The sequence below is a fragment of the Hevea brasiliensis genome, chromosome 12, assembly GCF_030052815.1.
Source record: "Hevea brasiliensis isolate MT/VB/25A 57/8 chromosome 12, ASM3005281v1, whole genome shotgun sequence".
Taxonomy (NCBI): Eukaryota; Viridiplantae; Streptophyta; class Magnoliopsida; order Malpighiales; family Euphorbiaceae; genus Hevea; species Hevea brasiliensis.
The window spans coordinates 852324-1093307 of NC_079504.1; the positions used below are offsets into that span (position 1 = coordinate 852324).

At 33.8% G+C, this 240984-nt stretch overlaps 18 protein-coding genes, 1 long non-coding RNA gene, 2 other non-coding genes and 4 pseudogenes across 44 annotated transcripts; 15 read left to right on the forward strand and 10 right to left on the reverse strand.

The window, feature by feature from the left end:
- The first annotated feature begins 16506 nt into the window (after nucleotides 1-16506).
- Nucleotides 16507-18252, forward strand: LOC110632149 (ornithine decarboxylase). The gene has a single exon (XM_021780266.2). It carries the CDS (start codon nucleotides 16979-16981, stop codon nucleotides 18221-18223), a length of 1245 nt encoding a protein of 414 aa, XP_021635958.2. The 5' UTR covers nucleotides 16507-16978; the 3' UTR covers nucleotides 18224-18252.
- Nucleotides 18253-18855: 603 nt separating this feature from the next.
- On the forward strand, nucleotides 18856-20252 carry LOC110632138 (uncharacterized; annotated as a pseudogene).
- A 12989-nt stretch (nucleotides 20253-33241) lies between these two features.
- On the forward strand, nucleotides 33242-34144 carry LOC110632167 (plastocyanin-like). Its single transcript, XM_058130508.1, has one exon. The coding sequence runs from the start codon at nucleotides 33281-33283 to the stop codon at nucleotides 33767-33769; it is 489 nt and encodes a 162-aa protein (XP_057986491.1). The 5' UTR covers nucleotides 33242-33280; the 3' UTR covers nucleotides 33770-34144.
- An 846-nt stretch (nucleotides 34145-34990) lies between these two features.
- LOC110632137 (phospholipase D delta-like) lies at nucleotides 34991-41572 on the reverse strand. Of its 3 annotated transcripts, none has more exons than XM_058130763.1 (10): nucleotides 39920-41542; nucleotides 39652-39768; nucleotides 38776-38970; nucleotides 38054-38335; nucleotides 37893-37961; nucleotides 37628-37775; nucleotides 37211-37359; nucleotides 36712-36882; nucleotides 35807-36007; nucleotides 34991-35655 (listed from the first exon to the last, which is right to left on the reverse strand). In XM_058130763.1, exons 1-10 carry the CDS (start codon nucleotides 40883-40885, stop codon nucleotides 35362-35364), a joined length of 2592 nt encoding a protein of 863 aa, XP_057986746.1. In that variant the 5' UTR covers nucleotides 40886-41542; the 3' UTR covers nucleotides 34991-35361. The 3 variants fall into 3 exon arrangements, 2 of the variants coding, with proteins under 2 accessions (XP_057986746.1, XP_021635950.2); XM_021780258.2 differs by having other exon boundaries at nucleotides 39980-41538; XR_009141843.1 differs by having other exon boundaries at nucleotides 35510-35655; nucleotides 36780-36882; nucleotides 39920-41572.
- A 1536-nt stretch (nucleotides 41573-43108) lies between these two features.
- Nucleotides 43109-50477, reverse strand: LOC110632168 (uncharacterized). 3 transcript variants are annotated; one of them, XM_021780289.2, is made up of 14 exons: nucleotides 50194-50440; nucleotides 48419-48530; nucleotides 47979-48091; nucleotides 47430-47552; nucleotides 47138-47337; nucleotides 46807-46882; nucleotides 45791-45877; nucleotides 45599-45679; nucleotides 45390-45422; nucleotides 45169-45222; nucleotides 45048-45089; nucleotides 44610-44688; nucleotides 44461-44531; nucleotides 43109-43618 (listed from the first exon to the last, which is right to left on the reverse strand). In XM_021780289.2, the coding sequence occupies exons 1-14, from the start codon at nucleotides 50356-50358 to the stop codon at nucleotides 43529-43531; spliced, it is 1326 nt and encodes a 441-aa protein (XP_021635981.2). In that variant the 5' UTR covers nucleotides 50359-50440; the 3' UTR covers nucleotides 43109-43528. The 3 variants fall into 3 exon arrangements, 2 of the variants coding, with proteins under 2 accessions (XP_021635981.2, XP_021635982.2); XM_021780290.2 differs by lacking the exon at nucleotides 50194-50440 and adding an exon at nucleotides 48826-49193; XR_009141844.1 differs by lacking the exon at nucleotides 43109-43618 and having other exon boundaries at nucleotides 44464-44531; nucleotides 45169-45229; nucleotides 50194-50477.
- A 5133-nt stretch (nucleotides 50478-55610) lies between these two features.
- LOC110632160 (24-methylenesterol C-methyltransferase 2) lies at nucleotides 55611-57064 on the forward strand. Its single transcript, XM_021780281.2, has one exon. The coding sequence runs from the start codon at nucleotides 55686-55688 to the stop codon at nucleotides 56766-56768; it is 1083 nt and encodes a 360-aa protein (XP_021635973.2). The 5' UTR covers nucleotides 55611-55685; the 3' UTR covers nucleotides 56769-57064.
- Nucleotides 57065-58884: 1820 nt separating this feature from the next.
- On the forward strand, nucleotides 58885-59984 carry LOC110632135 (thioredoxin-like protein CDSP32, chloroplastic). Its single transcript, XM_021780257.2, has one exon. It carries the CDS (start codon nucleotides 59058-59060, stop codon nucleotides 59955-59957), a length of 900 nt encoding a protein of 299 aa, XP_021635949.2. The 5' UTR covers nucleotides 58885-59057; the 3' UTR covers nucleotides 59958-59984.
- An 18211-nt stretch (nucleotides 59985-78195) lies between these two features.
- LOC131171563 (small nucleolar RNA R71) lies at nucleotides 78196-78302 on the forward strand. Its single transcript, XR_009142223.1, has one exon. It is a non-coding gene; the product is annotated as a small nucleolar RNA R71 (small nucleolar RNA).
- A 15123-nt stretch (nucleotides 78303-93425) lies between these two features.
- Nucleotides 93426-94432, reverse strand: LOC110632162 (uncharacterized protein At1g76070). The gene has a single exon (XM_021780283.2). The coding sequence runs from the start codon at nucleotides 94384-94386 to the stop codon at nucleotides 93631-93633; it is 756 nt and encodes a 251-aa protein (XP_021635975.2). The 5' UTR covers nucleotides 94387-94432; the 3' UTR covers nucleotides 93426-93630.
- A 4958-nt stretch (nucleotides 94433-99390) lies between these two features.
- Nucleotides 99391-100116, forward strand: LOC110632152 (uncharacterized). The gene has a single exon (XM_058130764.1). It carries the CDS (start codon nucleotides 99528-99530, stop codon nucleotides 99942-99944), a length of 417 nt encoding a protein of 138 aa, XP_057986747.1. The 5' UTR covers nucleotides 99391-99527; the 3' UTR covers nucleotides 99945-100116.
- Nucleotides 100117-100508: 392 nt separating this feature from the next.
- LOC110632151 (transportin-1) lies at nucleotides 100509-116342 on the reverse strand. Of its 2 annotated transcripts, none has more exons than XM_021780269.2 (29): nucleotides 116059-116342; nucleotides 115221-115508; nucleotides 114940-115029; nucleotides 114746-114823; nucleotides 114577-114657; nucleotides 114129-114179; nucleotides 113769-113854; nucleotides 113204-113270; nucleotides 113066-113122; nucleotides 112944-112973; nucleotides 112767-112826; nucleotides 112462-112575; nucleotides 111708-111821; nucleotides 111165-111263; nucleotides 110895-111020; nucleotides 110740-110814; nucleotides 105136-105207; nucleotides 104869-104979; nucleotides 104357-104440; nucleotides 103450-103557; nucleotides 103103-103204; nucleotides 102921-102983; nucleotides 102727-102822; nucleotides 102062-102133; nucleotides 101852-101976; nucleotides 101552-101603; nucleotides 101400-101468; nucleotides 101264-101323; nucleotides 100509-100996 (listed from the first exon to the last, which is right to left on the reverse strand). In XM_021780269.2, the coding sequence occupies exons 1-29, from the start codon at nucleotides 116233-116235 to the stop codon at nucleotides 100913-100915; spliced, it is 2691 nt and encodes an 896-aa protein (XP_021635961.2). In that variant the 5' UTR covers nucleotides 116236-116342; the 3' UTR covers nucleotides 100509-100912. The 2 variants fall into 2 exon arrangements, with proteins under 2 accessions (XP_021635961.2, XP_021635960.2); XM_021780268.2 differs by having other exon boundaries at nucleotides 113769-113857.
- Nucleotides 116343-122761: 6419 nt separating this feature from the next.
- Nucleotides 122762-130604, forward strand: LOC110632177 (probable prolyl 4-hydroxylase 3). Of its 3 annotated transcripts, XR_002490630.2 has the most exons (8): nucleotides 122762-123117; nucleotides 123265-123352; nucleotides 124235-124332; nucleotides 124527-124624; nucleotides 125215-125344; nucleotides 125447-125724; nucleotides 130324-130395; nucleotides 130561-130604. XR_002490630.2 is itself a non-coding variant. In XM_021780300.2 (7 exons), exons 1-6 carry the CDS (start codon nucleotides 122924-122926, stop codon nucleotides 125706-125708), a joined length of 870 nt encoding a protein of 289 aa, XP_021635992.2. In that variant the 5' UTR covers nucleotides 122762-122923; the 3' UTR covers nucleotides 125709-125724; nucleotides 128032-128403. The 3 variants fall into 3 exon arrangements, 2 of the variants coding, with proteins under 2 accessions (XP_021635992.2, XP_021635991.2); XM_021780300.2 differs by lacking the exons at nucleotides 130324-130395; nucleotides 130561-130604 and adding an exon at nucleotides 128032-128403; XM_021780299.2 differs by lacking the exons at nucleotides 130324-130395; nucleotides 130561-130604 and adding an exon at nucleotides 128035-128403 and having other exon boundaries at nucleotides 122764-123117.
- Nucleotides 125731-128025, forward strand: LOC110632176 (molybdate transporter 2-like; annotated as a pseudogene).
- LOC110632175 (V-type proton ATPase subunit B2) lies at nucleotides 130106-136369 on the forward strand. Of its 3 annotated transcripts, XR_009141845.1 has the most exons (16): nucleotides 130106-130181; nucleotides 130324-130395; nucleotides 130561-130616; nucleotides 130717-130815; nucleotides 131786-131845; nucleotides 132611-132722; nucleotides 132824-133032; nucleotides 133532-133660; nucleotides 133779-133916; nucleotides 134094-134244; nucleotides 134349-134431; nucleotides 134801-134848; nucleotides 134943-134996; nucleotides 135081-135164; nucleotides 135329-135637; nucleotides 136117-136369. XR_009141845.1 is itself a non-coding variant. In XM_058130765.1 (15 exons), exons 2-15 carry the CDS (start codon nucleotides 130338-130340, stop codon nucleotides 135512-135514), a joined length of 1467 nt encoding a protein of 488 aa, XP_057986748.1. In that variant the 5' UTR covers nucleotides 130106-130181; nucleotides 130324-130337; the 3' UTR covers nucleotides 135515-135874. The 3 variants fall into 3 exon arrangements, 2 of the variants coding, with proteins under 2 accessions (XP_057986748.1, XP_057986749.1); XM_058130765.1 differs by lacking the exon at nucleotides 136117-136369 and having other exon boundaries at nucleotides 135329-135874; XM_058130766.1 differs by lacking the exon at nucleotides 136117-136369 and having other exon boundaries at nucleotides 130151-130226; nucleotides 135329-135874.
- On the reverse strand, nucleotides 135945-137989 carry LOC110632178 (NEP1-interacting protein-like 1). Its single transcript, XM_021780301.2, has 5 exons — nucleotides 137701-137989; nucleotides 136914-137092; nucleotides 136736-136819; nucleotides 136437-136565; nucleotides 135945-136252 (listed from the first exon to the last, which is right to left on the reverse strand). Exons 1-5 carry the CDS (start codon nucleotides 137798-137800, stop codon nucleotides 136073-136075), a joined length of 672 nt encoding a protein of 223 aa, XP_021635993.2. The 5' UTR covers nucleotides 137801-137989; the 3' UTR covers nucleotides 135945-136072.
- A 4467-nt stretch (nucleotides 137990-142456) lies between these two features.
- Nucleotides 142457-146951, forward strand: LOC110632171 (calcium-dependent protein kinase 29). Its single transcript, XM_021780294.2, has 8 exons — nucleotides 142457-143351; nucleotides 144421-144564; nucleotides 144666-144818; nucleotides 145621-145736; nucleotides 146034-146201; nucleotides 146300-146427; nucleotides 146546-146645; nucleotides 146746-146951. The coding sequence occupies exons 1-8, from the start codon at nucleotides 142652-142654 to the stop codon at nucleotides 146821-146823; spliced, it is 1587 nt and encodes a 528-aa protein (XP_021635986.2). The 5' UTR covers nucleotides 142457-142651; the 3' UTR covers nucleotides 146824-146951.
- A 252-nt stretch (nucleotides 146952-147203) lies between these two features.
- LOC110632139 (probable nucleoredoxin 2) lies at nucleotides 147204-150689 on the reverse strand (annotated as a pseudogene).
- A 17353-nt stretch (nucleotides 150690-168042) lies between these two features.
- On the forward strand, nucleotides 168043-172881 carry LOC110632172 (calcium-dependent protein kinase 29-like; annotated as a pseudogene).
- Nucleotides 172882-179432: 6551 nt separating this feature from the next.
- Nucleotides 179433-180868, reverse strand: LOC131171463 (extensin-like). Its single transcript, XM_058131599.1, has 2 exons — nucleotides 180437-180868; nucleotides 179433-179621 (listed from the first exon to the last, which is right to left on the reverse strand). Exons 1-2 carry the CDS (start codon nucleotides 180866-180868, stop codon nucleotides 179433-179435), a joined length of 621 nt encoding a protein of 206 aa, XP_057987582.1.
- Nucleotides 180869-186902: 6034 nt separating this feature from the next.
- LOC131171543 (small nucleolar RNA R71) lies at nucleotides 186903-187009 on the forward strand. The gene has a single exon (XR_009142203.1). It is a non-coding gene; the product is annotated as a small nucleolar RNA R71 (small nucleolar RNA).
- Nucleotides 187010-197059: 10050 nt separating this feature from the next.
- LOC131171464 (uncharacterized) lies at nucleotides 197060-199490 on the forward strand. Its single transcript, XM_058131600.1, has 5 exons — nucleotides 197060-197093; nucleotides 197460-197515; nucleotides 197907-198743; nucleotides 198842-199022; nucleotides 199087-199490. Exons 1-5 carry the CDS (start codon nucleotides 197060-197062, stop codon nucleotides 199488-199490), a joined length of 1512 nt encoding a protein of 503 aa, XP_057987583.1.
- A 6938-nt stretch (nucleotides 199491-206428) lies between these two features.
- Nucleotides 206429-209863, reverse strand: LOC110655930 (probable nucleoredoxin 2). The gene is made up of 3 exons (XM_021812436.2): nucleotides 209265-209863; nucleotides 207389-207883; nucleotides 206429-207245 (listed from the first exon to the last, which is right to left on the reverse strand). Exons 1-3 carry the CDS (start codon nucleotides 209412-209414, stop codon nucleotides 206616-206618), a joined length of 1275 nt encoding a protein of 424 aa, XP_021668128.2. The 5' UTR covers nucleotides 209415-209863; the 3' UTR covers nucleotides 206429-206615.
- Nucleotides 209864-214646: 4783 nt separating this feature from the next.
- LOC110655927 (E3 ubiquitin-protein ligase ATL23) lies at nucleotides 214647-215648 on the reverse strand. Its single transcript, XM_021812435.2, has one exon. The coding sequence runs from the start codon at nucleotides 215424-215426 to the stop codon at nucleotides 214941-214943; it is 486 nt and encodes a 161-aa protein (XP_021668127.2). The 5' UTR covers nucleotides 215427-215648; the 3' UTR covers nucleotides 214647-214940.
- Nucleotides 215649-217298: 1650 nt separating this feature from the next.
- On the forward strand, nucleotides 217299-220411 carry LOC110655929 (uncharacterized). 15 transcript variants are annotated; one of them, XR_002495039.2, is made up of 6 exons: nucleotides 217299-217576; nucleotides 217667-217793; nucleotides 218335-218386; nucleotides 218791-219302; nucleotides 219404-219565; nucleotides 219883-220411. XR_002495039.2 is itself a non-coding variant. In XM_058130769.1 (5 exons), exons 1-4 carry the CDS (start codon nucleotides 217467-217469, stop codon nucleotides 219465-219467), a joined length of 285 nt encoding a protein of 94 aa, XP_057986752.1. In that variant the 5' UTR covers nucleotides 217299-217466; the 3' UTR covers nucleotides 219468-219565; nucleotides 219883-220411. The 15 variants fall into 15 exon arrangements, 4 of the variants coding, with proteins under 4 accessions (XP_057986752.1, XP_057986753.1, XP_057986750.1 ...); XR_002495040.2 differs by having other exon boundaries at nucleotides 218335-218438; nucleotides 218791-219565; XR_002495038.2 differs by having other exon boundaries at nucleotides 218791-219565.
- A 10414-nt stretch (nucleotides 220412-230825) lies between these two features.
- LOC131171055 (uncharacterized) lies at nucleotides 230826-231872 on the reverse strand. Its single transcript, XR_009141803.1, has 2 exons — nucleotides 231719-231872; nucleotides 230826-231139 (listed from the first exon to the last, which is right to left on the reverse strand). It is a non-coding gene; the product is annotated as an uncharacterized LOC131171055 (long non-coding RNA).
- Between the last annotated feature and the right edge of the window lie 9112 nt (nucleotides 231873-240984).

Here is a 240984-nt window from a genome sequence, read left to right on the forward strand (position 1 = left end):
ATAGCAAGTAGAGTTTGACATAAACCATAACTCCAGCTCGAATTGGGATTTTGTAACAGAGAGATTCTAGTGCATGGTAACATATGATTATAGGTTTATTAAAGGCAAACCTTATTACTGATTGGGTGGCCATGGCATGCTATACTAGATGTTAACCATAGTCTATGAGGTGCATGAAATGATTTAGAGAAATCATTTATGGTAAGAAAGAGCTCTGATGATATTAAGAGTTGATATCATATCTCACTGTCAATTAGTGATGAGCCTAGTAAGTCACACACATACACAAGTAATCACCAAGTTAAATATGATTTAATTAATTAGTTAAAGAGTTTAATTGATTAATTACATAGGTTTGGTTTGCAATTAGATTGCAAAGTCTCTAGCATGGCTTGAAACCAAATCTAGGTTATTGGATATATAATATAAGTTAAATTTATATTTAAAGTATTTAAATATGAATTTAATTATGAGAAATTAATTAATAGAGATTAATTAATTAATTTGTATTTGATATAAATTGATTAGAAGAAGAGAAATAATTATTTTGGACTCAAAATTAAGACACAAAGGTATTTTGGTCATTTTACAGGGTGACATGTGGCACCATGAGATGGTGATACATGGCACTACACATAAGCTTGCCATTTGTCTTTTAAACGTGTAAAATGATCAAAGTCAAGATTAAATCTAAATTTGACACTTGGCACAATGTGATTGGGTCAATTAAACTAAGAGTCAATCAGAAGATGACATGTAGTAAGGGTTTTAAGTGATGACCTAGCTATATAAGGGAAATGATGGAAGAACAAAGAACAATATGATTTTCTCAAAAAAAGGTGCCGCCACCTTGTCTTCCTCTTCCTCTCTTCTTCTTCATCTCTCAACAATTCAAAGAGAATTACCAATATTATCTTGAATTAAAAATTGCTAGAAATCATTTCTAGTGTCCTGTATACACCTATAACATCTTTAAAGGCAAAACCTTAATTTCTAATTGATTGGAAAGACTTGAGAAGCTATTCAAGGGGTTGTCATTGGTGATCTTGGTGTGGACAAGCTAGAGGGTCAACATCTGGTGTCCTAGGTGCATCCCAAAGGTACCAAACACAACTACAGTGCATCAAAAGGTTAGTGCACTTATTCTTGATTTAATCTATAGTTCTAATGAATTAATCTGTTAATTCTAAAATCTTAAATGGCAAATGTCGATCCAAAAACATATTAAAAGTGTTTTAATATGTTGTTTATCTTTTAAATCAACTAGATAAATAATGAATCTTACATGATGCATGAGACCCTAGAAAAAAAATTTTGAATTCAATGATCTAAACTTATGTTTTTCATACTTTCGCTCCTTCAATTTGTATCAGAGCCACTATATTTGCCATTTAGATTGTTAAATATATGATTTAATTGTGTGATTTGATCATGAGATGATTGATTCATTGCTGGTTGTAAAGAATAGGTGGCGGCATGAAGATGAACACTATTGGTGCTCATGGTTTGGTGCATCCAACCATGCGCATGGCTTTTGGGCTTGAATGTGGGCTTGGTTTCAAGGCTTATAATTAGGCCCATGACTAATTAAAGTATTTAATTAGGAGTTTTAATCACAAAATTAAATTTTGATTCAAATATGAATTTTTAAATTTGTTTGAATGTGATTCAAATCTGAATTTTTAAATTTATTTGAATCATATTCAAATCTAGATTTTTAAATTGAATATGAATTTAATTTGAGTATGTATATTTTATTTAATTGTTAAATAGTGATATGCATGATGGATAATCATGGATAATAAAAGACCAATGTGATAGGATTTATTTCTTTTATGTTTCTTTGGGTTGTAAATTAATTAATTTATTTTAATTTATTTTGGTGGCATGTATTATAAAGGTTATTATATTTTTGGATTGTAATTTTATTTATTTGGTTCATGTCAATTCGCCTTGGTATGCTAAGGATTACTATGTAATTGGATTGCAAGAAGATCAAGGAGGTCAAGAGCATTGGTAGGACCAGTGGGAGGAATTCAAGATTAAATATTGATTATGTACTCTTTCAGCAACTCTTGTAATATGAATGAATGAAATGCACCTAGGAATACCCTGATTCAATTCTTGGTGGCTCAGAATTGAATCCCTTATAAATTCTATGATCATACCATATTTATTGTTTATCCATGAATGCATGAGATGTATGAGATTGTATGCAAGTATATAATATATGCATGCTAAATGGATAATGTGCAAAGTGAGACCATAATAGTAATTAGGACGACCACAAAATCTTCCAAATGAATTATTAAGTTGGAAATGGTATAATTAAAGTAATTATAACATGGGCCCTCCATTGAGGCAATTATTTTAAAAAATTTTAAATACTTGCATATGATGCAATTAATTTAATAGATTTTCTTAAGAATAATTGTTAAGCATGAGATGTTGTAAATATGTAAATGGTTTGGTGCCCAATAATGGATGTGCCTGAGGACATTAAAATTATTTGCATATTTACTAGCTCAATAGGATCAACTTAACTGATGCAAGATAAGTCAATAATGGATGTGCATGAGATTTTGAGTATTAGGGGCTAGGTAAAAGGATTGAACATCACATGAGATGTGATGGACAAGGAGTTGCTCACTTATAGTTTATTGTAATTCCAATAATGGATATGCCTGAGGATGATCAATAGGATTATAAGAATTCAATCACCCACTAAAAATCCATCCAACTAGGATTTTTATTTTTTACTTTGGAAGTGTAGGATTCGCTAAGTTAGTGGAAGGACCAATTTGATTAAAAGACCATAATCATTTTAGTTAAATACATGATACATTTACTAATTAATCTGGTTATTTTATACAATTAATTTTCTGATAAAAATGAGCACACCACAACCATCACCATCCAATATCCTTGCAAGCATACTTGATCGCAATAGGTTGACAGGACCTAATCTCTTTGAATGGCTAAGAAATTTGCCTACATCACAAAAGGTTGTGGTAAGTAGAGATGCCACATTTCTTGAACAACAGTTTGTTCAAGAAGGAGGCAAAGGAAGGCAAATAGAGTTAGAATTGGAGAATTCTGACTAACCAACAGATCAGATGGATATAGATCCATATAGTCAACCTACACCTATTGATGAAACATTTACAGCTATTCCTCATAGATCAACCAGGATATCTCACCCACCAGTGAAATATGGTTTTCTTCATGAAGAAGAACAAGAGTTGTCTACTCATGAAGAAGTAGATCATGGAGATGATCCACTTACCTATGAAAAAGCTATATCAGATATAGACTCTTTAAAATGGATTGATGCTATGAAATCCGAGATTGATTCCATGTATAAGAATCAAGTTTGGGATCTTGTTGACTCACCTGAAGGTATTATACCTATAGGGAACAAATGGGTTTTCAAGAAGAAAATTGATTCTGATGGAAAGGTGGAGACCTATAAAGCAAGGCTAGTAGCGAAAGGGTTTTGTCAAAGGCAAGGAATCAACTATGAGGAGACTTTCTCGCCTGTTGCCATGCTTAAATCAATTATGATTCTATTAGCAATAGCTGCATACTATGATTATGAGATTTAGCAGATGAATGTCAAAACAGTTTTTTTCAATGGATACATTGAAGAAAACATTTTCATGGAACAACCTAGGGATTTTGAATCCCAAGATGGTTCCAAAGTGCGCAAGCTAAAGCGATCCATTTATGAGTTGAAACAAGCATCGAGGAGTTGGAACATCTATTTTGATAAAGCCATTAAGTCATTTAGTTTTATAAAAAATGAGGATGAACCATGTGTATATAAGAAGGTTAGTGATAGTGCTGTCACTTTCCTTGTCTTATATGTGGATGACATTTTGTTGATGGGTAATGACACAGGTATGTTGACAACTGTAAATGTATGGTTTTCAAATACATTCTCCATGAAAGACTTAGAAGAGGTAACTTATATTCTTGGGATTCGCATCTATAGAGATAGAGCGAATAGAATAATTGGTTTATCCCAAAGTCTATATTTGAAAAGGTGTTAAAGAGGTTTAACATTTTTGATTCCAAGAGAGGATTATTACTGGTGAGACATGTTATCCACCTTTCTAAATAGATGTCTCCAAAGACACCTGAAGAAAGAGATAAAATGGCCAGAATTTCATATGCTTCGACTATTGAAAGTTTGATGTATGCAATATTGTGTACTAGCCGGATATCGCATATGCTGTTAGTTTGACTAGCAGGTATCTATCCAATCCAGGTTTGGAATACTAGATAGCTGTCAATAATATCCTTAAGTATTTGAGAAGAACAAATGATTTATTCTTGATATATGGAGGTGGTGACTTGTAATTTGATGGTTACACTGATTTTGATTTTTAATCAGATATCGATGATAGAAATTCTACCTTTGGGTTTGTGTTCATTTGTAATGGAAGTGCAGTCAGTTGGAAGAGTTCCAAACAGAGTACGACTGCTGATTCCACTACAGAGGCCGAGTACATTGCTGCATTAGATACTGCAAAAAGAAGCTGTTTGGATATAAGAAACCCCAGTCTCACCAGAAATCCAAACACATAGAAAGGCGCTACCACATTATCAGAGAGATAGTTGGGTGAGGTGATGTAGCCATGCAGAAAATAGCATCAGCTGAAATCCAGCTGATCCATTCACTAAGCCTATGTCACAAACTCAGTTAGACCGACATCTTGAGAAGATGGTCTAAGATATTGTAATGAATGGCTCTAATGCTAGCGGGAGATTATTAGTAGTATGCCCTAGAGCATATCATTTAGTATATATCTTATACATGTTTTATTAATAAAAGGCATTTTCACTTTTCCGTTTACATAATGTATTTATGTGTAATAGAAAAGGTCCATTGATATTTTATTAGAAATTCTATTCTTAAGTTGTTAAGAATACGAGTGACAGTATTTCTAGCATAAAGTATCATCAATTGATTCACAATCGAGGATACTTCACACAGGACATGACTTATTCAGAAAGATTATATTCATGTTTGTTCCCAATGTATTTATATGAGATATAAATAAGATGGAATGGTGAGTCTCATGCCATATAACAAACATGATAGGCACTTATGCATGATAAGTAGGCCGAACCAGTGACATTTATGACAAGCACATGGAGTTTACTCTTGTCAATGCATTGTCATAAATCATATCAGTGCATATAATATTTAGACCTGAGATAGCACAGTTATCTTGTATATAGGTGGTTTGAGTTTGATACTACTTTTATACTTGCACTGTGTATGGGTATATGGGCATGTATTTGTTCCTACTAGTTATATATGAAGGTAAGTGTTGATCAAGATGAAATCTGTTACCCTAAGTAAATAGGGATAAAATCCTATGTTTATTTAATTATTCTTGATGTTTCAAGTTCCTGGCCAGGACAAATAGATTTAATAAGAAAAGAGTTTCTGATGAGAAAAATCTTTTTAATCAAGAACTGAAATTAAAAGAGAACATAATATTCATAGCAAATGGAGTTTGACATAAACCATGACTCCAGCTCGAATTGGGATTTTATAACAGAGAGATTCTAGTGCATGGTAACATATGATTATAGGTTTATTAAAGGTAAACCTTATTACTGATTGGGTGGCCATGACATGCTATGCTAGGTGTTAACCATGGTCTATGAGGTGAATAAAATGATTTAGAGAAATCATTTATGGTAAGAAAGAGTTCTGATGATATTAAGAGTTGATATCATATCTCATTGCCAATTAGTGATAAGCCTAGTAAGTCACACGCATACACAAGTAATCACAAAGTTAAATATGATTTAATTAATTAGTTAAAGAGTTTAATTGATTAATTAAATAGGTTTGGTTTGCAATTAGATTATAAAATCCCTAGCATGGCTTGAAACCAAATCTAGGTTATTGAATGTATAATATAAGTTAAATTTATATTTAAAGTGTTTAAATATGAATTTAATTATGAGAAATTAATTAATAGAGATTAATTAATTAATTTATATTTGATATAAATTGATTAGAAGAAGAGAAATAATTATTTTGGGTTGAGAACTCAATATTAAGACACAAGGGTATTTTGGTCATTTCACAGGGTGACATGTGGCAATATGAGATGGTGACACATGACACTATACATAAGCTTGCAATTTGTCTTTTAATCATGTAAGATGATCAAAGTCAAGATTAAATCTAAGTTTGACACTTGGCACAATGTGATTGGGTTAATTAAACTAAGAGCTAATCAGAAAATGACATGTGGCAAGGGTTTTAAGTGATGACCTAGCTATATAAGGGAAAGGATGAAAGAACAAATAACAATTTGATTTTCTCAAAAAAGGGTGCCGTTACCTTGTCTTCCTCTTCCTCTTCCTCTCTTCTTCTTCATCTCTCATCAATTCAAAGAGAATTGTCAACATTCTCTTGAATTAAAAATTGCTATAAATCGTTTCTAGTGTTATGTATACATCTATAACATCTCTAAAGGTAAAACTTTAATTTCTAATTGATTGGAAAGGCTTGAAAAGCTGTTCAAGGGGCTGCCATTGGTGATCTTGATGTGGACAAGTTAGAGGGACAATATTTGGTATCCTAGGTGCATCCCAAAGGTACCAAACACAACTACAGTGCATCAAAATATTAGTCCACTTTCTTGATTTAATTTAGGGTTCTAATGAATTAATCTGTTAATTCTAAAATCTTAAATGACAAATGTAGATCCAAAAACATATTAAAAGTGTTTTAATATGCTGTTTATCAATGAAATCAAATAGATAAATAATGAATCTTGCATGATGCATGAGACTATAAAAGAAAAAATTTGAATTCAATGATCTAAACTTATGTTTTATATTTTCGGTCTTTCACCCACAACGCAGGAAAACTTCTAGATCCCTTTCCAAAGAGCTTATCCTGCCTATCAAAACCAACACCAAAATTATATACAACCGCACCCAGAGATAAGGAGGGACACTCATGCCCTAAGGAGGAGAGGAAACCATCCCCTACCCCAGAGGGCAAAGGACGGCTTTACACAGCTGAGAATTGGGGCCTTGAACCCTAGAGAACTGAAGTTTTTAAGAGAAAAGAATCTCTCTGTAGAAACTAGAGAGAGGAATATAGGCTTCTTCCACCTTTCTATTCAAGCCAATCCTTGCTAGTGAGAATCTCGGCGCCCAAATTACATTGCTTTCCAAGTGAATTGATAGTAATTGCAACGGCTTGGAGATGGATATCAGTCTCTCATTCTCGCCCCATAGAAATTCGGATCAGCATAGAGTAGGGTGAGTTTCCCCATGAAAACTTTCCTTTTTATTTTTTCATTTTAATTTATTGATATAAAATATAAATTTTAAAAAAATTTTAATAATATATTTATATTTTATGCTAATATTATAATATTTAAATACATAAAAATAAATTATTTAAAAAATAAAAATATATTATTATGCGGATAGGTTATGAGAATTCAAAGGCGGAGAGAAGATTTCCCACGCCCGCCCACACAATATTGAGAGCGGAATAAAATCGAAAAAAATTAATCGAATTTGAGATAAATTATATTAGATTTAGAAATTTTTGTAATTTCTACAAATTTATTAAAATCATATTAATTAAAATTAATTTTAAGTTATAATTTATTAACTCAATCCGATTTAAGATTAAATCAATGTTTTTATTTAATAAGTTTGATAGTTAATTTAATTAAAATCAGGTTGAAATAAATTTTAAATGAAATATAGAGAAAACACTGTTATCCGATCCTGATTCCTCTAAATCAAGATACATGTGGAGCTCATTACTTTGTAGAAAGATAATGTGGCACGGTCCACCAAATAATGTCTCCGTCACCAAGAGTCGGAGCTCATTACTTTGTAGGAGGATAATGTGGAATGGTCCACCAGCACCAAAAATAGTCACACCTCTTCTCATTTCATCGAACGAGCTTGGGACCGCGCCTTGTATGTTTGTTTCTTTGACGGTCATGTTACAACGATTTTGGCAAAGTTTCATTTAATGCCTAAGATGGCAGGGCCAACGTGCATTTATTGACCGTGAGAAATTGAGGTTGCCTGCCATAAGTGATTGAGTAAGGATTTTAGCTTGGGTGACTCAATTAAAATATATAATTTATTAATAAATTATTTATATAGATATTAATTAAATTAATTGATTAATTAATAATGATAAGTATTTAATGAATATAATAATAAAATTAAATGTTTTAATTTTTTTAAAAAAAGTTAATTTGTTAAAAATTAAAAGAAATTATTATTATTTTAAAAATATAATGAATGATTAATACTGTGAATTGCTAAAGTTAAAATATATTAATGACCTACTATTAAAAATTTATTTAATTTATCTTAAATTTATTTATTTTTTAATTATGAAAAATAAATTTAGTTAAAATTATAGATTAAATAAAATAAAAAAATTATAAAAAGTAAATTTAGTTAAAATTATAGATTAAATAAAATATATAACATGGCTTAACTTCTAATATTATGAAAAAAAAACTTTTTTCTAACTTGAGTATGAAGACATTTTAGTAAGAAAAAAAAAATAAAATAGTAATGAAATTACAAGAAGAAAGATACTTATATTTTAAATTGATGAAAAAATATAAGAGAATTGCATTAGCCTTTTTTTTTAATGATATTATTCAATAATTTAAATTTTAAAAAATAGAAATCGGTGATTGCAGATTTATTAGATAAGAAAATGATAAAATAAAATTGATGAAAATATAGGGTCAATAAACAATAATGATTTATATTTTTTTTTTTAGTAAAAAAATTTGTATTGTATTGTATCATTCTTTTAATAAAGAATTTGAAGTTTGTTTTTATATAAAATTACTATTAAACTCACTTAAAATTTTTAAAATCTTCAAGCTCTCATACTCATCAAAATTTAATATAATATAAGAATTAAAAAAAAATTCTAAAAAATTACAATTAAATACTTGAAAATTTTTTAAATTTAAGAGAGGCTCAATGCCTCCCTTGGCCCTCACATGGCTCCCTCCGTCTATGCTTGCCATTACGAAATAGGGATGGTAATCGATATAATATTCGTAAAATTCACCTTACTTGAATTTGAATTTGATTAATACTTTTTAAAATTTGAATTTGCCTCAAAACATGATTAAAATTTATTATTAACTACCTAAATTTCTCCTCAACATAATTATTATCTAAAAAATATCCGAACTAGGTTAATTTATATATATATTTTATATTAAAAATTAATAATTTCATAAAATATTTAAATTTTATTTTACTTAAAATAAAATATATAGAAATTTATAAATATTATTATAAAAATATATTTATATTTAATTATATAAATGAATTCGGATAACGAATTCCTAACATATAAAATTTAAACTGATCCAAACCAATCACGAGTATTATTTTTAAATTCAAATCCGTTTAAAATTAGATTTTATGCTACTCAAATTCATTCTATTAGGGTTTAGATTAAGCTAAGTACCCACAGAAATTTCAAAGTAGTATCCCCAAAATACTGGAGTTGGCTCCACCGAGTTATTGGTCTAAAATGGCATCACTTCCATCCCATGATTTCCAGCGCTTACACAAGCATAAGATGTTGAAATATGATTAATATCCGAAAAATTTTCGCAGGCATGCATTCTACTCGTGTTAATTTATATATTGCTATTAAATTAAATGTAAGGTTAAAAATAATATATAAAGATTAGGATGAGGTCAATTTGATTTAGTGTGAAAATTTTAAAAATTAAATAAATTAAATTTGATAAAAGATTAAATCGAATCAGTTCATTAATTAGGCTTTTTCTCTTTCCTTTTATAAATTAAAAGGAATCATATATATAATAATTATAATCTCCAAATTACAAAGCATAGTCATTTTCAAGAATTTAAATTTGATTTGTTTTTCATTAAAAAATTAAATCGAATCTAAATAAATCAAATTTTATATTTTTTTCAAATTAAAGTGAAATGAATTATAAAAAAAATTAAATATAGTCTTTAAATTGAGACGGCTCAAATGGAAATTTCGATTCAAATAAAATATTAATCACCCCTCACGATATATGTTTCAATGATAATTTCAATAATCAATACAGATTCCAGCATAAAGTTATTTTTACTCTATATTATGCACGAGGCCAATTATAGTTGTTGGTATACATTGCATAAGCAACATTATTGATATTTTTATGATGAATACATGATCAACAATTTTTAATACATGATTTTAAGGGTGAGCTTTAATTTATAATTTATAAAAAGAAAGCCTTAATTTATATATATATATATATATATATATATATAAAGAACGCCGAGTAAACTTTTTGAACGATCATCCTCTTGTTTTACTAAAAGTACGCTGGAGAAGATATCTAAAAGATGGTCATTGCCAAGATGTAAAGATAGTTCGTGAACTGCTGAGGATTGGTTTGGGGCAAAGCCAACAATTGCACTACACACTCAAATGTGAAGTACAAGTGTGATGAATGGGAGATGAGAAAAGATGATTCACCCACTTGTCCTGGAAGCCAGTCAACAAGGAAACCAGATTGTGGCTCCTCCCACCTTTTCTACGGCCCAAGAGGAGGGCTAAGGGACTAGGCTCTAAAAGAATGATTAGACATCATGGTACGAGGCCCGTATATCCATCCCGCACCCTCCAACTTTGCCATCACGGTCCTCCAATCTCAACTCTAAACTGGGATTGCGTCATTACACAATAAATTATTGTGGGCCAGTGCCATTACGTTGATGCTAATCAAACTACAACTCCATTCCTTGTTCCTTAGGCCTTTTTTTGGTTTGAACGGAAATCCAATGAACTTAGACAATAAACTTAAATTATAAAATTAATAAAGAGATTTAAATTGGAAAATTTTGAAATTATCCATACACAATGATTTTTTTTATGTAAAAAAAGGCTAATTAAATTACTCTTTATAACATTCTTTATTCATTGAAAAATGCAGAATTCCTTATTGTGTCATTATTCCCCCAAAATAATGCAAGATTCTTGAATTCGCCTAATATCTTTTTGCTACCAGAGTTTTTTTAAAGAAAAATACATTTTTAAATATATTAATTAAAAATATTAAAATTTAATAAATTTTATAAATGATTAAATAATATTTTTAAATTCTTTTTAATATTTAAAACAATTTTTTCTACCTTTCATCCTTAATTTCAAAAGAAAACTTGAGAATACATCAAATAAATATAAGTGTTTATTTTTTTATAAATATAAAATATATTATTTTTTAGTACATTAAAAATATATTATAATTCATCGTATCCAATTGTTGTTTTTTTGTATCCAACAAAAGGACCAAATGGCCCATCATAAATAAGTGGGCGTTTCATTTTAGGATTCTTCGAAGAGGGCTAGCCCATTTTTGAAAGCTCTCAATTGTAGAGAGAATTTTCCCTCTTCTCTCGCCATTATTTTCGTCCAGTAATTATCACATTCGATGGCTTAAATTTATGAATATTTTTATAAAAATTATTAAATTTTAATTTAATTTTATAAAATTATTATGATTAAAAATTAAAAATTTTTAAATTAATTTATTCATTTGTTAACTATTTTATAATTACAATTATTTGACTGAAACCGAAGAAAGATAAGGATTTGATGATAAGGAGGGTAGTTGGATGTGTTTTATGTATTATATTTTTCTTTTTTTAAAAAATTAATAAAATAAAATAATTTTTTTATAAAATAATTAATAAGTCAATAAGTTAATTTAAAAATTTTTAATTTTTTATTATAATGACTTTTATGAAATTAAATTAAAATTCAATAAATTTTATGAAAAAAATTTAAATTTAATAATTTTTATGAAAACATTCATAAAATTACATAATTACATGTGATATTTACCCGATCAAATAAGAAAATTTTCATTTTCTTTCACCTCTTTTTTATTTTTCCCTTCCTCTATTTTCCTTCAAACCAAACATACACATTATATGCATAACTGTAACAAAATTCATATGTCTTCTATTTTTTTTTTAAAGGTTTTGAAAGGCCCATTGATTGTCGGACCCAATGCGACTAGTTCTTCCTCTCCCCAAAGCCATACTGGCTACTCAAATTAACAAAATTATTAACTAAGGCATTGGAAAATTAGTCATGATACATATTACCTATATGATAAGAGCAAAGCTCAGGCTCAGGCAGAGGCAGGGAACAAGATTGATTAAAATTGGGGAATAGATTGCCAAAGGATGAAAGAGTAAACGTATTAATTTGAATGATAGACTTCTTTTGTCATGATTAGCCCAAATCGATAATCTCCTATTCCTTGTCCTAAGTTGTAATTTAAACTTGAAATCGAAATTTCACAACTGAATATCGTTCCACTGAATTAATTAAAGCTTGTAGATAGAGCCAATCTGCTTTTTTGTTTCGAAAGGAGTTGGCATTTCTCCTGTTCCCATAATTCTTATAACTATTATCCAGCCAAGCCCAATAACGAGGATGAGAACATGTCTAAACAAGGGGTCTGTAAGGTCTGTTCCTAAGGCCCAACCATGGACGTCAATCCAAACTTGAAAAGCTAAAATCTAAAATCCATTTCTCTTTTAAGAAATGAAATACGTAAACCAGAATTTGTTGTGAAGCCAGAAAAGAAGGAAGCAAAGAAAGCGGTGACAAAAGGACAAAAAAGACTTAAAAGAAGATGAGATTCCGCTAGTAGTAATTAATAAGATATGCCGTTGAGAGTGAGAGAAGAAGAAAAGAGTTATGGCCTTATGAGATTCCCATCATCATTAACAATTTTTGCAGTTTGTTTCCTCTGGTTTGTTCGTCTGCGTCAAAAGAAAGACAAATTCAGAATGGGGAGGGGGGCCTGGTAGAGAATATTATAGAGGTTCTCTTGTGGGTTCCTATTGAATGCTCTGGTCCTTGATGAGGGTCTTGGTACCTAGGGTTTTTAATGCACACCTGCAAAAACAACCACCTCTTTTTCTCTTTCCCTCTCCTCTCTTTCTAGTTGCTTAAATTTGAACCGAGAGATACCCATTTCCTCTCATCACTCTCTTCACATAAAAAACACTTCACCTTCTTCTTCTTCTTCTTCTTCTTCTTCTTCTCGTTGCAAGTTGCAACCGTCCTCTGCTTGAAAGTGTCACTTTGATGTTGGCTCGGTTCACTCAGACAAAACACTGCGTTTTATCCCAAGCATGATATGGTCTTTGATTGAGCCGTGTCAATATCATAGTGCTCTTTCAAATTTTTTTTTTTTCCGCTTCTCCTTATTCTCATATGCACAGAACCATTGCCTGATTCATCTAAGGTGAGTATCCGACGCCGTTTTTTTTTTCTTCAATCTGCTCCTTTATTTATTGGGTTACATTTTCAAAAGTAATTAGAAGCTTGAATTTTTAGGTATTGTATTAGAAGATGATGATTAGGCAATTGTAACTTTTGGCTCCCACACATTTTTAAATCTCGAAATTATTCTTCAAAGGAAACTAAACAAGCATAAAAATGTAGGACTATTATGTCTTTTCTCTCTCAGAAAAATTATATCATGAAATCCTAATTTGATATGTCACTCTTCATAATCACGATTGAATATTGTTTTCACATGTAGTTAATGGTGAACTCAACAAAATCAACACGTCTTCACTTTTTATGGTTTGATATATAATTCATTATCAAGATGTGGTCAGGGCTGATTTAATTCCTGAATAAGATCAAATCCAGTTTTGATTAAACTAGAGGACGGCCTTGATTAACGACTCATAAGCTCAAATTGACTCTAAATTTTATACAAGAGACTGGTTTTGGTCTCTTCTAAATGAGAACCAGTTGTTTGATCCAATAGTTTGACTTAATTCGGACTGTATTTTTAAAAAGGTAATATGATCGGGACTAAATCACTCAATATCAAAACAAAAATTGTTATTGGATCGAAATAAACACTGCCTTAAACTGTCTTGATCAAAACTAACTGAAAACACCTGAGGCCAATTTGAGTCCAATATTCATTTTATTTATCAAATTATTACTTTTAATTTGAAATCCATCCGGATCAGACCATTATCTATAAATAAAGTTTTTTTTCTTTTTTCTTCTAAACACAATGGACAGCTATTTTATATAAAAATTTGGAGTAATCCACTTAATTCTAATGGTCAACTTGAAAAAAAAAATAAAAAATAAACCTCAGTAAGTAATGGGAACTGCCAATTTCCAACAAAAGCACCATATATATACCAGAAACAATACACTACGAGTTCCAACAATTTGGAGTAATTAAAAAAAAAAATGTAGAAAAGCCATTATCAAGTGCACAGAGATGAAAAAGCAACGTAAAATACAAAACCTGCCGGATTCAATTGAGCTAGAAATTAATTATTTTAATTATTTTTTTAGTTAATTTCATTAGGAAGGGAATAACCAGTCAATGCATGTGCTTCAAGGAAGGGGCATAAAAAATTTTGGCAATAGGTGTTCTACTATAGCCCAGTTTTAGGTTCATCTGCTGATTTAAACGGCGGTTTGATGTTGCGAGGGCGCACATAATTCTCAATTGTCAAGGCATCTCTCCAGTCCTTGTTAACCTGCCGTTGCGGGCAAGTTCATGCGGAAACATTTGAGAAAGATAAGGCTATAGAAGCCGCAAAGGGAACCTATGGGTCTTATCAGATGATCATCTTTAAAAAAGCACAGTAACCTGAGCCAGACGCCTCCAGGTCTTTTCTTAAACACTCAATACCTAACCAACAAAAAAGAAAAATGTCTACTACGTGGGCTGAATTTCCGCCGAAATTGCTTCAAGTAATTGCTGAAAAACATACCAACTATGTTGATTACCTTCTGCTAGAGCTGTTTGCAAATCAAGGCAAGTAGCTCTAGCAAAAAGGCCACATAATCTTCTCTGTCAACTTCCATTTCTATTGTTTCCTTGCCACCAAGACAATCCAGACCGCCGCGGTTTCTACAACTTCCCAGATGACAAAACATAGAGTCTTGAATTGCCTGAAGCTTTTGAAAAGCTTTGCTGCGGATCATCCCATGGCTGCCTAATTATGGTTGAAGAGAGCCCAGCAATATTTGTCTTAAATCCCTTAACAAGAGCAAGAATTGAGCTTCCTTCATTATCTACTTTCCCTACTTTCCCCACAGCCCTGGTCTTTGAGAACTCCCAGAACTTGAACGAGGACTTAATCATGAGAGAAAAGCTCCATATGCGCCACACGTTTATTGTGAAAGCAATATCATCTACCGAACCAAGAAGCTAGATTGAGTGAATTAATTGGAGCTCTATTTAAAACATTATTGCCTAAAAAACTTGACAACAATATAACCATGCGTAGGTGGTCGGTCTCCATTGGGTTACAATCAGTCCATGAATTAGGATTCATTATTTGTATTTGAATTGAATTGGATGTTGAGAACAAAGTAACATAAATATAAGCCTGATAATAATTAATTAAATTTGGTACTTTCAACCATAATATTTCTTTGATTTTTATACAAAAGGTACCTTGGTATAGGTTGATTTTGTTTTTCCTACTTTTGTTTTCATGCATCACTTTGTCTTAACCACAGAGAATGAGACACTTTCAATTAATTATGTGTGTATATATGTACATATTTAATTTAATATTTTTAAAATTTATATTTAAATTGTCAGAGAAAATAATATTGAAGATACAAACCCTAGCATGTTCAACCACCCCAGATTCTTCTTTAGTCAACTTAACTTGCAAATTGTCAGAGAAAATACTTATCAAATTTAAAATTTAATTATTTTAATATATAGTATTTCTATTGATTATTTCAAATAATTTAGTGCAATAGGACTTCTAAATGAGCACAGAGTTTAAGGGTTTTTTTTTTTTTTTTTTTTTTATTATTTTTATGGCCATGCATGGTGTGGTGAATCAATTGCTATGATTAATTACCTGAAACACGTGTTTTAGAAATTATGTTTTTTTCTTTTTTGGAAAAATCTTAGAACTACCTCCCTCAGCATAATTTATGATTAATAATTGATATTTGAACTCTTATGAGGAAGTAAAGTAGGCTTTTTTTGAATAAGAAGAAGTCATATTTGTGTTGCGGTTGTTGGAATCAACATATTCATTAGAGAAAGTCCAAACAAGACGTTTATAATTGTATGTTAATGAACTAACTAGTCTATTTTGAAAAGCAATTCAGAGCTAGCAGTTGGTCTATTGTTTCCAGAAGGGATACTTTGCTAGAGGATGAATTTGACAATAAGAATCGCAGACTTTAGATTTCTACCTCTGTATTCTCTTCATTGTATTTGAAAAAAAAAAGGTCTAGGAATCAAATGAAAAAAAAAAAAGGGAGAAGCTTAAAAAGTGATTCGGGAAGGACAGGGCGGTACATTATTTGCACGGTCCCATATTCTCTAGTCTGATCCTGCAGTTCCAGCCGTCCGATCAAAGCCATGATCAAATTCATCTAAAAAGGTTGATGCGATAGAGAGAATCAGGGCTTTTTAAGGCTCGTATCCATTAGCTGCTTGCGCGTAACTCCCGCTCTCAGGATCCTATGAACATTCCATCCAATTTGGTCCACAGTCCACTAGAGTTTGGATCAAACTAGAAGTCTAAAACTCTATTAATCAAATCAAAAGATCACCAATCCACCTAACTGATCAAACCTTTTTCAATGATCATATCGTAAACGATTAGTATATTGACTCTGCTTATTTATTTTTTTCATCAAAGTTATGTGGATTCTCAAAAGCTCAAAAGGTAACTCAATAATTCACCTACTTCGCTTTCCATTCAGCAAAGTGTGGAGCAGTGGTATATACCTGGCAAAATCTCTCCATATATACCCTTCAAACATGCAACATCTTTCTACTCTCAAACTCTTCAATTAAAAAATCTCCCTGTCTTCTATCTTCCAATTTCATCTCCCTTTCTAGTATTGGGACACGGTCTTTCGATGGGGTCAAGCCCCAAGAGCCTCCAGGCTATACTTGGTGCACCAGGAGTAAAGGGTAAGAGAGTTTCGATCCTGTCAAAAGATGGTTTAACAGATTTCATGCAATCCATCATTTTCAAGAGGCAAGAAACCAAAGAACCCTTTTACGTGCTTGATTTAGGAGTGGTCACTGCCCTCATGGACAAATGGACCCGTACACTACCCATGGTTCGACCCTTCTACGCCGTCAAATGCAACCCCGACCGGGCTCTCCTGGGCACACTAGCGGCTCTTGGCTGCAACTTTGATTGTGCTAGTCGAGTTGAGATTGAATGCATCTTATCCCTCGGAGTTGCTCCAGAGCGGATCGTTTACGCAAACCCTTGCAAAGCAGAGTCCCACCTCAAATATGCTGCTAGTGTTGGTGTCAATCTAACAACTTTTGACTCGAAAGAGGAATTGGAAAAGATACGAAAATGCCACCCGCAATGTGCTTTGTTGATCCGAGTTAAAGCTCCAGATGATGGCGGAGCTCGCTGCCCACTAGGACCCAAGTACGGCGCACTTCCTGAAGAAGTCACCCCTCTTCTCCAAGCTGCAAAAGTTGGGCGTCTCAAAGTGGTTGGAGTTTCTTTTCACATAGGAAGCGGGGCCACTCATTCTCGCGCATACAGGGGAGCCATAGCGGCGGCAAGAACTGCATTTGAAGCTGCAGCTAGACTCGGCATGCCGAGAATGAATGTGCTGAACATTGGAGGCGGGTTCACGGCCGGTTCACAATTTGACGAAGCGGCTACAGCAATAAAATCGGCTCTTCAAGCTTATTTCCCAAACGAACAGGGCTTGACAATTATTTCGGAGCCAGGCCGGTTCTTTGCAGAATCGGCTTTCACGTTAGCCACAAACATAATCGGGAAGCGTGTTAGGGGAGAACAAAGAGAATATTGGATTAACGACGGTATTTACGGTTCCATGAACTGTATCTTATACGATCATGCAACTATCACGTGCGCGCCTCTCGCGTGCACTTCAAATCGTGTAAACCCCACGTGCAAAGGATCGAGGACGTATAGCTCGACGGTTTTTGGTCCCACGTGTGATGCGCTTGACACGGTTTTAAAAGGTCACCCATTACCGGAACTGCAGGTCAACGATTGGCTGGTGTTCCCCTGCATGGGAGCATATACGGCGGCTGCTGGGTCCAACTTCAACGGATTTAACACCGGAGCAATTCTTACGTACCTTGCTTTCTCGAATCCAAGCTAGCATATTGTATATTAGTTGCCAATTTGGAATATAATGAAGGGGAAAAATTATATTCTACTACAATGATTTTATATAGATAAATTCACATAAAATGATAAATCAGTAAATAAATTATAAATAAAAAAAAGTAATTATTAAATTTTAAAAATAAAAAATTATTGATTAGTTAGTTAATGATTATTATTTTTAAGTACTCACTTATATATATATATATATATATATAATTTTTATTAAATTACCATTTCATATAGGATATCCTATATAAAATCATTGTTGTACAATATAATTACTTTTTAACTGATTTTTTTCACAAGTAGCCAATTATGCATTAATGGAAAAAAAATGATTAAAATTATTTTTATAGAGTTTAAGAGAGAAAAGATTGAAATTTCCAAAGCTGATAAGCAATAATATTAAAAAATGGATCTAAAAAGAGAAAAAGCTAAAAATTTTTGGAAAAAAAATTGTTTATAAACTTGATTTTATATAAAAATATTTTTAATAGTTATTAAATTATATTTTAATTAAATATATATAAATAAAATTCTTTACATATATATATATATATATATATATAATTAAATTTATATTTTCTTAACTATTATTTTAAAAGTTTAAGAGCGTCCCTATAAATGTTAATCGGCTTATAATACCCAAATTGTTTTCACAATTTTAAGATCTCGACCACTGGCCCAATACAAATGTTAAATTCTCCATAGTAAGGCTTTTGCCCCCTAATTTTCCTTTGGGTCAGAGTGAGGCCCAATTCAAATGTTTGTAGCGGAAAGGCCCATAGATTCTAGGCCATCGCTCGCAGCCGATTACTTCCTCTCCAGAGATAGGCAGCATAGCGTCTCTCTTCGTCGCTAGAAATCGCCATGGAAACTCTGAGCTCCTCTTCTGCCTTCGTTTCTTCTTCGTCTTCTCCTCTCTACTTCTTCTCCCAAAGAGAAAAGATTCTCCAATCAGAATCCTCCGATTCCAAACTTCTTCCAAGAGTATGTTGCTTCCCTTCCTTCTCTTCTTTTCCCTCTAATTTCTCTCCTTTATTCTTCATTTTCGTTAACAGAATTATTCCTGCGATTCAGAGAATGAAAACGATTTTGATCTCCGATCTGAATCCAATGATTCTAGCATCGTCCCCTTCTTCAACAACCCTACCCTTTCCAAGGTGAATTTCAAATTTTGTTTTATTTTCTATTTTGCTTGTTTTTAATTTAATTTCCGTCTCAATTTGGTATTATTGGTTTTCATTTGGGGTATTTTGGGTAATAATGGCCATTAGGACGCGGCCATGGGATTGGTTCTAAGTGCTGCTTCTGTAAGAGGCTGGACTACTGGTTCCGGCATGGAAGGGCCCCCGATGCCTGCAGGAGCCGATGAAGGATCCGATACGGAGAAGGATTCGACCTTACCATGGTCCCTCTTCACCAAATCGCCACGTAGGAGAATGCGCGTTGCCTTCACCTGCAATGTTTGCGGTCAAAGGACCACTCGCGCTATTAATCCGCACGCTTACACTGATGGTACTGTTTTTGTTCAGGTGATTCTGTCTCCCTAATAGGTTTTTGAATTCCTTATTTCTATATTGTTCTTGTAGTTTAGTTTTTGACTTGTTTTGTTTGTTTTTTGTTCTGTAGTGCTGTGGATGTAATATTTTTCATAAGCTGGTGGACAATTTGAAATTGTTTCACGAGATGAAGTGCTATGTGAATCCGAGCTTCAATTATAGAGATGCGAAATGGGATGTTGGATTCAAGTTGTTTGATATGGTAGATGATGATGATGATGATGATAGAAATGATATATTTCCAATCTAAAGAGGTGAAATGTTTGATTTCTCAATGTAAGTTCCTTTCTTATACTGGGACTGATTTGTATCGTGATTGTATATAGGGTCTTACTGTTATTTAATCAGTGGGTTAGTGTAAATAAGTCTGGATTCATTTTGAACTGAGCTGTCTTTCATACATTAGATGTGGATATTTATAACGGAGAACATGGAACCATGCTTACTTGATCTCGAGAATTCTGCCGTAGTGTTGTTTATGGAATTCAAATGTACTTTTGGTGGCATAATAACTGCTTCTTTGGATATTGTAGCATTCAGCCTTAGAATAACTTGATCATAAGAATAAATGGGATAAAAAAAAATGTTGATTTGATGTTTTTGTTGATAGTTAGCTCTGCTTGTCATGACTTCTTTGAATAGAAGCTTTGAACCTTGTTGCATTTATTACTAAGTCGTGCTTGCTTGAAAGAGATACGAATGAAAGTCAAGTAAAGCTGGAATAATTATGATAATACCATTAGTTAGCTTACAGTTCCTGATTGATATAAAGTGATTAATCTTGAAAGGTGCTATTGATACAAGTATGATGTGTTTCATCATTTTACTGGAGAAACTATTGGTGATATTTCTGACATTTTACTGCCAAACTGAGTGAACTGGTGATATTTAAGATTTTGATGGCAAGGTAATCAGTATGTTGATGCACTCTTATTTTCATGAGCTACTATCTCCCGGTGAGCAATGTTTTCACTTTTCAAGAGGGACTTGTGGGACTTGATGACTATGCCTTGGTATTTGAGATCTGTTGTGTTTTAATGCTTGCTTCGATACTGGTTTCCCATGTCATTTCAATTTTTTTGTTCTAACAAAGGCTGCTATTACTAGATAGTGGAACTAGAGTTGGGGGTGGGAGACAATACTTGGCTTTTAAATTCTTATTTTCATTATTGGTTTTGACCGAGTTAGTTAGTGAATGTAAAATGGAAAAAATTGGATCAAATCCTTGAAAAAATTGGAAATGTGTTGTAACTCGTGAATAAACTGGCATCTATATAAGGAGCTAAGTAGATGTATTTGGAGTCTTGAATGATTATGATACTTTGTTCTCTGAATCTTTATGGACTTTGAAGCCATGGTCCTGCCCCATTTCACACTTTCACAATCTCCTATTGACCAGAATTTCCATTTTAAACGCTGAACGTTATTTCAAGATCTCAACTAGGTAACTATAGCTGAAAAGGCTGATAGGTTCATGTGAGTCGCTTTTGATCTGTGTGCAGGTGTTAGCATGCTATGGGGGTGATTTCACGCTGACTGTGGTCACATAAATTTCAGTGATTTCTTTTTTAATTTTTTTTAAATATGCCATATTGCATTAAATGCCCATAAAAGCAAAGAGTATAACTTAGATCTAAAAAACCTGCAAAAAAAGGGAAGCCCATAAAAGCAAAGAGGACAACTTGGGTCTAAAAGAAAGAGAAGCCCACATAAATTTAAGTGATTTCATTATGATGTATTTCTGATTTTGATGTCAGTAAGTGGATACTTATATTTTGCGGTCATGGTAGACGACAAGCGGAAATATCAGCGCCTTTATGCTTGTATGTTAATTTTATTTAACAATTTATATATATTCATGCTATAGAAATAGTGTAACAAAATTAACAAATTGTATGTTTTATTAAAATTATTTATTATGCAAGCGTTAATAATTTTGGCACATTGTTTTGTAAAAATATGTATAACTGAATTTGTAATCGCGATAATAAAAAGAAAATAAGAGGGCATGAGATTGACTAATGTATAAAAGTTTAAAAAAAAAATGATTAAATGAGATTGGCTAATTTTTTCAGACTTAATATTGTGTTTTATAGAAAGTTAAAAATTTTGCCTTTATAAGTTTTGACATTTTAAGAAGAATAATTATTAACTTAAGCTTCTCAAAGTTAACATTTAACATTCTAATAGCGTATAAATATTAATGAGGTAAAAAATCAACATATTCTCTTTTAAGTATCTAAACACTAGCATATAAATATTAATAGAGTGAAAAATTAACATATTCTCTTTTAAGTATCTAAATAATATTAATGAGAATTAGAAGTTACATTAGTAACAATCACTTTTTGTTAACCTCGTAAAAATATGATATTAGAATTAACTACATTTTGTAACTCAGTTAGTGAACATTTAATCAATATTTGTTTCTAGTTTTGGGAACTTTGTCGCACATTATTTTTCTGTAAGTCATAACATGATCCCGTAGTATACCTAATGAATCACTGAACTTTACGTACCGATAACCCATTAAATACACTATAAGTGATTTTTAAATAATTTTCTTACTTTTTAAAGGTGGTGAGCATTTTTAATAAGTATTAAAAATATTTAATTGAAGTTCAAAAATTAAGTAAAATTTTTGTCCATTTTTATTTTTCCGCAAATTTTGAAAAAATTTCGGCAAAGTGCCTACTATATTTAATAAAATAAAAAATTTTGACTTGTAGAAAACACTTCCAAATATTTCACTTCATCAAAATCAACCACCAACACAACTCAATTTAGTACAAATTTACTCTATCTCCACAATTCAATGCAAATTTTCACAATTCATAATTCTCAACTCAAATATTTTCAAAAATAACATTGAATAATTTTATTTACATTTCAATAAAGAAAAATTGATTTACATTTACCAATCTAAATTTACATAAGAAAATCTAAAATATTTTATTATAAGTTTTGTACAACTGCTCAAGACCAATTTACAACATGTACATACAGTCATATACATCAAAATAAATATGTACAATAAGGGTATAATGTAATACCCGATAAAAGATCAAAATGTAGTACTATGATCCTCGGCAACTCACTCGGCTGTTTTACTAGTCTCTCTACCTACGATAGCAATGAAAAGTCATCGCTGAGTACGATTACTCAGTGGTGCACAACATAAGAAAATACCAATTTATGCATATATTAAATCACGATTAGTCCAAATGCAGTATTAGAATTGATAAACTGACACAAAACACAATTTAGAATTTTAATCAAAGAAATTTTTACTTCAGAAACCATAAAACAATTTTTATAAAATCACACAGTTATATCATGTCATCAATATATTTTTACACTTTGTTTGTGAGACTTTTAAGGAGGTTAGAGTATTAGAACACACAGGTATACTATAAAAACAAATAATAAACATAAACAATTAAAAAATAAAATTAAATAAAAAAACAAAAAAAAAAAAATAAACAAGAAAAAAAAAATACAAAAGAAGAAAAAGCGATTTAAAAAAGAAATAAACGTAGTAAAAAAAAATTGAAAAAATCGTAAAAAACTCAATTTGAAAAAAAAAAAAAACCTCATGAAAAACAGAAAAAAAAGAAAAGAAAAAAAAGAAAAAAAAAAAAAAAATAGAAAATAAAAGTGAAAAATAAAAAAAGGAGCGAGAAGAAAAATGGAATTAATTTTTAAAATTTGGGATGAACAAAATCGAAATAATTAAAAAAAAACAAAAAAAAAAAAAAAATTAAATAAAAATAAAAAAAAAAAAAAAAAAAAAAAAAAATAAAAATAAAAAAAATAAAAAAAAAAAAAAAAAAAAAAAAAAAAAAAAAAAAATAAAAAAAAAAAAAAAAAAAAAATAAAAAAAAAAATAAAAAAAAAAAAAAAAAAAAAAAAAAAAAAAAAAAAAAAAAAAAAAAAAAAAAAAAAAAAAAAAAAAAAAAAAAAAAAAAAACAAATCTCTCTCTTCTCTCTAAAAAAAAAATCATAAAAAAAATCCATTAAAATAAAATCAAACTACTTAAAAAGAAAGCTTAATATAACAAAAGAAAAAGAAAAAAAGAAAAAGAAAAAAGAAAAAAGAAAGAAAGAAGAAGAGAAAAAAAAAAAGAAAGAAGAAAAAAAAAAAAGAAAAGAAAAAAGAAAAGTTTTTAGTTTTGTTTTATTGTTTTTTTTTTTTTTAAAAAAAGCTTATGTTTTTACTAAAAATTAAAAAAATAAAAAAAAAAAATTGAAAAAAAAAAAAATGAAAAGAGATGAAATGGAAAAGAAAAGACATTGTTTGATGTGAGTTTGAATTTTGATGTTAGTTGAATGAGTTGAAATGAATTAATTTGAATAAGTAAATTTTGTTTTTTGAGTTTTTTTTAAATTTTTGTTTTAAATTTGAAAAGTAAAGTTTGGAAAAATGAAAAATGAAAAAGAAAAAAAAAAAAATATTTGAATGATGAAATGTGATGAAAATATGGTCAAAATAATAAAAAAATGAGTGTGTGGAATGATAATGGGAATGGTAATGGTGTGGTAGGGAATAAGTCAAGGTACAAAGAAACAAAAAAGAAATTTAAAGAAAATTTCAAATATCCAATTTAATGAATAAATAAAAAAAATGACAAAATAATTGACATAAATCAAAATTCAAAAAAAACAAAAAAAAAAAAAAAAACAAAAAAAACAAAAGTGAAAAAAAGTGTTGAAAATTTAACCAAAAGTGGTATTTTTGAAAATCAAATCATATAAAAAATTTTATTGGTCAAGCTAGGTCAAAATGTCAAAAAATAAAAAATATTTATGAGAAATTAAGAGATGAGAAAAAATTATACTAATAATAGAAATTAAAAAAACTAAAAAAAATAATTTAAATATCAAAAAATTGTTTAAAGAAATTAAACCAGCAAATTAACATTAATGCAAATTTGAGCATTTTATAAAAATCATAGAACTCTCTCTCTAAAACTCTCTCTTTAAAAAAAAGAATAATTAAAATAAGACATTAGAAAGTGGAAACGTAGAAGGAAATAGAATTAGAAAATTAGAAAGAACTTTATCAAAAATAATTATTGATCATTAAAATCTACGAACGAAAATCAAAATCAAAGGCGAAAAAAGTGAGCGATATGAGTGAATGGTATTTTTGGCTATAAAAAAAGCTACAAAACTTCAATTGAAAATAAAAAAAAAACTTAATATAATAATAATATTAATAAACATTTTCTTTTTAAGAAAATCAACAATAAACAATAAAGTGACAAAAGGCAACACAAAAACCAAAAAAAACCAAAAAATTAAAAATTAACCATATATCAAAAATAAATTTGAAAAACAACAAAAAAAACAAACACAAAACCAAAAAATAAAGTGTGAGTAAAGTAGTTTGTCCCAAAATGTGGTAACCTATTAAGAATTCAACTATATACTGATGAATAGAATAGAATAATAGTAAAAATAAAAAAAAAGTAAAAAAGAAAATTTTAAATGAAAAAAATATTTAAATTAAAAATTAAATTTATTTGTTTTGATTTTATTTTTGATTTATGTTTATGTTGTATAAAAAATTGTGTGTGTGTGAACATTGAAAAGAGAAAAAGAGAAAAAGAAGAAAGCGACAAAGAGGAGACTTGTTGCTTGTTGTAAGTTTTATATACTTTTTTTGCATTTTTTTTTTATAATTTTTTGAATAATTTAAAATATATTTGAATAATGAATTATGATGTTTTGATTTAAAAATATTTTAGTTATTATGTATATTAAATGTATTAAATTGTTAAATTTGTTTTTAAGAGTTTCGAACCATATGTGTCATATTTATATAACACCACATACACACTAGCCTCATAGTGACTAATAATAGATTTTATTTTGATTGGTAATTAGTGAAGTGGTGAGGTGTGCGGAGAGAAATGGAGATGTGTATATATATATTATATAGAAGCTAGTGTAGCTGATTTGTTTGATTTTCTCCTTGATGTGATTTCTTATTATTTTTATGATAATTAATAAATTTTTTTATGATGTTTTTTTTGTTTTGATTTTTTTGATTGAAATTTTTGAAAATTCATAAATCATGTTTAATTCATTTTTATTAAAATGTTTATGTTTTTTTTTAATGTTTAAATTTTATAAAATATAAAGATTATTTTATTATATATTTTATTTTGTTAGTTTATTTGTATTACTCTAGTTGCTTAGTCTATTCTTCTAGATATGGAGAGAGGAGAGGAGGAGGAGACTGACTAGTTTGGTGTGAAGAGAAGCTGCTACTATAAAGTCAAATTATATATTAATTTATAAAATTATAAATTTTCTTTTCATGTATGTATTATGTATAAATGTATGTATGTAAATAAATGGGTCTTTAAATGGTACTTAAAAAATTTTGTTGAACTTTTTAAAAGTTTTTTTTTTGTATTTTTTTTTGTAAATTTTTTTGTAAATTGTGTAAATTTGTGTGTCTAAAAAAAAAATATGAATATTTATTTATTTTATTTAAATGAAATATATATTAAATATAATTGAGGATTATTTTTTTTTGAACTTGATTTGAATTTTGAAAAATGATTGAAATTGATTTTGATTGATTATGAAAGTAGTGGTTGTGAAAAAAAAACTTTTTTTTTTTTTTTTATTTTATTTGAAGAAGGTTTCTCAAAAAAAAATAAAAGAACAAAAACAAATTTAAAAAAAAATAAAAAACAAAAAAATGGAAAAAAAAAATTATTTATTTTTTTTTTTTTTTATGTTTTTTTAAATACCTATTAGAAAATGCTCACAAACAAAAAAAAAAAAAAAAAAAAAAAAAAAAAATGGGGGCACTTAATTAATGAGTTCGGGGGAGGTGAAGAGGTTAGTCATTAGGTATTCTACGGGATCATGTTATGCCTTACAGAGGGGTAAGGTGTGACATTTTTCATCTCAACAGTCAAAGGCTTATGAGGGATACTAAGGCTAGCTAGCTCAAATCTATGGGTACCCATTCAAAATTTTTCCTCTACTGGCACACACCTCAATACTTCAGCCAGAGAGGGAATACAAAATAATTCCTCATACTAGTCAGGCTAGTGAGGCATTCAGATATATGGTCATGACACTGTGGTTTCAAAACTATTTTAACAATTTTTTAAACATTACTTTGCAATTTAAACACACACAATTTATTTTTCCAACAGTTTTGATCAAAAGCATATTGTCCCTTTCAATAATAATTTCAATACAAATAAGTCACAATTTAATATCACAATTCATTCAAAATAATTTGCAGAAATTTCTATATTGTGCACAAATCTCGTAGGAGTCGCCTCTAGGCCTTAACTCGATGTTTCCTTTCCTTTATTCGTATTCTTCTCAACTAAAACACACAATTTGCAGTGTTTCAGTATCACAACTTATAATAAATCTAATAAATAAATTTATGTCTACTTAATTATAATCTTAATATACTTAAAATTATGTTATTAAAAATTTGCATTTCGGGATTACTATTCATGATACTATTCAAGTCAAAATGTTGACTTTCTCATGCTTAATAGGTATGTGAATTTCAATTACACCCACATACCACATTTTGGGTGCCTAATTTGTTGGTTTTGATTACCCCTTCAATTTTTAGGTCTCCTAAGAGAATTCTCAATTTTTCAGTTTTGGTCCCTCATTTTGCACTGTTCCATTGGTCTGGTTATTGTAGAAATTTTGCTAAGTATTCTTCATTAAAATTGTTCCTTATTATCTTATCTTTAATTCTCTTTTTGAATCATCCATTTGGAGTTTTGTAGGCCAAGATATGACCATTTGAATAAGGCTGGCCGGATTGGTGTTACCCAGAATTTATGGGCACCTAATTGGTTCTAGCAGTTTTAGACCACTAACTTTGGGTGACAATTTCACTTGGTTATGGGTAGAATTTGGGTTGATTTTCTTCATAAAAGTTGTAGTGCTATGTCATACCTTTCCAATGCCACAAAAATCAGGTCATTTAGACCTATCTAGCCCAAGTTATGGCCAAATTAACAAACACTATTCTTTTAGTTATTTTGGTACAGTGGCATTGCATATTACCCCTATTTGACCTAATTGTTCACTATATTAATGTCATTTTCTAGGCATGGTTTCTACATGAAAAATGTGTCATTATGTGTCTATTTTCATTCTCAATTAGCCTCACACCAATTGGATAGGTAAAATTTCAGTTTTGGCCCCTGGAAGGGACCTAGGTCAAGCTGCCATATTAGGAATCCTACCCAATCCGAATTACATTTTAATTCTACCAATTCCAACACATCACAATTGGTCCCAAGTGACCATTTCTAACCTCAATTAAGGTAATTTGCATCAATTGACCATTTCTTTCAATTTTTCTCTCAATTTCAAGAGACTTAAGAACCTTAATTCCTTAATTGTGTAATCTAATGAAATTAAAGTGCATAGATCTTGTTTACATACTTAATTCAACTAAATTACCACTTTAATTCCATCAAATTCTTGCAATTCCATTTCCCTCTATTGCTGGCCGAAATTTTCCTTTAGTCCCCCATAATGGTTTTTGTTTGATTTTAAGTTAAATTCTAAGTTAAGTGAACTAATAACATAGAAATTAAACAACAAAATTCAAGTTTACTTACTAACCTCAACTTTAATTTCTAATTCTCTAAATTCTTCAATTTCTCCTTCATTTTTCTTCTTCAATCTTCTTTTCTAGTTGAGATAACAAGGTTTTATGGAAAATTTTGGAAAAACTTAGGGTTAATTGATGGGATCAAAAGCTTGAATCAAGCTTTAATGGAAGGGTTATCAATGGAGGTGGGGTGAAGGAGGGTCTCGACCAAGTTGATGAGAAGAGAAGAAAGTGATTTTCCTTTTAAATTTTTTTTGTATTTATGTGTAATTATGTGTATTTGACTTTGTCAAAAAAATTGGGTAATTAAATTTTAATTTTGACATCATTTATGATGTCACCAAAGTGAGGTAAAAATTCAATTTTCCTTACTTTTTCTTTTTCTTTAATTTTTCAATAGTTCTTTAATTTAATTCTCAATTCCGAAATTTTCATTTTTTCGATTTTATTGGACAATTAGGTTAGGAGTCACCTTTATGAGTGATTTGACCAAATTGCCTCTCACCGGTCTGATCCAATTTGTAAGTAATTCGATATTTCTTCCAGATCCCTGGCCTAATTATTTGACCTACTTATCAACTATTTTCTGTGATTTTCTCTTTTCCATTAGGTTCGCAATAGTCCCTAAGACTGCGGCGTCACAATTTCTGGTTCAAAATTAGAGTTATGACTGATCTCGCAGTTACTTCCCAGTAAGGTCACCCATTGCTGTGACTCTCGGCTTATTTAACTTTTTATGCTTTATTTTTCTTATTTATACTTAACCTTCTAGTCGGTATTATTTATTTTCATTAAGGATTTTTTTAGGTGTCTTAACATGGTTCTAATCTTCTTAATTATCCGGACCGATACCGGTCACCGAAACAGTGAAATATACCAGGCCATGCATATAGGGGTGTCATAAACTTCTTCTTTTTTTTATCACTAAATATAAAATTAATTAAAAATAATGATTATAAACTCTTTCAATAATACAAATATAATTAGAACACAAATATTTTATATGAAAAAGAATTTATTTAACACTTATTTCAATAGCATTTTATTGAATTTCAGTTATTATTTTTAAAATGTTAAATTCTTTTAAAAATTTTTATTTTTTTAATCAAATCACTCGTAATTTATTTTGTATTGTATTTATTATATAATTAGTCATATTACATAATATCAATAATATAATTATTTTCATGCTATTAGATAAATTTCATCCTTATTATTTATTGCAAAATAATAATTAAAATTTAATTATATTTAAATAAAAATGTGATTTCATCATTCAAATTTTAAAATTTAGAGTAAAAATGACGGGTTTTTTTTTTTTTTTGCACTAGTTTGAAAATATTCAAAATGGCATAGTAGAAAGCATAAATAAATATTTGAGAATCGGAAACAACAAAGTAAAAGTTTATTAATATGATGACTACAAATGTAAGCTAAAATATAACATGGTCCACACATTAAAATATATTTAAAATAAATATAAATCAATTAGTAGAGCACGTGTCATTAATTTTTCTTTGAAATACATGTGACATAATATGTCATGTCTATCGATAAACTGATATTTCACGTCTTTATGCGTTTGCTTATATTTTTTTACTATCAAATCAAGAAATAAATGGGTATATGCTATTAAATTTTATTTGTCATCCAGATGCGTTGATTTTAATATTATTTCAATTCAAATGAGAATTATCATCATCTATTTATTTCTTTTATCCCATTAAATAAAAATATTAATTATTATATAACATTATTAAGATATTTTAAAATATATTATTGCCCTTGTTATTTTAAAAAAAACCATTTTTTTTAATCTTTATATCATTAGGAAAAGTTTGAAATTTTTAAAAATGATAATATTTTATATTATTAATAAATTCAAAAACTAACATCTTATAAAATTTTTAGAATTTTAAAAACAAAAATGGAAATTTAGTTTCATAATAAAAGAATAATGGGTTGGATAGTTAATAATGTTAAAATAGTTAATATATAACATAAAATATGAAGAATTTTTAAATTTTTATAATTTATATATGAATAGTGATCAATCAAAAAGAAAATATTTTATTTATAAATTACTCTTAAGATTTCAATCACAATATGATAAATTGACTTACAAATTGTTAATTAATGTAATTCTTAAAATTATTATTTTTATAATAATTTATATTTAGGTAAAATTTTTTATTATAAAAAAATTGAAACACACTGTTTGATTTCCAAAAATTAGTTTAAAAGTTGATGCAAAATAATCTTTTAATTGTTCTTAAAAACAATAAAAGATATTAGATTCGTCTTGATGGCGAAGGATATTTGAATTTTGAGCCACATCTCACTCTGTGGTTAAAATGTCTGGTCAAGAAAATTCAGCTGCGCCATTAGTCTTAGTAAAATTCATCTGCTGGAATCATATTGAAATTGGTCAATTCAATTTAATTTCAAATTAAAATTAAATTTTTTTTCTTTTACAATAAAATTTTCAAAATAATTATTATATTTAATTAAAATAAGATTAAACTAAGATCGAATCGAAATGATTTTGTAATCCGGTTCCAACGCCCTAAATCCACCGAAACTGAACAGTTGATACTGGTCTAGAATCAGCTAGAACTGAAGCTGCCGGGAGGCGTAGCGAAGATATGGTACCTAAATTTTTTTGATACTCTTTTACTATTGAACCAGGATCTAGAAATTAAAACATAGCAATTTTTATTATGCTCCCAAGGCTTGGTTGACTGTAGAATACTGACTACTGATCCAACTTTCCAGCTTCCATATCGTTTTCATCAGCTCTACTTGCATACTCAGTATTCATTGATAGACACGAATCGTGCCTAGGAAGATGCAGCCATCTATAGTATTATAAATAGATGACTTGCTTATCTTCTCTGACAAGTTGCAGCCTCAATCAGGGGTGGCCACGATTTAGGAATCTTCGGTTCAAATTCAATGAAATCATGAATTTGAACTAAATCGTCATAGGACGGTTTGGAAGATGGTTCTTGAACCGCCGATTCCGGTTCGAACACCGATTTAAAACGGTTTAAAGGACGGTTTGAAAAATGACAGTTCAAGACGGTTTGAAAGCAATTTAAGGGCGATTTAAGAGCAATTTAAAGGAAAAAATTAGAGGAAAATTTTGTTGATTTAGAATTTAAGTTATATTTGTAAAAATATTTTAATTTTTCTTAAAAATCTTTCAATCAAAATAAAATAAGAAAAATAAGAATAAAAATAACTTATTTTTAAGAAAAATTTAATAAATAAAGACTTTAACTTATTAAAAAATTAGAGATAAAATTAATTTTTTTTTTTAAAATTAGAAAAATGTGTATGAACTTAATTTTGCCTATGTATCCATTTAGGATTTAGAGGAATCAAAATTTTCAGTTATAAGTTGAGAGAAAGGAGATTGAGGTGGTTTGGTCATGTGAAGTATAGACATAGGAAAGCTCTAATTAGACAAGTAGAGCATATTGGGTTGAGGATATAAAGAAATAAATAGGTAGACCTAAACTAACTTGGAGGAGAATAGTACAATATGACCTAGAAGTATTACACATTTTCGAGGATTTAACCCAAAATCGTTTAGAGTGGAGAAAGAGAATCCATATAGCCGACCCCAATAAATTTTTGGAATAAAAACTTAGTTGAATTGAGTTGAATTGAGTATTACTTGCCATTTTTAAAAAAATTATATGATAATTGATAATTAAAAAAACATAAAAGAAAAAAAAATAAAATAGAGAGTATTGAAAATTTTATTGAAGATATGAAATAATAACAGAATAATTGAGATAGTATTAAAAATTTTAGTGAGCATAAAAATAATAAAGTAGAAAAATTGTGAAGTACTGAGAATTAAAATGAATGTAGAAAATAATTATTTAAAAAATTTGAGAGAAATTGAAAGAGTATTAAGAATTAAAGAGAGTGTAGAGAATTAATGATATTATATATATATATGTAGAGAATTAATGATATTATATATATATATATATATATATATATATATATATATATATATATATAAATGAATTAGGAGTAGAGTGAAGTATTTATTGAATTTTTTTTGTATTTAAATCGCCGGTTAAGTCTGGTTTGGAATCATCGGTTTAATCCGGTTCGGAACAACAGGTTCACGGTTTCTAAAAATTATGAACCTGAACCAAATCGTAGAAGGACGGTTTCGGTCCGGTTTGAAGCCGGTTCTGATTTTGACCGATTTCGGTCCAGTTTTGACCGAATTGGTTTTGGTTCGATTCCGATTCGAAACCGGACCGTGGCCACTCCTAGTCTCAACTCCCAATTGCATCGACAATTGCATCAACTGAAACGATGTCTTCACCGCCCAAGTCCCCAGTTGCTAGTCACCCTGAGTATGTGGACAATATTCTCTGCCTAATGCTTCTAAGAAACTAGCAAATGGGCTATAATTGGAACAGCAAAGATGATATTTATTCCTGAGATTGCAATCTAAGACCATCGGAGCAGTCTAATTCTAAACTACTCGTGAAAACTCATTCCACATATTAATCATAATTTCCACCTCATTTAAAAATTCATATACGTCCAAGCCACGTCATCAACAACATCCTAGCTAGCCAATAGGAGTAATCCTCAGCAGATAACACGTTCTCTGCCTCTGCCCATTCACCTTGCCATTCATTATCTAATCATCACTATATTCCATGCCAAAATTTAAACCACACCAAAAAGAACATCTAAGCCTCACCCTCTCTCCATCACTATTTTAAACATCAACCTCCCTTCCCTTCTTCATCTGATCGCTTCCAACACAGAACAACAAAACACCTCCAAGAAACAGAGAAGAAAAAGAAAAAATAAAACTACAAGAATGGCCACCGTCACCTCTGCAGCTGTTGTTATCCTATCTTTCACTGGTCTTAAGGCAGCAAGATCCACTACAGCCAAAGCCAGTGACAAGGTTACAGCTTCTACAGTCCCAAAACTCGCTATCAAGGCTTCAATGAAGGACGTGGGTGTTGCAGTTGCGGCCACTGCAGCAAGTGCAATTCTCGCCAGCAATGCCATGGCCATTGAGGTATTGCTTGGAGATAGTGATGGATCACTGGTTTTTGTTCCCAGCAACTTCTCTGTGGCTGCAGGAGAAAAGATTGTGTTCAAGAACAACCGTGCCTTCCCACACAACGTTGTGTTCGACGAGAACGAAATTCCAGTTGGGGTTGATGCGTCCAAAATCTCCATGTCTGAAGAAGATGTCCTGAATGCTGAAGGAGAGACTTATGATGTGACCTTGTCTGAGAAAGGCACCTACAGTTTCTACTGTTCCCCTCACCAGCGAGCTGGCATGGTGGGAAAGTGACCGTTATGCAGTGACCACCTAGAAAATCTATTTTGAGGATTTAATTAAAAAATATAGTTCGTAAAAATAATATAAATTTATAAAAAAAATTTTAAAAATAAAATTTACTTGTTAAAAATTAAATGAAAGTTAATTAAAAAAATAATAAATATTTAACATTAAAAATTATTATATTTATAATGTATTAATGACTTAAAATTAAAAAATTTATCTAATTTATCTCAAATTTATTATTATTATTTTTATAATAATCAAGAAAAATAATTTTAATTAAAATTATAAATTAAATAAAATAAATAATGTCCTTAATTTATAAAAGAATTTTTTTTTAATTTGAGTATAAGAAAATTATAGTAAGAGAAAATTTTAATAATAGCAATAAGATTATGAGAAGAAAGTCACTAAAATTTTAAATTGATGAAAAAAAAGATAAAATAAATGTATTAGAATTTCATTTGATAATTTATCCAATAATTTAAATTTCAAAGAAAAGAAATTAGTGATTACGGTAAAATAAAATTGATGGTAAAAAATAAGTCAAGAAATAATGATATTTAAAATTTTTTTTTAAAAAATCTGCATTTCACTATTAATATTATTCAATTAAAATTTAGAGTTTTATTTTTTATAAAATAAGTAATACTCCTAAAAAATTTTAAAATATTGAGACAACAATTGATTTTTGAGAAACTACTACTATATTATATCTCTAAAACATTTTAAAATACTTATTAAAATTTTATGAGGTCTAGTATCCATAAAATTTATATAGTAATAATTAAAAAAAATACAAATATTTTAAAAAATTACTATTATACCTTTAAAAAATTTTGAAAACTCGGGGGCACTGGCCCTTGGCCCGAGTGTAGCTCCGCCCCTGCAGTTAACTGAACTCCATCTAGGTTATATCATCTCATATTCCGCTTCTTGTTTTTAAGTGAGGTAGGAGAATTCATAAATTTTTATGAGGAAGTGTGTGGTGTTAACCCAACTAGTATAATGCTGGTGTTATAATTTGATTAATCCTAGACTCAAAATATGTACAGTAAAATCTACACCTAAAATGATTATATCTATATATTTGTACTTTGAATTCATGATAAACTATGAACAATTCTAAATAAATTTTTCCAGTGACAGAGTATCTAATATGAGCATCGTTTTGTATGCAATGCTTATTCTGTGCCCTCCAGATTTTCTATTCTTATACCAACATAACTATAGTATGAAATCAAGTAGGAAATATAAACATGGAAAACTCTGGTCAAATTCGAATTCTCCCTCGTAGGGGCACCGGAAACACAACTCTAAATGAGGGGAAATCCTATTTCTGAAGCTATGCTTTGCCTAAATTAGAGGCTGAATTCATCGATTATCAATTTTTCTATTCCAGTCATTCTCTACAAACATAATGATACAATGGCATTGTGCTCCACACACCAGCTTTGGCAGTAACTTAGAAGCAGCCCCGAGTACATTCAATTTAAGACTCCCAAAAGGCTCCTATAGTCTCTAGCTGAGCTTTGAATCAGTATAAACTATAGCCTGCCACTTAACCGTCCGTATGAACTAGAAACAAAAGCCTGGACTTGCTATGTAGTTAATGAATCCGGAAGGGTCGAGCGGGCTCCAAGAACCTTTCCACCGACGTCTGGGAAATTTTCTTGTCCAGGGAAGGGGCTTACTTTGCCATTACTGTCTACCTCCAAAGGGTATTTAAGGAGATGCCCCTGCAATGGTGAAAATTCCTTCTCTGTGAACCTCCTCCAGTTATCCTCAGCGACCTTGTTCACAGTCTTGACGCAATCCAAAGTTTCAGGCTCTTCAAACAATCTATCAACCAATCCCAAATGTTCTGCCCAGAGTGACATTCTGTATCCAAATACCTGAGGAAATTTAATCAGTTTACTCTGGTTAAATTCTTAAAAGTTATACCTAAAAAGGCTTGACTTGCAAATACAGGCAATAAAAGTAAAACTTTCACTATCTGAGGCATTTGGCTAAAGCAAGCAATGTATCAATTATAAGGGCACAAACCTGGCCTCGCGGATGCCTCCTCTTATTGCCCCAAGTGTGACTGGGCTGGTATGCACCCATTGCTATTTCGGTATCTCTTGAACCAGCCAAAGACCGTTGATTAATATTGGCAGAACCCAATATAACATATTCATCATCTACAATCATTCCCTTGGCATGTACATAAATCATAAAACGTCGATATTTTTGAGAGGCTGAATCCTGAAAATTGGTTATGAAAACTTTTCACAAACTTGAGGAAAACAATGTTCAAATCTGCACATAAAGACACTTTACTTTCAAAAGATTGCAATTGAAGGATAAGAAAACATCCATCAAGTAGATGCTGTAACAGAAATATCCCTTTCCTAATAGTTCACATTATCCTTCAACAAATCTAAATTAGGACAAGTGACGAAACAGATGGAACTGCTAAAGATGGAACTGCTAACCCTGTACAGCTTAAGTCAGAATGATAATCAGAACAGGAATCAGAATTCTACTGCGAGAAAATAATTATCAGATGCATTATCGAAACATGCCATGCTGCATTCTGAAAAGCACAGTTGCTGGAAGTTAGTGGCCAAAAAACTGAAGTCAATGGCCATTTTACAATGGTCTAACCAGCAGAAATACGGTGTTGGTACAGGCCAGTGCAAAACCATCTTAATACTTCATGATGTCCTACTTATGGAGCTGATTTGGCAAAAAGGTTAGCTGTTCCAAGCTAGCACCAACTATTGGTATGGTACCAGGGCAGAGTGACAGTAAATGCAAAGCAGAAACAAGTTACAGAAATTGGCCTTGATTTGGTTAGACAAAGTTGAACCAACTGAAAACAGGTCACATAGAACTAAAATTCATAATTAACAAATCTATAGAATTAAACTATTAAGTGGGAAATATGTTCCAAATAGCATGATTACCACTTCTACAGAATTGGAAGGTTTATCACTTAAATCCAAAAATTCTTTGGATGGTTCTTCCCTATTACCAAGACAATAAAAATTCAGGTAGTCTTGTGGATGTAGATTCTCAAGATTCATAGCTTTCAATTCTTTTGCTATGACATCGTACATCATTTGCATTGTTTGTCCCTGTAAAGGCAAGAAAATCGTTAATCACATGGCTAAAATACATGTTCCAAACAAACCTAGCAATGAATCATGCCATGGAAACGAAAGTAGCACCCATAGTTCAAAAAGACTTTCAATTGGCTGTTGCTAAAATTATAAACTGACCAGAGTCCACAGGAAAAATGGATTAATTATGTATTTACTTTTATCAGTATAAATAGATTGGTGCAGTCATTAATAATATTTTTTTTCTAAAGAAATACAGCTGAAAAATCCATTTTACTTCTTCATGTTCACCTTTTATCACCCTCAACTTACATTTAACAAACTAAACCATATGTCATATTACCTGCCAAAAAAGAATTTCTTGCACAGAGACTGAAGTGGGAACACCCTCAGGCCACATTGGTATGACAACATAAACAGCAAATCTCTCTTTTGCTCTGATTTTACTAGTAATCTTCAATGCCAACTCCATAGGAATTAGATTATCAGCCCCTAATAATGCCAAAGAAAATTAATTTAGGGAAAAAAAATATCTGCAAGGATCAAAAGGGGAAAAGAAATGGCCTGATTCAAAATTACTGAGGCTAATTTGTTTATCAAGTGTGCAACAGTTTTTATTAATATTACAAGGGTGTTAATAGTGCATAGTACAAACATGTTCTTCTGTTAAAAGAATGAAGTACAACAGGTATAATAGCAGGATTTTTCAAGCAGAAGATATTAGCTGTCCATGCAAAAATAAGAAAGATTATACTAAAACCTGCTTCTTTGTAAGATGGCCATGCATATGATGATCCAATGAAATATTGATTCTCGATATATATGAAGTGTTGGGCAGATCTGATTGCATGAATGTATGCTGTTTGAATGCTCTTATCAATCACCAGACTTTTAGCACAAACAAGGTTCTGCAACAAAAGAAAGTGCCATAAAATTGATCAATCAAGTGAAACTTGGTAAAGATCATGCTGAATCAATGGACAGGTCATTTACTGAACTTAAAAGGTATTCTAGAATTATTCAACCTGAGCCTCAGCTTGATAAACATCTTTGGGAAACCCTTTCAAGGATCCTGAATCTATAGACCGGAATACCTGTCAATTTGGGTAACTGGTAAGCTTACATAACAAAACATTATAAAAAAAATGTATAAAACATTTACTATGGGAAGTGCATACTAATTAACCTGAACATGCCAGTTTTCAGGATCCTCTTCATTGGACACCCATAGCTTAGGATCATCATTTGGAATTGAAGGGCCAGGACTAAGTATCCATGATATTCGAGCCAACTTTATTAAAGAATCATCATTCCAATGAGTTGCCCTTTTAAAACGTTGTCCAAATTCTGACCATTTTGAGGCTTTTTTCCAACGTTGCTCAAAGTTTGTAAGAATATCATATGCAGCAGGTCCTTCAATTTTGCAATGCCAATCATGCCATGGTTCCCGTGGACCCTTGGTTCCTGCCTATCATTTATAGAGAAAATGAGGAGAAAGAGATATTTATTCTGTAAGAACCGACAATATGAGAACAGCACCCTAAAGATGAAAAAGAAAATTTATCAATGCATGAGAATATAACTCTTGAAACATTGCCAACCATGCACTTCCACACGCTAGACCTGCAGTGGCATTTTTCCTGCTACTAAGTGTATTATTTACATCAGCCTCAAAGGACCATGGCTCACATAAAGATCTATTACTTTCACAAAGGGAGCGAAAGTAAATTGAAAACTACATTTTATATCTGTGTTGGCTCTCCAACTATACCTAAATTTTCCATGAGCAATACAGAGAAAGGCAATATCCCAATTCAAAACTTAACCATCAGTCTATGTAAAAGATTTAGGTTAAAAAGAATTACTGAAGATATAATGAATATAAATCCCTAGAAGATTTGTACTCACAGAAAATGTTGGATTATGATAATCATCCTGAAATACAGTGTCAAGATCCTGAAACAACCGATGTTCTGGTGTATCATAGCGGCCGTCACAAAGATCAAGACCTCCTATAAAAGCAGTTATCTTCCGATTATTTCCAGATGCTTGAGTATCAACAATCACACATTTCTGATGATGTGTAAAGAGGGTCCCAACAACCTGAAAAGATGTCAAAAAATCTTTGAGCAAAATTTCAATCTGATAAAAGAAGAGATCTCTATCTTTTCCATTAAGTTTATAGATGCTAAAACTAAGAATGTGCACACTCGAAATTCACAAACTTATTTGGAACCTACTTCCATCAAATTTATAGACACTGAAAAGATAAATCATTGCTTAGATAACATCATGCAACCATTATTTACCATTTTTTAGCCAGATCATAGATGTTTAAGAGATCTCTCAATAAATACAGACAAGTAACATATTTGTTTCCAAGGAAACTGTCTGCTAAGCAAGAATTGAAAGGCCAAAGAATGAATTTCGAGATTTCAGCATTTAATCAAGCCAAATATCAAGACATTCTTTCTGTCAATTTTATAATTCTCTCAGTAATTCCCTAGTAATTATATTTTTTTAAGGGAAAGAAAGACAATAACAAGTTCAAATTTGACTCCTTTCCTAACCTATGTAGAGAAAAGGAAGCTTTTAGTCTTTCATTAAATTCATATTTTACTTTCTTTGCTTTTCTAGCAAACTTATCAATAAACAAGATAAAACAGCAAATTCACAAGGATAAAAACTACAAGTACAAAATACGTGCTCATCTCAAACCATCAAATAAGCTAAAAAAAAAAAAAAAAAAATTGCAACAGTAAGTGGAACACTGTATAAGCATGCCTGTTGCTTGAAAATGCTAAGCTTACTGCAGGCATAACGCGGCGATAACACACAATTAACAGAAGAATACTTGAAAAACTTGCGCGTTTCTTCATCATGCGTTTGCATCACTCCTCTCTGCATTCCAAATCCCATTCAAAAGTAAAGATTTAGAACATCTAATCTCAATAAAAAATAAGCAATACTATCTGGTACAGTCAATTTACTCAAATAGGACCACATAATTGATTGATAATCCATTCAAACTACTATGTCCAATAAAAATTACCCGATAAAGAGGATGAAAAAGTGGCATAAGGAACCAAATCCAAAAAGAGATATTACCCACCGTATTAATGAAAAACTTGCTATGGGAAGTCTTATCGTCCCAAACCAGCAACAGTACTCTAACACCTTCTTGCGATTTGTACTTTAGCAAATCCCCCAGATTCAAATTGCCACCGCTTGGCAATGGCCTTGTGGGCTCCCTTACTAATTTCACCTTATGATAAATCGACCAACCCACTATATACACCATATGATGCGCCTCTAGTATTGCGTGACAAATATCCTCCCAGCATTTCTCGTGCTTATATACGTCGCCGTTCTCCAATTCAATATCCGGCAACAAAGAGTTCGGCACGTGCGCGTCTTGATACAGCGTAACGGAACTACCGTGCCGGACAGGGAAATAGCAATTTTGAATGCCAAAATCATTCGGACTCGCGGCGATGCCGTATTGGTACAACGGATTCTCCTTGCATGGCATGAATTTCATTTCAACTCGAACAGCAGAATCTGGCTTCGGCGGTTTCCCGCAAGGAGAGATTATAGGAAACCAATCGCTGATCGTTTCGCCAGAAACGATCTTCTCAACCGGAACGGTTGCAACTCCAATCAAATCGGCGCCAAAGACGTCATTGTCTTTGACGTGAAACTCCACGTGGCTGGCCGGATGAGCGACCGGAATATTAAAATGCTCGTTCCAGAATGGATGTTGGGAGTTGGAAATGACGCGCGTGCGAGCCACCGTGGCTCCCGCAAGGCAAACCGTTACGTAAGGGTCGCTGGTGATGATTTTACGCTGGTGTGGACTCTCGTCCTCAGGTTTCCGGCACTTGTTAAAGGTGACAAAACACCGGCGAATACGCTCCGACAGCGAATCCATGTTGGGCAACCGCCGAGCTTCAATTATCTTCAAATCAAGGTCCCCATAAAGATATATTCCGGTAGCCGGAGTCGTCTCCGCCATCATATGATGTGCTAAGGACCAAGAACTATCAAATAGTATTATACAAACACGTAATAGAGAATAAAAGAAAAAGGATTGGCATTTAATGTGTGCAAGAAGAAGTTGGCTATCAACGGAGCAACCGGAGAAACGACAGCGAGTTTAAGGCAAAGAGCCGCAGTTAAAAATGTAGAGCTTCGTCGTTGGTTTCTCCGACGAAGCCAACTGCTAAAACTGCAGGCGGCAAGATCCTGCAAGAGAGAGAATGGAAGGATTATGGAACAGCAGGGTGGCAGAGGAGAAGTCGTTGTATTAAGAATTTAACCGCGAAGCATTGGACACGTGAATGGGTATTAGTGCGGGGTTAATCAAAATGATTTAAGGGCTATTTCGAACGTTGACAACGTGGACGTGGAACTTGACCTTGACCGCCACCTTCTGTAACCTAGGAGAAATTATAATTTCTTGTAACGAGATTATCAGTGATTTCTTTTTTGAACTGCAGATTATTACGTAAAAAGACAGAGTCGATGATTTCATATATATGATGTGATTTAAAAGCATTTTTCATAGATAATATTATAAAGAAGCATTAGACACGTGGATGGGTATTAATGCGGGTCTATGGATTAATTAAAATAATTAAAAAGGAAAGTTCAGACATTGAGTACTCAAATTATAAAGGGATCTGGACGGACAAAAATTATAGAACAATTTTGTTTTTATTTATTATAAATTTAAAATATAAATATATAAAATTTATTTATTTATTAAGTAAATTATTATTATAATATTTTAAATTTATAATAAAATAAATTTAGATTAAAAAAATCCTTATATGAGATATTATATATGAAATAGCAAATTAATTTGTGCAAATGGGCATATAAAATTATAGCTATAAAATAAAAAAATTAGTGTGTATGACTTGCCATCTCTCTATAGATTATAGAGAGAGAAACTCTCTATCTTTTGAGTTTTTCTTCTAGGGTTTAAAGGTTTTTTGTTTGGGTTGCCCTGTGTGACCTTCTTCTACCTCTTTGGGTAGGGAAAGGCCACCCTTTCTTTACCCAGCATGTGAGTTCCCTCCCCCCTCGTTGGGTCAGGTTGTAGATATAAGTTTTGTGGTTTTAGAGCAGGCCGGTGCTTAATGGGAGAGGGTTCTTGTAGGTTTACTTGCTCTAAGCTGATATGAGTGATGTTATTCTTTAGGTAGGATTTACATCCCCTTAGTACTGGATTTGGAGAGGGTTTGTTTTTCTTGGTGTACGGTAACTCTAGAATCTTTATCCACCATCGAAGTGGTCGACTCTCAAGGCTAGGTGCCGAAGAGCTCTACGTCGCTCCTTCTCTCGTTGGTTCTTTGAGCTTCATTTGGTTAGTTGAATCTTCTACCTTTGCCCACCGACGTCACTAAGGTTAGTATTGTTGAGGCCCTTTTGACTAGATTGCATGGGTCTTTCGCTCTCCTCAATGTGTCAAGATCTCAAATGATTGCCCTATACCATGGGTGGCAACCTCTTCTTGCCAATGACGAACGTTTCTTCCCTTGTGTTCCCAATGGGTCTTAGTGGACTGGGCTTGTACCCCTTATTGAGGTTTTTTTATGGGCTAGTGCTTCATTTGGTTTACCTGTTAATCAAGCTTTTTTTTAAGCCTTGTGCCTCGGCTTAGCCATGTATTGACGCTATTAATGAATATGACTAACTTTTGAGAAAGACCTTAGACCGCCACTTTCAGTAGCCCAGGAGAAATTAGAAAAACTTTAGCAGACTTGCTGTGCTTCCTCACTCATAAATTCTTTATGAAATAATAAAAGTAAATCCCGAGTAATGTTATATGTGCATCCAGTGATAGAAATATATAATTTCTTATAACCAAAAATTTATATTATAAACAGATAATATACTATATAAAATGATAAGTTAATAAACAATATATATATATATATATATATATATAGATTAAAATAAAAAAGCCTATTAACAATTGTATACATAATTGTATTGTATAATTTCTCATAACCTAGAAGCGGCCAGTGAGCCATGGTCTGATACAAGGATTTGGAAAATTTTGATTTCAATTAATTCTAGTTCTAAAATTCAAAATTTTCCCATTGTTTTTCTTTCTAAAAAGGGAAAAAAAACTTGATTTTAACTCAGAATCAAATCAAATGATTATGATTTGATTTCAGTCTGATTCAATGCCAAGAATGTAGTTTCTAATGCATATCATAGAAATACAATATCAATGCGAAGAATGTGGTTTCTAATACATACCTATAAGTTCATTGCATAACAGACAAACTGAGCTTTTCTATTTATAGCCACATCTAACTAATACCACGGACTGCCAAAAGAAATAATAATAAACAGACATGGACGCCATACAAACTCCACTGCGGTTATCACTGATCCACTTCCATATTTTAGGCTCTCACATTTTGAGTCTCCTCTAGTCAATGCTACTTCAATGAGATACTCACTATCCATAACATCAAATGGTTTAAATCTTATGGCTACTCCTACAACCAACAGTGCTAGGTTTCAATTTCAGGTTCAGATTTTCTAGGCCCACAAATATACTATTTCGCTAGCACACAATAAACAGTAGGGCTCAATCTGAAGGTAGAAAGCAACAAACGCATTTTGAAGTCTCTTGGCATGATTACGCATCCATGTAGTTGCTATTACTGATTCTCTCATTTGAAATGGGAGGAGCCACCCTCATCATGGTACTCTGAATCATGGCTATCATCTACACAACACAAGGAGAGTATGAAAGATCATTAAATAGTGACTAAGATATAAATCTGATAGCAATATGCAAATATAACAAAGTCCTAGATTTATGCAGATAAGCTGAATTGACCATCTATCAAAAATGTAGTCAGGGGAAGGTCGCCTAAGCAGCCTTTCCCTTGCTTTTTTATAGAGAGGCTGTTTCCATGATTTAAATCCTAGTCAAAGGAACTACCTAACTGTTGCATCTAGGCTCACCCTCCTATATTTATGCAGATAACCTCAATTGACCATCTATCAAAAATGTAGTCATGGGAAGGTCATCTAAGCAGCCTTTCCCCTGTTTTTTCATAAAGAGGTTGTTTCCGTGATTTAAATCCTAGTCAAAGGAACAAATTAACTGTTGCATCAAGGCTCACCCTGAACATGTATCAACAATCAATGTAATAAATTGAAAACCTAAGGTCTCAAGGTTTACAGCCTTTTCTCATGATGTTTGTTCATATTAAGATGCAGGTTAAGCAACACACGTGATTCACAAACTGAGTTCACATGACTGAAAATTAGGCTGTGAAGATTTGAAAGTTCAATTGAAAAAGGGTGCTCTTGCACTTCTATATGCATGCTTGGTTTGTCCTCATAGAGTCTCTAATACAAGGTTTCAAATGAATCATCAAAAGTACACTGGCGTGGCCAGTTTGCATCTTCAGTGTCAATATTGTTTTTAGCTGGGTCTAGTGATATACCCATACTAAATAGGACAAAGCAATCTATGCATAGCTTGTTTAAGAACATAGATAGCAATTTCAGGAACGAAAAGCTGCAACATGCATCCTAGAATAATTTAAAAGTCCTTACCGAAGCGAATCCGACGCACATTATACTGAAACCAGGGAAATGAAATGGTGCTCTTTCAGATAGGAACAAAGCTGGGGAAACAATTCAACCTTATTAGCATTGATTAACTTTTGGGCCTGACAATATTATCAAATTAAGCTTCCAATCACCTGTTAAAGGTGAGAACACTAAGGGAGAAACGACATTGGCAAAGGAACCGATGCCTGAGATACATCCTTGAGCCTTTCCCTGGAAAAAAAGGGAGGAAAATTATTAATGTCATTATGACAAACAGGACTGTAGAAAAGGCAGGAGACCTGGGGAATTCCCATAAACAAAACAAATGTATATGCTTAAAATGAGGGCACTTCATGCATCTTTTGATCATTTTTCTTTTCCTGAGCAAGATGTTATTAGTTTTACTTCCCTTCTCATTTGTTAGCTTGACTAGAAAGGTATTTTTCAACACGATGGTAGGATCATTTAGTTTGTTTTGGAAACACATATTTTTTAAGGGATCAGAAAAACTTCTAACATTGTAATCCAGACATACTGTCAAAAACAATCTATCCACCAAAACCTTAAAAGCCACTTTTCAAGAGTTCTACCTGCTCAGAGGTCCCAACTTGTTTCGACACAATTGTCCGCATCTGCAAATCATTTTAAAAAATATATTCATAAATTGAAAGAACAAGAAAATTATGATGAGAAATTAAGAAAGAAACTCACACATGGTTGTGAAAACACAAAAAAAATCGAGAGCATAGCAGCAGCATAAGGTACCTATCAGCTTGTGAAATGTTAGCAACCAAGACGTAATGTAAGAAATCTAAAGCATAGACCAGAAACAAACAGTAAAATTGATAATGCATCTATGCTATAAAAGAAAAAAGGTTCCCAAAAATGAAAAGGAAAAGCTTGCATTAGCTAGATAAGTTGAAAAGACATACCCAGAAGGACCACGCAATGCTGTAAAGAAACATCTGCATGCATAATTACTATAATTACATTTGTTTGTTTAAGAGGTTGGTAGTGGAACTAATAACAAACATGTATTTGAAATAATTTCAATGATACAATTCAGAAGAAAAGAAGTAGGAAACTCAGATGATCACAATATAAATAGATGATAAATTACATAAAAAAACAAGACACTTACATGTGTGCATGTAAAGAAGAGACCTATTGAAAGCAACCTCCCCTCTCCTAAAGCAGGAGCCAGCATGGGCATGAGAAGCAACTGCAAGATCAGTTCAACTTTCAAATCAACAGAAAATGAACATGGAACTAAACTTTGCAAAAAATATACCATAAGAAAGCTACTAAATTTAAACAATGGTGCAAATTATACCTGTGAAATGGTCCCAGCAATCCCAGAAATTACCATTAAGTCAGCAAACTGATTCTTATTAAAGTGAAATCGTGCCTTTAAGTAGTACTGCATAGGGGAAAAAAATTCAATACCTTGCTCTACATAATTTTCAATTTGTTTTATCAAGCACTATTGCAATGAGTCAAAACATTTAATTGAGGCTTAGTTTAAAAGTCAGTTCCCACAGCTAAAAAACTTAAGATCTCTATGGTGAGGGCATGAATCTGTTCAGTTTGTTTGTGCTACAGGCACATACAGGACTTCAAATCCTGAGTATGCATTTACTTTTAGATGACTTTCTATAATATATATATATATATATATATATATATATATATATATATATATATATATATATATATATATTGATTCACATTTATATGAAGCCTCCCACTGCAGTCCACAACTTACAGCACTATGACTAGGGGTCACTACCTCCCACTCCTAGGTGCACTGACATACAACATCAGGCCATTGCAGAAAGGATCACAGAGGGCAGATTTTCAGCTTCAAAAAGTCCTTTGATAAGCCACAGCCAATAAATTGGTTGTATACTGAGACTATTCCTTAACTGAAACTCAAAATGTTCACTGTAGATCACTAACAAGTAACAACAGCAAACCTATTCACTCTTTTTAATAAAACATCAAGTGCACCCTAATTCAATTGTCATCTTGTATAAAAGAAGTTCACTGATCCAAAATTGAAGTAGAGAAGTTTAATCATGAAAGATGGCCAGAATTGGAATACAGTACTATAGTATTGCCTTAAAGCCTATAATGCCTATCTAAGTTTATTCATGCGATAACACCTGAGCTAAGGTGATTCAAGGTAAGATAGCTTGAACTTAGGAGTACAAAAGACCATCAGGAATATCTTGAATCCAGTACCTTTTTGATGTTCAAAACAGTTCAACAGCACCTGAAACTATGGCCATTCCTATAAATGCAGAACAAACACTGGGAAGTCTAATTTGTGTGAAATTAGGGAAGTACCATTAGCGAAGCATGAAGGCCAACTTCCGAAAAATTGATGAAAAATGCAACCACAGCAGCTTGTGACAACGTAACACTGCGAATAAACTTTATGTATAATTATTGAGACCAAAAGAAAAGCACAACGTAGATTGATTAGTACTCTGGAAGCTGATACAAGATTTCTACTACACAACCATGCCATTTGGTGCTGATTACAGATATCATCCAAAGTAAGTTATTGAGAAATTTATTGAAAGAATTCTCCCCCCTTCCAGTATAAATTGATCAAAATTGCGATTGCTGAAAGCGTTGATAAATCATAATGAAGCGCTTAGAAAGAACCACTAACCTGCTCTTGAGCAAGCAAAGCATATCCTCCAAGGAAGGCATGGTTTTAAAAATCTGCACGTTCTTACTTGAATTTCCAATCACATCAACTTTACTCTTTCCATTGGAGAGTATTGGTGTGGAAATGTTTCCATCAACGATTGAATCCTGAAGGAAAACCCTCATGTACACTAAGGCCACGATTGCCACTGAGGCCGCAACCTAATAAATACATTGATTACCCATAAATTGAATATTTCGGCTGCGTTTAACAAGGAAAAAAAACAACAAAGCAAATGGTGAAAGAAAGAGACCTGGAAAGTGGAGGCAGTGGAGAGGAAACGAGTAGAGAGTGTTCCACAAACGAACGCCGAAGATCCAATACCTGAAAGGATTCCAAACGCCGATGCTCGTCGCCCTTCAGGAACCCTGTCCGCCTGAAAATAATTTCAATGAATGAAAACATTTCTTCTGTTTGGCTTGGAGAGAATACGGAAAGAAAAGTTGGGAGTTGTGACATCGAGTTTGAAATTGAAAGCCCATTCATTTATGGTCGTGGTTCGCGGCTTCCCTTCATCCTTGTGGGCTATGGCTTTCCTAATCGGGCCTTCACTTGGCCTAAAGCGATATGCATAGGGCTTTTACCGAGTTGGTCAAATGTCACACGAGGAGTCCTTCGTCAATTTTTTTTTTTTAGCAATAGTTTTTCATTCACATAAACATGATATTATTATTTATATTTTATACAAAAGTTTATTTATTTATTTATTTTTTTTACTACAACGGAAGCAAACATAAACTAACTAGCACAATTGTGGGGTAAGCTACCCCGCATGATAAGAAGAAGAAGAAGATAGTTTTACCACATAAGCAAGAGCGAGGCAATGGACGCTTCCTTCGCAAACCATGGCAGTGAGAGTCCTAAGCACATAATATGCGTAGAAGAAGCTCCTGGTTCTGCTGTATGCCAATGTGGCTGCAACCATGTTTTAAGAATTTACTTCCTCACAAATCAAAATTAACTTTAAAAAAAATAAATGTCGGTTGCTCACTATGGTGTTTCTTTCTACACAAAAGTATTAGGAATTGCTTTATTATCAAAAGTTGATAACTTGGCACTTGAATTGAATTGCTTTATTCCATAAAAAGTAAAAGGCAGAATTGATCAGTTGCTGGCTTATGTGGGGAAGGAATTGGAGTGGAGAAATTGTAGGGGGATGTAAAATCCATTTTACAAGAAATAAAAGTTGGTTAGTTGTGAAATTTTTAGTTATATTCAAAACCAAGTGAAAAATGTGGTTACCTAGAGGAATTATAGCAAGACCCATTGGCAAACCAAGCAAAGCTTTCCTCCCATACTTGTCCGACAGATTTCCTACCAAAGGCATCATCACCAATGTCCCCAGCCCTATGATCTGCATAAAATCAGGCATCTCTAATTGTTGATTATGAACAAATTTCATCTTGATTGCATTGCATACAATCACTAAACAGATAATTCATACATTATGTTTAGGATCACGATGAACTGAATTTAGATAAGAATTTTCCCCTTATATCTTGCTAAATATGTATATATATACAAGCAGCTTCAGTCACAGATTAGGATATTCTATGCGTTAGTTTAGCTTTAAAAATGAAACTTCTTAATTTGGTTGCAGAGGAAAACAGAGATGATGATGATAATAAGAAAATTGATAATGCGCCTACCGTTTGTTGAAATCCGCTGAGAAAAATGGCAAGAGAGCACTCAACTTGTCCAGGACAAATTGCAGCCATAGTAACATCTGTCATGGCTGGAATCACCATGAACGTCGAGAAGTTATGAAGAAAAACTGTCAAGAAGAGATGGCTTAACTTTTCCATATCTTCTTCTCTGTCTCTATCTTTCGTTTAGCTTTGGGTCCAACGAAAAGAACGAAAGAGCAACTAAAGTGAAAGAGCCAACCCACAAGGAACTTCCAATTGAATATAACAAAAAAGAAAATGGTTGTTTTTGTTTTTGTGTTTAGGCTAAGGTATTTTGTCATTAATCTTACTCTCCCAAATGCCTAAAAATGGAGGGGTGGAGTTCAATTTTTCTCTCTGCTGAGAACAAAATAAAAGTATAGTGATAAGTGACATGTAAACATTGCTTCAGAAAAAGTTTATAAAGGGTAAGCTTACTTCAAACACTCCAGCTTTTGTTGTGTTGTTTTTAGGATATAAACGAAGAGGGATGATGGTGGCAGACAGGTTGAGACACTGTCACACAGAGACGTGCTTGGTTATGCTTAGCTTGTTATGTGTTCGTTCAGGAAAAAGAAGGCTGTTTGAGTCATGCACAGAGTGTGATTAATTGGAGAATTAAGCGATTAATTGCTTGGGAAGGATCCCAGCAAAGGATTTGGATTGTGCTGAGCCTTCTACTGTATATCTCAATTCTCAAGTTCAGGAACGATGTCCCTATGAGTGTGTTTGACTTGTGAGATGTGATATATGGCAGTTGGAATTGGAACTTTGTCCATATTGTTGCATAACGGGGTAGAAAAGGGCGTGTCTAGTGAAATTGAAGGGAAATTTCGTATGATAGGACAGTGGAAGCTCTACTTGTGGGTCACGAGTCCTGTAGATCCCACTCACTTCTGTCTTTAAAAAAGAAAAATTGTTTTATTTCGTAATAATAATAGGATTTGTATTTAACAAAAACGATGAGTTACTTATCTTGCTACATAAATTTTAATCAAAATTAAAATTGAACTGAGATCTAGGAGGAGAAGCATGCGATTTCAGTTTTACTCATCCCAAAACTTTGTAGAAGAACCACCAATGGCCACCCTAGTGGATAGCTATCAACATGGGAAAGAAATGAAAAATCAAGTTCAACAGATTTGCAGAATTCTCGCAATGAGCTTGATGGACAAGCAAGTTTACGAACGTACTCCTAATCTTTGCAGTTGCAGAAAACAAGAATTAAATACTCATGACCATAACTTTTGCAGAGGAAATGAGAATGCAAGATATATATAAGGAAATGATACGAGAATAGACAAAGCGAGAGAGAAAACTAACAGAGATCAATAAGATTACAGAACATACCGCTTGTTGGAATCCTGTCAAGTAGATGGCTACTGAACATTCATCTCTTCCAGGGCAAAGCGCAGCCATTGTAACATCTGTGATGGCAGGGATCACCATAAATGTGGAGAAGTTGTGCAGGAAAATTGTCATAAACAGATGGCTTAAACCTGACAACTTTTCCATATTTTCAATCCCTGCAGACAACAACTATAGAATAAAGAGAAACCAAATAACATACACACTCACACACCCACTCTTTGCTATTTATATTTCCATATTTAACTTATCTGAGGAGAACTTATGCGATCAATTTGGAATAAAACGGACCAATCATAACCCATGAAGCTGTGGAAATAGGAGGTCAAACTTCACCTTTTATTGTTGCATTTCCATTTTTAAAAAATAAAGAAAGGAGGAGATTAAAAAAAAAGATAAAAGAGCGACAGTGACTTTGTGAAGGATGCGTTGCTTGCAAGTTCATGCAAGAAAAAACAGTTCCCCCCTGTTTAATTTAGTGTCCATTTGGGACGTGTGCAAAAGGTAATTACGCAATGAGGCGTGCAAGCTTGCGTTAGGCTCGCTGAAGTAGCTTTCTAAAGGCAGCCTGGTCGCTAAATAGCAATCTAATAATTTCAGGAAGAGAATTTTTTTTTTTTTTTTTTTTTAAATTAAGGGTTACCAGGGGAAGGAAAACTTTCCCTTTCCAGAAACACACGACAGAGATGAGATGCAACTTGGTTCTTCGTTGTGTGGTGCCTGAGGATCCCTTTCTTTTTCCCTAATTTTTTTATTTGTTGGGTTTAATGTTAAAATTAGTGATGTTTAGATGGAATTAGCATACTTCAAAATATTTCTAATTTAAGTACGCTGTTGTATACATAGCAGTTTTATTATAATTATAATTATAATTATTGTGGGTTTTATATATATTCTATCATAATTAACTGTTAATATTTATTCATTTTGCATACAACAATTGTATTAAATAAATTTTCATTAATTTCTCATTAATAAGAGGTTGACGGTACACCTTTATTATGTATCATTTAATAGAACAATTAGCCCCCAACATTAATATTGTATGAATTAGTTTTAATTTGATGATATATATGGAAATGATTTTCAGAAGATTTAATTATAATAAAATGAAAAGCAACATGTTGAAATGTAACATGCCTAAAGAAGCAATACCTAAGACAGAAATTCCTCCATAGAAAAACAAAAAAGTGATGATAATAATTATAAATGTGTGAAGATTACTCATCAACTATTTTTGTTACTCTTGCAAAATATCTTAATTAAATGAAGCTTGAATCCAATTAGAAAATTGACAAAAGTTCAATCAAACATTATTTATTCTACTCTACTCAATCAACTTATAAGTCTAATTAGAACATATTTTGACTCTATTATACTTCTAATAATGATTTTTGTTTCAAAAGCTAATAGAAAAAGAAAAACCCTTCACCATATATTTTTTAAGAGTTTTAGAGTGAATAATGATTTATAGATTTATGATTATAATTATTTAATTTATAATTTTTAAGAGTTCAATAGAAAATTTTAATCTTTAACATCCATCTGATTGGAGTGCTAACCGTTATGCTAGCATACCACTAGTAAAATTGAATTTCTGTGTTAGATCAGTGAAAATGGGAGATTATAATATTTTGAAATTCGAACTGTGATGGATATTGGATCTGTTACTTCGATTAGGCTTATGCATATTGGCCAATGGGTCTGGTAGCCTTTATTTATTTAAAATTAGGGCTAAAATTAGATTTCAGGCTTAAATAAAAGGGGTCAATGTTAGAATTGGGGCTTTTGGATATTCCAGTTTAGCCCATTGCTCAACAACAGTGACATCTCATCCTTATGGACTATATTTTGTAATTTAGGCTCAGGGGTTACTCCCAAAGCCTTTCTAATTATGGGCCTTGGCAACTAGAAATCAAGAAAAATGGCCGATAGGCCATGTGTGATGTGTCTTCTTCTTCAAACATTGTTGTACGGAATGAAATGAGTATCACTTTTTATAATGTGCAGTGCACCGGAGTGTGCGCTGCTGGGAGGCATGAGACTCCTGAGGCAGCCTAATAATTATTATCTGGCAAAAATAATATTATATGATTAAAAATAAAAAATAATATATATTTTTTCAATAATAAATAATTATATATTTTTTCTGTACATTTTTTTTTCGTATTACTTTTTAACTGTTGTAAAAAAAAAAAAAAGCAATATGCTTTTATCACATTGAAAAGTAAAAAGAAAATGAGAAGTAAAGCAATAAAGCACCAAACGAGAGAGAAAATTTGCAGATCCAAAAGCTGGATTCCAAAAGAAGCTTCCATTGAAAATGATAAATTATGAATTATAATTTAAAATAATAATTTTTAATTTATTCATTTATTAAAAAAGAGAATCACTAGGTACATATTATTTATTTTTTTTAGATTTAATTTTATCTTCTCCCATATGTCTATCACTTCTTTTTATATAATTTCTTTCATTTTTATGACAAACTCCTTTAAAAAAAACTTTTAAGATACTCAATAATTTTATATTGAATTTAAATATTTATAAATCAACTCAAATATAAAATTTTATTATTTTATTTCTCTATTTAACTGAAGTAATATCATTAAAAGTGAACTAAAAAAAAATTAAAAAGTCAGAAGAAAAAAAATTAGAATTACCCAAATAACATACCTAAATTTATATTAGTGGCAGAAATAAATAAAAAAAATTATTTATTTAAGGACGACTATTTTGATTAAGGGTTAAATTTAAGTGGAATCGGACGACACCCATTATACATTATTAACAAGTCGCATCACAGCACGTGACAAAAGTTGAGTCTTCTCAAGATTCTTTGTCGCCGTTGCACACTTGCCCGTGGAATCCAGTCGATACTCCATTCTATTACGAATTGATATTTATTAAAATTCTTTGATTTTGATTTTGAATTGATTGCCTTTAAGAACAAGATTTTATTAAGATTCTTTGATTTTTATTTTGATTATGATGGCAATTTTAATAAGTTTAGAGGTTAATTTATTTAATCTGAAATCAAAGCAATTAACATAATTTAATTTGAAAATTTTAATTAATTTTTATATAATTTAAATTTCAAATTGAAGCTGATTTCGATCCGCCCTTGCCAGGTCTGTATGATTATCAATCGTCACTCGGTCGAACTTTGCATTATCTTGACAAAAAAAAAAAAAAATCCTCTGTATCATAGATTTTATCAGGTGTAAACAAGTCTACCGCAGAAATAAAAAATGAGAAAATTGTTTTTTAATCGAGATTGATCTACTGTTGAACCCACCGTAGATTGAAGATGCGTAAAAATGGTTGCTCGACTTAATTAAATTTTAATAAGATAAATTTAATTAATATATAATTTAATTCGAAATAAATTTTAATTTAAAATATATTATTAGTGATGAGTTTTAATTTTAAATATTGACTATTTATTATTTATATTTATTTATATAAATAGTTAATTAAATATAAAATATATTTTTTATAATAATATTTATAAAATTTAAATTTTTATTTTAAATAAAATAAAATTAAAATATTTTATAAAATTATTAATTTTAAAATATATATAAAATATTAATGAAAATATATAAAATTAAATAAATTTAAATAGTATTTAGGTAATATTAATTAGATTTTAGATAAATTTAGATATTAAAAATATTAGTTGAGTTTGGATTTTAAGCGGGTGATTTTCAGGAACTTTACTATTCCTATTTCTGTTAAAGTAGTCAGTTAACTACGCTGAACCCAACCCAAGCGTCTGTTGAAGGACAGTTAGGGCCCCCCACACACCATCAATCGACCGTGATCGATCAGCACCATCTCCGAGGGTCTCCAATCGGTATGGCCCACCAACTAATATTTCAAAGAAAACTCTTAGTTGGATCAAGAGGCGAGCATATCCTAAAATAATTTTGGAGTCAGATTCTCCTTTTGAAGATAAGATATTTATGTTTTTGATAAAGAAAAAAAAAAGATAAGATATTTATGTTTAAAGTAATAAATTTATTTAAGAGAGATTTTTTAAGAAATGTAAATATAAATATACTCATTACTTTGGTGCTGTTGTTAATGATTATCATCCCATTTTAAATGATTATTATGATAAAATTAAATTAATTTTTTTAAAAAGAGTTCGATTAAAAAAATTATATATTTGTAATATTTTTAAAATGATAGAATTAAAATATTTATTTTTTTAATTTTATTTCTTAAATAATTAATAAATCAAATAAATATATTTATTTTCGTATTTTACTTTTATTTATAAAAAATAAATATTAAACGAATTGAATTTTTGTTAAATTATGTAACTTTTAATGTTAATTTATTTATTTTCTAAAATAATAGAATTCATATTGTATTTATTAAACGATTAATGAACACTATTGCTTATTTATTGGCTAAAATGGTTGGTTTAATAAAAAGCCAGTGATTTTGATCAGTGAATTTAATAATCTATTTAAAAATTAAAAATTTATAATAATTAAATTGAATTAATTTATTTTTAATTAATTTCTTTTTATATCTAAAAGTATAAAAGAAAATTAAAAAAATCTGAACTTTCTAACCTGTTTATAACTCCGTCGTGTATCTTTTTTTAAACAATTATATTCTAAATTTTATTAAACTTAATAGGGTATGCCACATCAATCATTTTGATAATGTTTTTGACATGACATAAATGAAGTGGTATATTCTATTAAATTTAATAATATTTCTGATGATAGGGTGTAATTAAATCGGGCCTAATAGATTAGGATATAATTATTAAAAAAAAATATAGAGTGTAATGATAAAAATATTAAAAGTTGAAAATGTTTTTCCTACAATATAATAATTGAAAAGGTTTAATTTTTAATTAAAAAAATATTTTAAAAAATAAAAAAGAGGTTAAAAGTTATAATTTTTATGAAAATTTAATTTATGATTTATATTAAAGAAATAGTAAATTTTTTATATAATTTTGTAAGTTTTGAAATAAAATTAAAAAAATAATTTAAACATTATTTTTATCAAAATATTAAATTTTGAATAATAAATTATTTATTAATCTCTTAACAAATTTTAAAATATTAATTAAAAGGTAGTAAATTTCTTTTAATTATTTTTATTTTAAAATTTTATTTACTTTAATTTTATTCTAATTAAAGATAAATAATAATTATACAAAAATAATTTATAATAAAAATAGAAACTCTCTAACTCTCCAGTATGTGAGGATAGAACAGTAAATTGATCACATCTTGAACCCCATTGTTATTTTATTTTCATGCCATCAAATTTACACGTGTTCATGTTGTAGTATTGTCCCATCCACGTGCTATGCGCGTGACATATCAAGGGCCACTGACATAAGAAAGCCCCGTAAACAATCCAAAGACTCTTAAACAGGATAAAAGAGAGGGAGGCTTGTGTGTCTTCTCCGTTAACCCTTTTTTTTATTTAATCTAAAAATGGACTCTCTTGCTCTCTTTTGCACTGGAGCTCTCCTCGCCGGCGGCATCTACTGGTTCGTTTGCATTCTCGGCCCAGCAGAGCAGAAAGGCAAACGGGCTGTAGATCTATCCGGCGGCTCGATCTCCGCCGACAAAGTTCAGGACAACTACAAGCAGTACTGGTCATTCTTTCGCCGTCCAAAGGAGATAGAAACCGCCGAGAAAGTCCCCGATTTCGTCGACACATTCTACAACTTAGTCACCGATATTTACGAGTGGGGATGGGGCCAGTCCTTCCACTTTTCTCCGTCCGTCCCAGGCAAGTCCCACCGCGACGCCACGCGCCTCCATGAAGAGATGGCGGTCGATCTCATCGACGTCAAGCCTGGAGATCGAATCTTAGATGTGGGATGCGGCGTTGGTGGGCCTATGCGTGCCATCGCCGCCCACTCAAACGCCAAAGTTGTGGGCATCACAATCAACGAGTACCAGGTGAACCGCGCGCGTTTGCACAACAAGAAAGCTGGCCTAGATTCGCTCTGCGAAGTTGTGTGTGGGAATTTCCTACAGATGCCATTCCCGGAAAACAGCTTTGACGGCGCGTACTCCATTGAAGCTACATGCCACGCGCCGAAGCTGGAAGATGTATATGCAGAGATCTTCCGAGTATTGAAGCCTGGATCTCTCTACGTGTCCTATGAATGGGTCACAACTGACAAGTACAAGGTTAATGATCCTGAACACGTGGAAATCATTCAAGGCATTGAAAGAGGAGATGCCTTACCTGGGCTCAGAAGCTACACAGATATCGCTGAGACGGCGAGGAAAGTAGGATTCGATGTGGTGAAAGAGAAGGACTTGGCAAAGCCACCGGCGCAGCCATGGTGGACGAGACTTAAAATGGGGAGGATCGCCTACTGGAGGAATCACATTCTCATTACCATATTGGCTGCCTTGGGTATAGCTCCAAAGGGAACTGTCGATGTCCACGAGATGCTTTTCAGAACCGCCGATTATCTGACCAAGGGCGGCGACACTGGGATTTTCACTCCGATGCATATGATTCTGTGCAGAAAACCTGAGACACCATCAAATTCATAATCCAAAAATTTCTGGTCTTCAAGGTAACATCTGGTTAATTATGTTGCAGCAACTCTGTTCCTCCACACACCACCACACCCACACCCCCACCGCCACCCCACCCCCCCCCCCCCCCCCCCCCCCAGCTTGTGACCTTGGTTTCTTTCTTCTTAGGTTTTTTCACTTCTACATCTTGATTTTTGTTATGATCTTTTGTATTTTTTGTTTTGGAATTTATTTAATTGTCTTGGCTGGATGGTTAAACTACTGTTAGATTATTTTCTATTATTATTAATGCGAAGAATCTGTTCATCGGATTTTCCACCATCTCTATTTAAATAAAAAGAAATTAAAATCATGGAAAAGAAAAATCAAGAGAGCTAAGGAAAAGGCTTGGGTAGGGCTTGGCAGTACTACACAAGGCGCACATGGATTGCAAAGGCGCTTTTGCAAAGAAAAGGCTTAGGTGGTCAGTGGCCAGCAGTCCAGCACTGGTTCTTGACTTTTGCTCTGGGATTATGCCAAATTGGTTTAGCTTTTGTAGCTGTAGGTTTGTCTTGTTATGCCTATTTTTTTCTTTTCTTTTTTTCCTTCTTCCAATTTCCAATTTTTTGCGAGATATGGAAGATGAAAAGAAAAACCTAAATAGCTTCAAATTCCTTCTCTCGGAGTATCTCTTTACAGAAGATGAAAAGAAATCGGTTGAATGTGGTGGTAATTGTATCAGTTAGCATCGGAAGTAATATATGGTTGTGTGAAAATTTGGTAAGGTGTCACTTTGACTGCGGTTTGGGCTGGATTTATAGCATTGCATTTTCTGGTAGGCATACGCAGATATTTAATGGAAGGGTCTTTATGGGCTGGTAGTTAAGGCTGAAAAGTGGAAAGATTTGGGGCATTATATGCATATCAACTATTACTTGGAAGGATTGACTAGCTTGGAGGTCCCAAGTTCTGAATCTTCTCCAAGGTTTCTTATTAAATTTGGTGGTGTTGCAATGAATAGAGCCAATTTATGAGAGAATAATCAAGCTATAGGATTTCAATTTCAGCAAATTATATATATATATATATATTCTAACTTGCTGATTTATGTTTCTGTGATTATTTGTTTATGTTGTGGATGTAGAGTGAGATTTACATAGCTAAGCTTTCCACAGCCCATTGAGGATTTTGGAAATCATTTGTTTTTGTATATTTTTTTTGAGGAAAAAGAAAGAAGAAGAAGAAGTTGCACTCCTTTCACTTGAGCCCACAATTTTTTAGACTGTTTGTAGCTAGTATCCAAGTAGATCTTACTGACATTGCAAAGAAGGAAGGAAGCTTCTTAGTCCCCACTCCCCTTTCTATCCTTCGACTTGAGCCCACAATTTTTACACTGTTTTCTGCCTAACGTAATGCAATATTATTAGTATCTCATAAATGTGGATTATGATGTTTAGCAATTAGGGTCATTATTTACTTATTATTTTTTCGTTGTAACTTGGTAAAATAAGTATAGAAAATCTAATTACCTAGCATGGTTCGGCCAATTGACAATAATGAGAGTCTTCTTTTTTATATCAATCGGGGTTGGATTTTATTAGAGACTATGAATGCACCGAATAGATGTGAGAAAGTGTATTTTTAATATCGCTCGTCTGAAGAATAGATTAATCTCTATGTATAAAAACGACTCAATAATTTTCCGACCATAAACGAAAAATCTAATATTGACAAGAGTTTAATTGCAATTCATAAATTTTGCTATTAATATGCACCTAATACAAGTGATTCCATACATAACGGTCCATATTAAGTGGGCTTTCCTATTTCCCTCGGCTCGGCTAAAATTCAGCCCTAAGGGGCAACGGACCCATACTTGAAGCCCAAATATTGAGCATTAAGCCATGAAGTATTTATATAGGCTGCAAAAAGCCACAAACGATATTATATCTTTTTTTTTTTTTTTTAATTCTGTTTATAATAAGAGGACAAATGCATATCGTCAACTCACCTAATTACTCAAAATATCTATATAACATAAATTACTTAATAGTCAGATTTCATAGTTTCCATTACCACCAAATTAAAAATGAATTCTAGTTGTGTTTTATGATATTTTCTTAAAGAGTATTCTTAAAGAGTGAAAAGTCTAACAAAAATCTAGCCAAACCCAGATTTGTGGATAACATGACGGCATAGCCACTGAGTGGCTATCATTTGGGTCACTTGGATTTGTTATTACCTACAGAGACCTCGTCGGCCTGCCTTTCTCTGTGCTTCTCCAGAGTCCCATCTCTATTTGCTGCACCAAACACCTTCTTTGCTATGGCTACAATCACTAATTTCTTGTCAAAACCCCCATCTTCTCTTTTAACCACCCCTAAAATCAATCCTCTTTGCTTTCATGGTTCCTTTCTAGTACCCTTTGCCTCTAAACATAAACCTTTAGCAACAAAAGTACTAAACACAAACAGGACACACTTCACCATAAAGGCCACAGCTGCCCAAGGGACCAAGAAACCTGCGAGAGACGAAAGAGTACAACAAATCCACAGTAAAGAGGATTTCGACGAAGCTCTTAAAAAGGCAAAGAACAGGCTTGTGGTTGTGGAATATGCTGCTAGCCACAGCACCCATAGCAGCAAAATTTATCCTTTCATGGTGCAACTTAGCCGATCCTGCAACGATGTGGATTTCCTGCTTGTAATGGGCGATGAATCAGAAAAGACCAGAGAACTTTGCAAGAGGGAGAAAGTAGAGAAAGTCCCTCACTTCAGCTTCTACAAGGGCATGGAGAAGATTCACGAAGAGGGAGGGATTAGCCCAGATCAGCTCATGGGAGATGTTCTATATTATGGAGACAACCACTCTGAAGTGGTGCAGCTGCATTGCAGAGAAGATGTGGAGAAATTGATTGATGATCATAAAGCTGATCACAAGCTGATTGTTCTTGATGTGGGGATCAAGCACTGTGGACCATGCGTGAAAGTGTATCCAACAGTGCTCAAATTATCGAGGAAGATGGCTGATACTGTGGTATTTGCAAGGATGAACGGTGATGAGAACGATAGCTGCATGCAGTTCTTGAAGGATATGGACGTGATTGAGGTACCCACTTTCTTATTTATCAGAGATGGTGAGATTTGTGGAAGGTACGTTGGCTCTGGGAAAGGAGAACTTATAGGAGAAATTCTTAGATACCAAGGAGTTCGTGTAACCTATTAAAGATAGAATCCAAATTAGATTAAATTCTTGATACACAACTCAACTCAACTCACGATTTTGGGTTAAATCCTCATAAATGTGTAATGCTTCTAAGTCATGAGATTAAATTCTTGATAATAGTTGGAATTAATGAAAGCACGATCAGTGATTTATTCTGCATAAGAACTAAAACAGGCTTCTGATGATGCAGAAATTGCTTTATTCTTGTGACGTGCGAGAGAAACTATAGAAGAAAAAGATTGAAGAAGAGAAGTAATTGTGTTTTAATTTAGGACAGGAAAGGCTCATCTTTTCTTCTTAGGGCTTTGCAACAGAACTAATTAATTGGAAAATATATTATAAATAATCCTCTCTTCTTGAGTGAATCTTCACTCATCTATAGGTGGGATGATGATTGCATATTCAGTATTGAAATTATTACTTATTTGGGGCAGACAATTAAAGAGATAAAACAGAGTCATGTGAGATTGTTTGCCACAGTGGTAGGTCAGTAGGAAAGTTCATCTAATAAAGATTGAAATCAATGAGATTAAAGTGTTCCTAAAAGTTCATAGATAGGAATTGATCCAAACATGTTGTGCACTGTGAAAGCGCATGAACTGTAAAAAAATAAAGTAAACACATAAAACACAAATATTTATATAGTTTACCCTCTTCATATAGAGTTACATCCACCGGCATGTCATTTTTCATTAGCAACAATAAATAATCATTATTTACAAAATTCAAAACTATATTACTGATCAACTCAATTACACTCAAGAGAATTCACACTACATAACTGTTCATAATAAATACATTAGTTAATCCTCTAAGTCTTTTCTAGACATAACCCAATATATTTACTACTACAATTATTACAACATAAAGGGTATCTTTAACTATATGGGCAATAACCCTCTTATCAATGGAAAAGAATTCATTTCTCTTGAATTCTATATCCTTTCTTCACCTTAGGAGGAAGCCTCTTTCCTTCTATGAGACTACAATGGGCAGAAGCTCCTCATATATGGGCAAAGCCACTCTCTCTAGGCAAAATCACTCTCCTTGGGCAAAATTACTCCTTACGAGTGAGCCAAATAACTTTTTCACTGTAACGCTCCTACTCCAACCACTAGAGGAATTGTCTGCTTTGGCTCATCCCATCCTGAGCCTCACAGTTTTGTCCTATAGGTGGAATGAAGAATTTCTCAATAGGTCACCCATCCTAGGATTTCTCTCAAAAAAGCATGTTTAATCCCAGAGTTCTTCCAACTCTCCAGGCCATTCCACCAAAAGGCGCCTCTAGTGATTAGCTTCACCCATTTAGACAAGGGCACCAGTGAGCCTTGCCCTCCCAGAGGACTGCTCCAGCCGAGACCTTCCCTTTTTGCACGGGATGTTATAGGCCCACCAGCTTCCGCCTAGTTCATCCCTGAACCACACATCTACTAGAGGGGGTCTAGCTCTGATATCATCGTAACGCTTATACTCCAACCACTAGAGGAATTATCCACTTTGGCCCACCCCATCCTAAGCCTCACGATTTTGTCCCATAGGTGGAATGGAGAACTTCCCAGGAGGTCACCCATTCTAGGATTTCTCTCAAGCAAGCACGCTTAACCCCGGAGTTCTTCCAACTCTCCAGGCCATTTCACCAAAATGCGCCTTTAGTGATTAGTTTTCCCATTTCAATGTATGATTCAATTCATTCCTGCCCCCATTTGAACAAAGGCACCAGTGAGCCTTGCCCTCCCAGAGGATCGCTCCAGCCGAGACCTTCCCTTTCCGCACAGGATGTTACATCCACCATTCTTCTATTTATATTTTTAATTTTCTCAATCCTAATCTGATTAGGAATCTCACTCAATTTAGGAATAACACTAAAATAAGAGTTTTACTCTACATAGGAAATATATCTCCATCCTATTGAGAAATATTTCTTAAACTCAAATTAGGAAAAGTTTTCTCCAAATCCTATAAGGATTTTGAGTCATAATTCTAACAATCTCTATCTTGACTCAAAATCCATCAACTATTATATACTTTGAATTCTTGGGTGTCATCAAATTATTAATTTTTCATACTTGAGCTTGAACATTTTAAATTTTTCATTCCTCAATCTTCATCTTGGGTGTAACTTGCTTCTTTCTTCAGAAAATCTTTGCGTCATTAATTTTTTTAATTTTATATTAAGAGCTTTACTTTAATTTTAACTCTCCACCATCACTATTATTGCATGTGCGACTTTCAACATGTTGCAACAGCTCTACCTTTAACTCCACCTTCAACCAAGCCCACCAAGATCATCTCCATACTCTGATATCAACCTGTTGTGTACTGCGGAAGTATATAAACCGTAAAAAAATAAAGTAAATATACAAAATATTAATATTTATATAGTTCACTCTTTCCACATAGGGCTACATCTATGAGCATACCATCTTCCATTATTAACAATAAATAATCATCATTTACAAACTCAAAACTAAACTACCCATAAATCCAATTACACCTAAGAGAACTCACACTGCATAACTGCCCGTAATAAATACATTAGTTAGTCCACTCAGTCTCTTTTAAACATAACCCAATATATTTACTACTATAATTATTACACCACAAATGGTGTCTTTAACTACATGGGCAATAACCCTCTCATCAATGGATAAAAATTTCTTCTTCTTGAATTCTATGCCCTTTCTTTACCTTAGGCCAAAGTCTTTTGTGACACCCCTCACCCGTCTATAGTGTAGTCGAGCAAGGCATGTCACACTCGATACCAGAGCACCCTATCTTATCTTACTTTATTCATTTAATAATTTTATTCTCGTTATATTTTAATATTAATTAAATTCATAGGAGAAATTGACGGAGTTCCCCTTGTTGTCCCAAAAATAGTCCAAGAGGGGGGTGAATTGGACTTTAACAATTTTTCGGCCCTTGCTTGTAGTCTAATGAAAAATTGTGGCTTTGTTCAACTAGGTGCTTCTCTATATAAAATGAAAGTAATATGTGCTTCAACAATGTGTTCTTAAGTTGCAATTCAGTCCTCAATCAATGTATATGGCAATATCTAACAAAGCATTCATCATACAATATACAACTAATTTCTCAAGTCACTCAATATGTCCACAAATTTATCAACTCAATCTATTTAACCAACATTCAATATCATGTATATGAGAAAAAAATTTAAATTGCACAAACGTAAAGAGGTAAAGGTTAGAGAGATCAAACACAACGATTTTTATAGTGGTTCGGCTTAACTAGCCTACATCCACTCTCTCAAAGAACCCTCTTTGAGTCTTCTCTCCACTATTTGCTCTTTTGAAGGCAAGAGACCAAAAGCCCTTTACACTTTTTCAACACCAATCCTTTTAGCAAGGTAGCTTGAAACCTTTCACAAGTGCTATCACAAGCACTAACTCTCTTAAGCTTCAATAGGTGCTTGTACAACCTCTCTTAAATGCAATTCAATATTGTAATACTCACTCTTACTCAATACAAATCAAACTATAAAGAAGAGATGAGTTGATTTGCCAATGGAAGCTCAAAATCTTTAAAGCTCTTGAATGAAAGCAATAAATGAAAAATCAATGTTGGAGTTCAAATGTAGGCTTTCATCAAGTGTAAATGAAGTAAAGAATGTGTATTTATAGTCCCAAATCATTTTAGACCGTTTAAAACCCTTTTGGAACGTTATACACACTGCCCAAGACAAAATAGCCGTTATTTTGTCCTTTTGTGCGAAGTTGAGCAGCTCTGATAAATTAGCAAACTAATGAAATTTTAGGAGCGATCAAGATGGCGGTTAGTAAACTAACGTTTTTAGCAAACTCATTAGCAAACTAAAAAATTTAGCAAACCAGTTAGCAAACTAAGTCAACAGCTGCATATCTCAACTTGTAATGTCAAATGATTTAGACCTTAAAAAATATTTCAATGGTAGTATCCAAGGTCATGGTGAGAAAAAGTAATCAGAAAATAAAATTTCATTTTTGAGCTCCATATGACTAAATTCTTATCCATTCTTTTCACAAAAGACCTAAGACTCACTCCTTAATACTATGCCTTTCATACCTTTTCTTTGAGTCTTGGCTTCCATAGTCTTGTCCTTTTCTCATTTTGAATTTGTCTTGAAATGCTTTTGAGTATCCTTTCTCCTTAGATGCAACTTCAAGAATTCTTTAGTAATAAGACAAAGAATCTACACATCACTTTAAAGTTGGGTTAGATAGATTCTCTTTGAGTTTTGTTATCATCAAAATCAATGCTCATTTTGAGCTACACGGGGTTAACAATCTCCCCCTTTTTGATGATGACAAAACTCAACTGAATCAACAATAAAAAATAAAAGTGTGTGAAAGTTTATGTGAGTATGTAAATCCAAGTATAGTATACCGAAAATACTCCCCCTAAATATATGCACATAATTTTCAAGAAATCTATTATAAGCTCCCCCTGAATTTATGCTATAAAGCATATTCACAATTCTCAAATATAAACACCAGTATAAACACATATCCATCAACATAAGTATCAACACATATTCACATATCATCACACTTTACAAGTATATCAACACATTTCCATCATATTCACATGAACACATATTCACATATCCATATCCATTCTCCCCCTTTTTGTCATCAATCAAAAAGGAAACAGGAGAAAATAATCCAAAAAGAATCATGTTAGCCCAAAGTAAACGCATTAAGGTAGACAGTAGCAAACTAAAAACCAATAATAGCAAACAGACTAGGAAACTAAATATGCATATTGTAAACTAAAAATCCAGATGAGATGCTATTTAAGTCTGTTACTCCTGCGAGTGGATTTTGAAGGCACCATTTTCTTCCTAGGGAGTTTAATAACAGGGGGCTGAGGTGCTTGTTCAGCCACTTGATCATCTTTCTCGGGCTCATCTTCTTCAGATTGTGGTTGAAGAGCAGCAGCGAGGGTCTGGTATGGATTTAACACGGTTGACTTGTACCTTTTCTTACCTTTCTTTGCTGCAGGGGCAGCAGCTGCAGATAGCTGAGTTTGAGCACTAGCTTGGTGATCTTTTAAAGAGGTTTCCTGGTGCTGCGTAGGAGCAGCAGCAGTCTCAACTGGTGGTGCAGGTGGAGGTTCAACAGGCAGCTCCCTTTCAGGTTCTACAACCTTTGCAATGGTATGCTCAGTAGGGACATCAGCTGCGAGGCCAATTTCAGGTTCAATGACCTGTTCAGTAACATGCTCAACAGGAGCTTCTACTGCAGGTTCAAGTGCAGGTTCAGCTACTTGGTCACGTTCATGTGTCCTATCATCAGGAGACTCACCAACCTGATTGCTTTCACCCTTATCAGCAGAGACTTGGGTAGCAGCCTCAACTTTAGTGGGAACACCAGTTTCCTTGGCCTGCTGAAGATCCATAATCAGCCTTTTTAACTCCTCATTTTGAGTGAGCGGGTGACTCACTTTATAATCAACCACATCCACATATTTTCGTAGAATGTCAAGGGACTGATTTGTTGAACTAAAATGTTCATTAACAGTAGCTTTTATCCCTTGAATTTCACTCAAAAATTCACTAGCAGATTCAGAATCAACCTTGGCAGAGGAGGAACCAACCTTTTCAAATCTTTTCTTTCTCCTATCAGTGTCTGAATATATTTCCCTAAGCACTATCAAATCAGTTCTAGAGCTTTCCTTAGAAACATTCACATGTAGCTCTTTAAACACAGCAGTCAAAAGATGTGCATAAGGCAGTTTTCCAATCCCATAAGCCTTGCACATGTTCTTGAAAATTAAGTAAGCCAAATTCATCCTAACTTTATTCACAATGTGCCACATAATACACATGTCCAAGTGATTCAAATAACCATAACTACCTGATTTAGGACAGAAAATGTAGTTCACCATACTGTGAATGATTTTGATATGTTGAAGGGCTTTTGTACTGGTGGACTTTTCATTTGCGGCAGTGTTAACAAGGAACACCTCATTTTCAAACTCAACCAAATTGAATCCTGCCACCCTAGCAACATCCTTATGTGTGGAAATTTTATTTCCATGATTGGGCAATTTCAAAGCCGTGGCTATCAGTTCAATCAGAAACACTATATGTATTGGTATTCAAAATCACTTCAAATCGATCCTCATCATCAACAATTCTCATGGTTCTATAAAACTCTTGAACAAGCCTAGGGTAGTACTCATTTGCACATTCACACACATCCAACCATCCTTGAAACTCAAAAAGCTCTTTAAATTGAAAGTTTACCTGATTAAAGTTCTCCCATTTGATGAATTTGCAATCCAACAGTGCTTTATCCACTGAACCCGAAAATTTTTCGGTACGCATTTTTCGTTTGGTATCCATCCCTTGCTTCTGTCTTGTCTTTTTCTTTTCTGGCGTCGATGTAGGGGATTCGACACCCTTGGACGGGTTTGAAGACTCACTAACTGATTTTGATCTCGGTAAGTTTTGCTTTCCTTTCATTTTCTTTCGTAATGCCGAGACAGGAACATCGTCAGAGGCTGACGAGGAAGATGAAGCAGCTGCAGCAACAGGGGATTTTCGTTTGGTGCGAGCCATTAAATAAAAAATGAAATCTGGTAATGGCATTTCGGTGAGTGGAGAGTGGAAGAGGAAAGGAAACTTGAGATATTTGGTGAGTTAGGGTATGTTTTGCCGGAAAGAGAGATTGGGTGTGTTTTGGGAGGTGACGGCAATCGATACAGAGGAGAGAGAGAAAGCGTGGGGGTTTCGTGTGGCAGAGGGTTTAAGTCCTCTTGAGTCCCGCGCTTTTCAGTGTCACTGTACTTTCAACTGAACTAGTTTTCTTACTTTTTATTTTATTTTATTCTATATTTCAAACAAGTTTATCTGTCCCAATATGCACACATAAACATTTTTACATGTCTGACACAGCACTGAGAATGTGATATCAAATGTGAAAAGATAAATGCATTGCTGGACATGCAAAAAAATTTCAAGAACAATCACCTTTCGGTTTGAAATTTGAACAGTACAAGATATAGCAAACTAATTTTAGTCACGCAATATTAGCATACAACTTAGTAAACTAATTTCACGAGAACACAAACAAGTTAGCTAATATTCTTTAAAGATTTCTTAGCAACCCTATATTACAGCAGATCACTCACATATTTAACAAAATGTAAATCATGAAATTATTATGAATTAAATTTCAAACAACTAGTTCACACATACCAATTTCCCTTCTAATTCTGCAAAATGTTTCTTCATTAAGAGGTTTTGTAAAAATGTCAGCAAGTTGATTTTCAGAGGCAACAAACTCGATTTTGATATTTCCATTTTGAACATGATCTCTAATAAAATGATGTCTGATCTCAATGTGTTTAGTTCTTGAATGTTGGACTGGATTTTTGACCAAGTTTATGGCACTAGTGTTGTCACACCTAATTGGGACAAGATTATATTTTAGACCAAAATCTTCCAATTGTTATTTCATCCATAAGATTTGAGCAACACAACTACCAGCAGCTATATATTCTGCCTCAGCTGTGGATAAAGCTACTGAAGTTTGTTTCATCGTACAAGAAACTAGTGCAAGACCAAGAAATTGACAAGTACCTGAAGTACTTTTTCTATCCAGTCTACTTCCAGCAAAATCAGAGTCACTATAGCCAACAAGATTAAATGATTCACACTTTGGATACCATAAACCAATTGATTGTGAGCCAATGAGATATCTAAAAATCCTTTTAACTGCACTTAGATGAGATTCTTTTGGACATGATTGAAATCTTGCACACAAGCAAACACTAAATTGTATGTCTGGCCTAGATGCAATAAGATACAAAAGAGAGCCAATCATACCTCTATAAAGCTTTGTATCCACTTCTTTACCTTTTTCATCATTGTCAATTTTGATTGTTGAACTCATAGGAGTGCCCATGCTCTTCAAATCTTCCATTTTAAATTTCTTTAGCATATCCTTGATGTACTTTGATTGATTTATGAAGATGCCATCTTTCATTTGTTTAATTTGAAGTCCAAGGAAGAATGTGAGCTCACCCATCATGCTCATTTCAAATTCATTCTGCATAATCTTAGAAAATTTCTTGCAAAGAGATTCGTTAGTAGCACCAAAAATTATATCATCAACATAAATTTACACAATGAGCATATCATTATGATGCTTCTTAACAAAAAGTGTTGTATCCACTTTGCCTCTTTGAAAATCATTTTGTAAAAGGAATTTACTAAGCCTTTCATACCATGCTCTAGGAGCTTGCTTTAAACCATATAAAGCTTTAGTGAGTTTATAAACATGATTTGGATGCTCATGATTTTCAAAGCCTGGAGGTTGTGCAACATACACTTCCTCATCAATATAACCATTTAAAAATGCACTCTTGATATTCATTTGATACAGCATAAAATCCTTGAAACATGCAAAAGCACACAACATTCTAATAGCTTCAATTCTAGCAACCGGAGCAAAGGTTTCATCAAAATTAATCCCTTCCTCTTGGTTGTAACCTTGAGCCACTAGTCTAGCTTTGTTTCTAACAACATTGCCTTTTTCATCCATTTTGTTTCTAAAAACCTATTTGGTACTAATAATTGAATGATCTTTTGGTTTAGACACTAAATTCCAAACTTTATTTCTCTCAAATTGATTTAGTTCTTCTTGCATGGCAAGAATCCAACTTTTATCATTTTGAGCATCTTCAAAACATTTAGGTTCAATTTGTGAAACAAAAGCAACATTACCAAAATATCTTCTCAATTGTGCTCTAGTCATCATCCTTTGAGATGGATCATCAATAATGTCTTCTTGAGGATGATTTCTATGGAATCTCCATTCTTTAGGTAAATCTTCATGTTGGGGCTCATTTACTTGTAATTCTTCCAAATTTGGCATTTCTTCATTAATTTGATCTTCATTGGCATCATGGACATCTATTATAGTTTCTCCTTGAGTTTCCCTCATCTTTGTCATCAACTTGTTCCATTTTTTGACTTGATATTAAATTTTCTTTTCCAAAAATCTGCTCATTATTATCATCACAAGCATTTTTCCTTCTAATAGAAGGGTTAGTTGATACGGTGTATCCGCAAGTGCACGGGTCACAGCAGTATAGTTTTAAAAATGATATCGATCCCACAGGGAATTGTGCTTAAATTGGAAATAAAAGGATAAGCTAATTAGAATGACAAAATTTAAAGATATTAAAAATGAAATTTGAAATTAAAATTTGTATTTGAGGAATTTAAGCTAAATCAAACAATTAATTAAACTAGATTACCAAGATTTAAATTGAAATTGCTATTTATAAATTTTGGAGGAATTAAATCTAAATTCAATAAAAATTAAAGTGATTCTAGAGATTGGATTTTCCATATTGTTTGCATGTGGTTTATCCCTAATTTAGCCAAACACATGAGAATTGCAATTTTGAGGGAAATCAATTCTTAAATTTTTGAAACCTTTTTCAAGCATTTCAAAGTTGGTTTTCATTAAATCAAACCCTGTTTTCACGGTATTTCAAACCTAACAAAAACCCATTTAAAGCTCTAATTGATTTTTGGAAAGTTCCCCTTAATCCTCTTAGCTTATCTCTAACACCAAGAAAATAAAGTTTATTGCAAGATTATCTATCCCTAATATTCACTTTTCAGTCCATCTATTAAGGATTAAAGCTTAACTTAATGAGGGCCCATTCATCAAGCAAGGCAACAAGCTCACAAGCAATAAATCAAAATGTAACAAATCCCATTTAAATGGCTAAATCAGTTCAAAACCACAATACAAATCAATATTTACAAACCCATCTCTAGAATCTCAATCAACTACTCACTATTCATAGTTTTAAGACAAACCCAAATGTATAAATGAAGAAATAATGGAAATGTAAGCTAAAGGGTAGAAATACCAGTAAAATTGCGAAGGATCTGCTGCAGAAAGTGCGTAAACGTGATCCTTGTGCCTTTGGAAAATGCATAACGTGCTTCCTCCTTCTCTCTTTCTAATCTTGCCAAAAATGCCTCCCTTGCTCTCTATGGAAAGAAAATGATAAAATGAGACTTTATATAGGCTAAGGGTCTGCCCTAGAATGGGTAAAAGGGGGAAGGTTCCAGAGAAAGTGAGGTAAAAAGCTGGAGTAACGGAAATGCCACCTCAACCATTTCCAGTAAAAATGACATAAGCCGAGTCAGTTGTGTCGTTGGTTGTGTCGCGGGTTGTGTAGCTCTCGGCGTGAATATCTGACGATCGACACAACCTGCGACATAGGCTGATTCGGTTGTCTTTGCAGTTGTGTCGCTCTCGGCCATTTTTTACTCAACTTCAAAATTTTTACAATTCGACTTTAATCTCCTCCAAATGGCTACTCTGATCAAAATACATCAAATTTCTCCAAATTTAACCTACAAAACAAATAAATTCCAAAAATTAAACTAAGTAGTGTGAAATTTGTAAAATTGACTAAATATATACTAATATCTATAATAATAGCTATGAACAAGGGTAAATTATGTGCAAAAATTACATCTAAATGATGATATAAAATGCATGCATCAAATTCCCCCATACTCAAACTCTTGCTTGTCCTCAAGCAAAATTTCATTAAAACTCATTTGGAAGGGAATAGAATCAGTCTTTGAAAACACAAAAATCACTAATCCAAACCATCAACTTACCTCTTGCCACCAACATTCCAAATTCCCACCAGCAAAAGCACAAAGAATGAAGCAAGCACTCTCAACAATTACAGAATAGCTAAGAATTAACCAATCAACCCAAGCAACAAATACCAACCAGCTACAAGAGTCAATTGTGTCAAAACAAACCTAAATGAAATAGATAGCCAATGTATCTCAAATAGATGGTGAGTAATGTATGGAAGATTATATTGCCAAACCCATATGCAAGCATAAAAGATCTAACTCTACTAATGTAACAAGCATTTTTCAAAGAATCATTAGGTCTTTTTAAGGGTTGTAATGGGATCAAATAGGGTAAGATTGTGGTTAACAAAGAAAGGGAATAAGGTAAACAAAATATGAGAATAATATTAATCATGAAACTCAAAGTGCATCCATTTTTTTTTTCTTTCTTTTTTTTTTTTATCAAGAGGAAAGAAATTCACAATGAATCTTAAGTGCTAACACAATAAAGGGACTACTTTTATAATATATTTTTTTATTTTGTATGTGTCTCTATTTCACGTCACACCCAAAATTACCTTTGGGATATTTTTGTGACTTTTTTTTTTAAATCAAAATGTAACAATTACTCTAGCACTTTTCAAGATGTTTCAATCCTCCAAGTTTTTTTTTTTATATCATTATTTATTTTATTTTTTTTTATGCACTTAATTGCTAAAATATTATTCTCATAATAGGTGGTAGTGTTTAGGTTTAATGGCTAGGTAAATGATTTGGGTTCCAAAGAAATTAGGGAATTAAGGTTCAAGGGGGTTTGCAAGGGTTAAAATGAGATTAAGGTAGGTTAAGGCTAAATGTGAGGTTTAAAATATGAAGGAATGCCTAAATCATATTCTTATCAAATGCAAGTTAAAAATTTCGCTTTGAAAGATCTAAGATGCTTGTTCTAGGAATGGTGAGACGACAAGGACCATTTTCTTCCTTAAAGGCTTATAAAGATACTCAAAACTCAAAATAAATAATCGTAATCGCATACCTACATGAATGTATTAATTTTCAGCTATTAAGTAAGAGAAAGAATAATGCTTAAGACTTTGTACCCAGCTGGAACTTTCATTCCACTAACCATCTAAAGGCAAGTTGGATTGCTTGAATAAGTGGCTTATGGAATCCAAAGACTGGTTTAAAAATCCAAAAATTTTAAATGAATGAATGAAATGCATGAGTGTAAATGTCAAGTCAACCTATATGCAACTAAGTATGCGTAACTAAGTATATGAAGCTATATGCAAGTGTATGTATGTGAATATGTACAAGTATGAAGTAATGAATGAGTATGTCACTATATGCAAGTGAAAAAGGAAAAATAATTTTGCAAAAAATTTACCCTCTCCCCCATACTCAGAATGAACATTGTCCTCAATGTTAAAAGAGTGCAAGAAATGGGATAATTGGGTTATATGTGCAGAAAATGGGTAGCTCATATGTGCATAAAGAATTATTACCCTGTTGCATAAGCGATAGCACAACTTGTGTTGAAAGTGACACAAGCTGAGACGAGAATTGTTACCTCATTGAAGTGCAGCCAATTTAATTAAAATTTGGACAGCTGCTGCACTTATTGCAAAAGAAACAGTGCAATGGAATCCATTAAATCAATTAAACTCAAAAATTCGGAATAGGGAAGTTAAGCGCAAAAATATAATCATCAAGTGTAAATTCCGAAGGAGCATATCAAAGCAAGTGAGCAATGTACTAAAGATATAAAAGAAAAATGTATTTTATGAGGAACTAAAAAAAACTGAATAAGTAAATGGTTCAAGTAAAGGAAAAACAACACAAGCAGAATATTAACTAAACAAGTTAAAAACACTAATTAATTAAGCAACTAAAATAAAGACATGAAATGTTTTTTTTTTTTTTTTTATGAGTTAGTGGGCTTTTTTTTTTTTTTTTTTTTTAGCATGGGGTGGTTGCGGGCCCATTCTGGTGAAGTGAGTTCTTATCCTGCAAACAAACAGGCGACACAAGTTAGAACACAAGGATAGGGGGGTTGTGTCGCAAGTTGTGCAACAATCTGCCCAAAAGTGTGCCCAGCGAACACAAGCAACGACACAAGCAACCCCGGTTATGTCGCAGGTTGTGCAACAATCTGCCCAAAAGTGTGCCCAGCGAACACAAGCGACGACACAAGCAAACCCGGTTATGTCGCAGGTTGTGCAATCTGCTGCCCAAATTTGACCAAATTTCATAGCACCTAAAAATTTGAAACAAATTAGATTTCAAATGATTAAACCTTCATAACATGAATTCTAATTGTTCAATTTGTCATGTTCATTAAATACTCATAAAAAATAATTTTTCAAAGCACCAATTCACACATCCATATTCAAATAATTTTCCTTTTAATCCAAGATGTCAAAATTTGGAAAAATTTTCTCTTGAAATTAACAAAAAAGGGCAATGAATCCAGCAATATGTACTAGCAAATACTCAACAAAAGAAAGATGAAAATTATAAGTGAACAAATTTAAAACTAAAAATTTTAAAGCTAAAATTTAAAGCTAACACAAAAACAAAAATTTTTTATGCTCATTTGCTTGCAATGAATTGTATCCCATCTGCACAAGGAAATTAGAACAATGTTAAACTCTGAATAAGGAGTATAGAAAAACTTAAAACAAATATATATATGAAAGAAATAAAGAATCAATGAAAAATTATGAGTTATGCACAAAAATGCTAAGTTTAGGTCTTTAGCTTGACCATACTCGCTCAAGATGTTATGGAGAATGAGAGAGATAGCAAGTTGCTATCTTCTCAATTGGCTCACCAACTGAATAGTGCCTCAACCTTTGCTCATTTACCTTGAAATTACCTGATTTTTCACCAAAAATTTCCACAGCACAATGAGGGAAAACTTTCACAATTTTGAATGGACCGGACCACCTTGATTTTAATTTTCCTGGAAAAAATTTCAACCTTGAATTGAATAAGAGAACCAAATCTCCTTCTTTAAAGTCCTTTTTCTTGATATTCTTATCATGCCATTTTTTAGTTCTTTCTTTATAGATCCTAGCATTTTCATAAGCATCAAGTCTCAATTCTTCTAATTCATCAAGTTGCAAAAGTCTTCTGTGTCCAGCAGCTTGTAAATCAAAATTGATTGCTCTAATGGCCCAATAAGCTTTGTGTTCTAACTCTACAGGCAAATGGCATGATTTCCCAAAAACTAACCTATAAGGTGTAGTTCCTATGGGGGTTTTAAATGCTGTTCTATATGCCCAAAGAGTGCCATCTAATTTAAGGGACCAATCTTTTCTGGACTTATTGACAGTTTTCTCCAAGATTTGCTTGATTTCTCTATTTGTGATTTCTACTTGGCCATTTGTTTGAGGGTGATATGGTGTGGCAATCCTATGCTTTACCCCATATTTTCTCATCAATTTTTCAAATTGGTGGTTGCAAAAATGGCTACCACCATCACTGATTATGGCACGTGGGGCACCAAATCTGGTTAAAACAAATTTTTTCAGAAATTTTACCACAACTTTTGCATCATTGGTAGGTGTAGCTATAGCTTCTACCCATTTAGATACATAGTCCACCCCTACCAAGATATATTTATTCCCATAAGAAGATGGAAATGGCCCCATGAAATCAATTCCCCATACATCAAACAATTCAACTTCTAATATGGATTGTTGAGGCATCTCATCTCTTTTGGAAATGTTGCCTACCCTTTGGCACCTATCACACTTGCTTACAAAGTCTCTCACATGTTTAAACATTTTAGGCCAATAGAAACCTGATGTCAAGACTTTTTCAACAGTTTTTGAGACACTAAAATGACCACCATATTCAGAGGAATGACAATGGTAAATAACATCATATATTTCTTCCTCCGGTATACATCTTCTAATTATTCCATCATTGCATCTCCTAAACAAAAGAGGTTCTTCCCAAGAATAAAATTTAACATCATGCAAGAATCTTTTCTTTTGCTGCCAAGATAAATCAGGTGGCAAGACACCACAAGACAAGAAATTCACAATATCAGCAAACCATGGAAGTGCAGATTTCACCACATACAACTGCTCATTCATGAAAAACTCATCAATTGGCACAATTTCATCATCTTTATTTTCAGTTTTTATCCTAGAAAGGTGATCAGCCACCACATTCTCAACACCCTTTTTATCTCTTATTTCCAAATCAAATTCTTGAAGTAACAAAATCCATCTAATCAACCTAGATTTAGCTTCTTTCTTGCTCATTAAGTACCTTATTGCTACATGATCAGTGAAAACTATTACCTTTGAGTTGACCAAATAAAAACGAAATTTATTGAGTGCAAATACTACCGCAAGGAACTCCTTTTCAGTTGTAGCGTAATTGACTTGAGCTTCATCAAGGGTTCGGCTTGCATAGTAAATGGCATAAGGTTTTCTATCTTTTCGCTGGCCAAGGACAGCTCCAACAGCAAACTCGCTTGCATCACACATGATTTCGAATGGCAAAGTCCAATCCGGGGGTTGCATGATAGGAGCTGTTGTTAATGCCGTCTTTAACCTGCAAAAAGCAACCATACAATCTTGATTAAAATCAAATTTAACATCATGATTCAAAAGATTTGTTAAGGGTTTAGCAAGTTTAGAAAAATCCTGAATAAATCGCCGGTAAAACCCGGCATGTCTAAGAAAACTCCGCACTCCTTTGACAGTGGTTGGAGGGGGCATTTTTTCAATAATTTCTATTTTAGCTCTATCCACTTCAATTCCCCTATTTGAGATTAAATGCCCTAAAACGATTCCCTCTTGGACCATAAAGTGGCATTTCTCCCAATTCAACACCAAATCATTATCAGCACACCTCTGCAAGATTTTAGACAAATTAGTCAAGCATGAATCAAAATTAGTGCCATATACTGAAAAGTCATCCATGAAGACCTCCATAATTTCTTCAATAAAATCAGAAAAAATGGCCATCATGCACCTTTGAAATGTGCCAGGCGCATTACACAATCCGAATGGCATCCTTCGATATGCAAAGGTGCCATAGGGACAGGTAAAGGTAGTTTTTTCTTGGTCATCAGGATGTATTGGAATTTGAAAGAAACCAGAATATCCATCTAAGTAACAAAAGAATGAATGCTTGGCTAATCTTTCTAACATTTGATCCATAAAAGGAAGGGGAAAATGGTCTTTTCTTGTAGCATTGTTCAACTTCCTATAGTCTATGCACATTCTCTAACCTGTAACAGTTCTAGTGGGTATCAATTCATTATTCTCATTTTTAACAACTGTCACCCCACCTTTTTTTGGTACAACATGCACAGGACTAACCCACTCACTGTCAGAAATAGGGTAAATAATTCCAGCAGCTAGTAATTTTAGGATTTCCTTTTTCACAACATCCTTCATTGTAGGATTCAATCTTCTTTGGTGTTCAATGGAAGGTTTACTATTTGGCTCAAGGAAAATCCTATGCATACAAACTGTTGGACTAATTCCCTTTATATCATCAATTGCATAACCCAAAACTCTTCTATATTCTCTCAAAACTCTCAACAATTTTTCATTCTCAATATCAGTCAATGATGCATTAATTATAACAGGATATGTTTCATTCGGTCCAAGAAAAGCATACCTGAGGTTGGAAGGAAGAGGTTTAAGATCTACCTTTGGGGCATCCTCTACCTTTAATGATGGTTGTTTGATTTCCAAATTTTGCACTTTTTCAAGCTGAAAAATTGTGGCCTCAGGATGTGGTGGAGAGCTCTCCAAGTGTTGTGCAAAAGCAGTTATGTTGTGATTGTCATCATCAATGCTTCCACCATGGACTAAGCAATTTTCAAGAGGGTCTTGTGGATAGCCTTTTCTGAAATCCTCTTGAACAATCTCATCAATAATGTCTACCTGCAAACAAGAATCAACTTCTTCATGTTTCCTTTTCATGGCTGGATTGATGTTGAAAATCATTTGATCATCTCCCACTCTAAGCGTCAATTTCTCACCCTTTACATCAATTAATGCACCAGCTGTTGCCAAAAAGGGTCTTCCCAATAAGATAGGAACTTTTGTGTCTTCTTCCATATCTAGAATGACAAAGTCCACCGGAATGTAGAATTTCCCAACCTTGATAGGCACATTTTCTAGAATGCCTTCTGGATACTTAATTGAACGGTCAGCCAATGAAAGATACATATTTGTGGGCTTCAAATCTCCCATATTCAACTTCTCATATATTGAAAGAGGCATTAGGCTAACACTAGCTCCAAGGTCACATAAGGCATTTGCCACACAATTATCACCAATATGACAAGGAATGGAAAACACACCCGGATCTTTGAGTTTGGGAGGTAACTTCTTCTGAATTATAGCACTGCATTGCTCTCCCAAGTTGATGGTGTCATAATCTTCTAGTCTTCTCTTGTTGGAAAGAATCTCCTTCAAAAACTTGGCATAACTTGGCATTTGGGATAGTGCCTCAGTGAATGGCACATTGATATACAACTTCTTTAGCACTTCAAGGAATTTGCCAAATTGTTTGTCTAGCTTATGCTTGATGAATCTTTGAGGGTAGGGAAGGGTGGGCTTGTAAGGTCTGGTGGGATGTATGGTTTCTCCCTCATCTTGCTCACTTTTGTTTTCTTCTTCTTTTTCATTTTTCTTGCTCTCAATTGAATTTTCTTCTTTTGTGCTCTCTTTTTCTTCTCTCTTGTTTTCACTCTCTAGACCAACTTTCTTACCACTTCTCAAGGTCACAACCTTACATTGTTCATGAGGGTTTTGTGGTTGGCTAGGTAGTTTCCCATATGAATTGCTTCCCGATGAGCTTGCTTGTTGAGCCAATTGAGTCTCCAACATGCGGTTGTGGACTTGTAATTGATCCATGGTTTGTCTCATGTGTTGCATTTCTTCCTCCAATTTGCTATTCATCTTGCTTTGTTCAGCAAAAAATTTCCCCATCATGCTTTCCAAGGTTGGCTTCGGTTCATGAGGTGGGAGGGATTGTTGTGCTCTTGCTTGATATCCAGGTTGTGGCTGCCATGTGGGCTGAAATTGAGGCTGAAATTGAGGCCTATTTTGCTGCATAAACTGCTTGTTATGAGGATAATTTGAGCTTTAGCCTTGTTGAGCAAAAGTTGCTTGTGGTCTCCATGTTGAGTTGTTCACATTAGAGTAAGAATTTTCCATAGGTTTTTGTTGATAACCTCCTGCATAAGCAGCTTGTTCTTGCAAATAATCATCACCATAAGAAGAGTAATCAACTCCACAACTTTGGGTTCCATCTGTGAAGGCAACTTGTTGCATAGTTTAAGGAGTTGAGTTTGTTGCCTTTGTGCAAAAATCACTAAGAAGCTGAGTCAACTGATCAAATCTTGCATTCATGTAGCTAACTGAGTCAAGTTCATAAATCCCAGCCTTCTTTGGCTCAAGTGCTCTAGGAGTTCCCCATAAATGGGTATTATGAGCAATCTTCTCTAATAAATCATAGCATTCTTCACTTGTCATTCTCATGAAGTCTCCTCCTGCTTGTGAATCAATTGTGTTTCTTATGGCTGGAGTAACTCTGGTGTAGAAATTCTGAACAATCATCCATTTGGGTATTTCATGATGAGGACATTGCCTTTCAAGCTCCTTAAATCTCATCCAAGATTCATACAAAGTTTCATCATCTCTTGGTTTAAAAGCTACCATCAAATTCCTCAAATGAGTGGTCTTCCCAGGTGGGAAAAATTGAGATAGAAAAGCTTGAGATAGCTGCTCCCAAGTAGCTATAATAGCTTGTGGAAGTGAGTCATACCACTCCAATGCTGAATCCCGAAGAGAGAATGGAAATAAGGTGAGCCGAATAACTTCATCTGAAACTCCAGGTTGTCTTTGTGTACCACATATCATCAAAAATTTCTTCAAATGAGAATGAGGATTTTCAAGTGGACTACCTTCAAATTGTGAATTCTGAACCTTTTGAATAAGACCAGTCTTTAACTCAAATTGATTAGCTCCAATGATAGGTCTATTATCTCTCACATCTGCACATCTAGGAAAAGCATAATCCAACATGGATCTTCTCTGAGGATCATTTTGATTAGCAACTGCATTTTGCCCGTTTTGCTCATTTCCTCCATTGTCTCCACCAATAGCTCTATTTTGATTCTCCATATTTTCTATTGTCTCCTCTTGCTCAAATCTTTGTTGTTCTTCTTTTTCTGCTTCCTTTCTTCTCTTGTATTCCTTTTTGTTAGCTCGACAGAATTTTTCAATTTCAGGATTGAACAACAATTCAGTATCACTTGTGCTTTTCGATCGTCTCATAAACAAGAAAAGTACCTGAAAAACACAAGGAACAATAGTGAAAATAAAAGAAAATAAAAATTCTAATTAGCTTAAAACAATTAAAAACAAACAATTCCCCGGCAACGGCGCCAAAAACTTGATACGGTGTATCCGCAAGTGCACGGGTCACAGCAGTATAGTTTTAAAAATGATATCGATCTCACAGGGAATTGTGCTTAAATTGGAAATAAAAGGATAAGCTAATTAGAATGACAAAATTTAAAGATATTAAAAATGAAATTTGAAATTAAAATTTGTATTTGAGGAATTTAAGCTAAATCAAACAATTAATTAAACTAGATTACCAAGATTTAAATTGAAATTGCTATTTATAAATTTTGGAGGAATTAAATCTAAATTCAATAAAAATTAAAGTGATTCTAGAGATTGGATTTTCCATATTGTTTGCATGTGGTTTATCCCTAATTTAGCCAAACACATGAGAATTGCAATTTTGAGGGAAATCAATTCTTAAATTTTTGAAACCTTTTTCAAGCATTTCAAAGTTGGTTTTCATTAAATCAAACCCTGTTTTCACTGTATTTCAAACCTAACAAAAACCCATTTAAAGCTCTAATTGATTTTTGGAAAGTTCCCCTTAATCCTCTTAGCTTATCTCTAACACCAAGAAAATAAAGTTTATTGCAAGATTATCTATCCCTAATATTCACTTTTCAGTCCATCTATTAAGGATTAAAGCTTAACTTAATGAGGGCTCATTCATCAAGCAAGGCAACAAGCTCACAAGCAATAAATCAAAATGTAACAAATCCCATTTAAATGGCTAAATCAGTTCAAAACCACAATACAAATCAATATTTACAAACCCATCTCTAGAATCTCAATCAACTACTCACTATTCATAGTTTTAAGACAAACCCAAATGTATAAATGAAGAAATAATGGAAATGTAAGCTAAAGGGTAGAAAAACCCAGAAAATTGCGTAAGGATCCGCATGCAGAAAAGTGCGTAAACGTGATCCTTGCTTCTTTGGAAAATGCGTAACGTGCTCCCTCCTTCTCTCTTTCTAATCTTGCCAAAAATGCCTCCCTTGCTCTCTATGGAAAGAAAATGATAAAATGAGACTTTATATAGGCTAAGGGTCTGCCCTAGAATGGGTAAAAGATGGAAGGTTCCAGAGAAAGTGAGGTAAAAAGCTGGAGTAACGGAAATGCCACCTCAACCATTTCCAGTAAAAATGACATAAGCCGAGTCAGTTGTGTCGTTGGTTGTGTCGCGGGTTGTGTAGCTCTCGGCGTGAATATCTGACGATCGACACAACCTGCGACATAAGCTAATTCGGTTGTGCTGCAGGTTGTGTCACTCTCGGCCATTTTTTACTCAACTTCAAAATTTTTGCAATTCGACTTTAATCTCCTCCAAATGGCTACTCTGATCAAAATACATCAAATTTCTCCAAATTTAACCTACAAAACAAATAAATTCCAAAAATTAAACTAAGAAGTGTGAAATTTGTAAAATTGACTAAATATATACTAATATCTATAATAATAGTTATGAACAAGGGTAAATTATGTGCAAAAATTACATCTAAATGATGATATAAAATGCATGCATCATTAGTCTCATCAAAAAAAACATGAATAGTTTCCTCAATAACCAAAGTTCTTCTATTGAACACTCTATAGGCTTTACTCTTTGTTGAATACCCAAGAAAGATTCCTTCATCGGATTTAGCATCAAATTTCTTTAAGTTATCTTTCTTGTTATTTAAAATATAGCACTTACAACCAAATGCTTTGAAATATGAAATATTTGGTTTCCTTCCTTTCCATAGCTCATAGGGGGTCTTTTTCAAAATTGGTCTAATCAAAACTCTATTCAACACATAGCAAGATGTATTAACGGCTTCAGCCCAAAAGTATTTCGGCAAATTATTTTCACTCAACATAGTTCTATTCATTTCTTGCAAAGTCCTATTTTCCCTTTCCACTACCCCATTTTGTTGTGGTGTTCTAGGAGCTGAAAAATTATGATTGATTCCATGTTTATCACAATCTTTCTCAAATAAGTGATTTTCAAATTCAGTTCTATGGTCACTTCTTATAGATGAGATGCAAAAGCCTTTTTCATTTTGAACCATTTTACTAAAAGAGGTGAATTTTTCAAAAGTTTCATCTTTGTGAGCAAGGAAAAATGTCCATGTATATCTTGAATAGTCATTAACAATAACTAAAGCATATGACTTTCCACCAAGACTGGTAGGAGTTACGGGTCCAAATAAATCAAGATGAAGCAATTCTAGTGGCCTAGTGGTAGACACAATATTTTTAGATTTAAAAGATGCTCTAGTATGCTTTCCTAGTGCACATGCTCTACATTGAAATTCATTTTCATAATTAATCTTAGGAAGACCATTAACAAGTTCTTTCTTAGACAATTTTGAGAGTGTATGCATGCTTGCATGACCTAGTCTTCTATGCCACAAGTAACTAGAGTTATCAAGAGATACTAGACATGTACCATGATTAGTTTCAAAATTATTCATGTCAAGCAAGTAAACATTATTGGATCTATTTGCAATGAACAATGTATCATTATCTAAGTTATTAATTGTACATAGAGAAGAAGTAAACTTTACCTCAAAACCTTTATCACAAAGTTGGCTTACACTTAGCAAGTTGTATTTCAAACCTTCAACAAGTGAAACATCTTCAATACAAGGTTTGGTTCCAATTGTGCCATTTCCAATTATTTTTCCTTTCCCTTTATCTCCAAATTTTACATATCCTCCATCTTTCATTGTGATTTTTGAAAACTTGTCCTTTTCACTACCATGTGCTTTGAACAACCACTATCTATGTACCATTTTTCACTTTCCTTCATCCCTTTGAAACAAACCTGAAATTTAATCATTGAACTTTAGGTACCCAAGCAACTTTGGGTCCTTGGGGGTTAGTGACCTTAGGTAAGGTTCCCTTTAGTACCCATACGTTCTTTACCTTAAGATGACCTTTCCTAAGTGCACACGAACTAATCATATGACCTCTTTTATTGCAATAATAACATGTAACATTAGGCAAGGAGGATGTAGATGTTTTAATGAAATGATTCTTGTACTTGTCATAGTTCATGAAACCATCAAAACCAATTCCATATTTCTCATTTGAAATTCTTTGGTTTCCAAGAAGTACATCTAGAGTTTCTTTTCCTTTTGTAAATTTTGCCAAATCATTTGTCAAAGACTCTACTTTAGCTTCAAGAACTTTATTTTTCTCAATGAGTATTTCACAAGTTTCTTTTGAGGTTTTTAACTCTAAGTCTAGTTCTTTAAACATAGCAATTTGTCCTTTGTAAAATTCATTTTCTTTATACACATTGAACATGGCAATATTTTGTGATCTCAATGATTCAATTTCTAAATTCATCTTAGTGCACTTTCTCTTATAATTTCTATACTCATCATATACTCTAGCAAATGCAAGTTCAAGTTCTTCTACATTAGGAGATTCATAAGAATTTACCTCATTGTCACTTTCTTCTTCCTTTTGTGAACTCTCAACTTTTTCTTCAAGTGCCATCATACAAAGAAGAGCAGTCTCTTTGTCACTTGACTCATCATTTGAAGATTCTTCACTGTTGCTCCAAACTACTTTCATAGCTTTCTTGCTCCTATCTTTTTTTCCTTTCTTCTTTTTGAGCAATGGACATTTGGGCTTGATATGTCCAGGCTTGTGACACTCATAACATACAATTTCTTCTTTTGAATCTCTGAAGTGTCTATTCTTGGGAGTATACTTTTTCAAGAAGTTCTTGTATTTGCTTCCTCCCTTCTTGAAAGCTCTTTTGAATTTTCTTGCAAGCATAGCCATTTCATCATCATCATCACTTGACGCATTTGAGTTGTCACTTGAGTCAGCTTTGAATGCAACTCCTTTCTTCTTATCTTCATCATTCTTTGACTTGAGAGCAATGCTTTTCTTCTTCTTTTGCTCACTTTCAACTTCATCTTTCTTATATACCATCTCATGTGCAATGAGAGAGCCAATGAGTTCATCATAGGTGAAAGTTTTAAAATCCTTGGTATCTTGGATAACTGTAGTTTTTGCTTCCCAAGATTTTGGAAGTGATCTAAGAATTTTCTTCACAAGTTCAGCTTCCTCAAATCCCTTACCAAGCGCTTTGAGAAGATTCACAAGATCAGTAAACCTTATACTCATATCCGCAATTGATTCTCCTGGCCTCATTTCAAACAGCTCATAATCTCGAATAAGAAGGTTTGCTTTGGACTCTTTAACAACATCAGTTCCTTCATAAGTCACTTCAAGCTTATCCCAAATTTCCTTAGCAGATTGACATCCTGAAACACGATTGTATTCATTTAGGTCAAGTGAGCAATGCAAAATATTAATGCAAGTTTTGGAACCTTTGTAGTTCCTGGACCATTCTTTTGAGGAACATGTGGACCATTTTTAATAATTCTCCATGTATCAATATCTACAGATTGTATGAAATTTCTCATTCTTACTTTCCAAAATGAATAATTAGTGCCATTAAAGAGTGGTGGTCTAGTGATTGAGTAGCCTTCAACTAATGGTGCGGGTATACCGGCAGAATTACTAGATGAACTAGCCATTGTGGATCACTCTAAGGTTGTAAGACCTTAAGCAAGAGAGACAAGCTCTGATACCAATTTGTTGTCCCAAAAATAGTCCAAGAGGGGGGTGAATTGGACTTTAACAATTTTTCGGCCCTTGCTTGTAGCCTAATGAAAAATTGTGGCTTTGTTCAACTAGGTGCTTCTCTATATAAAATGAAAGTAATATGTGCTTCAACAATGTGTTCTTAAGTTGCAATTCAGTCCTCAATCAATGTATATGGCAATATCTAACAAAGCATTCATCATACAATATACAACTAATTTCTCAAGTCACTCAATATGTCCACAAATTTATCAACTCAATCTATTTAACTAACATTCAATATCATGTATATGAGAAAAAAATTTAAATTGCACAAACGTAAAGAGGTAAAGGTTAGAGAGATCAAACATAATGATTTTTATAGTGGTTCGGCTTAACTAGCCTACATCCACTCTCTCAAAGAACCCTCTTTGAGTCTTCTCTCCACTATTTGCTCTTTTGAAGGCAAGAGACCAAAAGCCCTTTACACTTTTTCAACACCAATCCTTTTAGCAAGGTAGCTTGAAACCTTTCACAAGTGCTATCACAAGCACTAACTCTCTCAAGCTTCAATAGGTGCTTGTACAACCTCTCTTAAATGCAATTCAATATTGTAACACTCACTCTTACTCAATACAAATCAAACTATAAAGAAGAGATGAGTTGATTTGCCAATGGAAGCTCAAAATCTTTAAAGCTCTTGAATGAAAGCAATAAATGAAAAATCAATGTTGGAGTTCAAATGTAGGCTTTCATCAAGTGTAAATGAAGTAAAGAATGTGTATTTATAGTTCCAAATCATTTTAGACCGTTTGAAACCATTTTGGAACGTTATACACACTGCCCAAGACAAAATAGCCGTTATTTTGTCCTTTTGTGCGAAGTTGAGCAGCTCTGATAAATTAGCAAACTAATGAAATTTTAGGAGCAGTCAGTAAACTGGTTAGTAAACTAACGTTTTTAGCAAACTCATTAGCAAACTAAAAAATTTAGCAAACCAGTTAGCAAACTAAGTCAACAGCTGCATATCTCAACTTGCAATGTCAAATGATTTAGACCTTAACAAATATTTCAATGGTAGTATCCAAGGTCATGGTGAGAAAAAGTAATCAGAAAATAAAATTTCATTTTTGAGCTCCATATAACTAAATTCTCATCCATTCTTTTCACAAAAGACCTAAGACTCACTCCTTAATACTATGCCTTTCATACCTTTTCTTTGAGTCTAGGCTTCCATAGTCTTGTCCTTTTCTCATTTTGAATTTGTCTTGAAATGCTTTTGAGTATCATTTCTCCTTAGATGCAACTTCAAGAATTCTTTAGTAATAAGACAAAGAATCTACACATCACTTTAAAGTTGGGTTAGATAGATTCTCTTTGAGTTTTGTTATCATCAAAATCAATGCTCATTTTGAGCTACACGGGGTCAAAACCCCTATTTTATATCAAGTTGGCGTATTACATTATTCACCTGCTTGAAATTTTCAACAATATTTTATTCTAAAAATATCATCCCTGCTTATCATAATCATTTCACATTCAACTCTTGCAACTCATTCCATATTCAATTCATATATCAAAATTTTCAAATCTTCATTAATTACACAATGTATAAACTAATTACATAAATTCATAAATTACATGATATACAGATTAATTACAATATCATAATTTACATTTCAACATAATAACTAATTATAATGTACAAAATATATAGTATTACTTTTGTGAGCCCTATCTACATGCACTGTTGAGGAGGTGACAACCTTATACACTTTTGACACTACTGCAGATCCGGACTCCAAAAATCCCAGTCAAATGTCCACTGGATTTTAGCTTCAGTACCTGCGTGAGGAAACAAATCCATTGCGCTAAGCATTGCTGCTTAGTGGTGCAATAATATAACAATAAATAATATATACAAATAAAGAAAGAAATGGATTATACTTTGGATACTCTGAAATTTAATCTAATTTAATATAATACTTCTAGTATCGACTATCTTTCGTTCCAATTTATTTCTCTTAAGAAACAATTTATTCCTAAAGTCACAGTAGTAATATACAATCCCTAAAAATTTTAAGAATATTATTATTCTTAACTTTATATTATTATAAAAAAAAATACATTTGTAATGCTTATTTAAGTTATATCTCTATTGCAAATCTTTCTATCATTTAATTCAATACTTTTTAGGTTATCGCAAATTATTTCATAATAATTAAAATTCTCAGTTTATTTCATAATAAGTAAATCTTAATATCGATCCAGTTCATTTCAATTCTTTCTACTAAATAACGATTCTAATTTATTTTAGGTTGTCATACCCATTTATTTAATTTCTAATATTTTTAATTACTAATAACTTATTTCAGTAAATTTCACTGCCCAAGTAACCTATGACAGGTTGACTAAATTGGATAAGCGGGTCGTTGGCACTGGACAGCGCGGTGCCTCAGGCCGTCATACCATGGGATGTGTAAGCTCAGTACGTCAACCACGTATACAGTCAGTATGGCTAAAAAGCTATAATAAAATATCAGTATGACTAAAAGCCATGATAACAAGTAATCGAGCATAAAAGTCATGAGTGCGGGCATAAAGCCATGAATACAGACATGAAGCCTTACGCAGTACTGCTAAAACAATACCCTATTGGCATGCCAATCTATCCAATCTGACACACGTGTCTAGGTAATAAATGGACATATTAGTACCATTAAGCATTAATATGTATTATTATGTCATTATTTCATTATAAGGTTCAATTACAATTGATAAAATTTTATTCTATTTCTAGTGAAAACATAAATTCCTAAATCACAATTATATATAATTCAAGCATTTCTCGTAATTTATACATTAATTATTCCATTCATGATAATTTCGATTCACATCGATCAATTTTCGTGTACTATTTGTGCATCGAAATATTTTTCTAAGGACCTCCATATGGGATGTCCGAGAGTCACTAAAGTTCAAGAATTTTTAATTCACTAATTATACTATATATATTAGTGCTCATAATGGCTTCTTTAATTCCTTTTATTATTCCTTATGTTTTTTTGGATTACTATTCACACATTACTATTTACTCAATTTGTCGACTTTTTCATACATAATAGTTACATGAGTTCTAACCCCATGAGATTACCACATTTTGGTTCACAAAAGTGTTGGCATTGGTTGCCAATCAATACTTCAAACTAATGGGAAATAAATAAAAAAATTCAGTTTTAGGTGCTAGAGTTCACTATTCCATTAGGCAATTCTACAGTGAGAATTTGGCCAAATGTTCTTAATTAAAGTTGTTCCTTATTGTGTCTAGTTCAATTTCCCTTTTTGAATCACTCCATTTGGAGTTTTGTAGCTCAAGTTATGACCATGTTACCATAACTGATCGGATTGACCTGTACCCAGAATTCTGGGTAGAATTGGTTCTGCCAAATTTGGTATCTTAATTTTGGTGAATAATTCCATTAGGTTAAGTCCAGAATTTGAGTTTATGTTCTGCATGAAGGTTGTTCTAAATTGGCTAAGCTTTCTATTGATATAAAATTCAGGTCAATTGGACATTTCTATACTGAGTTATGGCCAGATGAACAAACACTGTTCATTTGGTCACTTTTACCACATCCAGAATTGGTTACCTGGATTTGGTCAATTTTTAGGTCATCTTAAGTTTGTTTTTTGGGAAAAGTTTCTTCATCAAAGTCATGGCATTATGTGTCTAATTTCATGTCCAATTGGCCTTGCACCAATTGAATCTACACAACTCAAGTTATAGCTGCCCAAACCTGCTGGATTCACATCCAGCCTTGCAGGTCCTATGAGGCAGCATATATACCTTAAATCTAAAGCCACAATTCACTTCAATTCCTCATCAAACACAGACAAATGGTCACTAATTGACCATTAGGACTTCCATGCACTAACACATGAGCAAAACCCAAATTTTGCTCCAAACTCTAACTCCAAAATTCAAATTTACTCAAACAACATGCAATCAAATGTTCTAATCATAAAATTTATGTTCAATTGCATCAATTCACAACTATAATTCACTTGAATCATTGAAACCCTATGGTACCTTAAGGCTACCAAAAATTGAAGGATTTCAAACATGCAAAATTTGTTTCATTCAATCCAAATTCAAGCTCAATTCCTAATCTACAAAAGGTAAACTCAAAGATTCATAGATAAAATATCTAAGGCTTGAAATGTCACACCTTACCCCTCCATAAGGCATAACATGATCCCGTAGAATACTTAATGAACTACCGAACTTCGCCTACCGATAACCCATTAAGTACCCTACAAGGGATTTTAAAACGATTTTCTTTCATTTTGGAAGTGGTGAGCATTTTAGTAAGAATTAAAAACCATTTATTCAAAGCTTAAATACTAGTAAAAATTTTGTCCATTTTAAATTTTACCGCAAATTTTATAAAAATTTTGACAGAGTTCCGTTTGAAAACTGGAGAAAACAGTTCTTCAATTACCTAAAAAAAACACTTCCAAAAATATTTCACAACTCCCAACCTTCAATAACTCAATCAACTCAGTTCAACACACTTCAAAATAATTTTACAATACAATTCAAGATTTCTCATCTCAAAATATTTATTATTTCCATTCACAAAGCATAAAGTAAGAAATTCATAAGTACAAATATTAACTTACAGAAGAAAATCCAAAATAATATTATTACAATTTATTTACAACTGCTCAACTACATTGATACATATAACATTTCTATATTTACATCAAAATTATCTACAAGGGTATAAAATAATACCCGTACAAAAGCTTGATGTAATCTTCAACTCAGTAGCAGCTCACTCTGCTGTTTTTTCCTTGCTCTTATCTGTGACAGCAAAATAAGCCATCGTTGAGTATAAAAATACTCAGTGGTGCACAATAAAAATTTAAAATGCCATAAATAAATCATTCGTTGCCAAACACAATTTAAATGTTTGTCAATCACATTTCATCAATATCAAAGTCCATAATGACACCATTTTGTCAAATAATCCATTAAACACAGTTTAGTCAAACAATTTCATAAACACAGTGTTGCCAAAGTCACACACAACTTAAGCCATGATACAAAATTTTCGATCAATGCCGCGTTGTACACCACGACAAAGCAATCTCAACCCCATTAATCGAAACCAATGAGGGAGGTGGCTAGCTAGCTAATGAGTACTCATCCGATCTATAACCTCAACTGGCAAGCCAGAGAGGGAGGAAATAAACGATCTCAACCCCATAATTGGAGGAGGAAGTGTGATACTGTCATGCTAAGTGTGAATCCAAAATCAATTTAAAACAATTATTTTCAACAATTTATGAGAGATCCCAAACAATTTTCAAAGTCATTTTTTTGTAGTCACAAAGTGGCAACACAATTCATAAATAACACAGCGACTTCATAAAGTATAGCAATTTAAATTTTCAATTAGAAAACAATTACATAAATTTATTGTGCACAAACCTGACTGGAGTCGCCTCTAGGCCTTGACTCAGTCTTTAAGGGCTTCCAAGTCTTTTTCGGCTGAAACACATAATTTCACAGTGTCTCAGTACCATAACTTAGCATAAATCCAAAAATAAATTTCACTTCATTTTAACTAGCTCTATTGCGTTAAATTCGATATTATCGAAGTTTTTGTGTTTCGGATTACTATTCACAACACTATTCAAGTCAAATTGTTGACTTTTTAAGGTTTAATAGGTATGGGAATTTCAACTTCACCCACATACCACATTTTGGTCATTAAACTTGTTGGTTTTGGTCATTTTCTCAAAGTTTAGGTCATTTTGGCAAAATTGCCAATTTTCGGTTTTGGTGCTCTGAAATTGTACTGTTCCATTGGTCAATCTACTGTTGGAATTTGGTAAAACTTCCTTCATAGAAAATGTTCCTTACTATCTTAAGTGTATTCTCATTTTTGGATCACCCAATCGGAGTTTTGTAGCTCAAGTTATGGCCAAAATACAATTATTGTTCACGTGCACTGTTCATGCTAAGATTTTGGTTCTGGCAGATTTTTGGTCCAACTTTGTTTAGTAATTTGATCAAGTTAAGTTCATAATTTGGGATAACTTTCTTCATATGAAATGTTCTACTATGTCTTAGGTTTCCATCGGTTTAAGAATCGCCTAAATCGGAGTTTTCTAAAGAGAGTTATAGCCATTGGAACTTTACTGCTCAATGGCAATTCTGCAGAATTGCAGGTACAATAACTCTACTTTGCTCAATAATTTGACTAGGTTAATGGCATAATTTGGGATGGTGTTCTTCATGAAAGTTTTAGGTATATATCTTATCTAATTGCTGGTAAAATTTCAGGTCAATTTGACCTTCCTAGCTCGAGTTATGACCAAATGAACAGTTACTGTTCATTTGGTCAGTTTGGTGCAGTGGCAGCCTGCTCTCATTTCACTTTGGTCAATTGGTTCACCAAGTTTTAGTCAGTTTTTGGCCATGGTTCCTTAATGAAAATTGTGTTATTTTATGTCTATTTTCATCTCCAATTGTGGCATATCAATTGGGCTTGTAAAATTCCCGTTTTGATCCTTCAAAGTAGGTTTGGTCATGCTGCCAGCAGCATGACCATTTACCTCCGAATTTAACTTAATTTCCTATCATTCCCACACAACTTATTTGGTCATAATTGACCATTATTTCACTTCACGATAGGTCAAACATGCCATTTATGCATTTCTCCAAATTTTGGTTAATAAACCCTAACCTTCAAACCCTAACTTCTCCATCTCATGCATTTAATCACAAGTAGTGCACTTAGTCTTAACCATTCAACTAAGGAAGGTTTCTAAACTCATTCAAACCCATTAAATTCATGCAATACATACTCCCTTCAAGCTGGCCAAAAATTCAGTTTGTCCTTCCTCCATATTTGTTTCATTTAATCAAGTTCCATGCTCATTTTCACAACTAATTATACATTTAAATGAATGAAAAAGGGGTTAACATACTAACCTCAACTTAAATCTTCAAAACCCTATATTTTGCTTCTTTTTTTTTTCTTCTTGTAATCTCCTTCCTAAGTAGTAATAACAAGCTTTAGTAGAGTTTTTATAGGATTTATGAAGGTTGAGAAGGAAAAAATTAAGCTTAATGTAAGCTTAATGGAAGAAAATTCCATGGAGGATATTGGGGAAAATGGGGCGGCAAAGAGAGAGGTGAAGATGACTAATTACTTTTTTTTTTCTTTTCTTTTCTTTAATCTTTATCCCTTTTTGAAGACCAAAATTCCAATTTAACAAATAATTTAATTAATTTATTTATGACATCATGCATGATGTCATCACCTTTTTACTTTTTGATTTTCTTCTCTTTTTTTTTTCTATTTTTCTATCAGTTCTTTAATTTAATTCTCGATTCTGAAATTTTCTTTTCTCTGATTTTATTTGACAGTTAGGTCAGGAGTCAGCTCTCGGAGTCAATTGACCAAATTGCCCCTCGTCGATTCATCCCGGTTTGCAAATAATTCTATATTTCTTCCGACTCCCTGACCTAATTATTTGACTGGCTTAACAGTTCTTTTTCGTGATTTTCTCTTTTCCACTGTGTTCATAAGGGTCCTAAGGACATGTCACTACGGTTCGAAATTTGAGTTTAAAATGACTTCGCAGTCGTTCCCGAGGAGGTCACCCATCGCTGTGACTCTCGGCTCGTTTAACTTCTTATATTCTGTTTTTCTTATTTATACTTAACTAATTGGAAATCACTAATTATTGGTGTTTATGGTTTCTCTAGTTGTCTTAAGTATGGTTCTAACCCCCTTAATTGTCCGGACCGACACCGGTCACTGGAACAGTGAAATCTACCAAGCTATGCAAACGGGGGTGTTACATGAAAACTCCACTTTTTCTCTTTCTTTTTTCTGCCCAAGTCTTGCTCTAGGTGTGAGGAGAAGGTTTAATGAAGAAAGTTTAAGGTTTTATGGTGAAAAGGTGAGGTTTGGCAAGAGAGAGAGAGAAGAGCTCTTCAATGGTGGAAGGAGAGAGTGGCTAACGATTTTGGGAGAAGAAGGTCTGATTTCTTTTTAATTTTTATCCTTATTTATTTAGTTTTTATCCTCTTAAAATGCTTGTCAAACTCCCATTGGTTGGCAATTTAATTTATTGTAAATTTTAATTTAAGCTTTATGACATAATGGCTTATGTCATAAGTCAAATTTTTATTTCAATTTCTTTTCTTTTCTACTCATTTTTAATTTAATTTTCATCACTTTTTATTCATATTTTATGTCATATAATTTACTTACTTAATTGGACAAGTTGGTCAAAAATCGTCTCTGAAGTTGAAATGACCAAAATGCCCTCCATTTGGCTTAAGGAGCTAAAACTGTCTGTACCGATCTTCAAAATTCTCCTAACCTTTTCTTGACACTCTAATGCTACCTAGGGCGCCGTAACTCTTCTCTGGCATCTTAAAAATTATTTCACTGGGTTTCTCTCGGGTTTAGGGCTGCTAGCTATCTTCACCACAACTTCCCGTTAGGTCACCCATCACTGGGGCACCGACTCATTTAACTTTGTTGTATTTTATTTCTAAAATTTTTCCTAAATTTTTCTTATTATTATATGAGTTATTTATGACTTCTCACTCTAGTTTAATTATAGTTCTAGACATTCTAGTTGTCCGGACAGACATTGGTCACCAGAGCAGTAGAATGTACGGACTATCTAATGTGAAGGTGTTACATCTCTTTCCTTTCATGAGACTGCAATGGGCAGAAGCCTCTAATCAATGGGCAAAACCACTTTCCATGGGCAAAATCACTCCCTTTGGGCAAAGCCACTCTTTATAGGCAAAGTCACTCCATATGGGTGAAACCAAATAATCTTTTCACTATTCTCTTATTTATGATGTTAATTTTCTCAATCATAATCTGATTAAAAATCTCACTCAATTTAGGAATTACACTAAAATAAGAGTTCTACTCTATATAGTAAATATATCTTAATCTATTGAGAAATATTTCTCCAACTCAAACTAGAAAATGATCTCTCCAAAAACTCAATTCAATGAAATTTATTTTAAATAAGTATTAGCTGAAGTCGTGAAGGCTGTTGAGATTTACGGATCAATAATAATAATAATAGGCAAAAATCAGATTAATATGATAATGATCTGAACAAAATAATTACCAATATGATTAATAAATTTTAATTCAGTAATATTAAAATAATACACGCCAAATATATGTTTTCTAAAAGAAGAAGGCAATTAGAGGAGGTTTCAGGCGGAAGAGTACTAATTTGGACCTTATGAGGGAAAAGAACAGAAGTACAGATGCTATAACCGAACAATATCGTTTCTGATCCACCAGAAATGTACAAACTCATTAAAAGAAAACAAATTTAAAGCCCTACTAGCTACCAACCATACATGTAGGACTATTATATGACGCAGAGGTTTCAGCCAATCTTAAGGGTGATGTGTAGTTCTTGCTGCTGGGTAGGAGGAGTGCACAGCATGAATACTCCCTAATATTGCAACAACTTGGAATTAAATTACTCCCTATTCCCTCCATATTGGTTGCATTTTCAATTGTGGGAGCTGCCTAATATTGGCTTTTTAAGTTCATTTGGCTTCCATCGGAGTTTATATTTAAAATTTTACAATATTACGGACTTGCTTAAAGCTTATTAATTATAATTAATCAGACTCCACATATTTAATTATTAATTGGGTTCACATAATTTGTTAGAAAAAAAACCAAGTGAAGTGTTGTTGCAACTTTGAATCACTTTATGATCTTATTTTTAAGGGTCTATCTTCAATTGCTTGTTAGATCAATCACTTGGTTTCAAAGCATCAGAGGGGAAAAAAATGAATAAACTAAATTAATTGACAAGCTTAACTCTCATGAAATTTGCAGAGTAGTAATGGATATACACATACATCAGTCTCTGTATTTAATTACATATGTGCTTCACCAATCTAAGATGAACAAAACGATTAACATAACCAAATACTAGTTGAAATTTTATATATCAAGAAGAAGAAGAAAATTGTATCTATTCAAATTGTTCTGACCGTTAAATTCAATTGAAGAGGCCTTGGTGGATTCATGGTTCTTCTCCTCCATAGATTAACTTCTTTTCTTGGCTGCAAGGGACCAACTATTATAGGCGCAGAGAAAGGAATAATAACCTCTTCATCTTCTTCATCGCTATTTATCCTGTCTCCTTCATCAGAATAATAATCCCGGTGATCTGAATCCACCGGAGCAATCTGAGCCGTCCAGTCAAAGTTGGCGAAAGTATCACGACCGCTTGCAAACCTCTTCATCTGACTCAATGAAGGTGCTCTATCAGAAGGTGGTTGCTTATCATAGATAGAAGCATCGGATCTCCTCCTCTCAGTTTTCTTAGCACTGGTAAAGAGCCTCTTAATCGTCGAAGCATGTTTCTTTATCTCTCGCGGAGAAGGTGCAGGTGCAGCCTTTGTTTCTTCAGGAGGCGAAGCTTTCTTGGGCTTGCAGTTGCTCACCATCTTCTTCTTGTGTTTGATTTGACCCATGCAGGAAACTTTAGGCGAGGTGGGTTCTTGGGTGTCGAAGCTCCCATTCTTGGGTTTCCGTCGAACTTCATCGGGGATTATGGAAACGATGGGACCTGAAAATCCTTTACCGACATGAGCTTTGAACTTGTGGAAGTGATTCTCTGATCTCTTGTCTCTACCAGGGCTAAACGCAAGGTTTTGGAAGTAGACTGCAGAAGCTGCTTTGGGTAAATACTTGAGGATCTTGTTCTTTGATTTAGGTTGCTTCTCCATTTTCGAAAAGCTCTCAGAGAAATGTTCAATGACTATAGATATAGAATAATAGGAGAGGGATGGTTTTTATTCTTGGTTCAGGGCTTGTTTGTTGACCATGTCTTTGGTCAAATGAGAAGGGTGTGACTTAGCAAACCATTTTTGGCTTGGCCGACCAAACTTCAATGTAACAGCTTGCAGGCTGTGATTATGCAAGTTTCCGTCTTCTTGCCTATTGCTTTCAGAGTTTAAATATAATTAAAATTGTTAATTCTAAAGCTAAATTCTGAATTACTGGCAATCATAGTTGATTTTTCTAATTTTTAAAAGTAAATGGAATGAGAATAGTTTGGAATTTAAATTTTTATTTTTTTATTTTAATATATATATTTTATTACTAAAAAGGAAAAAAATAATTGTTGTAAGGGATTTGATTTTGATATATGAAAAATAAAATTTTTTATTTATATTAAGATATATAAATACTGACTAATAAAAAATTATATTTATCTATATTTTTAATAAGACTCACCATAACTTAAATTAAAATAATTATCGATAACTAATAAAAAATAATTTTAATATATTGAAAAAAAAAAAGGTGACGTGCGGGCGGATCCTTTGGCATTGGCTTTGTCAATTGCTTGTCTGATTATGGATTATGACTTTCAGTAATCATAAGAGGTTGTACGTGGCAGTCAAATTATCCTTGATAACAAATAAGTAAAAAACAAGCTTATTTTGTCAACGTCACCCCCACAACATTTTTCAGCAATTTCCTTGTTTTTATTTGTAGCATATATAACTTTCAAAATCAAAGGGAGGCCCTTTTTTTTCTTTTTTTAAAGTGATTTTGGATATTATTTTGTTTCAATTATTATTATTATTATTATTATTATTAATTTTTATTTAAAAATATTATAAAATTATTTATGCTGAATTCATAAATTGATATGAGAGAATATATTTTTTAATTTATTTTTTTTTTCAAAAAAATAATACTTTTCAAAATAACCCAATTGCAAGTTAAAAAAAAAATTGGTTAAAATCGAAAACTCTCATTTCTACCCATTAATTAATAATTATTTGCAAATTAAATACATCATATATTGACATTTAGAGTAGAGTGAATGATCTGGCATCCAACAGATTATTATCATTTGGTGAACTATGAGTATTAATTATAATAATAAATGCTGATTTGGCAATCTAAGAAAGAAGAGTCACTTTCTTTTTTTGTTGTGGAAGATTTTTATTTTTATTTTTTTGAAAAAAAAAATTTAAGTTTTGTAAAAAAATAGTTTGAAAATTATTTAATTAATTTTAGATTATACAATTAAAAAAAATATATCAATAAATTTAAAATAATTTTTATTAGTTCACACAATTTTTTTTCTCATAAATTAATATATTTTTAAAATTATTCTATTAATCTTGAATGTGCAAAAATTGAAACGGTCCACACATTGAATTTCATGAGCAATTTTGATTAGGTACGGATTTAAGTCTCTTTCAAGGAACGTTAAACTTATTATTAATATGATTTTAATATTACAATATAAATATTATAAATATAATTTAATAAATTTCATAATTATTAAATTAAATATTTATATTTAAATTTATATATTTATTATGTATAATCTAATTAATTTCATATAAACATTTATTTTAATAATTATAAAATATAATTTTATACTAAATAAATTTATTTAAATGTATTTTTAATAATTATCCTTATGGTAGAGATTTTCCATTAACAATCGATTAAAGACAAGTCAAACCAATGGGACGCAGTTTTTGGCATTTTGTGGACGCAACATTCAAAATAAGCACAAAAATTTGTGTTAATTGGAAATAAGAGGGCATAATAATAATAATAATAATAATAATAATATTAATATTAAAGTCTGTTTCTGACTTTTTGTTCACTGTGCTGAAGACCTGTTTGGTGAATCAATATAGGTTGCTTCTTCTTCTTATTTTCCTCCTCCTCCTTATTATTAGTTGCCATAGGCAAATTATGACATTTTAAAGAGTTGAATATTTTGGTTTAATTTATTGTAAATAGACATTGAGATAAATTAATTTGAATTAATGGTGATTAATAATATGAAAAGTAGATTGCTGGCATTTAATTGATTATTTAGTTTGTTAGTTGACGACTATCGATGATGGATGAAACTAAAATAAGAAGATAAGCTAAGAGCATCTAACAATGACAAGTGATATAATGGTAATTGGTAAAGCATTGTTTGGCATGTTTTTCTTGGCTTGGTCTTTCAAAAATGTTTTCAGAAAAAAGGAGTTTAATAACAAAATGGGTTTTGAGGAATCGAAGCTATGCAATCATCACTTCCCCTAAAGACAAAAAGTCAAAAACAAACCAACTAATTAACGTTAATTTTGTGATTTTATAATCATTTATAATATTATAAAATATTAAATTTTAATTTTAATCAAAATTAAGGGAAAAAGAAAACATTTGCATATTAGAAAAACAATTAAAATATATAGAAAAATATATAGAGAGATATTAAATTTTATTTTTAAATAATTTTAAAAACATATTTTTCATATTAATTTAATAGATTTAAAAATTTAAATGATTTTCTCAATAAAATTAAACTCTAATTTATTTAATGATGAAGTGATAAATACAAGGAGAATATAAAAGGAATGAAGAGAGATAGAGGTTTGAGTAGATGGGTGTGAAAATGAGAAACAAAATGCAGGCCGACTTTGCTTTCTTGTAATGAAGCAAAGTCGGCAAGGGCTTGATTAAATTAAAAGTCAAGCATTGAAAAATGGAAAAAAAAAAAAAACTGGATAAAAGTCTCATGTAATGTGTCCCTTTTGCTTACTTAACATCAAGAACTTGAAGGGTATTGTGCCGAGTGCCGACTATGAATTTAATAACAGCCAAATTTATTTATTTATTTATTAAAGAAATTGGTAGAATTGGAACTAAAATTAAATTTATCAGGTTGATGATGAAATTGATTTACATGCAATTAATTTTGAAGGTGTTATTTTAATTTTTTTTAAACATGGTTATAATGAATTTTCATTTTCAATGTTTAATGACCCACATGTATAATTTTGAAAAAGCTGATAGTACCAAATCATCATGGAACTCTTTAAATTTTCAATAAAATAATTTATCTTAGGAAGTAGCTAATAAAGAAAGAATTATTAAGTGTATTCAGTGAATATATGTATCATCTTTCATAATTATGTGAGATTTATCTTTTATATTATAAGAATGATCCATTTTTATATAAGAGAATAAATATTATTTTTTAATATTTCTAATGTATCTAATAGTTAACCTATGAAATAGGCCAACGTCCAAAAGTCGTTGAAGATGAGTACTCAAGTCGAGTAGCTGGCTTCTTGATTACAGATGGTAGGTTGTTGCGTTTCAGATGCAGAACATACAAAAAAAGCTCATTTTACGCATTCTCACAAAGCAAAGCTGGGTCATTTTTCTTGCGTTTCCTTATAGAGAGCAGTAAACTAGTGGAAAGTGGCTTCCTGCTAAAATCCCAACCCAAACATTCCTGTGGTAAAATGAAAAATCCTAACTTTATCTTCAAATTTGTGTCTCTGCCTAATGTATGCAAATATCTTTCATTTTTTTTTGGAAAGATATTTATCATTAATATGCAGAAAGAGTACATGGCCAAAGACCAAACATAACAGATTATAAACAAATACAGCCTGACTAGTAGACAATAGAAATAACAAAGCCCAAGTCTACAGTACTCTTTCAATCCATGATTCAATTCAAAGAAAAAAAGTAGCTTATATCAGGAAAGCCCAACCCCTGTCGCCATACGAATCAACCAGAGGATGTAATTTCACCTAAGAGAGCAGAAAGGTCAACCAAGGTTAAAACCAGCACAAAGACACCCATAAAAATTATCTTCGAAATGAAAATCGGGTGGGTTGTTCTAGAATCCAAGCAGCCAAAGAGATGCAACAGAACCTTGGAGGTGCCAAGGACATACAAAGAAAGGGCGACGCAGATCTCCTCAGCACAAACAATACCATTGAGAGTCGGCCACTACAAGGTGAGTAAGGACTCTGAGAAGCCGTAGAGCTGTGCAGGATGCAAGATTTCCTTCACCATGAGCAACACCACCTGCAAGCAACAAGAAACAACCCAAAACATATATGTACAGTCCCATCTAAAGGAGTAGAAGGAAAACCTATGTTCGGAGGCAGGGGATGACCGTAAACACTGAGAAAGAAAGAGACTTTCTGTCTTACAAACTAAACCCAATCCAGAGAGAACTTTTTCTCTCTATCAACTAGAGAGAGAGACCGACACACATATGCGAATATCTTTATCAACTTACTCCTTGCACTATGAATTGAAATTCGAAATCTATAGATAAGGTTAAATTTAACAACGGTGACCTTTCATTTGATATCTAATTAGTATAAGAGGAGCTTAATCACACACACACACATCTAGTTCAAGGTTTTTGGACTTCCCTCTTACCATCTATAGAAAGCCACTGATAGATTGACTAGGGGTGATTCATTCGTTAGAATGGATCCTTTCTCTACATCTCAAGAAGCAAATGAAGATACCATTGTACTTGATCTGTTATTTTCGACACAAGTGATGGAAAACGCAGAAGAGCAAGTCCCATTCAAATGCCTCCATGATCTTGAAGAGTTTTCTGAACTTGATGAAGCAACTCAAATCACACAGGAAGAAATGGCATGATAGTGAGGAATTTGCTTCGATGGCCATTCTTTCCCCAAAGTTAATGGGTTTCACTTGAACAACAACGATTGCCATAGGAAATATAGGCATGTCTGTCCACATTCGAAGTATTCAAATGTTCTCAATGGAGAGCGCATTCTTCAAGTGCACTTGATTCCAGAACACTGTTGGTGGAATTGTTGGTGAGAATTTGAGAGAATTCAAGGGAAAGAGATGGGATGGTGAACTCGGGACTGACTGTGACTATCAAACTACACGTCGTTGGACCAAGTGATTGGGCCATTTTTCTCTCTAGAGCTGGGCTTACGTTTAGAACATAGATTAGAATAGTGTAGGAAAAATTTTCTCCATTTACCAATTTTTCCCAACCTGCGCCAGCAGCGGAGATTCGGAGAAACAGAAGGCGGAGAGAGGAAGGACGATGAGCACGAAGCTGAAGAAATGCCGAAATCTATCAATGTTTACGCGCCGTTGTTTCAAATCAGCGTCTCTTACACAATGGCCCAGATACCATATAGGAATTGTTAGACCGGCACGTTGCGAAGAAGAGAAATCGCTGGATGACGAGGAGGAAGAGTTGCTGAATCGGCAGCGATTCATCACCAACCGACGAGAGGCACTGCATCTGTACCGAGACATCCTTCGGGCAACCCGGTTCTTCATGTGGCCCGATTCTCGAGGTGTTTTGTGGACTGATGTATTGCAGGAGAACGCTAGGAAGGAGTTCGAAGAGGCACGGTTCGAGAAGGATCCGGAAATCGTGACCCGATTGCTTATCGGTGGCCGAGATGCAGTGCAGTCTGCTCTTGAAAAACTCGCCGAGAAGCAGAGACAGTAGATTGAGAAGGAACGTGGCCATGGCGGAGGTGGCCGGTGAATTGGTACTGTATTTAAATGTAAATTTGAAAATTGTAATGGTTTCCAAGCTGCATGGAAGAACAGAAGGAAAGCCTTTATATAATGAATCAGACATAAACGCTAAGAATTTCAAATAACAGAATTTTCCAGAAGAGACTGTTTTCTGTTATGAATCTGTGATTAGCCTTTGCATTTTCAGCCTACCATCCATCAAACCTGAGCTATGATTATAATGGGCTGCTTGTTCTTATTTTGATTTGATCGATAGCAGTTCTCGAGAAGCTTGGTCATTCTGGTCTGACTCCAGAGATTCATTCTTAACCCTTCAAAGAGACGATGCGGGTGCTTTTTTTCTGCAGACATGGCGTTTCATTGCTGTGTCATGGAAGGTGATTCTTTAATTACCGATTCAAATCCAATTTGACTCAGATTTTGAATGGTAATTGAGACTGAGTCTTCCCATAAATGTTAGAATCACACAACATAAATTTTCTACTTTTTCTCTTTGATTCAACAAATATTAATTAAAACAAAAGGAGGGAACTTCAAAAAACAACAACAACAAAACCTTACTGATAGCCACATCGTTCGCAATCAGGTTAAAATCTTGTAGTCATCAACTAATTGAATATGAACAAAAGACTACGGACTGCATTTATACATGGAATTAATGTGTGCTAAGCGCTTGAAAATTGCTCGTTTCCCGATTGTATACTGCTCCGATTTTCAACTTTAGTATTCTTCATTTGTCGAAGAAAAAAGGGGTTACAAGAGTCGATAATCAATGTTAAAGAGACATAAAAAAGGTCGCATATTTCACCGTTAAACCCTTGCTGCGACAACTAAATCTTTGAAAGATTGGACCAAAACTTAGTTTTGAATCCGTAAGCCTTGAATCCAGCTCCGCTGATGAAAACTCGAAGGGCAAATCCACCGAGGTAAACAATATTATACCTGGTATTTCGATAATTTATCCTTAACTGGAGGCTCCAAAGCTGATAGGCAGCGTTCCCATGATCCATCACTTAGCATCTGTAAAATTTTTCGTGTATCAGTTGGTTAGAGTACTTTGCCGATAAAGACAAACCCCACAAATATATTAAAATAATGATGCAATTATAAGAGCAAGATATTATATTTAATTTTGCAATAAGCACAAGTCAAACACCATCCTCTATAAATTTAAAAATAAGTAAATACCTGTCACAAATAAAAAGAATCCTGTGACCCTTCAAAGTAGTTGTTTTTAAGAAACTGTTCATGAAGTTCGATTTAGAGAGAGAGAGAGAGAGAGAATACCTGTTTATATACATGCAACACCTGGCAAATTTCGTTGTGTAGATCCTCACTCCTCATTACCTGATAGAAGAATGTAAATCATTCATGCACAGAAATTGGTATATCAAACTTAGCACTGCAGTTTTTGTGACATTACATGCCAACTTGCGATAGCTCTGCACATGTACTCCAGTGAATTCAATGCCCCAGATGGATTTAATCTCACCTGCAGAAGCATGAAAACCCTATTACGAGATTACAATGGTGACAGATGATTTTACTAAATAAGCCAAAAGTGAATTTTCATACAATTGCAAATAGACCACGGAATGCATCTTCCTTCTCAACATCATCACGAATCCTGCCAAGAATTCATTTATATATGAACAAGTCAAAAGAATAAAATGGTGCATTTAGAAATTTAAATTCAAGTGCATTCATATTTTATAGTCAATAGTGTAGAAAATCTAGAGAATCGTCTCACAGACTAGTGTCCAACTTCAATTTCAAGTATATTTCAATAAAAAAAGAAATAACTGCATTCATGCTAACAGATGCAACGAAATCATATGACCATCAACAAAGGACAAAAAATGTACAATGTCTTACATGGATAAAGCAGCACACCAAGGTTGCATAAAATGCTCCATATGTGGCGACACAATCTCTGGACAGACCCAAGCAAGTCTCCCAAGTGTGATGGCGCTATTTTCTACCAGTGACCTATTAATACCCTGCCAACAAGAAATGACTATATCAACTAACAGCTTGAAGATGAGAAATGCTTTATTTTACTTCACCCAGATAACAAAATAATACCTCTGCATGGAGGAGGATTGGAACTAGGCAGGAGAAAACAGTCATCACAACCGGTGAAACTTCTTCACGAACCTGATAATTCAATGAACAAAGTAGGATCACTCTTGACAGGTGTACTCTTAATTTTTTGCATAAGTTCAGGTTAAAGTGGTATTATCAGAGAGACCCAGGTTCAATAAGCAAGTGTGCATGTGCAGACACACATTAGTCTATCCACCAAATCCGTGCAGCCATGTAGAACTGCAAATGCAAGTATAGCAGAAGTACAATCTAGGCGATAGTAAGAAGTAAGAGCCATTTAATAAATATTCAAGAAATCTAGGCGATAGTAAAAAGTAAGAGCCATTCAATAAATATTCAAGAAACATGCACAGTAGTAAAGTAAACAAAGTGTTTAACTAGCTCATTTATGACAGAATCTTTTTGCTTTAGTTAGTGAATGAAAGCAAAGCATTAACTATCCATCCATAGATGAAAATGAACAAAAATCCCAGGTCCACCTTGAAAAGCATCAAAACTAATTATCTAAATAGTAAGACCAACTGCAAATCTGCCCTCATGAAAAGCTTCTATACATTATAGGATTGCCTAAATTTATACCCAGCTGATGCAAGCAAGCATAAAATAGCATCCAGAAACATTTTAGTCAAACTTGGAAAAAGTACTTCAGAAATTGAAGAGCCAACGTTAATTGCTAATTCACCAATTGCCCAGCATGCATTATTTGTCACTGAAAATGATTCCTTTAGATCAGAAGCACCCTGCAAACATCATTTTGTGTGGATGTTAAGGGCTTAAGGCAACCAGAATATAGATCCCATAATCAGAAATGATGGAAGAGATAATGAGTTCAATTTACCAGTTGTTTGGCTGCAATTTTAAGAAAGTTGGATAAAGAGGGACGCAAATACACTGGGCAAAACTGATAAAAAAGGCCACCAACCTTGTTACGTTTCTTATATAAATATAGAGATAAGAACAAAGAAAATCTAAATAATGATATAAAGAAGAAATTTTAAACAGTATGCCACCCAAACTCACTCTTGCTAGGTCTCCTAGTAGTGCAAGAGCACTTTGTCGGACATCAGGAGCATCATCCACACAGCACTGCAGAAGTACATCGCTCAAATTGCTTTGTGAAACCTATAATAGAGATAGCATCAACATATGTGAAAAGGCATTCACATGCATAAGTTGCATAACATCTTCAACAGCACTTTGATTTATCAAAATTCTAGTTTAGATTAGTAGAATGCATCATCACAGATGGACAAATGCCATAGTGAATCCGCAATATAATTCCTGCAAATTTTAAATAATTGCATTAAAATGCCAGAAGGATATATTATGACACTACACACTAATAGAAGCTTATAACAGGTAAATACCAAACTCTCAATGCCGCTACCAAGACCTTCTGCAAGCCCTGAGACTAGGTCCAAAGAGCAGACAACAAACTCTTTGTCATATTGAACTCCAGTGGATGCAGGATCAACCTGCGGGTGATAGAGTGAGAGTTAAGAGTTATTTTACTAATCATATTTTCAAGGTCACAAAGTTCACAGTCAAGGCATTACAAATTTCTTGCTCATAATCCCACTAATATTAGAAGCAAATTGTTGATTATCTCACATTAGATACAGCTGAAAACATAATCAAAATCAATTTAAACAAAAAAATGAAAACAATTGTAGATAAAGCCTGAGGAAATGCCATATAATTTGGTCTCCATTACTAAACAGAAATAGGCAACTTTAGTACAATTTCAGCTTCAGCTCACTTGGATATGCACTGTACATCAAAAGTACTTTGTTGTCGTATCCTGGTAGTAAATACATACACGACTCCAAAGAGCACCCTGACTGAAAATAATGAATTTCTGAAACTCTGGGAAATTATGCACTTATTTACTTGTTTGATAAGCAATAAACATTAAATTTTTGTCACAAATGACCCAAAGATGATAGTGACATATGCCCTAAATCTACTATCAGCAATAAATAATATACAAAAACACAAAACTTAGATCAGTAACCAAGTCTAAAAGCAATACAAAAGTGAAAAAGTACGGCTTGTAAATTGAGAAAATAAAGGCAAATAGACACACATACATATATGACTTCAGATTTCCCCCCTTTTCACTGGCAGAGCCTTGCAACTTATACTCAGAACACATTAAGAATAAATTTCAAACTTTTTTTTTGGGGTTCATGGGAACCAACTTTCAAACATAAGAACAATGTCTGCCAGGCAAAGTCAGGACCAAGAAAAACAGGTGGTGACAAAAAAATGAACCTTTGCCAATTGTTGTGACTGGATGATGTTTATGCACCTCCGGAATACTGGTCCAGCAAATTGAGAGAATCCAGTTCCAAGTGCCTGAAATGTCAAAGAAAAAAAAATATTAACATTCACAGTTTCCTCTTTTCCTGTAGCAAGATTTAACTTTTTCATAATCAAGTGGAAGCACCATGGAAAACAACTGAGGGAGTACAATAAAAGGATTTGTTGACCTAACATTATTAAGGAAACCATCATTTTAAACAATTTGTTTATTGGGCTCCATGTCATCTGATATGCAATCTCAACACTATGCTCTATTTATATCCCTCTAGAATTTTACACACCTGATTACTCCTTAGCAAGAAAAAAGATACCCATTTAGAAAGACAAATAAATAACTTGGCAAGTTGTACAGCTAACATCAACTGCCATTGATAGCACACCATACTGTTAGATAGTTCATTAACCTTTCAAGGTGCAACAGTGGTACATCTTACAGTACAGCACTCTGTAAGCCAACATACCTGTGCTATAGATGCTAAGCACTCTAACAGTGGGAAAATATCTTTATCTGAATCAGAAAGTTGCTGCCACTTTGCAATTAATGGAGGCATCAGAATCTCAAGATATCTAGGCTGTATATCATCAAAAAAAAAAAGAAAAAATTAGCAAGGATATACTGTTGGTATAAAAAGACCAGTAAGCAAACAAGCATTCAGCATTCATCTCTTTGGCCTCCTAAAGCAAAAGAGGAGCAAAAAAGAAAGGACATATAAACATCAAACAGATACCTGATTAAGTTTCACTCGAACAGCATCTGCTAAAGTACTGATAGCGTCATAAACAATTCGAAGATTTCTTCTCTGAACATAATAGTAATAATAATAATAATAATAAAAGAAACAATTAGAAAATATAATAACAGCACATAATTTTCTGTGACACTTGAGAACATAATGATCCAAAGTGTCCTAGTTTTCAATGAACAATTCCATCAAGTATGGAAGTGTTAATCAATAACTATGCACTTATGGTCGTTAGTTAAAGATGTTCCATGATCAATGTTAAATTCGGAGAGAGTGCTGAGCATATTATATATTAATTTATTTTATTATCGACTTGTATAAGTGATTGAGTTATTTTACACGTTAAAATGACTAGCAAAGTTAATGTTACAACCCATTCACTTATATTCACCCTTTAATCTTTCCATTTTTCCGATGTGGGATATGTAATCCCAACATTTCCCCATCAAGTGCAACCACATGGTTGTCACTTGACAATTAGTTAATATTTAACCCAATACGGGCTTAATTATTGTTATGGAAAGTCAATCACTATATTATTTCTCTGTATATTTTGTATTCTGTATTCCTATTTAAGATTTTTTATTTAGGGTTTCTTCCTATTTAGTAGAACACAATTATAGGAACCAATTGTATATATATATATCCATGTACAAATTAATTGAAATCAAGGAGAATCATCTCTTTCTGCATGGTATCAAAGCAGGTCATCTATCTAGAGTGACTATTTGTTCTCACCACCCAGCTCAGGAGAGACCTTAGCCGCCGACCGGCCGTTTCGACTCCCATTAACATCGCCGGCGTCGCCTCAACCCCCTCATTCCAACACTGTGCTGTTGCCTGATCCAGTACACCATTAAAGGATTTCTGAGGTTTGGCTCTTAGATCCTATTTCGGTATTTGCTTGATTTGTGATTTTTTGTTATTTTGCGGCTGTAAGCACTTTGGATTAGCGTTTCAGTTAGTTTTCTTCGTCTCAACAAATGGCAGACAATAAGAATGTTATTTCTGATGTGATTCCGGTGATGACTAAGATCACGGAACACAAACTCAATGGTTCGAATTACCTGGAGTGAAGAAAGACTGTTAGAGTCTATTTGCGTAGCATTGATAAAGATGATCACCTTACTAAAGACCCACCTACTGATGATACATGGCAAACTTGGCTAAGGGAGGATGCTCGGTTATTTTTGCAACTTCAAAACTCGATTCACAGTGAGGTAATTAATTTAATTAATAATTGTGAATTTGTTTAGGAATTGATGGATTACTTAGATTTTCTGTATTCTGGTAAAGGGAATATCTCCCGTATTTATGATGTTTGTAAGGCATTCTACTACGCTGAGAAAGAGGATAAGTCTCTCACGGCTTATTTTATAGATTTTAAACTAGTATATGAGAAACTTAATGTATTTTTGCCTTTTAGTCCTGATGTGAAAGTTCAACAGGCCCAACGGGAGCAACTTGCTGTTATGAGTTTTCTTGTAGGCCTTCCTTCAGGGTATGAGACTGCTAAATCTCAGATTCTCTCCAGTTCTAAGATTTCCTCTTTGCATGAAACGTTCACACGGGTTCTTCGTACAGAGAGTACTCAATCTTCACAGCCTGCCAATTGTGCTCCTATTAGTCGTAATCCAAATGGACAACAGGGTAACAGAAGAGGAAGTAGAGGAAGAATTACAGGCAACAGAGGTAATCAGCGTAATGGGGAGGCTAGTTCTAATCAGGACTCAAGAGGCGTCATTTGTTATTATTGCCATGAGCCTGGCCATACAAAATATAATTGTCCGCAACTTCAAAGAAAAAATCAGCGATCACAGATGGCAAATATGGCAGCAGAGGATTCTACAGTATCTTCATCTGAGAAAACTGTTTTGGTATCTGTAGAGGATTTTGCACAGTTTTCCCAGTATCAGGCATCTAAAGCCTACCGGTTCCTCTGTCACTGCGATCGCTGAGTCAAGTAAATCCACTACATGCCTTGTGTCTTCCTCATCCAAATGGGTTATTGATTCTGGTGCGACAGATCACATGACAGGTAATTCTAGTATTCTATCTGCTTTTCAGTCTAATCTCACTTCCTCTACTGTTACTTTAGCTGATGGTTCTACTTCTTGTGTCATGGGTTCTGAAACTACGAACCCGACTTCATCAATTTCTTTGTCATTTGTTTTGTTTCTACCAAAATTCTCTTTTAATCTACTTTCTATTAGTAAACTTACTCGTACCTTAAATTGTTCTGTTTTCTTTTTTCCTGACCAGTGTTTGTTTCAGGATTTTACGACGAAGCAGATTATTGGTATAGGACGTGAGTCAAGTGGTCTCTACATTCTAGAAAATCATGTGCCGCGGTCGCTTGCTTGCTTAAGTACCTTAACACCTCTTGAAACTCATTGTAGATTGGGCCATCCTTTTTTGTCTACCATGAAGAAGCTGTCCTCAGTTTCAGTCTTTATCAGTATTAGAATGTGAGTCGTGTCAATTTGCAAAACATCATCGTTTGCCTTCTGTATCTAGAGTCAATAAACGGGCTTCATCCACTTTTGAGTTAGTTCATTATGATGTTTGGGGCCCTTGTTCTGTTACTTCTAAAACTGGATTTCGTTATTTTGTTACTTTTGTTGATGATTACTCTCATGTTACCTGGTTATATTTAATGAAAAATCATTCTAAGTTATTTTCTATCTTTTGTGCCTTCTGTAATGAAATCAAAACTCAATTTAATATTTCTATGCGCATATTAAGAAGTGACAATGCCAAAGAATACTTTTCAACACAATTTCAATCTTATATGACACAAAATGGTATTATCAGTCTTCCTGTATTGATACCCCATCCCAAAATAGCGTGGTCGAAAGAAAAAATCGGCATCTTCTTGAGGCAACTCGTACTCTTCTTTTTCATATGAAAGTTCCTAAACACTTTTGGGAGGATGCAGTTTCTATGGCATATTTTTTGATCAATCATATGTCGTCTTCTGTCCTTCATGGGGATATTCCTTATATTGCTTTGTTTTCTACAAAATCTTTATTTCCTGTTGAACCCCGTATTTTTTGTTGTACCTGTTTTGTGCATGATGTTCATCCACAGGTTACTAAATTGGATCCGAAGTCTCTCAAATGTGTCTTCCTTGGGTACTCCCGGCTCCAAAAAGGGTACCGCTATTTCTCTCCTACTCTTAATCATTATCTTATTTCTGCAGATGTCACATTTTTTGAGTCCACTCCATTCTTTCCTCAATCATCTGTGTATGAGAGTCAAGGGGAGGAGGATGATCTCTTAATATATACTGTCCAATCAATGTCTAGTCTTCCCACAGCCTGTTCCTTCTGTCTCTAGATCTCGATCTCCCGTTGTTCATATTTATTCCAGGAGATTGGAGATTCCTGACTCAGATCCTCCACCAGCTACTTCGTTGGGAGATCTTGTACCTCATACTGATCATGATTCTGACCTAAACTTATCCATTGCTCTTCGTAAAGGTAAATGTTCATGTACTTATCCTATCTCTTCTTTTGTTTCTTATAATCAATTATCTTCTTGTTCTCGGTATTTTGTTATTTCTTTAGACTCTGTTCCTATCCCTAATCATTGGTGAGACACCTTTGTCTCATCATGGCAGTGTCTTTGCTATGAAAGAGGAAATGGAGGCTTTAGATGCTAATGGTACATGAGAACTGTTGCCTTTGCCCACTGGTAAGAAAGCTATTGGTTGCAAATGAGTATTTACAGTAAAGGTAAATCCTGATGGTTCTGTGGCTAGGTTAAAAGCACGCCTTGTAGCAAAAGAATATGCTCAGACATATGGGGTTGATTACTCTTGACACTTTTTCTCCTATAGCTAAACTTACTTTTGTTCGCTTGTTTATCTCTTTAGCAGCTACATATGATTGGCTCCTGTACCAATTGGATATTAAGAATGCTTTCCTTCATGGTGATCTTCAGGAGGAGGTGTATATGGAGCAACCACCTGGGTTTGTTGCTCAGGGGGAGTTGGATAAAGTTTGTAGGCTTCGGAAGTCTCTTTATGGCTTGAAACAAAGTCCTAAGGCCTGGTTTGGGAGATTCAGTGAAGCAGTACAGGAATTTAGTATGCAAAAGAGTAAGTGTGATCACTCAGTATTTTATAAGCAATCTGAGGCTGGTTTAATTCTCCTAGTAGTCTATGTGGATAACATTGTCATCACTAGGAGTGACTCTGCAGGTATTTCATCTCTTAAAACCTTCCTCCAAACCCAGTTTCAGACCAAAAACTTGGGATTGTTAAAGTATTTCTTGGGTATTGAAGTTATTAGAAGTAAGAAGGGTATTTTCTTGTCTCAAAGAAAATATGTTCTCGATCCATTGACAGAGACAGAAAAATTAGGTGCTAAGCTTTGTAGTGCACCAATGACTCCAAATTTACAACTGTTAACAGGGGATAGTGAGTTGTTTGAAGATCCAGAGAGATACAGGAGATTGGTAGAAAAATTGAACTACCTTACAGTCACTAATCCTGATATTGCTTATGCTGTTAGTGTGGTAAATCAGTTTATGTCTTCCCCAACTGTTGCTCATTGAGAAGCCTTAGGACAAATCTTGTGTTATCTGAAAGGCGCTCCAGGAAGAGATTTGTTATATGATAATCATGGGCATTTGAATGTTGAATGTTTTTCAGATGCCGACTGGGCTAGATCTAAGGTTGACAGGAGGTTAACTACTGGATATTGCATTTTTATTTGAGGAAATTTGGTGTCCTAGAGAAGCAAAAAGCAGAGTGTAGTTTCTCGATCTAGTGCTGAATTGGAATACAATGCCATAGCAGAATCAGTATGTGAGGTAATGTGGATACTTCAATTACTATATGAGACAGGTTTTAAGACCTCCCTGCCTGCGAAATTGTGGTGTGATAATCAAGCTGCTCTCCATATTGCTTCTAATCCGATGTTTCATGAGCGGACCAAACATACTGAGATTGATTGTCACTTTGTTCGTGAAAAGATTCAACAACAGATCATCTCAATAGGACACATCAAAACTGGAGAGCAGTTAGGAGACATTTTCACAAAAACTCTTAATGGAACTAGGATTGACTACATTTGTAATAAGTTGGGCATGATTAACATCTATACTCCAACTTGAGGAGGAGTGTTATGAAAAGTCAATCACTATATTATGTCTCTGTATATTCTGTATTCCTATTTAAGATTTCTTATTTAGGATTTTTTCCTAATTAGTAGAACACAATTATAGGAATCAATTGTATATATATATCCATGTACAGATTAATTGAAATCAAGGAGAATCATCTCTTTCTACAATTATACATCTTTATAAGCAGCTGAAATCCACAACCCAAACCGAACTCTGATACCATGCTAAATTCGGAGGTAGTGCTGAGTAAATTATGTATTAATTCATTTTAATCTGGCATATATAAGTAATTAAGTTATTTTACAGATCAAAATGACTAGACAAATCAATGTTACAATACATTCATTTCTATTCACCCCTTAATTTTTTTATTTTCCCGATGTGGGATATGTAATCCCAACAATCAAACAGTTCCAAGTATTTGGTGAAAATTAATAACTAAATATAAAAGAAAACCTGATATCTTCCAAAGGCACACATAAGGTGCTGGAGAATGGTTTCCAAATATGGCGCCAACTCTTTAGCAGCTTCCTGCAATTAACATGTACTATTGTGTTCACTATTTATATCAAGCACGCATAATAGCATTATATAGTGGTTACAGGAAAAACCTCTTCTAGTGTAGCAAAAGCAGAACAAGCAGCCTCTTGCACCCGCTTGTTAGTGTCTAAAATCCTCCGTAAAAGACCCATAAGAACTTTGTTGAATTGTTCAGCACCCTTTTGGTTAGCAATACTCTGGAAAGGAAATATTATATTTTCAAACCAAAAAAAAGAAAAAAATCAGAGCATCATCTGACAAACCAAAACAATGCATAACTCAAAAGAGTGTGTGTGTATATATATATATAAGTAGAACAAAGAAGAGTAAGTTCTTCATACCTGGACAATAAATTTGCTAAAGCGAGAAAGTGTCCAACAGGTAATACTCCTAAGCAACGGAAATTTATCATCTAATACAGGGATGAGATATGCCACAATCTGCAAATAAGGGTAAATAAGAACAATTACAATGATGGTATATAATCTAAACTATGTTAATAATACTGGCCACATATCATGTCAGAGCCACAATCTAGCAATTTTTATACCAAAGAACATAATTAAGCAGAACCACATGCAACATGATTTTAATAGTTTTAGCCCCAAATTTTGCGTTACAAGTAATTCATCATGTTTAAAGTTGGACAAACTATTAGAAAGTGAAGATTCATGTCACAAAATTTAGGTTAAGGTTTATTCAAGTTGAGTTGGAGATGCTTGTAGTGAAAAAGGAGGATATGAAAAGATATATGCAATGCAAATGATCTACATTAGCACTGTAAGTCTTCCGACTCCTGCACATAAACCTTGCACTTGCACCAACTTCTTTTGGAATTTATTCACCAGAAACAATCAATTGCATAAAAGCAGCAACAATATTACCTCAGCCAAATGAGGGTAAAGACCTTCAACGCAACCCTCAGCTATAGCACCAAGTGCCAGCACTGCTGCTTCCCTTTCCTTCCAGGTCTCATCATCAGAGGTAGATAGCTTAGCCTGATCCAAGAAATATAGGTTAAACATTGTAAAAATATGAAGTTCCAAAGTGGGGTGAAAAAATGAGTTTGTTCAACAGTGGCATATTCATCCAACAAGAAGCAACAAATACAGAATGGAATATTATTGATTGCATGAATGCTGCAGGAAGACATTTATTGAAGTAAAGGAGAATTTCCTATTTTAACTATAAACTAATTAAAATTTCTAAGGAGGGAGGAGGGAGGGAGAATAGAAAACAAACAAAGCAAATTTTTGGTATAAACTTTAGAAGCAAATAAAGCCAAGTTATTAGATATAATATGGAGGATAAAAAATACACATGGAATAGCTTCTATGGATTCTGTTTGTTTTACTTTCTTCTTATTTTCTTATCTCTAGGTTTTCTGCCAGGTTACAAGCTAGACCCAGAAATTAATTAACCCTTTATAATATACAAAAAATACTACGGAGTCCAATTTCTATGCCAAAAAGCATGTGAGCCAATACTGAATGATTCAAAAGAGCAAGCTGAACTATCAAAAAGTTAATTGATCAACTCTCAACGGATGGCACCTGCATTAGATACTTTTTACTATTAAATCACAACCAAAGGCAACTTTTAGTGCTGTAATCTCTTCCCAATGGTGCAGGACATTACCTCAACTAAAGGCATTAATGTTGGAAGAATTTCTTCCCTATAAATATTTGAAATAATGTCAAGGCCAGCTGCACTGCATTTCCTTAAGTTCCAAACATTTAAACTGTCATCATCCTGTTGAAAAATTCATAAAGTCAATATAAAATCTAAACCTCTTGCAGTAACCACTAATTAAGAAAAATTAAAAGCGCCGTGCAGCCATTAATACACAAGTCAAATTATTTACTTGTCAAATTATGAGAAAGAGATGATACAATGAACATGAAAAAGAAATTTAAGCAGTCTGTAACAATATAAGATCATACATCATCCTTCATATCATCTGATCCGTGAAACCTGGATGAATGAAAGCGAGGCCTCATATCCTGCAGATAAGGAGTTCACCATAATAAAATGAGATGAAAATAAAATTCAAAAATGTTTACAGAAAAAGATAAAAATTAAAATTAGAAAACCAAAATAAAACACAGAAATGTGGTAACCTGATCCCTGTCTGGTTGTGAGTCATCCTCCTGCAAATAAAGAAAAGGAAGATGAAGATATGAAACAATAACAACTATCAAGTATTAAACAATAGCTACCTAAACCACAAAGTAAGATTTACCTCAGCATCAATAAGAGACTCATCATCATCAGCATAAACCATATTTGACAGCAAAATCTAAAAATATGAGACAGCAATTTTAGAAAAGGGACTGGAAAATAGATGGTCAAAGATTGATCACAAGCTCATGAGTTATACTGGGATTAGATGCTGCAAGAACTCCCTTAGAAGTTCAGGGTTTAATTGAGCTTCGCAGTATACTGACCTGACAGTCAGAACAAACATTTCCAGATATGTGAATACCCCTTATTGAGATTATTATAACATTAAAAAAAATACAAAATTTAAAATCTAACAGACTAAGGGAATTTTGGTAATATGATAACACTTGAAGCTCTCTTCTTATCCACAATAATATTTGATAATCTTACATCTATAAAAATTCCCACATATTCACACTTATTAGAAGAAAAGGATTTTTTTCTTCATTAACCAAAAAAGTCCGGCAATGCCTGGACATTCCTCAAGAAATATGCATACTACTAGAAATCACAATGCAATAATTAGATATTTTCATTTATAGTGGTCGATAAAACTGGTTGAAATGAAAAAAAAATGACACTTTTTGTAAGAAGGAACAATTTATCATCCAGTATTGTAGACCGCATTAATCTCCTTCACAAAAATGGATAATACTGTCACTGCTAAAGCTAACGATTAAATAATTCATAAAAAGAAAAAGAGTGTGAATTGATAGGTATACCAAAATTCACAAGCTTCAAGGGCAACCTCATCATCACTATCTTTGTTTGCTTGCAACATGAATTCCATGACATTCTTCATATGCGGCTGCTATATGCTAACAAACATCAGCAAGGAAGAAAAAATACTACTAAATAACATTACAGATAATAAGGAAAAAAAGGAACAAGCATGTAACAAAAAATGAGTGATATAAAATTATTTAGTTTTCAATTAAGGAAGCAAGTAAATATGACTCTGAAGCATTCTCCTGCATATTAATTGACCCTCATACTATGATGAGGTGACATATATAAAACTAAATAAAAAAATATATATAAAAGAAATACTAGACTAATATGAAAGAGAGTATGATGTGCACCTCCAAGAAAGAAGGATTAACTTCAATGAGTTGAACAAATGCTGAACAAACCTGTTCATAGCAAAAAAAAAAAAAAATTGGCAAACACTCATGATATAAACAACCAAGTCAATGATAAATTGCATCTCTTTATGCCTGAACTTGCACTTTTATACATCCCAAAGGGACTAATTAGTCTAACTCAAAAATACATGTAAATTCTACAGAGAATTTATGAAGTATAAAACCCAAAAAAAAAAAAGATAAATAAGGAACAGTCAAGTAATATAACAATGACTCATTAACTCCAAAACAGCTTACCAACAACTGAACTTTGTCATGCTATGTGTGTGTGTATATATATAGAAATAAAAGAAGAGGAAATGAATGCAACTAGTTTTAATATGACTTCCAATATATTGTCAGTTGCATACAACCTATTGAATAAGTGAATAAAGAAGGCCCTCACCAATTTTCGAACCTCTGCAGCAGGGTCACAAGCAAGGACAAATAAGCCACGAAGGAACTGATCCATGGACAGATAAAGAGCCTACACATGCACAAGAAAAACAAAGTACGCCCACCAAGAACACGATAGTGTTTCATATAGCAGAAATGAGGGTAGCACGAATTCTTACTGTAGGCATCAGCATAATAAATTGATTTATTGATCCTAGAGAAAGCTTCCTTAGAGAGGCATGTGGTGACTGGAAAAACTGATTTATGAGGAAACAAATTAAAAAAATTAGGTGCAAGAACTTCAAAACCCATAAAGAAAGATCTCTACCACCAAAACTGAGTAACAAACAAATGAATAATCTGCTTAAGTCACCTGGAATAATCTAGGCAGGAATACATCAATAGGACGTCCAGCTAATCCAGGTACATCATAATCAAGCTCTTGCGGAATATCTTCACAGATCTAAGGCCCAAATGCATTGTACAATAATATTAAGGCAAAGAATTATGTGATATTATCTTTTTCTTTCTTGCACTTCTCAAGAAGCTCCTCTAGAAAATTAAGAAACAACATGAACAGATCTGAACTTAATAAACCCCAACGTTTTCATTTTGATCTAAATTAATATAATGATAAAGGGAAGCAAGCCATACCTTGGATAAAGTATCCATGGCACCTTCCATATGGTTGATATCATTACTGTCCAAGCACTGGATAAGAGCTTGCAACAGCTCTGGCCAGCCAATAGTTCCTCCCTGCTGAACAACAACACTGGTAATTGTTCCAACTGTAGTCCTGATGTGCTTATCCTCTGCTCCTAAACAAGGTAACAGCTCTGATTTTATATATTGTTGATAGGCAGGATCCATGGATTTGAATGCACTTCTCAGATTATTTTTTAGCAATAGACCTGCAGCCTGTCGAATTTCAACTGGTGTGCCCTGTTCGGAAAACAAGCCAAATAAACAAATTGTCAATGAGATATAACTCAAAAAATTAAAAGAACTACAAGGTTCACAAATATAGATCTTATATGATTCAACATTTCCTTCTTTATGCATTGGAGTGAAGAAAACATTCGAGCTTATAGAGTTTTGATTCTCAATAAAAGTTTGGTTTATACAGATTAGGATTGTATTTTACAGCACAAGCTTTGCATCTCACAACTAAAAATTTGCTCCTAATTTCTCATGACATCACATACTATACATTCTCATAGTTGAGAACATTATCAAACCACTTCATAACAGAGCAACAGCAAAAACTGGAAGATGAAGCAGATTATAAACGTCAATTGTAGGTAAGGAAATTAAAATGAATGAACTTGATAGAAGTTTATTAAATTATAAACTTCAAATTGTGTACTAAATTAATAATTAAACAAGAATTGCACTATCATTTTTTCACAGGATTTTCCAGTTAAGCCAGATAAATTAACAAAATCCCTAGTTTCTTAAGAACAAATTCAATCAAATAGAAAGAAAAAGGAACCTGAGCGCGGGCAAAAATAAAAGCGAGATAGTTGTTGAAATCGGGGAATTGAGTATAGTGCTGAAGCTGTTGCCAAATGCGAGTTTTATCAGAAGTAGGCGAAATATGCTGTTCGAGTAGACCACATATCTCTCTGAGACCTTCTTCCTTTGGCTGCCATAAAGCTTGTGTCGCCATTTTTAACGAGCTTAGGAATCTGAAGAGGCCAGGAAATGGAAGAAAGACGACGATCAATGCACTGCCAGTGAGAATAAAAGTATGAGCCCAGTCCTCTAAATTTTGCATTTATGTCCCTGATTTTGAAGTTATTTGTAATTGGCCCTATTATTTCACTGTCCGGCTGCCACTTTTTTTCCCTTATTTTAATGATTTTTAGCAAAAGGATCCCCGAGCTTTTTTCAAGTGGCCGGAATGAATGCGTGTTATCTGTCTACTTGTCTGTAGCTAAAGAATTCAAAACAAAAGGTGCACAAAGTTTGCTTTTCAATGATTTTGGACAATATTCTAATGATTGCGTTTTATTATACAATATGAGAGTTTTTGTTCATCGAATCCAAATCAATGGATATGGGAAACAACAATTAACATTTTTTTTTCAAGGTTACCTTTTTTTTATAGAATTTTCAATTTCTAACACATCCTTATTGGTAATTCCAAATTGTGATAAATTATGTAATATATACATATATTCTAATTTATTATTTTTTCTTAAAAAAATGTGCAATCGATTGATTTAATTTTAAGTCTGTCAAAATTAAAAATTTATAAAATAAAATTTAAATTAAATTGAATTAAAATTAAATTAATTTATAACAATTCCATACGCAGGTTTAGCCTCATGTTGTAATTTAACACTTACATTGCGGATTGGTCTTGCGATTTGGCCTATATAATGCGGCTTGGGCATATTTTAGGAAGCTTTGACTTCCTTTTAAAGATTTACATTAAACTTTGATAATATTGTATGAAAATCGGTTTATTTTGATTAATTTAATTTTTTTTATTGAATTAGTCGCATAAAATAATCAAAATGCATTTAATTGAAATTAAAAAAAAATAAATTAAATCAATTTAATTTAATTTATAGATTAAAATAAAAAATTACTTATTTTAATAATGAGAAATTTTCTTTCGCTCTTTTCGCTCTATTCTTTTTAATTTTTTTATTTTATACTCGTTAAATAACTATCAACGAAATTTTCTCATTGACTATATTGTTTCTGATGAACATATTTTATGTTTTAGTGGATATCTTATTTTCATGATTATAATATAAAATTCATAAAAAAAAAACGAACAATAACTAAAAATTGCTCTACATTGGAGTACTAATTAATCAGTTTGTTAATTGTACTAACGAGTTATATTATCAGATTCTCATGCAAACAAGGATGGAAACAAGTAGGGTATTCACAGAAATCACCATACTCAAATTTGAACTTAATTAATATTTTTATAAGTTGAATTTATTTCGGTCTCGATTAAAATTTATTCTCAACTATCTAATTTCATTCTAAACTCTATTATTATTACTTGAAAAATATATAAATTCATTTAATTTTATATATTTTAATTAATAACTTACATAAAAAATAATTTTAATTAATCATTTATATTTTAAAATTTAATAATTTAGCAAAATATTTTAATTTTATTTTATATAAACAATATATTAAAATTTATTATTATTATTAAAAATATATATATTTTATATTTAATTAAATATTTATATAAATTAGTTTTGGTAATAGATGACCAACATGTAAAACATAAATTCAACCCGAATATGTTACAGATATTAAATTTTAAATACGAATTTGTTTCAAACATAATTATATACTATTTAAACATATCTTATTAGGCTTTGATTAGATGAAATACTGCAACAAATCGACCCGTTGTCATCTTTATATGCACACGCAAAGTAGATTTATTAATAAAAAATGGATTTTAAATATAAACTTGGGTTAACATTTATAATATATGCGAAACATTAAAATATATATATATATGGATAAATTTTGACAATTGTTTCTCAATATATTTAATTGTAACATTACAATATCTCGGCTTAAAAATGTAACATAAAATCCCATTAACTTTTAAATTTTGCACAGTAAAATCCCTCTAACATTAAATTACCAATTTTTTAGTTAGACGCTGACTTGGACAGTTTTAGTATAAAGCTTTCTCAGTATTTCTCTTTTCTCTCTCAAGCCATATGTAAATTAAATAATTTTTTCTCTATAAACATAATAAATTTTCACGTGTAGATGGAATAATTTTATGCTTTGCATAAGAGATGCGAGAAAAATATTGACTAAGCTCCATGCGGGAGCTGTTCACGTCAGTTTCTAACTAAAAAATTAGTGATTGAAAGTCAGAGTGATTTTATTGTGTAAAATTTAAAAGTTTATGAGTTTTTTTTGTTACATTTTAAAGTTAAAGTACTACAATGTTTTTATGTTACATTCTAAAGTTAAATGACTATAGTATTACAACTATATAAGTTTAGGGACAGTTGTTAAAATTTATATATATATATATATATATATATATTAGGGGTGGCAATTTTGGACACGACACGAAAATATAGGATTTGGGTTAGGCTTATTTATGTTCATGTCGAATTCGTGTCGACCCATTTATGACACGATTATAATCATGTTGTATCACGGGTTAACCCGTTAACCCGACTTGACATGTTTATGACACGATTTAATATTCGTGTTACGTGTTGATCCGTGACCTACTAACCCATTTGACTCATGGACCCACTTATGTAACGTATTAAATGGGTTAAGTCGTGTCAAATTATGTTAAATGGATTATTTTGTGTTAAATGGGTCGTGTCGTGTTGAATCCACTTAATACAATTTAATATTAATTGTGTCGTGTCGTGTAACTTGTATAATAGAAGTGATGTGTTCGTGTTTAAATTTTTGACACGATTTCTTAATCGTGTCGTATTCATGTCCACCTTAATCGTATTCGTGTCGCGTGTTGACACGACACAAACATGACCCATCAATCCGAATTGCCACCTCTAATATATATATATATATATATATATATATATATATATATATATATATATATATATATATATATATATATATATATATTTGCATGAAAATGGGTTTTGTTATTTGCATATAAATGGATCAATGAGAAAAAAATTATAAAAAAATTAATGTGATTGTCCATTTAGCTTAAAATTTAAATTTACATAATAAGATGTGATTTAATTAAAATTATCAAAATTTAGTATAAAATGAAAAACCTATATTTGAATAATGAAATATTACTGTTAGTTTGTTAAAAATTTGAATAATAAAGTAACTAATTCTCAAAGGAGATATATAAAAATATATCTTTATTTCCTTAAAAACTAATTTGATTAGCTAATAATTTAGGATAACGTATTAAATACTGAGTATATCACTTTTAATTAAATAATTATAAAAACTGACTAACTGAATAATCTATCAGATAATTAAAGGTAAGTAAATTAAAAATTACACTCGAAAAGTAAATGAGATATCTTAAAAATAAAAGACTAATAAAATAAAAAATAAATAGACTGCTGGAGTTTAATTTGATTATTTGACTGAGTTGTTTGAAATTTAGACAGCAATATCTCATCTAATAAATTGTACACAACCATTTTTATCCATTATCTATTAATTTCCTTTGATATTTATTCATAATCTTGCTTTTAATTAATTAAATAAATGAAATAAAATTAATTAAATTACTTTTAAAAAAATTAATTTAATGAATTAAGGCCTAAACAAAAAAAATTATTTTTTTAATGTAAACAACCTTACACAAGAATTTTAGAAAAATTCGTATTTTATCATTTGTAAAATGATAATTAGACATTTGAGTTTGTGGTAAACTAAAGATTTCGCAAGCTTTCGATATCCAGTGCTTTTAATTTATTTAGAATAAATCAATTATAATAAAAAAATTAATTAAATTCTCATTTAATTATTTTTTTATAATAAAAATTTTATAAATTAAAAATTGAATTTTTTATTTTAAATATGAAAATTAATGAAAAATAATTAAATTAAATTTTTATAAAATTTACATTCCAAACAAGAGGTAATTAAAAAAAAAAAAACTGTTCAGTAAATGATTCTAAAACATATATTAATGTTTAATTTAGATAAAAGATAGGTATTATAACGGTCAGGCTCCAACCACTAAATAAATTATCCGCTTTGGCCATAAGCCTAATAGTTTTGTTCCATAGGTAGAATGGAGAACTTCCTAGGAGGTCACCTATCATTGAATTTCTCTCAAGCGAGCACGCTTAATCCTGAACTTCTTCAAACTCTCTAAGCCATTCAACAAAAAAACGCCTCTAGTGATTAGTTTTCCAATTTTATATATTATTACTTTTTGAACCAAAGACCATCTCCGTGCTTTGCCGATACGGCATTTGCCTATGAAACTTTTCTCTCCCTTTTCGAGACTCAGCGCCCTCACTGAAATTTTCTCCATCAACGCCCAAGATGACACATGAGCGGCTCTGTTACTAATTATAACGGTCATACTCTAAACATTAGAGGAATTGTCCGCTTTGAACTTAAGCCTCACAGTTTTCTCTCATAGGTGAAATTGAAAACTTCTCAGGAGGTCACCCATCTTAGGATTTTTCTCAAATGAGCACGCTTAACTCTGGAGTTATTCCAACTCTCCAGGTCATCCCACTAAAAGGCGTCTCTAATAGTGAATTGACCATTTTGCCCTTTAGTGGTCTGATCCTTTTTTTTCCATAGCATTAAATTGCTTCCGGAACTTTGATTCAATTTTTTGAGTTGGGTCTCTATTCTTTTATGTAGCTTTCATAATATCATTAGCTTCGCAATAATCCTTAGGCCTGTAGTGCCATAGGGTCACACTCGAAAATAAGGCAGCGATTGAGCTTGCAGTCACTTCGTGGTTCGGTCACCCATCGCTGTGGTCTTGACTCATTTAATCCATTATGCATTATTTTCTTTATTTATATTTAATCTTCATGGAATGGTTTTTTATTCATGACTTTTCTAAATGACTTAAATATGGTTTTACACATACCAACTGTTCGAACGGACACTGATCACCGAAACAGTGAAATGTATGGAACTACTGAACATAGAGATGTTATAGGTATAAACATGACTTGTTGATTAAAAAATTAACTTATTTTGGAATTCACTGTTTCCATTAACCAGAGCTACGAACTTAATCTGGTCTCAAGATTTTCCTACAGTTTCAATTCATATCTTTTTAATTAAATTTAATGATTTTTTTAAATAAAAATTTTAATTTTTCCTAAAACTAGGTTGATCATTTCTAATTTAGTTTAAATATAATTCAATCATATTCAAATTACATAAAACTAACTACCTATTGGATATATTTGCTTCGAAATGAAACAATTAGAATTAAGCCGATCAACTGAATTGTGTATCATCCATATAGGAGATCTCTGTATAACAATAATAATAATAATAATAATAATAATAATAATAATAATAATAATATGCAAATAGGGTGTGTAGTTTTCGGTTTAAACCGAAAAACCGAACCGAACCGATTAATTCGGTTCAATCGGTTCGGTTTTAAAATTTAATAAGTTCGGTTCGGTTTATAATTTTGATAATTTCGGTTAATCGATTCGGTTATTTTCATAAAAAAATCAAAAAAACCGAACCGAACCGAAATTATTAATATATATAAGAAATAAAAAAATCGAATCAAATTGAATCGAACCGAATCGAATCGAACCGAAATAAAAAAACCGAACTGAACCTAAAGATTTTTGAGTTTTGATTTCTAATTTTTTTTTGTTTTTATGTTTTTATTATTTAGATTTAATGTTAAAAATATAAAATTTTATAAATTTCGGTTTGATCGGTTTAAAACCAAACCGAACCGAAATTTATCGGTTCGATTCGATTCGATTTTCTTTTATCAATCGGTTAGGTTCGGTTTTAAAAATTTTCGATTTTCAATTTTTGGTTTTATCGGTTCGGTTCGGTTCGAAACCGAACCGACCATTTGCACACCCCTATATGCAAATGAGTTAACTCATTTATTGGTATGAGCCTTTAAATTTTTTTATATAATATTTTGTCTTAAGAAGTTTTTGTTTTATAGTTTTTACGCTTAATATTTTAAGTTTTTAAGTTGAGCTTAATAGGAGACTTATTGGTCTTGGGTTAATTTTGAACTTGATATGTTAAATTTTTCTTGAATTTATTAATAAAATTATTAATTTTAAAAAGTAATAATCACATGTATGTCTGATTGTATAAAAATCAGAATTATGGCAATTTTATCACTTTTAAATATTTTTTTAAAAGAAAGAAAATTGAAATTAAAAATCTATCACCGCATTATATCAAAACACATGAGATATAATTAATAAATCAATAATTTATGAATAAATTAATATAAAGTAGAAAGAATCGATCAATGTGCGGTGGGAGGAGGGAGAAGAACAAAATTAACCATTGCATTCCATCCGCAAAGAAATTATGCTGTCCATTGCGAAAGCGTGGAGGACGAGTAAACAGAAACAGCGACACATGAAATGACAAAAACACCCATGATTATTGCACCGACATACCCATAACATATAAAAACGCAAGGATATTTTAGTCAGGAGAAAATTCAAAAACCATAATTGAAAGTTCCTAATTTACTATATGACGAGAAATCATAACTGACGTCCTACTACCAATAGCCGGTCCTTTGACACTGCTGCCCTAATCCACATCTCGCACGTTTACACACAAATTGAAATTTCAAAGTTGCGCATATATTAGTAATTTTATTGATTAACTAGGGTTTGGAAGCTAATTTGGAAATGGCGAAGCTGAGGCACTCAAGGATACAAGCAAGGAAATGGTCGACATTGTCGCTGGTATTGACGATGCTATTTATGCTAACGGTGGTTCTATTGATGCTTTTGGCTCTGGGAATCTTCTCTCTTCCTATAAGCAGCGCCGATGCTCCTCCCAATGATCTCACTACTTCCTATCGGCGTATGGCAGTTGAAAGGTGTTTATCTTTTGTTTTTTTGTTTCCTATTACCCTACAGAATTAGTAATCGTTTTATTTTATATTAATTGACAAATCTATTGTGCTCCTTTGATTTTTTTTTTTAATTTTTCTTGTTTAACTTTTTTGGCGGGATTTTTGACGCAGAGATGGTGATGGTTTGGGTAAGAGAGGAGAGCAGTGGACTGAAATTATTTCTTGGGAGCCTCGAGCATTTCTTTATCACAATTTCTTGGTTAGTCTCTATATTTTTTAATTATTTTTTCGGTTTGAAAATAAAAATTCATCTGGAATCTGTTTCTCAATTAGATCAGTAACTGTATATGAGCTTTTTGTGCTTTGTTGAAATCGTCAGTCAGCAATTACGTGGCATATTTGTATGTTTGTGATAGTGTTGTTTTGTAAAGTTTTGTTTTCTGCCAAGTTTTAACTTATAAGAAACTATTCAATTATGTAAAACCAGGCCGAATGCATAATTCGGCATATCTCATGCAATATGATATTGATATTTCACCAAGGCTATGAACAAATTTTTACAGATCTCCCTCCCTTGGCTAACATTATCAAGAATAATATAATTATAGATTTTCTTTAATGCTTGAATTAGTAGGTGTGGCCTCTACTTGATAACTCATTTGAAGTGTTGTGCATTTTGGACTTGTATGGCACTCTAAATTGCTGCTATTATATTAACTAATTAAGATGCAAAAAAATAAAATAAAAAAAAAAGAAAACTGACATACACATGGTTATGCACTTATGATTTAGGGTGCAGATATCATTTCCTAGGATGTATATTCCATTTTTGAAGCTTTAGCTATAACATCCTTACAAGGAAATTAGAACCAGTAGTTGGCTGAGTACCTCCATGTTTCTGTAAATAATATAATAGTTATATATTTGTCAGATAAATCATGCTTATGATTCATCTTCATCTGGCATTTAACTTGTTCTATCATGGTAAATCTGTTATGCTGTAGAATTGAGCAGACAAGCTCCTTTTAGTTGGTTGTGAGTTTCTGTTATATATCAATTGAAGTGCTTCTTGGGCATATACTTGATGGAAGCATAATTTGATTGTCATTAATATCTTGACTTTCTATGCTAACGTGAACAGTCAAAAGAAGAATGTGAGCACCTAATAGCTCTGGCTAAACCACACATGACAAAGTCAACTGTGGTAGATAGCAAGACAGGTAAAAGTAAAGATAGCAGGTATGCATTTTATTACCATCTCCACTTTTTCATAGAATGGATGAATTATGGGAGTATGCACTGCCTTCAAGGGTTTTTCAAAGACACAGCTCACTTGTAATTGGATTGTTTTGATAGAAATCTCATAGGACTGTGAACAGCCATAGTCTTCTTAATTTTACATGCTAAATTAATTTGTAGACTCTTAATTGCAGGGTTCGTACGAGTTCTGGAATGTTTCTGAGGAGAGGACAAGATAAACTTATCAAGAGCATTGAAAAGAGGGTAGCAGACTTCTCTTTCATTCCTGTAGGTATGACATTCAAAAATTTCAGATCAAATATCTAAAATTGGTTTGATTTGAAACAATAAGCTTAGGATGTTAGACCAGGAGTATCTTATATGCTGATTAAGCACATTATGTTTTGCATGTTTGATCCAGTAGTTCAGTTTATCTGCTGCATTTTGAAATATTTTGTTACAAGAAATGTTTCAACCTCTTTTCCAAAGAAAATGAATTCCCAACATTTAAAACTTTTTGCTAAATCCTCTGCTGGGGGCAGGCAATAAGCAAACTGCCTGCTCAAACCACCTTCTCAACTATATGCAATCTTAACCTTTCATCATATATTTTTATTACCTGCATGAAATGACTATTTTTAAGTTATATAAACTGTTTTATCATGGAGGTTGTAAAAAAGTATTTTGAATATACTAGGTTGTGGTTTCTCTTTGCCCTTGATTATAGCTGTCATTTGTGAGCTCTAATCTACATTTTAGGTATGTTTTCTATGAATAGGATATTTAAACCACTGGCAAGTAGAACACTAGTAATGAATATGTGTAATGGATCACTTTCTACTGTTCTCTGAACTATAACAAGTTTTACCTTATGATCTACAGAGCATGGAGAAGGGCTGCAGGTTCTTCACTATGAAGTTGGACAGAAGTATGAGGCTCACTATGATTATTTTCTTGATGAGTTCAACACTAAGAATGGGGGCCAACGGACAGCAACTGTTCTAATGTATCTGTAAGATATCTCCTTGGCTGTCATGGTATTAAATTTGTGTTTGCATGCCTTGGAGCAATACTTACATATTCATCTTTACCTGTTCTTTCTGTCCTGATGCAGGTCAGATGTTGAGGAAGGGGGTGAGACAGTGTTTCCTGCAGCAAAGGGAAACATCACCTCTGTGCCATGGTGGAATGAGTTGTCTGAATGTGGCAAGCAGGGCCTTTCAGTGAAACCCAAAATGGGTAATGCATTGCTATTTTGGAGCACAAGGCCTGATGCAACTCTAGATCCTTCAAGTTTGCACGGTGGTTGTCCTGTGATTATAGGCAACAAGTGGTCAGCTACAAAGTGGATGCATCTAGGGGAGTACAAGGTCTGAGCCATTATTAGTAAAGGTATTTCTCAATTCTTGAACGATTAATAAATGGTATACGAAGTTGATTGCTTTTTTATTTTTTCAATTTAATGTTCCATGTCATAATGTGGTTTATTGTAAATAAACATGAAATTCTCTTAGGCTGTTAGAATTGGCATTGGCAACCTGACAGAAGAATGCATGTTTAGGCTATTGATGAAATTTGATATTTTGGACAGTGTTTAATTTTTAAATTTTTTTGGTAGAGGGTGTTGCATTAGATGAAAATTGAAATGATGGCAAATTGGCAATCAATAAAAAGTAGGAATGCTAGTTGAACTAGTTCTTAAACAGCTTCACTACATGTGAAGGCCCCTGATTATGTTGCTCTAAATTTGCTTCATCTATTGTATCTGTAGAAGTGTACATATGTTGACCGTCATGCATTGCAATGGATAAATAACCTACTATGTGTTGCTTGTCAATTTCTGTTACAAACAGTATCTTATGGGCTAATTTTCACTTACCATCCTTGAACTTTAGTGGTTATTTCAGTAATGCCTTTGAACTTCAATTTGTATCACAAAAATCCTCGAATTTTATTTATCACTACATAAATTTCCTTAGGCCTTTTTCGATAGAATCTCAGGTAAAATGCTGACGTGAACGTGCCAAGCTTAATATATAACAGAAAAAAAATGTCTCTCTCTATTCTAGCTAGGTACAACCCTCTCTCTACTGCTTCCGAGCTCTCCCATCTCAACACCACCCAGATCGCCATCGCAGGTGCCACCGCCGCTGCCGCCCTCCTTATACTTGGTGCCACTGGTCTCATGTCCTTCTACCGCTTCATCCCTCTCCCTGTTGTCCATGGCGTTCAACTCTTCTAGGGACTTTCTTTCGCCTTCTCCGCTATCAAGTACATTCAATACAATCAAGATTTTGTTACTTCCAAATCTACCACTCCTGGGTCTTGGCTTGGTCTTGACGGTCCCATTCTTGCTATTTCTGCTCTTCTGTTTCTAATTCTCACCAACGGCTTTGGTGGTGATAATCACACAATCGACGACAATGATACCAATTCGTTGGCCTGCTCTCAGTGACGGGTGAGTAAAAGGTTGTGGGTTTTGTCAGCAATTCCTTCTGCTCTTATAGTGTTCTTATTTGGGTTAGTGTTATGTTTCATTTGCGATCCTTCCATCATTAATGATCTGAAATTTGGTCCATCAAGAATCCAGCTGCTGAAAATTACATAGGAAGATTGGAAAATTGGTTTCTTGAGAGGGGCAATCCTACAAATTCCACTGTCCATATTGAATTCTGTAATTGCAGTGTGTAAACTATCCACTTATTTGTTCCCAGATCACGAATTGTCAACGACAAAAGTTTCTGTTAGTTTTGGAGTGATGAATTTGGTGGGTTGCTGGTTTGGGGCCATGCCTGTGTGCCATGAAGCAGGTGGGCTAGCAGGGCAGTGCAGGTGTGGAGGCAGGAGTGGTGCATCAGCGGTTTTTCTGGGGATAGGGAAGTTAGCGACTGGATTGGTGTTTGGAAACTCTTTTGTGTAGATTTTGAATCAATTCCCAATGGGAATTCTTGGAGTGCTCTTGTTGTTTGTAGGGATTGAGTTGGCTATGGCATCTAAAGACATGAACACAAAAGAGCAATCTTTTGTGATGTTGGTTTGTGCTGCTGTTTCGTTAACTGGGTCTAGTGCTACATTGGTTTTGGGTGTGGGATTTGGGTTCATCTGTTGCTAAAATTGAGAAGCATAGAGCGTTCTTGTTTTGGGTTTTCCAGGTGTAGCTCTAAATCTTCTGCTGATGAGGAATCTGCCCTCATTCCTTCATATTAGCTTGCGAAGTAATGGAAATTGAAGTGATCAAATGAAACATTTTTTTTGTTATAAATCTAGCTTGGCACGTATACATCAGCATCTCGCCTGAGATTCTATCAGAAAATGGCTTGGCACGTACACGTCAGCATCTCGCGTGAGATTCTATTGGAAAACGGCCTTAGGGACTTTACGTATGATAAATTAAAGTTTGAGGATTTTGGTGATATAAATTGAAGTTCAAGGACATTACTAAAATAACCACTAAAGTTCAAAGACGATGGATAAAATTTAGTCATGTCTTATAAGCTTGCTGTTTGGAAGCTGCTTTATTGAACTAATTATGGATCATGACTTTCGTCAATAAAATTTGTCAAGCATAGTTATTATTACAATTATTTTAGAGTGGAGAAAGCGAATCATATAGTCGACCTTAAATTTTTGAGATAAGGGCTTAGTTGAGTTGAGTTGAGTATAGTTATTATTACAATTATTTTAATCTTTTTTCCTCAGCAGGATAGGCGAACAAGTATCATGTGGATCATTTGTGCTGGCATATATGGTGAATGTCCAGACACAGAGTGGCACATTCCTGATCCCTCAACGGTAGAAATAGCATAGAAAAGTTTTACAATTTAGGCATAGCGATTTTATTTTATTTTAATTTTGTTTCTTATTTCATGGGCCCGTTTTAGCCTTCTAACTGGGATTTAGGTCGTAAGTTGTTACTTGGTGGTCCAAAACAGATATGTTTTTTCTTCTTGTACTTACAAATTTAGTTGGGTATAACGAGGGGATGTCTTCTGGGCAAAGCTTCACTCCCAATAGGTAAATTGTGAACGAACAAAATAATTGCTGGATTATAAGTCGTCAGACTTTTCTTCACCAGGGATGCCCGCGTATTTTTCAGTTGTTGGAAGCCTGGTGCCTAGAATTAATTAGAACCGACATCGAGTGAAATATGCCAAGAAGCAAAAAAAAAAAAAAGGTGTAGGATTTCGTGTAAGGGGAGACCGGGGAACGGCCTAGCAATTCATGGCCCAAACCTAAAATATAATAATGCCAAAAAAAGGAATGGTTTTTTAAGATTTAAAAATTTTAAATTTGTATATAGAAGATTTTGTAATTTTTTTCAAAATAGAGTTTTTAGAGAATTTAGAAATTTTTATTTTTATTTTTATTTTTAACTCGTTAAATCAGTGGTTTCAAAGCAATTTCCCCTGAAAAAAATAACGTTTTCCCCTATAAAAGGAAATTTTCTTTTTTTTTAATATATATATATAAAAGTTATTTTTTAAGTATGTTTATTATTATGATAATTTTTATCTATTATAATATAATAAATATATCTCCTTGGCAGGCTTGGCTCAATAAAAGGAGTTATTACAGTTTAATATAAAAGTTAAAATCCCAAAGCACCAAGTGAGTCCACATGTAAATCTTGATGTAGATGAACGCATCATTCATGGACCCACGCCCAGCTGCAGGTCAAAACTGCAATGAGGCATAAGTTTAACATGCTAGAAAGATGTTAGAATCCGCTTATTGCAATTATTTATGGGCATCTATGATTCGGTGTCATTGTACGCCATCAAAATTAAATCTCTCTAAACAATTTTAAAAATATTGGATATATAAATTAATTGTTAATTTTTATTAAATAATTGAGTAACGTTTTTATAATTTAAATAAATTAAAAAAAATTAAATATATAAATTAATCCTTACAATTTCAAATATTTAATGTGTATCTATGGTTATTCATTGGTGCGGCTCTTACCTCCTAAAAGGACCGAGATAATGGGAACGTAAAGGAAGTTGTCGCGACTCGCGAGTCTTGTGTTAGCCCGTGCTGGCCGCCAAATGGCTACAACAATCATAAAGAACCTTCTCCGCACTTTCCTTCATTTACCTACTTTCCTCCTCCTCCTCGTCCTTTTTTTTTTTTTTTTAATGACCTATTCACATTCTGATAAATAATGAATATTTTTTTGGATAACATAAATAATGAATATCAACCAAGTGACTCATTGCTAGATTTATTTTATAATTTTATTATTTTACATTCATTTTTTATATATAAGATATGAGATAGGTGTTTTATCCGCATGCTTAGTAAATATCTTTCTTATTCTAGGCTGGTTCAATTCTGCCAAAAATTATAATTGAATTGAAAAGCCTTCAATTTTAATATGAGTTTTAATTTTCAATCAATTGGATTTTGATAAATTCAATTGGTATTTTCTTTTCAAAATTTCAATTTTAATATAAAGTCAGATTAATTAATTTTTATTAAATTTAAATTATATTTCAATAAATACATATTCAATTAATTTTAATTAAATTAATTTTGTTCAATTTTAATTTTAAATCAAACCGAGATTAAATCTATCTTATTAGGCATAATTTCAATTCTTTTATTGCTAAAATATAGGAAAGCCTTGGCCGCCAATACGTATATGTATATCCGTGATCAAATAGCGAACCGGAGCGAGTTCGTTTCTTAAACAATTTCCCCATTTTACGCCCCTACGGTTGAACACTGGAACTGGAGCTGAAACTGAGCCTCTTTCATAGACAAGTACTATTCTGGCATTATCAGATCTCTCGTCTTGCTTTTACATTTTAACTTCGCGTCGACAAGCTCATAACTTTATTATTAAGGTTTCAATTCTGCTCAACCTTACTGAATTCCTTCTTTTGGATCCAGTAAGGCACTGATTTGTCCTTGATTTCATTCGTTTGGAGATTTTAGACGTCCAAATCGCTTCTGGTTTTAACTTCCTCCTGTTTTTTGATCAATCAGATTGGACTTGAAAGATGGGAGCTGCAGAGAAGAGTTTTGACGTGGAGGAGGGAACTCTTGAGATTGGAATGGGTAAGTTTTTGCATGGTCTTCTTCAATCGAGCTGCTTTTCTGAAGATTTTGAGTTCTTCCACTCTTAAATATGATTTTGATATTGGGTTATTTTTTGTTCTAAAAAAGCTTCAGTCTTGTTTCTTATAGAATATTCATCATAACTCACAAGTTCTCCTTTTGCAGAGTATAGAACCGTCTCTGGTGTTGCTGGACCGCTGGTTATTCTCGACAAAGTCAAGGTTATGTTCTTTATGTGCTATCTTCTTCTGTGATCGTTGTGATTAAAGTTGCAATGAATCTACATGGTTATATTGTTTCATATTCTTTCAAATGTTTCAGGGTCCAAAATACCAGGAGATTGTCAATATTCGCTTGGGAGATGGAACGACTCGGCGTGGCCAGGTCTTAGAAGTTGATGGGGAGAAAGCTGTCGTGCAGGTGTATTGTTTTCTGCTGTTGTAAGCTTGTGTGTTTGTGTGTGCCTACCAGGCTAAAGTTATTTGTCATTTATCATGTGTTTCGCCTCACTGCATTTCATTGCTTTAGCTGTCTCAATTTTTTTTTTTGAATAGTATTTCTGTCCGGTTATCAAGAAAGCCCTAGAAGCGTTGGAGGAGCTGCCCCTCCTTATTTTCTTCCTTTGCTTTGATATAAAAATCAATTGTTAATTGAACATGATTTCAATGAGTATAACTAATTTAACATTTAGTTTTCTCTTGTTTTATTCTCAAATTTCAATTGATCGAGTATAATTTGCACCTAGATCATGGGCTTCTCTCTAAACTTATTTGGTTAATAGAGTGTGGCCTGAGCAAGGTGCATAAAGAATTGAGGAAAGTAAAGAGAACTGAAAAGATGGGATTCACTAGCGACCAGTGGATGATGCGATTTAGTGTTGCTTTTCCCCCCTTCTGATTCCATCTCACGCTTATATTCTCTCTTTTCCTCTAATATTGGTTTTTTTTTTCTTTTTTTCTCTTTGGCTGTTATTTTTAATTTTTATCTTACACTTGGATCTGGGCCGGCTATATTTCTGGTTCTGCAGCCTTGAGTGGAGGAGCATAAATCAATAGCAGTTAATTAGCAGCATACTCATTTCATTTAGAATCAAGTTCATTCTCTCCATAATTTGTGTCCACATATTTCATATTTGACGTAGAGTCAAAGATCACTCTTTAGATGCTTTTACATAGAACCAAGTGTGGATTTTTATGTTGATTTCTTTTTTTGTTGTGCAATTGCAAAATACAACACCTAGACTTTCAGTGTGGCTTATATCTATTTGTTTGATTGAAGGCTGCTGCTCAACAAGCTTTCAGAAACTTTAGAGTCTAGACCATTAGAATTGATTAGTCCTATGATTTAATTTTAATGTCAACAATCGGGTTCTGTTTTTCCCGTTTTGCAGGTTTTTGAAGGAACATCTGGTATTGACAACAAATACACAACTGTGCAATTCACAGGAGAGGTACAAAGCTTTCTTTCTTTGTGGATTTAGTTTGGTACAGTTATTTGGGTGTTCAACTGTTTGTTGAGACATCTTGATAAACCTGTGAGCGGCCACACTTCAATATGTTCAAAATACAAGAATCTTTGAAAACCCACAATGTTAGTGATTTGATCAGTGCTTGGATAGATGGTATACCTGGAGTGTTGATCAAAGGAAATGTGCTTTATTTTTTTCTTGGACACATTGGGAATGCAATCTACTCAATGAAATTAAATACATTTTTCAGATACAATTTTTGCTATACACCCTTTTGATGTTATTGTTGAGAATAAGAGGTTTTCCAGTTTTTCAACAGGAAAATTTTGAATTTTATTCTCTATAAGGGGGGAACTCGTTGAGATCTTTCAAAATTTCAATAAATTATTTTCATGGATAAACTATTTAGGACTTTTGTAGGAGCAAGATTTTGTACATTGAGAAGCTTACTTCATTCTTTTTAACTTATTTTATTTAGGATTTCTGTATATTTCCATGGCATTTTTAATAAGGTTGTTCTTCTAGTTGTAGTATCATTTAGGGTTTAGTTTAAAATTCTCGCCAAGGAAGGTAAATCTTCATGGTATATGTGCCTTCTTCTTACACACCTTGGCATCTGTCTCTCTTGTTTCATATGCATATGTCCCATTGGTTTATACACATTGAAAATTTTGATTGTTTTACTTAATTAATATCATATTTCATTTTTTTAGTGCTATCATATCTCTTATGGTGTTTATTCTGCAGGTTTTGAAAACTCCTGTATCGTTGGACATGCTTGGTCGGATATTTAATGGTTCCGGAAAACCCATTGATAATGGTCCTCCAATTTTGCCTGAGGCTTATCTAGACATTTCCGGTGAGACATATTACAGATTTTAGGTTATTTGCACTCAGTGGATGCTGGAAACTCTATTTTATTTTTGGTCCTGATTACAACCCATTGGTTGTCATTCTCAGGAAGCTCCATCAACCCCAGTGAAAGAACCTATCCTGAAGAAATGATACAAACAGGAATCTCTACCATTGATGTCATGAATTCAATTGCCCGTGGTCAGAAGATTCCACTTTTTTCTGCTGCTGGTCTTCCTCACAATGAAATAGCTGCTCAGATTTGTCGCCAGGCTGGTCTTGTTAAGAGGCTTGAAAAATCTGCACATCTTTTGGAGGTATGTCGCATCTGCTAATGCTGATAAATGATGATTCCGGAATTCAGAAATATGCTTGCGGTCGTCAATTATTCTCATTTGTTTGCTTAAAGCAAGTTTTGCATGTTTTTATGAATCTCTTTTCTCTTGACCACAATGCAATTATTTCTTTATTAATTTATCATAAAAAGTGGCAACTTACCATTTGTTCGGATCCAACCATTTATTCTACATTTCATTTCTAAATAATTCATCAGGTTGAATAGCATTCTTAGGAAGTGTGACTGTTAAGATACAATTTATGTCAGATTTGTCCTTTTAGTTAGAAATTGAGGTGGAAGAAAAATAAATTATTGTAGTTTGGATAAAAGTTATTCAAATGATACATTTTAATATGATTTTGCTTTTCCTTATTTGAGATATGGACAACAGTTGCCTTTCCTTTGCCTTATTTAGATTTCTTTTTGTGAATTTGAGAAACACATAATTGTTTTACCCAGTGCCATGACTTCTTATACAGGATGAGGAAGAGGACAATTTCGCCATCGTATTTGCAGCCATGGGTGTCAACATGGAGACAGCCCAATTTTTCAAACGTGATTTTGAAGAAAATGGGTCAATGGAGAGAGTGACCCTTTTCTTAAACTTGGTAACTTTAAATAAATTAATCTCCAACTCTTCCTTTGGCATGATGTTGTCTACCTTTACTTTGTGGAATGACAGTTACTATAAACATTCATATGCATCAATATGTTACCATTGTCCAGGCCAACGATCCCACCATTGAGCGAATTATCACCCCTCGAATTGCTCTCACAACTGCAGAATATTTAGCTTATGAATGTGGGAAGCATGTTCTGGTTATACTGACTGATATGAGTTCTTATGCTGATGCTCTTCGTGAGGTAACAAATTTTATCTTGTTAAGTGTTCCACACATGTTATGTACTTGTTTAACTAATAACCGGTGCAATAGGCTAAGAACATTTGGAACATGAAGTTGTGTCAGTTTTTCTGCCATGTTTTTACCAGACTTTCTGCAATTTACTGACTTGTCCTACTGCTGTCAATTCTGACTCCAGGTATCAGCTGCCCGAGAAGAGGTGCCTGGAAGACGTGGATATCCTGGGTATATGTATACTGATCTCGCAACAATTTATGAGCGTGCAGGGCGTATAGAAGGTCGAAAGGGCTCTATCACTCAAATTCCAATCTTAACTATGCCTAATGATGGTAATTTTTTTCATTCTCCCCAAAAAAAAAAAAAAAATTCTGCCTAGCACATCATTGCCATAATCTCCTCATTGTGTTATTGGTTGATTTTGGTCTTTGAACAGATATCACACACCCAACTCCAGATCTTACTGGTTATATTACAGAGGGTCAGATATACATTGATAGGCAACTTTATAATCGGCAGGTGAAACCTACTCTCTGTTAATTTGTAGCCATTTCTCTTCAAAAATTGCTTCTTAATCTGGCATAAAAAATTGTACCATTTATCCATATTTAGTCCACTTCATAATCATCTCAGCCAATGTGAATTGATTTTCTACCATTCCTAGGCAAGCATGGATTACTTTCTATTGTTTCAATGGTATGCATACAAAAAAAAAATATATATATTTTATTCAACCAACATTTTTTGTTAGCCCAATAAATCTTAAGTGCATGACAGTGATGTATGAGTTTGTGAATATTTGGGGCAAATTGTGAATATTTGGGCAAAATATGTGAAAGGTCTTTTGAGGACTAATCCTTTGTAATTATGGATTCTTCTTATGAGCAGATATACCCGCCTATTAATGTGCTCCCATCGCTCTCTCGACTGATGAAGGTAAGACATGTCACTTCTCCGTGCTAAGAATGCCTTCTCACTATAGTTGCCCAAGGGAATTCATTGTTAAGCTTTGTTGCTTTCAATATATCAGAGTGCTATTGGTGAGGGAATGACTCGTCGGGACCATGCTGATGTGTCCAACCAGGTGTGTGCCTCTGAGTGTGTATTATTTGACTTAATATTTTTGTTTAATTTCTGTTACCTAATCTGTCTTGATTTTGAATTTCAGTTATATGCAAATTATGCCATTGGAAAAGATGTCCAAGCAATGAAAGCTGTGGTTGGAGAAGAAGCACTTTCTTCTGAGGATTTGGTGCTCTCTCTCTCTCTCTCTCTCTCTCTCTCTCTCTTTCTCTTTATATACATGTATAATGCATTTACAAGACTTCTTTTCATGTGTACATGGCCTTAAAGTGCTCGTGTGCGACTAAGTATTAGTAAATAATAATATGTTTCTGATTTTCTGTTTCCCCCCAGCTTTATCTAGAGTTTCTGGATAAATTTGAGAGAAAATTTGTGACACAAGGTGCGTATGACACCCGTAACATCTTCCAGTCACTTGATCTTGCCTGGACACTACTTCGTATCTTCCCTCGTGAGCTTCTCCACCGAATTCCAGTGAAGACATTAGACCAGTATTACAGTCGTGACACAACAAACTGAGCTGATAGAGCTAGCGGTTTTGCGTTTCATTCATTTCAATCCATTTGCCGATAAGAATGGGCATGAGTCTGGCGATTCTTCCAACCAAGGTTCATGCTCAGCCATTTCCACTCGCAAAAAGTGGTATGGTTTCTCAACTTAAGTGCGTGGAGTTGTTTGTCTAGTTTCTATAGTTATGGAATTCTTTGATTCAAGGACTCCGAGAGCTTTTGCAAGAACTGTAATTTCACTTATTATTTAGTAATTCCGTTCTCTGTACTTTGGCCAACTGGAAATGATAGGAAGTTTGATAGAAACGCAAAAGCCCTTTGTATTAAATTTATATCCCCTCTCAAGTAGAATAAATACATGTATTGAATATGCAATCATCTTATGTGAGTTTAGACCCAGAAGCTCTCGTAAGAACATTGTCTTTCACAAGATAAAATAATTCATCAACCAATAATAATATTGCCCTTTTGTTAAAAATTCAATAATGAATATTGTTTTCTAAATCACAAAATGGACAATTAAAGATTTAAAAGAATCAATTCTTACACGTTGCATTCCATTTCTGTTCTAACTTGCATTTCGTATTTCTTTTCTCATTTTACATATCACAGCGATCCAAGTTTTGGGTAATCTTGTTCTACACAATGGGCAAGAACTATGCCCCATAAACCACTTGCCAATACATGGTAGATGGAAGGTGTGGTGGCAATGGGGCAAGCTACAAGCCGTTTCCCCCAACTGGAAGTCCTGGACGATTATTTGACAAGAACAAGAAAAATCAGACATGTTAAACTAATTATTCATCAGGTTTCAAAAAAGAGCAACGCCACATGTAAACAATATATATGCTTTTTTTAATGCAGATATATACTCTTCTTTGAAGAATTTAAGAATATAAATTATATGGGTCAAGGTAATAAAATAGAAATACCTGAAGACAAATGGAACAGGATGGTCCATTCCATAGGGTATCCACTATGTTTTCCTCAGTCAGTTTAATCTTTGGAATTTCCCGTGTCCTCCTGGGGATCTCCTTGCGCATTATATGGACAGCATCTCCCTGAACAACCGCATTCATACTGTTAAATAATTATTTGTATTAAATAATTTTGTTAAGTATAGTGACTTACAACGATAAATAGTATCATAATGAGTCACAGAACTTTCGTATATTTCATTCAATTTATGTGTTTGTTCATTATGTAATCATCACGGTACTGTAAAAATCACCTGACTTTCTTGTAGAACTTGGATGGCAGGACTAAGCCTTCGTTGTAAGAGTGTTTGTTTTAGGCGATTTGAAGCGTTTTCAATCTTGAAAAGACAAAGATTAGAACGTTAATTTGCAATTTTAAGCCACCGAAGTAACAAGTGTAGGTAATTGCAAGGAAGGAAGCAGAGAACTTACCAAAGAAATGAAGCACTCAATAGCATAATCGTCAGAATCCCAGAAAGCAAATGACGCTTTAAAGATCTCAGCAGAGAGCACACACCCCATAATGGTTCCAATTGTGGCGCCATGAAGAAAGCTACTCTTGCTTTTTACTCCAACCAGAGCTCCGGAAATGGCTCCCAGTGTTGTGCCAACTATATAAAACAGGAAGGTTTGAGCGTCAAATTCCAGACCTTTAGCAAAAAATTAATTCATAGGAGAAGCAACAGTTGTCAACAAGTTGAGGGCTATTTCGATTAGTGTTCAAAGTTGCACAGAGAAAATCATTGATTCGTCAAAAGTGGCTCCATTTGCAAGCAAGTTGGAGAACAACCTTATTTTAAAATATCCCAAAAAGAAGTGTTAACGCAATCTCTTTACTTAATTAGCTACCATAGACCACATGGGTTATTGTTAAACTTGGTTTGGTTCGGATCAAAATCACAATTTCAACTAATTAATTTAAGACTGATTTCAATCAAGCCGGTTCATATCAATTTCAATTTGGTTTGGGGTCAAAACCACACCATTGCTATTTCTAGATGACTAGACTAGTCTTGTTTCGACACAAAGAATTCCTTTTCTTTACGTAATTTTGTTACCTAAAGTTACAAGCAACACTAAAATTCCACGAATCTTTCATCTCTAGAGCTTGCCTGATGCTACATATCATCTCTAGCTAACGACATGGATTACCTTTCATTAACACTCTCAATCTTTACCAGAGGAAGAAACAAGAAAGACGCAAGAAGAAAGGACTCACCTACTGCGAATATGAATGCAGAGATTGCCAAAAACAAGCTACAAGAAATTGCAGAAATCCATACAGCGAAAGAAGAAGAAAAAGACGCATAAATCTCCATGTGCTAGCTGGTCTAGATCATATCAGAATAACACTTGCAGGTGAAAACAATAAAAAATGGAATTAAAAAGGGAGAGGCTAAGCGAGAGAGAAGGTATGGGGAGCAAAACAAAGGATACAAAGCAAAACATGCATATTTATATACAATGGAAGAAACCAAGTATAGAAGAAGCAGCAGCCACAACGAGAAAAACTGACCCAAATTCCGTTGGGCATAATCAACTTGTTTTTGAAGTTTAATTAGACGTGAACAATTATAACACTCCAGTCCTTTTCTCAGCCAATCACAAGTTGAGGACCAAGTTTGACAAGTTGTTTATTAACAGCTTGGAAGTCTAAGAACCTCTTAGCTCTCCATTTGTTTTGAAAATTCTATTTCTAATTGCTGAATATCATCCAAATAAGACTTTTTTTTCTTACTCCATGCCCATTTTCCAAGAACTAGGTATAAATAAATATATATAAATTGGGTTGTTACTTGTAATTGAGTAATCAAGACTAATACATAAATATATGAAATTTACATGTAAATCATGTATTTTGTACATTAATTCACGATGAATTGAGTAAATGCAAGAAATTTCTAAAATTTAATTCTTTTTTATTTAAAAATTTATTAAATATTAAAAATATGAGATAAGATATGTATCAGTAATTACACGTATGAATTATGCCTCTGACCTAGTTATTTAATACTAAAGGTAGATATATTTAGAGGGAGTTTGATTTGGCTTATAAGTTGATCAAACTTACTTATAAGTAAAAAATTGTAACACCCCTAATTCTTAAATTTATATTTTGTGAGTAATATTAATATTTTATTTTATTTAAATTTTAAAAAATTATTTGAAATTTTTCAGATTTTAGAAATCGGGTTCGATTTTCAGAAAATATAAAACTTTGATGATTTTTAAAAATTAATTTAAAGACCACGTGGCAAAACTAAAAATATATTTGGACTCTACGAATTTTTCTGAGTTTTTTAGAATTTTTTTCCAATTTTTTGGACCTCGTTTTCGGTCCCAAGGCAGAGTAAAAATTTAAAATTTTGCATCTTGAATCGGACCGATCGAATCGAACCGGACCGAATCGAACCGGCCAGCTCCTTTTCTTCTCCCTCCGCGCTCGTCCCAGACCCCTCTTCCTCTCTTTCCCATTTTCTCTCTCCTCCCTCCTCCCCACGCCGCGCTGCCGCCACCCATCCCTCCTCACTTCGCCGGCGTGCCGCCCCAATGCCTCCCCACGGCCGACCGACGTCCCAGGCGGACGTCGGCCAGAAAATGAGCGCGAACTCCTGCCCTGCGCGTGCGCGATGCCTCACCTTCCCAGCCAAAATCTGGCCGATCCGACCACTGTTTGAGACGGCTCTTGTGTCAAACACCATCTACACCTCGAGAGTTTTTCATAGACACAAAGAACATCAAAATCTATTGAGCGGTTTACTCAATTTTTATCCGAGAAGTTTTAGCCCATTTCGATTTTTGGGCTAGATTTCTCGCAAACCGTGAACCCCACGAAAAAACCGAGAGTACCAGAGCGCTCCACTCGTCTAGAGCTTCGCGGCAATATAAATTTCAAAATTTTCTGACACCGTTTTTGGTGGGTCCCATGAAACTTCGTAGTGTTTTTCCGAGCATTAAATGAGCTTAGAAAATTCCATAAAAATTATATACTAACCTCCGTATTGTGGGCTTCATGTAGGTATCTTCAATTCGCAGAAATTAGACGGTTGCCCGGGTCTGTAAATTTCTGGCCAGACAGACAGGCTACCAAAAAAGTCTTGGAATTGGATCGAGATTTTGGCTATCCCACTATTGTTGACGTCCCGAGCGTGTTCCCGATGTCAGAATCGGCATAGGTAAACTTGAACCTTATTTTTTTGTATTTTTCTAGTGCTTGAATTGGATTAAAAATTTATAAAATATTCATGGTAGCTTAGAAAATTATAATTCCTTTTGCATTAGCTTAGCAATGATGCTAAGGACCGCGGGGAAAAGTTTTAGAATTTTTAGAACTCATTTGGGTAGTTTTTGCAAAAGGGTTAAATTATGAGGACTAAACTGTAATTTTACATATTGTGATTGATAACTGTTTGGATGGGCCCAAGAGGGGCTGTGTGATGTGATTGAGTTGTGGGTGTATAGTTTGTGGATATAGAAGTGCATTTTAAGCCATTTTGTAGGTTGGGTAGGTCCTAGGTATAGGGAAGACTCTGCCGGATTTTCGGCACGATTTATGACATCTTTGATCTTTTTCTTAGCTTATATTGAGTCAAATGTACTAAATAATTGTAATAAAAATTTTAAGGTGAGCCGGGACAGCCTTCCTCCTCCGCCCAGCTGCCATAGTGACTTCGGTTGAGTTTGTGAGTAAAATATTAATTTTAATTGTAATTTCGATATTATTATATGTTTAAACATGTCCATGCATCACTTATATGTATGTATCTATGTAGTTAAACAATAGGCACATTTTACATTGCATTCATAAATGTTGAAGTGCCATGGATGTTGTTGTGGTAATTTGGAACAGTGTGCGTGCGTTAGCGTGCGTGTGGTATAGTGTTGGATATGGACAGGACGGGTAGACACGGTTTGAGATCTTCATTGAGACCCGATCCTTCGGGGTGACACGGCTTGAGTTTTTCGTTGGGACCCCGTATTTGGTTTATTAAGCGAAAGTTCGGCTTGAGATCTTCGCTGCCAGAGGTTGGATTAAGAAGACTGTATAGGAGATCAGCTCCCATATATGTATTGTTTGACAGTGTTGGGTGTGTGAGTACTCCAAATTGCCTTTTTGATGTGATTTGTATGAAATTTATGGCGGTGTTGTATTTCACTCTACAGGGTGCATTAGTTTTAGATAGCTATAGATATTATGGTTAAAATTGATATTTTACTCTTTGAGTTGAACGCTCACTCATATTCATTATTTTTCTAGGCTACAGGAGGATTATTGTTGTGGTTAACCTGCTTTTCTTCTTCGCAGGTCATCTATTAATGTCTGTAATATTTGTATAATTCTGTTAACTCTTAAAATTTCCGCATGTGTTAGAAATATTTATTTGATTTAAGTCTGTAACATAATTTGCCATGTTGGACCTGTAAACTTATTATATGCATGTATGTTGGACTGGATGAGGGAGCTGAGCTCCCATTTGACTTTATGTTATTATGAGTATGTGGACAGTGAGCTGAGCTCTCCAATTGATTGTATATTATGTTTACAGGTCGGGTGAGTCAAAAACTCCCTGTTAAAAAGTTCATTTTATGGCTGGACTCTGTCCGGTTGAATTCTTGAAATTGGGCCCAAATGGGCCTTAGAGTTGGGTTGAGTAATAGTTAGGTTTACAACAGGCTTCGGGGGCTTTAAGCTGGTCCAGTTCCTAGTGCCAGTCTGGCCCATAGATTGGGTCATGACAAAAATTATAAGTAAATTAGTATTTAGAACCTTTTTAAAAAAACTATTTAAAATAAATCAGAACCCCTTACTTATGACTTATCTACTTATTTTAAAACTATATTTTGATTAAGTAAAAAACTATATTATTCTAATAATTATTTATAATATTAACACAATCTTCATTTTAACAATCACAATTTTGATAAATTAAGTTATTTTTAAGCGTCTTTTAACTAAACACTTAAAATATTTAAAAGTAAATTTTAAGTAATTTTATTAAATAATGAATTATTTATTTTTAAATTAATTTATAAGTTAAAAAATACATTCTAAATCAAAAATTAAAAATAAGTAGCAAATTCAAACACCCTCTTAATTTATTATACAAAAGATTTAGATTTTGAATAGAATAAAACTTGATTTCTATATAAAAAAAAAAAAAGAGTAGTTACAAAAGAGATGCAATGTAAATCAAAGTGTAAATGTTGGAAAATTGGTGCACATCAGAACATATGGATGCCTGAACCTGAAACTATAGCCATGTAAAGTGACAATAGCATTAATTTTTTTTTTTTTATCAGCTTCCTCATCTTCCCTTTCCTCAGGGGCGGGGGGACCTCTTATCATCACTTGCATGGAAAGCCCTTCTCTAACTAATTAACCACCTTCACTTTTTAGCATATCTCTATAACATGCATTCTAATAACATTCCATTAAATTATTGTTTTATTAGTTTAATTTAAACCAAATCCATGTCTATTTATAATATAATAAATGATATTTTCTATGGTTATTTAAATTTTAGCTCACTTTATTTATATTTTATATCTTTCACCATTGAATTATACTTAAATAATAATTATTCACAAAGTAAAATTTATTTTATAAGAAATAAAATTACCATAAAAATCCCCATAATAAATATAATTTAACCGTTGATCAACTTACAATATTGATCATAGAAAGGGTTTGAGGCCATGAGACGGGTCTTGTTCACCCATGGGCCCAGTCCTCACATTATCGATCGACGAAGAGTGGTCTGGGCTTGGATTGTCCCATTTGCAGACAAGGCGGCAAAAAACAAAACTAACTAAAAGCCTAATAATAATTAACAGATTGACTTAATTCTGTTCATTAAGAGTGTAATCAGGTGTTTACGTCTTAAATTTAACAATTAACCGTAAGGTAAGTAAATAATTTCCTAGCCTAAAAGCAGGAGACACAAAATTGCATAGGAAAGAAAAGCGAAAGCGTATTTGAGCATAAAGAGGGAAATGATACCCAAGGCCATCTTGTGGGCAAAAGCAAAGCACCTCCAAAAAGTATTAAAATAACCAAAATCAACACCCAAATCAAACGTTTTTTTATTGATCAACTTACTCTACCATTTCTCAACAATCTCTCTTCTTGTTCTGCTTCTGGGTTGGGTTGCAAATTGATATCTCTCAGCATGGGACTCTGCTTCACCAAATCTCGCTCCCATGAAATCCCCATCACTTACTCAGACTCTCCTCCTCGTCCTTACCAACATCCGCCCACAAGGCCACCCCAAGAACGCTATAATCCTAATCGCCCGCAGTTACCATCTCTTCCTCAGCCTCCTTCTACATCTATTTCTCCTGCGAATCCACCTTCGAATATTGGTCCTATTCTTGGCAAACCTTATGTTGATATGAAGTCTCTCTACTTTTTTGATAAAGAATTGGGTAGAGGTCAGTTTGGGATCACTTATCTTTGCAGAGAGAAGACTACGGACTTAAAGTACGCTTGCAAGTCTATCTCCAGGCGAAAGCTGGTAAATAATGAGGACGTTGAAAATGTTAGGCGAGAGATTTTGATATTACAGCACCTAACTGGGCAACCCAATATTGTGGAATTTAAGGGTGCTTATGAGGATAGGCAAAATGTGCATTTGGTGATGGAGTTATGCTCTGGTGGGGAGCTCTTCGATCGGATTACAGCCAAAGGGAGCTATTCAGAGGTTGAAGCGGCCACGATTATGAGGCAAATTGTTAATGTGGTTCATGCTTGTCATTTTATGGGGGTTATGCATAGGGACTTGAAGCCTGAAAATTTCTTGCTTGTAAATAAGGAAGAGCATTCTCCACTAAAAGCCACTGATTTTGGACTCTCTGTCTTCATAGAACAAGGTTAGTTTGCAAATGAATTCTTTCTCTTCTGCTTATGCTTGTTTTTGGAGCCTTTATTTGCATGCAATTCTGCAACTTTTTCTAGTTTAGAATTATTGACTTGAAACTCATAATCAATGATTTAGAAATTGATATCTTATCCGCACTTATGAAATTTCAAGACAAAATCTAGGATTTCAATCCTGTAGTGGCTTAACTTTAAAATAACAAACTGACGTGAAATCTCGATTCAAATACAATAGATATGATTATAACTATTTCCTGGAATTCTTAAGCTTTAGAAGATATCTGAAACTTCCAACTTGGGATTTGATGCTAATGGCAAGAAAGAGACATTCACTTTGCAAGCCCAATTTTTCTTGATGCCATTATGGGTCAACGGGCCAAGTCAATGGTGATAGAGACTGGTCAACCACGTCAACCCTTTTCAATTATTGACAGGAGATAAACAATGAGAAAAAACAAATAAATGGACACATTACTTCAATTATGGGATTTTTATCAAGTCTTCGGGAATTTATTTGGTGTACAATGTACACTTTTATCATTACTTAATATGGGACCCACATCAAACCCATCATGCTCCATGATATTATAAAATTTTACATCTTGTATGTTCAATATATCTATATTTTTTTTACATCTTGTGACTCCTCTTAAACGTCAACATATTATACTGACCACGAAAGCACCATTAAAGTCTCAATGTCCACCATACCAGATCAGAGAGGAGCTCTTTCTTGCAACATTTTATACAAAGAAATGTTTTTATGGTTTGGATATTCTGGTTATACAGAGCTGTGAGTTGGAAATATATTTTTGTCTTACCTAAATGGTTATCACCTTGTCATGATCATTATTGAATTTAGCTTAACAGGAGGACAAAATTGTATGATTTATAAGAACCCATTAATGTGCAATTTTGTTTAAGTTAGAAAGATTTCGTGTGATCTGGTTTCTTGTTGCATCTTTATCCCCTAACTACGGTTGTTTCTTACGTACAAGGTTCACTTGTTTGAGTTCTTGGTTCTCTGTTTATAGTGTTCTAAGTGTAAATCTTTTTCTGCAGAGAAAGTGTATAGGGACATTGTTGGAAGTGCATACTATGTTGCCCCGGAAGTGTTAAATCGGAACTATGGGAAGGAGATAGATGTATGGAGTGCTGGAATCATTTTGTACATTCTTCTAAGTGGGGTGCCTCCATTTTGGGCAGGTATATGTTCTTCCTTTTTTTTACCAGAAATGATTTCTGTTTTGCAAATTCCATGTTCAATTTTGTCTCTGGCTGATAAGTGGATGAATAAATTTTATCAGAGAATGAGAAAGGAATATTTGAAGCAATTTCAAAATACCAACTTGACTTACAAAGCAAACCATGGCCTGAAATTTCATCTTCTGCGAAGGACCTCATCAGGAAAATGTTAGCAAAAGACCCCAGGAAACGGATCACCGCTGCCCAAGCACTTGGTAAGTGTATAGTTGTTCATGAAAACTTAAATGGGCAAGCCTATGTTAATCCATAGAATGCACATGTGGGACCCACTCTCTATATTATAGGATGGACCCACTTTTCTGTGAGAGAGGGAGCACTATTTTTTAGTGCTTCTGGTGTACCTAATAATTAGCCTTATTTTTTAGTACTCCCGGTGTATTTAATAATTAGCCCTAATCTATTACTAAGTGTTATTTTTGTGGCTTGAATTTTGGATATATTTTTCATGAACCCGAATTGTGACCCCACGTGAAAGTTTCGCGCTAGGACCTGATTGGGATAAAAAGTGAGATCTGTGGTATTAGCAAAGGGCACGGGCCGATAGGGTTGTGAGATATTCGAAAAATACACTGGGATTAGGATTTAAGAGTTCTAATTAATTGTATCTTGTTTTTTTTCATCATAGTGAAACTTTTTCTCTAGTTTTGCCCGTGGACGTAGACCTTTCTGTTGAACTACGTTAAATCCTGGGTTATTCTTCTTCTATTTTCAATACTGTGTGATTGTGCGATTTATGTGTGTGTCTTAGATTTGCGTGCTTGTTATAACACCAAGCACTTGGTAAGTATATAGTTGTTCTTGATTGATATTTCAGTTCAGTTGTGATCCTTAGCTGGGGAAATTTTTCAACTTATCAAGCTATTGCCATCACTTGTTTAGCTGTATGAACTTCGTTTGGAGGTGCATTAATGTAGTGTGGAATTTGATTAGGGTTTTTCCATAATATCAAATATAACAGATGAAATTAACGCTGTTCATGCATTTTGTTTGAAATAGAGCATCCATGGCTGAAGGAGGAAGGGGAAGCGTCTGCAAGGCCAATTGATAGTGCTGTTCTAAAAAGGTTGAAGCAGTTCAGAGCAATGAACAAGATGAAGAAACTTGCTCTGAAGGTAATAGTTTTTGGAACGCTAAGAAACAAGTGTCATATAGTTCCTGACCTTGGAAAGATTATCGTTTTCCTTCTGATGCAGGACAGCCTGCAAGCCTTAGAATTATTATTGATATTTGAGATTTTATCAAGGCTAAAATGATCAAGAATTTTAGATGGAGAATGGTTTGTGAAATGATGGACTCAAAATTTCCTCAATGAACTAAAAATTTCTTGAGTATTTTACTACTAATTTTCTTGAATTCCTTGACTGCATCACTATCCATCCTAATTAGAAAAAAAAAAATTATTCATGAAGGTAATAGCAGAAAACCTTTCATCAGAAGAAATCAAGGGCTTAAAACAGATGTTCCACAACATGGACACCGATGGAAGTGGTACGATCACATATGAAGAACTCAAAGTAGGATTGGCAAGACTAGGATCCAAGCTCACAGAGGCAGAAATAAAGCAGTTGATGGATGCTGTAAGAACTATTTTTTTAACCATAACCCTTCAATCATTAGAAAGATTATTGTTGCCTTGTAAGTACGTGTTAATAAGGTGAATTTTTCTACTGGTCAGGCTGATGTTGACAACAGCGGGACTATTGATTATGTTGAATTTATTACAGCAACAATGCATCGCCATAAACTTGAGAGGGAAGATCACTTGTTCGAAGCTTTTGAATACTTTGACAAGGATAAGAGTGGGTCAGTGTTCTGCTCTGGTTTTTGTCTGTTATAAATGAAAAAAAAAAAAAAAAATGTAACTGGTAAAGAATGTGTTTATTGCCATTTTTAATTTGCTGACGAGTTCAATTTTCACCAGGTTTATCACGAGAGATGAACTACGACAAGCCATGGCTCAATATGGTATGGGAGATGATGCTACTATAGATGAAATCATTGAAGATGTTGATACTAATAAAGTAATTATCTTCTTTCTTCATATATAATTGATTATTTGATTTTCTACTAGAGGAGTGCTAGCAACGTGACTGATTCTCTGATTGATTGATTAAAATGTAGGATGGAAGAATCAACTATGAGGAGTTTGCAGCCATGATGAGAAAAGGGACACAAGATAATGGGGAAAAATTGAAGTAAATTTGGCCAATAATCCCCCCCTGTACCCGTTTCAAATAAGTCTGCAGTTTCTAATGTTAACTAGTTCCTTAACACTGCAGCTCTTGTAAATAAATGTTATTGTTCAATGTTCATCACAATTCCGTGAACCATTTCTTGTTCCATTTCATAAACTGCATGTTATTATTTTGGTTTTAATTTCTCAAATTGCCAAATTAAATTAAAAAATAAAAAAATGGAAAATGATATTACTGAATCACAATAAAAAAATTATTGGACGGTTATGAATAAATATCTGAGTCGGTATTGAACTAGTAAATACTATTTGATAGAGTGCATATTGCATAATGCAGAAGATTAAAAGTTCAAACTCTGCCAATCTCGTTCCCTTTCAAAATAGTTTTTGATTGTAATTGGCTAATCTTAATAATCAGCTCTAATAAAATCTAACCTGAAACTCGATTTGCTAGCTTATACTGAACTTAAAAGCCAAATCCACAGTCCAAAGCAAAATGAACACACATATACACACCACAGTTGAATTAGCAAAACGTTAATTAGCTTAATAGAGCTAGCTAGTTTATTCATCTCTCAAGCATGGAGCCAAAGTCCACAGGTCTAACACACTTGGGGTGCACCTCATATCCCCAGTTAAGGGCACTGGTAAGCCCAACCAGACCCTTGCTCATCACAATCACAGCATATAAAAGGTCCTCCTCCAGTTTCTTGGCATACCATAGTGAGCTCATGCTTATACCCTGCATGGTACTCTGATATTGGCAGGTTTTTAGCCTCTTCATCCATTTGTTTCCCTAGTAAGTCCACTTTTGCTTCAGTGAAAGGGTAAGCATTTTCTTGGTACAAGTTGATTAGGCTTCTTCCGTGCTTGGTAATAGTTTTACCATCAGGGCCTAAAGTTATCAAACAAGGGATACGCTGCCCATCAAAATGCTTGGTTAGGCTTTTGATGGCAGGGTCTCCAAAAGGTAATGCCAGCCATGGCATGGTATTGAAGTAGGAGTCGAAGCCTGGTTGATCGCAATCACTTGACACAAACACAATCTCAAAATCCTCATCATTATCATTTGGGGTCAGCATCTGCTTGATCTTGTGGTAGATATAGACATGCTTGGGAGTGAACTTGACTCCTGGATGACACCATTGGGCTGAGAAGAAAAGTCCAACGTTTTGCCTGGCAATGAATCAACTGGCAGCTGCAACATATCAAACAAAAATAAAGTACTTCTATTTCTGGGGTGATGGGAAAAGAGGCACAGCAGAGTGAAGATGAGCAACAAATGAGAAAAATTTATCATTGGGCATATCTTTATTGAATGTAAAAGCAATATATATACAATTCATAAATTAGAAAATGCTAAAAATAAGCTAAAAGTATTCTGTGTACATGATATCAAAAAGTCCTATTTTAAAGTAACTATTTTATTCAAAAACATTAAAGATTTAGACTCTTTCAAAAAACAACAACTTCCATATTTTGTAGACATTAGTATAGTATCATGGCATTGGTTATATCATCAGGGCATATTTTTATAGTCATTGACATAAAACATATTTTATTGTCATAAATATTTATAGTGTGCTTTAGAAAAGCTCTTCCTTCTCTTATGTTTGATCTGCGTCTTGTTCTTGAGTTTTGCATGCCCTTTCCATTGACCTATTTGACCACATTTGTTGCAAATAACATCTAGTCTCTACTAACACTTGTAATGTGGATGATTTGTTTTCTTACCTTAAGGACAAGATGGATGATTTCCACCCTTGTTATCTGAATTTTTTTTTTTTTATTAGAGACTTTGCTAAAAGACTTTACGTGGCAGATCATTAGAATTCTCCAAGGGTGATATTATGATTTCATAAGTAATATAACAATAATTTTCTCAACTATTCTTTCATCACAAAATTCTTTACCAAGAAGTCTCACCTTGTCGACAATGCCCGGTAGGTTTCTGACTTTTTCATTTTCTGCATTTAATTTTTTGCATTTCAAATTGTTGCAATAAATTTATTGCTCGCATGTGCTTTACCCTCTCATTGCCTGGGTATTCATTTCTGGTGAGAATTGAGGGTGAGACAGCAGAGAATAGGCATACTTTAGCTCTAGCTTTCCTTATCTTTTCTCCTTATGAGTTTTGATTTGAGCAATTGTAGAATTTCCTCCAAGTGGAGAAATTTCATAGTCTTCTTCTACAGCCTTCCAAAGGTCCAATGCACTCCAGATGAATTGTCATTTAAACTGCCCAAGCTTGATAATTTGTCCCATCAAACTTTGGTAGAACAATTGGTGTGAAATTTTGCAATCCCACAAGAAGGGTGGCTCTGATGCCAATTGTTGGTGTTTTGAAAACAAAAGAGCACAAAAAAGTGAAAGATGAACAACAAAAATTTATTGTGAGACTAATTAGGCATATCTTTATTGAATATAAAAAGCAATATATATACAAATCATAAATTAGAAAATGCTAAAAATAAGCAAAGTCCTATTTTAAAACAACTACTTTATTCAAAAACATTTAAAGACTTAAACTTTTTTAAAAAAAGATAAGCAACTAAGACATCTTCTCAACAGAATTCTATAAAGCTTGCCTACAACTTAAAATCAAAATTGCCTCATCAACCGAGATCAAGTCTCAATTTCAAGTGGACAGAGGTAGAGACTCACCTATTTAGATGCAGGATGACCGAAAAGATAGTCTCTATCATTGTCCATTAGTAAATTGGTTAAGGTCTGGCTCTCATGTTTTTTACTTGTTTGCAATTCCAATCCTGCAGTCTCTGTTTAGTGAATGGAAAGGCTTGGACTCCGAATCAATAAAGGATTTAAACTCCATCCTGCAAAGTAGCCACATCCTTGTTATCCTTAGGTTGCAAAATAATTAAATAGGGAATACCTTCAATGTTGAATTTTAAATTTACAGTCTAAGGCTTTTTTGGTCTCCAAATCAGAAAATAGAATGGAAAGCGAGGGTATCAATGCTTGATAGTTGTTGAAGGCATTAAGTCCTCATCAGATGACACAAACACAACCTCAAAATTAGACCCATTGCTCTTTTGGTGTTCATAAGCATCAATTAGGATCTGTGTGAAGTTTCTGCATGGTGGGTACCAATTGGCTAAGAAGTAGAGGCCTTCGACCTTGCCTTCAAGTTCAGAAACTTCGACCTGCCACAAAAGATAATACCCAGATTATAACACAAGATTTCACATGCAAAATCTATGCATTTGTCAATTCTAAGGGGGTGTTTGATGTGAGGTTAACAAGGTGTAGTTGTTAACTTAAAACAGAATAGGTTAACTTTTCACTCTATTAAGATTTATGCCTTCAGGTTAAATGTTAACCTTGAGAAGTCTAGGTTAATAATTATTCTCCTTAGAATTTAAAACTTACAAGGATAACATTTAACTCTTCATTTTTTTGATCTTCTACCAAACACACCTTAAGGTGCATACAATGATGACAAACATGAAACTTAATGAACCAATGGGAAAATAAAAAGTTAAAAAAGAGAATTCATTCCCAATTATGAAAATAACAGGTTAGCGTTACCAGATTTCATGAGCTGTGGACATGTTGTACCTACAGCGTTAATGTAAGGCTAAAGTGAGTATTAGGCAGCGATACGTCCTCACAGCTTACTGTTTCATCGATAGCCACCTTGTAGGAGGTGGGAACCCACGCTGATTAAGACTGCATACATATTTGTGATGTGTAGACCATGAGAACCAGCATCCGAATGAGCATACATCCACCCACCCAACACCCACTTCCCCCCGCCACCAACAGGAGCAAAAGTGATAAGAACAAGAAGCAGAATCAGAAGCAGAAGCAGCAACAGGAGGAGGATATTATCAATCATGAACTTCGCCATTGGACAACAGCTTAGTGTTTCACACGTCTAATGATACAGAAGGTCAATCTCATCCCTTCAATAATTTCGAAAATATAAAAATCTACCACGAACTTCCTTAGGGCACCGTTGGATTGCCGATAAGATAAAGACCACAAGCGGAATACAAGGATAGACTGGGTTCTGTAAGAAAAATCCTTGCAAGATATGAAAACATAATACAATAACCAACAATCTCCTTTTTTTTATAACTCCTGCTGGTTTATGTGTCCAACGATAAGTATAACTAATGTAGCTAAATAAATAGAACCAATATTTATCAGTTTAATCCACATGATCTTCCAAGTTCTTCTTGTACTTATTTAATTTATAGGAAAAAGGAAATTATTAAATTAATTACTGATTTAACATAAAATAAGTAGGACTCCTCTATGTTTTTAGGAAGGATTCATACAAGGAAACACAAGAGTTTAATTTCCTAGAATGAGAAAATTAACATTTCAAGATAATGGTTCTTGTTGAAGCATGTGATACTATTGCTTCAAACTCCAAATTTTCTACAAGTTCCAATGATATAGTTTGTGTATTTTGTTTGAATTCAGATCCTGAAATCTAGCTGCAAAAGTAGATGTGAAATGTTCAAACTTGTAAGACAAATTTTTTAAGTAAGGTGCTCCATCCCTCTCTTAGTTTATTAGGTAGAAACTATGTAATATTTGACTCTATAAATAGCCATGCACTGCAGAAAGTGTGTAAGAAAGAAAAATAAGAAATCAGTCTTATTTTCAACAAAAATCTCTTTTATTTTTTCCTTAGTTTTTCTTCCTTTAAATCCAAAAAATGTTATCAGAGCTCTATTGATCTTAAGGGAACAAATCAGAGTTTTCTCTTGTTGAAGAAACATGGCTGAAAATGTTTCACTTCCAGCACCACCAGTATTCAAAGGGGAGAACTATAACTTTTGGTCTGTCAAAATGAAAGCTTTTCTCATGGCATATGATTGTGGGAGACAGTTGAGAAGGGTTATGAACCATCACTTCAAGACAATCCTACTATTGCTAAGATGAAGAAATAAAAGGAAGATTCAACAAAGAATTTCAAAGCACTCTCATTTCTCCATTCAGTAGCAGATGATTCAATATTTCCAAGAATTATGGGGGCAACAACTACAAAATTAGCCTAGGATGCTGTTTAGGAGAAGTTTCAAGGTTTAGAAAGGGTAAGAGTTGTTAAGTTGTTAAATTTGAGAAGGGAATTTCAATCATTAATGATGAATGAAGAAGAGACTATTAAAGATTATGTTTCAAAGCTCATTAAGGTTGTTAATGAAATGAAAATTTATGAAGAGAATATTTCAGATCAAATGATTGTGGATAAGTATTAGTAAGTGTAACACTCCTATTTGCATAGTCTAGTATATTTCACTATTTCAGTGACTGGTGTCGGTCTGGATAATTAAGGAGATTAGAACCACATCTAAGACAACTAGATAAGCCTTGCAAACAAATAAATAGCAATTGTCAAATAGTTAAGTATAAATAAGAAAAACAGAACATAAGAGGTTAAATGAGCCGAGAGTCACAACGATGGGTGACCTTCTCGGGAAAGATTGCGAAGTCGATTTAAACTCAAATTTCGAACCGTAAAATGTGACACCGCGGTCCTTAGGACTGTTGCGAACACAGTGGAAAAGAGAAAATCACGAAAAAGAATTGTTAAGCCAGTCAAATAATTAGGTTAGGGATTCGGAAGAAATATCAAATTATTTACAAACCGGATCGAACCGGCGAGGGGTAATTTGGTCAATTGACCCCGAGAGTTGACTCCTGACCTAACTGTCAAATAAAATCAGAGAAAATAAAATTTCAGAATCGGGAATTAAATTAAAGAACTAATGAAAAAATAAATAGAAAAAAAAAGAAAAAGAAAAAGTAAAAAGTGATGACATCATGCATGACATCATGCATGAAGCAATAAACATTATAATTAGCAAATTTATTTAATTTAATTTATGTTCTTCCATAAGGGTTAAAATACATAAAAGAAAGAAAAAAAAAAACAAAAAAGTGCCATCTTCTTCAAGTTGCCGTGAGCTTTCCCTCTCTCACCTCTCCCTCTCCACAAAACCACCATTGAAGCTCATCTTTGAGCTTGAAGAACCAAAAATCCCACCATAAAAAATTGTCTTGCCATGGTTAAAGTTTGTTTGGGCAACGAGAAAAGAAGATTCAAGGGAAAGAAAGAAGGAAAAATTTAAGGAAAGGGAGATTGAAAATTCTGCATTCAAGGTTAGTAGCTAAACTTCAAACTTTTAGTTTAATTAATGTATTTATAGCATAAAGAACTTAGAAATATGCTTAAAATGAAATTAATTAGTAGTATTTTGATGATTGTTGAATTTTGGAAATTGAGAAATGATGTTGAAATTGGTTGGGATGGTTGTGGAATTGATGAAGTTGTTGAGATAAATCATTGAAAGTGTTTTTAAAATGCTCACCACTTATGAAAGTAAGAAAATTATTTTAAAATCCCTTGTAGGGTACTTAATGAGTTATCGGTAGGTGAAGTTCGGTAGTTTATTAAGTATTCTACGGGATCATGTTATGCTTTACAGAGAGGTAAGGTGTGACATGTTTTAATGGTATCAGAGCGAATTTTTAAAGTATATTTTAACTTGTGAATTTGTGTCTTTTCTTTGTTAAGTACAACTGCTCAATGTCCTTATTTGTTACATACAGTGCATTACATCATAAATATGAACTAACGGCAGAAAATTTCCTTGTGTTATTTGTTCAGGAGATACCCTACTCCAGATCGATATGGAAGAAGGGGATCGTTCAGTTGAGCAATATGTTGAAGCTGAGGCACAAGGGGAAGCCCCAGCTCTACAGAATGTCAGTAGATCAGTGGCACCAGCCCACAAATGCTGCAGTTTTCTGCACAGTTTACACAGCAGATAGCGCCAATATTTCAGCAAATGGCTGGGGGTATGCCTACTCAAGCTCCACCCCAGACTGCTGTGGTGCAACCTCAAGCTCCAGTTAGACAATATGACAAGCCGTTGAAGTATGGAGCCACAGAATTTAAGGGTACAGTAGACCCTTTAGAGGTAGAGCAGTGGCTAGAGAGGATGGATTGAGTGTTCAAGAAGCTGCACTACCCTGATGAGTTGAAATTTGAATACTCAGTATCGCTAGTGCAAGGGGATGTATATGATTGGTGGAAGACCATCCCTCACAGCTTGGCTAAACCACCAATATTGACCTGGGATGACTTCATCAGAGAATTCAGACAGAAATACATCCCAGATGCATATGTCAATCAGAAACTACAAGAATTTCTGAGTCTGAAACAAGGCAATAGATTAGTGGCAGAATATGAGAGGGAGTTCTCCCGCCTAAGCCACTATGCTGAAAGCTTAGTCTCCACCCCCAGAGACAGATGTAAGAGGTTTGAGGCTGGGTTGAGGCCTAGCTTGAGAATGCAAGTGGTAGGGTTCCGACACCAGAATTTTTCTGAATTAATTTCACAAGCTGTGGAACTAGAAAGGATAGAATCAGAAGGGGCAGTGAAAAAGAGTATAGAAGAGAAAGAAAAAACTGAAAAGGTTACTGGCCAAGCTACTGAGAGTGGCTTTGGGAAAAAAAAAACATTTTGGAGGATCTAGCTTGCGCGAATTGGGTAGAGGTAGATCTTCTGGACAGAAACCACCCCAATCCGATCAGCAAACTCAACAGACACGCAAAAATACACTGTCGGATCGACTTTGTGAGATTTGTGGTAAACCACATAGTGGAGTATGTTATAGAGCTATAGGAGCATGTTTTAATTGTGGAGGGACTGGTCATTTTGCTAAGGATTGTGTAAGTCCACGTTGTTATGGATTATTTACCACGTTAGAAGGATCAGCCCAAGTTTCAACCCCTAAGAGTTCACCAGCAGTTGGTAGAGGCAGAGGCGAGGTAGGGGTAGTATACCTGGATATCAGAGCACTGTGAATCAACCAGGACAAGGTGATGCTCTAGTGAGAGTATACACTATGGGACAGAGAGACGAGGATGAGACTTTTGACATGGTTGCTGGTATTTTCTCGATTCTTAACCAAGATATGTATATGTGTAAAAAAAAAATTTTGATATGTTAGTGACTAGTCTTTTAAAAATTAATTTTGGAAGAGTTTGTCAGTGAAAAGTATTTGCTAGCACACAAGAATTTATAAAGTTAATTAGTAAGCCTAATTAAGTAAGGCAAAAGAACCTAAAAGTAAGTTATAGTAATATAGTTACCTTAGATGCGGGTAAACATATTACTGCTGATAGGTGTCAGTGAGTACCATAATCAAAATAAGTTTAAGATATTAGTAGATTTGAAAGAAATAAGATGTAGGGAAGTTTTATCTATTGGGATGTATCGTAGTAACTATGCAATATTCTTGATGTTTGTACTGTAAGCTGCAGATTACAGTTCTGACTTGGGATTTATTGTGTAGAGCTACGTACTACCCAATAGTACTATCACGACCCAACTTATGGGCTGAACCGGCACTAGGACCTGGGCCAGCCTAAAGCTCCCAAGGCCCGTAGTAAGCCTAACTATTCCTCAACCCAACACCATATCACATGCACGCCAACGCACGCACACTGCTCCAAATTATCACAAAAACATCCATGGCACTTTAACAGTTGTGAATGCAACATAAAACGTGCCTAGAGTTTAACTACATAGATATATACATATAAGTGATGCATGGGCATGCTTGAACATATAATAATATCGAAATTACAATTAAAATTAATATTTTACTCACAGACTTGACAGTAGTCACTGTAGCAGCTGGCGAAGGAAGAAGGCTGTCCCGACTCACTTGATAATTTTATTACAATTATTTAATACAATTGACTCAATACAAACCAAGAAAAGACCAAATACGTCCTAAGTCGTGCCGAAAATCCTGCAGAGTCTCCCCTATACCTAGGACTTACCCAACCTGCAAATAGGTTTGAAACACACTTCTATATCCACCAACCATACACCCACAACTCAATCATATCACACAGCCCCTCCTGAGCCCATCCAAACAGTCATCAATCACAATATGTAAAATTACAGTTTAGTCCTTATAATTGACCCTTTTGCAAAAACTACCCAAATAAACTCTAAAAATTTTAAAAATTTGCCCCGTGGTCCTTAGCAATATTACTAGGCTAATGCAAAAAGAATCATAATTTTCTGAGCTACCACAAATATTTTATGGATTTTTAATCCCATTTAAGCACTAGAAAATTACAAAAAAGCAAGGTTCGGGTTTACCTATGCCGATTTCGACTCCAGGGACGCTCTCGGGATGTCTGACAATAGTGGGGTAGCTAAAATCTCGATCCAATTCGGAGACTTTTTCGGCAGTCGGTCTGTCTGGCCGGAAATTCACAGACCCGGACAACTATCGAATTTCTACGAATTGAAGGTACCTACACGAAGCTCACAACACGGGGGTTAGTATATAATTTTTATGGAATTTTCTAAGCTCATTTAATGCTCGGAAAAACACTACGAAGTTCCGTGGGACCTACCAAAAAACGGTGTCAGAAAATTTTGAAATTTATATTGCCGTGAAGCTCTCGACGAATAGAGCGCTCTGGTACTCTCGGTTTTCTTGTGGAGTTCACGGTTTGCGAGAAATCTAGCCCAAAAGTCAAAATGGGCTAAAACTTCTCGAATAAAAATTGGATAAACCGCTCAATGGATTTTGGTGTTATTGATGTCTATGGAAAGCTCTCGAGGTGTAGATCTTATTTGACACAAGACCTAGCCCAATCGATGGCCGGATGGACCAAATTTCGACCGGGAAGCAAAAACGGCGCACGCGTGTCGAGTGGTCTTCGCGCGCGTTTTTCGGCAGCCTGGAGCGTCGATCGGCCGTGGGGAGGTGGTGGGGCGGTGAGCCGGCAAGGTGGGGAAGGCTGAGTGGCGGCGGCACGGCCTGGGGGTGAGGGAGGAGAGAGAAAATGAGAAGGGAAAGAGGAGAGGTCGGGCGCACTAGGGAGAAGGAAGAAGAAAAAAGAAAAAGAAAAGGGCCGGTCCGATTCGATCGGTCCGATCCAGTCCGGTTCGATTCAGTCGGTCAGATTTAAGATATAAAATTTTGAATTTTTACTCTGCCTTGGGACTGAAAACGAGGCTCAAATATTTTGAAAAAATTCTAAAAAACTCATAAAAATTCATAGACTCTAAATATATTTTTAGTTTTGCCCTGTGGTCTTTAAATTAATTTTTTAAAATCATCAAAGTTTTATATTCAGGAAATCAAACCCGATTTCGAAAATCCGAAAATTTTCAAATAATTTTCTAAAATTTAAATAAAATAAAAATATTAATATTACTCACAAAATAATACATTTAAAATTTGAGGTGTTACAAGTATACAAGGATAAGAATAGTTGCAAATGGCATCTGTTTTGGTATAGTTATGATAAGATAAAGTTTTCTTATTGGAAAGGAGTTTCAAAATCTTAACCTGGGATTTAAAACTCCAAAATTAGAATATTGAAAGGTTATAGTTCAGTACAAAAGAAAGTAATGACTACACATTAGTGCAAAATAAGCTATAGAATATCGATATATAAAAAAAAAATAAAAATATATTATGAATAATAGTTAAAGTGTTGACTAGAATGGTCTGAGGACCAAGTCAAAGTAATATTGAAGTATAGCGGAGTTGTTAGGGATGATAAGAAGTGCTAAATTAGGACTCGATAGTCAAGTTAAGGAAGAGGATAAGATTGAAGAATAAAATAATTAAAGTTAAGTTGTGAAATGAAAAAAGGAGAAATAAATAGAACAGTAAGAAATGAGAAAAACACTAGATGAGGAATTGCCACCAAGGCAAACAACCTACTTAAGACGCGTAATGATATCCTGAACTATTTTATCAAGAAGGAAATAAGTTAAACAAAAGCAAACAAGATAGTACAAAATAGCATATAGATCTTGGTCATAAATGGAGATGGTAAGATAATGGTTATGGACCTATGGCCGAGAAGGAGATAAGCAGTTCATATATGACCAACATGGTCACAAAAAAAAAAAAAGAGAGAGAAGAGAAGACTACAAAGGAAAATAATTGTTAAAACAACAGTAAGAAAAGAGTAAAACTAAGTTCTCACCCATAGGATTGTACGAGATCCTAGAAAAAGTAGATCCACTAGCACATAGATTTGCTTACCTTTAAAATTACAGTGAATTTGAATTTAACTTATGACAAAAGTTCATAAGAAACTGGGCACACGAGGTAAGCAATCGATGAGTAAATAGTATTGGTTAAAGTGCTATAGACCATTATTCCGATTATGAAACTACGCAGAAATATAAGAAAAACATGAGAAAACAACACGTATGACTATTTGAGGATAGATAGTGGACACAATTTCGAGGACGAAATTTCTTTTAAGGGAGGGAGAATTGTAACACCCCTATTTGCATAGCCTGATATATTTCACTATTTCGGTGACTGGTGTCGATCTGGATAATTAACGATATTAGAACCACATCTAAGGCAACTAGATAAGCCTTAAAAACAAATAATTAGTAATTGTCAAATAGTTAAGTATAAATAAGAAAAATAGAACATAAGAGGTTAAATGAGCCGAGAGTCACAACGATGGGTGACCTTCTCGGGAAGGATTGCGAAGTCGATTTAAACTCAAATTTCGAATCGTAAAATGTAACGCTGCGGTCCTTAGGACTATTGCGAACACAGTGGAAAAGAGAAAATCAAGAAAAAGAATTGTTAAGCCAGTAAAATAATTAGGTCAGGGATCCGGAAGAAATATCGAATTATTTACAAACCGGATCGAACCGGTGAGGGACAGTTTGGTCAATTAACCCCGAGAGCTGACTCCTGACCTAACTGTCAAATAAAATCGGAGAAAAAAAAATTTTGGAATCCGAAATTAAATTAAGGAACTAATGAAAAAATAAATAGAAAAAAAAAGAAAAATGAAAAGTGATGACATCATGCATGATGCAATAAACATTATAATTGACAAAATTTAATTTAATTTGTGGTCTTCCATAAGGGTTAAAATACATAAAAGAAAGAAAAAAAAAAACAAAAAAGTGCCATCTTCTTCAAGTTGCCGTGAGCTTTCCCTCTCTCACCTCTCCCTCTCCACAAAACCACCATTGAAGCTCATCTTTGAGCTTGAAGAACCAAAAATCCCACCATAGAAAATTGTCTTGCCATGGTTAAAGTTTGTTTGGGCAACGAGAAAAGAAGATTCAAGGGAAAGAAAGAAGGAAAAATTTAAGGAAAGGGAGATTGAAAATTCTGCATTCAAGGTTAGTAGCTAAACTTCAAACTTTTAGTTTAATTAATGTATTTATAGCATAAAGAACTTAGAAATATGCTTAAAATGAAATTAATTGGTAGTATTTTGATGATTGTTGAATTTTGAAAATTGAGAAATAATGTTGAAATTGGTTGGGATGGTTGTGGAATTGATGAAATTGTTGAAATAAATCATTGAAAGTGCTTTTTTACAAGTATTTGAAGAACTGTTTTCTCAAAATACAGACGGCACTCTGTCGAAATTTCTATAAAATTTGCGAAAAAATAAAATGGAACAAAAATTTTAACTAGTTTTGAAATTCTAATTAAATGTTTTAATACCTAGTAGAAAATGCTCTCCACTTATAAAAGTAAGAAAATTGTTTTAAAATTCCTTGTAGCGTACTTAATGAGTTATCGGTAGGTGAAGTTCGGTAGTTCATTAGGTATTCTACGGGATCATGTTATGCCTTACAGAGGGGTAAGGTGTGACAGTAAATATACCAAACAAATTTGAGCCAAGAATTGCAACAATTGAGGAATCAAAAGATCTTAGCAAGCTATCTATCAATGAACTCATTGGATCTTTCCAAGCTCAAGATCAAAGATTCAATCTCAAATTTGAAAAATCTGCTGAAGGTGCATTTCTAGCAAGGAACAACTTCAAAGATTCATCTTCTAAAGGAAGCAAGTTCCAGCCAAGAAAGTATCCTCCATGTGGCATATGTAAGAAAACCAGCCATGAAGAAAAAGATTGTTGGCACAAGGGAAAGCCACAACGCTTCAAATGTAAAAGGTTTGGGTATGAGCAAAAGGCTTATAGATTCAAGGAAGAGAACACATCAAACACATCAAATGTAGCACATGAAAAAGAAGAAGAAGAATTTATTGTTTCACTAGTGGGAAGTGCACTAGAAAAACTGAAAAATGGTGAGAAGTGCACCAGAAAATGAAAATCAAAACAATGGTGAGACGTGCACCAAAAGTGAATGAAGAATGTTGGAGAGAAGTGCTCCATGAAGAAAGAATTGGAGAGATGTGCTCCAAAGACAATCAATCAAAGCAGAAAATTGGAGAGATATTGCTCTAAGACAACTTTATTTGGAGTCTTCAGCAAAAAAATCAAGGAGGAGTGTTAAAGCATGTGATACTATTGCTTCAAACTCTAAATTTTCTACAAGTTCCAATGATATAGTTTGTGTATTTTGTTTGAATTCAGATCCTGAAATCTAACTGTAAAAGTAGATGTGAAATGTCTAAACTTGTAAAACGAATTTTCTAAGTAAGATGCTTCATCCCTCTCTTAATTGATGAGGTAGAAACTATGTAATATTTGGCTCTATAAATAGTTATGTACTGCAGAAAGTGTATAAGAAAGAAAAGCAAGAAATTAATCTTATTTTCAACAGAAATCTATCTTATTTTTTTTTAGTTTTTCTTCCTTCAAATCCAACAGTTCTATATGGTTCCTAAGTGAAATTTGCTATTTTAATGGATTTTCTTTAATTATTTTCTTCGATTTTATCTATGGGTAGACCTTGAATGTGGTTAAAGTAAACTCGATCCAAGTCCTGAGATCATCAAAACCACTACCATACAGTTGATTAGAAAAATAAAATATATCAGTGAAAAAAAAATTGACAGAATACTAGAAAGCTTAATTGGAAAGTATACGGAGGCCAGACCACCAGACATCAGCATCAGCATCTCACCAGGCTCACATTATGTCGTATTATCCTTTTTCTAAATAATAATATATTTTCCGCTTAATCGTTGATAAATAAGTATAAAATTATGATGATAAAAAAAGTGTAAAATTATTCACATTTTATTAATAAATTTTTTAATTAACAAACAAGAGAGTATCGCATAAAAAAATAAAAAGATAAATGTTTTTAATAATATTTAAAATAATATTTTTAAAACATAAAAATTCTTTTGATTCCTTAAGATATTAAATGTGATTATTATAAATATAATTACATATAAAAAATAAATTTAATAACATTTTTATTAAATATTTAGTTATATCAAAATTTATATATTTAGAGTGATTAAGCCCAATTTTATATAAAAATTAAGTTAATAATGTCAAATCCAACATTTATTTTTAAATTTGTGTATTTATATACACATATTTTAATTAATTTTATATAAATTTCAATATAAATATTTAATCTAATTATTATAAGAATTGATATACCCACCTATTAATGTGCTCCCATCGTTCTCTCGACTGATGAAGCTAAGACATGTCGCTCCTTCATGCCAAGAGTGCCTCTTCACTCTTAGATGCGCAAATAAGGGGTTCATCGTTAAGCTTTGTTGTTTTCAATATATCGCAGAGTGCTATTGGTGAGGAAATGACTCGTCGAGACCATGCTGATGTGTCCAACCAGGTGTGTGCGTGTATTATTTTTTTTTACTTAAAATAACTTAATATTTCTGTTTAAGGTCTGTTACTAAATCCGCCTTGACGTTGAATTTCAGTTATATGCAAATTATGCTATTGGAAAAGATGTCCAGGCAATGAAAGCTGTGGTTGGAGAAGAACTATGTTCCATAAACCACTTACCGATACAAGATTGATGAAATGTGCGGTGGCAATGGGGCAAGCTACAAGCCGTTCCCCTAGCTGGAAGTCCTGGGCGATCATTTGACAAGAACAAGAAAAATCAGATATGTTAAACTAATTATTTATCAGGTTTCAAAGAAGAGCAACGCTACAAGTAAACAATATCTATTCTTTTTTTAGTGTAGATATATACACTTCTTTGAAGAATTAAGAAGATTATTTATATGAGTCAAGGTAATAAAGTAATTGGACAGGATGGTCCATTCCATAGGGTAGCCGCTATGTTTTCCTCACTTAGTTTAATCTTTGGAATTTCCTGTGTCCTGGGGATAATCCAAACAAGGGTTACACTCCATTCCTTTTCTCTGCCAATCACAAGTTGAGGACCAACTTTGACAAGTTGTTTATTAACAGCTTGGAAGTCTAAAAATTCCTGCTATAAAAAAAAAAACTATATTATTTTAAATTAATGACTGGTTCGAACATGGGTCGTTGCATAATTAGAAGGAGTGGATAGCAAAAAGTTGTTCAATTTAATTAAAACGATATTTTTTTTTTTTGCATCTGAAGACTGTAGGGTTGCATATATATACCGGGAGTCCAATTTCATGTACCAGCAAGTAATTATTCATATGAATTATGCCTCTGACCCACTTAGTATTTTAATATTAAGGCAGCTACAAGCAGACATCCCTTCCCTCTTTTAAATATTCTCTTCCACCTTTTCTTCTTTTTTTTTTTTCATCTCAGAATCTCCTTTGTTTCCTTTGTGTTATATCCTTCCCATTTTCAGTGAGGATTTCTTCTTCTTTTCTTATGTTAACTTTCTTTTAAGCCTAACGGTTAAATTTGATTAAAATTTTACGCGTCAATTTTAACCAATTTTTTTGTTGTCAATTTTGATATAATTTCACATTTTAACGTCAATTTTTATCAGGCTACAAAATTAACAATTTAGAGCGCTAATGTGATAGATAACACAGTTAAAATATTATTATTATTATTATTATTATTATTATTATTATTATAAATAATATTGCTAACGTAGCAGCTGACGTGGTGTGAACTTAAATATTGTTACTGACATGATAAAAATATTATTATTTTATATATTTTTATTGACATGATGTGAACTTTGATGTCAAAAAAACTAAATGTTTTCAATTTTTATCAATTTTAGCCTTTTTTTTTTGTAATTATAGCCAACTAACTATTAGGAAGGAGCAGGATAGGAGGAGAATCAGGGTCGGCACTTAGAATGTTGGATCACTTACAGGAAAATTAATGAAGCTTGTGGATACCTTGGAAAGGAGAAGGGTGAATATTGCTTGCATTCAGGAGACTAAATGGGTAGGAGAGAAAAGTAAGGAAGTGGGTAATTCAGGGTACAAACTGTAGTTTATCGGAAGGGAGAGAAATAAGAACGGAGTAGGCATAATCATAGACAGGACATTGAAAGACGCAGTAATAGCTGTGAAAAGAGTAGGAGATAGAATTATACTAGTAAAGCTAGTACTAGAAGGAGAAACAATAAATATAGTTAGTGCTTATGCCCCACAAATAGGACTAGATAGTGAGAGTAAACAAAAGTTTTGGGAAGATATGAATGATTTAATGCAAAGCATACCGAATGAAGAGAATGTTTTCATTGGTGGAGATTTGAATGGACATGTAGGAAGTGATAGACAAGGTTATGAGAATGTTCATGGAGGTTTTGGTTTTGGTTTTGGTTTTGGCAGTCGAAATGAGGAGGGAAAAAGCATCCTGGATTTTGCTATGGCATACGACCTAATACTAGCAAATACCTACTTTATAAAAAGAGAGTCACATTTAGTGACTTTCAAAAGTGGGCAACATAGAAGGCAAATCGACTTTCTCTTAACTAGGAAGACAAATAAAGCTCTATGCAAGGATTGCAAGGTCATTCCAGGAGAGGCTTTAACAAGTCAACATCGATTGGTGGTCTTGGATGTCAAGTTTATGAACAATTCAAGTAAGGTCAGAAGAAATAGTGTAGCTCGAACAAAGTGGTAGGAGTTCAAAGGAGTAAAGCAAGTGAACTTCAAAAATGAGCTTCTCGAGTTCGAAGCATGGAAGCTGGGTATGGAGGCCAATGATATGTGGATACAGATGGCATCAAAGATTAGAGAAATAGCTAGAAAAATACTTAGAGAGTCTAAAGGACATGGACCACCCTCAAAAGAGAGATGGTGGTAGAATGAGGAAGTACAAAAAGCAGTGAAGAGAAAAAGAGAATGTTATAAGAAATTACCTAAATGTGATAATAATGAGACATATGAACAGTACAAGATAGCAAAGAAAGAGGCAAAAAAGGCAGTTAGTCAAGCAAGAGCACAGACCTTTGAAAAAGTATATGAGAAACTTGGAACTAAAGAAGGGGAGAAAGATATTTATAGATTAGCAAGGAGGAGAGAAAGGAAATGTCAAGATCTTAATCAAGTTAGGTGCATTAAGGATAAAGAAGGAAAAGTATTAGTGAAAGATGAGAACATTAAAGAAAGATGGGGACATTAAAGAAAGATGGAGAAATTATTTTAATGATCTCTTTAATAATAATCAAAATGGTAATAGCGTGAATATAGACTATAGAACAATAGAAAAGAATGTAAATTATACTAGAAGGATTAGATCTTTAGAAGTAAAGGAAGCACTTAAGAGAATGAAAGTGAGTAAAGCCTGTGGACCCGATGAAATACCAAGCAAAGTGTGGAAGTGTTTGGAAGATATGGGAGTGGCATGGTTAACTAAATTATTTAATAAGATTCTAAACTCAAAGAAAATGCCTGATGAATGGAGGAGGAGTATTTTAGTACCTATTTTTAAAAATAAGGGAGACATACAGAGTTGCTCAAACTATAGGGGAATTAAACTCATGAGTCATACTATGACGTTGTGGGAGAGAGTTGTGGAGCATCGACTACGTCATGATACTTCTATCTCTCTCAATCAATTTGGTTTTATGCCCGGTCGTTCAACTATGGAAGCGATCTTTCTCATTAGAAGTTTGATGGAGAAATATAGAGATGTGAAGAAGGATCTACACATGATTTTTATTAATTTGGAGAAGGCTTATGATAGTGTTCCAAGAGATGTCTTATGGAATGTGTTAGAACAAAAGAGAGTATCTATTAGGTACATACAAGTGTTGAAAGATATGTATGAAGGAGCAACTACTATTGTGCGTACAGTGGTAGGGGACACAAGAGATTTTTCGATCTCAATTGGATTACACCAAGGATCAGCCATAAGCCCTTACCTTTTTACATTAGTTTTAGATGAATTGACAAAACATATACAAGAGAGTATTCCTTAGTGCATGATATTTGCGGATGATATTGTTCTGATAGATGAGACACGAGAAGGAGTCAGTAGAAAGCTAGAGCTTTGGAGAAGTACTCTAGAGTCAAAGGGTTTTAAGTTAAGTAGAACGAAGATAGAATACATACATTGCAAGTTTAGTGAAGGCTAAACGGATGATAGGGAAGGAGTTAGTTTGAATGGAGTTGTACTGTTCCAAAGTAATCACTTTAAATATCTAGGCTTAGTCCTTCAAGTAGATGGGGGATGTGAGGAGGATGTTAGTCATAGGATTAAAGCCGGATGATTGAAGTGGAGAAGTGCCATAGGAGTTTTATGTGATCATAAGATTCTCAATAAGTTAAAAGGAAAATTTTACCGTACAGCTATACGACCGGCTATATTATATGGTAGTGAGTGTTGGGCACTGAAAGAGTCGTATGCGTCTAAGATAAGAGTTGCAGAGATGAGAATATTAAGGTGGATGAGTGGCCATACTAGACTAGATAAAGTCCGTAATGAGAGTATTAGAGAAAAGGTAGGAGTGGTGCCAATTGAAGATAAGTTGAGAGAATGAAGATTGAGGTGGTTTGGTCATGTGAAGCGTAGACATACGGAGGCTCCAGTTAGACAAGTAGAGCACGTTAAGTTAGAGGATAGAAAGAAAAAAAATAGGTAGACCTAAATTGACTTAGAGGAGAGTAGTACAACATGACCTAGAAGCATTACATATTTTTGAGGATTTAACCCAAAATCGTTTAGAGTGGAGAAAACAAATCCATATAGCCGACCCCAAATTTTTGGGATAAAGGCTTAGTTGAGTTGAGTTGAGTTATTCAATTGTAAAAAATTAATATTCATGTAATATAGTATAATAAAAATATAAATTTTCCTCTCTCTTCTCTCATTTTTCCTTTAAATGTATTTAAGGAATTTATTTATAAAAATAGATAAAATTTTATTTTATTTTTAAAAATTACAATTTCATGTAAGAACATAAATAATAACAATATTCATCATCTTAGCACATATATAATTATTTAATAATCAATATATGGGTGAATGTGTATATATATATTTATATTATTGGGTGATGCTAGATGAAAGGAGAGACAAAGAGAGAAACACGGGAAAGGAGAGGGAGAGATGTCATGTCTCTAAAAAATATTTATGTTACTTAGTATAAAAAAATAACTTATTATTTTTTTTGAAGGAGGATCTCTCTCCCCCACCCCCACTCACCCCATCTCTCTCTCTATAAAAAAATAATAAATTATTTTAAAAATATAATTTAAGAATAATGAATTATACTAATAAATTATTTTTATTAGAGGCAGAGATAGATAGAGAAGAAAGAGAGAGGTGGGTGGAGAAGAGAGGTCCTCTATAAAGAATAATAAATTATTTTTTATTATATTATATTACATAAATAATATTTTCTACAATTATATTAAGTAATAAAATATATATTTTTTTAAGTTACTTCAAAATTAGTCAACTAGCTATAAGGTTGTTCACAAGTCAGTTTGGAGGCAAATTTACTTCCAAATTGACCAAAACCATAACAATATGAATTAATACAATGGGCAATGCAAACCGACCCAACCCGACTCTAAGTTTGTGTTAGTTGGTTGGTTGGGAGAGAGAGAGAGAGTCACAAGAGAGAGTGTGAGCGGAAGGAGAGTATAAGGAGAGAGAGTAATATGAATTTTATATATAACACTTTTAATTTTTGTTAATTTCTTTTTTTTTTATACTGTGGCACTACCATATATCAGATTATTTAGATATATATTGGGATTCTGGCGTTAGAGATTTTTATGTAATGTTCTTTTAAGTTGAGAGATTTTATAATAACAAAGTAGAGATAGAAATGAAAACGTAACAAACTCAAAAATTAAGGAATGACCGGTAAAAATTAATTCCTTAAAAAATGTTTGAATCAGAATATTATTATTATTATCTCTTTCTTAATTATTTTTATTTTTTTTTTATAAAGTGATCGGTAAGGTGAAAACTCGAACCTGATATTTGTAAGTGAATAATATATTTTGAGTTATTGGACTAAGATAGGCTAGGTATTTTTAATTTTAATGACTTGAAAAAGTAAAAATAAAAATTATTTATTTTATATTGCATTTTTTTTAAATTGCACTATTATTTTTGAACGTATCGTAATCTAATATCTATATATGAAAGTCAAGCCTTAAAAAATGTCTCACATAATAAGATACTTGACATCTTAAAAATTCGCGATGTTATTTCCAAATTTAAAATTAAATGAATATATATATATATATATATATATATATATATATATATATATATCATCTGTTATTAAAAATATAAAATATTATATTTTTATATTCTATAAAACATATTTAGGAGAAAATAATTAATAATTATTTAAAAATAAAAATTTAATTTGACTTTGATATACATATAATTATATTTATATATAAAATAAATTGTCAAGTTGAATGCTATAGACACAAAATTACTTGGGACAGAAAAACAAAAGCGTATTTGAGCATAAAGTGAGAAATGATACCCAGGACCATCTCGTGGGCAAAAGCAAAGCCCCGCCAGAAAGTATTAAAATAAACAAAATCAACACCCAAATCAAACGTTTGTTGATTGATCAACTTACTCTACCATTTTTCAACAATCCCTCTTCTTGTTCTGCTTCTGTGTTGGGTTGCTAATAGCTGTCTCTCAGCATGGGACTCTGCTTCACCAAATATCGTTCCCATGAAATCCCCATCACTTCTTCCTCAGACACAACTTTTTTTTTTTAACCAGAAAATAGGACTTCAGTCAAGAAACTGAGGAAGACTACATCCTATCGAAGTCGAGCAACCTTTGAAGCTGGCGTGGAGGGTTTGTAATCCATCCAGGAACAACGTCACCCAATCTAACAGTGTTAGCAAAATTGCTTAGGAAAGAAAAGCAAAAGCGCATTTGAGAATAAAGTGAGAAATGTTTCCCAAGACCATCTTGGGGGCAAAAGCAAAGCACCTCAAAAAAGTATTAAAATAACCAAAATCAACACCCAAATCAAACGGTTTTTGATTGATCAACTTACTCTGCCATTTCTCAACAATCTCTCTTCTTGTTCTGCTTCTGGGTTGGGTTGTTAATTGCTATCTCTCAGCATGGGACTCTGTTTCTCCAAATCTCGCTCCCATGAAAACCCCATCACTTACTCAGACTCTCCTCCTCGTCCCTACCAGCATCCTTCCAAAAGACCACCCCAAGAACGCTATAGTCCTAATCGCTCGCAGTTACCATCTCTTCCTCAACCTCCTTCTACATCTGTTTCTCCTACGAATCCACCTTCGGATATTGGTCCTACTCTTGGCAAACCTTATGTTGATGTAAACTCTCTCTACGATTTTGATAAAGAATTGGGTAGAGGTCAGTTTGGGATCACTTAAGGTCTATCTCTAAGCGAAAGCTGGTATATAATGAGGACGTTGAAAATGTTAGGCGAGAGATTTTGATGCTACGGCACCTAACTGGGCAACCCAATATTGTGGCTTATGAGGATAGGCAAAATGTGCATTTGGTGATGGATTTGTGCTCTGGTGGGGAGCTCTTCGATCGGATTACAGCCAAAGCTACTAAAAGGTTGAAGCGGCCACGATTATGAGGCAAATTGTGAATTTGGTTCATGCTTCTCATTTTATGGGGGTTATGCATAGGGACTTGAAGCCTGAAATTTCTTGCTTGGGAATAAGCAAGAGAATTCTCCACTAAAAGCCACTGGTTTTGAATTTTCTGTCTTGATTGAATAAAGTTGGCCGCAAATGTGTTTTTTCTCTTCTATTTATGCTTTTTTTTTTTTAATCTTTTGTTTGCATGCAATTCTGCAACTTTTTATTGACTTGAAACTTATAATCAATGATTCAGAAATTGATGTCTTATTCCCACTTATGAAATTTCAGGACAAAATCTAGGATTTCAATCCCACAGTGGCTTAACTTTAAAATAAAAAACTGACGTAAAATCTCAATTCAAATACAATAGATATGATTTTAACTATTTGCTGAAATTTTTAAGCTTTAGAAAATATCTGAAATTTGCAACTTGTGATTTGATGCTAATGGCAAGAAAGAGATATTCAGTTTGCAAGCCTAATCTATTTATTTATATATATAAAATATAAAGGTATTTTTAAAAATTTTTGTTGATAAGTAATTAACACGTGTATTTTTTTTCATGAAAATTATCATATAACATTCTTTATTATACGTAAATTATGAGTTATATAATAATTATCATATTAATGTTATAATATAACTTAAAATATATTAACATATATTAATTATATATATACCTATATATAAATAAATTTTAATTATTTTTATTATGAAATTTTTATTAAAAAATTTAAAAAATAAAAATAATAAAAATAAAATTTTAAATAATTAATAAAAAATTTAAAATATTATATTATTTTATATATATATATATATATATATATATATATATATATATATATATATATATATATTCATCAGTTACACTGAATAAATCCTCGATAAAATGGGATAAAAGTCAGTAATGTGTCCATGTATTTATTTTTTCTCATTGTTTTTCTCTGGTCAATAATTGAAAAGGGTTGACGTGGTTGACCAGTCTCTGTCACCATTGACTTGGCAATGTTGATCCATAATGGCATCAAGACAAACTAAGACACTAGGTTGTTATTAATAATTTTAATTTATATATATATATATATATATATATATATATATATATATATATATATTAATCAATAATTATGATGAGACCCACTAAAATCTACATATTCTAAAATTTTAGATCTTGAATGTTAAAAAAAAAAATATTTACATCATGTGACTCCTCTTAAACGTCAGCATGTTAAACTGACCACGAAAGCACCATTAAAGTCTTAATTTTGTTATGGTTTGGACATTATTGTCATACAGAGCTGTGACTTTGAAATATACTTTCGTCTAACCTAAGTAGTCATGATCATTATTGAATTTAGCTTAACAGGAAGACGAAATTGTATGATTTATGAGAACCCATTAATCTGCAATTTAGTTCAGTTAGAAAGATTTCGTGTGATCTGATTTCTTGATGTGCCTTTATCCACTAACTGCGATTGTTTCTTACATACAGGGTTCACTCACTTGTTTAAGTTCTGAGAGTGTAAATCTTTTTCTGCAGGGCAAGCGCATAGGGACATTGTGGGAAGTCAAATACTATGTTGCCCCGCGAGGTGTTAAATTGGAACTATGGGAAGGAGATAGATGTATGGAGTGCTGGAATCATTTTATACATTCTTCTAAGTGGAGTGCCTCCATTTTGGGCAGGTATATGTTCTTCCATTGTTTTACCGGAAATGATTTCTGTTTTGCAAATTCTATGTTTAATTTTGTCTCTGGCTGATAAGTGGATGAATAAATTTTATAATAGAGAATGAGAAAGGAATATTTGAAGCAATTTCAAAATACCAACTTGACTTACAAAGCAAACCATGGCCTGAAATTTCATCTTCTGCGAAGGACTTCATCAGGAAAATGTTAGCAAACGACCCCAGGAAACGGATCACTGCTTCCCAAGCGCTTGGTAAGTGTATAGTTGTTCATGAAAATTTAAATGGGCAAGCGTAAGTTAATCCATAGAGTCCTAATCTATTACCAAGCACTTGGTAAGTGTATAGTTGTTGTTGATTGATATTACAGTTCACTGGTGGTCGTTAGCCGGGGAAATTTTTCAACATATCAAGGTATTGCCATCACTTATTTAGCTGTATGGACTTCGCTTGGGAGTGCATTAATGTAGTGTGGAATTTGATGAAGGTTTTTCCTTAATATAAAATATAAAAGATGAAATTAATATTGTTCGTGCAATTTGTCTGAAATAGAGCATCCATGGCTGAAGGTGGATGGCAAGGCCAACTGTTAGTGCTGTTCTAAGGGCTTGTTTGATTCAACTGTTGAATATAACTGATAGCTTTTAGCTGATAGCTGTTATTGTTAACTGATAGCTGATAGCTGATAGCTAATGATAGCTGTTTTATGTTAAGTGTTTAGTAAAATTATATTTAGCTGTTGCTGTTGATATGTGAAATGACTGATAAGGGTATATATCACATAATTTATTTAATTTTTAAATAAATATAAAATTATAAATTTATTACATTATATTATTTATTTTATTATTAAATTAAATATATAATTATTAAATTAATATATTATATTATTTAAATAAATATATAATTATTAATCTATTAGATTATATCATTTATTTTATTATTGAAATAAGAAAATAATTATTTTTTAAGATAATTAAATAATTTTAAAAATATAGATAAAATAATAAAATAATTATTATTATTAATAGAAAAATTTATAATTAATTTTAAGTTTTTAGATATAAATAAATATTTTATATTTTATGTTATTAATAAAAAATATTTTAACAAAGTTAAAATACGTTAATTAAAATGTTAAAATTATAAATAAAAAATAAAAACATTAATAATATTAATTTTCAAGTTAAATAAAAAAGAATAATATGATCAAAATAAAAAATAAAATCAAATTAGCCATCAGCCGATGAAAAACACTATAATTTACCTGTTTGGGTGTCTATCAGCTATTAGCTGCACCCATCAGATAAACCAAACAACCCCTAAAAAGATTGAAGCAGTTCAGAGCAATGAACAAGCTGAAGAAAGTTGCTCTGAAGGTAATAGTTTTTGGAATGCTAAGAAACAAGTGTCATATAGTTCCTGACCTTGGAAAGATTATCGTTTTCCTTCTGATGCAGGACAGCCTGCAAGCCTTAGAATTAATATTGATATTTGAGATTTTATGAAGGCTAAAACGATCCAAAATTTTAGATGGAAAATAGTTTGTGAAATGATGGACTCAAAAATTTCCTTAATGAACTAAAAATTTCTTGAGTATTTTACTACTAATTTTCTTGAATTCCTTGACTGCATCATTATCCATCCTAATTAGAATATATATATATATATATATATATATATATATATATATATATATATATATATATATATATACATAAGAAGGTAATAGCAGAAAACCTTTCATCAGAAGAAATCAAGGGCTTAAAACAGATGTTCGACAACATGGACACTGATGGAAGCGGTACAATCACATCCGAAGAACTCAAATTAGGATTGGCAAGAATAGGATCTAAGCTTACGGAGGCAGAAATAAAGCAGTTGGTGGATGCTGTAAGAACTATTTTTTTAACCATAACCCTTCAATCATTTGAAAGATTATTGTTGCCTTGTAAGTATGTGTTAATAATGTGAATTTTGCTACTGGTCAGGCTGATGCTGACAACAGCGGGACTATTGATTATGTTGAATTTATTACAGCAACAATGGATCGCCATAAACTTGAGAAGGAAGAACACTTGTTCAAAGCTTTTGAATACTTTGACAAGGATAACAGTGGGTCAGTGTTCCGCCCTGGTTTTTGTCAGTTATAAATGAAATAAAAAATGTAACTGGTAAAGAATGTGTTTATTGCCATTCTTAATTTGCTGACGATTTCAATTTTCACCAGGTTTATCACGAGAGATGAACTACGACAAGCCATGGCTCAAAATGGTATGGGAGATGATGCTACCATAGATGAAATCATTGAAGATGTGATACTGATAAAGTAATTATCTTCTTTCTTCATATTATAATTTGACTATTTGATTTTCTACTAGAGGAGTGCTAGCAATGTGACTGATTCTCTGATTGATTGATTGATTGATTAAAATGTAGGATGGAAGAATCAACTATGAGGAGTTTGCAATCATGATGAGAAAAGGGACACAAGATAATGGGGAGAATTGAAGCAAATTTGGCCAATAATCCCCCCTTGTACTTGGTTCAAATAAGTCGGCAGTTTCTATTGTTAATTAGTTCCTTAACAGTGCAGCTCTTGTAAATAAATGTTATTGTTCAATGTTCATCACAATTCCGTGAACAATCTCTTGTTCCATTTCATGAACTGCATGTTATTATTTTGGTTGTCATTTCTCAAAGAAAATGTCTGATAAATACAAGAGGAGTATTTTAGTACCTATTTTTAAAAATAAAGGAGACATACAGAGTTACTCAAACTATAGGAAAATTAAATTTATGAGCCATACTATGAAGTTGTAGGAGAGAGTTGTGGAACATCGACTACGTCATGACACTTCTATCTTTGGGAAATTGACCGTACAAGGGTAAGGTAAAATTAAAAATACTGAAATGGGTTAGAAGTTTGGGTAATTACAGAAAGAGGGTGAGGGAACACATAAAGGCCGGTCAAAATAGCGTCCCAAAAGAAAAACGCTATTTAAAATAGCATCCCAAAGAAAATGCTATTCAAAATAGCATTTTGACTTCAAAACGTTATTTAAAATAGCGTCCTGACATCAAAACGCTATTTAAAATAGCGTCCCCACGGACAACCCTGCTCCATGCCAGTTTGAGCAGCAAAACGCTACTTATAGTAGCGTCCCAGCGTCCCAGCGAGACCCTCTCCACATGCACGCCATGCAGCAAGCCAAGCCACGCTACGTAACCTAACAACACGCTAATATGATTAGCGTCCCAAGTATTAGCCCTCGCCACAATTTTAATTATTTATTTATTTAATTTATTTTATAAAATATATTAAATTTATAATATTTTGATCATTTAATTTTATTTATTTATTATATTTTATAAAATATATTAAATTTACATATGTTAGTTGTATACATTGATTTTTTTTAAAGTTTATTTTATGTTTTAGCAGTAGTAATATTAATTTAATATTATATATTTGTGAAATTAATTTTATTTATACATTGTAAATATAATATAATTATACGGTTTAAAAAATATTTATATTCAAAAAATTACAAATATTACCATCGTATTAGAAATTTTATATTTTTGCAAAAAAAATTTCTTAATCATTAAAAAATTTCTTAATTTATAGATTAAAAATATAAATGTATAATATTTGAAATAGTATATTTTATACATCTTAATGGGGACTTTTTTGTTTCTAATATTTAGAACATAGTAGATTGATAAATTTAAAATTATGTTAGTTATAAACGTTAAAAGTTATTAAAGTATAACTAATATTAATTTTTATTCTTATTATAATTATGGATAATATATTTTCTTCATAGCAATTAATAAATGTAATTACTTTATTATTTTCAAATTAATTAAAAAATATATATATAATGTTTACTAACATGTCATACGAGCAATTGGCTTAAAGCAAGATATAAATTAAGTTTACTAACATGTCATACGAGCAATTGGCTTAAAGCAAGATATAAATTAAGACAAGTATTCATAATTATTATACAAATGAAAATAAATATTTAAATTAGTCATGTGCCACAACCAGGTCTTCGAATATGTCGTCTCGGTAGAAGAACTCGATGTTGTCCCCCTTCTTGCTGCTCTTCTGGATCACCTTGTGCATCTTGGGGTTGGGCAGGTTGCCCTTGTTATTGTCCTGATGATTCCTCCCCTGCAGTATAATGCATAGCTCCTTGTTCATGGTGTCCAAATAGACCTGCACCAGATGGAATATGGCATAAGGCACCAGACTGATATAGTGCATAGTATTGATCTGAACCATATCCACTAAATTGACTCAAAGCATATTGTGATGGCCCAATGCTAGATGGTCTGCCAAATGGAGCAAATAAGCTACTCATTGGTGTTTGTGGCTGCTGACTCTCAGTGAAGTCAAATGTGCTTCTGCTTTGCACATGAGAATGATATGACATCCATGGTGTTGATGGGCCAGGTATTGATGGGGTAGGCATCCAACCAATATAATGTGTGGGGATAGTTTTTGAATATGGTTGGAATACTGTGGATGGACTAGGATGAGACGGTGCAGGGAGCCGAGGAGCGAGACCAGACGGCGATGCCATGCAGAAAGGGTGAAATGCGACAGGTGGGGGCATAACATCATCAGGTGGAGAGGATTGACACATTGGATGTTGACGACATCGAGGAGGACGTGATCGACGTCGTGTTGGTCTACATGAGGGCCCAGGTTGGTTGATGGGTTAGTCCTCTTCCAATTCATCATTAAAAGTTGCTGCTTGAGGTGCAGACTGAGGAGGTGGCATTTGGCAAAGCCTACTTTCTTATTCCAGAGCAATCATCATTTTCCTTAATGTACGCTTAACTTCTGCCACGTTTTGTGTTGATGGATTTTGTAATTTTATCAAACAATCCTCAATTGCGTCCTCCTGTAAAAATAAAAAATATATACATAACGTTACATTTTAGGTTAAAAAAGATAAAATTATTATTATAAGTATTTAATAATGAAAAAAATACATGTTAATCATTACCACACAACCAATAGCAGCTCCACATATTGAGATCCAACGTCTAGCAGCTCGACGGTACCACTCCATATATTCAGAATGATGGTGTGGTGTGACTAAATCCGCAAGTATACGGGTCATCTCAAGTAATAAAGTGATGAATCAAGTATCGTTCCCACGAGGATTTGCTGTTTGATTACTAAACTATGAATGAAGCGATTATTTGGGCTAATGATTAATGAATAAATGGTAAATGTAAATGAGCAAGGTAAATTGATTAATTTAATTGAAATGGGTAAAGAGCAAACAAATAAATTCTAATTCTAGTTCGCAATTAAACTAAAATTAACAATGGATAATTTAAACGAAAGTCTAATTATGGTAAAAGTGATTCCAAAGTTGGGGGTTTATGCATAAATTAATTGGGATTTGTCTTGGGCATTCCAATTTTTAGGGAAAAATAGAGTTTGAAGGAAATTGATTCTAAATCCCTTTGATATCTTTTTCAAGCAAATCAAAGTGTATTCTAAAATAACCAAACCTACTTTCATATGTATTTGATTACTTTAAAACCCATTAAGTTTTGTAACCAATAATTAATTCCTCTTAAAGTCCTAGTTTATTTCTAAATCTAGGTGATTTTAAGTTCCCATCCATGATTACCCATCAATGACTTTCACCTTTCGGTCCTTCAATCAAAGATTAACACAATACCCAATGGGTACCAACATTAGGCAAGTAAATCAAGCACACAAGGAAGGAATCAAAACTCATAGTCATATAAAATAAGGAAATACCCGGTCCAAATCCACAAATTAATCTAAAATATATTTCACAACTCTGAAATCTAAAGAAATTACTCACTCATGATGGTATTTACAAGAAATATTGATGGAAGAATAAAGAAAAACATGACAAAAGGACTGAAATAGGAAAACCCAGGTGGAAGAACCAAGGTCTCTGGTTTCTGGAGCTCCAAACTCGTGCAGCAGCTCCTCTTCCTAGAGAGAATGGCGTCTTCTCTCCCTCTTTCTATATAATTTTCTTTCCTTTTTGTTTTTCCTTCCTTTCCTCTTATGGCAAAAATAAGGAAATGATGAATTTATATGGTCCCTAAAAGTTTCCCTAAAAGTAAATAAAAGACAAGGAGTGGATAGGAAATGAGGTGTAAAATTATCCAAGTCAGCAGCACTATTCACGTTCTGGGCATTCTGCTTAGGGTTCGGCTTAACCCTAAGCAGCTTCTTAGCAAATTTTAGCCTCTGGTCGCACTGTCTGCTTAAGGTTAAGCAGACCTTCAGCAAATCTCGGCAGACTTAGAGTAAAATGGACTTTTCTGCTCATGCTTGACTTGTGCTGCACCTTAAGCATTGCCGCTTTACCCTAAGCATGACCTTAAGCAAAGTCTCAAGCAAATTTCGGCTAGTTTGCTCTTTCAAGGCTTGATTTCTTCAACTTTCCTCCATGCTTAAAGAACTTCAAATCTCTTCAAATTATTTCCTATTGCACTCATTGATCTTCGATTTGCCACAAAATCCTATCAAAACAACAAAAATTACGAAAATCAAATATAAAGTATCTAAAATTAACAAATAAGATAAAATAAAGCTAAAAACATAAAATATACTAAAATATGAGGGCAAAATGGATGCAAAACTATCCTAAAATGCCTATATGAAATGAGTGTAACAAATTCCCCCAAACTCAAACCTTTGCTTGTCCTCAAGCAAATTAAAACAATTAATACAATTTGGGGTACCTTACCTTAAATTTATGAAAATTACTTATCCAAATTCTCAAGCTTACTTTTAGCCACCAACAAGCCATATACCCACTTTCAAGATGCAAAGAATTCAATCCTTACCAAAGTTATCACCGCTTAGCCTTGGGTCAATTATCCATATCATTAAACTCAAACCAATCAATCACAAAGAATAATCATGCTTAAATAGACTATAGGGTAATCCATAAACTAAAGTGTCCCAAATAATGATGGAAGTACATGAATGTATTAGTGATATCACAATCCCATAGGCAATTCTCCTATTCCAATCTCCACTAATGTAGCAAAACACTATCAAAAGATCAAAAGGACTTTCAAGTGTTGTAATGGGGCTAAGGGGGTGATAATGTGGCTAACAAAGAAAGGATAAAGGTAACAAAATATGAGAATAATCAAATTATTAAAAGATCAAGACACACAAAATTTTTTTATTTTTTATTTTTTTATTTTTTTTTATTTTTTATTTTTTATTTTATTTTTTTTTTGAATCAAATGGGGGAAGGAACTTTACAACTATTCACCAATGCTAGCATATAATTTTGAAGCTTTTGGAGGGACTACATAGATAACATTGACTTTGAATTATCCCTTTCAATTCACCCCCAAACTCATTTCTTTGTGTACTTGGGTAGTGAATTACTTTACATACCATAATTGAATTTGCTAGCCTCTTTTTTTTTTTTTTTACTTTGAATCACTTCTCCCAACTAATTATTATTATTATTATTATTATTTTAAGTGTATCTATCACTCAAAGAATTATTCTCATGGAGGGTAGGTAAGTGTTTGGGTTTATGGCTAGGCATTGATGTGGGTTCCAAAGGAGTAAGAGAGATAAATGTAGGCTCAAATTGGTTTCAAAGGGAAATTTTGAAGTGAGGTTGGCTAAGGCTAAAATATGGGTTTAAAATTCAAAGAATGCCTATATCATTTCTTTTTCAAGTGTATGCTATAATTTCGCCTTGAAAGGTTTAGAAAGATTGTTCTAGGATTGGTGAGACATCAATTAGCTACTTCTCACCTTAAAGTTTTCTCTAGGCACTCAAAGTCAATGCAATTGATTGGGTGGCCCTTGGCTAAGAAGATATAAACTAAGGCAAGAATCTAATAACTTTGCACCTATCTAGAACTTTCAATCCATCAAACCCTTCTAAAAGTAAGCTCAATTGCTCTTCAAAGCAATTCCCAATCCTCTAAGGACAAGGTAAAAAATTATTTTTATGATATGCATGATCCTAAAGTGAATGCATAAATCAAATTAAAACTAAGTGTAATCTATATGAAAACTATATGCAAATGTATGTGTATGAGTATAGACATGTGTGTGGTTTATGTATAAGTGTATGAATTATCTATATATGGATGAATGAAATGCAATAAATGAATGAAAGAAAATTTTAAAAAATTTTGCAAAAATTTTTGCCCTCACCCCCAAACTCAAATGAAACATTATCCTCAATGTTTAAAATGAATGCAAAGATGGGCAAAATTGTGTAAACTAATCAATTAATGAAATTTATACAATTGGGGATTAAATCAATATAAGGTCAAGAATTCCAAAATTAGCTCAAAGTGATATTAACAATGAAGCTTTAGAGAGAAAAATGTGAAAAGGTATCCCAAATGTATGAATTGACACTGCTTAAGATGTTGCTTAACCTGCTGCGTAGGGTAAAGCGGAAGCATAAGCATTGGTAACATACCATAAGCTTAAATGGTGTAAGGGAAGCTGTTACCTGCAGCTGATGTGGAACAGGTGTGGCTCAAAGAAAATTTGTGCAACTCATCAATGTTAGCAAAATTAGGATTGAAGAAAAGATAAAGTGCAAAAATAATGTGCAAGAAGATGAAAAAGTATAAAGAAATAAGATCTAACAATTAAATCAAAAATTAAACCAAAAAGCATTCACAGAGTAACTATGTCCATAGCAGAAAATAAAATAAAATAAAGTAAACTAAAGTAAACTAAAGGAAAGAAGTGCAAGTATAATCATAAAAACTAATTACCAAAGTATTACAACTAGTACCAAAGTTCGAAAACTAAAATAAACAGATTACAAAATAAACTTAAAATAGAAATTAAAACTGCTGCTACTGATCAAGCTCTGCTATCAAGTCTTTGTTCTTTGCATCGAGTCCGCACTGAGTTCTGCAGTAGGTTCATTGTGATCCGAAGCTTCAGAAGCAGTTTCCAAATTTTCTGTGAGGTCTTTCATTTCTTGAAACATGGCTTGGCCCCAATGATATAAGTTGTTGTAGGATTGGGCCAGTTTGTTGTAAAGCTCCAACATTTGAATTTGGTGTTGCTTCTGTTTCTTTTTAAGAGATAAAAATCTCTTTTTAAGTTTCTTTTCTAGCTTCTTCTTTTGGTTAACTCACACTGACCCATGATTTCAATTTTGAAATCTAAGTTTTTCAAGGTAGCAAGAATTTCGTGTTGTCAGGTGAAGGAACATATGGTTGGACAGTGAAACTTGTTAATTTGGATTCCAAGGATCTTAAAAGGGATAAAATGTCTGCTGAAAACTGTGGGGTAGTGGTTGGTTGTGGTTCTGCTGGTGTAAAGGTAGTGGGGTCTGTAGTACCAGTGGTATCAGGATGCTGCTGTAACAGAGTATAGGTATGGCCTATTTTCTCACAAACATCCATATGCAGCAACATTGTGCTGTCTATATATGATTCCCGTAAACTGGCAAAGAATTTATATAGACTAGCATCAAAGCTAAATGAGTTTGCTATAGCAGTTATATACCCCCCAAAAACTATACTACCTTTAGTATGCTTTGTGACAATTTGGTGCCAATGAGTGGCTATGAAATGGGCTGTGCTTACTTGTTTTCTCTCCTTCATGCACCACAAGAGAAACAAGTCACCAGCACCCACAATATCAAGTATCGTGTCCTCCCTAAAACAAAGTGTAAGAAATGAACCTATGGAGGTATTTCAATACATGGTCAACTATCCTAGAGGCTTTTGCCTCTCTGTCTATAATAACCCCAAAAGGTGCAATATCCTTCCGCACTAAACAGGTCATAAACAGCTTGTCGCCACTCAATGTTTTTATATCATTAATCCTGAAAACCAAAAATTGCATTCATAGCAGCCATGTCTAACTCCTTATCAATTCCAGCACATCGAAAATATATCATATCTTTATGTTCAGGCACTGTTGGTTTGAAACTCAGCCTTAGGGAACTCAAAAATTCCAGGGTTAGATCCTTGTACACTGGTTCCCTAATTTTAGCAAAATCAGTCCAGCTAACAGCATTCAAATAGGCAAATACAGAGTCATAAATGCCTAATTCTTTCAAAATCTGCTCATCCATATACTTATTTGCCAAAATAGTTTTAGAAACTAATTTCTCATAGGCCTTTTTCATATCCATATCCCTAAAAGCCCAAAGTAATGGAGAAATTACCTCTTCGATATTATCTGCAGATGATGCAGGTGCTGGAGAGTGTAAGGGAGACTGAGGTACTGGTGTTTGGACCGCTGGTGCTGTGGTTTGCGAGGAAGACCTGGTCCTTTTGCTAACTGGTTCAGAGGACGGCTGAGGTGGAGAGTTTAGGTCGAAAGGAACAGAGGGTACTCGTTTCCTTTTTCCGACAGGGGTTTCTTTGGGTCTACCTGCGGCCCTTTTTGTTTTGCCTTTTGTTTTTGCTTGAGTAGGCGCAGGTTCTGGGGAATGGGTGTCGAGAATTGGTGTTTCATTTTGCGGCTCGGATTGCGGCGAGAGGGGAGTCGGCGGAATGAGAGGTGGTATTTGGCTTGGGGGTAGTGGCGGTGACAGAGGTAATGGCGGACTGGGGCTGGGGTTAGGGTTTGTGGGCAATGAGGATGGAGTACCCATTTTAGGTCGAAATTTGCTGAGTTTGGGTTTGTGGGAAGACCACATTTTAGTTCTTACCATTTTAATGAAAGGAAAGAAACCGTTCGGCTTCCTGTAAAGATTGCCGGAAGAAATGGCGTGGGAAAAGAAGTCGACGAGGTTTATCGGGAGTGTTGGCGAGGCTTTTAGAAAATTTGGCGGACATCTTAGGCTATTTTAAATTGTGGGGCAGACTTGTTGTAAGATGGGCCATGCTTGGGGTTAAGCATAAGGTTTAGCAGAATTTGCTAAAGACTCTGCTTGACAAGCAATGTCATCAGCAAGTTTCTGCAGGTTTTGGGAAAAATTGTGGTTTTGCTTGCCAAAAACAGTCCACAAGCTATGGAATTCTATCATGACCCCCAACAATTTCCAAATACATACAAACACCATAAAATTGAGGGATTTAAGTTCATCATCTCTTAGCACTCATCAAACACAATATATTCATTTAGCTTATGCAAGCATTTTTCAATTTAGGCACCAATTGTGACTACCTTTTTGCACATTCAATGAAATGGTCTCCTTTCTAAACTTATACCAAAAGCATATTTTCAGCAGCATTTGAGACAAGTTCCAAACATTCAAGAATTGCAGAAAAGACATAGAAATTGACCTTTTTAGCAGCATGAACAGTAGCATGAACAGTAGCAAAAGTCTGCAGATTGTAAAAAATTAGCAGCAATTCAAACAAAAACATGTAAATTCCTAACAGACTACAAAATTATATATACACTAAAAGGTAAAACCTAACAAACACTATTTTTGCACTTCAATAAAGCTCTCATCAGTCCTAAATATCAAAATTGATCCTCATCCAAGTTGTATATCACAGAATTTACACAAGACACAAAATCAAGCATGTGCTATCAAGTGGATTGCAATATCAGTAATTTAGCACAAGTTTAAATGTGTTACTGTTCACAAGCACTGGATAAAGTGCATAATGTTGCTTATACTTGCTTCCCTTCAATTCTTTGTTTTTGCCACAAGTGTAAACTTGCCCAATCTTCATGAATGACCTACAAAAGATAAACAAATGTCACTTTTGAGTTTAATGAGGGTAAAAACTGAAAATGAAGTGAAATGGAAAATTAATAATCTATAAAAGGATACGCTTGGGTTGCCTCCCAAGAAGCGCTTGTTTAAGGTCTTAAGCTTAACCTTCCACTCCAATTCTAAGCATCCTTGATTGGGGAACTAAGCCATGAAACCTCTACAACCCTTTGCGTGGGTTCTCCAACAATATAATGCTTTAATCTCTGCCCATTAACTTTGAAAGTCCCTAAGGTTTCATTGCCTATCTCAACAGCTCCATAGGGGTATACCTTTATAACAGTGTAGGGTCCTGACCATCTTGACTTTAATTTTCCCGGAAATAACCTTAACCTAGAGTTGTATAGAAGAACAACATCACCTTCCTGAAATTCTTTCCTCCTAATATGCTTATCATGCCATCTCTTAGTTCTTTCCTTGTAAAGCTTGGCATTTTCATAAGCATCCAGTCTAAGTTCCTCAAGTTCATTTAGTTGCAGCATTCTTTTTTCTCCTGCAGTTTTTAAGTCAAAGTTCAGTGTTCTTATGGCCCAATATGCTCTATGTTCCAACTCCAAAGGTAAATGACAAGCCTTCCCATAAACCAATCTAAATGGGGTAGTTCCAATAGGAGTTTTAAAAGCTGTTCTATAGGCCCAAAGAGCATCATCCAACTTTAGTGACCAATCTTTTCTTGAACTATTCACTGTTTTTTCAAGAATTCTTTTCAGCTCTCTATTGGAGATCTCCACTTGACCACTAGTTTGTGGATGGTAGGGTGTTGCAATCTTATGCTTCACTCCATATTTTTGCAATAATCTTTCAAATTGATGGTTGCAAAAATGAGAACCTCCATCACTTATAATGGCACGTGGAGTTCCAAATCTTGTAAAAATGAACTTTTTAAGGAATTTAATCACAACTCTTACATCATTAGTTGGAGATGGTATAGCTTCAACCCATTTGCTCACATAATCTACTCCAACTAAAATGTATTTGTGTCCCAAGGACGATGGAAAAGGTCCCATGAAATCAATGCCCCACACATCAAATAATTCCACTTCCAGTATATTTTGGAGGGGCATTTCATCTCTCTTTGAGATATTACCCATCCTTTGACACCTATCACATGCATTTGCAAACTTCCTCACATCCTTAAACATGTGTGGCCAAAAGAACCCTGCTTGAAGAACTTTTTCTGCAGTCTTTGTCGCACTCATGTGACCCCCATAAAGTGAAGAATGGCAATCTTTGATAACATTCCCTATCTCCTCATCAGCTAAACATCTTCTAATCAGCCCATCTCCACATTTCTTGAACAAAAATGGCTCCTCCCAATCATAATCCTTCACATCAAAAAGAAATTTCTTCTTTTGCTGCCATGTTAGATCAGGTGGAAGGATTCCACACACTAGATAGTTCACAAAATCTGCATACCAAGGGGTTTTTGCATTCATGATTACTAACAGTTGCTCATCAGGAAAATAATCATCTATTGGGGGTTCTTTTCCCAGATTGTCTCCTTGTTCTTGCCTCAATCTAGATAGATGATCCGCTACCACATTTTCTACTCCTTTCTTATCTTTAATTTCCAAGTCAAACTCTTGAAGGAGTAACACCTACCTTATCAATCTAGGTTTAGCCTCTTTTTTCTGAAGGAGATACTTGATAGCTGCATGATCCGTGTATACTATGACCTTAGACCCCACAAGATAGGACCTGAATTTATCTATCGCAAATACTCTCGCCAAAAACTCTTTCTCTGTAGTAGAGTAATTTATTTGAGCATCATCTAAGGTCCTACTTGCATAATATATTGCATACACCTTCTTATCTTTCCTTTGTCCCAAAACAGCCCCAATGGCATAATCACTAGCATCGCACATTAACTCAAAAGGTAATGACCAATCGGGTGGCTGCATAATAGGAGCAGATATCAAAGCTTCCTTTATCCTGCAAAAAGCATTCATACAATTAGTATCAAAATTAAATTCCACATCTTTACTCAATAAATTGGTAAGAGGTTTAGAAATCTTAGAGAAATCCTTGATGAATCTCCTATAAAATCCAGCATGCCCCAAGAAACTCCTCACTCCCTTCACAGATGTTGGGGGTGGCATTTTCTCAATAATTTCTACCTTTGATTTATCCACCTCAATACCCCTGTTTGACACAAGATGTCCCAAAACAATTTCTTCTTGTACCATAAAATGGCACTTTTCCCAATTCAAAACTAAATTGAACTCTTCACATCTCTGCAAAACCTTAGACAAGTTAGATAAGCATTCATCAAAAGATTTACCATACACAGAAAAATCATCCATGAACACTTCCATAATTCCCTTAATCATGTCAGAAAATATGGACATCATACATCGTTGAAATGTAGCAGGGGCATTACATAGTCCAGATGGCATCCTTCGATATGCAAAGGTACCATAAGGACATGTGAAGGTAGTTTTATCCTGATCATCTGGGTGAATAGGATCTGAAAGAACCCTGAATAGCCATCCAAATAGCAAAAATAAGAATGATGAGCTAGTCTCTCAAGCATTTGATCTATAAATGGTAATGGAAAATGGTCCTTTCTAGTTGCCTTATTCAATTTCCTATAGTCTATACACATTCTCCATCCATTCTGCTTCTTGTAGGTATTAGTTCATCATTTTCATTTTTCACCACCGTGATGCCCCTTTCTTAGGTACAACATGAATCGGACTTACCCAATTGTCGTAAACAGTGGTAAATAATACCTGCATCAAGCAATTTCAAGATCTCCTTTTTCACAACCTCTTTCATGTTTGGATTCAATCTCCTTTGTGATTCTCGAGAGGCTTTATGGTCATTTTCCAACAAAATTCTATGCATGCACACAGAAGGATGTATTCCTTTAATATCATCAATGGTATAACCAATTATCCTTCTATGCTTCCTAAGAACTCTCAATAATTTTTCAACCTCACAATCAGTCAATTTAGCACTAACAATCACAGGATATGTAGAATTTTGCCCTAGAAAAGCATACCTGAGATTTGTTGGAAGAGGTTTCAACTCTACCTTAGGTGCTTCACCTTTTTCAAACTTTGATGATGAAGTCATTTCTTGCTTCAAGTTCCCAATCTTTTCAATATCAGCCATAGGCAATGGTGGATTTCCTTCCAAAATTGTAGCATATTCTGCAGCTTCCTCAATCTCATCCCCTTTTTTGATGTTATGAACCAAACAAGCTTCTAAGGGATCTTTAGGATGTTGCTTTTTAAGCATTTCTCTAACCTCTTCATCTATCACATCAACTCTCAAGCATGAGTTTGAATCATCTTTCTTTTTCATTGCTTGAAACAAATTGAATTCTACTTTCTCTTCCCCAACTTCTAATGTAAGCCTCCCATTTTTTACATCAATCACAGCTCCAAAGAAGAGCAAGGAAAGGTCTACCAAGAATAATAGGAATGTGTACATCCTCCTCCATCTCCAATACCACAAAATCCACTGGTATGAAAAATTTCCCAACTTTCAGAGGAACATTCTCAACTACCCCAATTGAAAATTTAATAGACCTATCTGCTAACTGTAGTGATATGGTAGTAGGCTTCATTTCTCCAATCTTCATTTTCTCATAGATAGATAATGGCATCAGACTAACACTGGCTCCAAGATCGCATAAAGCCTTATCTATACTGATATCCCCAATGTGACATGGTATGGAGAAACTCCTGTGATCTTTCTGTTTGGGTGGAAGCTTATTTTGCAAAATAGCACTGCTTTCTTCCGTGAGAGCTACAGTCTCAAATTCCTCCAATTTCTTCTTGTTAGATAAAATCCCCTTCAAAAATTTGGCATATGAAGGCATTTGTGCTAAGGCATCAGTGAAAGGAATAGTCACATGCAAAGACTTCAATACCTCCAAAAATTTCCCAAATTGTTTATCTAATTTTGCTTTCTGAAACCTTTGTGGGAATGGTAAAGGTGGCATGTAGGCTTTAGGTGCAACATATTTAGGTTCTTCCTCTTTGCTCTCCCTCTCCTTACTTCCTTTTTCTTCCACTGAAATTTCTTTCACTTCAATTCTAACTTCACTTCGCTTTGTTCATCTCCTTCTCTGCTTTTCTTTTCTTCAACTTCCTCTTCAATCTTTTTATCTCCATTCTCCAATATTTTTCCACTTCTCAATGTAATAGCCTTGCAATGCTCCCTTGAATTTTCTGGTTGGCTAGGAAGCTTCCCAAATGCTTTGTTACTTGAAGAGCTAGCTTGTTGAGCTATTTGATTCTCTAACATCTTGTTGTGTGTTGCCATTTGATCCACTTTAGATGCTAATTGAGAAATCATTTCTTGTTGACTTTGATGGCTCACAAGTAGAGTTTCAATCATAGATTCCAATCTAGCTGTCTTGTCTAGTTGTGCTTGTTGTGGTAGAGGTGGAGCAGGTACATTTTGAGGTTTAGAAATTCCAGGAGGGGGACCTCTATTCTGCTGAAAATTCTGATTTTGCCCTTGTCTACCTCCCCATGAGAAATTGGGGTGGGTTCTCCATGCTGGATCATAAGTTGCAGAAAATGGGTTACCACCTAGTCTTTGATTGTAGTTCCCCATATAATCCACTTGCTCACTTGAAAAATCTTGATTTAGTGCAGAAAAATCTGCTGCACAATTGACATTTGCAGCTCCAACTTCTACTGAATTACTAGAACCTCCGGCTGAAGAATCTACTTTCATGCTTAGCTTGTCCATTTTCCTTGTCAAAGCATCAAACTTAGCATTAATCATATTCATGGCATCAAGCTCAAACATACCAGCTAGTTTCTTGATCTCATTCCTCTCACAACTCCATTGGTAGTTGTTATAAGCAATTTTATCAAGAGCAGAAAAAGCTTCATCTTCAGATTTCTCCATAAGGTCACCTCCAGAAGATGCATCAATCGTACTCCTAATGGCTGGTGAAACTCCATTGTAAAAGTGTTGAACAAGCATCCACTTAGGAATCCCATGATGTGGACATCTCCTTTGCAAATCCTTGTACCTTTCCCATGCTTCATACAAGCTCTCATCATCTCTAGGTTTAAAAGAAGTCAGCTCATTTCTCAGCTTAGCTGTCTTGCTTGGTGGAAAATATTGAGCTAAAAATGCTTGAGAAAGTTCATCCCATGTTGTGATAGAACCCGGTGGCAAAGAATGTAACCACTCTCTAGCTCGGTCCTGCAGAGAAAAAGGAAATAATCTGAGTCGAATTGCATCATCAGAAACTCCATTTATCTTCAACATATCGCTGATCTCAAGAAAGTGTGCTAGATGCACATGTGGACTTTCACTTGGATTTCCTCCAAATTGTGCTTGTTGTACCATTTGACAGAGTGCAGGCTTCAGTTCAAAATTATTAGCTTCTACTCTTGGTCTTGTAATACTTGGCATGAAATCTCCAATGTTAGGATAGGCATGATCTTTCACAGAGCGGTTGTTATTGTTGTTGTTGGCCATTTCTTCTTGTAATTGCTCTTGCTCTTGTGCTCTTTCTTGTTGTTGATGAGCTTTAATTTCAGCTTTTCTCCTCTTAGATTCTGCTCTTAAAGCCTTTGCTGTCTTCTCTATTTCTGGGTCAAAGAATAAATTGATTTCTTCACTTTTTGTCCTTCTCATAAAATAAAGCACCTGAAAAACAAAAATAAACAAATTCTCAAAGTAAAATGATAAAAAGAAAATAAAATAAAATGCCCAAATTAACCAAACAAACAATTGTTCAATATCAAACAAAAAAAATCAAATCCCCGGCAACGGCGCCAAAAACTTGGTGTGACTAAATCCGCAAGTATACGGGTCGTCTCAAGTAATAAAGTGATGAATCAAGTATCGTTCCCACGAGGATTTGCTGTTTGATTACTAAACTATGAATGAAGCGATTATTTGGGCTAATGATTAATGAATAAATGGTAAATGTAAATGAGCAAGGTAAATTGATTAATCTAATTGAAATGGGTAAAGAGCAAACAAATAAATTCTAATTCTAGTTCGCAATTAAACTAAAATTAACAATGGGTAATTTAAACGAAAGTCTAATTATGGTAAAAGTGATTCCAGAGTTGGGGGTTTATGCATAAATTAATTGGGATTTGTCTTGGGCATTCCAATTTTTAGGGAAAAATAGAGTTTGAAGGAAATTGATTCTAAATCCCTTTGATATCTTTTTCAAGCAAATCAAAGTGTATTCTAAAATAACCAAACCTACTTTCGTATGTATTTGATTACTTTAAAACCCATTAAGTTTTGTAACCAATAATTAATTCCTCTTAAAGTCCTAGTTTATTTCTAAATCTAGGTGATTTTAAGTTCCCATCCATGATTACCCATCAATGACTTTCACCTTTCGGTCCTTCAATCAAAGATTAACACAATACCCAATGGGTACCAACATTAGGCAAGTAAATCAAGCACACAAGGAAGGAATCAAAACTCATATTCATATAAAATAAGGAAATACCCAGTCCAAATCCACAAATTAATCTAAAACATATTTCCCAACTCTGAAATCTAAAGAAATTACTCACTCATGATGGTATTTACAAGAAATATTGATGGAAGAATAAAGAAAAACATGACAAAAGGACTGAAATAGGAAAACCCAGGTGGAAGAACCAAGGTCTCTGGTTTCTGGAGCTCCAAACTCGTCTGTGACTCCTCTTCCTAGAGAGAATGGCGTCTTCTCTCCCTCTTTCTATATAATTTTCTTTCCTTTTTGTTTTTCCTTCCTTTCCTCTTATGGCAAAAATAAGGAAATGATGAATTTATATGGTCCCTAAAAGTTGCCCTAAAAGTAAATAAAAGACAAGGAGTGGATAGGAAATGAGGTGTAAAATTATCCAAGTCAGCAGCACTATTCACGTTCTGGGCATTCTGCTTAGGGTTCGGCTTAACCCTAGGCAGCTTCTTAGCAAATTTTAGCCTCTGATCGCACTGTCTGCTTAAGGTTAAGCAGACCTTCAGCAAATCTCGGCAGACTTAGAGTAAAATGGACTTTTCTACTCATGCTTGACTTGTGCTACACCTTAAGTATTACCGCTTTACCCTAAGCATGACCTTAAGCAAAGTCTCAAGCAAATTTCGGCTAGTTTGCTCTTTCAAGGCTTGATTTCTTCAACTTTCCTCCATGCTTAAAGAACTTCAAATCTCTTCAAATTATTTCCTATTGCACTCATTGATCTTCGATTTGCTACAAAATCCTATCAAAACAACAAAAATTACGAAAATCAAATATAAAGTATCTAAAATTAACAAATAAGATAAAATAAAGCTAAAAACATAAAATATACTAAAATATGAGGGCAAAATGAATGCAAAACTATCCTAAAATGCCTATATGAAATGAGTGTAACATGGTGGAGTGGTTGTCCCATTTGTTGGCCTTGAACAATATATTGTTCTCGCCTATTCCAACGATTAATACATGTTGCATGGTGGTATGCCCAATTACTCTCACTGAGTCGGAGAGTAATATCGTGCAGCTCATCTGTTTGCATCGGTGGTGCTGGAATAGGCTGGGCCAAACCAAACTGCCTCATTACTCTGTCAGGTTGGTGCCATTCAATAATATGAAAGCAAATTAATGGCACCATTGTCTTCCAACTGGGACGACCTTGGATACACATGTCTGGTAGCTCATCCAATAATTCCTCGCTATATGATTCCCATGTGATCTGCAAGTGAATATTAGCAAAACATAAAGTGATTATAAATATACAGAAAAATATAACATATTATTTTTTGTCAGATTTATGGAATTTTGACTTATGTATGGAATTTTATGTCATATTATTACATCTTCAGGTCGCATCCGGTCAAGGTTATACCGAATTTGTGGCAGTACATGGGTTGTTACTTCAATGATTTGTCGAGCTCTACTCCACTTGTTAGTTGATAAGAAAATTAAAAATATAATACAATAAAAGGCAATTTATTCATTGCTTAATGGATAAAAATATAAATTTAATGACATACCTAGCACCTAGAGGTGCATCATGAGGTGCTGATGGATCCCTTATTGATGGAGAGATTATTTTAAATCTCTCCCAAGCCCAGATCTACAAAATGAATAGTGGTCCTGAAATATCCTTTGTTTCAGTAACAGCAACACGGCATAGCTCACGATAAAGGAACGCTAAGCAAGCTCCACCCCAACTGTATGTCGCAGCTTCCCTCAAGTCTTCTAGAAGGGGTAGAAACATCAAGTTGACACGTGAGTTTATCTTGTCGGGAAATATCGAACCAATGAGTCGTAATATGAATGCTCTTGCATGCCATAATACGGTTAAATCATCAGCCTGGTGTGGAATATCTCCAAACTCATTAGCTAGCCACGATAATTTTAGTGTATGTCCTCGGATCATTTCTGGGGGTGGTCTAGCTCCCAATAATGTCTCACAAACTTCTAGCCAGTCGGCCCATGACATTCCAGTTGCAGCAGACCCATGTACTGGCAAACTAGAAATAATGCTGACATCCTAAAGAGTGATTGTGCACTCAGCAATTGGCATCATAAACGTATGGGTTTTCGGTCGCCATCGCTCTATAAAGGCACTGATGAGGTGCCAATCAAGAGAAAAAAAACCCTAGTCTAACAATACTAATAAATCCAGAATAGCGAAGATGAGGAACAATTCGATCATCAATGTCAGTATCTAATATTAGCCCCTGCCTCCTGCATGTAAGCACTTCATGCTCAACTGTACCATTCCAAATCCCTTCAGAACGGTGTTGTGGCTGGAGTCGAAGAAGCTCTTGATCAATTGGACCAGGCACAATATGTAATATCTTCTTTCTTGTTGTGTATTCATACCTATTTATTATTACAAAATATACATTTTCAATGGATCTTTTATATTACTAATTTTTCATTTTTTAATAATATTTTAATAATAATTTATATTTAATTTTTATTACATCCTTTTCTATAATATATTATGAACTCAATTTTCTATTAATAAAGAAATTATTTTCAACAATATTTTACATTACTATTTTTTCTATTTTTTTAATTTTAATTAATAAAATAAATTAATATTTTATTTCTAATAATTACATTTTAATTAAATATGCAATGATTTCGACAAATTTTTATGTTACTATTGTTTTCATTTTTTTTATCATATTTTAATAATATTAATTTTTTTAATAATTACATTTTAATTGTTATATTGAGTTTCGCCAATTTTTTTATCTTACTATTTTTTATTTCTTTAATATTATCTAAATAATATAATTTTGTAATTTATTTTTATTAATTACATTTAAATTAAAATGCTACTTATTTTTGGTAATTTTTTATATTACTAATTTTTCATTTTTTAATAATATTTTATTAAAATTTATATTTTATTTTTATTACATCATTTTCTATAATATATTATGAACTCAATTTTCTATTAATTTTTCCCTTTCTTCTATAGCTTTTACTAATTTTTAAAAACTTAAACTATTATTTTACTTTATACTAATATTCTCTGTTCAACTTATTAAATTATTATATTTTGTGATACAAAAATTATATGACTTAATATAAAATTTATTTTGTAACATAATTTACATTTATAATTTTTATTTTCTCTTTCCTAACATTTCTTAATACTACAAATTTATATTATTTTTTTGTTTACCTTCTTTACTATTATACACTAAAAATATAATTTCTTGTAATATTTTCCCAATAACTTTTACTCATTTTAACAGTATTATGCTATTACTATATATATATATCAACTTGCTCACCAAAAGTTTCTCACAAACATACCAACATGCATGCATAAAAAAATATATATATTATTTCTAGAATAATAAATATATTAGCACTCAAGCATTTTATATATTGCATGTTAAAAATTGTCACGAAATTTTATTTCTTAAGTCATGCATACAAAAATATCAACTTGCTCACCAAAAGTTTCTCACAAACATACCAACATGCATAAAAAAAAATTACATTATTTTCAGAATAATAAACATTATTATCACCTAAGCATTTCATATATTATATGTTAAAAATTATTAAACAATCAAAATACATGAATATAATTTTTTTTCAAATTTCTTCTTTTTCTCTTTGTGATCTACCACTGCAACTGCACCTATCTCCTCCTTCTTGCTCCACCCGACTGTAAGCTGCTCCACCAAAATGAGACAATGGCGTAAATGAGGAATGAACGAGTGTTTTGAGGGCCGCTGTAAATGAGAGCGCAGGGGGAGAGAGCACAGGGGGATATAAGGGAGTGAGATGAACTCTGGACGCGAATAAAAATAGCGTCCCGCTTGTTTTCCCCCAACGGCTCACTGGAGATGGGACTTCGGCTCGCTGGAGATGGGACTTCGGACGGGACTGGATATTCGCCACAAAATGTACACAGGATGCTAATTATATTAGCGTCCCGACACAGGACGCTAATAAAAATAGCGTCCCGCGCCCTGCTAGTGGTGTCCCATCTCTAACGACGTAATATTCCATCTGCACCATCTGCAGCCTGCAGGTGCCTTGCAGGGGTGGCGTGCGACGGCATCAGGACGCTAATCAAAATAGCGTCCCAACTTTGGATGCTATTTTGAATAGCGTCCGGAGTTAGGACGCTATTTTGAATAGCGTCCCAGGTGCTAACCACTGACATCCACCCCCTCTTCGTAATTAATCGGTTTGTTATCCCATTTCAGTATTTTTTCTCTCCGAGTTACCCTAGTACGGTCATTCACCCTCTATCTCTCCCAATCAATTTGGTTTCATGCCCGGTCGTTCAACTATAAAGCAATATTTCTCATTAAAAACTTGATGGAGAAATATAAAGATGTGAAGAAAGATCTACACATGATTTTTATCGATTTGGAGAAGGCTTATGATAGTGTTCCAAGAGATGTCTTATAGAGAGTGTTAGAACAAAAGAGGATATCTATTAGGTACATACAAGTGTTTAAAGAAATGTATGAATAAGCAACTACTATTGTGCGCATAGTGGGAGGGGACACAAGAGATTTTCCTATCTCAATTGGATTACACCAAGGTTCAGCTGTAAACTCTTACCTTTTTATATTAATTTTAGATAAATTGACGAAACATAAATAAGAGAATATTACACTACAAAAAAAGTAAGTATAGGGGACAATTTTTTGGGACAATTTTTTTTTATGGTCCTCATATCATAATTTTTTTATATTATAGGGGACCAATATATTTTTTGTCCCTAATTGAATTACTATTTAGAATTGGGGACAACTTTTCTATCATAATAAAAAATTAAAAAAAAAATCTCAAATATAGGGGACAATTATATATTTCGTTCCTGAAGTGTGAGTTAAGGGTACAAGTATAGGAACCGTCAAAAATTTTTAGTCTCCAAATGTTAAAATTAGAAACATCTTAAGCTTTTTTACATAATTATATAATTATATAGAATCTCAAAATTATACACAATGAATTGGAATTTATTTTCAATAGAGTCGAGTCACCTGTACTAGCTAAAAAACTTTACTTTTGAAGTGGACAAAATAAAACACATACTAGTTTAAAAGAAAAGAAAATAAGTTATAATATTATTTAAAAAATTTTCATAACTTAAGGTTGGCCAAGAATGGCTTCGGCATGATTTCAAGATTTAAGGGATTAGAACATGCCTATATGGTCCCTCGATTCCAATCAATTTGGTTATGGTTTTAATTAAATTCACATTTTTTTTTTCAAAATTTTATATTTTTTAAGGAAAAAAAAAAGGTTTAGCATGAATTAAACTGTTTGGTTCCAAACCAATTCAATGTCATTTTTTTATTAATTTTGATAATCCATTCTCATTTTGATTTAAATCAATTCAGTTTCAGTTCTAATTCTAATTTGATTTGATTTAATTTTGATTCTAATTTTTCTCCTAAATGGGTTTATGTTAGCTATTTAAAATTATAAAAATAATATTAAAAAATTAAGAATTTCAATTGTTATTTTTTTTACAACATTTTATTTTTAAAAGCTAATAAAAATAAAAATAAGTGTTTTTTATGACTTCCCCCTCAAAATATCAATCTCTGCCTAATTGACTATTGCCCACGATTATTTCCCTCTCAAGCTTTTGGATTCTTTGGTTTTGGAATCATTCCTGTCCTCTCTCTCAGGTGGTAAACAATTCCCCATTCTTTCTCTCGGATGATGAACGATTCCCTGTCCTCTCTCTCGCCTTTGATGCTAGCTACAGCCATGGAGTGACTATGAGTCTATGTTGTTGCTCATCAAAATCGTGCTGTTGTTGTCCTCCACGAAGCTTGCCTCTCGAATTCTTGGTACTACTGCTGCTATTCTCTCACATTACATCTCAAAATCGTTGTCATTATTTGAGTTTTGTTGTCCTTCATGATCTTAGATTTAGGGTTAATTATTTTCTTCCATTTTAATTAGTAACTACCTACTGAAATTGGGCATTTGTGGTTGTTTTTAGTTGTTTGTGGCAGTGTTCTCCATGCTTGTATTTTACTTGGATTCATGGGTGAAATCAAATTTATAGAACTATTTATTGTGGTTGTTTTTTAATTTATTATTTATTACCTAGCAATTTCGGTGTCTCTGCTACATCTCTTGTAATTTTGGTGGTTGTTTTTTAATTTGTTATTTTTTAATAAATCAATTTACTGTTTAATTTATTTAGTCCCTGTTTGCTTGCCTGGATTTCTTGGAAGATTTCTTTTCTTTTGTATGCTTATGGAGGTGGTGGGAGTTGAGCCATTGAGACCATTTTCAGTAGGATTAGGACTGTCATTAGAAGATTGGGAGATGACGGTGCATTGGAGTTGTTCTTCATCTTCAAAATCCTGCGCAAAGTTTGACATTTTTTTGGAACGCTTTGATCCTCAACCATATAGGGAGGAAGGGAGCTAATAATTTAAGCTGAGGGTAGGGTGATGTTTGGATAGTAGACAAAAAAAATAAGATATTTAAAATAAGCATCAATCAAAGATTATGGACCATCTATTGATATTAAATTTTGAATTGGAATTGTTTGACAGCAACCTTATAATATCAAATATTATTGTTTAAAATCGAATGGCAATTAAAATAAGACATTACAAGATTGGAAACTAATATGGCCAAAAGAGTGAGAGACAAACTAAAAAGGATAGGGGAAAGGATGCCATGAAGAGATCCGCATAAAACATTTCAAAGAAGAGGCATTAGCAATTTTTCATGTCTAGGAAGAGAAAAAATTTCTTCATATTGAAAAAGTCCAAAGCTTATGCCATATTGTTTGGTTATTGTACAATGTCTTCTTGTTTTTGGGATTTTTCTTATTGTTCAAAAATTTGCTTTGGTCATTTGATTGGACTCTGTAAACTAGCTCTAGTTGATATAGATCTGCATGCTACTATAAAGCTTTGTGAACCAGCTCTGGTTGCTGCAGATTCACCTCAGTACATAAAATTGGGATCAAAGCAAGAGGTTTGTGCTGTATTTTCTTAGCCTTTCCAATATGAGCTTTTTTTATATTGATGTTTTCCTGCAATTTATATGTTAAATGGGATGTTAATTACTTTGCTGCTAGGGCTATTTCATTTTGCAACCAGTGATCTCCTTATGATATACTAATAAATATATATTATATAAACCTCAGGAGTTTGTAATTTCCATGTTTCTTTTATCAAATCGTCATTGTTATAGAAAGGATTTCAGGACAAAATGAATGAGGGAAAGTAATACCTATAGATGCTTACTTGAATCTAGGAGTTTATGGTGATAATTATCTACTTTACTCTTAAAGGATTCGAAATAGTGAATACAAATATTATAATTGGTTTTTGCATGGGGTCTTGATTGCTGTCTAGTTTTGGTCTCTTAGGTTGTGGTCTACTTTGGATTTTGCTTGGAGTGTGGTCTTTTGCTGTCCTGTTTTTCCCTTTTGTATCTGCATATTTTTTTTTTTTCATGTCTCTACAGCATGTTTTTAGGCTTTGTTTGGTTTTGGACTTTGTTCAAGTTTTCTATAGCTGGTTTTCTAACTATAGATTTTTCAATAAAATTTGAAGCTTATAAGAACAAAAAAAATTATATCCTTAATATTCAGAAAATATATTCAAAATAGTAATATTAAAGGGTAGTGTGCCTAGCTTTATTCCAAAAGCCTCAAGAATTAGATCTAAGTTTTTAGCAATAATGAGCAAATTCATTAAACAAACTGGAACAAATTACTTCATGTCACAGTTCAAAATTAGTATTTAATTAGAATCCCAATAAATATTTTTAATTAATTAGAACTAAATTAAATTATGCGAATAGTAATTTCAGCAACAGAAAGGGGATAAGCAAAGTGGGATTAAAGGGTAATGTGCCTAGCTTTATTCTCTGTTTCTATTACACATAAAGGGTAATATTAAAGGCTATATTTAAGATATTACACATAGATATTAATGCTATATATATATATATATATATATATATAATTTAAATATGAAATTTATTAACTATAATTAAATATAAAGTTTGGATGCAGAGAATATTTTATTAATAAAATAAAATTTTAGGAATTTAATTGTTTCAAAATACAAGTATTAATTCTCATAATTTCTTCTTTTTTCTTTTTCTTGAAAACCCTTTTTTTTTATTGAATTTTCACATTCATTTTACTTATAATTGAAATCATCTATACATATTGTATTCTTTGGTATATTTTAATATTATTTATGTAGCACCCAATTTTTGAAGGAAATATTAAATATGATTGTTATTAGGAATAGAAATAAAATTTATAAAGTTTTGGGGAGAAAAATTTAATTTGAACTTGGACTTGAAAGAAAAGTTATAGAAGTTTTGGGGAGGAAAATATGATTTTTTGAAAGTTCAATAATCAAAATGAAATTTGTTTAAAACTAGTCAAAATGAAATTTTTTATTATATACTAATTAATCTTTTTGCCTTAGTGATTGATATATTTACAGAGCAAGAGATTAAAAAAAAAGATAATATTAATAATAATTGAAAAATCTTCAATTATCTTGCATTTTCATGTTTGAATGCAGATGCCACTTGAAATTTTTATCAGTGTATTATACATATATATATAAACTAAATTCTTTAATTTCTTTATTAAACATGTTTGCTTATTTTTATAGTTATATTTTTTATTACCTATTTATTAGATAATGGCTCCTAATAAAGGATGGATGGATCTTGTTGGTGATCGTTTCAATGATATATATATATATATATATATATATATAAGTAGGGTTGAGGAATTTTTAGACTATGCTTTTAAAAAGACTGGGATGAAAAGTATTAAAAATAAAAGCAAGAATAATCAAACGGAGGCTTGATATTTTGACAAGTAGAAAATATACAATCAAATAATTAGTGACTGTTTGAATAATTGTGATCAAATTTACTTAATTGGATGAGAAAGAAAATGATTTTAGGCCTGAATTGTATTCAGCAGTGGATTTACTCTCTGATTATTCTTTCAAAGATTGACTGTTTAATCTTGATTGTTGATCCAAATATGATAGGACTGTCAGTAACACTGAAATGTGAATTATCCCTCTACAGTTATTGATGTTTATGATCTAGGAGTAAAAACATCAAATATTGGTGATTTTATACAGGTGTTCCATGAATCTCATTGACATGATTGATTTAATTATGATTTAATTTAATAATTATTTTAATCAATTTAATTTTAATAAATTTTAATTTAATTCTCATTTCAATTTAAATCAATTTGATTGTGATTTCAAATTGGCAGCATCTTTTTTGAGTAGTACAATCAATATGCACTATCCACGTAAAAACACAAAATTTTCCCAATAAACTAAAAAGTACCTATTTTCCCAATAAACTAAAAGAGTTGCTATCTCACTTGTATTATCTTGCATTATTTTTACTAATGACTTGTTTTTAGTACCTATTTGTTCTTTATCTATTTGTACATGCAAGATAATTTTTTTTTCCGTTATCATATTTGTTGTTATTCATTGTTATTTTTAATTGTTAAAGGATATGGCTCTTGATAAGAGTTGGATGGGAATTGAGAATAGAAAGGACCCTAGATATATTCATGGAGTTAAAGGTTTTCTGACATATACATTTAGGCATGAATCAATAGAAGATGCGATTCCATGTCCTTGCTTAAAATGTAGAAATGTCAATTACAAGCAAAAATTTGAAGTTAGGTACCATTTGTTAAAGCATGGAATGCTCAAATCTTATACCATTTGGTATTTCCATGGAGAGTCTCTAAATGAAGATGTTGACATCAATGATGATCCAATTGTTAATGATGATCAAGACTTTGATGATGATATGATTGGATTAGTGAATGACATATATCGTGGTTCTAATGTCAACATTGGAATGGATTCTAATGAAGCATCGGTTAGAGAGGAACCTAAAGGGGATGCTACCACGTTTTACCATCTATTAAGGGAAGCTAAGGAAAAGTTACATCCAGAATGTGAGCTCTCAAAATTGGCTGCTATAGTGAAGTTACTTCACATGAAGAGTTTTCATCGATGGACCAACAGATCATTTGATGATTTGCTTGGTTTATTAAGGAAGCTTATTCCAAATGGAAAGCAAAATTTGCCAGAATCATACAGTAGTGCTCGAAAGTACGTTAGTGGTCTAGGCCTTCACTATGAGAAGTATGATGTTTGTCAGAATCATTGTACATTATATTGGGGATCATTTGCCAATGCAACATCATGTCAAATATGTGGATTATCTAGGTGGAAGTCTGATGAAGGGAAAAGCAAGAGGAAAAAAACCCCATATAAAGTGCTACGATACTTCCCTTTAAAACCAAGGTTGCAAAAATTGTTTATGTCTAGTCAGGTAGCATTCGATATGCGATGGCATAAGGAAAAAAGGATAGATGATGGAATTATGAGGCACCTACTGATAATCTTGCGTGGAAGTCTTTTGATGAACAGCATGGTTCATTTGCAAGTGATGCTCGTAATGTTAGACTCGAATTGGCAATTGATGGTTTCCAGCCTTTTAGAAACATGAGCTCCCAACATAGCATTTGGCCTGTAATTCTTATACCCTATAACTTACCCCCTTGGATTTGTATGAAGCAAACCAATTTGATGATGTCAATGATTATTCCAGGTGAGCATAGTCCAGGAATGGGTATAGATATTTTTTTTACAGTCTTTAATTGCTGAATTAAAAGAGCTATGGGAGGTTGGTGTGGAGACTTATGATGCACATAGCAAAAAGAACTTCACATTGCATGCGGCCATTATTTGGACAATTAGTGATTTTCTAGCCTATGGAGATTTATCAGGGTGGTCAACAAAAGGTTACAAGGCTTGTCCTGCTTGCCACAAATATACTAGTGCAAAACACCTTGCTTATTCAAAGAAAATGTTCTATATGGATCATAGAAGGTTTTTGCCTCCTAGTCATAAATGGCGTAAGGACACTAAGTCCTTCAATGGCTTTAAAGAGACAAGAGCAATTCCAAAACCACTGTCAGGTGATGAGGTGTTAATGGAGCTTGAAGCTTTCACTCAAATGCCATTTAATAGAGGTATCAAAAGGAAGTATGATGCTTCAAATAGTTTCGAGAATTGAAGGAAGAAGAGTATCCTTTTTCAGTTACCCTATTGGAAGACACTTCTTATTCGGCATAATCTGGACGTGATGCACATTGAAAAGAATGTGTGTGATAATGTGTTAGAAACTGTAATGAACATCAAAGGAAAGACGAAAGATAATTTGAATAGCCGTTATGATTTGGTGAGTATGAGCATTAGACACCAGCTTCACCCAATTGTGAATGGAAACAATGTTTGTGTCCCAATGGCACAATATGTGCTTTCTAATCATGAAAAGGAAGTCTTATGTAAAATGTTGGCTAATCTGAAGACTCCAGATGGTTATTTGTCAAAAATATCCAGGTGTGTTAATGTGAAGAAACGTAAGATTTCTGGAATGAAAAGTCATGATTGCCATGTATTCATAGAACGATTTCTTCCTCTTGCAATTCGATGTTTCCTTCCTAAAAATATTACTGAGCCACTTCTTCAGTTAAGTGCCTTCTTTCGAGATATATGCAGTAAGAGTTTAGATAGTTCTCAAATGGATGACATCGAGAAGCAAATTGTCTTGACATTATGCAAATTAGAGATGATTTTTCCTCCATCTTTCTTTGACATTATGGTGCATTTAGTTGTATACTTACCAGGTGAGGCCAAGATTTCCTGGACCTCTTCAATATAGATGGATGTAACCAATTGAGAGATATTTGCATTAATTAAAATTATATGTTCAAAAAAAGGCAAAGCCAAAAGGATCAATTGCTGAAGCTTATATTGCTGATATGTGTTTAACTTTCTGTTCAAGATATTTGGTGGGAATTGACACCATCTTTAATCAGCTCCCACAAAACGATGATGGCTTTGATCAAAATGGTTGCAATGATGGGTTGGGAATTTTTAGAAGATCTGGGCAACCATTAGGAAGAGGTGAGTATCACTTGCTCACTGATGATTGGAAGCAGAAGACACATCTTTACATTCTTAATAACTGTGAAGAAGTTTGGCCTTATGTTGAGTAAGTATCATTTTTTTTACATGAAAAAAATCTTATAATCCTAATATTATCCTATTTGATTTCTTACAAAATAAACATTGTTTTAGGAAATATAAAGGTTCATTGCCTAATATCAGTAATCGGGAATTGATGAGACGTTATAACTCAGAATTCCCAAATTGGTTCTTTAATCATGTACGTGAACTTATCCAATATGCTTGATTTTAATGAGTACATTACTTTATTCATATAATTCAATATAAATAACTATATATCCACATGATTTGATGATAAACTTCTAGGTGGTTGAGTTACATGCGCAAGGATCAATTTCTAATGACTTACTCCATTTAGCTGAAGGTCCTTTTTTATACTGGTTATATTGTGAATGGGTTTCGCTTTCATACTTTAGATCATCAGAAAATCAGACAAAGTCAAAACTCTTGTGTCATGTCTAGGGGTGACAATAATTCTCCTGACAAAGAGTATTATGGAACTTTGATGGATGTGTGGGAGCTACAATACTCAGGAAGGAATCAAATTTCATTATTTAAATGTGAATGGTTTTATGCACGACATAAAGAGACTGGCTACATAGTAGATAATTACTCAATCACAAGTGTCAAAGCCAATGCTCGATTAAGTACAGAGGAGCTATTTATTTTGGCTTGTCAAGCTGAGCAAGTCTTTTATGTTGAGGATCTAAAAAATCCAAATTGGCTTGTTGTAATGAAAACTCATCCTCGAGATCTTTATAACATGCCTATTAAATTACAGGATGATGTTTGTGAACTTGTTGATGATAATGAGGTTTACCAAGAAGAGGAAAATGACATGCAAGGTCGTCCAACAAGACCGATAGACAATGATGATGATATTGTTGACTTGAAAAGGGTTGATGTTGATCCTGAAGAAGTTCCTATTCAAACAGCTCGAGAAATTCAAGAACGAATTGAACAAAATGATGAGGAACATAATCAGGAAGAAAATATAGATGTTAGTGAAGATGAATTTGGAGATGATAATAATGAATTTGAAGAAGATGATGATGATGATTAAAGGTGGTTTTAAATATATATATATTTTTAATTTTGACATACTCTTCCTATTGTATCTGTTTATTTATCAGGTATAATTTGATATATTGACACATTATTGATTTTTTTTTATTAAGTTTGTTAATGTTTGTTCATATTTTAATTTGTTTAGGTGATGGCAAGTGTAAGTAAACGTAAGAAGAATAATAGGAAGATGCCGCCTGGGTTGAAAAGTTGCATATCTTCTGCACATGGTGATTCATCTGAAGAAACACTTCCACCCTCCTAATTAGAAAATTTGTCTGACTTTGTTACACCTGAAGGTATTTATTTGAATATTTGAATTACTTAGCTTTGAATGGTAATGTTATAAGTTATTAGAAAATTGTGATTTTTTTTTTCAAATTTTAGATGGATGGAGACAAGTTTCAAGGTCTAACACTGTTTGCAAGCTCACTAGTGTTAACAGGATTGTTCGCATTCAGAGACAATCTTCTCCTACATCTAATATTGGTATATTTACATCTATTACAATTATAATTTTTATAAGAGCAAGCTTACACATGAAAAAGTTATAAGTTATAAATACTAAGTAACTGATTTTATTTTTATATATATTTAGGTAAAAAAAGACAACTTTTTAGAGCTAACTTTAATCATGCACCACCTACCATTATTGATGCTCCATCACTATCTTCTCCTCCTCTATCAATTATCGGTATAATTTCTTATTTTACTTATAAATAAGTGTCAAATTTTTGTGTTAGAAATTTGGAATTATGATAGTTATATAACTAAATTCTTTTCTTATGATATGATGTAGAGGAAAGCAGGCAATCTTTAATAACTAACATTAAAAATGATCCAGTTGATGTCAGTAATGCTCCTTCATTATCTTCACCCGCTTCAAATGTTGTAGGTATGATTCTACACATTTTAACTAAATTTCAATTAAAGTTTTATTTTAATAAATTTGAAGTATAATAGGTATGCATATGAATGCTTTTGTTATTTTATAATTTTAGAGGAATGAAGACGATCTTTGAGGGCTTACATTAATAATGAGTCATTTGATGCTATTAATGATCGCTCACAATCTTCACTTCCTCCAACTTCTGCTACTGGAGTCAATAATCAGTCTAATAGAAATCCTTGTCAACCTGAGATTGAGACAAGTGGAAGAAGTTTAAAGAATTTTGGAGGTAATTTTCACACATTTTTATAAGCTAAGAGATTGATAATAGTATTACAAGTTCACCAAATCTTGCTAATTTATTGGATTAATCTTGTTGCTCATACACATTTGATGAGTTGTGTATATTAGATGATTTTTTTTTTTTTTTGTTCTTCCATTAGGACATTTGGCTAGTGGTAGGGGATTGTACAAAGGCATTGATCTTGATAAGTTGACAAATGGAAAGAAGGACAAGTTGATTATCTTCATATCCCCAGGAAAATATTTTCGACCAATTGGTGAACATGAAAGAAAGTTAGCATCATGGTTAGGATATTGTGCAAGATCTTGTGGTCCACCTAAGGAGCCTTGGAATGCTATTGAAGCTCGATATCGTACTCGTTTATGGAGTATGATTCAGGTTAACTTCATATGCTTTTTTAGAGTTTCTTGTTTGAAAATTTTTTTTTATCCTTTAAATCATATCACATTATATTTTATTATACTCTATGTTAAATTGCTAAATAAGATGAATACATGATATTGCATAATTAAGAATCAATTTTTAAATTTTATAGGATTACTTTGATGTAAGTCCTGAAAGTCCAGAAAAATGGAAAAAGCTTGAGGAAATGCAAAAGGTGAAGCCTGACACGGCTGAGATAAAAAAAAGCTAAGTTTGAATTCTATTGTTTCTATGAGATGAAAATGTTATATCGCAAATGGAAGTACAAGCTACACCTTAAGTATTTAAAGTACTCAAGTGATGATGAACGACTGCAACATGTTCCTGAAGGATTGACTGTGGATATTTGGAAGGAAATGTTCAAAGTTTTTGCTAATGAGGACTTTCAGGTACTTTTTAATTATTTTTTCTATTATGGTAAAAAATAAATATTTTTTTAACATCAATATCATGTAGGCTTTATGTTCCACCAATACAAATAATCATGCTAGTCAAAGAATTATTGCTTCAACTGGTCCCACTCCTTTTGCCCAAGTAGAGTATGATATGGTAAACTATATAAAAAAAAATACTATTTACTCGTAGTTATTTCTTTTCTTTGGTTATATTATGTTATATAATGCATGGTTAATATAATTAACACTGTAGATGGATGCGGAGATTGGTGAAGTACCATATGCTTCTGAAGTCTGGATGGCTACACATGGGTTCTTGGATGAGCAAGGCCAAACACAATGGCATGATCCAGAATCATCAAGGATATATGTAAGTATTTTGACTATGAAATTATTAATATTTTTATATTATATTTATATATTAAATATTCACATTTTTAATATTATATTTTGTAGGAAGAGATGCAAAGGATTGAGAAACAACCAACAAATGATAATGAGACTGGTCCTACTCCAGATGATATCTTAAAAGAGGTGTTTGGCATTAGATCTGGTTATGTCCGTGGTAAAGGATTAGGATACAAAGCAAGCACTAAAGGAATGGCATGTGGTTCTAGAAATGAAGAATTAAATGAATTGAGAGATGAGGTAGCAAGGTTGAATGCTTGTTTGAAGGAACAAGAACAACGCAATAATGAGATAGCACAACTAAATGCTCAACTCAAGGAATAAGAAGAGCGCAATTTGGAGTTTTTTAAAAGATTTGAGAGTGTTATAGGATATAAATCATCAAAAAATCAAGATATGACAATAATAAGTACTTTTTAGATATATTTAATTTCATGAATTGGAAAAACTACTTTTTGAATGACCTTTTATTTCAATCTATTATAGGATTAACAGATCGAGTGATGAAGGCTTGCAGACTAGCAATGAAGTTGAATTAGAGTTTGAAGACTACTATTATCATAGGAGTTTTATTTTGAATATTATCAAGTATGAACAAATTAGGAATTAAAGTAGGTAGATTTAAGTTTATTTTGCATACTAGCTACATACACTTAAAAATTATTGTTATATCATACTTTAAAACTTATGTTGCGTTTTATTGTTGAATATTAATTTTATCATATAGTTGTTTTGAATTAAATATGAGATTTATGAGTATCAGTATTTTTAACAAATATAAATATAATATCATAATATTAAAAGCAACTTTATAGGGGACAAAATATGAGGATGTGAGGACGAAAATTATTCTTATTCAATTTTTATCAGGGGACGACTATTGTCTCTTTAATAGTAAGGGATGACTATGATCTTTATAATTGGGGACAAGTATTGTCCCCTTTAAATAGGGATGAATGTCGCCCCCTTTTAATAGGGGGACGATTATGGTCCCCCTTGAGTTTTATCCAAAACTAGGGATGAGCGTCATCCCCCTTTTATAGGGGACGATTATGGTCCCCCTTAAGTTTGGACGAAGGGGACAACATTCATCCCCATATAGGGGGACGACAGTCATCTCCATGTTCGGGGATGACTATGATTGTCGTCCCCATATTAGGGACAACTATTGTCCCCATATTGGGGACGACTATCGTCTCTTTTTTCAGGGATGACATTATGATTTGTCATCCCCTATAGAATAGGGTACAAAGGTAAAGAGGACAACAGGTGCGGAAGATTAATGTCGTTCCCTATACCTTTGGGGACGATTATTCATAGTTTTGGGGACAATTTTATGTGTCCCCTATACTCACTTTTTTTGTAGTGTCACTTGGTGCATGATGTTTGCAGATGATATAGTTCTGATAGATGAGACACGAGAAGAAGTCAATAGAAAGCTAGAGCTTTAGAAAAGTACTCTAAAGTCAAAAGGTTTTAAGTTAAATAGAATGAAGACAGAATGCGTGCATTGCAAATTCAGTGAAGGCTGAACTGGTGATAGGAAATGAGTTAGTTTGGATGGAGTGGTACTACCCCAAAGTAATCACTTTAAATATCTCGACTCAATCCTTCAAGTAGATGGGGGATGTGAAGAGGATGTTAGTCATAGAATTAAAGCCGGATGGTTGAAGTGGAGAAGTGCCACGGGAGTTTTATGTGATCGCAAAATTCTCAATAAGTTGAAAGGAAAGTTTTACCATACAGTCATACGACTGGTCATGTTATATGATAGTGAGTGTTGGGTACTGAAGGAGTCGTATGTGTCTAAGATAAGAGTTGCGAAGATGAGAATATTAAGGTGGATGAGTGGTCATACTAAACTAGATAAATTCCATAATTAGAGTATTAGAGAAAAGGTAGAAGCAGTGCCAATTGAGGATAAGTTGAGAGAAGGGAGATTGAGGTGGTTTGGTCATATGAAGCGTAGACATACGGAGGCTCTAGTTAGACAAGTAGAGCACATTAGGTTAGATGATAGAAAGAAAAGAAAAGGTAGACCTAAACTGACTTGGAGGAGAGTAGTACAACATAACTTAGAAGCATTACATATTTTCGAGGATATAACACAAAATTGTTTAGAATGGAAAAAGAGAATCTATATAGCCAACTCCAAATTCTTGGGATAAAGGTTTAGTTGAGTTGAGTTGTAATTTCTCAAATTGCCAAAGTAAATTAAAAACCTAAAACAATGGAATTGATATTATGGAACTACAATAAAAAATTTATTGGACAGTTATGAATAAATATCTAAGTTGGTACTGAATTAATAAATACTATTGATCGAGAAGAAATTGTTGTATGCTCCTTGAGCACATACCCTTTTTATATAAAATATTCAATAAATAAATATCTAGATTCAAACTTTTTTTTAACTATGTGGATTCAAACCTCTAAGCCAAAGACCTTAGATGAATAAAAAATCCATTTACTTGTGAAAGAAAAAAAAAATAATAAAATAAAAAGAAAATAGTTTTTTATTGTAATTAGCTTATCTTAATAATTAGCTCTAATAAAATCCAACCTGAAACTCGATTTGCTAACTAATGCTGAACTTAATTAAAAGCGAAATCCACAGTCCAAAGCACGATGAACACACAGTAATACACCACTGTTGAATTAGCACAATAGAGCTAGCCAGTTTATTCATTTCTCAAGCATGGAGCCGAAGTCCACAGCTCTAATACACTTGGGGTGCACCTCATATCCACAGTCAAGGCACTGGTAAGCCCAACCAGACCCTTGCTCATCACAATCACAGCATATAAAAGGTCCTCCACCAGTTTCTTGGCATACCAAAGTGAGCTCATGCTTATGCCCTGCATGGTACTCTGATCTTGGCAGGTTTTTAGCCTCTTCATCCATCTGTTTCTCTAGTAAGTCCACTTTTGCTTCCGTGAAAGGGTAAGCGTTTTCTTGGTACAAGTTGATTAGGCTTCTCCCGTGCTTGGTAATAGTTTTACCATCAGGGCCTAAAATTATCAAACAAGGGATACCCTGCACATCAAAATGCTTGGTTAGGCTTTTGACGGTAGGGTCTCCAAAAGGTAATGCCAGCCATGGCATGGTATTGAAGTAAGAGTCGAATCCTGGTTGATCACAATCACTTGACACAAACACAATCTCAAAATCCTCATCATTAGCATTTGGGGTCAGCATCTGCTTGATCTTGTGGTAGATAGAGACAAGCTTGGGAGTGAACTTGACGCCTGGGCGACACCATTGGGCTGAGAAGAAAAGTCCAACCGTTTTGCCAACCAATGAATCAACTGGCACCTGCAATATGTCAAACAAAAATAAAATATTTCTATTTCTGGGGTGATGGGAATTTTATAAAGCTTGCCTGCTACTTAAAATCAACATTGCCTCATCAACCGTGATCAAATTTCAATTTCAAGTAGGCAGAGGTAGAGACTCGCCTGTTTAGGTGCAGGATGACCGAAAAGATAGTCTCTATCATTGATTGTTAGTAAATTGGTTAAGGTCTGGCACTCGTGCTTTTCCCTTTCTTGCAATTCCAATTCCTGCAGTCTCTGTTTAGTGAACGGAAAGGCTTGGACTCCGAATCGATAAAGGATTTCAACTCCATCCTGCAAAGTTGCCTCATCCTTATTATCCTTAGGTTGCAAAATAATTAAACAGGGAATACCTTCAACGTTGAATTTACGGTCCAAGGCTTTTTTTGTCTCCAAATCAGAAAATGGAATGGAAAGCCAGGGCATCAATGCTCGATAGTTGTTGAAGGCATTTAAGTCCTCATCAGATGACACAAACACAACCTCAAAATTACACCCGTTGCTGTTTAGGTGCTCGTATGCATCAATTAGGATCTGTGTGAAGTTTCTGCATGGTGGGTACCAGTTAGCAGAGAAGTAGAGGCCTACGACCTTGCCTTCAAGTTCAGAAACTTCCACCTGCCAGATAAGATAATGCCCAGATTATAACACAAGATTCCACATGCAATTTCCTTGCATTTTTCAGTTCCAAGGTGCATACAATGGTAACGAATACGAAACTTAATGAACCAATGGGAAGATAACAAGTTACAACAGAGAATTCATTCCCAAAAATTATGAAAATAGCAGGTCAGCGCTGCCAGATTGCATGAGTTGTGGACGGCCCACGTGTTGTACCAATAGCGCTAATTTAAGGCTAAAGTAAGTATTAGGTAGCGACACGTCCTCACAGCTTGCTGTTTCATTGACAGCCGCTGTGTAGGAGGTGGGAACCCCCTCTGATTAAGACTGCATACATATTTGTGATGTGTAGGGCATGAGAACCCGCATCCGAATGAGCATACATCCACCCACTCAACAACCACTTCCCCCCACCACCAACAGGAACAAAAGCGATAGGAACAAGAAACAGAAGCAGAAGCAGCAGGAGGAGGAGGATATTATCATTCATGAACTTCGCATTGGACAGCAACTCAGTGTTTCACACGTCTAATGATACAGAAGGTCAATCTCATCCCTTCAAGAATTTCGAAAATATAAAAATCTACCACGAACTTCGTTAGGGCACCGTTGGATTGCAGACAAGATAAAGATCACCAGCGGAATACAAAAATTCAGCTTTACACGATATGAAAGCACAATACAATAACCAACAATCTCCTTTTGTTATAACTCCTGCTGGTTTATGTGTCCAACGATAAGTAGGACCAATGGAGCTAAATAAATAGAACCAACGTTTATCAGTTTTATCCTCATGCCCGCTTGTACGTATTTAATTTATAGGAAAAAGGAAATTATTAAATTAATTACTTATTTAGCATAAAATAAGTAGGACTCCTCTATGTTTTTAGGAAGGATTCATACAAGGAAACACAAGAGTTTAATTTCCTGGAATGAGAAAATTAACAGTTCAAGACAATGGTTCTATAAAGTTCCTAGGTGATATATGCTACTTAAATGGAATTTTTTTTAATTATTTTCTTCGATTTTATCCATGTGTAGACCTTGAATATGGTTAAAGTAAACTCGATCCAAGTCCTGAGATCATCAAAACCACTACCATACAGTTGATAAGAAACATAAAATATATCAGTGAAAAAAAAAAAGTTGACAGAATACTAGAAGCTTTGGAAAGTATACTGAGGCCTGGCCACCAGACGCCAGCATCAGTTTCAGCATCTCACCATGTTACATGAAATGAAAGAAGAAAACCTGTTGATTTTTTCTTTTCAAGTAAATATAAAAAACTTAATTTTCTTTGAGAAGCTAGCTGCTGCGCAGTGTAGTTCAAGGAAACGATAAAATATACAGAAGAAGAGAGAGAGGAGAACGGAAAAACCTTAGTTCCATCGGGAGAGAGAAGAAAATTACGATCTTTGGAGACTAAAAGAGAAGAAAATCTATTTCTTGAAATATTATTTTCAGCCTCCCCATTTATTTTGGCTTCAGCTGACTGCTTCAGGTTCCTGTAATCTTCCTCCAAGCTCATCGATCACCACTCTCTTTTTTCTCTCTCTGTTTCAGTAGGAAAAACACCAGCCTCTACTATCTTAATCTAAATTGCTTATAGTCAACGGAGCCATGTTCTTTCTCTACAGCACATCATTACATTGCAACCTCATCAAAACATCACCAAGCCCACACAACACTTAGCACACACTAACACGCCTCTGTTCACTAGAAACTCCAATCAATTTCTCTTCTCCACGTGAACCCAAATAGTGCTTCGCTAACCAGTAACGACTAACCACCAGCACACCCTCCTACCTAGATATCCTGACCAGCTGACCTACCTTGGTTGTAAATTTGCCATGCTCACAGCTCACACGGTGTCTCATGCTGAGCGTTAACACTCATGTACCATTCCCGGGTACTTTGGCTTTCTATTGATGTTATTGATAGGCAAACAAACATTTGGAGGAGACACCTGTCAGTGATAAATTTTTTATTCTTTTTACGTTTTTTTTTAAATTGTATAAATTCAATTTATAATAATATATAAGATAAAATTCATATATAAAATAAATAAAATTTATATATTTATACATTTATAAAAAAATTATTTTTAATAACATTTAAAATAATAATTTTTAAACATAAAGATTCTTTTGATTCCCTAAGATATTAAATGTGATTGTTATATTTAATTACATATAACAATAACTTTAATAATATTTTTACTAAATATTTAATTTTATCAAAATTTAGATATTTAAAGTGTAATTAAACTCAATTTTATATAAAAATTAAGTTTAAAAATATATTTATATTTAATATAAATACTTAATTTAATTATGATAATACTTGTATTGTATGAGTGTAAGTTTATATTAAATATAAACATATAAATTTTTAATTATATATGTGAATTATTTAATTTTTATATAAATTTTAATATAAATATTTATTTTAAAAAAAAATATTAAACACATTTTTATATATATTCCAACTTATATGACATATTTGGAAATGCGAAAGCGAGAATGTGGGGAGACGTCTTGACAATGAAGAAAGGAGAATGAAAAATTACCTGACCCTAAGAACCGGGACACGTGTAAAGCAAGAGGACAAGTTTCAGATGATGCCGTATCAAAGTTGTTGGCTAACTTGAATAACCTCAATTATTCGAATCTGTAAATGGGCCCCGCCATATTAGCTTTACACAACAGCTCTAGGATCAGTGCCCACGTGTCTCACATAAAGCCGTGTCCAAAGCAGCTCCTGAGCTGCATTCCAGCTATCAAAATCCATGCGTGTACGAGTCAGAATTTTACACGTGGTGCTTCTTTCAACGTAGTTTTCTGACACGCCGCTAGTATTTCAAAATTTCGAAAACTTTTAAGACTTCCAATAAATTTTTAACTTTTTTTTTTTTTGAAAGGAAAGAAATTTTTAACTTTAAAAAAAATTAAATTCAATTTATATTTTTATTTAATTATACTTTTGATTTAATTTATTTTAAATCTTGATTTAAAATTAAATTGATAAATTTTAGTTTAACTTAAATTCAATTTAAATTTATTTAATTAATATAAAAAATAATACTTGGATAATATATTAAGAAAATGGTTAGGTAGTTATTGTTTTGGTTCTGAAAGAAAAAAAATTGAAAAGTTGTGCTATGTACAATCGGAGTTACCATCGGAAAACACAGAAGCCATCTCCGGCGGTTTTAGGGTCATGTCCAGAAAGAGCACAGGTTTAAAAAAGGCCGAACCCGTTGGCCTTTATACAAATGGAAACTTGTGCTAATGAAATGATCCATGTTCAAAGCGTGGATTGATTGGGGTCCACTGGGTACTATTCTTTACAAAATCAATAAACCTGAAAGATGGATTGTTCTGTGAAAGAATTTTTGGGCCAATAAAATCCCATCCAACGGAGAGATTGAGCTGAGCCTCATTTCAATATGGTCCGGAGTTCTTTTAGCACCTTATATATTATATTTTATTTTATATATAATTTAAAGATTTAAAAAAAGGAAATTATTAGAATTTATATTTTAATCTTATATGCTATAAGAGAAACAGACAATGATTATATATATATTTTTTTATCCAAGATAGTTTATATAGATTCCATTAAATAACAAAAGTTTACAAAAGGCCTAAACAGATAGAGAACAATAATTAGACCTGGCGAAGCCTACACATAGAGAGGTCCCAAACCAAACCAGCACCCATAGTCCACTAGAAACAAGTCCAACACCTAAACCCATTAGAAACCATAAGGTAACCCAAAGTAACATATCCGGACACCCTAACAGCATCCTTGCTAAAGCCAAACCCACCTGGAACTCTAGATGCTAGGCGTAACCTCGTGCAAACCAAACATCATTGAAACCAACATTGAAAACAGAGGGAAGCAAAGGTAGAGGAAGCCTTGCTGGCAGGTGCATGAACCGAATAACCAATGAAAGCTAGATCCCAACCATAGTAGTCGTCTTAAGAGCTCCGTGGGACCAACTCCATGACTCTAAGGGGGTAAGGTAGAGCTCAAGCTGACTCTATAGAGCCATAAAAGGATTGGAAAGCTTCTTTGTAGCGTTGTATCGCCCTCAGAGATACCCTACTAATCAGATCAATCCCCTAGAACAGAGTCTCAACAAAGAACCTCAACCAAACACTGGCCATAACCATAGGCAACAAACCACAATATCTAGATGACCCAGAAAATTGATGCTAGTCATCTGCATATACAACCAGAAACACACAAAAAAGGGAACCACAAAAGCTATTTACCCCCAACACAGTGTTTGGAGAGAGAACCCACACACAAGGCTGGGAAAGCCGGCCTTCCCCTGTTTAGAGAAAATAAAAAAGGTCACTTGATACTGCAGAATCAAGAGCGACACCCTAGAAAAAAAAAAAAAAAACGGGGAAGAAATTTTCTCAATGATTATATTACTAGTTTAATTATATTTTTTTATACATATGCGTAAAGTATTATCAATTTGTTCCTATATATCAATAGGATTTTAAAGATGTATTTTTTTAAATATATATATATATTTATAAGGTGAATTATAACTTTTATATTATATTTGATGATTGTATCGTTTTGTCACAGTCAATTTAAAGATGAAGGACCCCACTTGATATGAATAATTGATTAATTAGTTTTCCTTTTACTCCTCAATCAATCCTCATGCAGATAAAACGATAGTAATTAAACCAAGCAGCTAGACCATCATCACCTTCTCAATTATATTATGCGTAAATATTTGGATATAAGATCGGAGAATTTGCCGTTGTAGCACATCAGATTAGGAATTCATCTACTTGCAGTTGCTGAGACTTTTTATAATAATAATAATAATAATAATAATAAATAAATAAATTAGGTAGCAGACTTGAATCATAAATTACAATACATGCATTCTGGAAGTCCAGAGTTGAAGTAAACTTGAATTGTTGGTCGTTCACCTACTGCACTATTCAGATGCATTTTTCTCAATTTAGACACTCCATTGCACCTTATATTGCTCTATTTAATATTGAGGTTAATTTAAAATTTTATTTTATTATTTTAATATTTTTATAATTAAAATATATTAAATTTATTATTTAATAATTTAATTAATATAAGGTCGCACTTTATATAATTTTATATTGTGTTTCATTGACGATAAAAATGTGTACAACTCTCAAGATCCCGAACCAAACCGAAAAACTATAACTCAAAATAATTACCTAAAATTATTTTTGATAGTCAAAGCTTAAAGTATAAAACTACTATATCCATTTCATATCCTCTCTATGTGAAACACTAGATGCCACAATATAAATGGTAAGCAGCTGCTAATCTCTCCCGCTTGATTCTGATGCTCATCATGCATGTAATCTCGGCTTTAATAAAGTCAAGTTTTCCTTTAGATATAAAGGGGAAAAGAAAAATTAAAGAGCCTGTTTTGTCATAAGCCTACTACTTTTTCTTTTTTTTTTTTTTAATTGTCATTGATGTTGCTTTATCTGTTGGTGTGGATTTCACATATTTTATGTAGTAAAATTTATATTAATCAATAATCCAGATAACATAATTTTTATTATATCACTTTATTTAAGCTTTTATTTTTGTATAAAACCAAATTATTTTTAGATCAAAAGCTAACACAATTATTAAGGCATTGTTTGGTTGGGGTAAGTAGACTAAATAAATTTTTTTGAGTTGCATTATCCAAACAACTTATCTGAAAGAAAAGCATTTTATCTCTCTTATATAAGAGAAATAATTTACTTGGATGAGATTTGATAAATTATACTTTTGTATTAAATTTACTGATTTATTATTTAATTTGTTACATTTTAAATTATTTTATGATATGTTATTATCTTTTACAATTTAAAAACAAACTACTTTCTAAAAAAATAATTTATATACAAACATATCTATATAGTAAGTTCCTGGAAGTTTATTTCTGAGAAGTATAAGTATAGTGTGCCTATCGTGATATGGGTCCAAGAAATTGCGTAAAATGGCTTTAATTGATGCAGCAGGGAATCATGGCATCAATAACAGTCATGGAAAATGATTGTGTCAGAAAAATTACCCAAAAAATGAATTCAGCTAACAATCCATTTTCCAGGTTGGTAGAAGAAGCAGGTGAGTTAGAGTAGTAGGGCGTGTATTTAACATCAAATGCTAAATCAATTTGACTTGAAATGGATAAATGCCAACTTAATTTTTCCATCGCAAATCTGTCCTGAGCTGAAAAATAACCATGCAGCAAGTTCAATTGACATCTGTAGAGAATGCTTTCTGATTCCAGGGGTGGTGTCGAGTTGAGTTTGTCTTGGGTGGTGTTGTACAGTTGGTGAATATGAGCTTTATTCAAGGGGGCGCCTTATAACTCCCAGGTGGTTAAATTCTCAGCTCGAAAACTGTGGGCACAGTGTGTTCCAGGCAAGGTCCAGCACTGGCTTTTTGCTTTTCAACAATCTATGCACCGCCACCTGCCTCCAGTAAACTCCATGCACCCACTGACACCGTGCATCAAATGGTTAATTTCTTTTAGGCATTATGGTCATGGAATTTTTCGATTAGGTTTGTTAATTGAGTTAAAATATTCCGATTAGTGATCGAGGCCAATTGGGGATTCAAAATCTTCCTGGTTCCGGATAGAAAAATCTCCATTTTTTCAAGAATTCTTCAGTGGTAATTTCTTTCTTCTCTATGCATGGCTTGACGCATAAGACAAGAAAGGGACATAAGACAAAGAAAGTGAAAGTGCGAAACTGACTTCATAAGCATATGCGACGCAGCCAACGTTTTTCTCTTAATGGTGTTAATGGTGTTCATTGGTCGCTAATCATCCATTAGACCTTCTCTGCTACTGCTAAACACACAACACAAACAATAATTAATTAAGTACTGCAGTAATTAATTAAGCAACCCTAAACAATAATTCTAATCTATATAGTCACCAGTCACCGCCAAAGAACAGAGCAGAGCAGATTCTTCTCCTTCTCCTTGTTGATTCTTTCTCATTCTTGATCAGAAATTCAGAATTCATCAATTAGCAAGGATTCTCATTAGAAGCGATGAAAAACTGGGAATCAAGCTTGGCCCTGCAAACCGGACACACAGAATGCTTTGAGAGCCAAGTGTCAGCGCATTCCAAATGGAACCCATGATTGCAACCGGGAACCAGTCTCACGGGTTGCTCGCTCTCAATATCCTCAAGACACACCGCACACTCCGTCCCCATAACCAATTCCCTTCCGGTTATTTTAGGCAACATCTCAAGCTCAGATGCTGACAATCCCTTCTCCGCCGGCTGCTTTACAGGCGATGCGATTTCCGTTTGGTTATTATTTGCAGCGTACCAGAGGAGACAAATATAAACAAGAAAAACAGCGCTCATGCCGACGCAGGGGAGAAAAAGGGCCAAAAAGACAGAGAGGAGCATGCTTTGGTTGGCGGAGGCGAAGTGATTGTTGACGGGGGTTGGAGGCGGAGAGGGAGAGAGGAAAAGGGCTGCGTAGCGCACGCCATCGCGCATTATAGGGATGGAGAAGGAAAGTGAGAAAATAAATGGGCGAAGTCGAGAAGATGGAGCGTGGTGGGTTGGCGTTGGCGTTGGCGTTGGCTTTTCAGGTATATAGTGTAAGCGGGTAGATGGCGATGTAGACTGAGGTTTTGGGGTAATTACGGAGAGAATGGCGAGAAAGCTAACGGCAGGGAACTTTTAGAAACTGTATTTGTTTTAGCCGTTTCTGGATTTACACGTTTCGTGGTTGCCAAGAAAGTATCTTCAAATGGTATTACTTAGCGTGGGAGCCTTTCCTACACTTAAAAAGTAAATATTTAATTAATTTATATATATCATATTATATAAAATTATAATAATATTATTTCAAATTATAATAGAATCTATTTAAATTTATAATTTATTAATACACCTGAGATATATTTATTTTAAATATATTAAATTGATTAAAAAATATATTTTAAGACTTGCTAATGATAAAAAAAAATTAATTTTAGTATTTAAAAAATATCAGATATATGGATGAAAGTATCCTTAAATCGCTTAAAAATAAAATTTAATTTTAATATGTAAAACATGTAATTGTAAATATTAAAAAATAAATTTTATATTTATATGAATGAAAAAATGTTACTTTAAATATATATATATATAGTTTTTTTATTGGAGCGCAGGTGGGAAATCTTTAGAATTGTGCACTGGAGAATATTATATTTTCTATGAACTCCGTGTTCAGATTAGATGAATTCGACATCTCAGGTGGTACGGATAGTTTGGGATGTGGTTATGGCCTCCATTGTGCTCTATAACAAACTGTGAGCTGTGCCTCATTCCCCATATCATTAGCAAAGATTTGATGACAATTTTCTTTCTTTTTTTTTTTTATTTGAATGGTGAATTTGGCTTTCGGAGAGATTTTTGTGGCAGGAAGAAATTGCAGCAGTAAAGCTCGTAAACGGTTAATTTCTAAATTTTGTGATTTGCATGAATTTTTTTAAAGTGAGAAAGTTTAGCTCATGATGATGGATGTTTTATAATGATTACAGATATGAAACACTAATGGTGAGAGTAACATATCTGCCTCACGAAATAAAAATCTTCATATTGGCAGGCCATTTTAGATAGCCGTTGGAGGTTGTTATACGAGACTACATAATCTTGTAGATATAGAGAATAGGGAGATATTGTATATTGCGTTTCCTGGGGGCTTAAACGATTTGAGTATCCAAGATAGTCATATTAGCCTCTGTTGTTACGCTGTATTTTATATGTAACTGCAAGTATAAAACCTACATATTCCAGGATCGAAACTTGGCTCTGGTAAGAGAAAAGGCTTCGAACATTTTTTTTTTTTTTTAATTTCTCTTATGGTTTACTTTCATAGGATCATTAAAATTAACAATTGCTTAATATTTTAATTCAGTAATATTAAATTCATCTTTAAAATTTTTAAATTAAAAAATTATTTTTAAAACCTTTGCCTAAAATAATTTGATAAAATTAAAATTGCATATTATTGTTATACAATTATCTTAACATAATATCCATTATTTTTATATTAATTTTTAATACTTTTTATATATATATATATAATATAAAATTTACTATATAAGTATACATATTCAAATAATTATTGACTGGATGGTACCCTTACTTAACTTATACACACACTCAAACATTCTTATACTATTAGTAATACTAAATTTATTTTCAAAATTTTAAATTAAAAAATTATTCTCAAAAATTTTGTTTAAAATAATTTGCTATATTGCAGATAATTAATATTATACAATTATCTTAGCAAAATCTTAATTATTTTTATTTTCCATTTTTTTTTAAAAAGTTACAGATTAATAAATACAAAAGAAAAATGTATTAGGGCAGAATATTGACGTGGGTCAAATAGAAATATGAACTTTCTCAGTTTCTCTCACTCCTCCTTAAACTCAAGCGCACTGCTCGCCATTCTCATATTGTTGTTCTTCTTTTTCTTTCTTATCAGTGGGTCTCTCTGGAACCCGCATGCCCAGAGCTTGCAGCTTGTAAGGTCCGATGGGTTCGTCTACCAGAATTGGCTTGGTGACGCTGACTCCATCCGTATTGAACCCTTCTATGATCCTGTATGCCCCAATAACAGAGATTCTTGGCCTCCTCCCTTTACTGTCAGTATCTATTTATTTATTTATTTATTTTTGTTTGATTTTGAAAAGAAAAAAAAAATCTATACCCAAGTCGTGTTTTGTATTTGACAGAGATGGGGAATTGATGCGTCATAGCAAGGGAGTAATTTGGATTAAGCGGGAAAATGGAAGTATGAGCATCGCAATTGGGTTGCTTTTGTTGAAGACATTGTGTCCCTGATTATGATTAGTTTTGAATGTATGGAGTTGTAATCATAGCAAGGGGGTTTTAAGTAATTAGTGATGTTTAAGCGGCCTATTTGCTCTTTCATTGTTCTCTCTATGCTCTATTGGTTTAGACTTTTGCATAAATAAAAATGAATTAGACTGTTAAGGCTTACTGGGTTTAAACATTATTTTTAGATTCTGGGAGCGTTTTACAATGGAAATTTGTCATGCTTTCTTAAGATAGTTCTTGTTTTGTCCACTCAAGGGGGGTGGGGGCAATGGATTCTTTCATTTTGCGGAATAAATCACTGCTCTTATACGCAGTGGACCTGCAAATTACCTCTTATTATCAAGTTGGAAATCCATAAATCTGTTCCAAAGCATATAGAGAACTATAAGATCCATTAGAAATTTGGGCCCTAATCCCCAATCCTACCTTTATTCTTTCCCCATTTGTGGCATGTGCAATTTTGTATGTAATCGAATGAAATATCTCAGTTAGCTTTTTCAAATACGCTGAACATCTTTTTTTCTTGAATTTGATTTAATATGGTTCCTTCCGGAAACTGCAGATACCATGACAATGCGTTTGTCGCTTCTTTTGCTCTGCATATTGCAAATCTGGTGAGCACTTATTCTACAATTCCCCTTGTTAGAGCAGTTCTATGAGCATCAGGTTAGAACCTAAATATTAGTGGTCTATCTCTCAATTCATGAAAAGATAATTGCATTTTCTCTTTTAGTAAAGGGAAATTAACTGTACAACCTGAACATTATACTCATTGATTCCATCCCTATACCAACTCTTAGTCTCTTATATGGATAAACATTGTTATACTTGATAACATTAACATATTGAGGGAAAATATTACCATAGGTATTGGTCTTTTTCATTTGAACACGTATCGTCGAGGTTGAAGCTTTAGCCCTTGATTGCTTTGATTGGTTTTCACTGCTGTTCTGTTAAAATTTTTTATGGCTTAAGGTTGCATTGCCCCTTGATTTATCTACACTTTCTTATGACACAGTTTTGATGGGCCCACCTTTAATTGAGCAATCTTAGAGAGACAAGTGGAAGTGGTCTTACCTCCCTATTGACAACTTGACTTACCGCCCTGCAAGAAATGGAAAGTGTGAATTCAACATGTTTTGTATTAGGTAGCTCATTACCATGAAAGCTATGGTGGCTTCAGCTGCGTGCACTTTAAATCTGGAAGTGGTGGAATTGTTCTTGGGAATCACTTACCCTGCCATTTGTGCAGCAGCTCAATATTATTAATATACATCCTTTTTTCAGTTGCTAGACAAAATAACATCCAGTTTCAGCAGGCTGTTTATGAGAAAATTCTCCTCCAGTATCTTTTATGTCTCCCCTAGAAGCTTCCTTGCCAAACACTACCACATTAAAGACCAAGATGTCTTGTGCTAAAATTGGCTTTTCATTCCTAGAAAAAAAACTCAAATCTTTGTTAGGCTGGATGTTAATTGTTGATTAAGTTCACAAAATCCATCAGCAGCTGAAAAGAATATGGAGCTACCCGTTAGTTTTAATTACACGAATTTAGTTGTGTTTCTAGTTTTTACAGCAATTTGAGTTTGCTATGTTGACTAACTTCTTGTACTTGTATGTGCTAATATCAGGAGAGGTTCTATAATGCTGAAAGAAACAACTGTTCAAGAGCTTATGTTGAAAAAGAAATCGTGAAATTTGCCACTGTAACAGTTGGGAACTCTTATTGTTCTGCAATTGAATCTAGCTTTAATGACAGAAAAACTGATCTTAAAACAAGAGTTTCTTTCTAGGTAAGATGAGATTCAATTAAATTTATGAGGTAGAATGTTGCCATGCACCTGAATTGTTTTCTACTGCTGCTAATAATATCCATGAAAATTGCTCCGGTGGATAACATTCTAGCGAGCTGCAAACCAGCAACGAAGCAACTTACAATGCTTTTGTTCCTTTCTCTGTTTTGCTTTCGTCTCTGGGCACAATTTTTTTTCCCAACAACTTTGCTAGCTATAACCTTGCAGTCTTGTAGTCAGTTGTCACAGTTATCATACTTTATTTTCCTTTCATCTCTTAGCATACGATTGATGTTCAATATCTGTTTGTGATGCAGTATAGTGTTTCAAGAGGAGTATTTGGCACACGCCTAATTTCTATATCAATGGATTTGCATTGCCTGATTCTGGCTCCACCATAGATTATACTGGCTGGAGAAGTATCATCGATCCACTGATTAAAGCAAAGAGGGGCAAAAGTGGGGATCCTCTGCATTTATTACTGTGAAGATCTTAGCTTGCAAGATCTCAATTTGTTTGCAATTTGCAATTTGCAATATATATCATCAGAAGCGTATACTATTGGTGATGAATTTGTGATAATGCGATAAAACGTTTTCAGTAATTTTTGCCAACTGTTGACTTCCAACCAAGTGGATTCAGGTACACTGGGACGCCGAGTAGAAGAATGGGTTAGGTTGACTAACCTAAGCCGTTGTTTATAGCAAACCAACGAATCTTCCTGCCAGTTTTAACTTATTGTAAAACACATTCTCTTCTTTTCTTCCCTGAGTTCACTCTGTATAAGGCTAGCGATGTTCATGTAACATTGGGCTTTGCTAATTAGAATCTCCATTTTATCAAGAAGCCTTACAGTAGGAATTGTTTAGCTAGTCAAAATGGGTTCAAAATCTGTTATGGCAAGATACTCTGGTCCATTGCGGAGATCTTGTCCAATGTTGACACATTCTATAACCAACAAATAATAATTTCAGCAGCAGAAATAAAGAAAATGGCTGATAAAGTCTAACGCAAGATAACTCGCGGGACTGAACATGTTAGCCATCTTCAGCAGGTTCTTTTCTTCTTATTCCAGTAGAGGCTGGAATATCTTAGGCTCAATCACTTGGCCCAAGGGGCCCAAAACTTCCACAATATGTTTTGTATTTTATTTGATTTCCATGCCTTTGATCCTACTAATATTTGCTATATTTTTTTTAAGAAATTATTAATAATAATTCTTTTGTTTTTTTAGAAGGAATAATAATTCTTTTGTTGACATGTACAATTAAACTTGATTATTCAATAAATAAGAATTAAAATTAAGAGAATTGTCACGATCCAACCTATGAGTCGGACTAGCACTAAGACCTGGACCGGCATAAAGCCCCCGAGGCCCGTAGTAAGCCTTACTGTTCCTAAAACCATGGCCAAGCCCACAATTTAGAGTTAACATGCATATAAAATAATTTAAATTAACTATTATAATTTTATTTCGGGCCAATTTAACCCAATAATTATCAGAAATTAAAATTAGGGAAGTCCAGCTCAACCATTTACATCATTTACAAATTATTTAAAAATCATAAAAAAATTTCATTTATTAATACAAAAACTTAAATTTATATAGTCCATGACAAGATCAATACCACTGCAAGTACATGCGGAGTTCTAAATTATAAATTTAGAGAATAATAATATAATTATGTAATTATCGGTAACCTATGAGAAAAGAAGCAAGTTATTCTGAAAAATGTCTCCTCCTGCAGCCTAGAAGAAAAATAGGGTGAACAGGAATGAGCGTTCGACTCAGAGAATAAAATATCAATTTTAAGTATAATTTTTATAGCTATCTAAAACTAATGCATCTTAAATAGTGGAATGCAACACCATCATAATTTTCATACAAATCATATCATAATAGCAAAAAGGTAATTTGAAGCACTTGCACACTCATATAATATTCAAACAATAAAGATACGGGAGTTGATCCCCTATACAGCTCTTTTAATCCAACCTCTGCCAGCGAGTGTCTCTTGAGCCGAATTTTCGCTTAATGAAGCAATTGCGGGGGCCAGCGAGTGTCTCTTGAGTCGTGCCTACTTCGACTTATCCATAAAAGGACCGGATCCTAGCGAGTGTCTCTCAAGCAGCGTCTACCCGTCCTATCCATATCCAGAACCACACACACACCAACATACGCACACTACTCCAAATTACCATAAACAATATTCCTAACATTTCATCAATTAATAATGCAATATAAAATGTGCCTAGTATTTATCTACATAGATACATATTTATAAATGATGCATGACATGTCTGAATATATAATAATATTGAAATTATAATTAAAATTAATATTTTACTGACAGTACACCGATGATTATTGTGGTTGCTAGATAGAGGAAAATAGCTGACATCGATCACCTAAATAATTATATTATAAATTTATTAGTATTAAGTTAAAATAAAACTCTAAAGAGACAACAGACGGCTTAATTCATGCCGAAAATTCGACAGAATTTTCCCTATACCTAGGACCTACCCAACCTATAAAAATGGTTCAAATAATACTTCTAAACTCAACCCATATCTCATCATCATTATATGGCCCCTCCTGGGCCCTCCAAACCAGACAATACTAATAATCTTAAAAATTACATTTTAGTCCCTATAATTAACATTTTATAAAAATCCAGTCAAACAAACTCTAAAAATTCTAACCCAGTACAAGACAAAAATTGAGTAATGTAGAGTTCGGGTTTACCTATGCCAAATCTGACACCTGAAACGCGTCCAGAATGTCTGAAAATGCAAGGATTGACTATAATATCGATCATGTTCTGAGACAAGCCGCCAAGCAGCCGGATCTGGCTAAAAATGCGGTCTTGGCACCGGTAAGCTATCTTCGATTAGATTGCACCTAAATTATGCCTAAAAATTATTAATAATTATCATAAAATTAAATTTGATTTTTGAGAATCGAACAAGTTCAAAAATCTCACTAAGTGATCTAGACCGTCCAATGATCGCTTTTTTCCAACTGTGTCCGATAAGAGAGGGCTAGTCCCATCTCGAAGATTTCATCGCCCTGAGTCCATTGGTGGTCTCAGATTTCTAATCCGATGGTCGGATTATCGGAAAAGTGATCAGAAACCGATAAATCCATATAATTTTTTCTCAACTTTTCCTCTCCAGATCGTCTCTCTCCGGCCACCATTAGAGGTAAGGCTAGTTGGGTCTTGAAGCTTACTGTGCCAGGAGTTGAACAAGCCCTCCCTTGCCAGAAACAACCATCGAATGGCATCGATACGAGGCTTGGAAGTTGCCACCTCGCGCATGCTTCTCTCCCTCTCCCTTCTTCTCTCTCTCTCTCTCTCTCTCTCTCTCTCTCTCTTTCTTTCTGCAGCTTACTGCTGGGTGGCAGCGCCACCTAGTAGTTGCCTCGAAGTGGGGGAAGGCCGTCGATGCCTCGCCAGCACTTGGTCGGAGCTCATGGCCGAAAATCATGGAGGAAAAAAAAAAAGAGAGAAGAAGGGGGAGGGAAGAGAGAGAACGTGAGGATGGGGGGGTTTGCTAGGTTTCTCTTTTTTTTTCATTTTTTTTTCTCCTTGTAGGAATGTCCATTCACAACAGCTTTCGTTTTGTTTTATTATTATTATTATTATTATTATTATTATTATTATTATTATTATTATTATTACCAATTCCAATAAAACTTAAGTATTTTTTTTTATTAAATTTCCTCAAAATCTAGCCAATTAATAATTTAAATACTACTACTAAATTTTTAAATATTTCATTTAACTAAGTATAAATAATAAAAAAATATAGGTATAAATGAAAGCATGGTAATATTAATACTTTATTTCTTAGTATAGTGTTAAAATTCAAAACTAATCATTTAAATTTAAAATTAAATTTTAAAATAATTTTATAAAATATGTTTAAAAATAACATTAGAAACATATAAATGATTGTATTGCAAAAATTATAATTTAGTCAGGTAATATTAAAATAATATCTGAATAATGTAATAAAATATAAAATTTATATTTCAAAAATTTGGGTTATTACAATATTCCCCTCTTAAGAAAAATTCTTCCTCTAACTTTCAAATAAAACGGGAATAAAGAAAAGAAGGATATTGGGATAAATGCAGGCATTTACTCCTCCAGCTATGTAAAGATGGTTGAAAAATTTTATTATTCAAACTCTTCGTATACCATATATCATATTTCACTATTTTCTTATTCTACTATAGTGTCCTAACTGTCTTTTAGTGATGTCAATTCTCATTCCTTCGTTTCATAATTTATGCTTTTTAAGGACATGACTTATGTAATGATCTAGCTCAAACCGTAAAGGAATTGTCCGCTTTGGCCATATGCCTCACGGTTTTGTCCCATAGGTGGAATAGAGAACTTCCCAGGAGGTCACCCATCCTAGGATTTCTCTTAAGTGAGCACGCTTAACCCTAGAGTTCTTCCAACTCTTCAAGTCATTCCACCAAAATGCACCTCTAGTGATTAGTTCTTCCATTTTATATATCATTACTTTTTGAGCCCAAGACCATCTCCGTGCTTTGCTGATGTGGGATTTGCCTAAGGGACCTTTCTCCCCCCCTTTCAGGACTCAGCGTCCTCACTGAGGTTTGCCCCACCATTGCTCAAGAGGACACGCGAGCGGCTCTGACACGAATTATATTTCATAACTATAAAAGAAATAAATTAGGAAAAATAAAAATAGTTGAATTAAAATTGGGTGTTTCGGTACATTGTGTGACATATCTTACTCAGCTATACAGTAGACGGGTAAGGGGTGTTACAACTTATGTTCCTTATCCTACAATGTTCTATAAGATGTTTTTTGTAGCACCTATCATAGACATTTTATTCTAAATCTTTACTTGTCCTTTGACCTCAACGATTGGTACCTGTGCATCTTCTCACTTTCATGATACTTCAAATTTCCAATCTATTTATGTTATTACTTAAGTACTTAGACTAACCTCTGTCTATCTTATGTAATTAGTCAGGTAGAGTTCCCTCCAAGGGCCAATTGTATCATTTATTAACATTGAAAAGTGAACTGGGTCTCTCCTTCCATGTGACAAAAGTGTTTGTGTTCCCTGATAACCTAGTTAATGCGACCTTATCATTTCCCACTCCTCTGGAATGGAAGTGTCTTGACTTCTTCCTAAAGCTTCTAATTGTGTGATGTACTTTTTAATACATTGGCAGTTAGATCAAGGCTCTATTACTCCCTTAATCTATCATCTCACTATAACTTGTTTTAAACATCCCTTAGTGTATCCTTAGCATACTTAGTCCTCCTTATTCTCCTCATTGTAACCAACTCTGTTTCTGCTAGTGTTGATATCTTTTCACCCTGTTGTACTTATTCCTTAACCTTAGTCCTGTCTTGAGTAATCGTTCCATTACTTCTGGAATTCTAACCTTACGATTGACTTCTACTAGCACAATTTTCATATTATGTAACACATGTAATTGACCATAGAAAAATCTTCTTGTATTTCCTTTCCCAACTTAACTATCAGAACATTATCATTCTCTACCTTCTTTAGTAGGAAATTGCTCATCCTGGATGGATAGGAGCCCTAGAAATTGTAAGTTCCGTATGAATTAACACGGCGGTGGGAAATGTGTGCCATGCTTTAATTCCAAACAAGATACTTCACGTGTTCATTCTCCTTAATATAATCACATATACTGCCCACAGCTTTCCAAACTTTAGCCTCAATTTTTCCCATTAGCAATAATTTCATCTATTGAAACTCATCCATAAATAGTACTTCCTCTAACTCATAGTTTAAAACAGTTGCAAGCCTTGGTAGCTAACTCCATTTGACTCCTGTCACTATTCTGATCGTCCTTCATGCTTAATATTAAGTATGCACTTATCGTCATTCTCATATCAGGAGATTGTGTATGAATTGGTGCCTACCAAAGTCTCAAATAACTAGATCTCCTTAACTCCGTCTCTATTCCTTACATAACTCCCTATAACCAAAAGCACGAGCTAAACTTGAAGAGAAAGAAAAATATCCTTTTACAGTCAACTACAGCTGATTGTCCATATAATAATGTTTAACCTATGTTTCTTAGTCTTTCTCTTCAAATTTCATAATCTCCTAGTACAATTGTACTCTACCTATTAGGTATCATCTATATGAACCCTTTACCGTACCATTGTCCTTTCTGACATAATATTTTATAATTTATTAACTTTACTTATACTCGATCTATGATTCATACCTCTCATCATTTATATTGTACCCTTAATTTTTGTTGAATCTTGAAAGATCTGTCTCATTAATAGATTCTTTCAGCACTAATTCCACCCTTACTTATGGTCATTAATTTGATCCTTGAACTTTCTAATGATTTATAACCACTTATACTTGTCGTTTTTCATTCTACCACTACTATTGTTCTGTCATTATTACTTCACTGCAAAGTAATTCTGTTGATCACACTAAAGACGATTGCCTAACATTTATAACGAACCTCTAACTACCTTCTCACTATCTCAAAAGTCTAACCTAAAACCTATGTGCCATTATCTATCATTCTTTCGTCTCATCATACCTATTTGATCCATTAGATTGACTTTTATTCAACTTACTACTTACTAACTTATTTTATCTTCCTGATTAGTTAGTTCATAATTCCATTGCACACCTCCTAGCTTTTGCTCATTATTATTGTATTCCTCTCCTAATCTTCTTGATACTGTTAACAAGTTAAAGAAATCTTGCCCCATTGCTATCAACTTCACTTTAGGAATAGGGAATGGATAGAATATGAACCAATCATGCAATTATAAGCTCTATATTCTAGCCCCTGGCACTAACTCAACTACATCATGCTATGAGTATCATATCACTATATTTCGTACCTCTATCACTATTCTCACTAATGTAGTCCCATTTTGGGTTCTCCATTATTGTCATTCACCTTACCAAGAATAACACTTAGCCTACCCTACATCTTAACCTTGTTCCTTTTATTCTGCACCCTTCAAGTTGTCTTTTCATTTATTTCTTTTATCTTACCCACAATAGAATTTGACTATTCTATCCCTAGTTCCATTATTCTTCCTAACATGACAGCTGTACCTGCTAACTGTATCTTTCAGATTCTCTACCAGGTTATCACATATCTGTGCTACTCAGATTTGGTTCTTTGACCACTATAGCTAGTACTTTCACTGGCATTTAAATTATTTTGCATTTGCAATTAATTATCCAAATTTTCATTATGCACTTTCTCTATCCACTGGCCTTTTATGATTTATCTTCGCTAATTTATTACTCTTAACACTATTATAATTAGATTATACTGTTGTTTTGAACAATATGAAGTTAGAAAGGAACTCAGGAAATTGCAGTCATATATTTATTGTGTGATCTCTATTCTTATCCTTTAGCCTCTATAATACCCTTACTACCTCAAGAACTGATTCTACAACAATTTTATTTTATTTTTATTATTATTGTTTCCATGTTTACTTAATTAGCCAAAACTTAAGATATTGGGTACCCAAACTCATCATTCAATTCAAGGGCTTTACATCATAACTGACTGCAAAAAAGGTATTACATCTACATCCTTGCCACAACCATGTCAGGATATCTGCTCTCTTACCACACTGCAAATCCCTTAAAGCATTGTTTCACAGGCTATATACATCATTCATAGCATATTGTCTCCTTTTAGGAGCAAAGTCGTATTCTATACCTTGTTGCCACTCAAAGGAGATACTATTCTCACTACACTCTAGGCAAAACATCCATCGTACTGCAAAAACTATCCAAAGCCCCGTACCAAAGACCAAATGGTCTCACTCTATAAGTGTCACCTTTAATTTATGACTATACTGGAACCTCTAGTCTTATAGCAATTCCTGATGTAACTCTCATCTAGGCTAGGGTAATTAAGTCATTTACTTTAGTTACTGCTCAATGTAACTTTTCATGTTCTAGCTCAAAGGTTTTAAACCACAAACTAGGAGTTTCAACTATTTTGCAGAAATATAACTCTATTTTGGCATAACTGTATCAAAACAGAAACTGTCTGCAAACATCCTTATTACGAGCACCACGGGGAAACACGTAGCTCTAAACACGTAGCTCTACACAATAATCTCATGTTGGTACTATAATCTGCAGCTTACAGCACAAACATTGAGAACATTGCATAGTTACTAGGGTACGTCCCACATACTAGATTTCCCGAATCTCTTATCTCTCTTGAACTCACTAATACTTTACACTTACTTTGACGGGGCTATCCACTGATGAATACTAGTAGTGGTACCCTCGCTTCCATCTGAAGTAACTATATTGCTAAAAATCACCTTTATGTCCTTGTGCCTTGCACCATATGGGCACGACACTTAAACCCATACTGACAGAAACATAGTGTTTCTTGGAGTATGTATTTCCATGGCAGACCTCAACACGTCTGTTAAATCTATTTCACATCACCATGTACTTCACAAAACTGAGGAACTAAACTGAAGCACTCTTATATTAACCGAGGAATAACGCAGAATCTAGAAGCAAATAATTACAGGAGAAGACAAAACAGAATCTTATACTCCGCATGTGACCTCCTAACAAGACTTCTTTTTACACTCCCAATTACATTATTTCCCATGAATTTAAAGCCTAAGCTCTAATACCACTCTTGTCATGACCCAACCTATGGGTCCGACCGGCACTAGAACCTGGGCCGGCATAAAGCCCCCGAGGCCCGTAGTAAGTCTTACTGTTCTCAAACCCATGACCAAACCCACAATTTAAGCCCAACATGCATATAAAATAATTTAAATTAACTATTATAATTTTATTTTGGGTCAACTTAACCCAATAATTATTAGAAATTAAAAATAGGGGAGCCCAACTCAACCCTGTTACATTATTCACAAACTATTTAAAAATAAAAAATTTTTCATTTATTAATACAAAAACTTAAATTCATATAGTCCCAACAAGATCAATACTACTACTAGTACATGCGAAGTTCTAAATTATAAATTTAGAGAATAATAATACAATTAAGTAATTATCGATAACCTATGAGAAAAGAAGCAGGTTATTCTGAAAAAGGTCTCCTCCTGTAGCCTGTAAGAAAAATAGGATGAACAGAAGTGAGCGTTCGACTCAGAGAGTAAAATACCAATTTTAAGTACAATTTATAGAGCTATCTAAAACTAATGCATCCTAAAGAGTGGAATGCAATACCATCATAATTTTCATACAAATCACATAATAACAGCAAAAAGGTAATTTGGAGTACTTACACACCCATATAATATATAAACAATAAATATACGGGAGCTGATCTCCTATATAGCTCTCTTAATCCAACCTCTGCTAGTGAGTGTCTCTCGAGCCGGACTTTCACTTAATGAACTAATTGCGGGGGCCAGCGAGTGTCTTTCAAGCCGTGCCTACCCCGACTTATCCATAAAAGGACCGGGTCCCAGCGAGTGTCTCTCAAGCCGCGTCTACCCGTCCTATCCATATCTAGAACTACACACACACACCAACACACGCACACTGCTCCAAATTACCATAAACAACATTCATGGCATTTCATCAATTAAAAATGCAATATAAAATGTGTCTAGTGTTTATCTACATAGATACATATTTATAAGTAATGATGGCATGCTTGAATATATAATAATATTGAAATTATAATTAAAATTAATATTTTACTTGCAGTACACCGATCACTATTGTGATTGCTGGATAGAGGAAAATAGCTGACATCGATCACTTAAATTATTATATTATAAATTTATTAGTATTAAGTCAAAATAAAACTCTAAACAGATAATAGACAACCTAATTCATGCTAGAAATTCGGCAGAGTTTCCCCTATACCTGGGACCTATCCAACCTTGAAAAATGGTTCAAATAACACTTCTAAACTCAACCCATATCTCATCATCATTATATGGCCCCTCTTGGGCCCTCCAAACCAGGCAATACTCACAAACTTAAAAATTACATTTTAGTCCCTATAATTGATCTTTTATAAAAATTCACTCAAACAAGCTCTAAAAATTCTAAAATTTTGTCTCACGGTCTTTAGCAATATTATAAGGCTATTGCAAAAGGAATCAAAATTTTATGATCATCCACAAATATTTTATGAATTTTATTATAACCTAGTACAAGACAAAAATTGAGCAATGTAGAGTTTGAATTTACCTATGCCACACCTGGAACGCGTCTAGAATGTTTGAAAATGTTAGGATTAACTATAATATCGACCATGTTCTGAGACGGGCCGTCGGGCAACCGAATCTGTCTAAAAATGCGGTTTTGGCACCGGTGAGCTATCTTCGATCCGATCACACCTAAATTATGCCTAAAAATTGTTAATAATTATTGTAAAATTATTTTTGATTTTTGAAAATTGAACAAGTTCAAAAATCTCACCAAGCGATCTGGACCGTCCGATGATCGCCTTTTTCCAACGGTGTCCGATTGGAGCGGGGCTGGTCCCATCTTGAAGATTTCATCGCCCTGAGTTCATCGGTGGTCTCAGATTTTCAATCCGACGGTCAGATCATTGGAAAAGTGATCGGAAACCGAGAAACCCATATAATTTTTTCTCAACTTTTCCTCGTCGGATCGTCTCTCTCCGGCCACCATTGGAGATAAGGCTAATTGGGTCTTGAAGCTTGTTGTGCCAGGAGTTGAACAAGCCCTCCCTTGCCAGAAACAACTATCGGACGGCATCGGTACGAGACTTGGAAGTTGCTACCTCTCGCATACTTCTCTCCCTCTCCCCTCTCCCCTCTTTTCTCTCTCTCTCTCTCTTTCTTTATGCCACCTGCTGCTGGGTGGCGACGCCTCCTAGTGGTTGCCTCGACATGGGGGAAGGCCGTTGATGTCTCACCGGTGCTTGGTCAGAGCTCATGGCCGGAAATCATGGATGAAAAAAAAAAGAGAGAAGAAGGAAGAGGGAAGAGAGAGAACGGGAGAATTGGGTGGGGGGGGGGGTTTGCTGGGTTTCTCTTTTTTTTTTTTTCATTTTTCATTTTTCATTTTTTTTCTCCCTTGAGGAACGTCCTGTCACGACCCAACCTATGGGCCGGACCGGCACTAGGACCTGGGCCAGCCTAAAGCCCCCGAGGCCCGTAGTAAGCCTAACTGTTCATTTACCCAATGCTGAGGCCCATTTGGGCCCAATTTCAAGAAAACAAACGGACAGAGTCCGGCCATAAAATGGACTTACCAACGGGGAGTTTTTGACTCACCCGACCTGTAAACACAATAAACAATCCATTGGGGAGCTCAGCTCACCCTCCACATACTCATCAACATAATAATAATTGGGAGCTCAGCTCCCTCATCCAATCCATCAAAACAGACTTAAAATATTAAGTTTACAGGTCCAACATGATAATAATATTACAGACCAAATTCAAATAATTACTGCTAACACATGCGGAAATTCTAGGAGTAATTAAAATTACACAAATATTAATAAACAACCTGCGAAGTAGAAAGGCAGGTTAACTCAGAACAAAATATCCTCCTGCGGCCTGTAAAAATTTTTGAACAGGAGTGAGCGTTCGACTCAGAGAGTAAAATATCAATTTTAACCATAATCTCTATAACTATCTGTAACTAATGCACCCTGTAGAGTGAAATGCAACATCAACATCATATTCACATCATAGCATCAAAAAGGTAATTTGGAGCACTCACACACCCTGTAGCATCAATCATAATATATTGGGAGCTGATCCCCTATCTGACTCTCTTAAATCCAACCTGGTGCCAGCGAAGAACTCAAGCCGGACTTTCGCTTAATAAACCAAATCGAGGGTCCCAGCGAAGAACTCAAGCCGTGACTACCCCTCGAAGGAATGGGTCCCAGCGAAGAACTCAAGCCGTGACTACCCCGTCCTATCCATAGTCCACACCACATCACACGCACGCCAACACACGCACACTGCTCCAAATTACCACAACAACACTCATGGCACATTAACAGTTATGAATGCAACATAATTCGTGCCTAGAGTTTAACTATATAAATATATGCATATAAGTGATGCATGGGCATGCTGAACATATAATAATATCGAAATTACAATTAAAATTAATATTTTACTCACAGACTTGACGACAAATTACTGTGGCGGCTGGGCGGAGGAAGAAGGCTGTCCCGGCTCACCTGACAATTACATTACATCTATTTAATAAATTTGACTCAATACAAACAAAGAAAAAGATCAAGTACGTCCTAAGTCGTGCCGAAAATCCGGCAGAGTCTCCTCTATACCTAGGACCTACCCAACCTACAAAAGGGCTAAAAACGCACTTCTATATTCACAATCCATATATCAACAGTTCAATCATATCACACAGCCCCTCCTGGGCCCATCAAATCAATCATCCATCACAATACGCAAAATTTCAATTTAGTCCTTATTATTGATCATTTTTGCAAAAACTGCCCAAACAAGCTCTAAAAATTATAAAATTTTGCCCCGCGGTCCTTAGCAATATTACTAAGCTATTGCAAAAAGAATCGTAATTTTCTAAGCTACCACGAATATTTTATGGATTTTTAATCCTATTTAAGCACTAGAAAATTACGAAAAAGCAAGGTTCGGGTTTACCTTTGCCGATTCCGACTTGAGGCAGCTCGAGACGTCTGACAATGGGGGGCTAGCCAAAACCTCGGTCCAATTCGGAGACTTTTCCGTGCAGTGCATGCGGCGAAATTTGCGAACCGGTCAATCGCCGAATTCCGCGAATCGAGGATACCTACACGAAGCCCATAACACGGGGATTAGTAAATAAATTTTTCAGAATTTTCTAAGCTCATTTAATGGTCGAAAATACACTGCGAAGTTCTGTGGGACCCACCGAAAAACGGTGTCGGAAAAATTCGAAATTTATGTCGTTGCGAAGCTCTCGACGAATGGAGCGTGCTGGTGGCCTCGGTTTCCTCGTGGGATTCACGGTTTTCGAGAAATTTAGCCCAAAAGTCGAAATGGGCTAAAATCTTCCCGAGCAAAAATCGGACAATCCGCTCGATGGATTTCGGCATTCTTGGTGTCTATGGAAAGCTCTCGCCGAGTAGATGATTTTGGACACAAGACCGGTCCAATTGGTGGCGGATCGGCGGATTTGTCCGGGAAGCCGAACGCCAGCGAGGAAGGGAGATCGCGCGCGTTCCGGCCGTTACGGGCTGCCATGTTGAGGCGAGCAGTGGGGCGGCCGGCGAGGAGGGGAGGAGGCGGCGTGGCGGGGAGGAGAGAGAAAGCGAGAGAGAAGAGGGAGAGCCATCGCGCGGAGAAGAAAAAGGAAGAAGGAAAAGTAGGTCCGATTCGGCCGGTCGATTCGATTCGGCGATTCGATTAAATACAAAATTTTGAGTTTTTACTGCGCCTCGGGGACCAGCGAGGTCCAAAAATTCCGAAAAAATTTCCATAAAACTCAGAAAAATACGTAGACTCCAAATATATTTTTAGTTTTGCCACGTGGTCTTTAAATTAATTTTTAAAAATCATCAAAGTTTATATTTTTGAAAAATCGAACCCGATTTTTAAAATCTGAAAAATCTCAGAAAAATTCCTAAAATTCAAATAAAATTAAAATACCAAAAATACTCATAAATAATAAAATTTTGGGGTGTTACATTCTTTCCCCCTTACAGAAAATTCGTCCTCGAATTTTTTTACACAAGGCAGAATAAAGTACATGATTATACATTGAACAGGTAAGGGTACTTGCTACGCATGTCCCGTTCTGACTCCCAGGTGCACTCTTCCACTGACTGACTCCTCCACAAAACCTTAACCATAGGGATCTGTTTTGATCTCAGCTGTCTCACTTGGTAGTCCACTATGGCTACAGGCTGCTCCTCAAATGTCAAGTTTTCTTTTAGCTCTATCACATCCGGCTGCAGTACATGAGAAGGATCGGGAATGTATTTCCTAAGCATGGAGGTGTGAAACACGGGATGAACGTGAGAGAGGTTGGGTGGTAGCTCCAACCGTGAGGCAAGCTGCTCTACTCTATCAGTAACCTCAAAGGTCCAATATACCGAAGTGCCAACTTGCCCTTCTTTCCAAATCTCATGACTCCCTTCATTGGAGAAACCTTGAGAATACATAGTCGCCATTGCAAACTCCACATCCCTCCGTCTGGGTGCATAACTCTTACATCTGTGAAAGCTATCTTGATCGTTCACGATTAAAGGAACTACCTCAAGTGTCTTGCACTAGGTCTACATCATGCACCTTCGCTTCCCCCATTTTCATCCAACATAGAGGAGACCTACACTTTCTTCCATATAGTGCCTCATAGGGTGCCATCCTATCTTTGGAGTGATAAGCTGTTGTTATAGGCAAACTCCACTAAAGCTAGCCGCTCATCCCATTGACCTCCAAAATCCAAGACACTCATGCGAAGCATGTCTTCCGATGTTTGGATTGTCCTTTCAATTTGTCCGTGCATGCGAGGGTGGAAAGCCGTCTTGAAGTTCAATCGTGTGCCAAGTGCCTCTGCAACTTTCTCCAAAACCAGAAGTGAGCTGGAGCCCTCTCGGATATTATGGGCGGAACTCCATGCAATCGACTATTTCTCGAATGCGGCCGGGCATCTTGTGCCACAGTATGTAGTCTTCTGGTAAGAAGTGGTGATTTGGTCAAGCGGTCTACAATTACCCATATCGAGTCATATCCTCGCGTGGTACGAGGCAACCCGATCCACAAAATCCATAGTGATCATTTCCCAATTCCATTCGGGATAGGAGCTCTTGCAGCTTCACTGACGGTCTCGGTGTTCAAACTTCACCTTCGACAAGTCAAGCACTTGGACACAAAGTCTGCTATGTCTCTCTTCATGCCATTCCACCAATAGCTATCTTTCACATCATGGTACATCTTGGTGGAACACAGGTGGACAACATGCGATGTATAGTGTGCCTCTCGCATGATTTCATTCTGAGGTTGTCCACATCGGGCACACATATCCTAGAACCTTGTACTAGGGCACCATCATTGGCAAATCCAAACTCACCACCTTCACCTTCTTTGTACTCTTTCTATGATCTTCATCAATTGTTGGTCTCTGTGCTGGAAAACTCTAACTCTGTCCCTCAAGTCTGGCCTCACTGAGAAGTGAGCCAACAATACCCCCTCATCTGAAAGATCTAGGATTAAACCTTGATCCATCAACTCATGTACCTCCTGAATCAATGGTCTCTTCTCTATTGAAATGTGCGCCAAACTGCCAGAAGATTTTCTGCTCAAGGCATCTGCTACAACATTGGCCTTCCCAGGGTGGTACTGGATGGTGCAATCATAGTCTTTCAGAAGCTCCATCCATCTCCTCTGTCTCAAGTTTAAGTCCCTCTGTTGGAAGATGTACTTTAAACTCTTGTGGTCGGTGTATATCTCGCACACTTCGCCATACAGGTAGTGTCTCCAGATTTTCAGTGCAAAGATTACAGCCGCCATTTCCAAATCATGGGTGGGGTAGTTACGCTCAAGCCTCTTGGTGCCTTGAAGCATAAGCCACTACCTTTCCATTCTGCATCAAAACACACCCTAGGCCAACTCGAGGCGTCACAATACACGGTGTATCCTTCACCACTCACGGTGTAGTGTCAACACAGGGCGGTGGTTAGACACTCCTTAAGCTTCGGAAACTCACCTCACGGTCATCTGTCCAAATGAATGGAACATTCTTCTGGTCAACTTAGTTAAGGGAGCCGCTATCACGAGAAATCTTGTACAAAACGCCTATAGTAGCCGCTAAACCCAGAAAACTTCGTACCTCGGTGGATATTTGTAGGCCTAAGCCAATCGATTCTGACTTCAATTTTCTTGGGATCCACTTGAATACCGTCTCTAGAAACCACGTGTCCCAAGAATGAGATGCTTTCTAGCCAAAATTCACATTTGAAAATTTGGCGTATAGTGGTGCTCCTCAAAGTCTGCAACACCATCCTCAAGTGCCACACGTGTTCTTCCTCGGTCCGAGAGTATACGGGATGTCATCTATGAATACGATGACAAAGCGGTCCAAAATGGCTTGAACACCTGTTCATCAAGTCCATGAAGGTCTTTGGTGCATTAGTGAGTCCAAAAGACATCACCAGAACTCATAATGACCATATCTTGTCTGAAGCCGTTTTGGACACGTCCTCATTCACGATTCTCAATTGATGGTAGCTCGACCGCAGTCTATCTTGAAAAGAATCTAGCTCCTTGGAGTTGATCAAACAAATCATCGATCAGGAAGTGGATACTTGTTCTTCACAATGACCTTGTTCAATTTTATGCGTAGTCGATACATAACATCAATGACCCATCCTTCTTTCTCACAAATAGAACATGAGCACACCAGGGTGAAGTGCACGGACGTATAAAACCCTAGACCAAAAGCTCCAGTAGTTGCTCCTTCAGCTCTTTCAATTCAGCAGGTGCCATCCTGTAAGGTGGCATCGATATGGGGTTTGTACCCGGAATAACATCAATGCAGAACTCTATTCCCCTTTCTGGTGGCAACCCTGGAAGCTCTTCAGGGAAGACATCCATGAATTCTCTGACAACAGGAACATTTTTCATGCTGACATCTTCTACAGATGTATCTCTCACCAATGCCAAATACCCTTGGCATCCACGCCTCAACATTTTTCTAGCACTAATTGCTGACACCAAATTATACGGAGCCACGCTCCTGTCACCATCAAAGCTAAACTCTTCCACACTAGGTATGTGGAAATACACCTTTTTGTTCCTGCAGTCTAAGGTGGCAAAATGAGTTGCCAACCAATCCATCCCCAGGATTACATCGAAATCCATTACTGGTAGAGGAACCAAGTCTGCTGGGAGGATCTTTCCATCCACTACCACTGGGCTACCCGGAAAAACCATATCTACATCTATGTTGTCACTAAGTGGGGTAGCTACCGACAAAGGGCACTCTAAAGTTGTAGGGTTTCTACCCAACCTCATGGCAAACACAGGGGAGACAAATGAGTGCGTAGCACCCGAATCTATCAAAACACGAGCCTCATAAGAACAGACCAGAAGAATACCTGCCACAACTGCATTTGAAGCTTGAGCATCCTGGTGGGTCAGGGTGAAAACCCGAGCTTGACCCCTACCCTGAGTGGCGTAACCACGATCTTGACTTCTACCTCTGACCGCCTCCAAATCCACGTCCCCCTTGTCCTCGGCCTGTTGTATCGGCCCGATCACGCCATGTTGGAAGCGCCGGATACAAGCCGAGGAACATTCGCATGAGAACCACTGTGACCCCATCGTGGCTCATTGAACATGGGGCATTCTCTAGCAAAGTGACCGGTTGGCCATACTGAAGCATACTCTGATCCCATCAAACAAGGTCTGAATGTCCTCTTCCACCTGTGCACAAGGTGCCAAGGAGGATCTGAGCAGGACCGAGCTGCTGTACAATCGTGACCTTCTTTGGATCCGTACCCTGGTCTGAATCCTCGTGGTTTGTGTCTAAAACCACTTTTCTTGTTCCTACTCTTTCCTCTGTAATTACTCTGGCCACCACTATCCGGAGTACCCATGGAAGGGACACCTGAGGAACCCTCTGCTCTGTTTTTCTTTGCTCTTCCGCTGTCATCTACAGCATAACTGATCTCAATCTGTCTAGCTCGGTCAACCACCACATCAAAAGACTGATCAGACATCATGGCCAGGTTCGCATATCTCCTGTCAAGCCCCTTTAGGAATCTTTTCACCTTCATAGTCTCTGTAGATACTGCTGTAGGGGCATATCTGCTCAATTCCAGAAATTCTGTAGCATATTCATCTACAGACCTGCCATTCTGTCTTAAGGCCTCAAAGGCCCACTGCTTCTGATCTCTGAAACTTTCTGGCACAAACCGGTTGATAAAAAGTTCCACAAACTGAGCCCATGTCAAACCCTCCATCCGGGGTAACACGTAGTCATTCATCCATTGCCTAGGCATGGGCCCCATGACGTGCTGCATACACTCTATCAATCTTCTATCAGTCAACTGTAATTCTGTTCCTGCCTGTCTGCAGGAATCCAAAAACCGATATGCATCGTCTGACACATCATAGGTACCAGGCACCAACTTCTTGAAATTTATGATCTGTTTGTAAGATTCCTCTCTTGGTGCGGTGGACTGCTGCTGCTGTGGAGGGTGGACCATATACTGCGCCATCATATCTATGGTCCTCTGCAGACCCGGCTAGAGTAGGCGCCATGGGGTCCATAGGACCCTGTGCCATGAAAGACTGTTCCTGAACTGTGGGTAGCTGCTCTTCTACTTGAGCAGCTCTAGGCCTCCTACCCCGCCTCCTCGGGGCAGGCGCCTCATCCTGTGCTGACACCTCGTCAGGCACATCCGCTCTGTGCGATGGCGGCTCTCACCTTCTACGCATTTTACTGAAATTCAGAAGCATTAGCACACAAAATTCAAAACTGCACATTACACAGCTCTATAGACTCATATTTATACATAACATATGGAGCAGAAACTAGAAGCAAAGATGACAATGCAAGACGAATGTGGACCCTATATTTCGCATGTGACTCTAGTAGACTCTTCCCAACACTTTAGACAACATTCCCTAAGAATGGAGCCTAAGCTCGATACCACATTTGTCACGACCCAACCTATGGGGGGCCAAGACTAGGACACAGGCGACCTAAAGCCCCAGGGCCCGTAGTAAGCCTAACTGTTCATTTACCCAATCCGAGGCCCATTTGGGCCCAATTTCAAGAAAACAAGCGGACAGAGTCCGCCATAAAATGGACTTACCAACGGGAGTTTTTGACTCACCCGACTGTAAAAACACAATAAACAATCCAATGGGGAGCTCAGCTCACCCTCCACATACTCATCAACATAATAATAATTGGGAGCTCAGCTCCCTCATCCAATCCATCAAAACAGACTTAAAATATTAAGTTTACAGGTCCAACATGATAATAATATTACAGACCAAATTCAAATAATTACTGCTAACACATGCGGAAATTCTAGGAGTAATTAAAATTACACAAATATTAATAAACAACCTGCGAAGTAGTAAAGCATGTTAAATCAGAACAAAATATCCTCCTGCGGCCTGTAAAAATTTTTGAACAGGAGTGAGCGTTCGACTCAGAGAGTAAAATATCAATTTTAACCATAATCTCTATAACTATATGTAACTAATGCACCCTGTAGAGTGAAATGCAACATCAACATCATATTCACATCATAGCATCAAAAAGGTAATTTGGAGCACTCACACACCCTGTAGCATCAATCATAATATATTGGGAGCTGATGCCCTATAAAGCTCTCTTAAATCCAACCTGGTGCCAGCGAAGAACTCAAGCCGTGACTACCCCGTCCTATCCATAGTCCACACCACATCACACGCACGCCAACACACGCACACTGCTCCAAATTACCACAACAACACTCATGGCACATTAACAGTTATGAATGCAACATAATTCGTGCCTAGAGTTTAACTACATAAATATATGCATATAAGTGATGCATGGGCATGCTGAACATATAATAATATCGAAATTACAATTAAAATTAATATTTTACTCACAGACTTGACGACAAATTACTGTGGCGGTGGCGGAGGAATAAGGTCATCGGCTCACTGACAATTACATTACATCTATTTAATAAATCGACTCAATACAAACAAAGAAAAAGATCAAATCGTCCTAAGTCGTGTAGAAAATCCAGTGAGTCTCCCTATACCTAGGACCTACCCAACTGCAAAAGGGCTAAAAACGCACTTCTATATTCACAATCCATATATCAACAGTTCAATCATATCACACAGCCCCTCCTGGGCCCATCAAATCAATCATCCATCACAATACGCAAAATTTCAATTTAGTCCTTATTATTGATCATTTTTGCAAAAACTGCCCAAACAAGCTCTAAAAATTATAAAACTTTGCCCCGCGGTCCTTAGCAATATTACTAAGCTATTGCAAAAAGAATCGTAATTTTCTAAGCTACCACGAATATTTTATGGATTTTTAATCCTATTTAAGCACTAGAAAATTACGAAAAAGCAAGGTTCGGGTTTACCTTTGCCGATTCCGACTTCTGGAACGCGCTCGGGACTTTTGACAATGGGGGGCTAGCCAAAACCTCGGTTCAATTCGGAGACTTTTCGTGCAGTGCATGTCGGCGAAATTTGCGAACTTGTCAATCGCCGAATTCATGAATCGAGGATACCTACACGAAGCCCATAACACGGGGGTTAGTACATAAATTTTTCAGAATTTTCTAAGCTCATTTAATGGTCGAAAATACACTGCGAAGTTCCGTGGGCCCACCGAAAAACGGTGTCGGAAAAATTCGAAATTTATGTCGTTGCGAAGCTCTCGATGAATGGAGCGTACTGGTGGCCTCGGTTTCCTCGTGGGATTCACGGTTTTCGAGAAATTTAGCCCAAAAGTCGAAATGGGCTAAAATCTTCCCGAGCAAAAATCGGACAATCCGCTCGATGGATTTCGGCGTTCTTGGTGTCTATGGAAAGCTCTCACCGAGTAGATGATTTTGGACACAAGACCCGGTCCAATCGGTGGCCGGATTGGCCGGATTTGGCCGGGGAAGCCGAAACGCCGCGTGCGCGAGGAAGGGAGATCGCGCGCGTTTTCCGGCTGCAGTACTGGCCGAATACCGGGAGGCGCAGGAGGACGCAGGAGGCGGTGGCCAGGCGAGGAGAGAGAAACGAGAGAGAGAAGAGGGGAGAGCCATCGCGCGCGGGAGAAGAAAAAGGAAGAAGGAAAAGGGCCGGTCCGATTCGATTGGTCCGATCCGGTCCGGTTCGATTCGGCCGGTTCGATTCGAAATACAAAATTTTGAATTTTTACTCTGCCTCGGGACCGAAAACGAGGTCCAAAAATTCCGAAAAAATTTCCATAAAACTCAGAAAAATACGTAAACTCCAAATATATTTTTAGTTTTGCCACGTGGTCTTTAAATTAATTTTTAAAAATCATCAAAGTTTATATTTTCGAAAAATCGAACCCGATTTTTAAAATCTGAAAAATCTCAGAAAAATTCCTAAAATTCAAATAAAATTAAAATACCAAAAATACTCATAAATAATAAAATTTTGGGGTGTTACATGTCCCCTTCACAGCAGCTTTTGTTTTGTTTTATTATTATTATTATTATTATTATTATTATTATTATTATTATTATTATTATTATTATTATTATTATTATTATTAACTCCAATAAAACTTAAGTATTTTTTTTATTAAATTTTCTTAAAATTTAGCCAATTAATAATTTAAAAATTACTACTAAATTTTTAAATATTTCATTTAACTAAGTATAAATAATAAAAAAAATCTAGGTATAAATGAAAGTATGATAATATTA

Coding starts and splice junctions, on each gene's coding strand:
- LOC110632162 (XM_021780283.2), bottom strand. CDS start 94,386: ATGGAGAAGCAACCTAAATCAAAGAACAAGATCCTCAAGTATTTACCC.
- LOC110632178 (XM_021780301.2), bottom strand. CDS start 137,800: ATGGAGATTTATGCGTCTTTTTCTTCTTCTTTCGCTGTATGGATTTCT. Junction 137,093..137,700: donor TGCATTCATATTCGCAGTAG/GTGAGTCCTTTC, acceptor TGTTTTATATAG/TTGGCACAACACTGGGAGCC. Junction 136,820..136,913: donor TTGAGTGCTTCATTTCTTTG/GTAAGTTCTCTG, acceptor TGTCTTTTCAAG/ATTGAAAACGCTTCAAATCG.
- LOC110655930 (XM_021812436.2), bottom strand. CDS start 209,414: ATGAGCTTGGAGGAAGATTACAGGAACCTGAAGCAGTCAGCTGAAGCC. Junction 207,884..209,264: donor TCTCTCCCGATGGAACTAAG/GTTTTTCCGTTC, acceptor CTTATCTGGCAG/GTGGAAGTTTCTGAACTTGA. Junction 207,246..207,388: donor GTCATCCTGCACCTAAACAG/GCGAGTCTCTAC, acceptor GACATATTGCAG/GTGCCAGTTGATTCATTGGT.
- LOC110632135 (XM_021780257.2), top strand. CDS start 59,058: ATGGCTACAATCACTAATTTCTTGTCAAAACCCCCATCTTCTCTTTTA.
- LOC110632151 (XM_021780268.2), bottom strand. CDS start 116,235: ATGGCGACACAAGCTTTATGGCAGCCAAAGGAAGAAGGTCTCAGAGAG. Junction 113,271..113,768: donor CTTGAAGCTTGTGAATTTTG/GTATACCTATCA, acceptor TCTGACTGTCAG/GTCAGTATACTGCGAAGCTC. Junction 104,441..104,868: donor GCTTAGCATCTATAGCACAG/GTATGTTGGCTT, acceptor TTGACATTTCAG/GCACTTGGAACTGGATTCTC.
- LOC110632175 (XM_058130765.1), top strand. CDS start 130,338: ATGGGAGCTGCAGAGAAGAGTTTTGACGTGGAGGAGGGAACTCTTGAG. Junction 134,245..134,348: donor CTTAACTATGCCTAATGATG/GTAATTTTTTTC, acceptor GTCTTTGAACAG/ATATCACACACCCAACTCCA. Junction 134,997..135,080: donor ATGCTGATGTGTCCAACCAG/GTGTGTGCCTCT, acceptor TTTGAATTTCAG/TTATATGCAAATTATGCCAT.
- LOC110632167 (XM_058130508.1), top strand. CDS start 33,281: ATGGCCACCGTCACCTCTGCAGCTGTTGTTATCCTATCTTTCACTGGT.
- LOC110632149 (XM_021780266.2), top strand. CDS start 16,979: ATGGGGTCAAGCCCCAAGAGCCTCCAGGCTATACTTGGTGCACCAGGA.
- LOC110632137 (XM_058130763.1), bottom strand. CDS start 40,885: ATGATGGCGGAGACGACTCCGGCTACCGGAATATATCTTTATGGGGAC. Junction 36,008..36,711: donor CTTCCAATTCTGTAGAAGTG/GTAATCATGCTA, acceptor ACCAATTTTCAG/GATTCAGCCTCTCAAAAATA. Junction 35,656..35,806: donor GGAGGCATCCGCGAGGCCAG/GTTTGTGCCCTT, acceptor AAATTTCCTCAG/GTATTTGGATACAGAATGTC.
- LOC110632160 (XM_021780281.2), top strand. CDS start 55,686: ATGGACTCTCTTGCTCTCTTTTGCACTGGAGCTCTCCTCGCCGGCGGC.
- LOC110632177 (XM_021780300.2), top strand. CDS start 122,924: ATGGCGAAGCTGAGGCACTCAAGGATACAAGCAAGGAAATGGTCGACA. Junction 123,118..123,264: donor CGGCGTATGGCAGTTGAAAG/GTGTTTATCTTT, acceptor TTTTTGACGCAG/AGATGGTGATGGTTTGGGTA. Junction 125,345..125,446: donor GCAACTGTTCTAATGTATCT/GTAAGATATCTC, acceptor GTCCTGATGCAG/GTCAGATGTTGAGGAAGGGG.
- LOC110655927 (XM_021812435.2), bottom strand. CDS start 215,426: ATGCGCGATGGCGTGCGCTACGCAGCCCTTTTCCTCTCTCCCTCTCCG.
- LOC110632152 (XM_058130764.1), top strand. CDS start 99,528: ATGAGCACGAAGCTGAAGAAATGCCGAAATCTATCAATGTTTACGCGC.
- LOC131171463 (XM_058131599.1), bottom strand. CDS start 180,868: ATGGGTACTCCATCCTCATTGCCCACAAACCCTAACCCCAGCCCCAGT. Junction 179,622..180,436: donor CTGCAGATAATATCGAAGAG/GTAATTTCTCCA, acceptor ACTCTGTTACAG/CAGCATCCTGATACCACTGG.
- LOC131171464 (XM_058131600.1), top strand. CDS start 197,060: ATGGCTCCTAATAAAGGATGGATGGATCTTGTTG. Junction 197,094..197,459: donor AGGATGGATGGATCTTGTTG/GTGATCGTTTCA, acceptor ATCCCTCTACAG/TTATTGATGTTTATGATCTA. Junction 198,744..198,841: donor AATTGTTTATGTCTAGTCAG/GTAGCATTCGAT, acceptor TTTGATGAACAG/CATGGTTCATTTGCAAGTGA.
- LOC110632171 (XM_021780294.2), top strand. CDS start 142,652: ATGGGACTCTGCTTCACCAAATCTCGCTCCCATGAAATCCCCATCACT. Junction 144,819..145,620: donor CACCGCTGCCCAAGCACTTG/GTAAGTGTATAG, acceptor TGTTTGAAATAG/AGCATCCATGGCTGAAGGAG. Junction 146,428..146,545: donor TTTGACAAGGATAAGAGTGG/GTCAGTGTTCTG, acceptor AATTTTCACCAG/GTTTATCACGAGAGATGAAC.
- LOC110655929 (XM_058130767.1), top strand. CDS start 217,467: ATGGGTTCGTCTACCAGAATTGGCTTGGTGACGCTGACTCCATCCGTA. Junction 217,577..218,334: donor CTTGGCCTCCTCCCTTTACT/GTCAGTATCTAT, acceptor CGGAAACTGCAG/ATACCATGACAATGCGTTTG. Junction 218,387..219,403: donor CTCTGCATATTGCAAATCTG/GTGAGCACTTAT, acceptor TGCTAATATCAG/GAGAGGTTCTATAATGCTGA.
- LOC110632168 (XM_021780289.2), bottom strand. CDS start 50,358: ATGGAAAAGTTGTCAGGTTTAAGCCATCTGTTTATGACAATTTTCCTG. Junction 47,338..47,429: donor CCACTGCCTCCACTTTCCAG/GTCTCTTTCTTT, acceptor TGTATTTATTAG/GTTGCGGCCTCAGTGGCAAT. Junction 43,619..44,460: donor TGTGCGTCGGATTCGCTTCG/GTAAGGACTTTT, acceptor TGTGTTGTGTAG/ATGATAGCCATGATTCAGAG.